Source organism: Vanessa cardui, chromosome 1, assembly GCF_905220365.1.
Source record: "Vanessa cardui chromosome 1, ilVanCard2.1, whole genome shotgun sequence".
Classification (NCBI taxonomy): domain Eukaryota; kingdom Metazoa; phylum Arthropoda; class Insecta; order Lepidoptera; family Nymphalidae; genus Vanessa; species Vanessa cardui.
Window position 1 is genome coordinate 3538132 of NC_061123.1, and position 226148 is coordinate 3764279.

General features: G+C 32.9%; 8 protein-coding genes across 16 annotated transcripts; 6 read left to right on the forward strand and 2 right to left on the reverse strand.

Moving 5' to 3' along the window:
* Positions 1-4114: 4114 nt before the first annotated feature.
* LOC124540803 lies at positions 4115-14660 on the forward strand. Its single transcript, XM_047118560.1, has 12 exons — positions 4115-4258; positions 5536-5729; positions 5981-7861; positions 7945-8075; positions 8153-8362; positions 10842-10944; positions 11554-11610; positions 11897-12037; positions 12545-12762; positions 12975-13142; positions 14109-14258; positions 14508-14660. Exons 2-12 carry the CDS (start codon positions 5546-5548, stop codon positions 14562-14564), a joined length of 3300 nt encoding a protein of 1099 aa, XP_046974516.1. The 5' UTR covers positions 4115-4258; positions 5536-5545; the 3' UTR covers positions 14565-14660.
* Positions 14661-15320: 660 nt separating this feature from the next.
* On the forward strand, positions 15321-23004 carry LOC124540866. The gene is made up of 15 exons (XM_047118672.1): positions 15321-15476; positions 15859-16041; positions 16421-16630; positions 17366-17575; positions 17860-18062; positions 18264-18384; positions 18464-18647; positions 18727-19231; positions 19270-19486; positions 19558-19779; positions 20719-20958; positions 21212-21335; positions 21460-21658; positions 21861-22227; positions 22788-23004. Exons 1-15 carry the CDS (start codon positions 15381-15383, stop codon positions 22992-22994), a joined length of 3288 nt encoding a protein of 1095 aa, XP_046974628.1. The 5' UTR covers positions 15321-15380; the 3' UTR covers positions 22995-23004.
* Positions 23005-25109: 2105 nt separating this feature from the next.
* LOC124531363 (deoxyribodipyrimidine photo-lyase) lies at positions 25110-30553 on the forward strand. Of its 3 annotated transcripts, none has more exons than XM_047105924.1 (8): positions 25110-25650; positions 25736-25938; positions 26231-26389; positions 27100-27298; positions 27564-27756; positions 28302-28543; positions 28997-29140; positions 29782-30553. In XM_047105924.1, exons 1-8 carry the CDS (start codon positions 25263-25265, stop codon positions 29844-29846), a joined length of 1593 nt encoding a protein of 530 aa, XP_046961880.1. In that variant the 5' UTR covers positions 25110-25262; the 3' UTR covers positions 29847-30553. The 3 variants fall into 3 exon arrangements, with proteins under 3 accessions (XP_046961880.1, XP_046961890.1, XP_046961872.1); XM_047105934.1 differs by lacking the exon at positions 29782-30553 and adding an exon at positions 29391-29696; XM_047105916.1 differs by lacking the exon at positions 29782-30553 and adding an exon at positions 29519-29696.
* A 659-nt stretch (positions 30554-31212) lies between these two features.
* Positions 31213-51295, reverse strand: LOC124530689 (PRL-1 phosphatase). Of its 3 annotated transcripts, none has more exons than XM_047104982.1 (6): positions 51138-51295; positions 37954-38142; positions 36830-37296; positions 34046-34212; positions 33236-33367; positions 31213-32558 (listed from the first exon to the last, which is right to left on the reverse strand). In XM_047104982.1, the coding sequence occupies exons 3-6, from the start codon at positions 36935-36937 to the stop codon at positions 32450-32452; spliced, it is 516 nt and encodes a 171-aa protein (XP_046960938.1). In that variant the 5' UTR covers positions 36938-37296; positions 37954-38142; positions 51138-51295; the 3' UTR covers positions 31213-32449. The 3 variants fall into 3 exon arrangements, with proteins under 3 accessions (XP_046960938.1, XP_046961013.1, XP_046961102.1); XM_047105057.1 differs by lacking the exon at positions 51138-51295 and adding an exon at positions 41840-42059; XM_047105146.1 differs by lacking the exon at positions 51138-51295 and adding an exon at positions 41682-42018.
* Positions 51296-52873: 1578 nt separating this feature from the next.
* Positions 52874-55553, reverse strand: LOC124532905 (proteasome inhibitor PI31 subunit). Its single transcript, XM_047108026.1, has 7 exons — positions 55398-55553; positions 55040-55218; positions 54777-54926; positions 54375-54561; positions 53556-53643; positions 53235-53381; positions 52874-53068 (listed from the first exon to the last, which is right to left on the reverse strand). The coding sequence occupies exons 2-7, from the start codon at positions 55181-55183 to the stop codon at positions 52933-52935; spliced, it is 852 nt and encodes a 283-aa protein (XP_046963982.1). The 5' UTR covers positions 55184-55218; positions 55398-55553; the 3' UTR covers positions 52874-52932.
* A 641-nt stretch (positions 55554-56194) lies between these two features.
* On the forward strand, positions 56195-188580 carry LOC124530463 (kinesin-like protein KIF13B). 5 transcript variants are annotated; one of them, XM_047104638.1, is made up of 39 exons: positions 56195-56397; positions 59432-59519; positions 123526-123689; positions 149618-149745; positions 150270-150419; positions 162673-162920; positions 163248-163395; positions 163517-163696; positions 165201-165300; positions 165382-165530; positions 166029-166266; positions 166609-166752; positions 166850-166960; positions 167334-167557; positions 168016-168174; positions 169239-169271; positions 169613-169774; positions 169903-170019; positions 170270-170519; positions 171197-171393; positions 172216-172376; positions 172897-173011; positions 173138-173239; positions 173684-173789; positions 174605-174796; positions 175844-175988; positions 176370-176518; positions 177004-177149; positions 177411-177554; positions 179294-179474; positions 181658-181723; positions 182300-182433; positions 182675-182801; positions 182903-183349; positions 183803-183936; positions 184486-184618; positions 184771-184929; positions 185096-185248; positions 185649-188580. In XM_047104638.1, the coding sequence occupies exons 1-39, from the start codon at positions 56343-56345 to the stop codon at positions 185729-185731; spliced, it is 5922 nt and encodes a 1973-aa protein (XP_046960594.1). In that variant the 5' UTR covers positions 56195-56342; the 3' UTR covers positions 185732-188580. The 5 variants fall into 5 exon arrangements, with proteins under 5 accessions (XP_046960594.1, XP_046960615.1, XP_046960609.1 ...); XM_047104659.1 differs by lacking the exon at positions 177411-177554 and adding an exon at positions 178556-178597; XM_047104653.1 differs by lacking the exon at positions 181658-181723.
* Positions 99914-101079, forward strand: LOC124530490. Its single transcript, XM_047104677.1, has 2 exons — positions 99914-100997; positions 101042-101079. The coding sequence occupies exons 1-2, from the start codon at positions 100414-100416 to the stop codon at positions 101046-101048; spliced, it is 591 nt and encodes a 196-aa protein (XP_046960633.1). The 5' UTR covers positions 99914-100413; the 3' UTR covers positions 101049-101079.
* A 2182-nt stretch (positions 188581-190762) lies between the features above and the next one.
* LOC124540966 (dynein beta chain, ciliary) lies at positions 190763-215510 on the forward strand. The gene is made up of 66 exons (XM_047118774.1): positions 190763-191075; positions 191167-191324; positions 191481-191703; positions 192079-192231; positions 192443-192654; positions 192791-193306; positions 193394-193504; positions 193616-193770; positions 194264-194453; positions 194555-194816; positions 194894-195042; positions 195179-195390; positions 195641-195926; positions 196008-196286; positions 196373-196508; positions 196618-196799; positions 196920-197078; positions 197153-197326; positions 197423-197568; positions 197639-197765; positions 198127-198156; positions 198505-198750; positions 198822-199046; positions 199131-199357; positions 199431-199572; positions 199658-200070; positions 200268-200403; positions 200485-200619; positions 200696-200826; positions 200907-201240; positions 201421-202133; positions 202219-202520; positions 202608-202762; positions 202850-202986; positions 203067-203533; positions 203711-203826; positions 203911-204072; positions 204222-204421; positions 204506-204662; positions 204738-204926; positions 205009-205248; positions 205446-205636; positions 205715-205884; positions 205971-206233; positions 206314-206434; positions 206587-206762; positions 206847-207016; positions 207273-207411; positions 207490-207654; positions 207961-208154; positions 208235-208604; positions 208696-208836; positions 208909-209079; positions 209166-209402; positions 209945-210024; positions 210248-210524; positions 210631-210822; positions 211059-211230; positions 211315-211490; positions 211573-211815; positions 212192-212374; positions 212495-212554; positions 212874-212987; positions 213214-213362; positions 214300-214447; positions 215276-215510. Exons 1-66 carry the CDS (start codon positions 190763-190765, stop codon positions 215435-215437), a joined length of 13464 nt encoding a protein of 4487 aa, XP_046974730.1. The 3' UTR covers positions 215438-215510.
* Positions 215511-226148: the final 10638 nt, after the last annotated feature.

Here is a 226148-nt window from a genome sequence, read left to right on the forward strand (position 1 = left end):
TCGACTCTTTAAATAAAATACTAAGATTAAATATAATATGTGTAATGTGTATTAAAGAAATGTTTAGGGCTCGAGCACACTGTTCGTCAAGCTGAAGTGGTAATGACCTTAACGTGAAATCATCTGTAAAACTACGGTTATATTTGTGCAAGCATCCGAGATAATTACAACAAAGGGAGTTCGCAGGTCGTTTCCACTTCACGTGGCCGTTCACGCAGTATATTTCATCCTTTAAATTAAAAAAAAAATGCAAATTTATAAGCCTGTGCCCTTGTCTAGTATGACGTTTAACCAAAAAAGATAAAGTGACGTTATTGTTACCATCAATCAATTTAGAGTAGCGTGTACATTGCACATGCATGTTAATGAGTACTCTATATTTAGAAAAATGATGATACTAAATCTACTTCATGTAGATTTAGTATCATCATTTTTTTTTTTTTTAATTAATTTTAATTACTTATTAAGAATGTTGTAAAAGGAAGTTATTATGGCTGCATATTTATATTCGAAAACATGCCACAATTTACATGGAGCGATCGGCTCAACCTTTTAACCTCGAGAACAACAGAAACCGCATTGCCTGCGTAGCGATAGGCGCAGAGTCGTTATTGAGGATTCGTGTCACGGTAATTTTTATTAGTAGTCATTGTCTTCCTCTTGTAATAGGATGAACGAACGGATGACGAATTTAAGACAGATTTTGACAGATTTTTTTATATTTACGTAAATTTGTACGCAGTTGTACAATGTGGTTTGAGCGATATGTTTATATTTTTAAGTAAAATATGTAAATGAAAAAAAGGCCAGCCAAGACATTCAAGAAAATCATTTAAAAGAATCGGACAGATCAATAAAGCTGAATGTGTTAATGACACTTACCCTAAAGCACTCAATCTGCACGTATTGAAAAAGCTACAGCTACGAGCAAATTATCCAAATATCAGGGCGCGTGACGTCACATTGCACAACCAACTGTTGCCAGAATCTTTCGATACACACAAATTCATATACTCGTACATGTTTCCCCCAAATTTGTCCATAATGATTAAGGCCGAACTTTTGGCCGCTGGGTGTAAACAATAGTTCATATAATTTAATTGTATATTATATCAATAATGAGTATTAATATTACAATTTCGACTATTGCTAAAGTAGCGTTCGATCGCAGTATGACAATCGCAATATCTTCGACCAAATAAACTATTTAAAAAAAGAATAAGAATATTTTATTTTATGTTTTTTAAAGAAAAGGTAATGATTAAAAAAGTGACGATCAATAATAAAGTCGTGATAAAAATTATGTTCGTACAGATAATGTTATAGTAAAAACAAGCTTGTCTACAGGGTAATGAAGCAAGGCATCATAAGGAGAAGAGTGCAAATAAAAATAATTACGGCGACATGGGCGGCTGGCGGGCGTCTTCAATTAAATACCACGATACAGGAATGAGAAGCCTCAGAATGTTGATCATTAAACCGCGTTCACAATCAATGTCGTTTACAATTTTTTATAGAAAATTCGAAACGTGACTAAAGCAGCGAATAAAGGCTTAAACGGCATCGTAAATAAATGTTTAAGCGTGAAATAAAAGCAGATCGGTGACCCCGGAGTATTCATTTTTAACAACGTCTCACAAAACTGTTATTATATTTATAAAGTTCATAAATCCAAAAACAATTCGTCGAAAACGAATTGTTTTAGGTACCGGATTTATTTACAAGATGTTCAAATTAAAAATTGTTTTCTTGTTAGTGAAAAAAGGTCTTTGTAGGCCCTTTTGGTGTATTCATTCTGCTCTGCAAACACCTCTCTACTATACCCACAATTAAACCTAACGATGTTTTTTATAAAACTTATTTTTCTAATTTTTTACTGATAACAATCCTCACAGCTACCAAACAACAAAGCAGGCAGTACTTTGTCTGTCGTCTGACCATTAAAGAATTAATGGACCGCATACAGAAATGCGACAACCGTTGGGGAAAACGTGTTCTAGAGTGGAGACCGCGTCTCGGCAAACGTAGTGTAGGACGTCCTCAGGCACGGTGGAGTGACGATATACGCAAGGCGGCAGGCAGGAGCTGGATGCGAGTAGCCGGAGAAAGACCACAGTGGCGTGCACTGAGAGAGGCCTATGTCCAGCAGTGGACAAAAATAGGCTGTTGATGATGATGATGATGATGATGATGATGATGATGATGATGATACAGAAATGCGTTGTATTTTCTATTATAAGAATAAATAAAAACAAGACTTAAAGACTTATCTTAGTATAAATAATAATATATAAATAATATATATGTATAAACATATATATTCATTTATTTAGTGGATGCATAAAAGAGTAATAAAAAAAACACACACACAAAATTATATTTTGTACCTAATATTAGATTGAAACTTTTTAAGTTTTACCTCATAAATGTGTGTATTATTAAAATACTTAATAAATATTGTGCTCTATAGTTTGAAGCAACAATTCTCGTCATCTCAATAAACGCGACCATGCAGCTCCTCCTATGCGGTAGTTAAATTAGTTTCAACGAAGTTGCGTTGCTTCGTTCGAAACCAACTCTAGATTGCACTCCACTTTATTGCTTTAAGTAAATGTATCCCTAACGATAATAATTAGTTAAATGACTATCTAGAAAGCAATATATACGCATATTATACGGAGCTAAATGGCGACATGCTTTTCGATTACTATATAGAGGTAAAGTTTGTGATTGTCTGGCAACTTTTATTGAGAGGGCTGGAACTGTACGACTACCTATAATATACACGTTGAACTACGGAACATGTAGGTTTTAATTGAAATCGATCCAATAAATCCTGCAGTCGCATCACGCACACTTGCAAACTTTAGTCATATATGTTGGCTCTATATTTTTAGTAAGAATAATGTTATTTGATTTTTTAACACCTATGTCACAATTTAAGTATTATTTGAGCAATAACATAACATGTAAAAAAAAAAATACAGACGAATTGATAACCTCCTCCTTTTGGAAGTCGGTTGAAAATTAATCATTAATATGATTTTGAATAAAAGTACTAGTTGTCTCAGGCGGCTTCGCTAGCGTTTTAGGGGTTGGTTATCATATGTTAGGCAAAACAGTAGCCTTTGTCCTTTCTTGGAGCATTTCATACGAAATTTCATCAAATTCGGTTCAGTGGTTAAGTCATGAAAGAGCGACAGCAGACAGACAGAGATACTTCTACATCTATAATATTAGTATAGATTTTTAATAATGTTTTGTAATAAAACGATTAATTGTCTAAATAGTCTGATACCTGATGAAAGGTTATATAGATTACAATTTATCGGGGCTTCAGATAAAGACAATATCACGTATATATGATAATTTATATATCTATTAAGATTTATGATATTAGAAGTAAAATATTTGCTTAAACCCTAAAGTATGATCTTAAAATGTAATACGTTAACACCCGAATAAAGAACGTTATAATAAGAACAAAATGTTTTAAAACTAAAATAGGTGTTGTTCACTAGTAAATAATTAATAATTTCATGTTAACTCGTTGAAAGAACAATTAACTATCTTTATTACAGACAAAAGTTGTTCAACTGTATACTTCTTTACGACTAAGGATTTTTTATTTTCCAGAATAGCTATTAAATTCTACAACTTTCTATGTTTAAATTAACCTTAAGGTTTTGTTCCCAATAATACTCTACAATATTTATACCTTTATACACTTTCAAAGGAATTGACTTGGATTATTTTAATCATAGAAATTAAACATGGTTTATTGTTACACATTAATTTATTATGTACTAATAAATGAATCATATGCATCTCTATTACTTTGTATAAGAGCGCCCGTGCAATGTACTATTATCGCTTGAAATAAAGAAGAAATAATGAATGCAGGTCATACAGTTAATACTGCAAGCAATAAACTAGAGTGGACTTGATTCCAATAAAAATAAATAAACATTTTGCAACACTGTGTACTGTACCTAAGCCCGGCTTCGCTCCCTCTATCGATCGCAGTTATATAACTGCTCCCCTCCTCGCTCCGCCCCGCTTATATCTTTTCAGCTATATCATTCATAGCGGGTTCCGTAGCCCCTGAAACCTGCGGAACCCTGGCTTGTCTACTGCGCATGAGGTAGGGCGCACGGTGCCAACTTTCAGTATCCCAGTTGTTTTCCAGACACCCTAGTGAACGTACACGCTGAAAAATACACCCTGTGTTTTGTTGTGTCGTGATAAATGGTTTAAGGTAAGTTCTTATAAATGTGAGCGCTATATCAAACGGCGTCTGCTTGAAATAACAGTGTTTTGTTGACGCCTAAAGCTCATGAGTACAATCTGTATGTATCATTCAGCTTTCTTTGTTTGACAGCGATCAAATCGTATGTTTATAGAAAATGGTGACCTATATAACTGACCCGGCTGGCAGTTATTTCTATGAAATTAAATGTATTATATATTATACAAATAATAAATATTAAACTATGCAATATACGAGGCGAAACAACAAAATTAGTCAAAATTGTGTTCTTCTTTGAGGCTGCTCGCATTTATATTTATCTTAATTATTTAATTTTAAAACAAAAAAAATAAACTAACATAGTTTGAAATCAATATTTAAATAAATAATTCTTGAAATGATTTAATCAAATATTACTCTGAATTTTACCGGTAAGGTTTTTTTACACTTCTGGTTATAACCTTCTAAGGATCTAAACATATATGTATATATTTTAATGTCAACCTACAATGTCCCGAAGACAAAGGATCTATCGCCGTGATTGTTCACGAAAAACAACATGGTTCATTTAAGATATTATGATAAGATTTGTACCTATAGTTGATACATTTGTGAATCGGTAGCAAATTGTATATTGAGTACGCAAAGTTAACGCAAAAATGAAAAAAAAAATGGAAACAGAATGTTCTGTTACAATTTCTTTGTATACTTGACAGTAAGGCTTACGATATCTATTTGTTACGCACCGCTTGACAAAACTATAATATTATAATGCATATAAGGCACATTGCAAGAACCGCAGGGTTTTGAAATTCTTGTATTCAAATTCTGTTTAACTTATAAGACATCACACTTTCTACATCTCTCCTTTCTCTTATGTTAAAAATTATATCTTGATCGACAAAACGGATATCTTATTTTATGTACACTGCAATTACATCTCTTAGAACCTTTTTAATATAAATATCGATCATGTAACAAAGCAATAAAGATATTCTCCATACAAACCTACTACCTTTATGTAAAACTCTAAACCGCACATTTTCATATAATCATCATCGAATAAAAAAGCAATTCACTTTTATGAAGTTATATTTTATAAGACTAATATTTGATCTAATGAGATCGTTGCCACTTGCAAAACATAATAATCAAATTACTATCATTCATCGCTTCAATGATTGCATTATTGATACGCATTTTTTTATATATAATTCATCAATCGGATCAACTTTTAAGAAACAGGTGTAACATTGAAGTGACAATAATTGTATCAATCAATACAGGTGTTGCAGCATGAGAGTTCTATGGCTGTGTTTGGCGACCGTGTGCGTGGTCGTGTGCACGGCGGAGCGCGGCGGGTCGTTGCGTGGGGCACTTGAAGCGTTGCAGCGGCGACAACGTGGGCGCGTACATGTGCCCGTTGAGTCGTCAGACTATGAAGCTTTTTACGACTTCGTGCCGCCGCAAGCTTATTCTGGTATGACAAAGAATTTATATTATCCTATAAGTTTTAGCCACACTAATGCTTCTGCAACGCAAAATTTTAAGAACACTCCTTAAAAATATTTTTTATTAAATTGAAAGAGATTTTAATGACATCAATTACACACACAAAATTTATATTACGTAATTTATTTATAGGATTCAAAATTATTTTAGACAAAATAAACCCAAACCTAAGTCATAATTTATTAATGCTTTTCACGATTATATTTCTTTTAATTGCAGAGCCTGATTATTCAGTAGATCCTGAAAACGCTGATGATGAAACATCTCCAAAGTATATTGTCAGATTGCTAGAAAATGAAAGACCATCTGAAGCATATGAATACAAAATAATCAAGAAAAAGTCTGCATTTGGTAGACCGAATCCTAATACTCGGCAACCATCTCCTTTCCGCGAACGAAGTCAACATGCAGACAACGATAGACTTCGAGACTTGTTTATGGATAGAGATGAGGATGTAGATGAAAATAGTCATATTCTGGAAAACGAAGGAGATAATGACATTGAATATGCAGTTCTCTTGGATCAGCTCTGGTCAAAATATAAGAATAACCAAGGGCGTTCTAAGAATGAAGATAATGCAGAAGGAGTAGTAAAATTATATAAAGATAAAATTATCAAGAAACGATTTCCCAATAATTGGGGACCCGTAGCTTTTAAAAGAAAACGAAGTCCAGAATCCAATATGGATCGATCCGTATTAACCGAGAGCGAATATGTTAAGAACAATGGAGATATTGTTCCTCGTAATTCTAACTATAATTCATATGAAGTTTCTGATAATGATGATGATAATGATAAAGATGATATGCGAGAAGAATATGCCATTGCTTTTCAACCCCTCAACGATGATAGTCTCTCTGATTTAGCAGATGAAGATCAGTATGCATATGAAACTATTGAAAAGCGATTTCCTGTAACTAAAAGGAGCAGTGAACCTTATAATTTCAATAGTCAAAAGAAAAGATTTGCTCCTGACCAGAATAAACGCGAAACTAAGACATTCAGAAATAGTGCCGGAACAGATCCGAAAATAATCAGAGACTTGTCAAAAATATTTGGGAATGCAGAGAATGAATTTATTAAATCTCCCGTTAAGCGTAACACTGATCATGTTGAAAAATTACACGATAGCAAGCCACCTACGTTGGTTTTACCTCATAATCATACCGAACATGACCACAATCTGACAATGTATGAAGACAATAGTCATGAAGAAAATGGACACAAAATTCATCCCCCAGGAGTGTTCGGTAAAGAAGAACACGATCATCACAGCCATGAATCGGAACATACTCATGATAATGATCATAAACATAATCATGACAAAGATCAACATGAGCATGATAATAATCAACAAACCGATAAACCAATTAAAATCAAGAAGAAGTCTATCGATTGGTCAGATTATTTCGGCATTGACAAAAGGCTTAAAAAGTCGGTTTCCTTTGTAAATAATCTAAATGAGGATCGTCTCAAAAAACAATACTTTGACACATTTAATAAGGAGGTCATATACCCCTTAAATTCCTTTAGAAAAAATAATTATGCAAAACGTAATTACGTTCAACCGAATGAAGAAACAAATATGCGAATGAATAACGAACAATCACTTGCTAAAGATGAAAAAAGAAACTCTGGAACCGATAACGAATCGAAATTGGATAATATCGATAAGAAGTTGAAAAATATGGAAGGGATAATAGTGGATGAAGCATTACATTATTCAAATATTGGTGAAGAGCTAGACTCTAAAGAAGAACAAGAAATGAAAGAAAAATTGCTGTCTCGTTTGGCTGCAGCTTACAGTTTGGAAAAAATGCGCAAAGCGCTTAAAGAATTCAAACAGAGTTTGCAAATGCAAAAAGCGTCTTCTATTGTACGTTCCTCTCCTGATCACACTAGTGACAAATACAAAAGAGTTGTTATTAAAAAGGAAAAGGTACTCATGACTAATGACATTCCGATTGCATCTGACAAAAATGATGATTTTGAAGATGAACAAGGAGCTGGCCATTATTTAAATGGTAAAATGGAGGAACAGCTCTCTGAAGGATATATGGGTGGCAGTGGAAGCCATCATACTCCTGTAATGTCGACAGGTATAAAACTTGTACATTAATAGTGATGGAATTATGAACAACAGTAATATAATACTGTTAACATTTCACGTCTTTTATTACAGTTAGCTCTATGGGTGCCTGTCCAGTTTTAGCGAAGATTGTACAAAGATGCCGTGGTGTCGACTTGTTGGCTGGAGATCGTGGTCAACTATTTCTTCCTTTGTGTAGCTTACATCAGATTTGCTACCTTTGTGTAAGTATAGAATAAATTTTGGTTCGAAACTATTCTTATGTTTAAAGATTATTAATGTACTTTTTTTTTACTTCTAGGGTGAGGCTCCCCCAACAACATGTGACTTAGTTTTTCTATCCGAAGCAGACTCATCCTGTGAAGGTGATATGAGCTGCCAGCGAGCTGCGCGTTCGGCTCTCATGGCTCTAAGAGAATTGCATGAAAATTTAGTCGATGAATTAGATGGTGAATGCGAAGCAAGCCCTTGCCTTCCTGCTACTTTGAAACTAAATCTTGGTTGGCAGAGAGCGCTTCACCGATAAAGAAACTTTGAAACCGACCTTGCAATGAGCCATTATGTGCAGAAATCGCAAAACTTATTACGAGAAAGAAGCTCAAAAAATATGAGTATTGAAACTCAATTATCAAGCTTCTGATTATGATTGTATTCATTAAAATATTATTATCGTAATCATTTATAAACATTTTAATAGATGTATTTTTTCTAAATGTCACTTAATCTTAGTGTCCACGGATAATCACCATCGATTATTACCTAGTTAACAATCTAATTTTTATATTATTCATACGGGTTTAACCGGCCATAGACGCGTATGAATAAACTGTTTCATATAATTCGATATACGACGTTACATTTATATTTGGCTAATCGCTAAGATTTAAACAATTATTTATGCGAAATACAAAACGCTTTCATTGTTAAATGTTTTTCCATTTAAATATTGAACGTTGTGTAAGGATTTTGCTAATAATGTTTTATTGCATTTCTGATTGTTTAACGTCAAAGTCAGATGAAGAAAACGGTTCGATCTTGGGGGAAATGTCTAAGGTTTTGTAGATGACGTTTATATAATGGGTGTTTTAAAAAAGTATGTCTATCGTTGTTAAATATTTACTTACATGTACACTATGTATTATTGTTTAAGTGTGTCGACATAAACTAAGTATTACGACAATTAAAGATTATTAAATATATATAATTATATTATAAACTTGAACTTTTAAACTACTATATATTCAGGACATTATATAGAATTTAAAAAATAAATAAAAAATCATATATATATATAAACACAAAAAGATAATTTTAAAACATTCGTATTAAACAATGAATATTTCGAATAAATTTACATAATATATTTATACATGTATGCATCGTTGTTTAAATTATACGTATATGTCTTTTCTTGGGTGAAAAATATATAAAAGTTGCTGCAAAAAAGAAAGAGCTGATTTTATCTAGTTTTCTAAACTCGTCTTCAACAAGGATCAGCACTACTGTGACAAAAATGTCTTGGTATATCCGGTAGTGTTGAGATAAAGTTTATGCCATAAATAACATAACTTAGCGTAATGATAGTCGCTATTCCCAATTGAAAAGGGTGTTACACTGCACAATTAGCACTAGTGCACAAAATCTAGACTATACTAGGACAATAAAATAATCGTTGTTTTATCGAGACTAGTCATTTTAGTCTAATATCTAAAATTATTTTTTAAATTTTAATCAGCATATATAAAGAATTGCCAACTGTTTAAATAATGGTGGTAATCAATATTTTAAACTGAAATTAAAGTATATATTTTAGAAAACAGTACGAGTAATTTGAACTATCTAAATAATATCCTATCTAATCTTATAAGTCTTCCGAGTAAAACTCTGGCAGAATTGATGTAATTTTAACATAGTAATACATTGTTATAATATCAGCTCATATCCGTAATATCATCATCGATAATATGAATTAATTAAATGTGTTGTTAGTAGTACCTTCAAAGCTCATTTTGAACGGATATATACATTATGCCAAAAACATGAATGTTACTTGAAACCTACTCTATTCGTAACTATGTTCAAGTTCATGATAACATATTAATATAAATGGTTTTCAAACGTTGTTTTATTTTAAGCTATATGTTACCGCTGTAAATAACACCCCAAGGCGATGTAACTGTAACCGCTTTTGTAGACAACACTAACAGGCAGGGTTGGTGTACCTTAGAAATCTTGCACAGCTAACGTTTTATGCGCCTCCCCTATTGTTTCATTTCCTTCGCTTTCTCAAGTCTATTGTCTGTATGGTTCGTCGAAATGAAATTCACATCTAAATTTAATAGATTTCTTTCGCGCGCCATCGCGAAGTTCGTAAAAAGCAAAACTGCGTCTGTTATGCAAGTATAAAACATAGATGTTTAAACTGAGTTTGAAAGATTGATAATAATTAATCCATAATGAATATCATCTTTTGCTTTATTTGAATTAAGTTTATCTGCAGTTTAGATTATACAATTAATTCGTTATCAAATCTCATTTTGTTGTATGATATCTCATTACAGCATTCCAAGGATATAAAATAGATTCAGCGATACTGTAAAAATATATTCAAAACTCGAACCGGAAATTTAAATGGTCGAATTGATCGTGCGTCAAATTTATTTCCAAGAATTATTCTGAAAAACTTCTATATATTCAATCTTATAAAGATTTATTTTAAAAAAAAGGTTAACTAAATAAACATTTTTTCCAATATTATTTATAAACGATAGAGATATATAAGATTTGTAGGTATATTTTTAAATATAATTAAAAACAAAAATGTCTGACGTAATTAAAGTTGAAAGACTTTACGAAATATGATGCTCAACAAGTTGTTGTACTATTGATAATGATAGAGATTTATCTATTGATAACAAGGCGTGCGAACGATTGAATTGTGTCGATAACTCAGTACAGTTCAGTGCTAATAATAAAGAACATTATAATTATACATCGTTGTTACATACTTAATTATACATAAGTGGAAATCTTTTGCCATGGAGAATAATAGTGGAAATGAAAGAGGTGTGGATAATCCAGCAGCTACAGAAGGTAATACTATAGTTTTTTATGGAACATAGTTTGTAGGTTACTATGCGCACCGACGATGTTTTGACGCTAATCATAAACATGTCATTTAATTTATCTAAATAACACTACAGCGTTGTCTAGTCAGAATTTATTTAATTTACAAATATTTTTAGTACATTTGGTACATTAAGAATTATATATTGTTTGGTTGGTGAAAATTTTAAATTACTCTAAACATGAAGAAAGTAATGCTTCTGAAAAAACATAAAACAAGATATGAATCAGTTGAATCAGTTATCGATAAAAAATAATGGATTAGTATGTAATATGACAATTACCTAAAATTACTATGTAATGTATAAAAATGCCACTGGAAAATAATCGTGGCATATTTTTTTCTAAAATTTGTGTATCATGTTCGTATAGCATTCTTTACATTACATATACATTTTGTTATGATTTTTCCTGTACGTAAAATATCATAAACAGATAATGCGATAAATAAGACTTTATTGCACAACAAAAGTAAACTGCATCAATGGGCCAATTTGTATGAAATAGTTCTTGTAGTCCGGAAAAAGAAGTAGAAAGAAGAACTAACACTAATATGAAATAAATAATTCTTTATAGACGATGGATCCACATTGAGAACAGATCTGGTGATTAGCGTCCAACCCCAAGTACAAGGTAAGTTTATTTGTTTTTGTTATATTTAGATTTAAATTGTTAAATCTATTCTCTTCCCTCTTCTCTTTATTACTCTTACTCTCTTACTCTTTATTTCTGAAGATCGTGCTCCTGTTCATGTAGACCCACTAGAGTATTTGCCGTACTAGGGAGGTAGAATTTACTGGACCTAGAACTAACCCAGCAGTCCGACCATCTAATTGACGTGAAGTATAGACTACACCAATCAGGTTTTTTTGAGGGAAAGAGAAAGAGAGATTTTATTTCTATAACATTTTTCATACAGAGAGTAATCGAGCCGAGCTCCCAGTATCAACGACAGATTGGCAAACGAATAGTCGAGGGCAGTTCATACCGTTACACGGTTTAGATTTCCTCATCGGCGCTTCCAGCCTGCTCATACAACAAACTGTAGAACTTAATGACTGTAAGTTGTTTAGTAAATACGTTTTAACTTGTTTTTCTAGCTTAGAATTTGTACATGACAAATAATATCACAAATTTAAAACACCTATTTCCCGATTCCTTAAAAGAAGACTACGAATAACTTTGTTGTCCAACCGTGATTCGAGCCTTCGTTATCTGGAGCTAAGGTATAAGCTATCAGTGAGGCAGTTAAGGATCCTGGATATATTACAAGTATAATTAGTACATTAATAGGGCAGTAAAAGTGTTTGAAATTTTTTGGTGGATACTTTTTATGAAACACTAATTGTCCTTGCAATTAGTTTTCATATCTTCTATATTAATATTTTCACAAAATACAGTGCAAAGTGGAGTAGGCTAAGTCGGGAGGCAGACCGTGGCAACGCCAGCATAATTAATGCCAGACAGAATAATGATATATTAATAATTTGACATAATATTATTTCTCTTACATCTCATCGGAACATTAAAAAACATTGGTGATATTTGTTTCTTATTATCTTTCTAGTAACATCGGGAATAAATTCAGAAAACAGATACATAATAAAGGTGCCTCACGGCGAATCGTTATACATCGCTAGCGAAGTATCCTCGAAAACACAAAGGAGTCTATGTGGCCTGGGACGAGCCTTTGTGATGCACTTGCACGACAGCACGAGGCAGGAGGCGTTGATGCTGCAAAGACGACTCGCAGGGGCTTCCTGCTTGTTCCCTTGTAGGTTGCAGGTAATCTAAATCTAAAAGTAAATCATACCTTAAACTAGCAATCAGCAGCTAGGATTCTGTTAGGTTAGGTTAGCATCTCTCCTGAAGTGGATTATTCATTTAGAAAATACAAATTTGTGTAAAAGTTAATGCATATAACATAATTTGTCTGTGTTAGCATTTAATGACATTCGATCTTTTTCTTAGATTTTTTTTTTCATTTTAATAATCAGGAGATGAGAGTAATAACACCTCCAGGAGACTATATCGGCCGAATACAACAACAGTGGACGTGGATGATTCCGTTCTTCCTTGTGAGAGATGCGGCGGATGATGTCCTCTATGTTGTGGAGGGACCGGCAGTGTTAAAAAAAAGTGCTCTTCAGCTTTCTAAATTTAAGGTAAGCTTGCTCATAGAATATATTAGTTCATTCCTTTCAAAAATATTTTATCAATTTCGAGATTGAGGGTTTAAATTAACCCTCGCTTTATTTTTAACACATTATTTAATTCGTAAGAGTAAAATCTAGATATTTTTTTATGTTGCCTCTTAGTTCATCTTTAATGCATTAATAACATATTCATTGAATTGTTAAACTATTTAAAAATTAGCGAACCGCCCCGGCTTCGCACGTGTGCAATACTGATACTAAATATACTACAGATTTTTTCATGTTGTTTTACTTTATTGGACATATATTACATACAAACCTTTCTCTCGAATAACTCTATCTAGTAAAAAAATCGCATCAAAATCGTTTCATAAATTTAAAGATCTAAGCATATGTAGGTACAGATAGCGGGAAGCAACTTTGCTTTATACAAACTACGTAATGAACATGATAATAAAGAAGCGTTTATTTAACTTACTAAGTAAGTAAGTAGTAAGTAATATACTCAGATTATAAATGAATTATTAATTATTTATTAATTAATTAATTATTAATCTGAATCTAATGAGTATTTTACACAACAAATGAAGTTAAAAAAAGCTTCATTATCATCAACCAGAAGATGAATGATGATTGTACCTGTCTATGACAAAACCGTAGGGAGGTTTTATTGATCAATATAATTTTAGTAATAATAATTAAAATAATTGCGAGCGGCGGCGAACCGCAATATAATCAATCATCTTTAAATCAAATTACACTTTGGGTATGCGAACACAACTTCACAAATTCTATTACACGTCGTAGTAAATGAAAATTCATATTGTATATGTGGTTCAGTACATATTTATTTTATAATTTATTGTTTTATAAAGTTATTATTAAATAAATACGTATACAAATTGGTTTATATTCAAGGAGTCAAGTAGAGTTTATTATATATATTGATTGAATCAAAAAACAACATTATTTCAGATATTGAGTGGGGATTCCTTACGCGAAGTTGGTACAATATCTCACGGTTGGGACCGAGAGCTTGTTACTTTTACTACAAACATTGTATATCCTACTGATACAGCACAGCCGAAACATAAAGCTCTTCTATTGGCCGCAGCGTTTTTGCTTGTAAGTATGATCAGTTCTCTATGATAATTGATAATTATTGTCAAGTAACTAAGCTACCGACTTCACTTCAACATACGAAAAAAATAGAATTTCGAAAATTTATATTTGCCTAAATTTTTTTGTGTATTTATTGAGAATAGTAAAGTGCTCTTCACTTGATTGCTTTTACGAAATAATACCTAGATATTCTTGAAATATGTATTAGTCTTAGTTTTAGTTTTTGTTATATTTAAACGTATTTTTTTTCAGGAATACACATACTTCGAACGTGCAAAGAAAAGTTGTTGGCGATGTAATTGTTGTTGATTTATATAAAAATTAAGTGTATAGAAATTATAATTTATAAAAATGAGAGCATGTGAAATTTGTTTCCAAACATATAAAAAAGAAATACTAATCATGGCATAAAAATGTTTTTTCTTTATTTTTTATACAATATATTTTAGAGGTATATTACGATTCTATTGAATGATATGAATGATTGAATGATTGAACAATAGAGTGAAACAATACATACATACGAATAATATTACTCTTTTATTTTCATTTTTTCTTTTTTCATATTCTGTATGTGTAAGTAGTGTATATACTACCTAACGACATCTAACATCTGTTTTATATATAAGTACATATGTAAAGGAAGAATTTAAGTTAGATACTATGTAAGATTTTATCTCAATACTATGGTAAATTGGAATATATATTTATTTTCAAATGAACAATCTCACCTCATTTTTGAGCGCCCTGGGCTGCCCTAATTTACCCAATAGGAATTGGAAGACCCTAAATTTATAGCGTAATTAATATTGTATTATAAGTATATCAAATTTCGTGTCAATTAAGTCTACCAGCCTATAAGCTACTTGCTATTAATAAAAATATAAAACCTTTTCAGTTGTTGTCACCCAACAATTTTTTTTTAGTTTAAATAGGTTTGTGTCGATTGTATTCATGTCAATATGTGTAAATATAATTACAACAATCACAAATGTACTAATTTCTAAAGAATTAATGTAAAGTGACTTCCATTACACTGTCGTATTTTATAAAAAACGACTCTACGTGGGAATTGAATATAAGACTTTTTGACGTTTAAAACGCTACCTACACTTTAAACCCCAAATGGACACACAAGATTATGAACAATATTATATGGGTAATAAAGACGATGAAAGTAGAAAACATGGCAAGGGCGAAAATCACTGGTCTGGAGTTAAAGTAAATACATGTCATTTAATAATAATAAATTATAGTTTATCACAAAACGAATTAAGCGACATTTGATTTGACAAAAGTGAATGAAAAATGAATCTTAACTTTGGTTAAGATTACGGGCTCAAATGCGGAAAGCACCTCTGAGACACTGAATTTTCTTCTTAGGCTTTTTGTGGTGCGCGGTGAAGGAAATCTTAGTCAAGACACCTGCATTTGTGGATGATATTATAATACATGTGTATTTGCATTGAAATAATATGTTGGAATAAGACTCAAATGTCAGACCCAGCAGTGGAATGTTTTTAGGAGGTTACCTTACCATTCTAAGCATTTTATTACTCTTTTATTCACAAATAGTACAACGTACATTTGAAATTATTTTTAGTCCTTAGAATGGTACGAGGGGAATTTTGTTCGTGATACTATGCACGGTATTGGGGATTATTATTGTCGATTTCGAGGACCAGAAAAAGCCATCGAGAATGCTGTGTCATATGAAGGATACTTTTATTGCAATCAGTTTCACGGCTACGGAACCATGTCGTATCCTAACGGAAAAACTTTTACCGTAAATATTAATTCTATGTATTTTATATTTTGTAAATTGTATATAACTACATCATTGTATAATAGAAAAAAAAACTTATCGTATGGTGGTTACTTACTTACAATTGATTGAATTAATGTTATACAAATAAGACGGTGAGCTATGTCTACAAAATTGACATGAAATGCAGAATAATAATTCTCATTTTTTAACTTTAAAGAACATTAGTGACCACCATAAAATAAAATATAACCTTTAAAAATTACAAATAAAGAACGTATATATATTATAATATCCATAAAGCTTTAATATGTACCTATATTCCAAAATTGATAGAATTTTGTCGTTACTATATTTTTAAGAATTATAGCAAATTATGCCACTATTTTTTAATGAACAGGGTTTATTTCTTAATAACGTTCGATGGGGTCCCGGTGTGGAAAGTTATGCTAACATGCATGATAACGTAGGACTGTGGCGAGGATCCCAGCTCGTGAGGCTGGCTTGGCGGCCATCAGCACCTGATATTGTACCAGATTTTATGTCCATCAGCAGTGGCCGAACTTTAGTCGAATCGCACAGAATTATATTGACTTCAAAAGTCGAAACTGTTAGTAACTACACTTTTTATTTGATTAAATTAAATAGACTTCTATAAATCAATTCTGGTATATACATATTCTTCTATAAAACCGCTTGACATGTTTTGATAAAGTTTTAATTAAGTAATAAAAAATACATATGAGTAGAAAATAATAAACTGTTTGTGGTATCTCTCTGTATTACCTTTGATACCTTTGATAAGGTGAAAAAATAAAAATTATCTTTAATACACTTTTTTACGTAATGTTGCTGAAATCTTTTCTTTCAAAAAACTTAAAATCATGGTACATAATTCATTTGATTTTATTTCCAAACCATCGATTCCAACTTCATCGAATTACCATTAAGAATACCATTTTTGCGTGATTCTATTTATTTAAACATTAATGCTGTAGAATCTCTGATGTCGCACGAGTTCGATGTCCAATGTCATTTATTTAGCCTTTGTTATCTTGTAGTTGGGATATTCTATAAGTCGGTTATCATGGTTATTCAATTAATATCATCCAGAGGAAAAAAACTTTTACCTCTTTAACTAGTTTATGAGGCTATCTGTTCTTGGGGTCCAATTCTCAGATCAGGCCGATAACATTTTTAGTAAAAGCACGATGTAAGAGTAAGCGTAAGTAGGTAAGCATTTTGCACTACAATATAAAAATACACTACTTACAATAAAAGTAACATTTAATTTAATATTTGACTAAACTCAAATTTTCATACACTGTTCTTACACTCTCCGTAGGTAGGCGAAGTAAATAGCGCTATAGAACTACTCAAACAATGCGGTGCTGACCCCCGAGTAGCTGTTGAAAGATGGAAGAAAGTGTATCCCAAGAACTGTTCCGATCTCCGCAGCCCACTTTGCCATATGGACATATTAAATCATAACTATTACGATGGAAAGATTTCTACGCTTCATGAAAAGAATAAATGTTCAGATGACAAAGATTTGGTTAAGACATACAATTTATTGTGTACATTACATACATATACAGACAGCACATTTTAGCGATTCCTTACATCGCCGATTTGCTCCACTAAACTTCGGAATTATGTTATAAGCCTGTAGGTCACAGCCTCAGGTCAAACAAAACGAAACCTCACGCAGTATTGTTGTTTGGGAGTAGAATATCTGATGAGTGGATGGTACATATCCAGGCGGGCTTGCACAAAGCCCTTACCCCAAGTACCATATTATACGTTTATAAATGATTAAAGTGAGTTAACATTATTTTATTAAGTATTTTTCGTCATCAGAATAGAGACGATGAAGCTGAAACTTATTATGCTTGGAGTAACAATAGCGTGATGATTCATATGATGAAACACACTTATAAACATGAGAAACAAAGGAACCCATTGATATTCGACCTCACGTCTGTTTTGTCTGGGCCAAGAATACAATTTAAACCAGCTGGATCACAAGAGCTGCTATGCAGGTCTAATACTATAATAATTACATACCTATATAATTATAAAGAAGGACCCTTTTTTCTTAGCACATATTTAACATTTAGATATTTCTTAAAATTGTAGTTACTTATATTGATATTTATGTGAAATATTTGGAATATAATGTTCAAAACAGTGACATAAAAAATAAAACCAATTATTTATGGAGAATTTAATAATTATTACAGAACATTGCTCATGGCTTGCTACTTAGGACATATATGTGTAGTGGCTAAACTTATTAATGAGAATAAAATTAACCCCGACGTGTGCGACATTCAAGGAAATTCTGCGATTATGTACGCTGTTGTAAGTTTTTTCTACGTTGTTTTAACAGAAATAAAATTAAATTAATTTTAATGATATGTTTTTTATATGTGTATCGTAGTGTGGAGATCACCCTGCTATTATACATTTTCTCGTTGAGGCTGGAGCTAATGTTGACTATTATAACGACAACTGCTGCACTCCGCTCGCCATGGCGTTAATGCGATATACTTGTGCTCAAAATGACATCGTTTCTAATGGAATGCTATATGCTATGTTGCCGCCAGCTACAACACCGGCTCCACGTAATGTTCTACAAAGACTTCCTACGATAACATTTCTGATATATTGTGGTTTTATTTATGCAAATATATGTTTCTACAGCGCCAGTCGAACAAAAAGTTTTCGAATGGAATTTAATACGTGATCCATTATCCGCAAGTGCAGGTGGGACGTTGACCAAAATTCCAAGCAAAATAGCCAGAAATATGAGTTCAAAGAAAATTAAATCATTATTATCTTTGAAAGATCAATTCCCAACCAAGAAAAAACCTGATCTACAGCCTAGAATAATAGATCCAGATGATGAGCCGTTTTCAGAGGAATTCAGATTGTATAATGATATTAGTAGTGAATACTGTATTAAAGTAACCGATTCATTTACTTTACCAAATGGGGCGAATGCCATTTCCTATTTATTCGACGTCAATGATATGGTTAAAGAAATTGACGCTAATGAAGACGATCAGAAGAAATCTGAGAAGGTACCAAAAAAAATACCATCTAAAGTAATAAAGGAAACAATGAAAACTAGCAAGGAAGCTATGTGGGATGGAAATGAAAAAGAAAAAGTATCCATAGATAGTACTGAAAAACTAAAAATAGATATGTATGTATTAAAAATGTTAATAAGAAAAATGTAGGTAGAAAGTTTTCATGTAAAATAATCATATTCATGACTTTCCTTATTTTAAGGTTATCGAAAATGATGTTAACTATTCTTCAATTACTGTCTGATGGTGCTGATCCTAAATCTGTTCAATTTCCTCAACCAGCTTTGTTTATAGCAGTTACTTCTAACTGTCCTGACTTACTACGTCATTTGATACAATATGGTGCCAAAGTCAATGAATCTTATCCGCAAGTAACGTCATCAGATGAAATAACATGAGTTACTAACAAGTCGATTGTTTTTTATTCAATTATTATTTCTAGGTCTTCAATTATACTTGTTTAGATGTGGTTGTGTCCCGACCTATAACCCACAATAACTTTGAAATGATCAACGTGTTATTAGAAAACGGTGCGGATGTAAATCACAGGCTTGTTTACATGCAAGAAACAAAAGACACAATAAATTCACATGTAACGATACCTGGCCCTACACTACTTCATGTTGTGATAACAAAAAAAACTGATAATCATAACGAAGAAGATGTAAGTAAGAGCGCTATCCAACAATAACAATTTTGATACATTATTCGATATATTGCTTTATGCCTTTTATAAAGTCTACTTTTTTATTTTGCCTAACGGATCGACAGCGTTGCATCTTTTCTAGTTCCAAGTTATATCGGACTGACAATAGACGTCGTATAAGTTATAACAGATGCACCTCTACGCTCTCTCTCTATAAGTACGTCGGGCAAAGTCAAAGTCAAAAACCTTTATTCAAAATTGAAGTGTTTACACTTTCTTATTGATAGTCGAAAATCTACCACCGGTTCGCAATATAATAATACCACAGAGCTGAAAAGAACCAGCGAAAGAAACTCAGCAGGAAACTATTTTTTTTATATACTATCAATTTACAATATACAATAATAAACATATTTTTGTTCTTTGAAACAGCCTGGAGGCGATCATCTCATTCCCAAGGTGTGCAGTCAACTAGAAAGTCATTAGTGTTGTAATATCCTTTAGCACACAAACGCTCTATAACGATTCTTTTGAATTTTATAATTGACTATTGTTGAACGTTTTCTGGGATCCTATTGTAAAAAATGTATACATTGCCCCAAAAAAGAGTTACTTACCCTGTGTAATCGGGTACTAGGCGTAACAAGATTATTCTTGTTCGTAGTATTAATAGAATGTACATCACAATTTGTGGGAAAATCATTAATGTTTTTGCGTAAATACATAACATTATCAAAAACAAATTGAGAAGCAACAGTTATTATTTTAATTTCTTTAAATTAACATCTTAACGAATATATGGGGCATAGGTTATAAATTGCACGAACAGCCCTCTTCTGCAGAGGTTCCTAAAACAAAGAAACTTGGAGAATGAGGTTCCTAAAATAATATTTAATATACACAATATACACATATTGCAAATTAGACCATTTCCAACATATATGAATGTAAATTCAGATACGTCGCCAATTGCTGGAGCTTTTACTGGAACACAACTGCAATCCGATAGTACAATTTAAAGGAAGATCAGCTATAGATTTAGCAATGAATAAAAATTTGGATCTCTTTAATGTTTTTCTAAAACATCCAAAAGTCAATCTCAATGCTATAATAAATGATTCTAATCAAAGTATATTGGTAAAGTTGTTCAGTATGGCTTACTTCAGAAGTATAACAAGCGCAGAACGACTGCAAACGGTAACATAACAAATTGTTTAACTTATAAGATATATCAGCTTTTATAAATAATAGTTTTATATTTAATATGCAATATAATTGCTGCTTGTTTATCGAAAAATTGCATTTATTTTTCATTTTTATCTCATATAATTTCTTCTTTAAATAAATCATGTAAAAAACTATATTTTTTACGATAAATATTTTTTTAATTTATAAGATAAATATAATATATTATATTATATGTATAATTTTATGTAAAACAAATTCACAGGTTACAAATCTACTGCTATTCGGAGCTGATCCGTTGATAGAATGTCAAAATGATGAGAGTGTCTACCAGAATATTTTTATGTATACAAAACGAACTTTAAATGAAGTGGATAATAACACTCAGCTTAAGTCAACAATTCCAAGTAGGTACAACTTTACGTAAAAAAGAATATTTAAACAAACAAAATATTATTCAAAATATATAAGTACAACACAAATTTCAAATTCGAATATTTCAACAAGATGTAAAACAAGATTTAAAGAATAAAAAACCGGAGAAGACAAAAAAAGATGAAAAGCTGTCAACTAAATCGATGGGAAAAATGACTTACGATGAAGTAGATGATTATAAGCAAGCAACAGACCTAATGACGGACTGCGCGAGGCTTATCTATATAAGATGGCTCCAAGCAAAACTAATGAAAGAACTCATCGTGGTTATCAATAAGTGAGTTTTGAAAATATGTTATTCACTCACTTTCCGTTATTCAGTAGGCGAATGAGCGTTAAATATTTAATTATTCAACAAATTATTTTAAATACTTGCTTTAATTAAAGCGGGAGTAATCTCTTGTATTACAAAGTCGTTTTTATAAAACGTTACTTATGCTACATATTTTTAGAGGTATTTTTTGCTATTTCTTGTTCAGATACAGACACCGGCCCTGGAACATGATAACAAAAGAACTAAATACCAACATTTATGGTTTGTGGCTCACTCCTCAACGTTGCCTCGAAATGTGGGACATCCTATCTAGTACGAAAAATAAAATATATAATGACAAACGAGTATTGAGACACTTACTATGTCTGGTAATTTTTATGTCCTGGAACAGTTACGGTCAGAAGCATATAAATGAGAATTATAAACGAACCCTAACAGCCTCATTAAGAGATATGATAGAATCTGACGTAACTCATCTCCTGAGACAACATAATGTAAGAAGAAAACTGACATTAGAACTTGATGTAGAAACTATGAACCGCTCTTACGTCAAACCAGAGCTAGTCGTCGACGTAAGTTGTTATATAAAAATATTTAATTTAAATAGTTTAAAATATTTCCAAAACATACTTACTCTTCGTTTAAAATAAATCTAGTGAATGTTATATAAAAACAATATTGGTTAAACTACAATTATTATCACAGTTTTATGACGAATAATAGTTTTTAACAGTTTTATAATGAAGTCTACGAGATTTCAAGCATTGCCGTCTCTAACATTGGGGGTCCGCTCAGCCATTCGCACGGGGCGGAAAAACCAATATATAATATTTTTTCCTATTTCAAATTGATACAGCCCATCAAAAATATTCAGAGATTAAATGTTTGTATCATTCGAATATCTGTTAATAATGATAGTGGTCAAGTAGGTCTCGCCATATATCTCGAGTCCATAACACCAAAGTTTGTGGCAAGGAACCCATAGTGACCATGGCGTACTCGTCGACTCGTACTAGGTCAGTTTTCTGCATTCCAACAGGGTTCGATATTTCGTGTGCCTTAAGATCCCGGAACAGGCTAAGATGAACCTTAAGACTTTTTAAGCAAACATTAATACTACAATTAATTTCAGACAAAAAAATTTAATGTATGCTTTGAATGCATTCAGCCATTGAGCGAAAATAAGGTGTCCTGTAGCTGGTGTAAGCTCATATCATTTTGCTCACTTGAATGCATTAAAATGAACATAGACAGAAAAGATTGTCATCCATGCAGCGATTACATAAAACAAAAATATTTTTCAAATTCTGATGAAAACAATTCAAATACTAATATATAATTTGAAGACACGTGTGAAATTAATGTATTTATATTTATTTTTAGTTTTACAAATATATGAACTGTGAAAATGTTATATAAACTTATTTCTTTGTGAGTTATATATGATAGAAATATGTATATTTTAAAGCCGCTTACGCTTTTATGACTATACTCCAGCCAAATTCGATGTGGAATGTTTAATAACAAAGCGTTGCTTAGCAACCAACGTCAGGCAGATGCTCAAAATATTTTTAGAAATATGTACAACAATTATTTTTGATGTTAATAAAAATTAAATTTGATGATTAATAATAAAATACTTAAGACAAAGGACTAAGCGCATTCTTGGTTATAATTATAATACTTATGATCATCTGGAATAATGTAGATCTCAAAAATAATACCTTCAATTTTAAAATGATATCAGAAATTACCTCGTAGTTATATAATTCGCTTTATTAAATTTATCTATCGCCTCCCAAAAATTACGAAGAGCCTGTATCGCTATTATATACCTTCCTAAATCTGCCAATTGCTTAAAAACACTCCAACTGTTACAAACCTGCGATTTCTTTACGTCAGTATTAAAATATAGGGTTGTTAGTTTTGTAGTAATATTATAGTGGTAATTAAAAAATTTTAAACTTTTATTTTAAGCTAATTTTCATATAAATTATGTATTGACCGGCTAAATACATTTTTGGATTCTGTATTAAATTAAATTTTTTGTGTTTAAACCGGAAATTGTGTTATAATGAATATAGTTGTAATTATAATAATAATTATTTTTTATTAAGAGTGTATCAACCCTAATTATGATGACACATGGTTTGTTTACTAAAATTCCAGATCAAATGTGGCTGGAGTATACATGTTATATCTCGGTGAACTGTCAAAGCCGACAAAGCGTCGAAAACATAGTAGGTAACGGTTGACCACTATTTGTGCCAGTTGACTCAAGACGGCGCAGTGGTTAGAACGTGTGCATCTTAAGCTATGATTGCGGGTTCAAAGCCAGGCAAGCACCACTGAATATTCATGTGCTTAATTTGTATTTATAATTAATCTCGTGCTGGCAGTGAGGGAAAATCTCGCGAGGAATCCTACATGTGTCTTAATTTCATAGAAATTCTGCCACATGTGTTTTCTACCAATCCGCATTATAACAGCGTGGAGGAATATGTTCCAAACCTTCTCCTCAAAGGGAGAGGAGGCCTTAGCCCAGCAGTGGGAAATTTACAGGCTGCTGTTGTTGACCACTAAGTACACGCAAACTAGTAGTGATATGACATTAGGAGTGTAAAGCGTAGCTGACAATAAAGTTGGTACATTTGTTCGAGATCTTTTGTAATACGACATTATATTATCTGAAATCAAATTAAAAGCGTGTGACTTCCCGTTGTCAGTGATACAGATTTTATGTTCATATATTTATTATGTAGGTCCTGCACAACTTCGTCGTGCTTAGACTGATTACCAAAAATTTCTTTTTTGATCGAATGATATATTTTACGAAAAAGTTCAAGGAGGGATAACGGAACTCTTCATCACAAAAAAAAATAGCGATTCCTGCTATTTTGTTACGATTTTCTATTGAAATCGTTTATTTTTTTGTAACACTCGTCTTTCCAATTGAGAATTGAATTATGTGGTAAAGGCAATGCGACAATACATCATTTAATCTTTCTCGTTATTTTATAACTAACAGTAGTTTATTTTTTCGTAAATTGAATCTGGCGTTACTGCTCATTTCATTTATCTATCCAATATTTTTTTATTAAATATATTAATAAAATGAAGTGGAATAAGCAAGCTGTTATTCTTTCTCGACAGTCGACAGTTGTCACTCATTCACATTGACATGTGAGAGATGAAAAGTATTGCCTAGCCAGGTTATTCAATATTGCCAGCTCTATAAATTCAACATATTAATATTGTTTACTAAGTATTATATATATTCTTTATGTATGTATCTAATAACCATTAAATGCTATCTAGTTAATAGCTAACATGGTCAAATTACTTATCAATGTTGGCAAAAATCAATGAGTAAAACCCAGTTTCCCAGATAACATTAAGCAAAACGAAACCAAAGAGTTACTTTTTATCCACAACCACAGTCCATGAGTCCACATCCACAACGTTTTACACCAAATGGCTTGCATGATAGGATTAATAACTCCTGTCAAATTTTAAACTTAAGCAAACTTACACGAAATACAAATAATTACGAAGAACTACAAAGATTCTGTCCATTATTTTAAACGTTTTAACCAAAAATACTAAAATGATTACCGGTTCTAAGAGAACTGTTGTTACCATTTCAAATGTATCTACAGCAGCAAAAAAGGCCAAAAACTCGACAAATGCAAATATTGATATCGATAATATTAAGAACGACATACAGAAAAAGCGGGAAGATACCGCGGAGTCAATTTTGAATTTTAGTTTTAATAAGAAGCGTTTAAGAATAGTTTCACAAGAACAGATGGTTGCTGATGATTGCGAGGGCATTGTGTATTGGATGTCTCGAGACAGCAGGGTACAAGATAATTGGGCATTTTTGTTCGCGCAAAAGCTGGCTCTTAAAAATAAAGTACCACTTCACGTTTGTTTCTGCCTAATAGCAAAATATTTAGATGCTTCGGTGAGGCAGTTTGATTTCCTATTAAAAGGTATATCACAATAGTTCTATCATTTAATGTTGGATAAACATGTAAATATAATATTTGATATTAATGATATCTTCTAAAATTATAGGACTTGAACAAGTAGCAGAAGAATGCAACAAACTAAATATATCATTTCACTTGCTAGAAGGTAGTGGCGGGGAAGTCTTACCACAATGGGTTTTAGATCACAAAATAGGTGCTGTAGTTTGCGACTTCAACCCACTAAGAGTACCACTGGGTTGGCTCGAAGATGCTAAAAGAAAATTGAAAAAAGATGTACCATTAATACAAGTATGTTAAAATCTCTGGCTAACTAATATTTGAGTGAGAATCACAATATAATTAAATACTGATTACATCATATAAAATTTATTATACTATATTAAATCAATTCCATTTTGTTGGTTATGTAAGTACTCCATTAGCTTTTAATGAATATGAAATTTATGATACATTTCAGTTATTCCCTGTATTTAAATATTTTTTTTGGATATAATGTAATAGTAATAATCACACTGCCAAATATGTCTATGTTTTTAATAAAAAAATGTGCTTTATATTTGCAACAAAATTTTGTTCTAAGGTGGATGCTCATAATGTTGTCCCATGCTGGGTTGCATCAGATAAGCAAGAATATTCAGCAAGGACTATAAGGAACAAAATCACATCTAAACTTGAGGAATTTCTAACAGAATTTCCACCAGTTATAAAACATCCTTATACAAGTAAATTTAAGCCCGAGGTAAACTTTTAAATTTATTTTTGTTTATTACTTTTAATAACTGTCCTGTCTATATGTTTTCACATTGCGTACAAACAAAACATGTTATATTTGTTTCTTAGTGTTCATTTCTTATCATTACTTCGAATTGTAATAAATTGTTTACTAACAAAGTATCACAACATTAATAAATACAATATATTGTGACTCAAATCAGTTCTATATATAATAGAATGTATTTCCATGTAAAGTAAGAACCATTTTTTTTAATAATTTTTCCATATATGATCATATCAAGGGTGAAGTTTTAACTTAATGATTTCTGATTATCATACTGATTTCTTTGTTAAGTCAAAGCTCCTCTAAGGTAGAGGAGGTCTTAGCCCAGCTGTGAGAAATTTATAGATTGTTGTTGTTAAGTCAAGGAAAAATGTATATTACTGATAAGAATTAAAATATTCTGTATTATACATAAACTGATGGAAATATATATATATATTTTATAAATATATTTTATATAAACAAAATTTATTTTCAAGCAAGATATTTTCAAATTACATAAATCTGAAATGATGATGAAATGATAATAAAACTTGATTATCTTTTGTTGAGTCATATTATGGCGTACATAACTTTGAGAAAAATGTGTATGTACCTATGAAAAAGGACTACGTTAATATACATTTATATTTTTGTGATTACATTTAATAGTTTTATAATTCATGTTATAGCCGATAGACTGGGAGGAAGCAATAAGATCAAGAGAGGCAGATGAGACTGTGAAGCCAGTAGACTGGGCGACACCTGGCTATGAAAGTGCACTGCAGGTTTTGAAGAGTTTCATTGATAAACGTCTAAAAATATATGCTACTAAGAGGAATGACCCAACACAAAATGCCCTTAGTAATTTGTCACCATGGTTTCATTTTGGTAAGTAATAATATTACTACTGTAGTCTTGTGAGATTTCTGTTTTTTTTAATATTGAGTTATTAACATCAATCAATAGTAACTTCAGGATTTGTATTATATTTGAGATAATTTTTTTGCATAAATAGAATAGAATAGTTTTGTACATTTAATGTTCTGCATGTCTTTGGAATTAATTATACTATAAAGTTTTACATACATGATGTCCTTTTTTTTTAAACATGCTGAATATTTTTTGCAATGATGTATCATTTTCTTTATTCTAGGTCAAATTTCGGTACAAAGAGTAGCCCTCTGTGTACAGGAATATAAATCAAAACATACCGAGAGTGTAAATGCATTCCTCGAGGAAGCAATAGTCCGACGTGAACTAGCTGACAACTTCTGTTTCTACTGCAAGCACTATGACAGTATTGAGGGAGCCAGTGCATGGGCACAGAAGACGCTTAATGATCACAAGTAATGTATCTGTTTGTACACTGCAAATTGTTTGCACATCATTCAGATATGGGTGTTATCAGTTTTTTTGCTAATGGCTTGATAACTGATATCATGGTATAATCGATATTTATAAATGATAACAATTTTGCAGAATTGATGTAAACTGTTGTTACTTTAATGTGGTTAACTTCACAATATTTTAATCACACTTGGTTTAGGAGTTTGATCTTTAAATAAAATGTCCTTTCAGCGAAAATGAGAAGAAATAACTCAAAATACTTGATATAAATTATTTAGAATAGTTAATATAAAATTGATTCATTCTTTCTGATTATCGCTTCTTTGTTTGAGCCAAGAATGCCTACTACTAGTTTTTAATGGTATAAATGGTTATTAATAAACTCATTAAACATAAAATGCATGCTTCAGCCATAAAAAAAATTCTTTGAACACCAAAGAGGAATAATACACTCACACAAAATATAAATTTTTTTACTGTTACTATAATAAATAGTAAAATAGAAAATATATTGGTGAAAACAATCAATTAATTTCTGTTTTAGATCAGATAAAAGAGCACACATTTATAAACTTGAACAACTATCACAAGCCATTACTCATGATGATCTGTGGAACGCGGCCCAGATACAATTGATGGAGGAAGGAAAAATGCATGGATTCTTAAGAATGTACTGGTGTAAGAAAATTTTGGAATGGTCCGAATCCCCTGAACAGGCTCTAGAATGTGCTATATATTTAAATGACCATTACAGTATTGATGGCAGAGATCCTAGTGGTTATGTAGGTAAGAATTGAAAAAAAATATCAATAGCAATTAATTATGTTATGCTGCAACCAAAGGGTAAGCAAGTTGGCTCGGTAGTGTCTTATTTCCTTGACTGGATGTACACTTAATATGTGACCTTGGTCCTGCCCATGATCTCAGTCTTTTACTCTCTGGTCGCACTTGTTAATAAATAAGGACGACCTCCATGGTCCAGTGGTGTTTACACCAGTTTTCATGGGTACGCCACTCCGAGTTCCTAAGTTCGATTCCCAGCTGAGACGAAGTAGATCATCATTAGTTTTCTATGTTGTCTTGAGTCTGGGTGTTTGTGATGCCGTCATTACTTCTGATTTTCCATAACACAAGTGCTTTAGCTACTTACATTGGGATCAGAGTAATGTATGTGATGTTGTCTCATATTTATTTATTATTATTAATGTTTTTCTAGTTGAATAATATAATGCGTTTCAGGATGCATGTGGTCGATATGCGGTATCCACGACCAGGGATGGGCGGAACGCGCCATTTTCGGAAAGATTCGTTACATGAACTACGAAGGATGCAAGCGCAAGTTCGACGTGGCGACTTTCGTGCAGCGATACGCGCGAAAGACGAGTAAGTAGTGTACTACTAGTATACCGGTGAGGCGCGCTACTGGTATACTAATACGGAAAAGCCATAATTTATTACTAAATATTTCTATCTGAATTTATAGAAGGCCACTATTTTATTTAACACAGTTTTTCTGTCTATAAGATGATATATTTTTATAAAAATAAATTCATGCTTTTTATATCATCAATCAGATAAGAGATAACTAAAATCTTAAGTTTTTAATAAGAAATGTACACACATTTTTTTTTAGATAAGCAAGTGCAGAGTATCAGTTCAATTGTTTTATGAAACAATAGAATCAGCGAGGTGTGGCCACACTGTTAGATGTAAAAGTGGAAATGTACTTAAGGATTAGATTCTCCTTTTTTATATTTCTAGCGAGCGAGTCCGAGCACCTCAGAAACCACTTGACTGATTTTGATGAAAATTTTTGTGTCTTAAATCTTGTGGTTACTTAAAAACTGGTACGTATTGCCACACTAACATGGTGAGAGCCGGAGATAAAGAACCACATACTTTTACAACTGAGAGCAACCAATATAACATCCCACTTCAAGAATAATCACATTAACGTGGTCATTCATCAGCTGCCTCGTAGCCTGAGCTGTACTACATTATGAATGAGAAATGTATTGCTTTAGGACCGGCGAAGAACATAGGCTACTTTTTATCCCGGCAAAAAACAGGAGAGCAAAGCAGCAGGTAAAAGCTAGTTATATATAAATATAAGATTCTTCAAGTAATAATAATTAAACAGTAGCATATTAAGCTTTTAAGTGTTTTTAAAACATTTGATGTTAATGACGCTTTTATTGTGTTGTATGCAATTTAAACTAATTTATGAATATTGCTATCTCTTTCACTTGCGTGGCCTTAAAAAAGGATATACTATCCTGTCTTGTCCTGTCATAACAATTAGTTAATTTAGATTGTGTACAACAATAACGGCACCGTTGTAAATATTTTAACTAAGATTACTAGAAGTAATTATATTCAGAAAAACTTAGCTTTAAATAAATCTATTATAAATACAATGTTATGTTGGGATTTCATATGATGATGGCTTTTTCGTTACATTGTTTTTAGTAGATTATTTGATTCAGTTTTAAAGATCTTTAAAATCTACCTCTTTATAATTAAGTTTCAATATATTTATTCATACTGAAGTTATTAATAATTAAGAATTGACACTTTTTTGAACGAAATATATAAATATATTTACAGTACTTAATTCCGTTAAACGTGTGTCTTGTTTCAGTTATAAAAATATGTTTTTGTATGTTTTTAGTTGGTATTTAATTTATAAGATTTAATTGTATTTTACTAACATTTTGAGGGCATTTCCTGTATGTTGAATTTTTTTAATATTATCTAATCTAACGTAATCACAAAAATTATCACGTCACATTATCAAATAATATACCGTTACGGATATCATCTTTAAAACATAAATCTCTTTTAGAAATAAACTCCGAACTAATTTCGGAATACAAATAAATTGTTTTATTTCTATATTTTGTTTAATATTAACATACATAAAAGTTTGATCATCGAAATCTGCTGTTACTGTTATTTTATCGGTGTTTAATTTTTTTTTTGAATTCTGGTTGCCTTCTGTTCGATGCATAGACACCAACGATAAATAATACTCGTGAAATTGGTCCAAGCCATTTAAATTCGTATGTGTGGTAGTTTTTTGAATGTATTAATTCATCCACACTATGTATGCAAGTACTTTATGGAAGTAATAGGAAAATGGAATGGAACGTGATAGTATGTATGGGAAACGTCGAATTATTCTAACTTAAACTAGAATAGTTACTAAGCCAGCTAGACAATTTTAGTGAATATATTGAAAATTTTGTTTACTTTGCTGACGGCACCGTTGAAAATGGCTGCCCTTTTTTATATCGAACCACGTGATCACTATTCCACGTAGGTTCTTTGTGAGTCTAATTTGAATTCAAACATCGAACATGTAATGTTCTATTATTATTATTTTCATGTAGTTTTACTTTTCACTGTCAACAAATTGTAAATGGTTAGTGGGTAGGTTGGTAATCAAACATCAATTCAATTGCTTATAAATATTTTTATTTATGAATGTGACTGTTCCGAGGTTACACAATCATATATTTCGATTAGTATCTTCATAAAATTAGAAATAGAAAAATAATATCAAAGAGCTATTTTTTTCATTGGAACATTTAGTGAGTCAAGTATCTTTTCGTGTCAGGTTGTAATTTATTAGAAATTTATTTATTTAGTCAAAGGTTGTAAAATATTTGTGAAATTCATTATAAACGGTGTATTCATATAAGTTAGATGTTCTCATATTAAATAAAATAAGAATAAGAATTTAAAATAAAATTACTTTAGTCAGACGATACAGTTATTATCTTAGAAACACAAAACCCATCAAGATTTTCTCCTATTATGTCTCAATTTTTCTTACGGATATAATAATAAGTCTCTACAAAGAAAATAATATTTAGGAAAAATATATCATGATTTCAACACACATTAAGAAATAAAAAGAATCAAGGAGTAAGCGCGACTCTGACTCAATGGTAATTATTATGGACATTGGACTTTATTATGATCAAGTATGTAAGTACCCAAGTGGCTGTTTCAACTATGAACACAAATCGTGGCTTGCGTCTATTAACGGGTTCCGCTAGGACAATACAGCACGAGGGATATACACCTTTGCTTTGGACATTCAAACATCAGCATACGATCTCAAATAAATTTAATAAAAATACTCCAATAACTATGCCGAGTGTAACGAGCCAGAGGTTGGAACCGGGTCCCGGCTCGGCGCCGGCGGGCTAGGCAGTCAATAGTGTATTGTACGAAACCAAAGTGTTAAGTTTCGTTTCCCACTAGGAGTAGATTATTGACAATCAGTAAGCAAATGTAATGCTTTCATTTTAAATGTTTTTGATTTCCATGTTTTGTAATCATTCGGTTCGACATAGTTTCATAACGACCTTACGGCGAATATTCATAATGTACTAGGTTATATACCAACCATATGGGTAAGGGCAAAGCAACTTCGATAACGATCGTTTTAATTGTTGTGATGATTGTCGCTATGTTGAAATAGCCAAATAAAAGAAACTAACGATGCATTTTGTCTGAGCCCACAGGAGACTGAAAACCTGGTTGCAACCTCTGGCAAAATTAAGATAGGGGTGGATTCAAAAGAGGCAATGGGGAAGGGGGTTAAAGTTATAACTAGTTTAGTTGTCTAGGCTTCCTTGTGTCAGTGTGTGTGTGAAAGCAGAGCTACATTCGCCGCGCGCGCTACTGCACGCAACACGAGTTCTTGTGCCCGTTCTTCTTGAGACGCGACTTCGGCCTGTACTTCTCCAGGTACGAGAGTTGCTTGGCGTTGATTGCACCACGACGCTGGCTGTGAACCGAGAGGTCTGTATTTGAAAACATCGCCTACGGAAAACTAAGGACAACGAGTCGATTCCATCGTACACAATCTAATAATTTGACGACCTCCATGGTCGAGTGGTGTGTACACCGGTTTTCATGGGTACGCCACTCTGAGGTCCCGGGTTCGATTCCGGGCCGAGTCGATGTAGACCATTAGTTTTCTATGTTGCCTTGGGTCTGGGTGTTTGTGGTACCGTCTTTACTTCTGATTTCCATAACACAAGTGCTTCAGCTACTTACATTGGGATCAGAGTAATGTATGTGATGTTGTCTCATATTTATTATTATTATTAATACATGAATTTAGCAAGACAGAAACCGGCACTATGATCTCCACTTGTACACTACCAAAATTAAGATGATCTTTAAAATAAACATAGTAAATAATGTTTGTCTTAGATTATCGCGATTATTACACATTGAAAAAAAACTAGTTGCTCAAGATACCAATTAAGAAATCGTTGGCGGTAGTTGTAAATAATATTTCTTATATATGTCACCTCATTCTACGCGTGACCACGAACGCTGTAAAGTGCTCGAAACGTCGGGATGATAAAAAATAAAAAAATAATAATTAATATACGCGATTTAAATCCGTTAAAAAGTAAAGTACAGTAGAGTTAAAAGGGGGGGGGGTGTACTCACTCCCGGATGGTTTCGACGGCCTCCTCGTACTTCATGCCGAGCTCGATGAGCGCGATGGCGACCATGACGGGCGCGCGGCCCAGCCCCGCCACGCAGTGCACCGCCACGGCCGCCTCCGGCTTGTTCGCCGCTCTGGATACACGGACGAAGCATTTCTTTTTAGTAACAGCCTGTACATTTCCCACTGCTGGGCTAAAGGCCTCCTCTCCCTTTAAGGAGAAGGTTTGGAACATATTCCACCACGCCGTTCCAATGCGGGCTGGCGGAATACACGTGTGGCAGAATTTCTATGAAATTTGTCACATGCAGGTTTCCTCACGATGTTTTCCTTCACCGCTGAGCACGAGATGAATTATAAAGACAAATTAAGCACATGAATCAGCGGTGCTTGCCTGGGTTTGAACCCGCAATCATCGGTTAAGATGCACGCGTTCTAACCACTGGGCCATCTCTACTCTTTTTAAAAAGCTGATAATAGCGGTATCTAATACATGACCATATACCGGTGGCCGGAATCATTCACTTCCATTCCGTTCACTCAGTCTCATCATCCGATGAATTAGCAACTCGATAGATCAGACATAGACATACAAGCATTATTTGCTTGGAATCAATTAATCAGGAACACAGTTTCTTTAATGTTTGGAATAGTTGATTTTGTTAATGCACTAAGATAGATAAATGTTAATACTTATTTAGCAAACGCTTTAGGCGGCTTTAATTCACAACATTAAATATTCAGTGACGTAAACAAATATAAGAGTCGTTGCCAAGTTGATTTTGAAACTAGAAATTGAATCAGAAACTAACTTATCGCGAAGGATCTCGAACCAGTCGTCGACGACGTTAGCGGGCGGGAAGGTTCCATCGTCGTACGCCAGGTCGCGCACCTCGATGCCCTCCGCCTTAAGCGGCGCCGTGTCGTAGCTCGGCTCACACACGCGGACCACGGTGCACACGTTATGCTTCCTCAGCTCCTATTGACAGAAACTAATCATTTTACTTCTATAAAATAAAGAGTCGAGTCGGCCGTCACTTAACTTGTAGTCTATGTCAGAACCTTGAATTGCGGTGTTCCAGTTTGAAGGCTGGTTGTGCCTGTGTAATTAATTATAGGCACAAGGGACATAACATGTGAGATCCCATAAGTAAAGGTATAAAAAGTGGAATATGCTTCATGCAGTCTCTATCTTTGACTGAAGACATACCATTATGGGTAAAGCGTCGATTTTCCAATGTTATTTACATAAACTATAAGCAAAAACGAACTGGTAGTACATAATCGTTGCACATTTCATTACACATAGTTATCGCTTTTGATGAACTCAAGGTTTTATTTAACTAAATATAAGCATTGAAACTTGTTAAGCCGAACGAAATGCAATTTTAATCTGGGCGATTATAAAATAACCAAGTAAATTTTACTTTAGTGACGGTTGAATGCAACAATGGGTTCTTATCAGAAGTAATCGCGAATGTTAAGAAAAATAATATGTTAATAAGATATCTATACCATATAGAAAGGTTATTGTAATAAAACCATTGGTCGAAATAGGTACACTGTACCTTGTACAATATATAAAATGAATATCTTAATGCAGCCGTCCTACAAAACTTTTCTTCTAAACAATGTCCAGATCGACATGCTTTGAATGTCACATTTGATTGCTATAAAGTAACGATTCTTACAATTTGTGTAATTCGTAAATAAAATAGGTATAGTTTGTGTTAGAATGATGGTATATTTGTTTTCTATCAGAGGTGTCGTGATATCCAACTTTTTAATTTGGTACTTCGATTTAATTTTTACCTATAAAGTCCATATCATGTAATAAAATATTTACATTATTTTTTGTTAATATTTAACTTGAAATACTGCATAACCGAAGACGTGTTGATGTTCGAGTACTTACATCTGATTGCATTTCTCTGCAAATATCTTTGACCCGTTTACACGAACGCATCAATCTTTTTTCACGAGTATATTTTTTCTTTTTATATATTAAGTGTTTTATTTTGTACTAAATTCAAAATCTCTTTCAATGTAGAGCATTTTACTTCACGTCAACAATAATTTACCGACGGTTTAATAAAATTATTTTATTTTATATTTGTATCGGCCCAGATACGATTTTTACGGTTCAATTTTATCAATAGTAATCTTAAAAGTGGTTAGGTTTGGAATGTAAACCACATTATTTAAAAATGAGTATCTGAAAAGTTCCTCAAAAATAGGTATACGTTGTAAAAGCGTATACATTCATTGTCATTAACATTCCACTTTACTTAGCCCGCTTAGCTTAGTCGGTTAGCAGGCGAAAGGGACTTATTCTTATCAAAGTATCCTTATAACTCTTATCAAACGTGTAGTTATCAATTAGATTAGACAAACCAATAGATTATTTTGATTTTCCTTGTTTTAAATTATATAAAGTTAATCGGTCTTGTTATGTAAGCATTTATACAGAACAGAATATCTATTAAAACATCAGTCTGTTTAAAAGCTGACAAATGTCAATCGATTAAATATCCGAATATTATATCGATAGTATTGACGTCATAGGTTATCTTGTTTTGATTAACTTCGAATCAATCAAAAATCTATTTAATCAAAATGACAGGCGACAACGAGTATCATCAATAAGTACGGAACGTGTATGGAATCAGTCGGTAATAAAATTGTATTTTATTTAACGAATGATTCCATAATGCCTTAAAATATTTATTAAATAATTAAATATCTATACGTCTTTAAGTTATTTCTTCTTTTATTGTTATTGGTCAATTCTATAAATTTGTTTCTTAAAAATTATTATTATTGAAAGCATTTGTTATTACGACGTAAATTGACCTAATTAAAATGACTAGGTGAATCTCTCTAGTAACACAACTAGGCTTGTATATAATTGCTAAGCATTCTTACAATGGGGATAGAAATTTATTGTCGAATGTACGTGAGCTATTGTGACTCAGACAATAGCGCCACTTTTCCGCCCTAATCGGCAAGACTTGAAAAGTTAAAGGCTTGCTTCATTTTTATTTGCTATGGGATAAAAAATATGTAGACGCGAGATATAAAATACGTTTTTAGACGATTAAAAATCGTTGCTAAAAATTTCAAGATGCAATAGACAATACTATTAGAAATTATGATTGTATGTGATTATAACGTAAAAAAATACAAGTCCCAACCAATCAACAAGTAAGTAGCTGATACGCTACTTGAGATTAATTCAGTAAACTTTTTCACCACTTACAAGAACAGTGATGCCACTTCAAGCGAAATTCAAAGGATCCATTATGTCAGAAATAAGAGGCCACACAAACAAAAGCATAAAACATTCCACGAGATCACGTTTTTCTCGTCATTTATTATGAGATAAGGAAATTCTGGAGGACCAATTTTCCCAGACCAATTTTATCTTAAGAAAGGTCGGGTCGCTCAGAAAAGTTATTAAAATCATAATTGAAAATTTCTATTAAATAAACCACTAAGATTCCTTATTGATTGAATCAATGACTGAATTTAATATAATATTTTGGACATTTTCATTCAATATGAGAATGTCCAAAGTAAATCATAATAATACACACCTGTAAGTAGCCTTGGATGGTGACATCCGATGGTCGGTCGGTGATGAGGAAGCGCATGTTCTTGTACTCAATGAGAGACGGCGCCGGCCTGATGTCCTTCTGCTTCATGATGACTACTTTACGTTCCCACAGTCAAAGAAGATTCACCACCACTCCCGCACCGAGGTGGCAGATTTATTCACACGCGTCAAGTTGTAGCGATCCGTCAGAGTTTAACAGACAAATTGTCACTCTATTTCCACACAACACACTCCAGTTTCGTGACTTTTCTTTAAAAAGGGTCCAATTATATAATTAGAACCACCCGCATGGATGTCGCTTTCAACCACTTGAGCACATTCGAAGACTATCAAACAAAATTTACGAATTGGGAATCTAAATTAATAAGAAATTATTCGACAAAACATAAGTCGTTTACTTCGGCAATGATATGCTCCAATTAAAAGTGGGATCCGATTTTAAGGTAACTGAAACAAAAAGAGAATCATTTTAGCGTCATCACTTTCAAGTGTACAAATTATTTTCTCTTTATCATATTTTCCAATATTTGCGTCGATGAGCAAATGGCGACTGAAGTGGATTAAAAACTTTTTTAAAAATAGCGTACAGATTTCAAAGCAAAGTTTAGGTCATGTGAGTGGATACGTCCAGCGGTATTCGCGAACTGCTGATCCAGTGCCAATAGCGCATCACTTATTAGCGCGTTCACATCGCCTCTCGTATAGGTATGTATAAGTGATAACATTATTGTAAACACTACGCAACAATACACTCGTTGTGTGTGTTTGGATATAACTTTTGGTCGCGTTAGTACAGTACAATGTCAAAGTGAACATTAAATACTACTTAAAAGCGAAAAGAACGCTAAAAATAATGAATTTAACATAATGTGCAATAATTGTATTTTTAACGCTAAAATATAATATATTCAAAAATAAACAATCGGCGAAAATATTGAGTAGTTTACAGAAAGTGACTATTATCCTGATTGCATTATTTTACTTAATTTTCTTATTAACACGAAACCCTCATTAGTAAAATAAAAATCATTAAAATCAGTTCATACACATTAGTTTTCCTTCCTTCGTTCTTCTTTATGAAATAGGCAAAAGGCGGAAACTTACAAATGGATGGGTGTATATCGCAAAGTGCTTGGGGTGCGAGAGACGTGCGCTCCCGGCAGCATGGGTCCTGTCGCTAGCCCGCTACCTCGTCTTCACGGGACGCCCGCGAATTTATTTGTGTTGGGCCTGGCAGTACTCCGCGCTGTCCAAGCGGAACTCCATCAATGTCGCCACAGAACAGTTGCCCAGCTGAAACAAGCAGATTTACAAATTATACTACAGCGTTTTGTTTACTACAAGCTCTTCATATAAATTTAACCTACTATTTATAGCAATTACAAAAGTAAGGATCATTCGTTAATTTATAAATTATTATTAATGTCAAGTTACATCATTATATATTTATTTAACGATGTGATATTTTTATTACGATGTTAATGATAAATACGTAATACTGAGGCATAATTCAGAACTAACCTACATCGATATATAAATACAATAAAATGGTTTCTCTTGCAGATAATAATTACTTTCGTGGCGAGAAACGTTTAAAGTCGTGCGATAAATACAAATAGCACAGATATTTTGCCAAAATAAATTTCAGGGAATGCACAATTACCAATTTGTTATATCTTTCATTTTAAAAATAGAAAAAAATATTGTTTACTTGGCTTCTACGCACTAAACTCAAAAAGACGGCGCAAGTAAATTTGGCACACAATTAATGTGAGTAATTTAAACCACGTCAAACTCAGAAAGGTGGTTTAATATCCCGTTAATAGCATACATGGAATACTTAAATCTACGCCATCGACAAGTCTCGAGATGACCAACCTTATATTTAAGAATAATGTATTTTCCCGAAGATTCATTCAAGGGGAAACGGCCAGACTTGGGCTGATGCCAAACAGAACGCAGGAGAGAGCCGACATGCGTATTTCACGCTGGGAATTTAGACAGCTCCGAAATCTCGAGATAAATTAATCGTCAGTTTTAGAGCATATAATAATAACAATACACATTCTTAAATATTAACTTTTAACGTCAACAAGACCAATTTAATCTGCTTTAAAACAAGTATTATTATTGAAGTGCTTATAGCATAAAATCTTTGTGTGAATGTTCCTGAGTCATTAAATAAAAAATAATTCTTTTTTGTTTCAATAAACGAAAAAGGCACAAGTTCATTGGGATTCGATACAAGAGACCATTAAAAGAATTATTCTTCTGAGAGACAGATAAATCTCAGATGTCTCAACACACAGTAGTTCATTAGCCAGTAGAGAGGGTGAGAGGTTGTCCAAAATGCGAGTAGACGAGACGGTCGATAACCTCCAGACCACCTATACCCATATGCAATAATGCAGACGATTTAGATTAGCATTTTAACGTTCGCCCTTTACACACTGTCTCTACTTATTGTATATAAATTTTATCAAACAATTGTAGAGTCTAAAGGCCATCATTTTCAATGTTTACTGAATAATTTCACGAATGTTCTTGTAAAAATTAGCACGTAATGCAATAAAAACCGTACAAAACTGAAATAAACATCGCTAATATTATTTGCAACCTATTTATGTCCAAACCGCTCGTCGTCTTGTTTACAGCCTGAGTACAAACACGTGTCGAACAAGAACACCACAAAGGACAAACTCAACCACAACAATCGAGCTATGTTTGTAATTTAACATTGCATCTAAGAGAAACGGTTGTTCATTTATGAGGATAATATTTCCTTGTTGTTTACTTTGAATAAACGAGAGCTCGCTACACATTTTGAAAGATGAAAAACTTATTATTATATTTAAACATCTACGTTCTTGATAAAAAATCTATTTCAGCAAAATGCGATGAGTTTAGAAAATAAATGAAAAAGCGTCGCTAGCGGAAACGTTGGATCGAGGTCGTCTGACCACAACTACTGTGCCATGCACTTAGTTGCTTTGGCTTTATTATCCATAATTCTAGGAAATCAACAACCTTACCATTCATTACTATTGTATATATCATTACTTTTTTTTCTAAGAAAATATAACGGCATTTGTAATATTTATTAGAAATTGTTAACTATTTATATTTATCATAAGTATAATAAAAAAAACAATCATGTTCTCTCAAAATAACACATTGCGTTCCTTTCTATAAACCCTAATATATCTATAATTAGGAAGGTATATATATTTGCATTGTAATTTTCATGCCAACTAATTAGATCGGTATTCAAATTGCTTTAGTGTAAGCGTTTCCACTGATAAACTCTAATTACGATTAGCGAGATTAACTGAACAGTAATAATGTACCTTATTTACAAAACAATATGATAATGTCGTGGCTTATCTGTTGAGAAGGAATAGAAAGACAATATAGTGTGATCGCTCATGACATAGTCACGTAGTCACCCAAGGTGGCTTATAATGTGCACGTTATCAACGATATCGTAATCCATATAAATTGTTATGCCAAGACACGGCAAATCTCCAGGCGACACTGTGTTTACTTAATTATTATCCTCTACACATCTCGAACTAAACTTGTCGTTCTTTATTGTCATACCTATTCTAGTTTTTATGCTTCGTAGATAAAAACTGAGTAAAGATAACTAACTGGAGAATACCTCTTTCCCATAAGGACAAGTGCAAAAATCAATTGAAATCATTTTTATAGTAAAAACTAAGAATTTACTAGCTAGTGTGAATTTTTTGTTACATATGTATTGAATATTTTTAAAGTTGAAGCTTTTGGATTTATATTTTTTATACATATTCGAACGAATAGCAACAGGTATCGACCTAGCATCTCTATCTTTAATCCAGCTTTCATCTTTCCTTTTATAGATTACCTTATGTTACCGATTACTCTTACCTAACATTAGCACATGAAAATTTCTGCTAATGAAGGAAAGTAAATTGGCCGATTTGTTTACCACCACACAAAATGAGACCATAAAAATAAACAAGTAATGGGTATATCAATATTTGATCATTTTTTTGGATTTATACTATCATACTATTCTTAGGTTTAATTGTATTAATTATAGAATCTGTAAAAACTTGTGCATGTATAACAGTTAATCACTGACTTGACTCACCTTGTTGATAATTTTAAATAATAATTACAACAAAGCGATCTTTGTTTTAAATGGCCATAATTATAATTGTCTTTCTTTTAACCATAATAAATAACATTATTAATCATAAAACAATTTATATCAATATAAAGCAACTTAAGCAAAATTACTGTGGACTGTGTATTCTACAATTTACCAGGAACACCCAAGAGCACTCAAGACACACCCAAGAGCCACAAGTGGGTGGTAACTAATAAAACTAAGTGCACAAACCTAAGTCAGACTAAAAAGTGTTTTTTTCATCTAACTATAATAATAGTGAGTCTTAAATATTCAAATATATTTAAAAATGCAATTGCATTTCAACTGTCGAAGGAAAACTTGACAGCTAGTAATTATCTTGAAATCATCAATAATTTTATAATATTTGCACAAATATTACACATTTTATGAATAAATACGACGTATCGATAACCAATGTCATGCTACTTTCTAGAGTGAGCAAAAAGAGAAAATATAGAAAACAATGTGTTGAAACGTTCAACGCAATAGGAAACTTTTAGTTGAGGATTTAACAGTGACGACTAAAAATTGGAAAAAAAAAGTCTACAATCGTATCAAAGCCACCTGTTGAAGATCAAAAAAAGGGGCAAAAAAAAAACAAAACCAAAGCAGGAAGCCTTTACAAAGGTTTAAATTCTTTGCCAAGACACATTACCTGACCGCTTCTTTTGACCATATCCAAATAACAGGGTCGGATAATGTGTTTTTATTCCCAGAATGTTACTTTCGTCACACGGCACTTAAGGCTACGGTCCTAAAACGTGTCAGTAATACAGAGCACCGAGGTTAATGATGACACAAAACGTCACTTACGTATATTCCACGCAACGGATGCAAATAATATGGAATATCAAAAAGTTAATGTATATCACAAAAGTAAAGTTATAGTCGATGCACACGCAACAGAGGCTGTCGTTGTAGACAGTTGTAAGGTTTAGGCGTTCACATCGCAACGGATCGACACGGTCCGTGCCGCGTTCGAGCAGAGACTGGCGCTGGCGGGCACGGGGCACGCTGGCGGGAACGGGCGCACCGACTACGGCCGCGGACACGACGTCACGCGAGACGGCGGCGATGGCAGCCTGATGGCGTCATCCGACTAACACACGCACGCGTCTCACATTAACGCACACACTACATAGCTTTTTCAAATTTACCAGTTGCTAGGTATGTAACAATATTTAGTCTGAATCGAGACAAAACAAACCATACAACCAAACGACGTCATTAAATATTAATAACATGACTGATGACAATCTGATGATACGTTACGAAGTTTAGGCTAAAAATCAGACAACAATGAGTACTCACATTCATTATACATCGTCTCTGTAACATTATATACAAATCAAACAACTAAAGTTGCGCATCGAATTGATTGTTCAGACAATTTTATTTCAGAATCTTCGTTTAGCGGTCGACATCTGTACTCATTTTCTAATAATAGTAAATCAAGAAAGAAACCGGGCTTAACTCCTACGCAGCTGCAACGAACATAACCATTATACCGTTCAGTCGCATTTGCGTATAATGGCAAAAATATACATCCACTTAAATACGAACCACAACGAAATAATATAAGATTCGATGGAGATTACTCTATTTGAAAGAGAGAATTAAAAAAAATATTTTAGAATCGTAAAGTTTTCGAACTATGGAGTATTATTTTATGGATATTATTTTTCCAATCAAGCAATAATTTACTACTTATCGGTCTAGAACTTACGCTACGTTGCATTTATATACAAAACACAAAACAAAGGTTGTACCAGTGTCCGCCCACCTTTTCACCTCTATAATAAATTTAGATACACCCACACAATTTTACGTTTAACACATTTTATTTTTCGGAGAGACTAAGTTAGATTTACCCCGTCACAAAAAGGTTAGTAGTACAACGCTTGTATTGATTATCTACATAGATGATAACAACGATGACTCATTTTTAAGTCATTAATGTAATTTAGTTCTGAATTGCGCAAATAAGTCTGAATATGCTTTTATCTTAAGTGTAACATATCAAGAAACTTTTTTTTCTTTTAAGGGTTAAACTAAAGAAATATTTGTGAGATTTATAGGTGTAATGCATAACTAGCATAAAGATTTATTCCCTTTTATCACATTTTCTTTCTAAATGTTTTGTAAAAAAATTCGAATTTATAATTTTTATCAAAAGCAACGCCAGAGTTACGTCATACAATTACTTTGTTTGGGGTTTCTATTGTAGAAACATAACAATTACTATATTTTTATGGCTTTATTATTTGTATGTTTTCTTTCTTAATACTCAATTTTCCGATTTCATTTATCAATATTTTTATTCAATAATCTTCCATCCCTTAAAAGTTATGAAACATTATCAAATCAATTGTCGACTTTATTTTATATAATGCCTTCGTTTCAAGAGCATCGCGACATCGTAAGAAAATTTTGTAAAAGTAGCGTAGTAAATACACAAAATTATATATTTATAAAAATGATACTTCTACTACTAAATATAAACTATAAACTAAATGATATAAAAAAGTCTTCTTGTAATTTAGAAGTGTAGGTGATTTCCATTAACCAAGTTTTATTATGTACATTATGCTCCTGTGTTATTTGCGGGTATCCCATAATATAGAGAAGTTGTTTAAAAGTGACTTTTATACGACGTACACGTAAGCATTATCATTGAAAAGGTCAGGGCCAACATATGTTGTTTAACGCTGCAGCAATCACTTCCTGAAGGTATATTTATTTTAGACAATCTGTCAGACATTTGTATCTATTTCGTGCAAAGTTCTGCAAAAAGTAAGGACGGAAGAAAAATTCTTAACTGCGCATCATTTTAAAAACAAAGGATACTAATAATAAGAGAATCGAAGGTAATAGATAAATGTACTATTTTGAAATCCAATCTTCTGCGCGTTCAAGTTTCCATTGTAATAACATCCATTAAGCTGAAACCTGACCTATTTTATCGTTATCTGCTGAACACATTAATAAATACATACATCCTTGTTTTATCTTCGCTTAAACACACTCTGATGACAATTTATCTGCAGTCGACCAATAACACGTGTGCACGAGTTAGAATAATCCTAAATAGCTAAAACGTCCGAATTTATCTACATTCCCTTATTTGTCATAAAACAGTTAATTTTAAAAAAACCATATACTTGTTCAATGATTTGAAATGTTTGAATCGTAATTATATTTATTATTATTTTGACGAATCCATCAAGTAAATAACGTCTGCCAAAGATGCTTTATATTCTTGGCGTTCAGTCCAAGCAGTCTTTAATTTCTGCCCACGTGATCAAAACACGCGTTAGGCTATAGCAACGTGCTTTTCCTATACAAACAATAACGAAGTATTGTTCAGAACTCCCACGACAAACGTGCCCGCAGTATTCTAAACAGCAAGTTGTAACATACTTTCAACAGATCTCGTTTAAAATTATTTTCTAATATCATTAACATTATCAAATAAACTAAAAGAAGAAGAGTCAATGAAGGTCAAGAATGCATGGACTAAACTACCACCCGAAGACGTTTTTTTTCTCATTCTTGATATTGGTTGATTGCAAATATATGAACAAACGTATGCATATATTAGATTATGATTATATTTTTAGATTTATTGTAATTGTTATTATAATTTTTAATTCGACTAATATTACTTGAATTATAATTTAGTTTTCTAATAAAATATATACGATCAAAAATTACAATATTATGAGTCAAATTATATATAAATTTTTATACAAGCTTTCGCACGTTTACACATCGTATAGGGTTAACTTCTATAATTTGAATTGTAAGGTACAACTCATTCATTAAATATTATCACAAGATTTAGAATGGTCACATTCCAAAAAAGCTGCTCAAAGATAATGTCTTCGTTCTATCATAAGCGATAAGATTAATCTCAATAAAATCTATATCTAGTCGCAAAACAATATATAAATAGTACGGGCACAACAACCGCAATCACGTTGCGCTAATATAACAAAGCCCGAAGGTCACCGCTTCAATTAAAACATCTTAGCAACAAGAGCAAAAGCAAATTAGGTGCAATACAAAAATGTCATATCCGTCAATATGTAACGTAGATAAATAAAAAATATCTTCCAAGATAAAGAGCTATTTGTATCTTTTGTAAAAGATACCACGAAATTCGTATTGTATGTCGATGTCGAGAATATTCTTAATGATAACGATTTGTAAATACGCAGATTAAAATTGAGTTGATTTGAGTAGCTATTCGTGTTGTACGTATTCATGATATTAACGGTTGAACTCTAGGTATTTAAATATGCGATGAAAACATCCTAGACTGTACCTATTCACTTAGGGTTAACATTCAGTCAATGGAAAGTGAATGTAACATGGGCGCTTTGTACTTCAGCTTGGGTGGGGATTTGTGCAAATCAACTTTCACAGAGCGAATGCATATATATTGACGACACCCACAAAGTGCATCGCTGCGGGGGCGACACCCCTGAATTACCTTTAACAATTACTTAACATTCACTTTATGATATATACAAATCTAATATACATAGTGTTACATAAATATACAACTTATATTTAGCCGATGAGGTCCCTAAATATAGATTAAAAGAACGAATCGAAACAAGAAATAAATTCGTACCGGTTACGAGTAATCGCGAATTTACGTGACTAGAAGTTTCGTTTATAAGGACAGTTACATTTAGTCGTTTAGAACGAATAACCAGTTTATAAACCATTATCATTATAAGCAAATGAGTACGCATACAAATTGGCTTATTGAAAATCGAAATTCGAAAACATTAACAAAGTTTAATTTGACGTAACCTTGGAACAGATACTCATTTCAACTGAAATGTCGCTGAATAATGTGAATATCGGTAGTAATAGTTGTGGTCGTGACGGTTCATGTGGTATAATCTTGTCTGACGAGACAAACGGTGCAGCCCTACCCGTTTGTATTGCAACGGGAAACGGGTCGCGACCCACTTCGCTGGGATCAATACTCGGTCATCGACTCCGCCTGCGCCTCGTACTCTCGCCTGCTCCTACAATATCATAGATTAGGTAGGACTCACGACCTTCTAGATACGATGCTAAAAATAACATAACCCTAGCACAATGTCAGAAGTCAGAACGGATAAATAAAGAGTGACCTTTAGCTTTAGAACGTCTTACTAAATTGGGTCATGTTAAAACTGTCGTGACACTTTTTTGAGTACTAATATTTTCTTTAATTAAAGTCAGACTACATAATTAAGTATTAACGTATCAATCAATTTATCAAATAAGACATTACTCACTATAATACATCACATTTATTGCATTAATTATTATTTCAAAAGAAAGCCGTGCGCAAAATTCCTTTTAATTTATCTTGAAACTGAAAAAACACACAACTGATTCATTAAGATAATTTTGTGTCACGGAAATATATTTAATAATATTTTTATTTTATTAATTTTTCAATTTATTTTTATTAGATAACTACCGTAAATAGCTTATATGCGGGGTCGCGTTGTTATTCTTTGTTTTTTAATTACTTATAATTGATAAAAAAATATTTGATTTATGGAATTGATTAGATAAAAATATTGAATTTATAAAGATAATAAGGAAAGATACAAGATTTGCTGGTAATTAGGTACATAAAAATTGTTCGCCAAACGCCCACTTTAAAAGCGAAAGACGTAAACGACACAGATAACCAGCCAGGACAAAACGGTGAACTGTGACGTCAAATATGAATTAACCTATAAATTATATGCGATGGATATTGAATACCGTATTAGCGGTATTAGTTCAATAAGTGACTTCATTTGAAAGGCATTATTGTCAACTTGATGAATATACATACATAGTTATATCATAGAATTGTCTTTGAGTGAAAACTGTATATTAATTAAGACATTAAGATAGTACATATATCGATTGATCGTTTAAATATGGAAAATCGTTAACGTGTCCTGACCGTGGCGTGAGACGTGACCTAGCTCAGTGACCCGAATCGTAGGCACGAAGAGAGATCTAAACCGCCTCTATCTATGTATATGTAGCACACTAACTGAATAACAGATTTTGTTCTAAAACAGGACAACTGTATTTATTAAGAGGCACATTTATTTTGTACTATTACAAAGACAATAATCAACGAAACAAAATAATCAAATGTCAAGTTAGAATTAATAACTACGTCGTACAAATGAAATATGTATGTATACGCTTGAAACAAAACCTGTTTTAGCTAGTAAACATCTTCTAGAAAGCTTCATAATCGTTATAATTTAATGTTTTACTAAATTTGTTGTTACCTTGATTTATTATTAGAAACCCACTAAAACATTATAATATGATAAGTACAAATATTTTGTAAGATTTTTTTCACAGTGTGGCTTCATTTTCTCTAGAAATATAATAGCTATAAATGATTTAAAAAAATTGATGATATTAATGTTTTGAACGAAATACATATTTCACCAACACGCATTGGAACAGCGTGATGGAATATGTTCCAAACCCTCTCCTTAATGGAAGAGGAGGCCTTAGCCCAGCAGTGGGAAATTTATGGGCTGTTATTTTACAAATTCGCTGAGATTACCTTTTGTATTATTTAGTGACGGATATTATAATTTACGACACTTAAAATCATTCTTTTTTATTTCAATATCGTAGGTAATTTATTCATTTGTATTGTAGCTTGTGATTAAAAGGTCCCAGAGTTAAATCCCAGATAATTAATGTATTGTGTTTGACAACAAATCAATTACAACCTGGATTACACTTTTACTATATACCGGTACACAAACACTCTGCGCCTGATCACTTTTCGTTCCATCTGATGGTCGTCCTATGGATGGATATGGGGCGAAATGGAAATTATTATAATGAGTTTGTGCAATGCAATATAGTAGCTCTGATATTATAGTGCGTATTGTACACTACAACTTCTGTAATCTAGTCTGAGTTGGTCGCCACCCGTGTCCGAAATTCAGTCGAGGTATTTCCATAATCTTTTTAATCGAGTTGTTAATTGGAGACTGAACTATATAGTCAACATACCAGTAAAGTTGTAATATATCATTTATCACGTGTTTTACTTATATATAAATTTATAGATGCAGTGTTCTAATAAAATCCATTATTTTGTTAAATTTGATTACGTTGACAATATACATAAAGACACATCAATCATTATTAATATGTAGGAATGAAGGAAGGACATAGTGAGAGCGACGCCCTTTTAGTTCGAAAGCCCGCCATTCGGGGGCTCCGTGCAACGACCCTATAGCCCTTACGGGCTGTGGTACAAACCGGTGCTCTTTATATATAGTCAGCCAACCGGCCCTCCCTCTGTCTGTCTAATGGTCGATTTAGCAATAATATAGGGTTTGAAATTCTTCGAATGCGAAGTCTGATGTATTTCATGAAATTAACGGATATAGGTTGTGTTATATGACAATTCATTTTCGAGAAATAAATGTTATATTTTCAGTGCGTTTATGCATCAAATGAGCACCTTTTTGTCATTCACAAACGAATACATTCAAAAATACATTTTACAATGTATCCGTTCGTGAATCGATATCATAAATGAATTTATATCGTTTTGTTTTGTAGGCTACGAGAGAAGCCATTGAAATATTTAATTAATAAAGACCCAATTGTACCCATCAGTAAAACGAACTTAAAAATTGGTGTTAGTACCTAACAAATTAGTATAATTGTGGTGGCTGTACAACAATTCTATTTTAGGAGGGATGACGCCATCGCATTTATCCAGCCGAGTTAGCTACTAGATATTTATACATACAAAGAACCCATACGTTTTTACCGTTTGTCATTTTGTTTTTCCAGAGAAAGTGTCACATTTTATCCGGGTGAATATTAGTCACTTCATGAATACTCGCATGAAATAGTGCGAATTCGACCTTATTGACTAACGTCAACGTCTGCGCAGGGTCAACACGCCTGCCAAGGCCGGGTCAATGTCCTATACCCCAATCAAGGATCCAGAATCCACTAGCAGATAAACAAAACTGTATAAACCTAAAAAAAATTGAGCTTTGTTACCTATATAATTATATTCAAAATTCGTTTATTAACTGAATGTAATTGTTAAGTTACGTATAAATATATCGTCGGCATAAGTAAAAAATAACAGTTACGTACAAAATATCGTTTTACGAAAATATGTAGCTAACCGCTTACTTAAAATGAAAAAATAACATTATATTATGTATCGTTTACGCAACATGCAGTTATTGCACATTGATTTACAATACGTCTTTTATTGATTTACCTTGCGTTCGTAGTTTGACGTCAATAATACTGATTAAAAAGTTGTGTGAACTCATATTAATTTTATCGCGGCTAATCATCGGTGACATGGTCGACGTGGTGAACAATTTATAAATGATTAAAATTGTAGTTTTTTTTGTTAAAACCTTCTTAAGCCCTAGTATGTGCGACATAGAAAGATTAGGATATACATTGTTACTAGTAATTTTAGACTGAATTTATTTTAAATAAAAACTTTTATTTCAAATAATACATAAGTAATTATAGATACATTATATGATGACATGTAAGCATTTATATACAATATTTTTTATTGGAATATTGCATTTTGAATTATTATTTTTTCTTAATAATTATATCATTATGGACATCTTCAATATTGAAAGAATATTATAAACTTCAATAGCTTTTTAAAAAACATACATATAAAATTAAACAACTATTTACTGACTTTAAATAGATACAACATGTAAAACTGTACTACTTGATAATATATTTTCCGATTATTTGATCCAATTATTACTATGTTATGAAATAGCATTAGCAATATTTTTTTTTTTATCATAAATATGGGTATTTATATAGTTTTTAGGGTTTATTATATTATAGGTCTTTATAGAATGATTACTGAAGACTACCTTGTAAGACACACATTATTTATAAACCAAATAAAAAGTATTTTACTTGTGTGAATCATGATACATCAAATATAAAGGCATTGAACTATTTATTTGCTTTATGCCTCATCATAATTAGTAATTTCATTGACTTTATATTTCAATTTTATTACGACTTCCACATTGCATTATAACAGTAAGGTGGACTTAACTTCAAAACTTCTCCTTAAAGGAAGAGGAGAACTTAGCCCGATAGTGGAGTAATTACAGATATTTCTTACTTATTCATAATATTGAATGAACAATTTGTGTAGTTTCTTGGACAAACCAATCTTCAATAAAAAATATAGTAATATTATAAATACAATCTACTTGATTCAATGCAAGGTCATTATGAAATAAAAACGCTAGTAATTTTAAGGTAAACTCTCAATAAAAAAAATTAGTAAATAATAACAGTGGGAACATTTAATATGGTGTAATTTTTATTTAAATGTCTTATGAATTTATTTGTTTTTTTTTTTTTCATTATAATTACATCCTTGATATAGCTCTTTTAATAGTAGCAGCAACTTTTGCAGAAATATTTAAGACATTTCACAATCACTAGCAACATTAAGTAGGATCAAAAATGTGACTTATTTAGAGGGTATTGTTAAAATAAGGGCTTGCTAGTTATCATTTGTATAGGAGAATATGAATCTTTTGTTTATATAATATAATACAACTTCTATCTTTTATTATAATTTACTGAACCAGACACGTAATTTATGGGAGAGATAACTATGTAACTTCTGTCACGAGAAACAAAGTGACAGGGCAAAGAGAAGTTAATAAAATTAATTGAACCTATACCTACAATACGAAGCAACTTTAAATATAAACTATTATCAGTAATTTAGGTGTTATCAACAAATTTAGTTATTAAAAGATCATCTTATGAAATTATTAAATATAACCTGGCCATTTTTTTACGAGTTTTTAATTTACTGTAATTCAAATGATGCATATTTTACGTTACCGAGCTATTGAAAATAGTGTAACTATGGAAAACTCCACCTACTTTAGCATATAAAGGAAAATGATAATTGTTCCACGACGCCTGCACGATGACGTCCTTACTTGGCAGGGCATGACCTCCGTACATAGGAAAGCGAGGACGAATTAACTTCTAAAAAGTAATTTAAGATCACACTTACCTCCACAGCCATACACATTGAATAAAAGTTGAACGGATTCAGCCGTGAACCGCTAATAAAATCACCACACACGCGGAAAACGTGTGCACTGCACAAAAAAAATTGTGAAACTGAAGTATAACGTTGCCAACTAGAAAATTTAATCGAGTTGCTAGTATTTAAAATATAAATTCTTCTAGTTTCTACTAACGTCTCGCCCAAAGACAAATTTACAATGTTTTAAATGAAAATTATTTTTGTATATGTTTTATCTTATTTATATATAATAAATTTATAACTATCTCTATTTAACAATTTAAAAATTATCCTGGGTTAAATAAGCTTTCTTTACGGAGTACAGGTGTAAAATTATATAATTAATTATAATCGGGTTATTAACTTAGAGTCTACTATGAAGTAAAAAAACCGGCAGAAATACATTAGATTTAGAAATCATATACAAGGTGTCTCAAAAGAAATTTTATATTTATTTAGCTTACTAGGGTTGCTGAGGATTCCTCTTCCTCTTCCTCATAATGCAAAAGTTCCGCAATATTTTGAGTTCCTCAACCGATACCGCATCCTCATAAATAAAAATTAAAAATCCTCTTCCGCTATCGCTTCCTCAAAATTTAACAGCAATTTATGAGGAATCTGGAGCTGTAATAGACACATCTTTTTTTGTGTGTTTGTGTTGTGTATTTTTTTGAAGTGATGAAGGAGTTCATAACTGCTGGACTGATTTTGATGATTCTTGGTCTTGGGTGGTTAAAGAATAGTTTAATTATTTTTAGTGTATGTATGTTATGTACAGAGAGGACAACGGCTTTTCGATTGAGTCCGCTAGTATTTATAATTTTCTATCTTCCTAATCCGCTTTCTCTACCGCTTCCTCATCTGCATCCTCTTTCTGGAAAAATATCCTCATCCTCATCCGCATCCTTTAAATTTGCTCGTGAAAATTCCTATTCCTCCTCTTCTTCCTCATAATTACTTCCTCAACAACCCTATAGCTTACTGCGTGAGCGCAACGTATCCGAGGGGCGCGGGGGTTATGTCAATCGGTAGCCTGGCTTTTGGGAATTCAATCGCTAATCGCTGCTAAATGCTAATCGTTATGGAGCGTTTCTCGGGAGCAGACCGCGCGTTGTGCGTGCGAGAGTTTTACAAAAACGGTGATTCGGAGACTGTAGCGCGTAGAAAATATCCGTCACGAAATGGCAGCCATCCCTAAATCCACCTGCCGAGCCGTCATAAGTAATTTTACTGTTCGATTAAATGAGTGCCGAGAACGCGAGGGTCTACATTTAGACGATATCATTTTTAAGAAATAAATCCCCAAAAAGTGTATTTCAATAATTAATAAACATTTTTTCTATATACGGCTTACTTTTTTTTTTAATCGATCCACTAAATATAAAATTTCTTTTGAGACACCTTGTACTTACGTGTTTCACATTTGTATATCATCAAATTGTATTATAATGGATTAATTAAGGAAACCCCTAATGCCAGCTGATGGCATCGTATCGAATTAGGCATTAGTCTATATAAATATATATAATTTGGGTAATATTTAATTAAGTACCAGACGAGAAAACTTAAAGACTTATTACGACATTTCGCCTAACAATTAAGTTACGTATTCAATCTCTAAGTTTGGTACCGAAGCCTGAAAAAGTCAAATGAGTGTTGCGCAATTAGGACAATACCTTTACACATACACTTAATATCAGAAATAAATAAACACTTAAAAATAACAACTAGAATGATATAATTTTATTGATGAATACATAAAGATACAGACACTTCTGATTTACATGAACATGTTATCATTAAAACCAGGCGGAGGGAGGTGGTCTGCGTCTGGTGGTGGTTGTCGTCGACCAGGTAGGGGACCAAAACCTGGAGGGCCAAATGGGTCGAAACGAGCGCCAGGAGGTACCGCACCCCTGTAATATAAGTGTCATATATGATTTAAACTATTCTCTTTATATATTTTGTAAGTGGAAAAAAAAATAAAGAACATGATACTTTTATAATTTCTTAACTCTAAACTGGACCATGTTGTGCAAATAAATCAACAAATTACAATAAACATATTAACATGTAACCAACCGTGGTAGACCACCCGGAATGCCGAGTCCTGGGTTTTCAAGATCTCTGCCTGGACCAAATGGGTTAAAGAGCATTCCACCACCAGGTGCTGCAAATGGATCTAGGTCAGAACGTCCAATATTCCTTAAATTTGATGGAGGTGGCTCCCTGAAATATGAAAAAAATATATATAAAGACACTCATCATAATCAGACCACATTTATTTATAATAGTAAGCATGAAAGAAATCATTGAACAAATATTTTGTATTACTATTTATTTGAATATACTGCAAAGCTTATACAATTAAATTCAACCAGACAATAATTAAATTTTACCCACCACAAGTTGGGATTTTCAGGAACTGGTTGAGGCCGAGGCTGCGGTGGAATTCTAACTGGATTTTCCCTATTATTTGTACGCGAATTATCTGTAATAAAAATACATTAATTTAAAGTTTTACTTAGATATTAAACTTATATATTATTTATATTGAGTTTAAAGGCATTTCATTAGGGATGATTCCTAATATTGGACATTTATTTAAAACTTGTCTCCAGTAGATTCTATTATATTTAAGGGATTGGTCATCAAGTGTTTGGCATGAAAAAGGAGCCTTCATAGAGGGTTAAGCTTGCTACATACTACATTTTATCAGATTCAATTCAGCGGTTTGTTTGTGAGAGAGGAATGGACAGAGAGAGTGGCTTTCACATTTATTATACTAATATATATTTCAATTTAAATATATGATAAAACATATTAATATTTTATTGGCCTTAATGCCATACCACATTTTTAGTTTTACTAGAAATATCCACTTACATTTAGACAAAGTGTTATAGTCCAATCTTTGTTGAAATCTGATTGAGAAATGGTAATCAATTGCTTGATGTGTGGTTTGAACTATTTTCATATGTGCAATCAAAACAGACATCTTACAAAAAGCTGGTGTTATCACTATGTTTTGTCAAACTTATACAATTGTTAAAATAATCATCATCTACATAGAACACTGTCTCTTAGTGATAAATTTTGCTACTCATTTAATTTAGTAAATTTATAACATTTAACCTCAAACAATTTTGTACTATTATATAGTATTATATAGGACATATTGTTTCTGTTTAAATTATTATTTATAAACTGATATTCTTATACCTCTACCAATGGTTTGAGTTTGTGCCGAACTTGTCAGTCTGTCAGTAATTGAATCAATCAAGTCTCTCTTGATGTTATGCATGAGATCTTTGTGATTAGGTAGTATTTTCTCAATTGAGCCACTGGTTTCTTTTACTGTGTCTTCTATATTTGTTGCTATGTTGGATACAGCCAAATCTTCTGACCTCTGTGTGCATAAAAACAATATTGTAATTTATAAATACTAATATTTGATTAATAATATAAATAACAGATGACACATTATTACAATTTGAAATAGCATTCATAATTAAATAATAAATATAAGCAATATTGTGGAAAAACAATTATTTTAGAGAATTTTAAGGAATTCTTTTAATTAGCTTTCAAACGTATCAAAAAATATGAGAAAAATATATTTACCATTAGATTAACAATGAGATTTCCATCAGTATTCAATCCGTGTAAAATATACAATTTCTCTTCAAAAAGATACCGTAAAGTGTAGTTGTCTTTATCATTCCAGCCTGTTGGCATTAGTTCACTTTTTTCCTCATTGCCAGACAGTTTCCGCTAAATATTAAAACAAATTTCACAATTCAATTTTTTTTAAAATAATAAGATACTCCCAATATAAACAAAGTTTATTTTTTTTAAATTAAATTAAGTGTAACTGATGCTTATACCTCATCACCAATTCCAATACACCGAAAACCCCTTTTCATTAAGTTCCAATGAATAAAAGCGACTATTATATCAGATTTTCTTTTAATATCTTTTTCAACAGTCTTAAAAGTTAAATCCCATCCAAATAATGGATCTGAAGCCATATTTAAAATTCCGTGATTAAGATTTCACAAAATATCTGTAAATAGAAGTTTTAATTTTTTTTTATATTTGTGACATAAGTAATTTATAATACTTAATCTGATTTTAAAAATCTGTATTTATTCCTGATGATTTGATGTTTCTTATTTACATTATTTCTATTGATTCACAACAAATTTTAAGTAGTGCAAAAAATGTTGCACGAAAATTTCTTACCCCCTGATGTAGTGTTTATAAATATATTTTTTTATTTACATAAAACTCAAAGAAAATGGAAAACTATGTAGTGTTTTTATTCATGACAGCTAAATGTTTTTGACATTGACAATCACAAAAGTCAGAAAATGTTAAGTCACTAATCATCATAGGTCAGGACGTTATTTACGTAAACTCTATAGAAAACTAAATATTTAAACATAAAAAAAATACGGCAGATTTACTTTTACAAAATCCTACATAGAATTAATATTTTATTAATTCTATTTATAACCTTTAACCTTTGTAGTATTAGTATTTATGTCAAAGAAATAAAAATATATCAGTATAAACCGTACAGATTTTAAGTCACACAAAAAATAATATACTACAAAATAATTACGAGCTCAAAAAATTAATTTTACGAAAACTTAACTTGGTAACTTTTTTTATATACTAAATTCAAAAAAGTATTTCATTGTTTCACAAACAAAATATTATGGAAAGAATAAATTTTGAACGGTAAAGTATATTATTGTTGTTTTAAATGTATTTTTCACCTTCAGCGAATGAACTACATATAATTTTAGATAATGCAATGGTACATTTTAATCAAGATAGATAAAATTTATTTGTAGGTATTGAGTATATTAAAGAATGTAACATTTTTATAACCTTTGAATAAAGACTCAAATAAATGATTATTTTAATTAATAAATAATTTATACCGTAGTTAAAATCGATATTTTTTCAGTTGGGTTCGGTTTTTATTTTTGCGATTTAGTCAAACACTATGCTAGTGTAAAAACAATATGGCGGGCAGTGTCATCTTGGGAACGTCGTGAATATAACGTGAAATAATGAATTTTGTTGTTTTAGAATATGGGTGAATATGTGCAATAATTTATTATACTTAATTGTGGAAAGTGTTGTGTTTTAAATATATTTGTGCAATTTGTGTAAAAAATGGCCTCGGATAAGATTAAAGTAGCTGTTCGGGTTCGTCCCTTTAACAGACGAGGTAAGCTGGTTTTATACTGGTAATAAATAAAGAAATTCGCAATCGTACAGGTGACTGCGTGTGCTTGAGTTTATCTGCGTACCGAATGGACAGCAGATAATGTGATTATTTATTTAGTGCAATACGACGACGATACGACTTTTTCATTATAATATTTATTAGTCTCCGTACGATATTACGCTATATTCTTATATTAAAAGTATGAATGAAGAATACTCTGTATTCACATATTATGTGTTTATATCGTACAATCAGTCCGAATAGATATAATTATCGTATTACTACGAAACATTATGAACATTGGATTTATTGAAAACATTGCAACAAAGATGCATATTATGAACGCAAATCCCTTCAAACAGACAAACTATTACTTATACATGAAATAATATTAATAAAATAATATGATATTCATATAATAACTGCATGATACAGTAGTCATTTCTTAAACAAATTTTAAGACAACATTAAAAAAGTAATATGTTTTGCTTTTTTAGTTTTTCGAAATTATCTGAGGATACTGTCAACCATTAAAACTAAAATAACTCTTTGAAAACAAGTTACAAAATATTTCTGAATGTGCTTAAAGATGTAAATACCAAGCAGGTGCGATAATTTATTTAAGTGTCACACAAGGTGGAACTTTTTACTAAGACAACAGTAAAAGAAATTAATACATTTGCCCTAATAAACATATATGTTATACAAGACATTTAAAAACATATTGTTAACAATTGTATATTGTATTTTGCTCTATGAAAATGTATTTAATTAGATCAATATAATTTGATCGATATTTTCTTTGTTTTCATATTATAATTGTGTTTAATATGCAAGACTCTATTTCACATAATCAATTAAATTTATTTGAGTAGCACAATAATTTGACATTAATTAACACGAAATATACTATTGATAATTTTCCTTATCTGTTTGCTGATTATTCATACTTTATTAAATATATATTGTTCGTGTAAAATTGTTTAAATGGTAATTTAAAAGGACTTGTTCTTTACAAAATTTGATGTTGTTCTATTCACATAAATAATAGCAATGATAAATTTTGGTACATAATAAGTATAAGTATATAAAAAAAACTATTGTGAAGGAGATTATTCTATTCAAATAAATAATAGCAATAATATTTTTTTTATACATAATAAGTATTATTATCAAGAAAACTGTTGTGAAGGAGAAGATTTGCTTTCTTTATTTTAAAATGGGTTAAATATCAATAAGTTAGTACCTTTCAATAAGTTAGTACCTTTTTTATTATTATAAAAGCAAATTGATGGAATTTGATGTTATTTATTACTGGATTTTCTATTCAATGTTCATATAAATGTAGTTTCATTATTATTTACAATTTTTTTTAAATTAAGTGTACTATATTTTAATTGGTTCGATAGACATACACTCTCATACATATATGTATATGTACATAACAATGTGTTATAAAAGTGCTTTTTTTTAAATAAATTGTTGTTATAATGCTCCTAAGAATGAAAAATATTGTCAAGAAGATACAAACTTTTATAAACATTATGTATTATTTTAGATTTATTATTGATTTTAGGTTACTAACCAATGAGATCTAAATGTAAGAGCTGAACTCCATTATTAAACCATTTGTCTAAACCAGTACAATGGTCTAGTACAGCTAAAACCGGATTTGAAAAAATCGGTGCGGACACGTCGCGCCGATCTCCGTTGAGTCATCATACAAATCGCGAAGTAGTTGTGTTCGAAACTTGTTTGTTTGTTTGTCTTACGTTATCCGAGCGACATGACTGAAGGCGTCATTGATAATCTCGCGGACAATGTTTATAACTACTTTGTTTAGTAAAGGCGTTACCTTATTACGAAAGATAATATTATGATTTATGTTTTTTATCCGAGTTACTTAACTACGCAAAAAAGTGTAGTATGACGCCGGAAGCGAAGTCTCTTGTATTCAAATTTATGTTTCCAGAGTATTGTCACATAATTTGTGAATTTTTTTGCTACAAAAAATCGATTACATAATATCAAAAAACGTATTTATAATCTTTGTATATTTTTGACTTTGGCGAAAGCTTGGACACACTAAAATGAATGTAATCTTTGAAACTTAAAATTAAATTTATAATCTGGTCAACCTTTTTATACCGTTATTGTTCATTGAACTATATCCTTCTGATGTAACACCGGATATTCGTACAATTTTTTTGATAGATGTACCGCATCTAATTCTTGTGCTATTCGGTCAAATTTATATTATATAATTTAGTTACCCTCCCTTACTATACTTTCTTTAGAAATGATAACAAAAATTATAGTTTTTTATAATGTAGTATATAATGTAATGTAGCAAAAATGATTAAAGTGACAAATAAATATGTAGGATTGTTTAAGTTACGATAAAACTATTCCGCGTTACATCATCGATGTTGTCAAAGATTGTGCGAATAGCGAGTTAGCGTTAATAATATAATGTCACACAGAGATGTCACGAAACACGATGCAAACCTGTTTATTTATAACACGAGCCTTTCAGTTGTGTTCACTTAGTTTTAGGTATACATTTTTATGGAATACATTCTCCCTAAGGCTGTATCAAAGGATTATGCCCTAAAACCTTCGGAACGGAGGTGGCTCAACGACACATATTTAGCGTAATCTCTTTACTTAGCATATGCTAAAAATGTATAACATTCTGAAACATATGTCTCGGGATATGTTATACTTTTTGCGGATAAGTTTATATTGAAATGTTATATATCTTTATCATTGATTTTATTTTATAATTTTTTTAGCAATTAGTTTTATAACACTGACATTTTCAAAACGATTAAAGAATTGATTAAATTTAAGTAGACAGACAATGCAGGGCGCCATTGGTACATAAAAGCGAGATTAATGTAAACGATTATTAATTAATTTATAATAAAAGGTATATGAGTAAAATTAGTTTACCTACAAATACAATGAAACTATACTTACACTTTATTAATATAGAAACCCATGTAACTAAGAACAAATAATTTTGTTTCAGAACTCGAATTAGGGACACAATGTGTGGTGGAAATGGATGGACAGCAGACTGTCCTACAGTATCCGCAGTCGACACACGACAAAGAAAGGTATGTTTCCTTCAACAGAACACAGATATCTTAAAAAATTTTCAGTTTCAGTTGAATTACCAATCCTGACTTTTTGTTCTCTTTTTGATCGTTTCGAAGTTTTAAGAAGACTTTAAACTTTCTCGATGTATATTAAGCTGTAATCTCTTATCTTGTCTCTTTAACTCAGTTCCAACTTTGAGTCGGAGCTGACTCAGCCAGGATATAGAATTCAGTTTTGTAATAAATTTAATTATGAAAACTTGCTTACTTACTAACTTTTTTGTTGAAGAAAATTATATGTCTAACTCGACACGACTAGTTTTAATTTAAAAGTATTTATCTATAATATAACTGAAAAATGTTGTCTTTTGGCATAATTTGTTTTGACACAAAATAAAGTCTTTTGAAGATAATTTTTTTTTGTTTAATATATCAAAGAGTATTGATCGTAGTATTTAAATATGCAATTGAAGCAGAAACTCTAGAGAGACAAAAGAGGGTACATAAAACTTAATAGATACAATTGAAAGATGCATGTATATTTATATTGAAACAGAACTAGTTTATTTTTATATTCAAAGATATGATGTCATCTAAATGTGACCGTAGACCGTTGACCTACTGTTTAATTAAATCTCGTAGCTGTCGCATTTATGTCAATACGTATTACGATAGTTTTGATTGGATTTGAAACTGGAGATTTTTAAAGAAGAGTAGTCTTAAATCAATTATCGCATTGAATAACGCGACTGATTTGCGAAATTTTGTGTAAATCTTCGTGGAAAATGAATTGTTTAAAAAATGAACCTGAATTGAACTTCTGTGAATTTACGGTTTGGCGAGTAACAAATATCAATGCAAATATTCTTACAAACATTTGTTATTCTAAAGTCTAGACAAATGTTTGCCGTTGTGGGTATACTATGTTATTTAAATAAGTGAGTCGCACACCACCACCTACTTCCGACATGACACGGAAATCTTAGTAAAAATGATGTAATAGATAGGCCTTCATATATATGTTGTACTTTCGGTAGCCATCGTAATAAAGAGGTAAATTTCAAAAAGTATGTTCTAAAAAAATTAATCTGCTATTGATTTTTTCTCTGATTTCTTTATGACTACTGAATAACTAACAAAAAAACTATGAGTCAGGAAGAAAAATGATTGTGCATAATTTTGAAATATTGATAATGTTTCTTTTTAATTAACATTTTAGAAGATCTTTAATAAATAAAAAATTAAATATGTTTTTGTTTATAGATATTAATATTAAGCTAATATTATCTTGCTATAGCGTGTTTCCAAATTATAATAAATTAACCCATTATTAATTAATGAAAGGAATACTTTGTTGTTTGAATGGATTTCATTCGATTGATTATAATGCTTTGATGATAGAAAATAAAGAAAGCGCATGTGCAACTATATCATATTAATAAAACCAGTTCAAAACAATTAAATCTGTGATTATTCAGTCCGTAATCAATTATAAAGCTGATCTCATTGAATCCTTGTGCTAGATAAAAATGTGCGATAAATAAAGAACTGAGGAAGAGGCGATATCTAGCACGACAAGGCTGAGGTGGCCTAACTACAACTTTTCGATTTATTTATTACAGCGGTAAAATGCTGAACATAAGGACAACCGATCAGGTGGTCATTTTTGCCCACAGACTTTGACAATGTAAGAATTATCAACGATAATCTAACGCTGACAAACCGTCCACATGTTAAATCCCTTAATGCCTTTATTACAATTTACAATAATATTTACCACCACATTGGAATAATTTGATCCATTATGTGTGTAAAAAGCCTTCAAATTCTACCAATTATAAATGAAATCCTGATAAAACGTAACATGTAACATATAAATTCGGATCTTGTTATTAATGTACAAACATAATACACATATTTTAAGTTACGTTTTCTATTCGTAAAATTATAATAACCTTATCTTTTTACAAGGCTAACGAAATTAAATATTCTTCGTAAAATAGTGTTAAAAATCATCCAGATAGCCGAGACGCTCTGATTGGCACGCCACCACGCCGCTTTACGCAAGCGACGCGTGCGCATTATGAGGTACGGTTTACCGAAATATAAAGTATTACGAACTATGAGTACAATCTACAGACGCACAAAAATGAAAAAAAAAAAATAAATAAATAAAGCGCCTTCAATTCAGTGCACGCTACAAACGAAAAACGTCAGTGTAAATCGTTGGATACGGAAATGGCCTTGAAATTTTACGCTTATCACGCCTAAAGAAGTTTCACTTAAATAACATAAGAAGTAGAGTACATGCAACAACCTACATACATAAGAATAACATACAATATTATTTCTTAAAAAGGTTTTCTTTACTATTACTGTTTTCTGTTTTAAACTTAACAAATAGTTTTAAATTTAATGTATAAGCATACAGTGTAATATTGTGGTCGAATGATATACATAACAGTTTGTAAGTTTTGTGTTATGTGCACTGGACTTGTATAGTAAGATAAAATGGATGTTCTTGCAATTTATTCAGAGAAAGGCGATCTGCAATTTAAACCGTGTTGCGTAAAACGTTTTGTAATAGATACTTGTCTAAATGTCTCACTAAACGAGTTCTAAGTTATCTGATAGCATTAGTACGATTTGTTTTATTCTTTTATTTACTTTTTAATCTAATTTAAAATTTCTAATTGGTAAATTTATTATTTTGTGAATATAATTTAGACTGAAATTTAATGGCGACTGAAAGAAGTATATTTTTATGAAGTTATAAAGATTGATTTTGTCTTAAAGTATGCTTTACGCAACTAAATTGAATATTTGTAGACTGATTTGAGCATTATTGACAATATATTACACATGTATATACATGTTCCACTTATTTTAGTCATAATTTCTTTTAAACATATAATTCACCTTACATTATGTGACCATTGATAAGTAATAAAAAGGCTTTTGAAAATTAAAATGTTACAAGATTTTCAAATCCCAATGGATATTCTAGAGTCCAGAGTTTCTGGTATTATTTTTAAATGTTGAATAACGTGCGGTCTTATTGCGGAGGTACGGCGGAGTTTGTTCACTCTAAATATTCCGTTTTCCGCCGCTCCGCCGCGCTGCGGTGTCGCGTAATAAATTACTTTTCCTTGGTGTAGGCAACGCCTAGTTGTAAAATACTTCTTTGTCGAAGTTATACCGAAAATCTCATTTCAACTGGAAATTTTATATAATTCACGAGTCTATTTCAAAATTCATATTCAGTATTCATTCTAGTTCAAAAACCACATTATATAAATAAGTTTTTAAAAATAAATTTACGACCCATCCAAACCTTTCAGCTCAGCTGGTTGAAAGGAATTGTCTTAAATTCATTTGCAAGATTAAAAACCCACACAGAATGCGTGAAACAGGTGAAGATAAATATAACCACATAAAACATAGTTTTTATGAAAACAAAATAATCTGTATCGTATCTTTATATGTGAAATTTATTTCAAATAGAAATTTATTACGACTAATATGTGTCGATTTAATAAAATTTGCTAATTTAAAAAAAAACATACTTTGATAACAAGAGAAGAATTGTAGAGAAACAATCGACGCATTACCCTATTTTTATCAGGTTTATTTGTTCGGAAGTTTGACTCCTGACTTTTATTGAAGTAAAGCGAATTTGCCTCGCCGATGCCAACGGAATTAATGAAATTAACGACGAAAAGTTGTAAGGCAAAGTCGTCGGAGTCACGTGTCGGGCAATTGAAAGCGATGTCGTCCTATTGATTGACCCAAATGTGCCTTTATAGATATTTTTTTAGTTTTCATCGATCAATATCGCTGTTCATATTCTTTGACTTCACAGAAATATGTCAATGGGGGATTTTAGTCGAAATTGAAGTATATATCTGTAACTGGTTTATTTTACGTAGCTTTGTTGATTCTATTCTATTCCTAATTTAGATAACTATAATTAAACCGCTTTATCTTGTCCCATTGATAGCACTCAAGTGCCCCAGAAGGAAGTGAACTGGGATATATGAAAATGTTATTCCAAAACACCACTAATTACAGCAATTTCCTCTATTTCGAGGCCTCTCAGAAGTTATATTTTTGTAATTAAAAGTTTGATTTTGCTTTTGTTTTTCACATTAGATTATAAAAAAAGGTTCTCCTTTGAATGTACAAAAAATACTACGCTTATAAAATATTTTTCTAGCGATTCTCAATTGCCTTAAATTGTATAAAACGACTGCTCAATTTAGCAATCGCAAAGTGTGTGTTTATTTATCGTCTTAAAAGTATTTTATAAAAACTGAACATTTATACATATAACACTGTAGAATTTGCCTTGAAATAAAGCTGTTTATTTTAATAGTGAATATCTTGCAAATCAAGAATAATGGCATAGATAGAAATTTCATCTGAAATTACCTAGTTAATTAAGCTAAATTTTGTACTTTGCTATAGAAATAAAATATGATTTGCGTCTGGTTTATTTTATGAATATTCAACCTTATACGGATACTACGTAGCAGCTATGCATATCGTGATAATACGTTTTAGATTTTCACACCCATTAAAGTTGGTAGTTGTGTAATAGATACATTACGCTCTTTGTAAGAAAAATAGAATTGATGTATAAAATATTTCATAACTAGTGAAGCTAATTGAAAGGTGTCTAATCAAACGTCTGTATTGATTTTTTTCCTTATCGCTATCGATTATTTGATAACGACGTGACTGCATTCTTTTCACAGACGTATAATGCATTATGTCATGTTGATAAATATAAATATGATTGCATAGTAACATTTATGAATAAATTTCATTATTGTATGAATCAACCCAATATATATACACTTACCGGCTTTCAAATTATTCAAGAAAAATATTTTTTGTTTTATACTTATATTATACGTACTTTAATCGTAGGTAAAAATTAAAAAACGATAAAATATCAAAGTCAATAATATGATTTTTATCTAAGGATGAATTCTCCAGAGGTATGTTTGAACGCGACTATTCGTCGATTCCCAGAGCTCTATTATATCCAAGATATTCGTTGTAACCCGTGCCGATGTCGGATATAAACCGAATGATTTCATCTGCTCCGAGGGTGCAGATGAACGAACTAATAAAGCCGACTTTATCAAAATTGCTTTCGAAATTTCTAGATGATTCGGAAGAACTTTTGACTATGGTAATCACATAAAGAACAATTGATTCCGGTGATTCTTTTTTACTTAAACGACACGTTTTTTTTTCGGCTAATGTTGCACGATAAGATAAAAAACGAAACTTGTCTATAAAGGTTAGACAAAATATACTTTCATCTTTATAAAATAAATTTTAGTCTGTTAGTACAGGACGCGCAGGTCTATTATTTATTCGTGCTGCATTTGTTTATGGCCGCGAACACTGTTACTAAAATTAAAAAAAAAAATAGAGAATTCATTCATTTATGGTACTACACAAAATAGTCCGTATTTTAGGCTATCAATGCACAAGTTCAAATGCATAAGTAATGTGTTTAATTGTATAAAAGAGTCTTTTTCTTTTTTTGTCTTATATCGCCGATGGCTAATAGCTTAATGTGTAATATAAAGGTTACTATACTTTTAAACTTTACTATAGATTTAAATATATTTAATATAAAATATACACAATACATATTGTTAATTTTCTGAAAATCTATAAAAATAGCTCGAAAAACGCGTTCAAATAGAGTTATTCTTATTCTTTCGTTGCACTAAAAATTGAAAGCCGATAGCGGTAACGAATACTTAGAAACCACCCATAAAAGTGCTTAAGAAATGGGCACTTGGGTCTTATTTAAATCATCTATTTGTGCGAAACGTGGGTGTGCAGTGCCCGATTCGACCTTTTCCTAACGGTTCGTCGTGGGATTCAGATCGGAACCAGCGTTTAACATAATTGTCTTATACGGTAATGCTTTGTTTCTCCGAAATGTCCTTTCTTATTTTTAATTTACATTACTCATTACTAATGGAGAGTTGAGAAAAGTTGAACCAAATTTTCAAATTATTATTAGTGGAATTCTTTTATTATTTTCATATAAAAAGAAGAAAATATTATTTTACTATGACGAAGCACAAAGTATAATTATTGTTGTTTTATAAATAAATCTTTATACTGGAGTATATAGGCATACCTACTTATAATAAGCCTTAATCGAAGCGTTGAACTTTGGCTGGTCTTAAATTCTTTTATGTTTTTAAAAATTATAGGAGAACTGTTATGTTCTAATAGACGATATAAACAAGAATTATTATAAATATTCTCAATTTTTTGCTATCAAGACAAAATTTTAACAGAATTATTGTTGGATATCAATGGAATACGCTCTTATTACTGTTATTAGTATCTAATATGGGTTTACGTTTCATAACTCGGGTTGATATTCAATGACAAAATAATACAATAAATATAAAGTCAATTGGACAAAAAAAAAAACAATGATTTTTAATTTTTAGCTAACTAGATATACGATAAGAATTAAATAATTGCATTCATATATGACTAGCGATATTGGAGCACTATCTTGCCAATTAGTACACTTGCGTTCGAAGTGCGCAACAGATCACACACAATATACGTATTATTCCAGATTATCGTCATCATCTCTGCTACAGCTATTCAGTTTAAAGATTTATTTCGTCGTAAGTGTCGTAATACGCGATGGTCGTAACTCGAGAAGTTACTGTATTTCAATAAAATCAATCCACTCGTGTGCACGTTAGACTCACGTACACATTGAATTTATTTAACGTGTTTTGCTTCTTTGTTGATAGTTATATTCTACACGATTTAATATCTTTGTTGAGACGAATGAGATTACTCTATTTACTTTAGATCGTTACTAAAATATTCAGAAATTGCTCCACGTAAAGTTTCTTTTTGACGACCTCTGTGGTCGAGTGGTGTGTATACCGGTTTTCATGGGTACACCACTCCGAGGTCCCGGGTTCGATTCCCGGCCGAGTCAATGTAAATTATCATTAGTTTTCTATGTTGTCTTGGGTCTGGGTGTTTGTGGTACCGTCGTTACTCCTGTTTTTCCACAACACAAGTACTTTAGCTGCTTACATTGGGATCAGAGTAATAGGTATATGTGATGTTGTCTCATATTCTTTTAAACTCCTCCAATTTTAAAAAACCAAAAAAATTATGTTCTCTAATTTCTATTTATTATATATAAATATTATTTGAACATGCTTACTTTCTATTGTTTTTGTAGGAATCATATTTCCATATTACAGCTGTAAAAAAGAGACGACGCTGAACTCGTTTTATAAAATTTATGCAAATCACTTACTATATCTTGTAGTTATGCTTTACAGATGTAACTGTATTCTTTCAAAAACAATTTTATTTACTGTTATTTATGACAGAAGAATTAAAAATATATGTATTTATATAGATATGGTATAGTATGGAAGAAAATAAATTTAATCTTTTTAAGTATGCTAATTATATTATAATTTACAACGTTGCGTTACGTTCGCGTTGAATTTTAGTAAGAATTCTGGCATAATTTTTGTCGTCCTCTTTTAATTCTGTTGTTTTTAAAATAAATGATGACGAAGTGTTCCAACGTAATCATAGTATTGGAATATTAATTCAATATACGTAGTGAACTATATCACTGATATTTCGTTGTTTACATAACTAATTTTCTACTAAATAGCCAAATGATTATTCAAATGGAGATGTTTCATAATCTATATTGAAGTTTGATTTAGATCTATTCTTAGTTTGCGCGCAATTTCAACTGAAACACACTAATTGCTGCTTGTGCATAATCAAACATTCGGAGTGAATATTTGCAGGTGAGGAACCGTAACATAAATTAATTATAATTACAAGATAGCAAAGTGTACGTGATCGCAATTTGAACGTTCTAAAACAGCGAACAATTGCGATAACGCAAAATATTATTTGCTTACTTTCATTTATAAAGTTTATGTCGAGCTACGAAAATTTGTATAATGATTTTTATAAATAACGTCATTAGGTTGGAAATGTGCTTAACTAACAATCGAATGATTGCCACGATTTTGTTAAATTGTTGTTAGATCGAAACTAGTCTAAATCCGTTAGTTTGATACAGATTGTTATCGTTGAAACAATCTGTTACGAACTAAAGTGATTTCATAGTTTTCACTGGTCCCTGACCCAGTTGTGAGTTTCTAGAAACGTAACTTAGGTATTAATTACCTTATTATAATAAAGAATATTCGGTTATATTAATATGCATGTGATGTCCTCCTGACCGATTTCAGTCACGGCAGCCAATCTGTGTCACAAGTGTGTGCAAATATATGTGCAGTCTATTTCTCTCACGCTCGTAATTCGATAAGATTGCAATTGATAGTTTTAATCTTCTTTTTATTCATCATATTTGTATAAAAATATAGCGTACATTCTATTCTACGATAAAAAATACCTATAGCTTCTTTTTAGAATCCGTCCCGTTGTTTAGCTCGTTTACCTAGTGAACAAACATCCAAACAAGCCTACATATACATTTAAATAAGTTGCTTTTTCATATATTTAATATAATAATAAAAAAAAAATTTTGATGTCGAATTTTTTTTAAAATACTTGTCAACATTTATTTATTTTCAAAATATAAGGTTATAAACATAATCGTCCTTTTCACGTTCAATTGTCGTGTATCTACTAGCTTCATTGATTCCTGCCATGTTTGTTGGTATAAGCTACGATAATGCAGGAAGGTAAAAGATAAATTATGGGTCAGCCCCGATCGATAAGATTAAAAGAGTGACGATGTATTGATAAGACGTAAAAGCATTACAATATATAGTAAGTATAGATTTAACATTGAATATTTTGACACTAAAACGTTTTTAATATTCAGATTGTAAATGCTAATATATTAGCATTTACAATCTGAAATAAATAAATAAATGTGATTAATTTGAATATTTTTTTTCTTCCTATTTTGATGTAAGTAACAGGAATATATTGGGACCATATAAACAAACAAAAAAATCTGCTTAATATTTTATGTATCGTAAGTTTTTAATTTGGAGTAATAAAAATTTGTTAGTAACATAATTTTGTCATCAACTAAAAAGTATATTATTGTTGATGTTTATTTCTTTACCTGTATAGTAGGCTAGTATTATAAGGACATCGCATTTCGAGGTTTCGGTTAGAGCACACTAAGGGATTTTTGTTAAGCTCACCCATCAATTGAGCACATAAGCGCCTCAACCACGCCGTATGGAAGCAGGCAACCAAGCCACCAACAATAGCATTCTAAAGGAGGATTAACGTCTCAATAGGCGGGTCGGCCATTAAAGTCAGCCCAATTTATCCACACAGATTAAACATTATACCAAAATGGGATATGGGCCAATGAATGATGATTTGTTTTTCCGTTATTATTTTTTTCTTAGATAACGCTGTGTCTTTCATGCGTACAATTGCCAAAATCTTGCTAATACATTTTGTTATATTTGTGATAAAAAAACAACTAATTTTATAAATTATAAAACAATATTCGATTAGTTCCGAATTTTGTTAACTGACATAATTATACAACATAACATTATATTAGCATTGATTTCAAATTATAGCAACTATTAAATGCAGATAGTATTACCACGGTATTAAAACAGGATTTACATATGTGAACATTTTGATTGCTTGTTTCCTATGATACTCACGAAAACAAGGTAATTTATTAAGTTATGGTAATATTACCGATTTCCTGTTACAAAATGCACATAAATTTTTTTTTGAGAAATACTAGTTTTACTATAATTCATATTATAAAAACTGTTACGCGATAGAATTGTTTTTATTTCGGATTTTAGTGTCTAGACTTCTAAAGTACGTACATCAATATTTTTCGAAATATATGACCATATATGAAACATAATTGTTTCATACTGCAAATATACAACGATAATCTATTTTGATTCTGCATGCAAAGCGCAGTCACTATTATTTACATTAAAAAGTACGGAATATTTTATTCTAGCAAAGAATTTGTTTTTGAGCTGTTTAAAAAAATTATCTTTACAATGATCATACTTCCACTTAAGCATAATACCACAATTCCCAATTCCTCACTATGTTATATAAATTATGTCACTAAGAAGCAGTCTTGACCTGCAAATGAGAAGAAAAACAAAAGTCGTTCACTTGATTAAAAGCTGGCTTGAAGGTTTCATCAGTAATACAAGAAGGATTCTGTAATTCGGATTCTTTGAAAATGGTAATGGGAAGAACTATGTCGTCCTTATCGTAAGAAGTAATATGTTCAGGGGTTTCTAAGACATGACAGTAAAGAGCTGAATAAATACATTATAGAAATACAGCATAGCAGTCAACAATTTAATTACAATCACCAGTTCATTTTCATTCATCTGCTAGAACAATGCTCTAGTCGTTCATTCAGCCGTCGTAGACTTAGTTTCAGAATTATTTATACGAAGTCGTAACAGACCTCTTTCCTTTGTTTAAATTCTTTTGTGCTCTTTCACTTTGCTTCAATTGTCGAGAAACATCAACATCAATCTCTATCGTAGAGTTAACTATTTTTGAGTTTATACATTTTGATTAACAATTTTAATTTTTTTTTTTAATATTTTATTGTAGTTATTACCTATATTATCCTTAAATTTTAAGTCATTGCCTAATCAATTGATTTCTACGCCAAATCATACAGAGGTTTTGTACCACAATTTTATGTTGTGGCATAAAACCTTTCGCATTTACAAATTAGCAAGATTATTATATCAAATATAATGTCCGGATGTAGTTTTTATTACACGTATAAAAGTGTGAGCATAATGCGTGGCGGTTGTCGGTAACCCTGGCGGATGTGTGCTCATCAAGTTGAGTGCTCAGATACGGTCCTGCCTCAATATCGCAGTGCGATGTCTCCTTTTTACCGCTGCTCAGAAAATTCAAGTTTCACATCAGATATTGGTACATTGAAAACTTTTGGTACGAGTTTTTTTTAGGATCTATAGTAAGTAAGGAAATACAGTGTACTATTGTAATTATCGACTATTTTTAATATTCAAAGTTATATTTACTCAGGGTTTATTTAAAATATTCCAAAAATAATTATAGCTATACATGTATAATACTTATCACTATACTTTTAGCCTTGAGTGAATTATGTAACCTCTATGTCGTAAATAGACAGAATTGATTATAGCAACGAAATGAGATCACCTTTTTTTTAAGTAATAAATAGTAAAAATTTTGGTCGGTCAGTGGGTTCAAGGTAACCTGTTAGATAAATTGGCAAACGAAGCGGTCATTAGTCGCTTTCTTTCGACGTTGTATTGCCTTTATTACCATTAATTACAACTTTCTCAGATCATTTAATGTTTAACTCTACCATTGGTTAATCTGTAAATTTAAATTGTATTGGCTGAATAAAATTGTCATTTGTCAACTAAAAGCTGGGTTTTGTACATTTTATAAAGACAAATTCACTGGTTCGGAGGAGTAATGATAAATAAACAACTTTGACCTTGACTTAATGAGATATTTTATTGGTCGAGGTCTAAAAATAATATGCTATCCATTATTAATTTGTTATCACACGGGCGTTGTGAATGCCGGCGATTTATTCGATTTTGAAAGTAACATTGAAGTGGATTATAGTTAGGTGGATAATGCTGTATTATAATGTATATAGATATTACCTGGAGGTATGGCTTCTCATGCTGCTAAGAAAGAAAAGAAATGGTAGATGGATTCCGTGAAAGACGTGATGGACTCTGTGTGTTCCGTTTTGAGGTGTTAATGAGCCAGTATAGCTACAAGCACGAAAGACACCTTAGTTTCCAAGGTCGTAAGCATAAGTCAGCCTATTTGTCCGTCCGCATTAAAATTAATATGTATATTGATTAAGAACTTTGTGTAGTATAGCAAAATATAGTTTGTTTATCTTTTGGTCTTCTTGTTATTTCAATATAGTATGCGGTTAGAGTTTTTGTTCGATGTGAAAATTATTATCGTAACAACGTTAGTAAAATTTATAAGTATGATATGAAGTTATGAAATTCGAGGATAACAGTTTACTTAATCTTCTTGTTCTTAAAATTGAATAATGAATGTTTATGTGATTATCCTTTGTGTGGTCTACGAGGTACCTTTGTAATTAAATTTTTGATGAGGTGTTCGGCGTACACCAGCTAACATTTTTCAGTTTGTTTGTCTTTCGAAATAAACCTTATTCAACCTATGCAAAGCCGTAACAGTTAGTATTTGTACAGATCTCAATTTCTGAAAGTTTTATTCATCGTTCCGTGTCATACATTTAGGTGACAGCCACTTGACATTACAGTGTCTGTGGTCTGACCTGACCACACGCCGCAGTAACTTCAAAACGTGCGATGTAAAATAATAGTTGTTATTTATTATTCGTGTGCATTTGCTACAGCTTAACGTTTTTTTTTTAATTTGTCTTATATTTCTTTTATATTATGATTATTTTTGGAACTACGATCAGGAAGGCAGGCCCTACTGTATTACCATGTGCTTAATTTGTATTTATAACTCATATCGGCGCTAAAACAAAACGTCGATTCAAACTGGTATGTGTCTAATTTTAATGAAATTCTTTCACATGTGCATTGGAGCTGCTTAAAAAAATAAACTTATCCTACCAGTGGCACATTTACAAGTTTTTAATATAAGTAATAGTTATTGTGATCGTGCGTTAGTTTTTGGTTGTTACCCGTTAACCGATGGTAATAACCATGGTTTTACTGAGATAATTTAAAATATTAATACGAGCGTGGATTTTTATATCAGTTAACTATTTAGTATGAATTTCAGACAGCCAGACATATAAAATAATTAACTTGTTTTGTTTTTGTTGGAAAAACGTTCTAACGCTTTTGCGGTACGTAAATCAGACTCACTAGCGCTAAGTAAATGAGAACACCCACTAAAAACCAGCGGTAGGTACTCACTTTGTTTCTTTGGGCGAACTTTTATCTTAAGAAGAGCTTGCTCATGTTAACATGTTTCTCCAACGGTTGGCTTACCTAAGCAGACCAACAAGTTACAGAGGTAGAACTCGTTATTCCAACGCCTTCATCCAAGTTTTCTTCAGTTTTGTTCTGGATCCACTTGGTCAACAGAGGCACTCTCCTCATGCTCCCGCTCCGTGGCCTCCTCCCGCGACAGTACTTTTATTGATCCTCATCGAACAGTAGATTATGAATATTATAAATGTGCAGCAAGAAAAAACTATAGAGTACTCGAATACAAAACTGTTATACCTCTACTGTCAACGAATTACGAAATTACGACTTGATTTAATAAATTTTATGAAGGTAACTATTTTCATATGAGTAAAAAAATGTTAGATACGTATAATATAATAAGTGGTTGACATTATCGTAATAATTTGTTATTTAATACGGTTATATTTAAAAAAAAATGTAACACTCAATACTTTGTTAAAATTGCAGTTTATAATGAATCCTTTAATCCATGTAATTATACATGTAGATTCACGAAGAATTGCAGTTCACGCTCTAGACATTTTCTTAATTCATGATTAATTAGTAACTAAAGTGTTACCGTTAGCTGGCGCAGTGCAGCGTTGTAGCGAGCTAGCAGTAATTTCGTTCAGCCACGTCGGGTCGTTGTACTTGCAGCGAATACTGCATAACTTACATTACTTGATACTTAACCTTTACACGACAGAGGTCAAGTTAAACGAATCTCGTGCTCAAACGTGGTTTAGGATCTTGTGGTTAAAAACCAATTGAAAATTTTGAAGTACACTAATAATCTCAAAATTTCTTGATTTATGGAAAAGTATGAAAAATAAATATATATCAATTTAGCTGTATCGGTGGACTCGGCCAGTTTTATTATTTCTTCGTAATGTCTGTGTCAAATCGTATCAATAAGTCAATGTTATTTTGATCAAACATTGCAAATATTTACCCATGAAGTCAGCCTTTTAGCAATTTTATCTTTACCATGACCGGGTTCCTATGAATCAGTTTCTTCAATAAATCTAGATACATATAAGGTAATAAATAATATGTGATTAGTGGAATAGCTCCGTTTGTTTATATATAAGAAAATATATATTTTATAAGAGTTTTCATATGATGTTTTTAACGTAAAGCAGGAGTTATTTGGCAGAGTTTCACAACATGCAAATAAAACACGAAATGAAGTAATTATATTCCTTGTATATCACGCTTTCACCCAAACCGCTGAGTGCAATTTTTAGCGTTCCGCGTGGGTTTATTTAAAATCTGAACACTTATGTAAGGACATACTTTGTATATGTTGGTACATTAAGCGAAAACTTTGTTCTTGTTATTTTAAACATTTATAAAAATGATAATAGATCGGAGTCTAGAGTGCGCAAACACAGATATACACTCTAACTCAAATGGTCGGGCATTATTGTGATGATGATACGGCACGGCCGGAGAGATGAAACGCAGGACCAGAGACCTTAAGCTTTCTGAAAACGATACGTTTATTGCATTAACAACAATTCTATAACATGTATGTATTGTGGAAAACCATCTATTTTAAAAAAACATAGATTTGTAGAAAATTGTAATAATAATTAATTAGTTCAGTGATAAAATGTTTGCGATTCGATTCCTTTCGATTAATTTTTAGAGATCATATGAATGATTCAGTTACAAATTTGGAATAGAAATATTCGATAGCGATGTTATTCGAATAATAATATAAAAATAAATTATTTAGGAAATCACTGTGGTAGTTTTACTTAATTGTTAAATGACGATTCAAAAGTGCTTGTAAAAAGCCTACTTAAATAAAGTTTATTTGATTTTCATTTTGAAGGAGGAGCCACGAAAAATGAAAACAATTTAAACTTAATAATTTTAGAACAATAATACACATTTGTTACTAATAAACTGCGTGATTCATGATTGATATGTAAATTGCTGATATGGAATGAATTTCCCGTCGTTTGCGATAATTCTGGCTCTAGTTGCTCGTCATCATTGTTTAATATTAATGAATGTGTTACCGCCATTGACTTTATTTTATTTCGTTTATATTTTTATTGTATTGTTTTATATCATTGATACACGGACTATCAAATGAGCCACCAGATGGTAAATAGTCAACACTGACCGACATTTAATCACTCCTCATTTTACCAATGCGCCACCAATCTTGGGATCTAAAATGTTATATCTCTTGTGCCTGTAGTTATACTAGCTAAGTCAAAGGTGTGACTATTGAAACATAATATTAAGTAATTTTGTTTGGCGCCAGAATATATGATAAATGGTTGTCACTTACACTTATAATTGTTCTATATGTAGCAATATGTAATGATTTGTATACATATATTATTTAATAAGTATTTGTTGTAAAATTATATTTAGGTACACTGCCTACCTAAACTGCCTACATTTATTTGTATAGATGTTGACCCTCACATGCGCACGCCCTTTCGGTTTTCTTGAAAAAAGATTTTCTCCAAATAGTTTTAGAGTGTTATTATTATTACGATTTTAATTGCAACTTCATTTTAATATTAAGCATCACAAGACACGAAAATGTTTGATAATATTTATAAAGAACGTAATTACTTATATTTAATACGTACTTTCTTCTTCGACTAAACAAACATTTTTAATTTTGTAAAACTGAAAGAGTTCTGTTGGTTTTTCTATCAAACATTAACTGCTATGTCGTAGTGTGAGTAATATTACCTGTCTTTACAGAAAGCTCTAGTGCGCTCGTATAGCTCTTTGAAAAAAGAGGATTTTTAAATAGTCTACCTAGTTTTTTCTTGAAACGTAATGTAGGTCACGGCTGGATGTAGGTATTTCCACCAAGTAATGTGTTGACGTGGTTTGATTACCATAGTACATGGAATCGTACTCTCATTATTAAATGGGGTTGGGAAGGTGAGCGCATTTATAATGAAGACTCAAGTCCTTACATTAACTAATGAGTTTTTTAAGCGAATAGAATTATTTTAAGGTTTTTAATGTCTAAGTAAAAAGTTAACGCCAGTTTATGTCCCACTGGTGGACAAAGACATCTTTAATTGTTGCAGAAAACGTTTTTGCATCAACCATTCAACATACTGAGCCAAGATGGTCCAGTGGCGTGTATCTTAACCGATGATTTCGGGTTCAAACCCAGGCAAGCACCACTATAAATATGTGCTTAGTTTGTGTTTATAATTCATCTCGTGCTCGGCGGCGAAGGAAAACATCGTGAGGAAACCTGCCTGTACTTAATTTCATCGAAATTCTGCCACATGTGCATTCCACCAACTCGCATTGGAACAGCGTGGTGGAATATGTTTGAAACCTTCTCCATAATGTAAGAGGAGACCTTAGCCCAGCTGTGGGAAATTTCCAGGCCTTTCTATTAAACATAATTATATTAAATATTTCTGGTACACAGACACACACACTTTTAAACAAAAGAAGTATAGATATTTCATATTCACGTGGTATATTCGGTGCGATCAACTCAATGTCTGGGTTTCGTTGCAGTATTGTATACACAAGTACTCAATCTGGGAAGGTACCATAACAAAGCAGTATCTTTCTGACCGATATCTGTCTCAACGGGACCTGTCAGCGGGAGTCCCTACAAGTGACATTATATTTTATAGATGTGTGCGTAAACAAAAGTGTTTTTTTTTAAACCCATAAGTCCGACATTAAATTGTCTTGTGTAAAGAAATAAAAATCACACTGTGCGTCACTGCACAGCATAATAATTTTAAACGCAGGTACAAATACGAATTAACTCACGAAATACACATTGAATTTCGAATTTTCGTTGCATGTTTAGTCTACTGCAGTATTTAACTAAGAAATTATATTAAAATATAAATATATATATATTTTAATTTGTTTTTATTCAAAATTTATTTGAATTGCAGTTTTAGGTGATACTTGCAAGTCATTTTTTTATTTTAGAGCAACGTTACGGAAGTAAAAAAAGGAAAAAATAAATGTTACAATATATTGTTTCTTTAAAAATAAACGTAAAACTATTCACCACATACAACATTTATTTGTCAGATTGCCGATGTTGGCTAGGATCAGCGACTATCAATAAGCCTCCGATCGCTTCACTGGAGAAAATGAATTCCGACAGTAGCCGTGCTCCCACGGGAATGCACTTGTTACTATTAAAAGCTCATTTGTTTGAAAACATTTTACATTATTTTTTGTTTTCAGTTCAGGAACAACATGTTGTAGCAAGTTTCCTTTTTCTTAAAAGATGAAATGCTGGTGATATAATTAGTAAGAGATGAAGAGAGAAAGTGCTGTTTTTGGACTAGAGCGGTTAATTTACACTGACTTTGAGTTATATACATTAGTAATGAAATTATAAAAAAATACGATTTTTTATAAAAAATTACACCCACCTAACGGAATTTCGGGTATGGTTAATCACACGAAGGGAACATGCCGATAGTACTCATGTATCTGTGCAAATAAAAGTTCTTCGATTCAATTGAATTTTTATTTTTCAAATCTTTCATTATTCGATAGCGCACCAGGTTTTCAATCAGACTTGGTCATCTACAATTTTTCCAACTTCAGCTAACCAAAGTTGACCAACGAGATGTACTTGTATTTTTTTTTTGTCAGAATGTGTATCGATATTTGCATTTTTTGTGCCTAATTGACTCCTATGCACACAAATTTAATTATAGAAAATAAAAACGAGATGCTTTTTCTTTATATGTTATTTTATTGTAATTGTTTTTAAGTAATTTGACAACTCAAAATGGAGTTTGAGTTTAAAAATATAAAGAGAAATATATGCTGTAGTTTTTTTATTGATTTGAATTTATTTCAATTGTCAAAAGAAATAAATGTGTTAAGGATATTATACACGTGCCGTGCAATAATAGGCGCTGTTTCTCAACGCCATATATGTATGCCATTACTAATGTCAAGGCTGTTTTTAGTAGCGAGACTTGTGCATTGTTGATGCAATGAATATGCCTGCCGCGCGCCGCGTGGACAAGGTGCATAAATCACATTGAAATGAATATTTAAACGTATAATAATGATTAATGGTCTGCCTAACAAGTTTTTGGAGTGAAAGAAAAACATTCTTTTTTGGATCATAATGCGAATGACGGTTTTTTTTTGTATTGCGATTTTATCAAATCAAACTTTCGAATCTTCTCTAATATAAAATTATATGCTTATAGAAAATATGTAAACCCGCAACGTATGGTATTTTTATAATATATAATACAAAATTTGAGGAGGATGGCAGGATAATATTTATATCTCTTAAATTGATAAAGTAATAATATAAACTAGCAAACCAGCAGACTGTGTGACTGCGGAGAACTACTCAGAGAACTTATAATAAATTAATTATCGCAGGGCGAGCGGGTTTCCAAAGACACAAATTCGCGTCTAGATATTTCTAATGATACTTAATTTAAAACTAAAAAAAATATCGTATAAACACGCCGATAGTAGTATTTTCTTTATTATCTTAATAATAAAATCTATACCAACTTTAATTTTATATTAAATGCGAAGGTAACTCTTGTCTATCCGTTGCTCTTTCACGGCCAAACCACTCAACCGAAATTGATTAAGTTACGTATGAAGCAAGCTTAAACTCCAAGGAAGGACACAGGATGCTACTACTACTACATTTTTATATCTACATATCTCTATATGTATATATCTACATGCTTATCACCTGACGATCAAGCCCTTAAACGCGAGCTAAGCCACAAGCGACAACCAGTTATTTGTAAATCATATTATTAATATTTTAATACAATGTTTTCTATTTTAATATTGTAATAATGTAACAAAAAATACTCTTAAAAGGTGAAATATAAACCTTAGGTCCGAATAAAAACTTTCTTTGTTAAAGTATTTGCTATGTACCGGTAGTTCCTTTTAATAATACAAATGAATAAAAAATGTAACCGAGAATACGTCTTTGTGTTTATGCAAGTATAACTTAACACTTATCAGTGACCATGTGACTATCAGAACGGGAAGCCTTAGACAGGTTGTCAAACAGAAATAGCATTTGCAATTCAATTAATGTTGCCATGTGTACAAACATCTCATACATGTATGTCATCTTCCTAATTTTGGTATTTAAGTAGGTTGATTTTCGTAATTAGTGTTCTATATTTTCTCTTTTCTCTATGCGACCGTCACGATGAAGCTACTACACTCATCGGTATAAAGGAAACAATTAAATCGTCGCTAAATTTTTATAGGCGATTCATTATTGAATTAAATCTAAATTTCATAAGTCCAGCTAATAAAATTCTCTTAAATAGTAATAAACGATAAAAGGATAAAGGAATAGTTTATGTACCTTGCAGTGCCAAGATCTGTCCAATAGATGAATAGATAGATGGGGATGTCCGCATACCATCAGGTGGGTCATTTGCCTTTTTTGTTCCACTTACGGATTCAAAAAAAATGGAACTGTGCCAAACTTAAAATCAATATCGGTTGAATTTTTAGGGATTATCGGCAGTGATATACGTACTTATTGATAGACATAAATAAGGAAAAACACCTTAATTTAATTATACATTCTATTATTTTCACCTGAAAGAACAGGGAGGATAGACGGCGAAGTCTTACGAGAAAGGTACCTTTTGAAATATTTGAAAAGGACGAAGAAGGTTATTCCTATACACGTTTATTTCGTTACTCTAAAACGATTTGACTTATAAACTGTCTGAAATGTTATGTTAATACAATAGAGCGTAACGAAAGCGTTATTCAAAATCGGTACAACTCATGGTTATATTGATTGTAACAACCGATGTCGATGATTTAACTGCGTTTTATTTATAAAAATCATAAATATGAAGAAAACATCCTTATAACAAAATCAAAATAAACTTTATCCCAGTAGGCTTTTAAAAGCACTCTTGAAGTTAGTTTAAGTGAAGCTACCACCGGTTCGGAAAGTAGATTCTACCGAGAAGAACCGGCAAGAGACTCGCTAGTTATTCTTTTTCAACATTTAAAAATTAATCGCTTGCTTAGCCGCTAGGTCCCACACTGAGCATTCGCCTTTATTGTAACAATCCAGATTTGATTATTAGTAATAATCAAATCTGGATTGTAATAATTTATTACATAAGTTACTGAGAAGAACTGAGTATTACAGAACAGTACAACTGTAATAATTCAATTTATAACATTGTATTAGTGGGAGGAAGAAGGTCGGAAGAAGTCGATAGTTATAGTATAAAACAACCAACTCGACTGTGGCGAATTCCCGAAACCATAAATTAGATTGTTACTTTACAGGTGAATACCTACTCGTGCTGACATGCTATACTATAACGTAATGTTTAAAATCTAATCATATATTGTTAAATTACGTGCAAGTGGTGTCGCCCCAAGATTGAATTGCTTGATTTGTGATTTTAATAAACAAAAATAAAAATGAAACCTCTTTGATGGCTTTATGTTTGAAATATTTATAAAGTTAATACATTTAATTCATAGTTCGACCGAGTATATTCGGTCGAGTCTATGCTAGCAACTTTTTTGTAACACGCCACATTGATTCAACCGACCACTATGAAAATATATTTGAGCCTGGAGAATATTTTAACGCAAGGCAGTTGAAAACAAATTTTAAGTGATCGCAATGATCGCATGTCGGTCAGGCGTTAAAGTATTTATAACAATAAATAAACCATCTCAGTGTTTATGAGGTGATTATAATAATCATCACTTAACATTTTAACAAAATAAGGTTGAATTCCAATTTAATTTGTTATCATTATTATTTTTTATTAATGTTAATTTGTTTGTTTTTTTAACACATTGTAACTTTCATCGGCTTATATTAAAATACAAAATCGCCAATTAACTATCATAAAGTCTGTATAATAATCATAAAATGAAACAATAAGCAACAAGAATGAAATACCATTCAATGAAATGTATTGATTTTTTGCTCATAAAATATTCATCGAAACTGACTGACATACTATTTTTTACCCTGACCTAAATGTACTCAATGTTCTTTAATTTAAGGCTAACATTGAAATTGTATAAATACTCAATGATTCATTTTTATAAAAAAATAATTAATCTTAAAAAATATGTATACTCTCCCATACCCTATTCGAATAAAAATGTTCGGTAGTGTTCGGCAATTGTTTGGAAGTTTATTGGATGTGTCAATCAGGGAATACATTTATAAATAAAAATTTTAACAAAAAGAAAAACCGACTTCAATAAAAAACACTATTTTAAAAAAAATGAATATGCACGAAAAAGTAATAAAAATAATTGCGTATTCAACATATTTTTTAGAGTCTTCCTAAGTTAAATGAAATGAAAAATATTAGACTACTTAAAAGTCGATTAACGATTATATCATGTAGTTATAGTTATTGGTATATTTGGAGCCGGTGTCAGCCACGGTGCCCTTGCCCCAACAATCAAAAGAAAGAAGCGATACGAGCCCCTTGATTGATCCAGTATATTATTGTGTAAAAGGTAATTTGTAAAAAACATATTTGTTAAAGTATTCTCGTATTGTTTTTTGATAGATATACTGTAGGGTTTTATTGGCTGACACCGACTCCAAATATAACAATAATTATAACTACATGATATAATCGTTAATCGACTTTTAAGTAGTCTAATATTTTTCATTTCATTTAACTTAGGAAGACTCTAAAAAATATGTTGAATACGCAATTATTTTTATTACTTTTTCGTGCATATTCATTTTTTTTAAAATAGTGTTTTTTATTGAAGTCGGTTTTTCTTTTTGTTAAAATTTTTATTTATTTTTTGATTTTAAGTGAAGCTTGTGAATTTGACTAATTTTTCTTAATATGGATAGATTAAGCGTTCCGTTTATATGAGTCAGAAACTACTTCGAGGACAATTTCAAAGGAAACTTGCGAGTAAAGCAAAAATAGACTTTCGAAAATGCGACTTTAATACGTCATGCGGCATAAATTACAAGGATCCCTCGAAAGAGCTGTAATCGATCTCAGCAAAAAAACCTTTGGAAAAGAGCTAATATATGTCGTACATCATATGACATCACATCACATACACAAAATTTGATTAAAGATAGTAAGAAATTCTGCCCCATATCGCACCCTAACTGCGAACCGTATAGGAGTTCCATCACTACATAGTATAAAACAAAGTCGTCGTAAATCTTTAAATCTACGCAACGGATTTTGATGCGGTTTTTTTTAAAAGATAGTGTGATTCAAGGGGAAGGTTTGTGTATATAATACGTGAACAATATAGTAAAGAAACACTGATAATTTTAGAAGTTTGCGATGTGATGTCGTATATAAACAAATTCTGCAGTATATTTTGTATCTGTATTGCACCCGTGCGAAGCCGGGGTGGGTAGCTAGTTGATTATAATATTCGACTATGATAATTACATAAACATAACCACATTACGGAAGGTGACTCAAATATCCAAATAACCTATAAATAAAAGATTCGACCGAGTATCGCTAACGTGCTCCTCAGAATTGTTCCGTTCCCTTCCGTTCCGTTACTTTGTCATGGATCCTGTGCTCAGAACCTTACCAAACTTTCACCAAATTACCCTTGAAGTATATATTTTATAATAAAAAAAGAATCATCAAAATTGGTTAACGTGATTTTCAGTTATTCACCTATTTGTCGCGCATATACATAATGCAAATTTAAGACTTATGTCGTTTTTACATGGATACCATCATCGGAAAAAAAAAATAAAAAAAATGGGACCCCACGGGAAGCACTACCTTTCAAACAAAAAAAAAATTATCAAAATCGGTCCACCCAGTGAAAAGTTATGAGGTAACAAACATAAAAAAAAAAAAAAAAAAAAAAAAAAAAAAAAAAATACAGACGAATTGATAACCTCCTCCTTTTGGAAGTCGGTTGAAAAGTTGAAAATAACGTTCTGTTAATATAAACTAGGCTAGGTAGGTAGCAACTATCAGTTCACTGTTGTGTAGATCTAACATTCGTACTCATTTTTAAAGGTATCATAATTAGGAAAAAATTACGAGAAATCATTACCTATCGGTTGATCTATTCTGTTAGAACTCACTTCGTATATCTTGAAATCCTGAAAATCATAAAAAATACTAACCTTTTTAAATAAGTCATGGTCGCATGTGTCGGTATATCGGTAATAATTCCATAAGAAATAGAAATGAGGTGACTGTAGACCTTATACAGCATTTTTTAATGAGAATGTGTTTAAAGAACGCCGATGTCTTTACCGCACTTCGTATTTTATTTTTCTCTTACAAGATTACTTTGAGTAGTGAAAAATATATAAGGAAGGATGTAGTTTAAGTTTTGTGTACATACATTTTTCATAGTTATAAAAAATATGTATCCTTACCGTCTTTTTCAGTAATTATATGAAGTCCACAACGGACACCCATTAAAATAAAAACTAAACTGCTGTTAGTTTAGTGTTGTAGGTCTCTTTGTATTAATAAATTTATATTAACTGTCGTCGAACGTACTTTATCACGGTTTAACAATTGTCATATTCTATTTAGTATAAGCTTAATACCAAATTCGCATTAATATCGTCTGGCGAGGGACAACAGAACTTCGTTATGAAGTTGAAATTGCTGCGGTGAAACAGAAAACTTTGCTTAGGGTAATTTTTTACAAGTATTGTGTCTAACTCGTGTTGACAGTCTTAATAGTATATATAAAATGTATATTTTATATATACTTTCGAACGAGCGTCTTTTTTACATTATATACGTATTTTTTTTTTAAATATTATTTAGACGTTCATATATGTGATATAGTGTTAAGTTTTATATTGTCTTCTTCATTTGTACGGTAGACTAGTAAGCTATATTTAATTATATATATATATATATATATATATATATATAATTTAGTTATTTACTCTGACTGTTGATTTTAATAATATCATTTACCGACTGAAACCGCGTTATCGCCCATGTTGAATTCTGTTTGTGACGAAAATTCTTAAATTATAATGGGATAGCCATAAAAGTGTAGGAGTATTTACATATTGTAGGTAATTTTAATACAATACCGCACCGTAAGACCCCGATTAATGGGATTAAGACTAATGACGACGATGACTAAATTAAGTAATCGCATTAATCAATGAATGCGTATATTTAATTAATTGATGTTTATATTTATACAGTGTTTTCTATTTATATGCAGCAAAAGGTCAAAAAGTGACATATAAGGTTTTGTTAATTGACATTTTTTAAATTACAACATACCATTCTAATTTTAGTTAGGTTCGTTATTGTTCATTTGATTTTTTTTTTCTTATTTTTTAATTCAATTTTAATTATGTTTTATATTGTATTGAACTTATGATATATATTATATTGTGTTGTTATTTCACTATCATATTTATGATAAAAACATAAATACAATCACGATTGCAGATGCAAAATGTTAATATATGTAAAATATAAGAGTATGTATTGATTTTTTGTGCAAGCATATAAAAAGTAAAGACGGATAGGTATGTATTTATTCGTTTATAGAGTAATTAAAAAATCCTTGATTGTATATTTTGTAATAACTATATTCGTCCAGTCACATTATTCGATGTAAATGTTATTAATATAGATTATTGAACATAGGATACAGTTTATGATTACTTATTATTTAAAAAGCTTGTAAATATATGTATGTGCATCTACAAAATTAATTATATAACTTCAGACAACTGTTTTGTAATACTTATATGTAGTATTCATGTAAATAGACTGAGGTGCAACAATATATATAAGAAAGTGCAAGGAATAAATCTAAGAAAGTATGTTTTCAGCATCATTATTTTCTCCGTACAAAGGCGGTAGGGATTATATCGTGGGTGGAGTTGTGAATGTACTAACATCTACGTCACGTCTATTTACAATCGTGTAATTTAACCGAGAAGTCTGAATGAGTAAGAGGCTTACGAGTACACTAATTGGATTTCGTCGCACAAACGAACATGGTATTATTACTAGTGTCGAAAGTTTGAGAGATCAGATCTATCGGATATTAGTGTTTAGGTAATGTTCATATAACAACATGGTTAGGTATTTAATGAACACTTGTCGTGCTCGTTTTATTAAAATTCACTTTGTCTTCTTATGTTAATATTGTTTTCTTATCTTGTGTTTATATAATAAATATTTGATGATAAACCTAACCTCGAACTAGGCAATATACCCGATATGTTTAATTCAATAGCACGTTTGCGTGCATGAGAGTTGCGGAGGACAGGTGGCATACGGATCTAAATAAAATATAAAGCTCTACGATATGACTGACATTTGATATGTAATGTATTTTATAATAGTTGACAAAACAAATTGAAAATCTTTAATATAAATCATGTCAGAACATAATTTGCCTTTATTGTACGTCAAACTTCATGAACTGTCAATTTCATGAAGTTAATTTAATTATGTTTAAATTCAGAATAAATTGTTTCCAATAAAGGTTCTTCGATAAAGCTAAATGCAGTAAGTTTATTTTCTTAAACGATATTTGTTAATTCAGCTGTCGAGCAACACGTTCTAATTAAACTCCATTAAGTTATGCCTCGAGACTCTAGAGACTTCTTAAGCTCGTTTGTTGGAATAACTAATTTATCCTGATTTATGAGAGAAAAGGCAAGTTTATTTTTTTATGAAATACTAGCCCAAGTCCACTAGCTTGTGCAGTGTTTAATTTATTCGAAATATAATCCGATACGAATTTAACGCACACATACATACATTGATAATTGGTATTGAAAAAATCATTTTAAGGTTAGCGCTAAAACGTGGGTGCTAATTTGTATGTCTATACTTAAAAATAAATTATTTTATTTATTAATAATAATCACATACACGTATCATACCCAGTGTTATAAAAAAGACATTTATATAGGTATATCAAAATTAATATTTAAATGAAATTAAAATACACATGTGAATAGTTTTTAAACTCAATGTGTGTATGATATATTTCACACTTTATTGTACAACACAATATATATCCATTGTACGAAAGGCGGGCTTAATGCTAAAAGCATTTTCTACCAGCCAACCGTAGGAAGTGCAAGGAATAATGCTGTTACGTGTGTATATTAAAAATGTATATATATTTGAGAGAAAAATAATTTACTCATACATTTTGTTTTTATTTATTTAATTTTTATTTATTATTTATTTTTCTTCTTCAACTGGAATTAGCTATAAGTACCTATTACTTAGACAAACAATACAAGACAGCTTAGACAAATAAATGTCAAGCGTTATACTTAAACTGACTTACACAATTGTCAAAAAGTAAGTTTCTGATTAAAAGGAAGGATCATTGCATGGTGTTTGGCATTCTAAGGTGAGCTTGTCTGTATATAAATAGAATCAATTTCATCCGTCTGTCATACCAACGGCATTGTTATTCTCACGCTTGCAATCCAAACATACATCCGGTATAGAGACTGCTGGTGCTGTAAATCGTTGAAAGATTTATTACTTTGAGATGTCGTTATACAATTTATATTTAAAACAAATCGGATATATAGGTATATGTACCTATTATTTTCGAACATTCAAAATTGTACTCCATTTATTACATACCTGTTCCAGATGTTAGCTGTCATTCAAAAATCAACTGTAACATCAAAAGCATTGAGTAATATTTATATTAAAGTTGATTTAATACCGAGAACAGCATGTGGGATAAATAGGCCATTTCGCTCGGAAGCGCAGCGGGCCGTGACGGAACGCTTTGAAAACTGCGCGCTTAATTTCTAACAATGCTTCAAGCTTTTCCTTGATTATGGGACAACGGGCCGTGTTCTTGCATTCATGCGTCGCGATAAACGTCCTTAGGGATCCTCGACTTGAAAAAATTTAACACGCACACCCGTTTTGTCAGTGTCAACGTACTTTAAGAACATTTTTATTACCTTGTAGTTAATGGAATTATATCGATTGTTTACTTGTCAACTTCGTTTGTATTACACCCTAAATAGTATCTATCAAAGCATGCACGTGTCCACGTGGGAGGGCTGGAGTGTCTGTGCAAGACAGGATGTTGGCGAAAGTCATAAAACAGTCACATGAAACACCTACCTGACTTAGAACTGGAAACGATATCACTGCGACAAGATATTCTTAGTTAAAGAAAATTATATATACTACAACTAAAGCATATTATATATATTTTTTTTTTTTTTTTTTTTTTTATGGCATAGGTGGCAAACGAGCAGGAGGCTCACCTGATGGAAAGTGACTACCACCGCCCATGGACACCTGCAACACCAGGGGACTTGCAGGTGCGTTGCCGGCCTTTCAAAAAGGAGTACGCTCTTTTCTTAAAGGTTCCCATGTCGTATCGGTTCGGAAAAACCGCAGGCGAAAGCTGGTTCCACAAAGTGGTTGTGCGAGGCAGAAAATGTCTGAGAAATCGCGCTGTTGTGGATTTTCGGACATCAAGGTGGTGCGGGTGAAACTTAGAATTTTGGCGAGATGTACGAAGGTGAAATTCAGCAGCCGGGATTAATCCGAACAATTCCTCGGAACATTCCCCGTGAAACATTCGGTAGAAGATGCAGAGTGATCCGACATCTCTACGCAAAGCCAAAGGATCAAGGAGATCGGAAAGAGCTTGATCGTCGATAACTCGAGCCGCTCTACGTTGGATGCGGTCAAATGGAAGGAGCTGGTACTGGGGAGCACCCGCCCAGAGGTGAGAGCAGTACTCCATGTGAGGCCGAATTTGCGCCTTGTAAAGTTTAAGGCGATGGGCCGACGTGAAATACTGTCTCGCCTTGCTGAGCACGCCCAGCTTTTTTGAAGCCAATTTGGCTTTGCCTTCCAATTGACCGCGGAACTGAACGAGGCTCGAAATATCAACGCCAAGTATTCCGATACTACCTGTAGCGGCTATCGGAATGTTCTCAAATCGTGGAGATACGACAAATGGTGTTTTTTTAGCGGTTAACGCGCAAACTTGCGTCTTTTTGGGGTTGAAATGGACTAGATTTAGCCGGCCCCAATTCGAGACTTCGTTTAATGAAGACTCGATTTCAGACACAAGTTTGTTCCGGTTCTCTTCGACGTTTTCCCGAGAAATATTAGCGCGGCCGGTGTATAAGGTGTCAACGGTACTGTCGTCTGCATAGCAATGAATGTTCCCGATTTGCAACAAATCATTGATATGCAGAAGAAACAGAGTGGGTGATAGAACGCAGCCTTGTGGAACACCAGCATTGACGAATTTTAAGTCAGAGCATGCACCGTCGACAACGACCTTGATGCTCCGATCTGCCAAAAAGCTGGTAATCCAATTGCATAATTTTCCGGGAAGCCCATAGGAAGGAAGCTTCGAAAGAAGCGCTTTGTGCCATACACGATCGAAGGCCTTCGCTATGTCCAAGCTGGCTGCTAATGCCTCACCCTTGCTCTCAACTGCTTCAGCCCACCTGTGAGTAAGGTAAACTAGAAGATCACCGGCTGACCGACCCCGACGGAAACCGTACTGGCGGTCGCTAATCAGCTGGTTCTCCTCTAGATACCGCAGGAGCTGGCAGTTTATAAGGGACTCCATTATCTTGGAGAGCAAGGAGGTGATGGCTATAGGCCTATAATTGGACGGGTCTGAGCGGTTGCCTTTTTTAGGGATCGGATGCACCAAAGCTGTCTTCCAGGAATTCGGGACGACGCCTAATGTGTAGGATTGCCGGAAAAGACGCGTTAAGACCGGTGCCAACTCGGGAGCACATTGCTGTAGCACGATTGGAGGGATACCATCGGGTCCGCTCGACTTATGAATGTCCAAGGAAAGAAGTGCTTTACGAACTGCACTTTGCCGGAATTTAACCTCCGGCATCGTGGTATCACATCGCGGAATTGTTGGTGGAGATTTTCCTTGGTCATCCAGAGTCGAGTTCGACGCGAAGAGAGAGCCTAAAAGATCAGCTTTCTCTTTCGCGGTATGGGCCAATGACTCACCGTCTCTGTGCAGAGATGGAAAAGATGGCTGACAGAAATTCCCTAAGACAGCCTTAGCGAGAGACCAGAACGCTCGTGTTCCTGAAGGGAGACGCACCAGTCTCTCGCCAATTCTGCCAATGTACTCCGTCTTCGCCCTAGCAATCACGTTTTTGAGGGACCTAGAGGCAGAGTTGTATTCCTTTTTAAATGCGCTGGTATTTACATCACGAGACGCAGATGCATTAGCCCAGGTTTGATAGCGTTCCCACTTTCGGCGTGATGCCGTTTTGCAGAAGCGACCAAACCAAGGCTGGGACTTGCCACCGATGGGTACTGCAGAGTAAGGAATGAATAGTTCCATACCCTGAAGCACCACATCGGCAACAGAGTCAGCAGCAGCGTTCGGATCATCCGGCGAGAAACAAATCTGCCCCCATGGGTAAGATGCAAAAAAAGACCGCATCCCATCCCAATCTGCTGACTTGTAGTGCCATACTCGGCGGCACCCAACAAAGCGAGGCCGTGAGTACCGCACAACCGGCACTGTACTCCGGACGAGACAGTGGTCAGACGAGCCCAGAGGGGGATCGACGATAACCTGATAGCCATCCGGATGTGAAGTCAGCAGAAGGTCCAACAGGGAAGGTGTATGATCCTCCACATCCGGTATTCGCGTTGGCGAGTTGACCAGTTGTGTCAGATCATATGCTAGAGCGAAGTCCAGAACAGATCTACCCGCATGATCGGTGGTGCGTGAGCCGAGCCATTCTGCGTGGTGAGCATTAAAGTCACCCAGAATAATGATCTCTGCGGATGGAATCTGCTGAAGCACGGAATCTGTAGCCATTTGGACGTGCTCAACCAGTCGGTCGGTTTCGGCATTACCGCTATGGGACCTATAAAGGCACGCATAGATTCGCGGATGGTCATCGCAGTCTACACGCAGCCAGATAATCGATAGGTCCTGTCCTTCAAGGCTGCCGAGGCGTCGAGAACAGATATCATCTCTGACGTAAACGCATACCCCAGCTCGTGGTATAAAGGAATGTTCCAATTTGTACCCAGGGTACGAGAGAAAAGTCGTATCGGCAGGAGAAGATATCTGGGTCTCGGTTAGAAAGAGCAAGGCCGGCTTCGCCGTTTCCAGATGGTAGTGAACGGCGTTGAGGTTGGAGTTGAGTCCCCTTATGTTGCAGAAGTCCACAGCGAGGGTGGTAGGGGTTGCCTTATGATGCCTGCTCCGCTTGCCCCGAACAGTGGCGAGCGCAAAATTGCCCCCCCCAGAATTCGGAGGGCAGCCTGGGCATCCCTGCTCAGGTGGTGTATGTCCTGAGCATGGATGCCCAGAGAGGGATTCTCCACCGCTGTCGCTGATGGTACCCTCCTGGGGTAATTTAACCAAATTCTGCACAACCATCAAGTTTTGGGGGGGAGGGGGATTGGGCCTCCGGAACTCTCACTTACCGGACGAAACGCGGTAGCATAACTACCACTTTACGCCGATTTTAAGTGAGAGAGTGGTACTTCCCCGGGCGTGCCGGCCCATTCGGCTGTAACCCGAAGGTATACAGCGTGGCACTACCACTTAATACAGCGTGGCACTACCACTTAAGATATGCTATAGTTTATACAATCACCAATACACCGAAATACTTTTATTACTTCTAGTACTTTGTTCGAATAAACCAGTCGAGCGTAAACATGAACACGAGATTAAATAATATCTCTTTGCTAGAGAAATTCTGAAATGTCAATATTACTTTGATATTGGGTCCAATAAGCTCGCTGTCTCGATGTCCAACAGAAGTCAGTGGAGAGAATCTACGGGCTATTAGATTTCTCTGTAGTATTAAAATATTAGCACAGCGTTGATTTGCATATTTTATAAGTATAGACATTTACCAATTATAAGGTAAAGCTTGTTTGCAATACCTCTTTAAATCGCACCATCTATTGTCCATTTAAAATAATCGTATGCCTGATATCCTTACGTAAGTGCCAATTGTTTACTAAATGTTTTCAGCCAGTCCCAGCCAATTCGAATAAATTATGCTTTGATATAATATAATACGAAAACATTAAATTTATATGTATCTTTACTGTAGGTATCATCTTCAATGAAACAAAGATTTATTCATTTTTGCATCGGATGTTGCATATTTATGTAAAAGTTCGCATATTTTCTCTAATTTGCATTTGCATTTATAGTTTTGTTTCAATGCGGTGCAACCGTTTCATTCATTACCATAAAGGGGCGCTATCTGCTTGCGTTTAGCCCTTCGCTAATAACTTAGAAATGTATGGCCTACCTACGCTTGAGCTGAGTCAGCGATCCCTTTCAAATTCATTATAACATTGGCACTCTTAAAGTATCATTGTGCGTTGTTACTGTACATATGATTGCGAACTGCAATTTTCTAGCTGACCTCGTTAAGTGTAAACATTGCAGTCTACTCGGTAGTACTATTATGACGCATTTTTACATCGAATTTATAGGACGTGTAGTAACAAAGGCAATGTGAAGTCCTCACGAACGAAAATGCGGCACCATGTGCTATGTGGTTTTATGTTTCCAATAGCTTAATTGATAAAAATTGATCCTTTGTTGTTAGTGAGTACATCGAGACCTTGTGTAATAAGAGATTCAGTCGGTAAATCTTTACGAGGATCTTTTTTAAGATTGTATATAGAGTGAATGCGTTATTGCTAGATTGGTTTCGTTGTTATTTTATTTCGAAACATTTTCTATTTATCCGGCACAGTGAAAGAGAAACAGGCCTAATTTCAATTTGGATGAAACGACCGACACCTATCGTAGGGTATTTGTTTTGTACCGTTTCTCGAAGGGTTCGGTGAAAAGATCTCATTTCGTCCCGTTTGCACGTACAGTCTCAAAATGAAATATCTCAGAATACCTTTCCAGGAAAGGAAAAAAAGTCAATCTCGACTTTCGGCACCTAATACGGCTTATGAATGGTTTCGCCCATTTGCTTTGTACTCTAAGAAGAGCACAAATGGGCATTAAGTTATTTCTATTGGAATTGATTAAATGAACATTTACTAAGTTTTATACCGATAACGCTCAAGCTTTGCGTTGCGTTCTTTGATTTTCTTAAACTCGCGAATCTTTAAGAATATGAGAAGTGCGTATAGCAATAAATATTTAATAGGTTTATGTAATTCATAACTCTTATTTATTTACTAGTTGTGCCCGCGACATTGTACGCCTATGAATATAACAAAAAAAATATTATTGTAGCCAGAATTACTCCCTATTATAACAGTTATCTGCCAGTGAAAATCCTTGCCAGTGATTAGCTGGAATAAAAAGACAGACAGACCGACGAAAATTGTAAAAAATGTTATTTTGGTATCAAATTGAGTAAAAAAGGGCTATTGCAATATTACAAACAGACGCTCCAATTTAATCTGTAAGTATAGATTAGGTTTGGGTGTATTTTTGTCATAAATAAAAAATATGAGTAATAAGTCTATCCACTAATACTATCCACGTGAGTTTATATATTCTAATTTGGATAATTTGAACTATCAAATATGATTAAGTATTAAAGTTCTGCAGCAAAACATTTTTTCGCTGCAAATAATTTGGAAACAATAAACTCTTCTGAAGTTTTCATTGGACTGATTCAGGTTTAATAAAGAATTGGAGATAAATCCTTCACAAAGGATCTAGAGTTTTTTGTTAATTTGTATTGTAGTCCTATCTGCTATGAGTTAACCTTAAAAGATAGACACATGCTTTCACAAATTTACGATGTTTAAAGAAAACATTCATATTTTTTGAACAGTATTTTAATTTATTTCCTAAGATTTTTGACCCGAAAACGTTATTTTTGGTTATTATTTCTTCATAGTCAAACTATCTTGTATGAAATATTTACATATTATATATAAAAATTGTGCACGTTGGTCGCTCTTTCTATTAGTGAAAATCGTATCGAAATTTGTTGAGTAGTTTTCAAAAAGTAGAGATACGGGCTGAAAAAGGAAGCAACCTTGTTTTATTTTATTAATAGATAATAAAAGGTTTGGTCAAATCAGCAAGCAGACATCAATAGCAGTAGGAAACGGTTAAAAATAACACAAAATCTAAATAGTATTAATAAAATTTTCATTTCGCGTTAAAAGGTGTTTTTTTCCCTGAAAAGCTGCCTTGAATGTCTCCTACGTATTGAATATTATTAAGCGAAAAATTTTATTCAGCTTTGTGCGGTATAATAAGCTTACACATAATTATGATTGTATTTTTATTTTCGCCTTTAAAGGTCACTTTCGGATTAAGTGCTATGAAAATATTAAGATAAATACTAAAATACAGGCTCGTAACGCTTGTGAAAATTTAATATAATTGGCAAGTGTTGAGGGAATTGTTCTCTCGCTGAAACCATGAAAGGATACTTGGCGCTCAAGGGACATATCATCTATGTACTCATGTGTGATGATTAATATTTCTTAGAGCGCCAATGTCTATAGGAGTAGTGGATACTTTACCATTAGCCCGGCCGTATGTATAAAAATTAAAAAAAATCATATGAATCTTATAACATAAAATCGCCACTTGCATGTTTTATAAAACCAGTCTGATCCTTGAATTAAGTAGTTCATAAAATATATGTACTTCTATTAATTCGAAGGATGTTTCTTTGTACGGTATAGGCGCGTGTAGAAAGCAGACGGTTTATTTTTAGAGCGGACGCAGATGGCGAAGGTCGTTGCTGGTACAGCACGCTACTTATTTATTTAACGGAGCCCACACAACGTGTCGAGGTTTCGCAAAGGGAGAAAAACAACACCTATTTGAATTAGAGATAATTCGTGTTGTTTTATTTACTACGGTGACTTCATAAATATTGAATAAAAGTTTAACTCTCGAAATAATTATTAGTGATTTGTTATAACATGACGTTATCTTTACTAACCTCATTATTTTCTGTATATCATTATCTGTAAAATACTTTTATGTTTTCTAAAATACGACAAAAATCATTTGAATTATTAACCACTCATTCGTGCAAGGAAAGTACTTGTAACAATAAATATAATTTATTTATTTAAATTGTTGTAATCTCCATATTTCCATACAATTTGAAAATGCAGCATTTTAGGTTTTTTTAGACCGCGTTGCACACTCTTTCAGCATAAATTGTACGCTGCCATTGTTAACGATATATAATTATTTTAAACGTAGAGACTTATAAACATGTAATGCCAACTCTAATATTATAAATTTAAAATTTCCGTCTGTTGGTTTGTTCTTTTATTAAAGAACAACATTATTTGATTGAAGTAATGTTATGCTTAAAAATGAGTCGAGATGGCCCACTGGTTAGAACGCGTGCATCATAACCGATGATTGCGGGTTCAAACCAAGGCAAGCACCGCTGATTCATGTGCTTAATTTGTCTTTATAATTCATCTCGTGCTTAGCGGTGAAGGAAAAATCGTGAGGAAACCTGCATGTGACAGATTTCATAGAAATTCTGCCACATGTGTATTCCACCAAACCCGCATTGGAACAGTGTGAGGAGGCCTTTAGCCCAGCAGTGGGAATTTACAGGCTGTTGTTGTTGTTGTTGTTGTTATGCTTAAAAATAGCGTACAAAGAGAATTTTATTAGGGAAAATAAAAGTCGTGTGTACTAGTTTGTAAAAAAAGCAAGGAAGTTAACAAACAGTATAAAAACGAAGGAGCGTGGAATATTTATATTAATAACATTGGCGGGTGGTTCAGGGCGGAGGTTCGCGTGTTTGACTTTCATTAGGGGAGTCCACGCCTTCACAAAACATACCTTGTCATATTCTATCGACTCTGGCATCGAATTGGAGGCCCGCGGGCGTCCGTAATGACTCATCGCGATATGATTGCGTAGTGATGTGACCTGTCCTGTCGTTATCAGCGTTTATTAGTAATTTCACAAGTAGCCAATGGATATAGCCAATGTATAAGTACGTTGAATATTATTGAAGATGAATTGCGCATAAAGTATCGAAACTCATACATACGTAAAATAGATTTTTCTCTTTATTTAATTGCGTAGTCAATAAATGATTAAATAAATAAGTTAATATTGAAATAATTGTTGATTGTGAAAGTGTGGTCAATAAAGGTAATAAATAACAAGAAACGACTGATAAGGAAAATTCTAGTTAAATTATTAATAATTGTAAAATATTATAACAGTTCTCTTTTTATGTTTTCCAAGAATTTGTACTTAATCTGTATCGTACTTCTCTTAAATATTACATTTGCTAAAAAAACATTAACTATTTTTAATCTTCTAAGTAATTGAATTATTCGTATTAAATGTTCTGATATGACGTTTTTATGAAATTACAAAAGCGTGACGCCCACGCTACATAGTGACACACCCAGATGGCTAGTAGTAAAATTATGACCAATTTCACTAGTAACTCGTTAAAGGGAGTATAATGATAATTCAATTAATTGTATCTTCGAAAATAAAAAAAAACAAAAGGGAAAAGCTTTGTATACGCTATACGTGTTTGTACAGTGCAGAATATAGATTTGTTTACATACAGTTTTTTGTGGTTATTCATATTCATAGCTATTTTTTTAATTTTTCTTTGTTGTCTTTGCTCTCTTTTAAATCCACAGTAAGAAGTCAGACTGGGGATAGGCTTTAATACTTAACAAACATACATAAGTGTCCCTTTTAATATACATTAGCGTTGTATGGAATATGTATTTTTGGTAACGTAGCCAGTATGCGGATCAGAATATGTCAATACAAGAGATTGCTGTTTGTTGGTAGAATAAATGATGCTTACTTTGTACATATATATAAACTTATTAGAACGGCTAGTACAAAACAAAACATCAGTTATGTATCTCTTATTCATACTTATAATGGAATAAAATATTTTTGTTAGACCAACAACACACGGTTTATTGGATTTTTATTATTACGTCTTTAAATTGTATGTAGTGTATTTAGTTCGAGTCCAGGATAGAGACAATGATAAGTTATCGAAATTATTTTCAAAAATATATCATCATGTACCCGCACAGATTTAGGAAGTTAGGAGTGTTATGTTCCGTCGCGTAAAAGTACGTAGAGCTGTTGGTCCTGCGCCTTATCTCTCCCGAGCCAGATTGCCTTCTCATCGGATTATTTGTGTCTTAGTTTTTGCACACATTTATGTATTATAAATATCTTCTGTACTGTCACGGCGTCATTAGAATTGAAAATCGAAATTCGGTACAGAGTGTTTACACAAAAAATAATGATCTAGAAACATTTTGTGCTCGGAATCAACGTTTATTTTACAACTAATCGACTGTATATTTACAACTTCAATTATTATGTATTCTAGAAATACAAATTGTCATAAAAAAAACATTATTTTGTGCGATCATCATTGATTAATCACACTAATGATGTATTTATACGAGATCGCTTTCCTAAGAGAAAGACATAGAATTAGAAAGAAATAAATTCGTGATCATGGATCGTGCACTCCATTGCCAGAACAACTACCGCAATAATAGCTTAATAGACGCTCTAACTAGTCTTGTAAAATTCGATTCTAGAAAGTCGGGGCTTAGACAAAAAGGTAATATTCGATTTATCGAATAACACTAAAACTGTTTAGAAGTTTGAGCTTACTTAGTTTAATGCCCAAAACCGCTTTTATTATTTAAGTAATAAAGTAATGACAGCCTTTCCGCGCCATATTGAGTTAAATTTGGATGTCGTATTTATATTTTATACTGCATATAAATATAATAACCATATAGTATAAATATACTCCCCAATTTAACACAATATGATTTTTGACACAGTAGATAAGTTGATGATGAAGATGATCTTGGAAACTCTTCCGTTCCTCAGTGTCATAGCGTGAAGTAATAATTACTATAGTAAGGTACGGTATAACTTCATGCTTTATAAAATATCGAAAATACATTATTTATTTAAAAACCTCACGATAAACGAAAACTAGTATTATATTTCGGTCAGGTAGTAGGTAATTCAAAATCAAAAGGTCAGTCAACACTGAATTTATAGCCGTAGTTGTACCACTTTAGCTTTTAAGAGTATTTTGCCGCTATAAATTCTAATTTCTGAAACTCTCCGTCCAATTGGTGCGTGCTATCGAAACTGGATACTTAGAGGCCCGATTCAAGTTCTGGACACGTTTTGCTCTGGGGATCAAGTCTTTTTTGTTAACTACACAATTTTTGTAGAGTTTTCGTTCAAGAAAATGAATGAAAGAAATATGAATGTTTCAAATTTATACTGAGTCACATATAACTTACCTAAGTTTAAGCTATTTTATCATCACTTCCATTATCCGCTTCTAAAAGGGGTGAATTAAAAATAAACCTTTGTCCATCCCCGGGACTCCCAAGTTTTCGACGCCAAATTTCAACTCAAAGGGTTCAGCGGGTTTAGCCGGAAGTGGTAAAATACAGAATTACTTTAATATTTACAACATTTGTTTAGATTATATTTTAAACACAACCATTTGTAAAAGTTTAAAAAAAGGTTTTGCCATAAATTGACGCTTTTATTAAGTAATATTATATTTCGAAACTTAATATTGAAAATACTTAACACGTTGTTTAAAGTAAGATAAGGTATTTTACAAGTAACCATCATCCAACAGCAAGGCTAAGTTTCGAAACGCTAAAACACTTGAATGATTCATTTACGGTTGCTTAAACGTATGGCTTTGGACCTCTTCATTAAATAATACTGTTCGTAAATGGACTACAGCCTTGTATTTCAGTCAATTATCATGAACTAATTTCAAACAATGAGTTATTGTTAACGTGATAACAAAACTTTGTTTTTATAAAGCGAAGGCGGAATATATTCAGTAAATATGTTTTGAGATACGTGATAGAGATCGACCAACTTGCATAACAACTCCTCTAAAAGGAAAAGAGGCCTGAGATATTTAAAGGCTGTTATTCTTTTAGCAAAGAAGCTTAACTTGAGTAGCAGAAATAAGCTTAGGCAACAGTATACCACCGCTGGATAAGGCCTCTTTTCCCTTTGGGAAAAGTTTAGGAGCATATTCCACCACGCTCCTCTAAAGCGGGTAGGTAGATACTAATGTTGCTAAATGCTTTATGATTTGTGGTTAGAATAAATTAATCTTACTTTCTTATTTGTCTTTATTACTCTGAAAATATAGTTCAGAAACCCATTCCCATAGTTACTAATCCAATAGCAGGACTCAGCCCGGAATTGAAACATTAACTCACTTTATCTCCTAGCATCGGGCTAATCTCTTTCGTAAGTTCTTCTTTAAAAAACATTTTTATTTTAATAACGTTACTTTTATTAAACTTGTAAATTAATGCTATTTTAGTGCTCGTAATAAGCCTTCTAAATCATAACTTCAGTGAAAGTAGTAAATGTGTTAAATATGTAAGCATTAATTTTAATATATGGTTTTTGCTTTCCTTTCAGGTACTTATAAGCACAATTTTTTTTAAGTAATATAAAATTAAATATATTAGTAATTAAACCCTTCAATAACTCTAAGTTAAGAATTCAAATTTTGACTTCTCTATCTTTTTTGAAATATAATTTATATGTTAATAGCTTTAGCTGTAAATAATATGTCTCTTCTTGATATAAATGTAAAAAATATGATGTCGATCAAGTCGGTGACGTCTCTGAGGTCGCTGCGCCAAGAATCGATATCAGGTTAACCTGAGTTTACGTCACTAGTGTTTGCACAGGCAGTCGCTACGGCGACCGGTTCGATTGGATTATGGGGGAATAATGGGATTTGTTGGATAAATAACTACTGAATCTATTGCGTCTTTCTGTCTACGTCATTTTGCAATCCGAGATATTATCTTGATTTGCATACTCTATGTACACACGTATAGTAAACGAAAACCTTTGTTGTAAAGTAAACACTTTCTTTCGCTGACAAAATTAACTCACAAATGGGTACTTTTTAAATAATAATTTTTCAGACGCCGTCAGTTATAATTAACCCATATTAATTTTAAAACATTTTCTTCGAAAACTGTCTGATAATTTTAATGTTTTATAAGTTCAATATTTCCACGTATTAGTTTTCACTCATTCAAATATTGAGCCTTTTGAATACGGTTCGAACTTTTGTGTGTTCGTCCTTATTAAAACTTAAAGGTACATTTCAAAGGCCGACTGCCCGTCAGCGATAGAGTAAAGTTTTTATGTAAGTACATATGTACCTTTCTATCGTCTAACATGAACGATATGCGAAATTATATATGGTTTTCACAAATATTATAAAACGTTTATGCGGTAGGTATAAAATATACATGTATTATTATTATTTAATTGTAGATGTAGTTACATAAATATTAGACAAATGTCTTATATTAAATTAATACTTATTTTATTTATTTAACCTGTTTTATTAATTACTCAAAGCAAATTTCTGTAATTTTAAAAATTCTGGTTTCGTTTGATTTAATAAAGGAGTATTTTCAATTTCTTATACTAGCTGACTCAGCCGTCTAGTCGGGTCTGCCATACGTATTGGCTAGACTTGAAAATTTCATTTGAAATTCAGCTCAGATTTTCTGAGAATATAAAACAATGGACAGCACACGTTGTGTGTACGATAGCCTCTCATAATGAGACTGACCATCGGAAGTCGATTCGGCTGCATATCCGAGTGAACAATGCATTATACATCACGGTTCACGGAAAAGTCACTTAAAAGTGGATTTGAAAACTCATTACATTCATTTGTCATGCATTTCTAATTTCATAGAATATTTTCCACTTTTATTCGTAACTAATAAGCTTGGACCTTCAGCGTTACAGCAATTATATGCAAACTCTTTGACGGTGAAGGAAACATATTCTATGAAACAATTGAATTAATCCGCGAATGTTTTACTAACGCTACTGGATTTACTCTAGTGGAAATTTATGTTTCAAGGTGAATTAACGCTCGTTCATATAAAATTTCAAAGTAAATAAATATATATTTTCTTTTTTGAATTGTTTAGTTGATTTAAAAATATACAATAGAATCTTGGAAATATGAGCGCGATTCAGGAACAGGATATTGACCTGTCCATATCATCTTTTATCATATTTTGTGACCAAAAGACCTGTCGTTTGATAAGTATCTTATAGAATATGATAGCAGTATCTATATGTATGTACACTTCGTTATTTTATAACAAGGGCGAGCTATTAAGATTGTCTATACTTATAAGGAAAAACAACGTGGAATGTTAGTCGGTATGACAAAATCTAACGAAGATAATATGTAATTGATGTTTTATGGAAATATTTCTCTATGTAATAAATATTTGGTGACGTAGTACATGTACGTAATGTCGTGCCACGGCCGAAGGCTACCGAGGCCACATTCAACACAATGTCATATCGTCGGGGATAGTTCAAATCCGCGTAACTAGCATTGGATAATTCCGCGTATATGACAAATGTAGCCATTTTAAGTTTTCGCGGGCAATTCACGCAAAATCTTGATAGGCTGCCACCGACTTGAAACGACTTCATTTCGACCAATCGGAAGCCAGAAATCGCCAAATAATAACACTGCGTATCTGTCGCGAGCAAGTTTCAACACCGCGTATGTGATTTGGTACACATACGGCACAGAGATTGTTGTTTAATTTTGCAGTAAAACTGTGTATGTACTTAAAAATTATCATTGCCAACATCAGGTAAGTGTAAATGTAATATTTAGTTTATTATAAATCCCTTAAATCCCTTAAATAATTTATAAGACTGCTATTTTAAACTTTATTGTTTCGTCTTTGTAACCTTTGTAATGCATTTACGCGGTTTTGCTGTTTGAATAAGTGTGGGTTACGTGTTGTTTAAACTCACATAAAAAATGATTCTTATTTACTTTTAGGATCAAAATGGAAAGTGAAATGGACTCCTGCAGCGAAAATGAAACGTGTCATGTTACTACCTTAATAAGTTTAAAGAAAAGGCGCGAACGTTTATTGGAAATAAAAAAACAAATTCTGCTTAAGCAGACTACATCTCGTGAAAATACCACACAGTTTGTTGAAAATGTTCCTACTACTTGTTTTGCTGAAGCTGAAAATCACAATGAGAATCCTGATGGCAGCGATTTATCTAATTCTGACACAATTACTTTCAATTCAGCAGAGCTGCTGAAATTTGGTGATCCAGATGTTTCTGAGCATGCCATATCTGCTACTAACAACGTTGTATCCATTTCTTATGAGATGAATGACTGTATTGACGCACTAAATAGATCTTCAATCCTTGATTTTTCATCAGATGACTCTGTGGCTGATCCAAATTATACTCCATTGTCTGAAATAACAAATGTTGCACCGATAGTTTCATCATCGACGGATAGTAATAATGATCTGATTCCAGAAAGCCACCTAGAACATAAAGCTGCAGCTGAGTCTAGAATAAGGAAACGAAAAGCTGATAAAATGTCTTCAAAAAGGTTTAGAAATAAGAGGTTAAGAATGTTAGGTCAGGAATACATAGGTTTCAGGAAGACAGATCATGAGAAATTCGTACAAGACTCTATTAAACCGGCGCGTAATCTTGGGGAAGCTTGTAAGTCAAACAATTGTATTAGGAGCAAGGTGATTAACTGTGAAAAATTTACTGACACTGTGCGATTAAATATTTTTAAAGAATTTTGGGAGATGAGCTGGATTGAGAAAAAAATGTTTGTTTCATCCTTAGTAGATAAAAAACCGACTAACAGAAAAACCACTGGAAGGTCTGATTCAAGACGAAGGAGTACAAAAGAGTACTATTTGAAATTAAATGACCAAAAATATAGAGTATGTTTAAAGACATTCTTAGGGACATTAGGCATTAAGGAGTGGACTGTAAGATACTGGTTAGGAGAGACACCAAGTAACGAAACAACAATGAACAGAAGGGAGGATAATGCGTTGCCTACGAGTACGTTAAAAGAATTTGTGCAAGCATTTTTAAGGGATTTGCCCAAAATGCCTTCTCACTACTGCAGAAAAGAAAGTACGAAATTATATGTAGAGCCAATAATACAGTCTAAACGTGAATTATATCGTATCTATGTTGAAGAGGCAAAAAAAAAGGCACAGAGAGTGGCGTCAAGAAAACTATTTGAAGATGTTCTAAAAGATGAAAACATAGCATTGTTTCAACCTAAAAAAGATGCATGTGATCTATGTTGTTCGTATAAAGTAGGTAATATTAGTGAAGAAGAATATCAGCAACACTTGTCACGAAAAGATTTAGCTAGACAAGAAAAGACTTTAGACAAAGAAAGAGCGAAAAATGGAACACTCCATCTTATAACTGCTAACTTACAAGCTGTAAAATTGTGTCCATTTTTGAAAGCTAGTGCACTGTATTTTAAAACAAAGCTTATGGTTCATAATTTCACAATTTACAATCTGGGCACTAATAATGTAAAGTGTTATTGGTTTGATGAGACCACTACTGATTTAAAAGCATCAACTTATGCTTCTTTTTATATTGATTATTTAAAGAAAATTGTAGAAGACTGCCCAAAAGATGTAGTTATTTTTAGTGATGGATGTACATCACAAAATAGAAATGTTGTGGTTTCTAATGCTCTCCTGCTAGTGGCGATGGAAAAAAATATTGTGATTACACAAAAATTCTTAGAAAAAGGTCACACTCAGATGGAGGTGGATTCAGTTCACTCAATAATTGAAAGAAAATTAAAAAATCGTGAAATATTTTTGCCTAGTCAGTACTCTTCGATTACCAAAGAAGCTAGACTGAATCCATCTCCATATGAGGTAGCAACAGTGGACCACACATTCTTTAAAGATTATAGTATTAAAAATAACTTTATTTATGATACAATTCGCCCTGGGAGAGGGGTTGGTGCGAAATGTGTGGTTGATGTCAGAGTACTAAAATACAATCCCAATGGTACAATTGAATACAAGCTTAACTACAATGACGAGTTTCAACTGTTACCACAAAGGCCAAAAAGAATTGAGCCATTTATACCACCACAGCTCTTTGCCGATAGGTTGCCAATATCTAAATCAAAGTATGAACATTTACAACAATTAAAAAGTGTTATACCTTCAGATTGCCATGAATTCTATGACAACTTGCCATACAGAAATACCTAATACGTAGCTGCCTCTTATTAACTAATTGTAATCTTTAACTGTTTACACCTTATAAATGAACAATTTCGTTATTCTTTTTTTGTTAGAAATTATATATTTTTGTTCAGTTCCTTTGTTGATTTTTATAATTTGATTTTAATTATTACCTACTAGTGCCTATTATTAATTTTTAAGTACGTAATTTTAAGCACTAAGACTGTTTGATTGGGGTATAATTTTATTTCATTAATACATTTAAGATTTGTGATATTCCGAAGTTTTCCAATTGAAATAACTTAAAAGGCTGATTATCCTCTGAATAAATATAAGATTTAATTATATGTTTGATGTTTATAAGAGTAATTTAGTTTATAAGAGTAATTCAAAGAGTTTTTAGAGAAAAAGTTTATGTTGATTTTGTTACATTTATCTAACATTTATTCATTTTATCTATCTTTTGTAAGAGGCAAAGATTTTTCAATAATTTTTTATAATTTTATTTTCAACATTGAATAATATTTTTGTTAAAATAATGATATTTGTTTTATTTCAAAACCGCGTACTTTCCCCTTAAGTTCCAATGTTATAAGTTTATGGTCAAAGCAAATCCGCGTAATTGTCGTAGGGCCTTAATTATTTACTTAAATTGATATATATTCTACCAAGAGATAGAACATATTACTAATTACTTTTTGTGTAAAAATGAGCTTAAAGTTAATTGAATTAATAAAGTTATTAAGTTTTAACCTTCCCCTGTAAAACTGGATCTATTGCAGATACGCACCTTTTACGTATGGTAGATTCGCGGATTTGCACTATCCCCGACGATATGTCAACATATGCTGGATGCAATTAACATATGTAGATGTTTCAATAATTTGAAATATGATTTTTGTGTTCTTTACAAAGCGGTTACTAGTTTAATTTCTTTCATTCCTTAAAAATAACTTATATACCTCTATTTGCAACTATTTCTGTGACTAAATAAATATAAATCGAAAAGTGTTTTCGTTAGTTAAGCCTTAAAGAGAAATCAAATATTCACATTTAGATGAGTTTTCATTTGATTTCAGTTATTTTCAATAATTAAACATCGAATAAACGGCTCTGAATTGATTATTACAATCAAATTATGTAACGTATTTATATTTGATTCTATTCGAAAGTAGTCTACGTGTTTTGAATTTATTCACTCATATAATTTCTTCCATGTTTCCATTTTCGTATCTTACGTGATGTGAGGCTTAAGTAACATATTTTTAGACTTCATGAATAAATTTTGGCGAATATTCTAATCGAAAGGTCTATTCAAGTATGATTGGTTCTAATATAAAATATATATAATATTATGAATATAGATTATGTTCTTTGTACCTGTCTTTATTTGGTGGTAGGGCTTTATGCAAGACCATCAGGTACCACGCATGGCTGTTTTGTACCGCTTTTAAGGGTGACTTATCCAGTGTAACTAAAGGCACAATAGGCATAACATCTTTGTTCCTGGCTGGCGACGACACATTTGTTATATGAAGAATGATTAATTTGACAGTTGGCTTATTTGCATTTAAAAAAAAATAAAAAAATAAACGTGTGACATACATGCTTCAAATTTTTAAACTGTATGAAAATGTTTTTTTTTTTATGATTTGCCTAAAGCCATACCTCATTTTTTCTGATATAAAGCTACATAGTTTCTTAGTTATTAACATATTATCACTTAGTTATAAATATGCTGTTCGCGAATAATTTAAATTACTAGATATTAATGTATGTACGTATTTATTTTTTATTATTCATATGAATATAAGTATATTTTTTTTTGTTACAGGTACGTAGAGAGTATGAGTAAAATAATAATTTCAAGAGATTTATTTCACATTCACACGTGGATATATTTTATTCCTCGAACTACAGGTACGGATTTGGGTTATAATATGTAGATATGTCATTTCAATCCATAGCTCGGTTGAATTGATGACATTGAATTTGTGCAGCTGTGAAAATTAGTTTTACGCCGAACTATAGTAGCGGCTATTTAAAGAGAACACTTTAATCAAAATAGTATTTATATTTTGTTTCCATATATAAGGAAGACTAAAATTAAATTTAAAAAAATATTTAATAGCTTTTAAATATATAAAGTTAAATAAACTAAAACTAAAATAAGTTACTTACTTGTCACGTACAAAAAAAATATATTGATCTTTTTTAACGTCATATTTTTCGTAATTATTGAAGCCTACTTAAAAATAATAATTTCATAAACTGAACTTTATTTCTTTCATATTTCCATTACTATTAATTAATTTGAAGACATGTTACTAATATGTAACATATCCTCAAATTAATTCATAACTTAAAACTTACTGAGAAGAGTTCGATCGAGTTGAAACTTTTTATTGCTGTCGTTGGTATTTGTTGAAGGCACTATAGGTCGTGCTAGCATTCGTAGTTGTAGTAGTACTATCAATGTACAATAGGTGTTGTGATCGTACTCGTGTCGTGTTAAATCGAATTTAACTTTACAATTAAAAAAAGGCATTTCAGCGCATGTGAGGCATTCTTCATGATCTAATCAAATTACATTTTAATGTAACTCGAGGTTTTGTCACAAGTTTGCATACAATTTGGCGTTAACATTAGTATATAATATTAACTTCATTTACCTTAATATAAAAGGGTACATCACTTGTGAACCACAACAAAGCACTTATGGCTGTAATTAAATTGATTCTTTTTTTAATTATTTCGTGTCTGATAGAATTTTTTCTAATAGATATCAGGATAAATTCTGTTTCCTTTTATGAATATTATTTTCTGTTTATCAATAATAGCCATCATTATAGAAGTCGTTCTTTTTGGATAGTATATCTATCGATTTCTAAATGTGTGCGTACCATAAACACACGATGTTGGAAAATTAGATCATCGAATATTTTATGACGGAGAACGTCGAAGTATTGTGTTCAAATAAAGATATGTTTTTGAAAAAAGAAATTATGTTCGTGATTTAAAGCATTTTTAAAGCATTTTTAAAGTCGAACGGACTTTCAAAGAACCTTGACATTTTACAGATAAACTTGTCGAGACAATGGCTATTCTTGTGTGACTTTGGATCTGAAAAGTGTTGGGACTGAAACTTGCACTGAAATTTTAGTTAGTCGACTTCGATCTTATGTATTAAACCATGTTCAAAATTATGATAACTCGATATTTCGAGAGAAGGGGATAGTGATTGTCTTCTTTATTTTTCTAATATTTTAGAAAGCGTCGTAGTTTTGATGAACTATAATACCAATGTCGACATAAAACGCGCGATAAAATCGATTCACATACAATGTATGACTATGAGTGGTTTTTATAGAATTGGAATTAAATTAGATTACATAGAAGTAATGTTGCCTGTGTCGCATGTGTCCATTTTCACATTCATATAACACGTTAATTAATTTACATATGATACTAAAAACAAGCTAAACTGCCATATTGTCTTTATGGTCTCGCTAATAAACGTTGTGCTGGTGAATAGTCCGCACCGATAGCTCTCTCTTTGTTTACAGTATTTTGTCATTCGTAAAAAGAAGACAAAACATTGCGGTCATTGTAATATACAATTTATTTCGATAAAATGTACACGTATATGTTTAATATTAGTCAGTAAACATTGTAATATCTTAAGAGTCTACTAAGTTTGCGTCAGTTGTTATAAATCTATAATTGTAGCGGATAATGACCAAATCTGTCTCAGTTAAGCCTAATGGCGACATAGCACTTCTAAGTTTAGCGGCAAATACTGCTTGATGAGAAATTTATATTAATTTTCCGAGTCGACGCCCGCCGGTGGATGCTTCACGCTAGTGGAATTTCATTAGGGTACCGAATGAATTTGAATACCTGGTAATATTGAAGCGGTAACCCACTAACCTCTCTGTTTGCACACGAAATGTTGTCTGTGCGGATACATATTTATTTGTATTCATACATAGTATTTGCGTTAATTGAGTAAAACTAACATTTTAGATAGTTTGAAGTTACATTTGTTTTGTTAATTTTATTTAAATCAAGTTTAATATTAATATACTTAGATAGAGATATAAATGATAAATTTGACTTCCTAGATACTTTAAGACGTGTGATTATCGTCGTATCGAGAGCGTATCAACACGAGTACAGTTGATACGCCCCGAGTCACTCTGGCGCCCGTGACGTCATCGCCCCGAGTCTTTCCCCAACACGGAGATAAACACGACCCCAGCGTCTTGTTTACCTCTAGTGCCCTTAACTTTCCGTGATCGAGTCCCCTATTCCCTTCGTTATAATATTTAAACTTATATTTCTGTCTCCTTTTATGTCGTGTTTATTCATTTCTCTCGATGACGGCACGGCGAAGATGACTGACGAATAAAATGTCCACTTTTGGATGGACGATGCTGAGGAAGGCTAGCGTTAAGTCTGCTAATCTTTGCGATGGCTCGCCCACAAGTTTATTGATGTTAGTCAATTTATGTCGTGTTACCTTATGTGTCAATACTAGATTACATCATTTTGCGATTCAGAATTGTAAATTAATCGAACTAAATATGTATTTCTTTAGGATTTTTTAATGATTCATACAATCCGATTGAATTTGTTTATTATACTCGAAAGCATTGAGTAATTTTATATAAGTCTATTGAAGACAGTGAACCTATCTCGATATAATGTTAAATAATCATATTTTATAGCACTTAATATTGATAAAGCTCATGGACATACTCAAATACTGTGAAGACACCCAAAGAAAAATAAACTTAAACCGTAAATATGAATTAAAAACATTGTAAATTTTTATCACATGAAAAAAATAACGACTCAATATTTAAATATTCTGGATACAAGTAAGCTCATACTAAGACCTTTGAATCGTCATGTAATTATCCTATGTGATCTTGACTTTAATTACTTTATATAGGCGTTTGCGTACTATTTGTATAGGTCATACAATTTTTTTTGTCCAGCTTTTGAAGTTCAAATTATTTACGACAGAAAGAGATATATATTTGCGGCAGCTATTCACCAGCGATATTATGTTTAATGGTAAGGTCTGTACAGAACATAAGTACAATAACCAATTTTTTTTTGACGACCTCTGTGGTCGAATGGTGTGTACACCGGTTTTCATGGGTACGCCATTCCGAGGTCCCGGGTTCGATTCTCGGCCGAGTCGACGTAGATTATAATTGGATTTCTATGTTGTCTTGGGTCTGGGTGTTTGTGGTACCGTCGTTACTTTTGATTTTCCATAACAAAAGTGCTTAAGCTACTTACTACTATGTTACTACGGGACATTGGGATCAGAGTAATGTATCAGATGTTGTCTAAAACGATTTTTAAAACGATTACATCTGAGTAAATATCTATATATAGTGGGAAAAAATATTAAATTGATATTCATATTTTGTCTGAAAACATCGTAACAAAATTTCCACGCTTGCTTTTCAAGCCGGTTGCAACGAATTTTTAATGCTATTAACTAACGGTATATATTTACTCGGGTGTCGCCCGCTCATCGCAAATTCTACCGCCAATCAACAATACTTAGTATTGGTGTGTTACGGTTTGGAGAGACAAGCGCATTTTCGATGTGAGGATTCATTAAAATTTTTACGACGAGGCAGTGGTCATCACTTACCGTCTGGTGGCCCATTTGCCTTTTATAACCAATTTTATAATATATGTATAATTTGATAAGTCCTTTTTTATATCCGAGATGTATTAGAACGCGCGCGTCTAAACCGATGATTGCGGGTTCAAGCCCAGGAAAGCACCACTGAATACTCATGTGCTTAAATTGTATTTATAATTCATCTCGAGCTCGGTGATGAAGGAAAACAGCGTGAGGAAACCTGCATGTGTCTAATTGTATGGAAAATCTGCCACATGTCTATTTCACCAACCCGCAGTGGAACAGCGTGGTGAAATATGTTCCAAAACCTTCTCCTCGAAGAGTGAGGAGGCCTTAGCCCAGAAGTGGAAAATTTACAGGCTGTTGTTGTTGTTGTAGTTGATAAGCCTTTTAATATAATTCACATAATTGTGAATTGAAAGTTCGATTTTAAAATATTCTAGATTATTTACACGAGAATGTGTTATCAATACAAAGAAAATCTTCTTGCATACTGTATAAATATTATGTTATGATAATAATAAAATTGCTATAGTAGTTATCTAATCGTCCGGCGCTAAGTAGAGGTCTTTGACATTGAATATTGTTTATTATTCTGGTCTTGTCCGCATTGATAATAGTGTCTACGAGGGACATCAGTGTGCGAAAGTGAGAGCAGTTGTTAGCGATCGTGATTGCGTTTCTGAACTTCAAATCTTAATATAAAATATACTTTCATTGAATGCTATTTCTAGAAACTAGAGATTATGATTGTTATTTAGCCTAACAGCATATTTTTTTCTCTCGCTGGAAAAACGCGTTACACGCTTACCCCACGTGATGGAAAGGGGGGGGGATTGTGGGACTCCCCGGAGCACCCCAGTACGCCGGGTTTACCCACTACAAAATCATCTGTACCCACGGGCGCCACGGGATCGCTTACGCATGCTACCGTAACGATACTAATAGCATCTTCTTGTCCGTGTAAAATACAGTATGTTACTCAAAGGTTAAATTAATAAGTAATAGTAAAGTAACAGCCTTAGATATCCCAGTGCTGGGCTACTATGCTGCTCCACTGCGGGTTGGTTGATTGCCAAATCAATTTCAGCTAATAATATTGGCCAGTTTTGTACTTAAAATCAATCACTCATGACAAGTAATGAGCGGTTATTCAATATTCGTTGGAAACAAACGTATTATCTATGAGAAAAGCATTCTCCTTTTAAATACATGCTTATGAAAGTCATAATATAAATAAATATTATACAATATTCTATAAATACAATGAATATTATATAAATTCTCATATTATAAGTAAACAAAGCCTATAGATTCGGTGATAAATTCGCGCTACCAAGAAATTAATAAACGAATATTTCTTTTTTATAGAGAAGTCACAATTGAGTTTTGTTAACGCCTCTTTTTTCATCGTATTTATTTTATTTATCAAATCAGATTTATATGATATATCGGCTTATAACTCAGTTTTAATCAACGCTTAATTAATTATATTATGTATATTTTAATTAAAATCTGTATGAAATGGAATGTATCCTTCTGTTCTCCCTATGCACATAACGAGCTGTGTTAACTCCAGTATCTCCTAAGTTGATATTGTCTCCGTGTGTAAACTATTATGAGGCGCTTTAGAGACCTCTTGAATAGGTTTGCCAACCGTCATCCTTTTCAAGGACTCTTATTCATAAAAGTACTTGAAGCCGTTAAGGGAGCTCCCTCAGAACTCGGAACAATCGTTACACTATTGTGGATTTCAACATGTTTAGACGTCTCTAAAAACTGTTCTTTTTTCATGAAGTCTATATATTATTTATATATACACCTTTTTTATAGTAAAAGTAATGTAGTTGAAACCTACGTTTATAGCACTTCTTAGATATTCTATTGCTAAGTAATAGACCCATGGTTTTATAAGTTTGGTTGCTTTTTAATATTGAATGTGTATGAACCGTAAATGGATGTTGTTAAATAAGAGCAAATGTACCGAAGTAAAATCATTATATTTTACTAATTCGAGCTGTTATTACATAAAAATCAATGTATTTTTGTATTCTATACTTACGTTGTTCGAGTATGTCGAAAGTTCGTCGTGTTATTGTTGATACTTGAGTAGAGGTCGAGGTAGTTGCGTAGATCAACAAAATTAGATTGCGAGTAGTATGGAATCGTTACTCACAAAATGTAAGAGATATTGCATACCGAGCCCGGTCGGTTGTTAGTTATTGGTATTTTAAATTCTAGTTATTTATTAGGAAACACGGTTTAAGCTACATTCGTACAAAATTTTATCCGATCGCTTTAACGGTTTACTTCTAAAACTTAGTTTTGAGATCAGGTTTAGTTCGCATTCGAAAGGTAGATATAGTCATATATAGCTGGTTCCACAAAGTGGTTGTGCGAGGCAGAAAATGTCTAAGAAATCGCGCTGTTGTGGATTTTCGGACATCAAGATGGTGCGGGTGAAACTTAGAATTTTGACGAGATGTCCGAAGGTGAAATTCAGCAGCCGGGATTAATCCGAACAATTCCTCGGAACATTCCCCGTGAAAAATTCGGTAGAAGATGCAGAGTGATCCAACATCTCTACGCAAAGCCAGAGGATCAAGGAGATCGGAAAGGGCTTGATCGTCGATAATTCGAGCCACTCTACGCTGGATGCAGTCAAATGGAAGGAGCTGGTACTGGGGAGCACCCGCCCAGAGGTGAGAGCAGTACTCCATGTGAGGCCGAATTTGCGCCTTGTAAAGTTTTAGGCGATGGGCCGACGTGAAATACCGTCTCGCCTTGCCTTGCCTAGATTGGTTAAGTGATAATCACCAACACCAACTCCCACTATTTTTATGGCGGTGAGCACTTTAGACATTAGTGATCAATGAAATTTTAACCATTTCTTACATTACTAATGCAAACCTTGGGAACTAAATTATGCCCCTCGTGCCTGTAATTACACTGGCTCACTAACCTTGTATTGTTAGTGACATAATACCTGAAATGATGACCTCTCCATACTGGCTACCAAAAAGCCCCACTACCAAGTAAATATATCTTTAAATTTTATATTGTCTTGATTTAAATTTATATGATAACAGCAGCGTAACTTACAATGTCACCCTACAAACCATCATTCTCAGACACGGTAATCTTTTGGGGTGCGATATTGATCTGGTACTTCACTACGGACCTGTAATACTTGGGGATGTTAGATTATTGCTTTTCAAGATTATGACGTCTACCTTCCGAATTGGAAAAGTTATTGCCGGCTGTCTATAAAGGTCGTTGAAGCGTTAAATATGTATTGATAACTTTATATATTTAAATAACCTACGATTATACTGAAACTATCTATTGGTTGTAAAAAAAAAAACAGTTTTCAGTTGCCTTTGTTATTATATATAATGTATGAAAATTAAGTTATATTATTTTAAGTTTTTTTTAGTAATAAATAAGTATCTGTTACTATATCTTACTATATTGAAATTTAATGCCAGTAAAAAATATTTGCGTATTTTTTGTATAAAAACGAGTACCTTGCTCAAGAAGGATGACTTTGAAGAGTTGGAAACTCGCTGTTATAAGAGTACATTTTCAAACACTTATTAAAACTTAAAGTTATATACGGAGCTGTACCACAGTGTATATATACTTATATTAATTATATGCGCCGCTTTCTATTTTATGTTAATCTTTACATGCTTATAATATTGCGTTCTGTGTATTCTATCCTAATGATATTATAAATGCGAAGGTTGGTGAGGATGGATGTATGTATGTTTGTTACTCTTTCAGGGAAAAATAACCGGATTTTGATGAAATTTTAGGGTAATACAGGTTAACAATCAGAATATTAAGGTTACTATTTATAATGATTTTATTTAATTTGGTCATAATATAACATACACATACATACGTACATATCAAGTAACTGTGCGAAGACGGGGCGAGTCGCTAGTATTTCATAAAAATGTGATGTCCTCTATGAGCAGAATGGTTTTAATTTGAAATAAATATAAAACAAAAATATAATAATGTTTAGAATTAAATTATTTGTGAGCAAATTTCTACCAAACAACATTTCTAAAGGTCGTTTATGAAATGCAAATTGAATTTACGAGATAAACTCTCCTCGGATAAACTCGCCCCATATTTTTCATTTTTGTGCTCAGGAGAAATCTAATTCCTACCTTTATCTGTTAACCTTTATCAATTTCAACCTAAATATAATTCGCACTTAAATCGCTAATTTAAACATAGTACCAATTAGATGTAACTTTGCATATAAACAATTAAACTTTATCTGTGGTTTTACCGACATTTGGATGTAGATAATAAATAATAATACATGGTTAAAAGCTTTGCCCGCGGAAATACGTTATACGTTTTAAGTATGATAATTTTATGTACTTCGGTAAACGTATATGAGCCTATTCATTTGCGTATTAAATTAAGAGCAACGACATTTGATCGATGGCAAGTTGAAAGATTGAAAGACGAAGCGAAAAACTGTATTTCAATTGCTTTTTTGTGAACTTGGAATTACGAAACGAGCGTGTTTCTAAATCTGAGTTTATCTTATATACTTATTAGATAGTTTACCTAGTTACCTGTTAAACAGATATACAAGTTAGGCAGTCAAAATATTACTTTTTAAGTGAATTGTAGTAATATCAATTACTATTTTAGTGTAATTATAATAATATATCGAATTATAAGTGACAGTTCTAGTTAATGTAAAGTGGTTTAAATGGTTTTCTATTTAAACTAGTCTAAGCTATTTAAAATGATATAATACTATATATGTAGCGTTTTGAGTTATTATTATTGCGACTTTAAGTCGAACGTTGAGCGCATAATATATTTTGTATTTCTTTAACACAAATATTTACCGTTGTCCGATATCCAGCGCGAAAAGCGACACTTAAATTGGGATTTTTACTACAGTATGTACGTATATTGAGTCTTGTATAAAGTGTGAACTACTTATAATGCTAAATATAGATATTTTGTTAATAAACCTCACGAAACCTTTGATATCTGACCTGACCGTTGTTACGGTATAAGGCTCTTGTATCGAGTTCGTTTCTAAAAATTCACTGCCTTAAAATATGTAGGGCATACCTATCACTCACTTTACAATTTTTTTTTAATCGTAAGACTTTATTTTCACTGTGTTTAAAATTTTACTATAATTTTGATACCAATATTATTAAATGTTTTAAGTATGTTATGTGGGTTTGTTTTCATTAAAATTGATTTTGTTAGATTTTTATCGTGATTGGAACCATAGTTTATGTAAGAAAGTAAATCTATACTCGTTGTTGTAAATATTATTCATATACCTACATGCAACATTATTCTAATAAATCCTTTGAAAGAAAAGATTTTGTTCACATATTTACCCACAATTAATTTAATAAAAAAGTTATTGTACAATTCGCAGATTTTACTTTAGCTTATTAGTTCTGTATTAGGCAGCTTTTGTTACATAAAGTTGTTGGTTGGTTGGTTGGAGGCACTCGATTTGGCTGCGTGTTTTATAACATTGTTTTTGGACATTGCTGCGTGTCTTTATTATTATTTTAAAAATGTTTCTAAAATAAAAGTGTTACAATAGCTATCTGCCAGTGAAAGTCCCGGCAAAATCTGTCCAGCCGATTAGCCGTATCAGATAAACAGACATACAGACAGACATACATAAATTGTAATAAATGTTATTTTTGTATATTTTCCGTGTTTACATACGGTGTCGGTTATTTTAATATTACAACCAGACACTCCAATTATATTATATGTTTAAATTTATTTGTGGAATCAGAATACAATATAAATCATGCATCGTTAATATAAAATAAGAGTTCGTAGCTTGTCACGAATACTCGCTAGGTTAACTATAATACCACAGTATCTGGGAAGCCCAAATAAATTTGTTATCCGTTTTTCGTAGCGTCCGAATGACATAGCATTTGCGCTAATGGAGATCTAGTGGCGATTCGGCCTAATTTTAGGCGTATCGTGTATCCCAATGATTCTGTAGTTTACAGGGTAAAGCAGCAATTTTCTGCTCTGCCGAACCTCGTTATATTCTCATTCGCTTTGGCATTGTTCGCTACAACTCTGATATACAGTTGTATTTGTTTAATATACAACTCTGCATATATAACATTCGTATTAAAATTGCGTCTGTCACAAATACCATACCGTGTGTCTTACGACTTTCGAAATTGGCGTCATAAAACATTCTGGCGCTGGGTGTTTCGGTTTTAAAACTGGGTGTTTTGGTGTCATTGCTTTGCAATTTTGATGAATAAGTATCTGGCAAACCGCCAACGGGTACTATTCAATGGCGAGTTTTGTGGACTCTTCCGGCGTCCTGTCGTCGCGTCACTGCTCCTTATGCATTTACGACTATTGTATCTTTACTCACAATACAACACATAGCTATAAACAATATAGAATTCAGCGCTAGATTAAAAACTGTTATCCTTTTATGTTTGGCTAAAATTAGGGAACAGACTAATTGTGAACAAAGTTAACGAAATGCAGATGCCAAAGAACTATCATCGGTACAACATATATTAATGAAATAAAAATTCTTGCTTGACTATTTGCTTACTTATATTAACACCACCTAAATTACAAGTAACGTGCTTCGATAACGATTTTAGCTTATTGTTAACTGACGTAATCTACTTTTACAGTGATTAAACTCGATGTGGTTTTTATTATGAATCTCTATTTAAGTATTTTTTGTCTTAGAAAGGCTTAAATGTTTCGCTTAAATGCAAAACAAAACCCATACCTATTAACAGACCGACTATCACTTTTACTTTAAACTGATGTGATCTTCTTATACAATGATTAGACCGGATGTGGTTTTTATAATAAATCTGTGCTTATGTTGAGTATTTTTTGACTTAAAAAGACTACAATGTAAACCAATAGAACTTAATTCCGCTTCTTTTAAACGGCCATTTGGTGTAGGTAGTTATTGTAAATATATTTCGGTTCTATTCATGGTTACATTAAATTGGAAATTATAGTTCGGCGTATTGTAATCGAATAACCATTAAGGGCATTCGATGTTCTACTTAAGGGGATTAAAATACAAAAGGCGGGTGTCTGACCTTCCCTTAACTACGGTAACTGGAATTAATCCCTTGTACACGGTTTGCGTTTAATACCTCCTCTATTTTATTTAATATTATAATAATAGTTTTTGTTATCTAAATATTTATATTAAATCAGATAAGATGTATTTTATTAAAATCTGTTATAAATTTTGTTTCTGTAGTAAGTACATATATATTTTGACGACGTCCGTGATCGAGTAGTCTGTACACCGGTTTTCATGGATACGTCACTTAGAGGTCCCAGGTTCGATTCCCGACCGAGTCGACGTCATCACGTCAGAAAAAGTCCATTAGTTTTCTATGTCGTCTTGGGTCTGGGAGTCTGTGGTGCTGTCGTTACTTCTGATTTTCCGTAACACAAGAGCTTTAGCCACTTACATTGGGATCAGAGCAATGCATGTGATGTTGTAAAGTATTTATATATATATATATATATATATATATATATATATATATATATATTTTAATGTGTATTTGTTTCACGATAATGCATTCGAAAATAATGTCTTCTGTATGCGTTAATCTTAAAGAAATCGACTTGGCATGGCTTTCTCGTAATATATGGTCAATTTGTGAATCTTGTTTTATAATAGAAATAAAGCTGAAGTTTACTATTAATGTTAATAATATGCAATTGTAAAGCGACGCCGGAACTTAAATTGCAATTGTTGCCCAATTTTACGTAACAGCGCCCTCGCGTTACAGTGGGAAATAGAATAATATAATATGTTAACCTACTTTTAAACAGAGCATAAGAGTAGGATACATATCCTAAAGTCAACATATAAAGGCCTGTTTTTTTACTATTGAATAAATTATCGAAAAACCTATATGTAGTTTTTAGTGTAAAAAAATAGTAACTATAGTAAAAAGTAAAGTAACAGCCTGTAAATTTCCCACTCCTCTCCCATTAAGGAGAGGGTTTGGAACATATTCCATCATGCTGTTCCAATGTGGGTTGGTGGAATGCACATGTGGCAGAGTTTCGATGAAATTAGTTATTATTATACATGCAGGTTTCCTCACGATGTTTTCCTTCACCGCCGAGCACGAGATGAATTATAAACACAAATTAAACACATATATATAGTGGTGCTTGCGTGCTAGGTTTGAACCCGAAATCACCGGTTAAGATGCACGTGTTCTAACCACTGGACCATCTCGGCTCTGGCAACTTTAAAATTATTATGTTATAATTATGTATAAGAAATATGTCACGTGACATAGATATGAATTTTCTTCTCAATAAAACAGTGCACGATATTCTGAAATGTATTTATTTAATATAATCTCAATCTGTCAAGTCTTTCAGAAGTTACTCGAGCAGCAGCTTTCATTGTAATATATAACTTTGACAAAGGCTGTTGTTGCTGTTAAAGAGATGCTTTGTAGCTTATACCACCACCCTGAACACATATATATCTATATATATGTTATCGGACCAACGCTGCAATACATATTTAAATATACCTTGAACTGGTACAAGGCATATTTACTTTTGTATTATTTAGAAAAATCTAATTAATTATTTTAAATTGTATAATATATTTGTAAATTTTATATAATAACTACGTTAATTTGATTACAATAGCTTTGTATATGTACAACATACAAATTCTAGGGTTTATTACTATTTAGGATATACTAACTAGCTTTTTAATAACTGTTTTGAATATAAATATTTAAATTTAATTTCGGACATTCTGTCAGTTTTTGAATGTAAGCGTGAAACTTTTTCGATTTTCGTAACATAATTTATAATTTTAAAAGATAATTATTTAAATGACTGTGTAAATAACGCCTACGCAGAGCTCTACGTACTTTAATGATAACAATATGTTTAATTAATTATTATTTTACGTTAATACCGCTATACTCGTAAAGTTGTTCCCGTCCGTTATTTAAGCTATTCGTGTCTCGGTTCGTGACACTAACGACTACTTACAAGGTAAAGAAAACCTGCATAGAGCACTTTTGTCGTCCTCACGGGCTGAATATATTGCGCGCACTATGACTAAGTAATGAAAATGTATGGAGATAATTAATGTTAAGTACATTTTAAGTGTTATCCATTTGTTGCGAGAAATGAACTTTCAATGCGAGCCGGACTTTCTAAAAGAGGGTAATGCTAGAGAATTTCTAAATATATGTTTTTATATTACCATTAATATTTTTTAAAATATCTATGCATATATATTGATGAATAGTGCTTAATTATCAACAATACATCACATAAAAAGCTTATTTTTGTTTAGTTTTTTTTTTCTACTAAAAAGTTTTTCGTGGCGTTATTGTCTTTTGAGCTGTAGGGGAGTGATTCAGTATAATTACAGACGCAAGATACATAACTTCATATGACACAAGCGTATTAGCGATGGAAGGGATGGTTAAATTTTTTTTATCTCGTTAATTAATATCTTTAGGTGGTGTGGATCACTTAACATCAGACCGCCTATATGTCAGTTACAGTTACTATAAAATTCTGATCGATAACTTTAAAATAAAAAGGATTTGGATACACACGGTGTAATTAGGTATGAGAGTTTTTTACATTGACATATGGAACCTTGTTAGTTATTAATTAAATTTTACAGAGCGTAGCAATAGTTTCTTGTTGTTCAGTTTTGTATTTATTATTTTTTAATTGTAGTAGTAACACAAAGGTCTAGTAATGAACAGCATTACTAGACCTTTGTGTTACTATTTACACGTATTAATATTTATTATTTCAGAAACTATTTCTAATTTTGTGCTATTTAATTAATCGATAACTGTGGAAATAAGTAATTTAACCATTTTTGCTGTTTTTTTGAATAATCATGATAAGGTATTTATTCTTTTATCGTTCTCAAATTTTCCTAATACTCAAGATAAATTCCTAATAAATAAATAAGAAATATACTCAACTATTCAACAAATCGTATTCAAATCGAATCAAATTCAAAATGTACAATACTACAAACCCGTTATTCACAATCTCTGTAAACTAATTTGAAACGATCAAATATTAGCCTTCAAAATAGTTATGATTCACAACACAATCGACCTTATTGTTTGTTGTTTTTATGATGATTTTGCCGTCACGCTGCAATATTGCCAATAGATTGAAATTACTATTTTATATTTATCAGGTCTTCTAAATATTCATGTATTCAAATAAACGTATGGATGAGAAAGTATTTACATTTTCTGAAAAGGTTCCAAAAGTTTTACCATAAATATGAAATTAAGGGTGAAACTTTTTTCTTTCATTCTACGATCGGTTCTTTGCGAAGTTTAAATAATATTTGTCTGACCCTTATTTATTGTATTACATATTTGTATTCCTGTAATATTCCTATTGTGTCTATAATAATAAAAAAATTAAATACAAATTTTCGCTCAAAATTATATCAATAATCAACCCATCTAAAAGTTAGGATGTTAGTATTAGCAAGTTGTAATGTAGTTTCGTATATAAATAAAATACAAGTATGAAATGAGTACCGCGCTAACTTCACTCCTTACAGTTCGCCTGATTTTATCGATGTTATATAATTTAAACTTACGTCGTTTGACACTACATTAAGCATTGTATTATATAATTACTATAAACGTATAGCGAAGCCTATTGTGTGACAAGCAAAGGCTCCTAAGATGATGTAGACCGTAACCTACTATATAATATATCTGACTTAATCACCTATCTATATGTCGATGTATACGAACGATGGATGAACTAATCAGTCCTCAATCAATTACTCAGTCTAGACATTTTGCACAGTCACCGAGTTCTGCTGGACTAAGTTCGTCGAATTGCACTTTCCTCGGTAGATATTACTGATTAAGGACTGTATATCGTATATAATCTTTATCTATATACATATATACTATAATTACATCGCAGATCAACTTTAAAATTAAATACTTTTAAATTACTTTCAAAAAATCTACTCGTCGTTATGCCTTCATGTTCCTTTTCCGCTTGTACTTACTTATAGGTTATTTTTCCGATAAACATAACTACAGATTTGTTATTTTCTAATAAATACATTACTTGGTATTGCCGGTCTTTATATCAAAATGCATCTCGCCTAGAGACGTGTTCATTAATTATGTTCCTGTTTGAAGCTTAAGTGATATAATGTGGTGGACATTCAAGAGGACCATTTTAGACCTTATTGTCTGGCATGTAACCAAGGTGCTGGTGCCTATAGGCTAACATGTCCATATACTGCTAGGTAGTAGTAGACCAGCTGCGTAAGAGAAAAAAAACAAGAGAGAATGTGGGCCTCATATTGATGATAAGTTAGCTTCCTACTCTTAGGAGCGTTATGCTCATGTCTCTTAAAATGCATGTAATAATGAGCAAAGCTTGTCTTATCTCAGACATTTGTATCAAATATTAAAACTAAGAGTATTCCCTGAATATTTTATATTCTAAAATTGCGAGATTAACTCTGTCGGTCAGCCTGCCTGTTGCTCTTACACGGTAAACCATTAAATCAAAATCGAAATTTGGTCTGACATAAGCATGAGCACTAAGGACAAAAGCTATTTATGACAAACAGCTGATAACTGATGACCAACAACGCCAGTGAACCCGCGGGCGACAACTAGTTTTACATAAGTCTGTTCTAAATAAGTTATTCATATTAAATATTTTCGATATTAAATAATATAACAATAAACCTACTTTAATTCATCAAGTATAGGTATGTTAGGCAGGAATACATTTTTTTTTGCTGAGTATATTAAAATAAACGGCTGATTTGTAGTCTTGTGTGTTAATTTTATTTTACATGCTGAGACATCTTTTTGTAGAAAAATAATACAAAATCTTGCAATTTAATAGTATAGAAAAGTGAAGAGTGGGAGGCGCCTTCTAACTCAGACAGACACTCTACTACCTATTTTTTTTTAACTAACCTTGGCCTACTATTGAAACTGTATGTGTTACGTTATACAGCCTCTATGATTATTAAATTATTATAAATATTCGCGTTAAAAAATATTTATCAATGTCTTTGGTAAAATTTGTACTTACCGTATTTTATAAAAATATGATATACTTACAAGTCCGGTTTAAAGTGTAAGTATTTGAAAATATGCAAGTGTAATAAACAAAATAAATATAAGGTTTCCATTTTGCTTAGAAGATTTTCAGCAGAAATGTAGAACCGTTAGCGGTCGAGCTAATAACAAAAGGGAGGGGAGGGGTTCGCTGCCCGGATTACAGAAAATAGCACAATAGCTTTTCCCATACAAAAGTCTTTAATATCTTCGTTATTTCTACTACGAACAGTATTTAAGTCGCTTCGCTTTCTCTATCAGTGGTAAAGTGCAAATTATAATCGTACTGTTTCGATTGCGTGTTGTTCTTCGAATTCAGGTTTTATATAAATCAATTTTAATCGAAGAAAAGAAACAGTCATGTTATTATTGTATAGTACAACTTTGATGTAGCATCGGCAAAATTCGTAAAACTGATCTCATTCGAATTAAGTACGCTATCCCAGATTATTAATATTTATTTCTTATGTGAATATGATTATTACGCAAACGTAATAATTTGTAATATATTCGTCAATTTGACACGCCGATTTACATGCACTTGCTTTCTCGAGTTGAACTGACGCGAGAATCTGTAGCGTCGAATGGCGCGATAGCGAGCTATTTCTATTGATTGTATAAATCGGCAGTAATCGGTGCATTGAATTTGCCGATGCTACATCTAAGTTGTGTCGTACTATAAATAGATTAAGTCTACTAAAGGAAATATACTTTTGATTTGTCGTGTGCATTAGTCGTACAAATATTATTAATATAAAAATAAAACCGACTTATCCTCTAAAAGATATCCACTGGAATGAAACCTACGTATAATAACACTTTAAAAGTAACACAACATTAAATCAAATTGCAAAATAAACATTAAACCGCTGTTCGTTTAATATTTCTCATTTTAAAACTCATTAGGTTTATAATAAAATGGGCAGAATAATTTTTTAATGAAACTGTATAATTTGTTTTAATATACTTTAGATATGTGTGCTTCACTTCCTAGTACAGTTGTTAATAGCAAAACTCAGTGCCACGTTTTTATAATTGCGATAAAATTGTCGGAAGTTTTAAAGTAGATAACTATTAACACTCCATTACAGTTTTTAAAATAAACCGTCTCGGGTCGTATGAAACGCTTACTACAATTACATCTATGAAATATTTTTTATACTCCAAACGTATGATGTTTATAACTGTTCATAATGAGATAAAGTAAAATTAGTAGGTACTTCTATTGTTAACACACTTTGCAGTAATATGACTAATATACAATTGTCTAGTTAAAAAACCATCAAGTGCATTACGATTTTTACGGTAATTTAATTTACATTTAAATATTTTCGCATTAAGTCTTAATGCAAAAATGGTTTTTTTTTTATGCACATATATCTAATTGTACACAACGCCGTATAAAGCTTTGTAGGGCTTTTGTTTGTTTGTTATTTTAACTTCGCATTGCCTACTAACATATTGTAATGTCTTAAACCTGAAAAATTAATCACAAATTAATGTTTCATTTATATGAATTGCTGTCTGTTTTGGCACGGGTACCTAACCCGTGCCATATATATGGTTATATGTTGTTTTAAATTTTTTTATGTTAAGTCCCTCGTGCCTATAGTAACACAGCCTTATTCAACCTTTGAACCGAGACACAACAATACTGTTTATTGGCTGTAGAATATCTGATTAGTGAGTTAAATGGCTTTAACATGTGTCTTTATAATTTCTACTATAATCTCGTTTTAATAAATCAAACGAATCCAAACGTGTGACCTTGGCCTAATCGCCGACAACGTTGTTGCACATGATGCATTTGTGTCGGTACAAGTACGATTTCACAATCATGACGAAGCGGAAAACATTTATCAAAACAATCAGCATTGAAAATGTCTTCGAGCAAAAATGGCCTTTTACTTACATATATGTACAATGTACATATAATTATTTTATTATATTCCTTATACAATTACTTAATCTGTTACTCTCTAAAAACAAAATAGCTGTATGTTTTTAAGGTAAGTTACTCATTATTCGTGTAAGCACAGGGCTTATGACAGCAATTCCCGTGATCCCACAGCGTAGGAAGTGTATATGAGGGAATGTGATCGCTTAACAGGTTTACTATTGAAAATACAATATAGTACACTTGTATACATTAATATGGTATATATAAATAAAACAGCCTTAAAGTAATACTAATGTCTATTTAAAATAACAAAACTGATATTAATAATAAATACGTTTAATATGAACGTTACAAGTGCTAGCGATAACCTCGACAATCATTACCTTAATTAATTTAAAAAATGACTCTTGTATGAAATATTCGGACGTAAAATAATTAAATAACTGAACGAGACGGGTAATTTTTTATAAATATAAACGAAACATTTAACGTATATTGTAACTTCAAATCTTGATGTTTATTTATTTTACACGATTTAAATATTTTAGTAATTTAGTAGGTATTACTTGTACAGTCCAAATATCTTATCGTTATCACACATAACTTAGTAGAATAGTTTGTAAACAAATCTAAGTAATTTTAAACGCTAAAAACGATTTATTTATTGATGTATCGATTTGAAAATTAACACGTATTTTTAAATTTTATTATTATTCAAAGAGCTGGTATCGCCGAGTTAATCGGATGATGACACTATGAGGTAGATTGTGGAAATTTTCAATTACTACTAGTAAATCTCGAGTTTGGTTATTTCTTGTACCTATGTGTGTGAAGAAATATCCTAAGTTTATTATTTTTTAAAACTATAATAAAGTCAAAATATTCTGTGATAAGGACAACACGCATAATTATTTTTTATGATTATTAAAATAAGTTCAGTGTGTTAGTTGAGCGCATTTGATCCTAAGAACTAATTATATTATTTTAGGAAATGCTCAAAAAAAAAAATCCGTAATTAACATAAAGGTTTCGCACTCCAATTTAATAAATTCATATTATTGCGGTGTAGGATTGAAGCCTACTCTATGTTTCTGTAATCTGTATGGATAGGATACATGTTTCATTACAATAATGAATATTTTTTATTTTTCTAGGAAACAACCAAAGACGTTCGCATTCGATCACTGTTTCTACTCACTGGATCCAACGCTGCCCAACTTCGCCTCTCAGAAGACAGTTTTCGAATGCCTAGGTCGAGATATTCTGGACAACGCATTCGAAGGATACAATGCCTGCATCTTCGCGTATGGACAGACAGGTTAGTTTTAAACTATTTAATTGCAACTGCGTAAAATAAAGCCGTCGCTCAAAATATTTTCAGTAATAATAAACTATAGAGGAAAGGAACCCAGCTCATTTCAGTATTAATTAATTAATTAATTAATTAATTTATTTATTAAGGCAAACACAACAGGTTACAATCACATAGAGAATATTTCTTAAACATTAATAGTATCGAACAGATTATAACCCTAAGGGTGATGTAAGTATTGATGATGTTGGGTCATAATTACTGCACCTGTTTAAAATATATGGTAGTCTCGATGGATGGACGTAATAAAAATATTGTAGTAAGTATAAGATATTAGCGAATTGTTTGCGTAGCTATGTCTCGGTATGCGTATGTCACAAGTTATTACTTACGTATTTCAGGTTATGTATTATTATTTGTATTTTTATTTCAAATGGAAAGATAACATATAACTTATGGCATATAATCATGCATACGTAATACGTAAGGTTTCTATTACTAAATATACGTTGTTGCACAATACTCTATTGTCATGGCATTGTGTCGTTACGAGTTGATCGTCGAGAATACGAGTGGTTTATTTCTAAAGAAAATACTTGGACATGAAAAATTAATGATGATTTTCTAACCTAATTATTTCGTCTACAATGATGTTTAAAAATTACCAGTCAGATTAATTAAATTATTATATAAAATACTCATGTTGTTGTAATATAATTATTTATTTTTCTGTTTAGTTTTTCCACGGTAGAAGTTATTGATATATCGAAAAAAAAAATCGAGAACATTCCAATTTAGTCGACATAACTGATAGCCTCGTAGCTAAGCGAATTTCGCTGTTAGTAACCCCGAGGGAGTATGTACGAAAACGTATAGAGCCAATTCAATCGGACTATATTTTACTCCTGTAACGAGACATCGCTTTGCCGTTGGCTTCCGAGATTGTGACGTGTGTCGGATGTTAAACCTAGTTCTAGCTGTGAGATATTTAAGGACGTAGGTGTTGATGCTGCCAGTTACTGTAATTGGATGTGAAGTTTAAGTGCAGCCCGATATTAGGACTGGTTTTCGTGGTTAGGTTGCCTTTAGAGTATTGAGTTCACTGTGATTTAATATTCACAGCTATATGTGGAAAACACTAGAACATTATAATATATATTCTCTATAATGCACATTAATAATTAATTATATGTCACATACGGATGAGAAAGGGTTTAATATACATTTTTTTATTTAAATTTAGTTTGCCGTTTATCGTTGCCATTACTTACTAGAATCGGCGGATTCGGCCATTGAACAAATACCTTCAATAAAACTGTTCCTTGGATTCCTGAATAAAGAATCAAAATTGATTTATTAATAAAAATTTAATAATGCATCATTTCAACATTATTCCAGAATTATTCCCGTATATGATTTCGGATATATTATATCGTTGGAATTTTCAGTATGATCTTATTTGTTTTTATCATATCACAAAAGTCGATTTTATTATTATACACATACAAACATATATAGTTAATTATCTATCGGACCCAACTTCGCTCTGATAAAATAAGGATCTAAATAGTACGTTTAAATCATAGTACTATCTCAATCGCAGTACCTCAGACGGCACACTTTTTTCTGACAACTTCAACAACCATCATCATATTTCAGAAAAAAAAAATCCAAAAAAGCTTAATGAATCACTTAAACCTTCTTCATGGATCACTCCGTCCATTACTGGATCCATTTGCTACTGTTGAGTTTATCGCATAGAGACGCGGCGGAAAGCTTTATTTTGTAATATGTAGCGATTTATTCAATAAACTATGTAATAAATTCTTTCATCACTAAAAAAAAAAAAGTAAAGTAACAGCCTGTAAATTCCCACTGCTGGGCTAAAGGCCTCCTCTCCCTTTAAGGAGAAGGTTTGGAACATATTCCACCACGCTGTTCCAATGCGGGTTGGTGGAATACACATGTGGCAGAATTTGTATGAAATTTGTCACATGCAGGTTTCCTCACGATGTTTTCCTTCACCGCTGAGCACGAGATGAATTATAAAGACAAATTAAGCACATGAATCAGCGGTGCTTGCCTGGGTTTGAACCCGCAATCATCGGTTAAGATGCACGCGTTCTAACCACAGGGCCATCTCTGCTCTTCTCTTTCATCACTACTTAATAGATATTGTGTAGTTTGCACCTATTTAGTTCGCTCGTGTGACTCACGGGAGCAATAACCCTGTTTGAGAAGATTACGACTAGAAGACTGTAGGTATCATGTGTTGACTTGCCAAGTTTCCAATCAGAAAATATGTGCATTATACATTACAGTATACGTGAATTGAAATGCTTCATAGGTATTGTTTCTAGGTTTCAATTAGATATTGAAAATTCGCATGTGTTTGTGGATATATACAATGTTATTCTTATATCTAAAACCTTTTTTTTGTGGCAATCTGGGTGTGCTTTTTTAATTAAATTAAATATAGATTTATTATACGTATTTTCTACTCATGTAGTATGACATTTGTTTATATTATTTCTATAATTCGCTTTAATATAGAAATTAAAGCGAATTATAGAAAAAAAAATGACAACTATTTCATTACTCGTTAAGAAATTATGTATAGGTATTAAAATCGATGTAATATTTTCAAATTGTGACAAAATATATTTATATAATGAGAAAAGTCGTAGAAACAGTAGAATTTAACGGTATTTCCAAATTTTAAGTTCGAAGAATTTGTTTGGTACGTTCTTTATAACTGACGAAACATTTCTATGTTAAGAGATTTATTTGCGGACGAGGGCCCGCGTTGTGTAATTTTAATCTTGTTTATCGTCCAGTTTGAGAAAATATTACCGTTTTTGTTGGAAGGATTTAGGGATTTTGAATGGAAACCCCAAAGTTAAGTTCTTTAGATTATAACATTTACGTAAGTAGTATTCGTGAAGAATAAAATATATAAAGTTTTTGCAGGAGAACGAGAACATTTTCACGCGCGCCTACATTTAAAGCGAGTTAACCTGAATAGATAGAGAGGCATGAAAACATCGCCCAAGGAAAATTTCCTTTTTATGTTTCTCACCTTCTTGTAAACGCTCGAGATTTTATAACTTTTTTTACGTAACATGTAGAGATTTTTCTTTTTTGTGAATAGAAACGTGATGACGAAATTTTATACTGCACGTAGGGCTCTTGAAATTATTTGGCGTTGTTCTCGACAGAAACAAAGCCGCAAATGACGCCCTCATTCGGGCCTTTTTGTGTAACCATCAAAGTCCCGTCAAGTAAGCGGGGCGTTATTAAAAATTCCCTCACGTAAATAAAAAATGCGAAGGGATGTTACGAGGGGAAAGCGCTGACGGCTATAGAATTGATTCCTAAAACAATGTTTAACGCGAATTACTAACCTATATGTACATAGAACAATATATTTATTGGCATATACTTTTATAGAAAGGCAGACAAACAGTCTGGTAGTACTACTATTGTAGCTGCAAGGTATAATGACCACTTTTCGTACCAACAACTACCACAGCAATACTAAGTAAATAAAAAAAAAGTTTATGAAAGTCTGGCAGTAGAATAAGCAGTAGTTGTAACGAGCTCGTTATGTATTTGGTTTACACATTATCTGTTTATTGATAAACGAAACGATAATTATTAAATATTATCATAACTACAGTTTGCATAGTTTGCCTTCATAATTAAACAATCAAACACCGAGAATTCTACCTCGAATTGAAATAATTTCACATGTCTAAGTATAGAAAACTTTGATGAAGAAAAATCAAACGAATGTTTACTGATTTCTAGGCGAGTTTGTTGGTATCTATGACGTGATTCCTTTGAAGCAGACCCAATTATATGATAAACTTGTCTGTTTGAAACTACGGTTCAGAATATACGAGAAGCGTTAAAGTCATGATACGTTAAATCTCAATGTCTGCTTTATATCGCCTCACTTCTGATGTTCGTTAAACCCTATCTTGGTTTTATGGCGCTTAAACGTTTTTATCGATGTCGTCTCGTGATAGCGATTCAACAAGAAAATGTCTTTTTAATATTCCATATAAGTTTTAAAAATGCATTCAACTTTTCTTAGTATCGTAGATTTATAGCAGGTTTTAACTTAAGTTGGTTATTACATATTTCAGTACTCAGTCTCGTTATTTGAAAAAATATTGTTTTTTGAATAAAATAAACTGATGTTATGGTGAAAGATAAATTACTTTAATCAGATAATATAAGAGCTCTTTATATAAAACATTTTTCTTCAAATGCATGCAATGCAAATATGACCTGCAATAACTTAAGCTATTCTAAAAATTATCTCATATAATGTAATATTTTTATGTTTATAAATATGCATTTGTTTTAATTTCGTTTGCAGAGTTCTGTAGAAGTGTTACGAAGCTTTATAATTACGTCGATGTCATTAGTATAACGAATGTTTATGTGTGTGTGAGCTTTGTAAGTATAATTTGTTGACGACCGAAATCTAGACAGAATGTAAATAAATTATGCATATTTTAATATAGAAAATTTGCACGCTTGACGGGCTTGTACTTACAGTTTAATTATAATTTCTTTACCTTATCTTTGCTTAGAAAACAATCTTTAAGATTTTCGGTGCAGTAGTAGTAACAGAAATTCAATGGAACATACATTTAGTGCCAAAACTAATTATTACGCCCGCCCTCTTAATTGTTTTCTTCGAAATAATTCTTCCTTTCTGTTGATACAATAAGGGCTTATAAAATAACAATTCTCCCTCCTTCGATACATTTTAGATGAAGGTAAATATAAACTTTATGTTATAGATACTCAGAATTCGGTATAAATAACAGTTCTGTAATAATGTACATATATTGTGCTCCTACCGTCATACAGTTCAACTATTATAGACGCTTATTAAAATCATCGATTTTGAGTTGCTTAGCCTTGCTTTCTTTACATTACATTCTATTTTTATAACTTTCTTACATTTTCTATGTCAAATATTAGCACTAAGAAAATTTTATAATGGGTTATATAGATTAATAGAAAAAATTTTATTATACAGATTTAATCATCAAATCAAAATCAATAGGTTATATTTCGACAAATAGCGTTTTAAAGCGATTTCTTTAATAAATATAAACTTAGCTAAAGGTAATCGAATATGCTAAATATAAATTTAATTCTCTATCTCGTATCTTATATTTAAATAAATAAACGTATCGAACACCCGTTGGCATCAGTTCTGCTATAATTTAACTTTACAACATGAAATTACCTTTAAGTTAATTTCAAGACATATTGTTTCATAAAGCTCGTATAATGTGGAAATTGCCGTTTCGCTCTTATCGTTGGGTAAAACTCGTAAATAATTTGTACCTTGAGAGGCGAGAAAATAATTAACACACGGGAGGAAGATCGTAATATATTCGTGGGAAATTCTTTTACTTTTATTTTCTTTCTTTAAGTTGAAAAAAATAATTGAAAAAAAAAAACACGACAACAAAATTTAGGTATGATTGATTTGAGGGAAAATGTATTTCTTTTTAATTATTTTCTAATCAGACTTTGTATATATTACTTCAAATATTAATTGAAATAAAAATTAAATTGAAAACTAAAATTAAACAAAAAATAAGTTTAAGAATAGCTAGTTTTAATAAAATGTTACTACATTTTAGATAGAGTTTACGCTCAGTTAGCTGTTTTTGTTCCCGTAATACGGTGGAGAAATCGAAAGTGATTTTCCAACGGTTCGCCTGCCCCATTCATTCTTCATTCAACACTCACTCACTCAGGCGGAATAACGAGTCTCAACGCAACAGTTAGTTTTTTTCCCTTCACCCACGGGTTTTATAACGCTCCGATGCCTAAAGCGCCTATGAATCAAGGTGTATATGCTGTAAAAGGATTTTTTACGTAAACAGACTTTAATTTAGGTCTCGTGAATCAAAAGAATGGCGCCCGAAACGTCAGCTCAGGTGATATAAAGGTTCTCCCAGGCTTTGCGCTTGAAATTATGGCGGAATATGCTTTCAGAATAATTTGTATGTTACTAAGTGCAGTAATATTCGTCACGCTTTTTTATTGTGAACAAGACGATGTGAGATACAGACGTTGTCCTTTCTCTGCTATGAATATTCAATTGGAATTGCTATAATTATTGAATATTTATTTGATTTATTGTAATGCTTTATGGCCCACAATACTATTAGCTTATATTTTTGGCGCGTATATGAATAGGTTTTTGGTATTCAAAAATACGGTTTTTCAAGATTTATACCATAAACGCTTATCGACTGCCCAATCCTGTCAATTGCACCAACTGATAATTGTATCAAATGGTTACATTAACGTTGGTTATACTAAAAACGTTAATACGATCGCTTACTTTTCTTGAATTCTTTTTCATTCTAATTTTCCGAATTTACTTAACTTTTTTCTTCTGACAAAAACAAACACACCAAAAAAATGAATTTGCTAAATCGGTCTAGCCGTTCACGCGTCATTCCGTGAATAAGGAGAATCTAAATATATAATAATTCGTTTTTCGAATATTCGAATATTTACAGTAGTGAAAGAAATTTCAAGAATAATTATAAACATTATTTTTTAAATCACGTTAAACTCTAATGTAAACAGAACAAATAACCACAAAAACCTTACCATAGTTTAACGACCTTAAATTCGTTCAAACTTCGGTTAAATTTTTAATATTTCTTGCTGATTCACTATTCAAAGACGAGAGAGTACAGCGGGGAAAATTGATTCGAAAAACTCAAAGCTTTTGTGGTGTATGAATTGAAACACTGTTTTATTCATATCGTTAAAATTGACTGCGTGGTATACTTTCGACATGGGTATGTAAGGCATCGTTATATGAAAATTAGGTACAACTTGAGAGGAAAGACACGACTTACTTTTGAAGTTCGATTAAGATGGGCAATAATGCAGCCTTTAAGACAAGTAGGGTTATCATTCAGATTTATGTTGGAAAGGCATTTCGTATAATCGTATTCTTTTTTTAAATAATTTCTTCATTGTTAGGATTTTTTCATATTTTGAATAATATTGTAATGTTTGCAAATCCGAATTTATTTCTGATATATACCTACTGCTTATACAATTTAATATTATTAAAACTATTTTAATATTTAACTTGTTAATGTTGGTTACTTTTGTCGATACTTGTGTGCAGGGTTTTTACAAAAGGTCCCAGGAAAAATTAATAATATACCTATTAAAGTTAAATCAGAAAAAAAAAATATATACGATGCGGTAGGATACATATCGAAACTAAGTGTCGCCTGCAGTTTGGCTCGCGTTTTTGGGGTTGCTTGTCAGATATAAGGCAAAAAATTCCCTGCCTGTGTCCTTCTACAGAGTTCAACTTTGCTTCATACTAAATTTCATCTAATTTGGTCCAGTCGCTTAGCCGTGAAAGAGCAATACGCAGAGATACTTTCGCATTTATAAAATTACAAGGTATTTATATAGGGGAAAGACTACAAAGGTTTAATTGGGCACAGTTAAGATAATTTAAATAATAAAGAACTTAAAATATGGAATGTTATATTACTATAGCTTTGCTTGTTATTATGTTACATTGAAGGTGATTATAAAGCTTTATACCATATTCATTAATTACTGAACGTCCTGAATCTACCTAGTATACGAATGATAGATACAGCTGTGTAGACGAATAGAATGGATTATCGAGCTAGATGTTCCTCACAAAGAGAGCCGGGCTGATATAACAGAGAAGGTTTCTAGCTTTGCAATAACCGCATCCAACTGACCTGACCACAATACTGGGTTATACTGGTAAAGTTAAATTCAAATATTTTATGTTATTATTAATAAGTTTCGTTTACATTTCGTTTTATGGGCTGAAAAATGTAGAACATGTCTTAATGTTGAGCATGATAGATTCTGCGTGCTTTGTAATCACCATAAATAGTGCATTATGTAGTGTATATATGTATATACCTATATGTGTATTGTACGTTCTAACATTATGAGGGCTGATATTTTTCAAGTCTACATCAGAATGATTAAAACCATTTTTATGTCTATATCGTTTTCATTGGAAAAGCATTTATAAGCTGTGGCTTTGAAAAACAGAATATTGATTGAATTTAGGAATGAGAGAGTGAGATCAGTCAGAAGGTTCGACAACATTCATTAGTTCAATCAGGGTTCAGGTTGCGACCATGCGAAACTCAAGTAGAGTGCGCCCGTATTTCCATTATAATTCTGAAGCTTAAAATACAATGAGATAGAAAAAAATGAAAATTAATTGAACATGAAAATAAAGACAAAAGTTCTTCAAAACAAATTGAATCTATATTTATAAATAATTTACTTTAAATCTTCGAAATCGTTTATAACCCTATTGTATAGTTAAACCAAAATCATGAAAAGCATTTGATGATAAAAATGTAATTAATTAATAAGGATTTTCCCCTCCTATTTATCTAGTTTATTTTGAAAAACTATAATTATGATTCACTTAAAACAAAATGTGTGACTAAAATAAAATTGGTATAGCACCAATATGAATATAAATTTGTGATTTTTTGTATAAAATATTCGTTTCTAATTATCTCTCCTTAAGTATATGTCTTGAAAATGTAATTAAGGTAGTGCTTTAATTTCTTTGCCGTATATTCTCATTTAGGTCGACTGATGTATCCGTACGTAAATGGTTAGATGTACAAGCGAAACTCTCTCCAATTAGAAGTTTAATTATGTTAGGAAATTCACGTTGACCTTTCGCGTTCCGGATTAATACTGACCGAGAGACAAGAGTTAATCTTGCATTTTTGTTTAATTAAATGAAGGATAAAGTAAATTAAAACGTGTGGAACTCGGTCCACGCGTCAGAAGTTAGAAATATTTTACCGTCAGAAACTTTTCACTCAGACTTGGTCTCATCGCGCCCAAAGAAGTTTGCCTTTAAAACTAATCTTAGTTACTATACGAAAATATTTTGAATATTGTGTTTTCTTTCTACCTTCTATTTGTATATTTAATCAAGATAGATTGGAAACAATTCATCTTTGGACGAAGGATACGTGTCGCTTCAATTGCTTGTGGTATAATAAATATAATATAATTGACAGTATTAATAAATAATAATCTTTTATTTTTTACTCTTAATCTAACTTATAATTACTTAAACGTAAGAAAAAGTTTTGATTAAAAAAATCTGCATAATATGATTACATAAATAATTGTTTCTTCATGTACGTGTGTCATTTCACTATTCTTAAAACGGCTTAACCGACTATGGGGATTTTTTGTGTTTTGAGGGTTTCCCTAGATGGATTACATTGGCAGCCCGATTAGGCAGTTTGCTAAACGATAATACATTTGAAATCAGAATTTATCAAGGAAAAACAAGATTAATCGAGGAAATCCGTAAGCTCTTGCAAGACATCAAACAATATCCCCAAGCAGTTTAATGTTATCGACATTAGTGCAAAACGAAACGGTTTTCTATTCTGAGTGCATTATCTTGTCTCGTTGCCGACCTCCCGTCAGTTGAATATCAATTTGTTCAAATTGTCTCCCCGCTTGAGGGTCCCAAGGTACTTTTAGGGTTATACAAAATTCAACATTGCATTAGTGTACTCTACTATAAACTTTGCTACTAAATTCAATTCTTAACATTACTGGCTAGTACTTTTTCAAGTTCGGACGCGATAAAAGCTAAAAATACAACTTATTATTGTTTTTTTTGAGGGTTGTCTTCAAAAACCTTTTGCTAAATTACCGAAAAAATCTATTAAATTGATTGAAAATTCATTTGCAGATTACTTATTTGGTTTATATTTAATTTGATTGTTTGCTTACATTTTGGAGAGAAATATTTATTTGCAACGGTATTATTTTTTATTATTTTATCTATTTATTAATATTCAAACTTGATAAATAGAATATGTGTATATATTTGCAAACATTACAATGATTGATAAAATATATGTGGGCGAGCTTTCTGTCTGGGTAAAAACAACCCGTGGATTAATTATTTTACCGTCAAGAAGCAACAATATGTATTGATGCGGTTTTTTTTAATAGATACACTGATTCTAGAAGAAGGTTTTTGTATATGATATTTTTTAAAGCATAGTGTGATCGTAAGGCTTTGTTTTTACTTGAGGTGTCAAGGGGTAGACAGCATAAAGGCCGAGCGAGAAAAAATAAAAAGGCCTTTGTCTTAGCGACACTATGAATATAATGAAAAATAACTGCGCCTCTGAAACAGAGATAAGAGATATTGTGCATACTGCGTGGGTTTCGAGAGTTCCTTTGCTTTTTGCTTATTCATTTGGCAATTTTAAAAATTTCCATATTTAGAAGTTTCACGCATCAAGCACATTATATAGATCTTCTGTGAATAGTAAAACTGTTCGAAAATATATTTATCTGCACACTTTAGCTTTATATTTTTTATATGTAAATTGAAATTTAGGACAAAACCGATAGGTATGTGGTGATGTTGTTGGTGGTGGTGTGTATGTAATATGCAAAGACGAAAAACTATCGTAATGCATTCACGTTTAGTTTATTTTAGTTTAACTGTAGCAATAATATACATACTGTAAATACTTTTTCCTGTTCAAACTACATTGAAAAGTGAAGGTGCATGTATTTATATGGTTTGTACAGTAAACGAAATGGAGCGAAAACCATACAGGTTTTCTAAAAATTTATTGGTTCAATTCCAGAATTGACGCTAAATAAATAAACGAGAAATAGAAATAGTTTAAAGTTTTTTTTTTATTTATATATATTCGCTTTCATTCATAAATCCTTTCTATTTTAACAAATTTTACGTTTTTTTTTTTCGAACTTATCTTTGTTGAATTCGTATATTCACGTTTTATTGCTAACGGACGTTAGAGTTTGTTTTTGAATTTAGAATAAAAACTGTGAACCAAAGTTAAAAGTATGAGGAATATCGCGTGTCTTAACTTTATATTTTGATGAAAATTAATAATACACGATTAGATTCTTTCATGATATAGCTGGATTGAAGTCATTGATTCTTTCAGAAATTACTTGAAACGTACCTTACAAATTATAAGTTAAAAAAAATCAAGCCTAGTTGTTTCTTAAAAATACAACTAGGCTTGATTTTTTTTTAATATTAAATAAACGTTATTGTTAATAAATAATACATATATTTTCTTTTAAAAAATCCAAATGAAAAGGGTAATGGTGATTAATTAGTGTCAATGGGTACTTGATTTAAATTCGACAAACTCTTCAATTACTCCTGTTTGTACTAATCTTCCTTATTTTTTTTGGAGATTCCATTTTTAAAAAACAGAACGAAGGTACCAAGTGTGATGCATCTCTAATGTGAAAAGTAAAATAAGGTTTTTTGTAATAAATCTATATGTACAAGCGTGACTATAAAATAAACAAGTAATCACATGAAAATTATCGTTTAAAATATTAGTAAAACATTGACCGATTGTATATTCACGCAAACGAGTCGAACGACTCACGTGCACTTCAGTGTGAATGGCGATTCGTGTTTGCATATTCCATATTTGACGGTTATAATATTGAAAATATTTTCAACTCTAGTGTTTGTTTCAATTTAAAAACTTATATATATGTATAGCGAACGACGGTTATGATCAATTTATTGTTTGAACGTTCCGTCGATAAAACGATTTGAAGGTGTGCTGTAGAGGAAATTGCATGTTAGGAAAATTATTTATTATAATAGATATTAAAAGTCACTTATAAACAATAAGATTGAAAAAATGTAATAATGGGTTCACATAAATCTAAACATTCGTAACTATATAGCTTTTGTTTAAATATAGTGATTACTAAAGTCACACTGCTTCATTATAAAAATGACTGTAGGATGATGTTATAGTTCGACAATAGGATTTGACTCAATATGTTAAGTTAATCTGTATATAAATTATTATGAGTATCAGCGACGCTGGCAGTATTATGGCTTCGGAAAGCACGTAAATCCTTCAGTCCTTTGGCTACTTAATATATCTCCAATTGTATAATATTGCCGTCCCAATGGAGGTTATTACGGTGATAATATAGGTCCCCATTTTTGCATTACAATATTTCTAGCACAGCTACCTGATCTCCCTCACTAAATGTTCGCTAAAATCGCGGCTGAAATCAGCCAGAAGAACTACATTAATAATTCATTACTGTAATAAGCGTAAATGGCTAAACAAAGCATGACCTTTCAATCAAAATCCAAGCTCACCAAACCAACCTATTTACTAAATACACATTTGAAATTAATTTAAATTTAATTCTGCTGAAAAGATTAAAACTTCATTTTATTTATCAAAACTCAAAGTAAATTATAAACGTTATGAATGATATATAAAATGACTCAATAGTCGTAAAGATTTCGCATGAAAGCGAAATCCGCGGCGTCCGTTTCGTTTATTAAACAGCAATTAGCGCTCAGTCGGCGTCCGTGGTTGGATCGGCTCTAGGTCGAAGAACAAAAGCGGCTACCGCGCATTGCTAACCCACTAACGGCTTTGTTTCACGCCCCATCTGCGACGCTATGCAGGTTTTATGTTTATACTATTAGGAGATCATTTTCTTATCTTAACGATTTATCACTCAGAGATTGTCTCTACTATTACAATCGTTAAGCTTTATATATACGTGGAAAACATTTTAATTTATAGAGCACTGATCGACATGACCTATTTGATTAGAAAAAAAGATTGTCAATGTTGACAAAAATAAAGTGAATTGTAAATAAAGTGAAAGACGTTTGAGTTTTGTACTTATTCTATTGTCAGACTTTTATATAAAAAATGATAAGGTTTTAACATAAAAAAATCTTATTTTAAAACAATAAGCTCCATAGAGTCTCCGTGAATTAGTCAAACAGAAAAATATAAAGGACACTGCAACGTTATTACGGCTTAACCTCCGTCTGCAGCTCGTAGTTATTTTCTCAATTAAATCAGGTTCTTTGTCTGACTAATGTTCATCTGTAGCTAAGCCAGTAGCTTACGGAGGCGGACAGGTAAACCGCATTTCCTACGCCACAGCGCAGACAGCTGATTTGTTACACAGAGTTACCTATTAAGCGCATAACGTGGAATGAATAACCGTGTCACTGAACGATTGTTTCGGTCACACAACACGACATACATTTATGTTATTCTATAAATTTAAATCGCCCGTCGCTTTTTTGTTATTCGTTAATGAGTTAACGGATTATATTCGTCAGTTTGACGATTTCACTATAATCTATTTGTTTACCGTAATGCGTTGACAGATTAGAAATAAATAGTGCCCGTCAGCGCTCATTAGTGTTTCGGTCTGAATGGTGAGTGTAATTATAGGCGCAAATGACTTATCTAAGTTTCTAAAGTTGGCGACGCATTGAGAGCGTTGAAAATTATTACAGTGTCAACGACTAAGTTTCTAGTTTTTCTTGCTAGCATAAAAAATGGATTCTTTCAGTTTCTGAATTACAATACGCGGTTACATAGTAAGAATTGGCAATGTCAATATTGTAATATCGTCAATTTTATCTCATCAACATTGACATTTAATCGATAATTCTAATTTTTTATAGGAATAATTATACAACATTCGACGTTTAGTATGCTTTTCATAATAAGAATAGGTAAAAAGATTTTATATTTATACATGGTGATCGGTACTTACTATATGAAAGATTAAATAACGGACTAATCATCAGATTTGTTGTGCTCTGAATTTTCTTGTAATCACCGTTTATGTTTAGAATTCTTATTGTTATGGTTATACTCAACCTTTCAAGCAAATAAATGCCTCGTAACGCAGATATTATATCTCAAACCGAGCAATTACTTGAAACGTCAGATATATTTCGAACCTCGTAGATTTAGCAAACGGTTCCTCTAAAATTCAATTTGCTGAATAAGTAAAAAAATTTGAGACAATCGTTGATTAAGAACAATACACGTAATCTCTATACATATGTCTAACATTAATATGTTCTAAATAATTAATATTGCAAATAACCAAAATTCTTATAAATACAATATCGAGTGCTTAAGTAGTTTCTGTGTATTTTTATGATAATAACTAACTATATTTTTTTGACGTAAGTCACAGCGTTCAATTTTTGAGGAGACTAGTCAGCTAAGCAAGTTTTTAAGCTACTCTACGACAATTTTATTAATATCTAAGCTGTAAGCTAACCGGCCGACGTAACTTCTGTTTATATTGAACGACTTGTGATGCGAAGCAGGAGAGAATGTTTTACTTTCGATTTAATTCTTCCCCTTATTTCGGCCACTATTTGTTTAATGCACACCGTTGATATAATGGAAATCTTTTCATGTTATGAAGGTCAATTGTTTTTTTTATCAATATGATTGAATCATAAAAAAATTAGTTCATAAGCTTCCAGTAATAGAGTCAATATTTTTTTAATAAATTGGTTTCATTAATTCGAGGCCCTATTGCGAATGGTTATATTACATAATGTTCTTAAATTATTTTTATTTAAATAAAAAACCGAAAGACTTATTTGTACTTCTACTTGCTGACTTTTTTGTTTAACTTTGAGATTTGGCAATAAGTGGAAAGTTTTTTTTGCTTTCAATTTGAGATTAAGCAATAATTACAATGTTTTTTTTTGTTTCACTACGTATTATGAGTCTTCGTCGTTTGGATTTTGCAATTCTTGATATTCTGCCTCTTGAAAGTTTTTTTTTATTAAAATATTTGAGAAAAAAGATTTTCCATTCATTTTATCAATCCGAAGGGATTGCAATTCGACACGACTTGAGATGTAACATTCGGGTCTTACTTGTGTTCCTTATCTGAGTTTCCAAGTGCGGCGGCGCTTTAAGGGATGGGGTGACCACTTACCGTCAGCAGGCCGACATACTAATTCGTCCATTTATTTTAAAGGGAATAAATGCGGAAATGCATACACAACTAAATTAAAAACTCCGAACTGCTAATAAGAACTACTTGATAGATGATTTAATTTCTTCGTGTTGCCTACGTATATTTTTGACGCGTAAAAGTTTGCTATAACAAATCCACGTGACGTGGTTATTGTTACCTAGTAACTCCTCAGCCTTGTGAACCTGTGAATGAATAGGCTCTTCACCTATTTTTCAGAACAAGCCTCTAAAGGCGAGGTTGAACAACCGCCTAGGGTTGTAGTCTTAAGAGCTTAGCAATATTGTTTTTCCAGAACAGACTTTATTACGAAGCGAATAAGGTTATTTTTTTAACGTTACGAGTAAATTTGTTTAGTTTAGTACTTACTGTATCAGTCGATGGCTTTTATTACAAATTGATTGGCATAATTTCGTTTGTGCCTGTGTCCGGGTATCACAGCTTTAATTTGAAAACTATTGACCATTCAAAAAACATATACGCTGTAACTCATACTACTTTATTGTTATATTATAAATTGTGCAACATTATAAATAAGTCATTCAAATATATTATAAAACGGTATATTTTAAAACGGTGGAGACTAGTACATAATATATTATGTAGACACAATTTCCGACCCGTGTGTGAGGAGAGAGAGGTATATTACGTACCCGTATATCCTAATATACGGGTACGTAATATACCTATACCCTACCCTCTGACAAGGTGTATGTAAAAATTGATGATGATCGGTTGAGTACTCGGTGTAAGCGTAACAAATACATTCACTTTCTTATTATAATATCAGATGGATAAGTTGTTGTATTACGAATAGTATATTCATAGAAATCGATACCACTAACTTATTGATTGTAATCAGTAAACTAGTTGAAAGGTCAAGGAATTGTAAGAGGTTAGTCGAGGGCATTGTAAAATTTATAGTAGAATAAGCTTCGAATTCGATTCCTTGCAAAGACCCGATAACTTAGGGCATTGGCAAACGATGTGATAAACAAATTAGATAAGGCTGTGCTGAGCCCGGTTGCCGATCTGTCACGTTACCCAACAATTTCCTATGTAATCCTTATAGATCTTGCATATTTTAAAGTATTACAGAACGTAGATATTTTTTGAATTTAGAATTCGTTTCAGATTTTTTCAAGAATTTTTTTTTTTATTTTTTATATTCACGCTCTAACAGTAATACATGTTTACAACAACAACAACAACTACAGCAATGTAAATTTCCACTGCTGGACTAAAGGCCTCCTCTCTCTTTGAGGAGAAGGTTTGGAACATATTCCACCACGCTGTTCCAATGCGGGTTGGTGAAATACACATGTGGCAGAATTTCTATGAAATTTGTTCTAACTACTGGGCCATCTCGACTCATGTTTGCTGTACGTTAATATATTATTGAGTTATGTTGCTGCAAATGTATTTTCCTAACCATCTGTGTTTTTCGCTACATTAAATGTCTGGTTGTGCCGTGGGCGTGGCCTAATGCCGATAGACTGCGTCATTTAGTGAGCCATTCCTTGTCCGTTCAACTTGGCTCGCAATATAATGACAGACGATTGTACTGCTCATAAATATTATTGTATGTGTATTTACTTTTGGTTCAGCACAGCAGAAGTATTTTATGTACTACAACAGTAGTAGTACATTAAACGGTATATACAACGTTAAGAACATGCAAAGTTCTTTATATAATCAGAAATTTATTGAAATAAAATTTTAATTCTAGGTAGTAGGTATAAATGTAATCGTTCACATTATAATAAATAATATTAAGAGGACTTTCAAAAGACATGAAAAGGTTATTAATAGTTTATGAACAATTTAAACAGTTTTGAAGTAGGTACACATTAAAAGCGATTTAATAAAAATCCAATTTGTTATGAGCTAATTTTATTGGATATATGCAACCGTGTGGATATAAAAACTATTATGTCCGTCATATAACTAAAGTGTAGTGGCTTATTAGTTAAATTTATTTTATTGCCACGTGTTCAATGTCAAACTAATAAACGGCATTGGCAATTTGTTATTGTGAGCAAACTACTGATAAAACACCTATCTACTAAGCTAATATATCTTAATGAAAGCACCATGTGTTCTCTTCTCACGTGCCTAATAAAAATCTTGTAACTAGTGACCCACCCTGGCTTCACACGGGTGCAATGCCGATACTAAATATACTATAGAATCAGAATCCGTTGAAATTTTAAAGATCTAAGCATACATAGCGACAGACAGCGATAAGTGACTTTTTCTTGTACTATGTTATAAAATAATGATATCACAAAAGTTAATACCCAGGTAATAATACAAACCTAACATAATTACATGACTTTAATAACGCCTTGATTCGTGTCTTTTTTTAAATCAGTTAAAATACCAATGCTGAAGCAGATATTTTATTTGTAAAACAAATCTACATTTAAATGTAAATCCTATTTAATTATTTCGTTGCGACGAATGAAACTTTTTCAATAGAAAAATAAACGTAGTCGCGTAAAACTTTAGAGACATGACATTATTTTAATTTTATCACCTTGTTTTACTTTACACTAGTTTTAATATTTTTTTGCTTGTTTATAAAAAAATAGGGTATTCATGTTTTATAAAAACTTACTAACTTAACAAATCTCGTATTATAAAATTATTAAACAGAACTCAGAAACTGGCCCACTTTGACAATATACATTTTAATTCGTTCTTGTAGCATTGTTACATATAAAGTTAATTTCTCCTAAGAAAAGTTTACAGACCTCTAATAATGTTTCGTCGCTCATCTATATCAAATATGTTTTACTTTAATGGTATTTTGTACGTATTTTGCGTAACAACATGCAATGTTATTGAACCACGTTGATAATAAATCTAAGGATTGTCATCAATCTCTAGTTATTTTCGGGCCAATTGTATTTTCAGTCCAAAAGAGTTGCACCAATATATGTGCACACTCACGCAGCTGGAATGTTGCCATGCATAATGTGACAAATCGCTCTTATTACTTCCTGGAGCCTCGGCTTGCCCTCTCAAATCCCTCCGTTGGATTTCTTGGACCAATGTTGGCCGCAGTCCAACCACGTGCTCGCAATCTTATTAAACCAATTCAGAGGAATGTCTTACTGATGTTTTTAATACGATAACTGACGAGGAGGTTAATAAATTAACTGAATGTGAAAATTTCTAATACAGGTGTATAATTTCCTTTATTCCTATTTGTTTTGTGTGTCTTTACGTATATCGATTTTAAGATAATTGTTTTACCTTACAAACCCTTTTCAATAGGCATTTGACAAGATTAATTGAGTTTCGAGTCGATTATTTTCGGTAGTATCAACAATCTGAACGAGTGGTTGGTTTACGTTCAATTAAATCATGTAATAAGACGAGTTAAAATATCTTTATGAGATCTACTTCAACAAAGAATATTTGTATTTAATTTATTTAAATGTAAATATTTCTGCGGCTTAGGATATACATTTGTATAACTATTATAATAACGCGCAATTTAGTTTGTGCATGTTTTTAATTTGTTTCCTCAAAGAATCGGCATTGCGACTGAGCGAATGCAGTTCCTTTGTGAAATAAGAATACTTGTTTGTACATTCTTGCCAAAATGCCAGGCGTGATTATTTGCATTATTAACTTTGTATATAAAGCCATAAGTTACGTATACCTAAAATAAATTGTGTATGCGTATTTAATGGTATGCATTCGTTCGTATACTAATACAAATTTATATTTATTTTAAAGGTTTTCCCTGTAATAATCTCTCCTAAAACTGTTAAGATCTTGTTCAAATTCTTTTCTTTTTATATAAAACTGTCGAACGTCAGCTTGGTGCCTGAATGTCTCCTTGGGGAGGAATCCTGCCTGAATTCACGTGGATTTACGGGATAAAACCGCCTAACGAACGATTCGCTTAAAGTAATTATCCTCGGTGACTTTCTCTGGCATATTGATAGATAGGTTTGAAATCACTTTTGGGAAAATGGTTTGAACATTATATATGCTTCTAATGATATATATTATATACTCATAATATTATGTATCCATGTGTATTTTTATATATATTTTGTAAATGATTATTGTCCGGACAGAATAATAAAATACGAATTTTTATAAGTGTTTTGTATCAGCTGCGGTAAGGCACGATAAATCAGCCACGAAATAATATTTCAACTTTGGTAGGTTTTTAAATAAAACTTTTGATTGAATTAATACTCTATAGTCACATATAAGATTTACAGCTACACAACTAAGTTTCATATACATATATTTCGTTTTTTATGTCTCTCTAATGCCATTAATGGTAATGGTTCTAGTGCATGATGATCTGATATTAAATATTTGTCTGTATTGTTATTAGGGATTAATGTCATCGCTTTTATTTAGTAGTAATTATATATCGATAAAATTTTCGGCCTATGGCGTGCTATACAAATTTCCATGGGAATATTAGAGAGTGCTGACCTAAAGATGTTCAATCAACCTTAAAATTGTTATAGGTATTTCAGTTTGTTTGTTACTGTAACAAAAATATGTGGCTTTCACCGGCGAAAGCCTTGAATTTATAATGAAAGAAAACAGAAATAGACATAGGGTGTGTATTGAATAAAACCATCTTTTATTCGTATTATTAAAATTAGGAATTGTACAGCAACGGAGTAGAAAGTATAAGCGCCGTGCACACGAAAGAGAGTACAGAGCGGCGGTGAGGAGGGTCGTGCCGGTTGCCGTTGCGGCATTCGAGTTGGTTTTACCAAGACCAATGTATACATGCCACTCAAAAAATACCCTTATTAGCTCCGCACTCCATAGCCTACAGTAACCACACGGCAACTCCCTAATAAGGAATTAAAGTATTGTTATGTAAAAACTTATACAACAACACGACCCAACTCTTAGATTCGCAGATACTGTCTAAAGCCGAATATAAGTTAAACTTACGCTGTGCATTCGTACTGTGTTTGAAGTTTAAGAGGAAAAGTTGCCATGTAGGTATTCTCCCCTGGGGCGCCTTAAGTTAGCAAATAATTTCCATTCAATCTTATTTTATGTATAGTTATATAAATAAAGTCCGAAACGGGGTGTGTTTCTATTTGGTTAAAAAATTGTGAATTCGAAGACTTTTTAAAATGAAATGATGTAAACTTTTATAAACGCCGTTTGGCTGAAAAATGTAAAAGAAAGATATGAATTTAAAAGTTCTTTGAGAAGAGCTTATACTTACAATAATTATACGGTAATTTTATTTAAAAAGGATTGTCGTTAAATCAAATATGAGTTATGTAAATGAAATTATACTATAGCCAGCGCTTAAATATGTAAGTAGTCACAACAAAAATCAGTGAGCGTGAAACGTATAATTTGTAAGTTGTTTTGAGTCCATATTAACTCTAGTAACTCATTATTATTTCGTAGACGATGCTGGAAAGTGCTACGCCGGTAATGCTACGGTGTTTTGTTTGAAAGCTAACTCTAATACATACATAAGTAGCTTTATGCATAAAATATATTAAAACCACGGTTCGTATGGCTTTTAAACTGATATTAGTTTACTGATTTATTCTTTAAACATAATCCTTTGGTTTTTCTTTAAATGTTTGAATTCTTTGGCGTTCGTTTATTAAAATGTGTTAAATTAATTTGTTGTAGAGATAGTTAAAAAATTAGTAACATATGTATTTTTGCTTCATCCGAAAAGAACAAAAAACCAAAGGTAGTAATTCGTTTGTTAATATTATTTACATATTACATACATAGTTGTTATCACCACTGACTCTCGCTACATATATATAGTAAGAGCTTATAATTATTTTTTATTTTGATAAAGATGTTTACATTTTTAAAATATAAAGAACGATATCGCGCTTTAATAAAAAAACTAAATGTTAATCCTCAGAAAGGCGGCAAAAACAAGACTATCTAGAAAACTGTTTGGTTTCAGCGCAAAATTAATGGTCTGTTTTTAGTAGACGAGAGTTTAATTTAATTCAAGCGAAATCTCTCGTCAGTTATTTTTGCAGATAATAATTAAAAAATATAAAGAACTTTGCTAATCGTATTCTTACCAGTTCTTTAATATTCTACCGAGTCTGTATTATTTCGTATTTACTATAAAAGTTGAGAGGGTTACCTTCTTGTAATAACCTGATGCAACCCGTAAAGTACTGTGGATTGTGTATCACCTTTGCCTTTTTCTACCCATTGCCATCGAAGGCAAAGCTCACATTTACCATCAAATAGCACATTTAGGTTTTATCTTAAGTAAATACTTTTAGCCATTGTGTTTTAAATACATATACATATCGCCGTGGAGTTGGTTCTATGCTTGTTTTGTAAAAGTAGAGTCTATAGATTGTAAGTACCTACAAGTAAAGCACCCATCGTCGCGAAACGAGAACAAAGCGTGTTGAAAGCAGGTGGCGCGTCCGGGTGACCTAAAATGCAGGTGCCAGCTTATGTCACTTATGTAGCGGGAGGCGCAAGGGCAAGATGAGGCGGTAGCGGAAAATATATTTTTTCCTTTGAAATAAATTGCTTTTAATTAATTCCGTCGTCCATTACTTGTTATTAACCTTAGTGTGATGTTTTTAAGGGTTATAATGCAATAAAATAAACTAATAATGTACTAAAGGTAAAATTGTCAGGGCTCTTATACTGATTTGATAACAAAAAAAGATGTGATAAATTAGTTTAATACTTTACGATTTATTGGAGAGGCTCGTTAAGCCGATATAATATTGGATTTTGAGAATAAACATTGCTTGTCGCTACCTCTTTTAAATTGTCGTGTTAACTGAATTTCAACTACCTAGTGTTTGCATTCGTTAATTGTCGAGGGGCCGTACTCAACTTCTGTATAAAAGATATTTTTGTAACAAAAAACACTTGAACAGTGGAACTGTTAACGGTTTCAATTCTTCGGTCAATATTGTTTGGTAGCACGAATGTTCGTACGTGGTACCGCAAATGTTTTTTTATGACTTTCTCTCATATTTTCGTCAAGCTAAACTAATAATTTAACCAACATTACAGAAAATACACATCGAAAACAATTCGGATGTAAGGTAAATATTACAAAAGAGTTTAACATCGATAAATACGTTATTGAGAACGTACGAGCGTGGTAGTGGTTAGTAGTTGATGCGGATCTGTAATGTTTGTTTACCGTCGAATTCTCCTAGTGAGCTTAAAGAGCTACCTATTGATTACTAGTAGCATACAATATATAATGTTAACTTCGTAACGAATATTATAAATAAGGTAGTGAAAATGTGAAAATAAATAAACATTGGACAAGATCACATACATTACTCTGATCCCAATGTAAGTAGCTTAAGCACTTGTATTATGGAAAATTGAAATAACAACGTGATCACAAACAACCAGACCCAAGCTAACATAAACAACTAATGAACTTTTACTACATCGACTCGGCTGGGAATCGAACCCGGGACCTCGGAGTGGCGTACCCAGGAAACCTGTGTACACACTACTTGACCACGTAGGTCGTCGAAAATAATTATATGAATTGAAGATACAATTTTTTATATCTTTGTTGTCTAACAAAGATATAAAAAATTGTATCTTATATGTGGTGAGTCTTCACCACATTATATTTTCAGTATTTCTGGATGATATTGACGTAGTTTGCAATATATAACAATTTGTATACGCAGCACGGACCGATTGCCATAATGTAATTTGTCATTTCCATGTGAATTAATACTTAGTCGTATGCAAATGACAAGTTGTTATTGGGTTATAATACGCTCGGCTGACCGTGACGTTCCGCGTCCGAATATGTTACTCGATGCGAATATCGAATGTGCCTTGCTTGTCCATAGATCTTTGAAGCTGAAGATATTGGAAAAGGTACAGTAAGGAGTAATAACGGCAACTATTGATTCTACAGCTATGCCTTTTTGTTATGTTTTGTTATATCTGTTTGGGATTAAATAACTACTATAATTGGCCCGTACATGGTGACGCAGCATATCAATTTCTAAACCGTTTCAACGATAATAAGTCATAGGTATGCGTTTGACTATAAAATCTATTGTAGTGTAAATACATTGCGACCCAAGGCACCATTTAGCAAGTATTGTATGAGATATTAAAAGCTGTAGCGTATTACCTTTATAGTAATAAATAATTTGTTATATAGTTAATATCTTTCGATTCCATTCTTTAATATCACTACGTATAAAGTCTAATATCTATCTAATATATAATAACCGAATACTAGTTTTTTTATCGAAGTTTAAGAAATAGAAGGTGGTAACCCTATTTCCATTTAATACCTAAGTTCATTGTAACTATGGAAATTCAGTTGCAAACAATAGAGAAGCAAGGGAAACTAGAACCAGTGTCTCGACATAGCCGACAGTGATAGTGATATCTTCCAACAATGCTTTGATGATGAATCCTCGTCGAGCTGGCCGACTGCCAGTGTCGTTCGGTATCTTCATAGCAACTTGGAAACTCACTGCATTTTTAAACTTGAGTACCTTTTTGGATATCTTAAGAAGAGTCCGTAGTAAAGAGGCCGCTGTCTTTACTTATTTTATTTTTTATTCGATACGTCATTGGGTATTATCGTTCGTAGGATGTAGTTAAATATGCCAAGAGAGAAATTGAATATGTATTTATATGAAGATTGTCTTAATCATATTATGTCCATTATAAATCAAAATAACTAAAATAAATGTTTATATATGTAACTATATATTTCTTGTTCACATTCATGCTCGGTTTCTATTTTTAACGAATCGTTATTGTGCATTAGTAATCGATCGTTTTTGAGCTATGGATATGCAATTTCGAAACTTAAGGAGTGATTTTGAAGTAAGTAAAACGAATCGTTTCTTGAATATGGGAATATAATATAACAGTATGAATTAAAAATGAGCTTAAAAGGCTTACTTAAGTCCTAACACTTACGGCTATAAGTCTATGTATGTAAAAGACATATTTATTCTGTGAATGTTAGCGTGTTGGTATTGTAAGCGAAGATAAGTCGCATTTCTAAGACCTAGAAGAATTATGGCTAGTCTCTTACCGCCATCGTTATACGTCAACGTTCTTTACTCTTGATTTATGAAATAAACCTCACTACCAGTAACATGGGCCCGCATGAAAGCAATACTTACATTGGTACTATTTACAACATTCTAAGCAGTAAAACGAACACTGACATTTTGAATAAAATCATTGAAGTTTGAATTGTTTACAAAATGTTAGAGGTACAATTAAATAATATTATATAAATTTACAAAATTCATTGCGACATTTCATTTTAAAAATAGTTTATTCATTTCATTGTACATATTCATTTTTATAATTGGAGTTTGTTTCTATTGTTACGTCAACGAGCTATCGTAACAAACGTAGCAGTTGAATCATTGGATTTCGCAGTGTTCATATCTCGTTTTTCTCGTTTTTATGCTTTTTAGCCGAGTCTGAACTTTTAATATTTCCCGTTCTCATATCTTCAGTGTTTGCATACAGCAGGTGTTTTCATCAACGTTAATTGAAGAGCAAAATGTATGGGCGGTTGGTGCGGCTCTAAACTACGTTCGTGCTAAGCACTTTTCTTAATGTGCCTCGCTACTCTCGTCTCGAGTTCCACGAGAGCCTTAGCGTAGGATTAAGCTTGTTATACTTGACTAACTACGCCGCGTGCGAGAAACTCATATCGTACGCTGAAATAGTTAGTTTTAATTAGACGTTGAACATAGCTAATTATCCATAATGGTACGATAGATAACCAATGTACAAAGTAATTACACATTCATGTTTATTTTTTATGAAGGCATTGTTTTGTATAGGTGGAAATAATATACCAATATGTATGAGAAATATTCCATAGTTTTTGTGACTGTATCGTGACGCATGCCGTTAAAGTAGCGCCTTTGTGTTGTATAATGTTGCTATCAATTCGAAATTCCAAATTTGAAATCAGTCGTCCCAATTCGCCATCTGTACGTCCACAAACGGAATATTAGATGCATACGTTTGAGAGACACGGCGGTATAAACGGTGGGATGATGACCGGGATCGCGTCGTTTCTTTAATGTATAAAAGATGACGAGAGCGTTGAACGTAGATGGGTTGTTTATACGGAATGAATGTTGGTCTTCAAGTGTTGTTCTTCATCTTTAGTACGGAATAACGTTCATTATATATTTATATTTCATTAAAAATTGCATATTTCTATATCGATGCTGAGTTTTCCTTCTTTGATAATCCAATACACTATAACTTAAAAAATATACAGAAATACAAAAATATACCTTTTAACTGATTTAGGCCCCGGCAGTCATTCTCATGGGGGATTAAATAATGGCGCGTGTGATTTTATGGCACAGCAATTTAAATTCAGGAATTTGGGATCTGAAGCTTTATAAACTAGCCATTAGACTGACAAGGCAGCTAATGATGGACTAATCTTCCATATGCCGAGTAATACGTTACTGTCACGAGATATTTACTACCGAACTATCGTATTAGCTTTATAGTGACACACCTGAAATCATTAATTTAAATTAATGAGTGGAATAATATAATGTCGTCCATATCAACAGTCCTGTGTCAAATCAATGCTTGCTCTGCGAATACTTAATTTTTAATTATTAACAACTCTTAATAACAACAGCCTGTAAATTTTCCACTTCTGGGCTAATGTATCCTCTCTCTTTGAGGAGAAGGTTTGTAACAAAACCATCACCCTTTTCCAATGCAGGTTGGTGGAATACACATGTACCAGATTTTCTATGAAATTAGACACAGGCAGGTTTCCTCACGATATTTTCCTTCACCGCCGAGCACGATATTAATTATAAACACAAATTAAGCACATCAATTTTCAGCGGTGCTTGCCTGTGTTTGAACCCGCAGATATCGGTTAAGATGCACGCGTTCTAACCAATGGACCATCTCTGGTCTTTTTTTTTAATTCTAAATGTTAACATAATGTAAATTAATATATGATACCTTAATTGTTCTAGGTTCTGGAAAGTCATACACGATGATGGGCGCACCCGGACCCAATGAAGGCGGTATCATACCCCGTCTCTGTGACGCGTTGTTTGAAAGAATCGCGCGCCAGCAGTCGCCCCCCGCCCTCACCTATAAGGTAAAAATGAATCGAACACCGTAACTGTAATGAATACTCCGAAAGTGTGGGTAAAGGCAAGGACTTGGACTTGGTATTTTGTAAGGGTGGAATATTAGTCCATGGTTTGAAAGATATATGTAGGTATATTTAATTAAGTACAAGTGTAGGTTGTACGAGAATGAATACTTTTATATATACTTTTTTATATATAGTAACAAAAATACTTTCATAGTCAATCCGTAATAAATGCTCTAAAAGAGAATAAACATTGAAGTAAAACATTTTTATTGCATTATAAAATTCTATATGATATAAAAGCTCGTTGAGAGAATTTTCAGTATGACTTTTTTTATAAAAAGTTGACAAAATTCTACGGAATATTACCTAATGAGTAAAGTATATTCTCGGAAAGGCTAACGAAAGAACGTTTCATACGAATTTATTTTTAAGTTACAGAACCTTAATAGTAACAACTTCGATTACATACTTACTCTTTATAGCTTTTATTAAGAGTAAATTTCTTATCATATTTTTCTCTTTAGGTTGAGGTTTCATATATGGAGATTTACAACGAACGTGTGCACGACCTCCTCGATCCTGAGACGACGCGGCGTTCTCTGCGCGTGCGCGAACACGTTGTTTTGGGACCCTACGTCGATGGATTATCACAACTCGCCGTTACGTCATTTCAGGTCAGTAGATAGTTTGAATGCATCGGCAACTAATTATAATTAAGGTCAAATATTAGAACGAAGGTCAATTATTGTCTGTCCAGAACTTGGACTAAACGTAAATATATCATTTTAGTTGTTAGTAGTTCATGGTTATGAAAACTATAACTATACTTGTATGTAAATCGTAATATTTAGAATAATAGTGCTCCCATTTTGAATACATTTGCCTCTTATTTTTTCATCATCAGCAAAAACACAAAATAATTCAGATTAGGTATTTAAAAGTGATCGCAAACATAACATAGTCCTTAATAACTAAATTTGTATAAAGACAGTATTATCGTATAATAGGTGTTGCGCAAACGCAACTCCTACGCTACATATAATTTGAAAGCTCTGAAGAAGTTGCGTAGGAGTCATGTCAGAGCCGCGTTTATCTTAGTACGCCGTCTATAGAACGAAGTGGATGGATAAAATAGCTTTCATAATTGTTGTTATAAATAATTGTTTTAAAATGTTTAGTACTACAAGTTGAAAAAAAGGCGTCATGTGTGGCGGGACATGTTTGTATATGTTGTTATGTAGTACATAGCAGATAAAAAGAAGAATTAACAATTTACCAATATTTATTAACCTATAATTTAAAAGCTTTTTTTAATATATATTGTAAAATGAGATGTAGAGAAAGTAAAAGACATATAAAAATCGCCAGGCCTGTTCTTGGCCTGCTTTAGCATAACGCTTTTTTCTTACGTGATGATTTCTGCCAGTGAACTTTACTGTAAGTCGCGTAAAAGAATTTCAGTCCAAAAGGAAAAGAATGATATTGTCTCTAAGACAAAAATAGATGACAACCATCTGTTTAATGGAATTTAAGCCAAATTTAATTTGAAGACACGAATTCGGTCGTTTTATTTGAATAATATCCCGAGAGGAGTGGATGCTAAATAAATATTGTTCGAAAGCATCAAAAATTGTTCCGCCGTAGATGAAATCGTCGTTTTCTCTCAGATTGGCCGTTCCGACGGCTTCATTACGGTTAGTTGAAGCTCGAGGGCTTAACGGTATCCATTATTTCTCTCGAATCGCTTTGAACATCCTTCAGGCCAGCAGTTTTACTTTGAAAATGTTTAATTTTGCTGCGAGCCCGCTTAAACCGACTCATCAGATTCGGTCTGTGATATCGTATTCGTTGTTATTTTTAATTAAAGTGAATCTGATAATACTTTTTCATTCATCCGCTTTCGGTTTACGTTTATAATGGTTTTTATCATGTCCAAACTTACGGGCCGATATTTATTTTCTTTTTACTATTTATGAAATATATATTTTTTCTTTATAAGCTTTCTTATATTTAGAAAGTTCAATAACATAGCGTATATAGCTGTGCCCTCGACTTCAGACGCGTTTGAATATAACAAAAAAATATTTTTATAAAAGTAGTCTAACTTTCTCCTTATTACATCAGCAATCTGGCTGAACTGATTTTGACGATACTTTTTGTATAAAAAAAATTGTGAATATATATTGTATATGTATAACTCTGCTTATGCTGTAGCACTGATCAACGATCCCTGTCTTCAAAATATCTTATAAAATTCCACCTAGCTTTTTACATCAATACATTAGCTAGCATCGCCGGTTATGATGTATGACAAAGCTGTCAACCTAAATTATGAAGTATAATATTTACACAAACAAATCAATACATTAACTTTCATGATCACATTACATTGCACTATATGTAAAAATAGTACCTAATAAAGTATTGGTTTCTTACAAAACAATTTGATAATTTACCTGAAGAATATAACAAGTCACAGCACAAGAATATAATAAAAGCAGTTGCCGAAATGAAGCGAAAAATTAGTTTCGATCGTAACGCACTCACGCACCTAATGCATCGTCATCGATCGTGAGTCATATACATGTCACCGTAAGATTACAGAATTTGTTAGATTACAATCTGATTAGACAGATTGTAATCTGTCGAAATATTGTGAACTGTGAAATATGATTGCAATTTAACGTATTATTTTTCGTTATATTGTAATCTACTGAATTAACGGTCAAATTGTGAACTGGCTTAGAACGGATGCATGTCGAGAGCTGATAAACTGCAATCATATTTCTCAGCTCGTCAGATTTTAATGTAACGAATTTTGTAATCTTACGGTGACATATAAATGTAGAACTGATAAGCTGTTCACCTATACGCAGATAAATTTCGTACCACGGTTTGGATTCTATGTTACTGGTAACGAAAATACCTATTTAATATATATATATATATATATCCATGAGGCATGTGGCATGGCCATGTGGCACATAAGAGAAGTTCACTTCCCTTAAGGAGTTCATTATGTTAGAATAAGTCCGAACAACAATGGGAGAATACTTTGCTTCTATATTATATATATATATATTCTTTAATTTTATTTATATATATATATATATATATATATATAAATAAAATTAAAGAATGGATTAAGAAAAAAATAAATGTAGCCGCGGGCTATGTCTTAAGTAAACAAACGGTTCGAACCCTTATTTGTGTAAGATCATCCTCATTTTACACGCATGAACCGGTATATTTTCGAAATCAAAATATCAATTGATAATTTTTTCCTCGATGACTTATTCTATTCTACGCAGAAGCAAAGTATTCTCCCATTGTTGTTCGGACTTATTCTAACATAATGAACTCCTTAAGGGAAGTGAACTTCTCTTATGTGCCACATATTAGAATAATTATTTATATAGGTGTATAAATATATATTTGTACATATTAAGTTCCATTTGTTTATTGTATTTTGAACTTTGATTTACGTAAAAGTGTGTTTCCATATAATCCTCGCCTTATAGCCTCTGATGGTAAGTGACGACTGGTGAACATATTTAAAAATAAATTGACATTTAATTGGGATCTGTTGCAAGAATCCTGACTGATGCACTTTTCACTATTTTGATTTTTACATGCTTAATTAAATATTTTTCAAGTATACAACTAACACTTTATGAATACACTACACAGACAAACAAACACACGACTCAAAAGTTTATTTTAAAAATCGACTTTATACCTACTATTAATTATATTGTTTTATCAACTTTCACGTGCGATTATTGCCTACAGGGTAAGCTAGTATGCCAGTATTATTTGCACCAAAATTTATTTCTAACAAAGACACAGTTAATTTTTCCCTTTACTATACATAAAGTTAAATCTTTGTTTTACTGCTCATTATTTTAAACTGTCCTTGTATTTGTGAGTGACAACTCCGTCTCGTTTCTTCCTTTGCGTTTTGTTTAATTGGGCATATCAGACGCTTTGTATTCTCCTATTCCCGGATGGCTTGTCTCAAGACGTACTCTTGTTTAAATTTTCCTTTAGCTGTCTTTACTTCATTTTGACGTACCCGAAATAGGCTTGCTGTATTTATTTATCTTAAAAGTTCGTTAGACATTTTTAGGAACGCTTTTTCAATTTGAAATATTAACAGTATTTTTAATTATGATATGGAATAAAGATTTGATATACGTAAGCCACACAATTGGCAAATAGCTTCGCTGTATTGTACACTTCTAAGAGTAAATATATGTGAAATCTTCCACACGATTTAACTTAACTACTTATATTCACTTCAATTTTATTTCCAAAGTTCCGATAACAGTTTCGTCGACGTTCAATGTGCCATTTTTGCGCAAATCTACGAATATGATGAGTTATTCACTTTCGACCAATGATAACGCTTCAATTCATTGTCAATATTGTTTATTTGGCTTATGTGCTCTTGTGGTTGGAAAATACTCTATATTAACTCTTTAACAATTGTAGATTGGGACACTAAATGAGTAGTGAGTTATTGTTATTTTTTTTTTTTGTGTTTCATTTCAACGAGTTTTAAAAGTACAGAATATAATATGACATCTATGCATTTAGCACTGAATTGCGGTCACGATTGTAATATTAAATCGACTGCATCATCAATGTAATATTAAACACCACCCGATGTGGTTGTTGTAATTTGCAATGCAATGCTCATATTGTTTTCTATCGACGCATTTATTTTAAGTTAACTCGTTACCGACTGTGACTTTGTTGCTATAAATATGTTTTTTTTTTTTTTAGATTTTAACGTATGTAAATCGGTTTTTTTTTAACCATTTTATCTTTATTTGGTGTATGGAAACAATAAGTCCCGGAGTTCTGTAATAGTAGGTATACCTTGCTTTTATCTTCACTCAATTATTTGTCTTTGTTTTAACATGAAAATGTACATTTTTTAAACAGTATTTTGAGATAAAATCTTACGCGATAATGGTTAATATGTACGTATATATTATGTAAGTTAAGTGACCCTCTCGACTTCACACGGGTGCATTGCTAATACTAAATATGAAGAATGAATGTCTTTGTATACAACGTTCCTAGTTTTTTTAATCACTTCAGGGCCATATTGATCTTTATCAAATGCACAATATATTTTAGGTACGTATTTGAATAAAGATTAATACTGTATTACTTAAAATTGCTTCGTAAATAAGCCATTATTCCTTGCAAAAAGTAAAGGCTAACAAATGGTTATTGTTAGTTATCCCTATGAGATAGACATACTTTGTAACTCAGACTTATTCGTAGACCTTTTTAAGATGGAAATAACGTAGTACATTATTTTGATCTATCTTCTAGGGTTCAGCCCGCATGTGCTATGTAGGCTCAAAGAGAATGTCTGTGTTTACGGCATGACACAAGACACCTCTAAAGTTATCAGTGTTTCTCTGCTGTTAATATGCATGTATTATACCAATAAACCTTCCTCTCGAAATCACTCTGTTTATTAAATAAACAAAATCGGTTGAAAAGTTTTGAAGATGTAAGCATACGTTGGACAGTCGGTGGGAAGCGACTGTTTTATACTATGTAGTCAGTTAATGTTATCCATAAACAACATATGATCGCTAGTTTCTCATAATTTAGCAATATAAAGTATGCGGTATAAATAATCCACTTCTTTAATTAATGTAGCATCATATTCTATGTATATTATATAGAATTAAGTTATATGACCGTTTGTTGTGTCACTACGGTGGATATTTGACATCGGTTCATTTGGTTCTTCGTTCGTATCGATTCAGTGTTAACAAAACTCATGATTCCTCGAATCTAGAGCAGTTTTTATAACAAAAATAAAATCTTAGCTAACAGATGTTCGTTCAGTAATAAGCTGTCGCATTAAATTCGTTTAGAGTCGATACACTTGCCTTCGTGATATGCTGGATGTAAAAGATCAGGAATATTATTAAGCATGTCAACAAAACGCCATCGTCATAGTCTTCTAAAGCAAAACAATCACTGGATACAGCAAAATACGATTAGTTATAATATCTTGAAAAAAAAAAGGGATTCACAGACAAGCGATAATTGTGAATTACCCATTTAATGATTTCAGCGTTACGGTAACGGACAGGCAAACAGGTTTACAGGTAGGTCTCCCCGCTGTCTTCATAAAGCACCCCAACGTATCGATTTTTTGTTGCTTTCACCAATATCTTGATACCTTAAAATCCTTTAGTCCATAATAAAACGTTATTACCCCAAGTGCCGAAGTGTTAGAGGTTTACTGTCGGTTCCCATATTTAACGAGTCTTTTTTTTGGTTAAGAGCAAGGAGCCGTTAAATTTGTTTATTGAGATGCTTTTGGATTATGCCTCGTAGAATAGTCTACGAAAGTAAAATAAAACGTCTCTAAAGTAATCAGACATTAGTCACACTGTTAAGAGATTCATTCAGTCTGTTTCCTGCCATTTCTTTCATTGCCATACACGATTTTCGATATTAAAATATATACGGCGGCAATTAAATATTAAAGGATTTAAAATGAAACATTGGGGTTTTATTTTTTGGAGACATTACTGTTTCAAATAGTATTTTGACAACTACTTTGTGTCGAAGCAATACATGTACGTACCAATAAATTCAATATAATTTTTTTTTTAAAGTTAAATGGTTTTTATCAATTTTTCTTCTACCCATAATGATATATAAAAACCGCTACAAATGCATATACAACACAGGAGAGAGAAGAAGAGTATAACAATAACAACCTGATATTGCTGTCGAGCGACTCTGTCGCGTAACGCGACACATAAATCTCGAATTCGTTTTATTTTGATAGTTTAAACGTATAAAATATACAAATACGAATGTTTTACAAGCCGTACTTGATGTTTAATCACTGACAAATCGAATAAACGATTCCACAGGGACGGGTACGAACATCAAATTGCTACCATTAACGATGCCGTTCGCAGAAAACAGGTAATATTGGCTGAGGGGTAACATAAATACCGAATTGTAATGGTAACGAACATAAACAATAGCGAATGAAACGTTTGCTCCAAGAATTAATTAAGGCAAAGAGGGAATTGTTTTAACGCTTTCACTTTAGTTCTCGAATATAGTACGTTTTCCTCCTGCTGCTGGATGACCTTTAGCCTTTTCGTACAGATTTATAGTCTGGAAACACGTTTTGCGCCTAAAATTCCCAACGAGAATGAACTAACTAATGTAATTAAAAATATTGTATACTATAGTATACAATATTGTTTTCTTTTTGGTATAGGTTGGCGGACGAGCTTATGGGCCACCTGATGGTAAGTGGTCACCATCAGGTGATATCACCATAGACAATGAAGCTATAGTGAAATATTAACTATTCCTTACATCGTCAATGTGCCACCAACCTTGGGAACTGGGTGGTACCTACCCAGACGGGCTTGCACAAAGCCCTACCACCAAGTAAAAAAATTACTTGTTATGTTATAATAACACACACGTATAACTTGAAATACTGAACCAAAAGCGATTATTATTTTATTTACACATTCTATAATATGTATTTTCTGTAGTCGATATACTTAGACTTTTTTCGTCGGCTGTGAAAATTACCAGTGTGTGTTTATTCGTCCTTCGTCCATTTTCAACAATGCTATCCATTATACTGTGAACAATAAAGCTATGTCCCTTTTGCCAGTGGTTTTACTGGCTCACTCGCCTTTGAAATAAGTGTGTGGTACCTACTCAGAGCTTGCATAGAGCCTTAACACCAAGTTATCTATATCGACTTGTTTTTTTAAGAATTAAGCCCTTTAGATATCCAAGTTGGACAAATGAAGGAATTAAACATAGCCGACTATATCGTAACTTAGCCTAGTTCTGTTTGTATATTAATACAAAAAATACGATTATTTATTTAATGTTTTTGAATATGGTTTTTAATTATAAAAATATATAGTTACATTGATTGCTAATAGAATAATAAAATGAAAGCGTGAAAATATTTTCTTTGTTAATACTTTTTAATTTATGTACCAGTTAGTAAAAGACATAATAAATTCGTTTTTTGGAGATACCCATAATACTTTTCTGATCTCGTATAAATTTCCAATCTTTCATTTTCCAATAAGTCTTTTTGTAAACACAATGGCCAGACGAACTCGGGAAAAGTGTTTCTTGATCAACCATCGATTACATAGACGGTGGCCCTGTGAGCCGCTCGTCAGTACTAACGACCCTGACCCCGTTTCCTTATTAAACTAGTACAAATTTAACAAGCGATTTTAAGGATCAAACTCACGCTAGTTTCCGTTTTGTTTACATGTACACAATTAAGTTACAAATATTGTATACATTATATCTGGTTAGTGCAGTGGTCACTATGGCGTTTGTGAATTCGAATCTATTCATAAAATATTGTAGTATCTGCTATCTATAAGTCATGCGAACTTGTACCTCTAATTTACAGGATATATTTATATATACAATATTCCGCAGACATTTTTAACTTTGCCTTTTTGAAAATTCAATTCAAAAATACATTGGTAGAAAAAGCATACTATTCGATACAAGATTTTATAGATGATAAAAAGCGTGGTGTTCGTACCTGTTGACTACCAAGCAGGATATATTCATTTCAATAATTGTATTTAACTAACATGACTTTATATTTTTTAAATGTTAAAAAAGAGTAACTACTTAGTTTCTTGCCGGTTCTTCTCGGTAGAATCTACATACTTTCCGAACTGGTGGTAGCTTCACTTAATTGTAAAATGACGATTCAAAAGTGCTTGAAAAAGCCTACTTGAATGAAGTTTATTTTGATTTTGATTTTTATACTAATTATTTATAGTTTGTCTAATGCATGCATCTAAGTTATTGGAATTCTAGTAAGCTTACATGATACGATAGGTTAATTCGGTTGCTTTCTAATAATACAAAATAAAAATGAATGTAGACATATCTGGAAAGATTAGGATATACAACGTATGTTTATAGTAATTATTGAAAAAATGTTAGTCAATGTACCGATTTGGTAATTCATACGTAAGTTTCGCAACGATGATACATCGATCTGAGTTAATTTGAAGTCAGTATAACATTAATTAGAAGTGTATTCTAAATAAAAAATAGGGTGTTAATTAACTGGTAAGCATAGTATTGACATTTTTTCGAGCAGAATAATAGTCTGTCAGCAGAAATAGCTAATTGGTCAGCAAATCATGGTCAGCTTACATTTTAATATAGAGCAGCAAACGGGTGCTGCACCCCTTTCGCGCTTTCGGAATCTTAAAAAAAAACTCTAGGGGTAAGGCCGACAAGACCACATAAAACGCAATATAATTAGTTATTTTGCTCACAAAGTTTTAAATATGCATACCAATCAAATAAACTGCTTAAAAACAGACATGTTTTTTCTGATGCTCAATCATTAAATCTTGCTGACCAAGTAATTATTTTGCGTACTGAATGTTTAAAATTCAAACATATAATAGTGTCTGCTGCCTGATTATGGTTTAACTTTTGAGCATTATTAAAATTATTTGCGAAAAAAGAAATGTTGCTCGATTTTTTTTATCGCAGCCAATATCTCTGTATGCTGAACAAATAATTTAAATTGCTAACCATTTCATTACTTCTCAAAAAATAACTGTAGTGGTTTCTTCCGTACATAATATGGCTGCCTAGGAAGAAGTTAATCATATTAAAAATATATATTCGATATTATATTATCACACGACCTGAAGAAATTGTATAACCTACCCTACCTCACATATTCTCCCTTCTACCCAACCTCCCAACCACCTTCCCATCTATCACACGCCATATTTAACTGTGCAGACAGTACAATTCTCTTAGCTTATTGTGTATGTATATAATATATGACGATAAAATTACGTAATACTCGTGCAGTTACTTTGTCAGAACCGAGGCGCCCCAGCGGTTAGAATACGTTAATCTTAACCTAAGATTGCAGGTACAAACTCGGATACTTGAATGAATTTTTAAATAATTTGTTTCTTAATCCCGTGTATTGGTCTTTAGTCTAAACTTATTAGTCGTGCTGCTAAAATTCGTATCAGAATGCCATCCCATTGGACCATAAAAGAATAGAGAATGCGTCGAGTAACTATTGCCCCTTTAACGCGTCAAGAATGGAACCGCCTTAGCAGATATCGTACAGAATTATAGAGAAACTTAATAAAATAATAATCAAATAAAATCAAAGCAATTAGTTTTAATTAAAACAAACAAATAAATTAAAGAATAATTAAAACCCCGTGCATAAATCATAATTCTTGTCTTGTTCTTGTCTCATAGAATATTGTTTTCGAAACTAGAAAAATGAGATAAGGATAACTACAGTTGTCATCTTGATACAATCGTGATTTATGTTTCGACTCGATATTAACCCGCAAGTTGAGGAAGAGAGAAAAATAATATTATAATGTTATGTTTCAGAGTACATATTGGATTGGGACACATTAAAATGTAATTGGTTTATTTTACACGTGTATCAAATTCGTACGTAACTCGTATGTTCCATGTGTTTGCAGTATTGAGATTTCTGTGTAAGATGGTAATTTTACCTCTTATAATATGAGGCATACTCGTAATATATTGTCTTTTATTCAACTACTACTTAAATTAATACTTAAATAGTAAATGTTTTTAACGTTATGCAAAATGATGTTATGTACAGAGAATTACATATAATTATATTATTGTACTAATAACTGGGCAGTTGCGCCAATGATATAATGGCGTCTGCGTTCGTATGAGTTTTATAGAAACAAGTACTATTACTTTTAATTGGCTAAAAATAATTACGATGCGCATTTCAAGTTTCTGTATATAGTATTGGAGTATTAAAATGCTGCTTTACCATCAATCATTCGTCATGACTAAATGAATATCTATGATTTTAGTTACATTAAAACCAGATTTAATAACATTGATATAAGATGAGCCTAGTAGTCCTCCTAGTAAGTAGGTAACGTACTCTTATCGCGCAACTCTTTTCAGTCTATATCCATTTGTCAACAACTGACAATTAATAAAATGAATATGCCCATGACCTATCTTTTAATAGATTTGGTTGTAATGCTAGCTTAAATTAAGGAAAAGAAATGCTATTTACTGTCATATTACATTCTAATATTTAAAATAAGCTCGAACACATTGTATGTATTTCGTCGTATTTATTATACATTAGTTAAGATATTATCAACCGAGAGTATTTCAAGAAAAAATACATATGTGACGAGTTCGTCCTTATTCTGAGTAAATAAATATGTTATTGTGGACTAATAAAAAGAACTTGGCCTTGCTCAACGTCACGTTTTTCACCTTCCTAAAGAGGTTGTATTATATAGATGGTAATGGTATATAATCTTAGCGAACCTCGTGTATATAATTGAATTTCACTACAGAAGTTGGTCTTAGTTTTAGTCTCTAAAGGTAAATCTAGGTTGGACTTTATAGATCATTAAGTCAACGAAGTTGGAGAACATGGTTGAATTTCTACCGAACTCACCTTCAAAGTTGCAAACATGAGTATAAATCAATAGATTTGATTCCATCTGTTCATTTAAACTGGTGTTAAGATTCCTTGTTGTTTTCTCATTCTGTTAAAATGTTTTTTCTTTTATAATACTAGAAAATATTTGCAAATATTTCGTTATTTAAAAGAACACCACAGGGTCAGCGCTTACTTTATCTCGACAACAGCCGCGTGAGACAGCTTATTTTTATGCATAGTTTGCCGTTTCATAAATTTAAATCATTTTTAAATATACATTGGTAAATAAGGCGTATTATTCAGTACAAGATTATGCAGACGATAAAAAAACGAAATGGAATTAATACTGGCTGGATTAATTACATACATAAATAATTGAAATTGACTAACAAAACTACAGTCATTTTAAATTTTGAAAAAGAGTAACTACTGAGTTTCTTGCCAGTTCTTCTCAAAAGAATCTACTTTCCGGTGATCGCTTCACTTAAAATAGTTGTTAAATGACGATTCAAAAGTAGGCTTTAGCCTACTTAAATAAAGTATATTTTGATGTTTAGTTTATACTAAATAAAATTACCCGTGGTTATAATATTGATCGTTAGGAATATGGAAGACATTAAGATACGGTTTGTTTGTTCTTTTAAAAATGTCACGTCGAAATATGTATATTATGTAAATCTGTCGACTCGTCATGAATTGGCACAAGTAAGTCGCGTTAATTTGTTTCGTTTCGGTGCCGCCCGCGAAAATAAGGGCAATTGAGATGTATAATAAATACAAAAGTAACAAGCTCACGAGTAGATTAAAACGTTGTTTGACTTTTACGATTAAAACATTTGTAGCAAGTTTCAATTGGAAAGTAATTCGATTTTCTTCGAGTTTGCTTTTTGTCGTTGTTCTTGAAACAATAATAAAATTTCATTAGACATCTGAACACGTAAATCTAAGTTAGGGATTCATAAGGTACGAGAAAACATCTCCGGTGTTTTCTTAAGTGATTACTTTTAGTTTAATATTCCATTATTTATTTACGTTAGAACGCGTGCATCTTAACCTGTCTAATTTCAACGAATTTCTGTCTCATATATATTCCACCAAAACACATTGGAACAGCGTGGTGGAATATATACAAAACCTTCTCGACAAATGGGAGAGGGGGGTCTTAGCCCAGCAGTGGAAAATTTACAGGCTGTATTTGTTTAGTTTTTGTGTTTTGTATCTTGTGTGTACGGAGGAGTTAAGATAAAAAAATCTCCCTTATTGTGCTTAATAAATAGAACTTTCTAAAAATCTATAATCTTAATAATAAAAATAACCATGTTAATTAAAAAAACTCAAAACATGTTAATTAAAATAATATTGTTTAAACATTATTCTACATTACTTATATCATTTTAATATTTTTATAGGACATTGACAACCTGATGACAGAAGGTAACAAGTCGCGGACAGTCGCGGCCACTAACATGAACAGCGAGTCATCGCGATCACATGCTGTCTTCAGCGTGGTGTTGACACAAACTCTCTGTGACGCCGCCACCGGGGTAACAGGGGAGAAAGTGGCGAGGCTCTCCCTAGTCGACTTGGCAGGATCAGAGCGGGCAGTGAAGACTGGCGCGGTAGGGGATCGGCTGAAAGAAGGGTCTAATATCAACAAGTAAGAAAATTAAACAATATAAGTATATGTGACGATGACCGAATGTTTAATTACATACTTACATACATATATAATTGTATTTAAATAATATGACTGTATTTTTAAATGTTGAAAAAGAGTTACTACTGAATTTCTTGCCGGTTCTTCTCGGTAGAATCTACTTTCCGAACCGGTGGTAGCTTCACTTAACAGAGTTATTAAATGACAATTTAAAAGTGCTTATTAAAGCCTACTCGAATAAAGTATATTTTTTTAATTTTGATTTTAACTAAATGAATTTATCGAAGAAGTGAAGAAACCTGCGTTTCAAAAAGTCATTGTCTACAGATCGCTAACGACATTGGGTCTCGTCATATCAAAGCTGGCAGATCAGTCTTCAGGCAAGAACAACAAGGACAAGTTCGTGCCCTACAGAGACTCGGTGCTTACGTGGCTCTTGAAAGACAACCTTGGAGGGAACAGCAAGACGGTCATGGTAAGGGGCCATTATCTTATTTTATGACAAAGTACATTGTCTAAACCAATTACGTATTGTAAATCAATTTCTAAACATTTTGCTTAGACTACATTAAAATGGTCCGTAATAAATTTAACAGGTAGCTACAGTATCACCTGCGGCAGATAACTACGAGGAGACATTATCGACGTTAAGATACGCAGATCGAGCCAAACGTATCGTCAACCACGCCGTCGTCAACGAAGATCCCAATGCGAGGATCATTCGAGAATTGCGCCAGGAAGTCGAAGCTCTCAAGGAAATGCTCAAGCATGCTACGGTAAGTACTTTAACCCACATTACGTAAACTTATACCTAAATTGAACTAGTGTATATGTCACCGTAAGATTACAAAATTCGTTAGATTACAATCTGACGAGACGAAATTGTAACCTATGACATTTGATTGATCGCTCTTACAATAAGATCGGCCAATCAAGAAGAGCTTTCGACAGTTGACAATTAGACGCGGGACAGATTGTAATCTGTCAGTTAAACTTCGACAGATTACAACATACCGAAAAATAATACGTTAAATTGCAATTATATTCCACAGTTCACAATATTTCGACAGATTACAATCTGTTGCGTCAGAATGTAATCTGACGAATTTTGTAATCTTACGGTAACATAAATGTTTAATGAAATTAGACCCGTTCCTTATGGAGAAGAATTACAGCTTATACTTTAATGCAGGATGCAGAAAGGTGATGGCTGAATTTATTTTGAATTAAATATGCAAGTGTCCTCATGATGTATTCTCTACCGCATAACATGAGATGTTTTATAATAAAAATACAAGCTGCGCATGTTAATTATTTCCCTGTCCCATGAGTCATATGTCCCATGGTTATTGTTAAGCCATTATGTATGCTATTTGAAATGAGAAGTTATTAGAAAATAGTCGTGATTGTGCGGATTTCGACCTGCGTTATGCGGTTGAAGTCCACGTCTAACCTGCTCGGCATATTGTCTAAAAGTAGATTATACAGCCACATTTAAACATTTAGTATTTTTATAGTCTCAATCGAGGTATATTTTTATTTTTAACATTGATTTCTCTACTAAGGCAGTAAATGATTCTTATTAAAAAATAACATTTCGTTTTACTCGATTCAATATAAAATATGAATTTAGTTATTATACTTCAAATAGAAGATTCAAATAGAAGGCGTTATTTGAGAACCATTCTAGGCGGAAACTTCGCAGAAACGTTTATAAAGATTTCAGTGACTTTTGTGTTATATTGCTTCTATTTTTCGGCACGTAGAGCAAAATAAATGAAATGATTATAATCAGTGTTATAATATATTACGGAAGATGATTTGTGTGGATGTTGATTTTCTGCAATGATATGTTTAATTACTTAACTAAGTAACTAATTAATATCGTTTTTTATATTATACCAAAATTAATTATGAAAATTTTATGTGATTGAATTGTTTTATTTATATTTTTATTAAGTCAGTGACCCCGTTAAAGCTGTGGATAATCCGCAAAAGGCGTTACAACAGCTCAGAAAATGCTAATAAGATAAAAGTATTTGCGTCGTCGGCCACATAAGTGGCACTTTATTGACTTGGAGCGATTCAATCGCGCCTTAGACATTGAAATTTATAAGTAATAATCGACATATATATGCTCGAACTATACGGTTTTATATCACTAACACTCGTACAAAATTAACTATCAAGAACAAAAAAGGCTACCATGTGCTGGGCAAAATAAAACTTTTATTAGTGTTATGAATATTTGAAATGTTATACATTTATTTGTTGTTGAAGGGTTCTCCTGTGGGCGAAGACGTTCACGAGCAATTGGCACAAAGTGAGCACCTGATGAAGGAAATGTCCCGCACCTGGGAAGAAAAATTAGTCGAAACTGGTCAGTATACAACATACGTGCTCTTTAAAGTTATTTGACTCAATAAACCACAAGTAAACTTTTCTATTCTTCGATTTGCAGGTCGGATACAAAGCGAGAGACAACACGCTCTCGAAAAGATGGGCATCAGCGTACAAGCGAGTGGCATTAAAGTCGAAAAGAATAAGTTCTACCTCGTAAATCTGAACGCGGATCCGTCGCTCAATGAACTGCTGGTGTACTATTTAAAGGTAAATATTGCGAAACTGGTACCTAGAATATAATATCATTACAAGCTGTTATCCGCTGGCTTAGCTTGGAAAAAGGGAAAAGTAAAAACACTTTTTGAGAAAAGATAAGTTTATAAATGGCTTATATTTCTACGGACGATTCCACGTCGATGCGTTATGGGTATCTTGGTCTGAGATGCTTTGAGTAACTATCGTAATTATTACACAAGTCAAAAATATTCCATACATTTTTCCTATTAAAAGTTTAAAAAACTCATAACAATCATTAATGGCCTAATTTGAGTCCACAACGATGATTTATGATCAGTAGCCTAACTTATATAGGTTGCAAGTCACACAAATACAAAGTGTTCGTGATTGTCGTTTGGCTGTAGTTTCGCTAAATAGATGTGTTGTCACAGGAGCGCACGCTGGTGGGCGCGGTTGCAAGTCACACAAATACAAAGTGTTCGTGACTGTCGTGTCGCTACAGTTTCGCTAATAGATGTGTTACGTCAGGAGCGCACGCTGGTGGGCGCGGACAGCGCGGCGGCCATCCAGCTGTCGGGGCTGGGCATCCAGCCGCAGCACAGCCTGCTGGTGGTGGAGGGCGGCTGGCTGCACATGGAGCCGCTGGGCGGCGCGCGCTGCTTCGTCAACGGCGCGCCCGTCGTGTCGCGCGTGCGCCTCGGACACGCCGACCGCATCCTCTGGGGCAACCACCACTTCTTCCGCGTCAACTGCCCCAAGGACATCAGTGAGTCGAACGATTCATATCATCATATTGGAAATCCCCAATGCTACTGGCCAATGGTGACGACAGAAAAGTTTTTAATATTTGTCGAGTGGCAAATTACGCTTCATCAGTTTACTTGATGAACCATTTAAAAAATTTAAAGTAAAGTAAAAGTAAAGTAACAGCCTGTACATTTCCCACTGCTGAGATAAGACCTCCTCTTCCATTAAGGAGAGGGTTTGGAATATATTCCACCACGCTGTTCCAATGCGCGTTGGTGGGATTAAGTTTATTTATTTAAAAATAGCGCAACATTGATCTGACTATGGTGACTGGAAATTAGAAAGAAATACAATTTGACAGCCGCGACGTCCGAGCCACAAACGCCTGCACAACCCATCGACTACAACTTCGCCCGCGACGAGATCATGCTCAACGAGCTCAGCAACGACCCCATACAGACCGCCATCTCGCGGCTCGAGAAGCAGCACGAGGAGGACAAGCAAGGTTAGTGACCTCTCATATTAACATAATAATATCCAATATTAAAAATAAATGTTGTATTTAAAACATATTACTTACTAGATTTATTTTTAATTTCTAGTGGCGCTGGAAAAGCAGAGACAAGAATACGAACGACAGTTTCAACAGCTCAGAAATATACTGTCACCATCGACTCCATATCCTCCGTATTCCTATGATCCGTTAAAATTAGGTAAGTAAATTATATACAACAATTTACACATGCATGAAGTTGTGTTTATGTATATATAAATATGAGACAACATCACATACATTACTCTGATCCCAATGTAAGTAGCTGAAGCACTTGTATATATTTATGACAGGTTTACATTTTGTCCATCTGAGTGTCAGTAAATGTCACACACATAACAAAAATACTCAGAAATCATTCTTGTTCCTCTGTGTAAAGAGAGGCAGTTTTACTACAGGAAGATAATTTATAAAATATCTTAAGAAACAGCTATCCATGTATCTTCAGTTGAAAATAATGGATGATTGTACGTGAGTACAACGTTATTGTTCGTCAGCGTTTATAATATATATATAAATGTCCCCCGCGGCAGGCAAGATGACGGCGTGCACGCCGACGACGGCGGCGCGCGTGGAGCGCTGGGCGGCGGAGCGCGACGACACGTTCAAGCGCTCGCTGGGCCGCCTCAAGGCCGACATCCTGCGCGCCAACGCGCTCGTGCAGGAGGCCAACTTCCTGGCCGAGGAGATGCGCCGCAACACGCGCTTCAGCGTCACGCTGCAGATCCCGCCGCAGAACCTCAGCCCCAACAGAAAGGTAACATTGTAGCGCTACTGCTCCTCCCGGCGTAAGCTACAGCAACGTCATGTTGGGTGACTAGTAAAGCCCAAAAGGCAAAATTAAAAAAAAAAAAAAAAATCTACTGAAAAAATATATTTACTCAAATTGAATGGTTATTCAAAGTTGACAAGGCTTTTTTGAGTCGACAATTTATAAGAGATGGCTAAAAAGCCATAAGTCCGCCCATTGTACAACACTTTTAATGTACTTATTTTGTTTTGTTTTGTTTTTTTTTTTATTCTTTTTTTGTATTTTATTAATTTTATGTTACTTTCTTTTTTGTTTCTGTTTGTGGTGTGCAATAAAGAATTATAAATAAAAAAATAAAAATAAATAAATATCTAACGCACAAGTGAGGTTCCATTAAAAAAATACCTTTTCCGTAAGAGTGCAACGTATTGAGTATGAAAGTGAATGTAACAATTTTACTGTAGCGCGGAGCGTTTGTTTCGGAGCCGGCCATAATGGTGAAGCGTCCGACACGAGGCGCGCAGGTTTGGTCCATGGAGAAGCTGGAGAACAAACTGGTCGACATGCGAGAGATGTACGACGAGTGGAGGCGGCGGCAGCAGCGGGACGATATCATTGAAGACGTGAGTGTTACCGGTTGTATTTTAAATTGAATGCATTTATAGAATCTTTTAGAATTTATTATCATGCTAAGATTTAAGAGATAAAGGTTAGTTATTTTTTTGAGGCTATCAAATGCCTTTAGAATATATAGATATTGGTGCTCATTCTGTTGTATTTAGTCAATGATACTAGAGCTTTGTGATAGCCCGATTGGGTTACACGTTACACAAATTCTACCGACAAACAGCAACACTTAGTCTTGTTGTCGGTTTAAAGGTTGAGTGAACCAGACATAACATTGGACGACTAGACGATGTAATGAATGGCTATATATCCTGAAGTGCCAATGTCTTACTATCTGCCCAATTTGTCCAACCACTTACTTATATTTTATAAAAATAAACAGCAATAATGCCAAGAATTAATATATTGCTATTAGTTTTTTTTTATCTGTGGAGTTTGAAAAGAAAACCAAATAGTTAGCCCATAAACAAAAAAGCTTAGGGATTGCATCAACAGAATCAGCACCACTTATTATAGTATTATAGTTTATCTCAAGTAATTTTGCCGCTCTGAATTATCCAGAAATTAACTGAAGTCATTATCATGGCTATACAACTTTAACATGCATCGCATGCGCGTTTATTTCATCGTTTTATTACGATTCAATCTCGATTCCTGCTTGCTATATAACTAAGCAGGTGTTGCCGAAATCGTAATGTTCACTTAACAGGCAGCCTATTAATACATCCGAAGTAGCTCTTCATTACGGATGTTAAAATTATTCATTTTCTATATAACACGTGGTTATTCCAAATGCTTGTTTTTCTGAGCGGCAAAGTTAAATTTTTTGTGATGGTTTTTAGGAAGCTTTAAAAGTTATAAGTTAATATTAAATTAGCGTAAAGTCATATTTTACTAATAATAGTAATTAATCTTATGTACCGTTAACACGGCAATGTAAGTTATTGCAACTAACAATGTGCACCGTAATCTTGAACACATTATGTGTTGCTTATGTGTATGTTGTAACTAAGCGACGTAGTTACTAACGCACCAAACGTATATACCGATTTATTTTCAGGACGGTGTTCAAATCGACCCCGACTCACCAACGGTGCGTTTCCGTAGTAGTTGACACACAGACAGCACTATCCCGTTTTTATTTTTATTATTTTATTATACCTCTTCATTACGCAGTGTATATGCACAGAATGCTTTTAATTTATAATCTTGAACTAACTCCAATTTTTCTTCAGACATCTCTTCTTATTCCAATATATTATTAAAACCATAATATGTATATTCTAAAAATACTCTTTCTTTTTCTTTCCACATTATTTATTCATTTGGGACTTGATTAAATTGCTGATTTTATTAGGATTTACTTTTATAGTTGTAGGCCGTACTTGTATGCCATTGCCACTCATAAAATTAATATTATCTTGTCTTTTTTAGGAAAAAGGAGAGAAGGCCTTAGATCCGTTTTACGAGTCACAAGAAAACCACAACTTGATCGGTGTTGCGAATATCTTCTTAGAGGCGCTGTTTCATGACGTCACTTTAGACTACCACACGCCCATTATAAGTCAGCAAGGGGAAGTAGCGGGGAGGTTACAGGTTGGTTAATTTTATTGTTCTAGAACGTTCAAAAATCTGTTTTTAGATCTGAGGACCTTAGACCATTAATTGTTTAAATATTGTCTAGCTATTAATCAGGTATATTTGATTATTTATTGTATTTTTAGGTCGAAATAAGTCGAGTGTCCGGACAGTTTCCACAAGATAGGATATGTGAAGCGGCTTCTGATAGTTCTGGTGACATGCGAGATGACGACGAACCCATAGATCCTGCTACACAACAAGTAAGTTAAAACTCAAAATATGTCAAACTAATATAGTGCGTCCAATAAATACACAGATATATATATACAGATATCTAATATCAACGGACACATCATTTTATGTGGTAAACATTCACTCACTATACGCTATTTTATTAAAGGCGTGCTTTGGTGTGAGCATGCGACGCCCACACTTACAAGATATCTTAATGTGCGCGAGAGCACTCGTGTTCACTCGTCGAACTCATCGTGTGTGTGTGTGTGCGCGCAGGTGACCGTCCGGGTGGTGATCAAGCAGGCGAGCGGGCTGCCGCCGTCGCTGTCCAACTTCGTGTTCTGCCAGTACTCGCTGTGGGGCGGCGGCGAGCCCGTGGTGGTGGCGCCGCAGGTGAGCGCCGACACGCCGCCCGCGCCCGCCGCCGCGCCCGCCTCGCCGCGCCACCAGCTCGTCACCTTCCGCTTCGACCACCGCCGCGACTTCACCGTGCCGCTCACCGAGGAGTTCGTCGAGCACTGCGCCGGTGAGCCTTTTTTTTTCTCGCGGGAAAAACGCTTTACGCGCTTCCCCCACGTGATGGAAAGTGGGGGGTGTGTGGGACTCCCCGGAGCCCTAGACGCCTAGTGCGCCCAAGTACGCCGGGTTTACCCACTAAAAAACCAGCGGTACCCTCTGCGTCTTTCGGCGGACGCCACGGGATCGCTTACGCATGCTACCGTGACGTGCGCCGGTGAGCCTAGCTAGCACGAGGAAGCGATATTTTTACCCTTTGTGTTGTTTATTTTAGTCGTTAGTTGATTTTAAATGTTTTCAATAGTTATTCTATTTGTTTTGTGCAGTATCAGCAACAACAACAACAACAGCCTGTAAATTCCCACTGCTGGGCTAAAGGCCTCCTCTCCCTTTGAGGAGAAGGTTTGGAACGTATTCCACCACGCTGTTCCAATGCGGGTTGGTGGAATACACATGTGGCAGAATTTCTATGTAATTTGTCACATGCAGGTTTCCTCACGATGTTTTCCTTCACCGCTGAGCACGAGATGAATTATAAAGACAAATTAAGCACATGGATCAGCGGTACTTGCTTGGGCAATCATCGGTTAAGATGCACGCGTTTTCACCACTGGGCCATCTCGAAAGTACCGTTGGACATTTTTTAATTTCTCGCAAAAATTGATATATTGTATTTTACATCCGTAGAGGGTGCCCTGTCCATCGAGGTGTGGGGTCACCGCTCGGCGGGCTTCAGCCGCGCGTGCGGGAACTGGGTGGTCGAGCAGCAGCAGCTGGCGAAGGCGCGCTCGCTGGCCGACCGCTGGGCGGAGCTCACGCGCAAGATCGAGCTCTGGGTCGAGATACACGAGCTCAACGACCAGGGCGAGTACGCGCCCGTCGAGGTACGTTGAGAAACGTGATTGGTTGATTATTTTAATCGATTAAACAGTAGCGTCAGGGCTAAGGAAAATTTCACATCTATACTCCAGCCACATTCAATCTGGAATTTTAGTAAACAAACCTTGAGTCGTCATAATTAGGGTTGATACACTCTTAATAAAAAATAATTATTATTATAATTACAACTATATTCATTATAACACAATTTCCTGTTTAAACACAAAAATTTTAATTTAATACAGTATCCAAAAATGTTATTTAGCCGGTCAATACATAATTGATATGAAAATTAGCTTAAAATAAAAGTTTAAAAATCTTAAATTGCCACTATAATATTACTACAAAACTAACAACCCTATATTTTAAAACTGACTTATAGAAATCGCAGGTTTGTAACATTTGGAGTGTTTTTTAAGCAATTGGCAGATTAAGGAAGGTATATAATAGCGGTACAAGCTCTTCGTAATTGGTGGTGTATATTTTTGGTCATATTATAATGGTAGTATAACCACAACAGGTTAAGAATGTTAACATTGCACACAACGTTTCATTACACACAGATTAAAAAAAATAATTGTTGTACATATTTCTAAAAATATTTTGAGCATCTGCCTGACGTTGGTTGCTAAGCAACGCTTTTTTATCAAACATTCCACATCGAATTTGGCTGGAGTATAGTTATCATTGTCTGATCTTAGCACCGTCAGTGACTAAATCTCTTGAGATGTTGTAAATTCGAATTTAAAACAAGCAACTCGCTGAGTAGCAATACCGCAGTTGCGTGTGAGGGAAGTGAGCCCAGATGACCGGGTGTGCGTGCGCAGGTGTCGCCGCGCGCCGACATCGTGACGGGCGGCGTGTACCAGGTGCGGCAGGGCCAGCAGCGGCGCGTGGGCGTGCGCGTGCGTCCCGCCGCCAACTCCGGCACGCTGCCCATCATCTGCCAGCACATCGTCAGCGTCGAGCTGGGCTCCGTCACCGTCAGGTACCCGCAGCCATTACACTAACTTTTAACTTCGGTCCCTACAGAGACTTGATTGACGTAAACTTCTTGTCTCTAAAGAGTCGAGATGGCTCAGTGGTGAGAACGCGCGCATCTTACCTGATGATTGCGGGTTCAAACCCAGGGAAGCACCGCTGACTCATGTGCTTAATTTGTCTTTATATTTCATCTCGTACTCAGCGGTGAAGGAAAACATCGTGAGGAAACCTGCATGTGACAAATTTCATAGAAATTCTGCCACATGAGTATTCCACCAACCCGCATTGGAACAGCGTGGTGGAATATGTTCCAAACCTTCTCCTCAAAGGGAGAGGAGGCCTTTAGCCCAGCAGTGGGAATTTACAGGCGGTTGTTGTTGTTGTTGTTGTCTTGTCTCTTTAGCCGACACTCTACTTCTGTGATCTGTGATATAGAAACGTGTTACGTTTCAAATCTACTGCAGGAATAGTACGTTAGGAATATATTTAATAGTTCTTGACGTATAATTTATTCTTAACTTCAGATCACGTCTACAAAAGCCTCTGGATTCGTACCAGGAAGAAGATTTGGCCGTTCTTCGGGAACGCTGGAGCGACGCACTCGCTCGACGCCGCCAACATTTGCACGCTCAGTTACAAGTAAATTCATATTTATTGAATTAAGATCATAAAAACTAAGTAAACCTACGTGCTATGTGCTTAAATAAATGAATCAGATAATCGCTTGCGAATATGTCTGACTCAGAATGCTTTTTAACTGTGTAGAAACTGGTGAACATGTCTCCTTCGTTGAAGAGTGAGCGTGACATGGAGCGGGAACAGAGTCTCGTTGAACAGTGGGTGTCGCTCACTGAGGAAAGAAATGCGGTGAGTAACAATGTATAGGTTTTTATGTACAGATCATTTTTTTTTACTATTTACTATTAAATAATATATCTAAAGTTTATATATATGTATATATATATGAGTCGAGATGGCCCAGTGGTTAGAATGCGTGCATCTTAGCCGATGATTGCGGGTTCAAACCCAGACAGGCACCGCTGTTCCGTGTGCTTAATTTGTCTAAATAATTCATCTCGTCCTCAGCTGGGAAGGAAAATATCGTGGGGAAACCTGCATGTGACAAATTTCATAGAAATTCTGTCACATGCGCATTCCACCAACCCGCATAGGAACAGTGTGGTGGAATATGTTCCAAACGTTCTCCTCAAAGGGAGGCCTTTAGCCCAGCAGTGGGAATTTACAGGCTGTTGTTGTTGTTATATATATATATATATCTTGAGTCATTGTGGTGTCGTGCTCGCCCGGCAGGTGCTGGTGCCGAGCCCCGGCAGCCCCATCCCCGGCGCGCCGGCCGCCTGGAGCCCGCCGCCCGGCATGGAGCAGCACATACCCGTGCTATTCCTGGACCTCAACGGTGGGGAAGTTCAGCGAGAACGCTTTGCAATTCATATAATAAGCTTTCCTTTTCCTTTCTTTTTTTTTATATATATATTTTTATATATGAGACAACATCACATACATTACTCTGATCCCAATGTAAGTAGCTAAAGCACTTGTGTTATGGAAAATCAGAAGTAACGACGGCACCACAAACACCCAGACCCAAGCCAATATAGACTCGACCGGGAATCGAACCCGAGACCTCGAAGTGGCGTACCCATTAAAACCGGTGTACACACCACTCGACCACGGAGGTCGTCGATAATTATAACATAATATAATTTAATCAAATTTCATGATTCAGTCTTGCGGTTATATTCCGATTACCTTACGTTCACAGGCTTAAAAAAATTATTTTGGTTTATATTATATAAAAATAAAAAAAACAATCACTCATTAAAAACAGAATATTTATCATGTCTTTAATTTTTATTTGATTGAGCTCGATATTTTTACATTATGTAGATAATGTCGTGTTCACGAGACTCTTAAAATCTTATACATATAAAAATAGCAATCCTAAATATAAATATATATATAATATGAGACAACATCACATACATTACTCTGATCCCAATGTAAGTAGCTGAAGCACTTGTGTTATGGAAATCAGAAGTAACGACGGTACCACAAACACCCAGACCCAAGATAACATAGAAAACTAATGGTAATCTACATCGACTCGGCCGGGAATCGAACCCGGGACCTCAGAGTGGCGTACCCATGAAAACCGGTGTACACACCACTCGACCACGGAGGTCGTTAGAAATGATTGTTTAACGTATCCAGCGGACGACCTGACGACGAATTCGTCGGGCGAGGAGGTGACGGTGGCCGGCCTCAACTCCATCCTGCCCAAGGAGCACGGCAACAAGTTCTACGAGCTGCAGATCCTGCACCACCACGACAAGGACGTGTCCGCCGTCGCTTCGTGGGACTCCTCCATACACGATTCGCAGTACCTGAACCGAATCACTGAAGGTACATACTCTTTATAACTTATTCACTGGATTGTATGTATATCTGAATTTGATGATGACATAATGTTTTAGTTACTTTATATAATATTATATGAAGTAACAATTATTTTACCGATTTTTTATACTTTTTTTTTGCTTCGAAAATAAAAGATTTTATCGTTTATTGTATTTGTGTTTCCGGAATAGTGTCATAATTTGTGAACTGATTTTGACCATTGTTCTTGTATTCGATTGGTCATACCAGAATGCTTCAGATAAATTTAATTTAAAATAAAATCAAATTTGTACAGTGGTCGTTTTTTAGTGTATATTATATGTATGTAATGAACGGATTTATAACATTGGTCCCGAGTAAATTAAAAAAAAAATACATTATCATGGAGTCGCCTTGTAGTTTGTGAGTTTACCTTGCGTCTGTTATTACTCTACTCCAATTTTATTTTCTTTAAAAAATCTTTAAACAAAACTATATCGGCCTTTTGCCGACGGCGAAACTTACACGGCGGAGAAAAGTGTATTAATTTAAATAAAACTAGTTATAACGGATTTGAATCGCGTATATTAATTATTTTTGGCATCGCACGTGTCCCATGTCCCATGTTCGTGGTCACGTGTCTACCCGTGACCACGAACACTGTAAAGTGCTCGAAACGTCGGGATGCCAAAAATAATTAATATACGCGATTCAAATCCGTTATAACTAGTTTTATTTAAATGTGTAATAATCGCGAAAATTTAAGACAACACTAAATAAAAATAAAATAAATATGAGACAACATCACATACATTACTCTGATTCCCAATGCAAGTAGCTGAAGCACTTGTGTTATGGAAATCAGAAGTAACGACGGTACCACAAACACCCAGACCCAAGACAACATAGAAAACTAATGGTAATCTACATCGACTCCGCCGGGAATCGAACCCGGGACCTCAGAGTGGCGTACCCATGAAAACCGGTGTACACACCACTCGACCACGGAGGTCGTCAGAAAGTGTATTAAGTGTATTAAGTGTATTCGTAATGTTGTTCGATGTGTCCGCGCAGCCAACGAGCGCGTGTACCTGATCCTGAAGACGACGGTGCGGCTGTCGCACCCCGCGCCCATGGACCTCATCCTGCGCAAGCGCCTGGCGCTCAACATCTACAAGCGCCAGAGCCTCACCGACCGGATACGGAAGAAAATCGTCAGGTACTGCTGCCCGTTGCCCGTATCGACAACGTACAAAGTAAAAAATAATTGATTTCAATCTTTATAATGAAATATTTCATAAAATTAATGTCGCGCAAACCCCTCTGGCTAGGTACAACCCATTCATCGCATTGATGGCAGAATATCCATCAAACAGCTTTGGTAATGTTGTTTTATGGTTGGTAGGATGAGTTGGTATGTAGCCAATGTTGTTACCGGCACCGATTGATCTTAGTTCCCAAGTTTGGTGATGTATTAGCGATGCAAGGGATGGTTATTGTTTCTTACAGTTGGGTACGGTCACGAAAGGAATTGAAATGTAACGTAAAAGGGAACAGTGAATCGTTTGTCTATACTAAAATGTTTTTTTTTTTGGTCCAGGATCGACCAGCTAGCGTCAACGGGAGTAACGTACGAGGTGGTGTCCAACATTCCAAAGGCCTCCGAAGAGCTAGAGGAACGCGAGAGTTTGGCGCAGATCGCAGCCACGGGAGAGGAGGCCAGTGCCGCCGATGGCGAAACCTATATCGGTAAATTCCTCTTTTACTGCTGACTGACATCGGCCAGAGTCCATTCGTTTGATATTTGTATTTGTATTGTTGTGTTTTGATTTGAAGTGTGAGAGAGAGGGCACAGTTGACATAAGGAGGTACACAGAGTATACGGCGCAATAATTTTTCTTATCAAATTTCTATCACATGGGCACTCAAATACGGTTTTATTTACAATCGTACGTGCTAACCGCACGATCGGCTACTGAGAATATATTGTGTATATATTTTAAGTACTAATAGGCGAGGTAACGTGCTCTTTACGAAGAATTTACTTATTGCAATTTTTGTCTGATTTTCACGGGTATAAATAAATCGACATCAACTTCAAATCGAATATGTAACTATTTAAAGTAACGAAGTTGCTTCTAAACCCGTGATATTACGATGTACAGCAAAAGTTTAAAATATCTGTACAGGATGCGTAAACGTTTCAATGTCGCTCATGATTTTATTGCCCTTAGAAAAATACACCCGCGGCGTGAGCGCCGTGGAGAGCATCCTGACGCTGGACCGCCTGCGGCAGAGCGTGGCCGTGAAGGAGCTGGAGCAGGCGCGCGGACAGCCCATCACTATGCGCAAGACCGCCTCCGTGCCTAACTTCTCGCAGGTAGGCCGCCCCCACGCGACACGCGTACACGTAGGCGCTGATGAAAACGTATAACAAAAACATATACCAAGCGATCTTTATATTTTTTCATCAGTTTCCATTACTTTATGTAACAGCAGCAGAGTTAAAAAAAAAAATCAAAGTATTTGCTCACAAAATCACAGCTTAAAATAAATTTAGATAATCACGTAAACGAATACAAACGCCGACGATTCGAGAGAAGCGTGTCCGACGTGTCACTAGTAATTGTGGTATTTTCAGGGAACTTTCTCACGACGCGATGCGTTACAATCTTTATGCAACGCAACGCAATACGTTGTACGTTTCGTATCGACATTGCAAGGGCAGGCAGAATTATCGGATTCGGATCAAATTGAGCAAGATAGCGTTGCATCGCGTAGCGTGGTGAGAAACTACCCTAATACATTATGTTGCGTCCGCTTCCGATATAAATAAAGCTATCAGTGCGGCACACTCTCTGTATCACAAGTATTTATGAGCTCTGTCGTGTTCACACCAGCTGAATCGATGTTGTGAAGCTTCTCACATAGTGGTTACATACGTACGAGCGAGCTTACCTACTAAAAATTGCTTCCGCAGGTTATCGATGTTGTGACTAACATATTAACATAACGTAGATATATTGTTGTTACTTACCTATAATAAAAACGGCCTCATTCGTTTTTTTGTTTTGTTCTTAATCTCTACAAATTACGAATATAATGTGACAAATCTTAATCTTAGTATTCGGTCTTGCAAACTATTACATTATAATAATCAATAAGTAAAATCAAAAATAAATTTAAATAATTCGGGATTTTAAAATATTATGCATATTATATTTTTTAATGTACTATCTTATTTACGGAAATAAAATTGGCAAGCAAACATGAGATAAACGATCAAATATTGCGATGATAATACTTATAAAAACAACTAATTATGGAACTTAAAACATCAATCAATTAAAATTTATTTATGTATAGTTTATAATATATAATATACTAAACTTTTAATATACAATAACCTTTTCAAAACATCAACAAATATATAATTATATGTTTATTTTTTGTATCGGTGTTTAACGTCATCATAATTTGGAAAACGTATATTTTGTATACGGAATCCGATTATGTTCACAAAACTTTGAAAAACTCTTTTATTTAAATTTCGCACCTCCTGTAATGTACTCATAGATTATAAACTGTGAACCGCGTGCAACATAGCACACGTGAAAGTGAAACCTTTTTGCGTTCAACCGTTGAATTTTTTTAGTTGGTTTCGAATAAGATTTTGATATTTCGTTCTCGTTCCCAAAGAAGTTTCACTTCGCAAATGCTTATGAGTAAAGTCGCTCGCATAAACAAGCCCTAATATATGTGTTGTCGCTACGCACGCGGGCGCAGCTGTCGCAGGCGCTCGAGACCGCGGCCAAGAACGGGACGAACGTGAGTCAAGCATGGCCCTACACTTTGCCTTGCTATCCTATTTTGCATTTCATGTTTTGGTTCTTATTCGGTGTTCTAGCTATGGTGTTACAGCCACTGTATATACATGTATCAACCAGTCATCATGTTCCTTTCTTTTAGATGAATACATTTAGTGCCTAGATTTATCTTTAGGATGTCTTCGATTCGTCTTGTTATGTACTCTGTCATAGATAAGCTAATATGAGATTGGTAAAGTCGATTAATTTAATTGTGTTTACTCATCGTAACATAAGTGGCTTTGGTTATGTCATCGTTGTGCTACAAGTCTACATTTATCTCCGGTTCTTTTGCTATAATGTGAATGATAATTGTTTTTTTTTAGTTTTTAAATTCAGATATACTATTTTAGATACTATTTTCAAAAATCTTATGGGTGAATGTTAATGTGTTCACATTCCTTCCCTCACGTTATTTAAGCAAAGAGTTCCTATTTAAAGCGTAAGGAGCACATTACTTAATTCAAATTGCATCCAACAAGTCACCAAAATTTGTAAAAAAAAACCCACACATATTAAAGGTGCTGGAATGTAGTTTAGTAAAATTTCAACGGGGATCGATTGAAAGAAACATAAATCGATGGCACACACGTAAAACGAGGGAGGAGTACGTGTATTATAATTAAGTAAACAAAGTACAGCTAGCAATGTCACGCAGATCATGCGCCTGGACTCGTCGTTCGAGTCGCTGTCGGGGCTGGGCGGCGGGCGCTCGGGCAGCGTGGCCGACCTGGCCGACGAGGCGCCGCGCCGCCCCGCGCACCGACACTCCTACGCCGCGCCCGCGCACGCGCACGCCGACGCCGACGCCGCCACGCCCACCAAGCCCTTCGGCCTCGGTGAGTCGACACCGTCTTCCTACACCCCTGTGTTCTCTCGGATGATTGCGTACCAAAAGTGTAGATTGAAATGAAAACATTCATTAAAAAAAAAATTTAACAAAGCATTTGGGCGCCTCCGGAACAAATTATTGGGACGTTTATTACAGATTGATATTTTTCTTGTAATGTGATTTTTCTTTTTCAGTACATGTTAAACTACAAATCAGAAAGCGAAACACTCCTATTTCTAAAACCACGTTCTATTTTTTCCCTCACTCATACGATTCTGTTTATCATTTTGTCCAAACACGATTTTAGAATTACCCATTTAATATTCATATGCATTCGAATTTAACGGACACGGTCTAAATTACATAAAAATTTATTTATTTCGACAAATATTGTATGTATAAAGTATTTAGTTCGGATGCGTATAGTGCACCACGTAGCATAGGTTTTAAGTGATATTAGCGTTTGTGTAAAACAAGATAAAGATGCACGATGATATAGACTAATAAACGAATAGAAGAATAATTAAATTTAGATCGCGTAGTGTTAAAATATATTACACTTGCAAAAGTATTTCAAATTAATTAAACATACATACAACAACAAATAACACTATCATTTATTTACTTCACCCTCAGTTTTGTCCACTACGATGCCGCATATACCTCTGGTTTCACTATGATTTACATTTTGTTCCACTTGCTTCGTGGCGATGCTATGCTCCATACACTATCTGTTACTCTATTTCCTTCTATCTTCACGTGTTATTTTTAACTTCTTTGTTGAGATTGTATTCGTCAAACACAATTTCGACAAAGAGCTTATCATTTCGGTCTTCGTGGAGTATATTTGAATGAAGGTTTTAAAATTTTTAATCTGTGTAAAAATTTAAAACTTCTTACAAATAATACTTCCGAAACGATAAGTGTCAAAATTTTGGAACCCAGCTTGAACTAACGTTGTTTTTTTTTGTATCTCAATTCCTCGCTACCTTCAGGCTCGTTTTTATCAGGTAAACAGATGATAATCAATGGTAATAACTCGGAATGGCAACTGTATGGCAAAATTATTAGACGTATGTTTTATGCAACATTGGAATCGAATAGTTGTAATAAAAATATATACGATCAGAATCATTTTTATTTTCAATATTCAATTGGCTGTAAAATTCAGAGAATCATTCTAGATTCATTTGGCAAAATTTTATCGAAATTTTAACAAAATATTCGAAGTAAATCGTATATGAAGATAAAGATATAGTAAATGAAAATTAAAATATATGATCAAAGCAATCGACTCAGCGAGCTTAAAGCATTCAGCTGGCTTCTGTCGTGTTACCCTATGTTTGTTTGCGTGTATCTTTCATTTGCATGGAACGAGCATGACCTGTAATTATTTCCTTTCCCACCCTCACGTGATTTCCGGCGGATTCGGATATATATATATTTTTCTTTTTATCAAATATTGTGTAATAAAAATTTCAAAAAACAATTGAATATAACAGCCAAATAATAAGTATATTTTATATAAAGGTTTTATTTATAATAAACGTTGTGAGGTAGATTAAAAACTTGAAAGACAGTTTTGTATCTATGTAAGTAGATAGCAAAAGTAGTCATAGATAAAATAAAATTGATCGTAGGTTTGTGTATGTGTTAGGTACCAGGTGCATGTACTATGTAGAAATAGAGAGATGTATAAACTATTTTAAAAGATCTAATATAAACGTAAATTATAACGACGCATGGATTAGATAGAATAATTTAAGACTTAATATAATTCGAATATAATATAATTTTCATGATATACTATATATCAATTAAATGATACAGTTATGAATTTGGGTATTAATAAATTTAAAAAACTATGTTATTATTTAGGTGTATAAAATGTATAAGAATTTGATATCATTTATTTCACTAACTCTTCCCCCCAGAAATAGGATGTTATAGTAATACTATATGGGGTAACATTAAAAAAAAACTAATTTGATAAATTGGCAAATGATATGAGATATTTTTCCTTTGTTTTATGATAATGATTTACAAAGAGTTGTTGTCTTTTTGTATTCGAAATTCTGGTACATATAGGTTTGTAAAAATGATCTGTAAGATTCCTGAATGTGATTACTTCTGCGATAAATATTAAGGTAGGCTCGTAAATTGATAAGATTTTTACCATTTCTATTGCAGCTCGACCAACGTTCCTTAACTTGAATTTGAACCTGAACTCACTGCGACTACAGACGCCAAACAAGTGTACGTGCAGATATTAAGTCGTAGAATCATTAGAGGCTTGTTTCAAAATTTTTTGTTTGGTTTCGTGTCATCACTTTTGTTCCGCTCATTTTGTCTTCTCAATTGATACGTGTGTCACGCAAAACTAAACCCTATTAGCGTGAACACAGGTGTCAATTTCAAACGAAGCGTTCTAGGATTTGGAGTTTCATAGATTTTTTCGTTTGAAGCAGTTTCGTTTCATCGGTCGTGTTTTATTTTTGTTTGCTACGACTCATTAGGAGTTTATTGATTTGACATTGGCATGAAAATCATTCACGTGCGAGCATGATATTGGCGAATATAAAATAATGTATTCAAATTTGTTCATATTTTGTCGTATTAAGGTGAAAAATTATTTGCGTCAGGCTATTTATGTATTCAGTTCAAATATTTTATATATAATGTACAAATATATTTATTAAGTTTTTAGTTAAGTTTAGGTTTAATGCTTTGCTAGGCTTAATATTTATTTTGTAACTATTTCTAAGTTTTTAGCTAGTATAATTTACGAAAAAACAGTAAGGGACTATAAAGTAATTAAGTTTATTCTTATAGCATCTCCGGCAAGCGTGAAATTAGGATTGCGTATGACGACCTTACATGAGGAGCCTGGGCGTAGGAACGATGATGACTCGCATTCTGAACCCGAGTCGGCGCCGACCGACGAGCTTACAACGCCACGCTCAAATGTAAGTATATTACTAGTAGTACTACTACTATAAATAAAACTTATGTCCAGAAGACATAAAATACGCACCCGCAAAATTAAGGGTTTACAGACAATATTTATTGTTAGTTCGAACTGTGTTATTACGTATTTTATTTCAATCAAGTTTTAGTGTATCCACTAAATTAATTTTGCTGGCAGGACCAGTTAATCTCGTGAATAAATATTAACAAATCATGTAAATTTAACAAATGATATTCCAGCGCACCCGCTCAAGAGCAACATCGCGCGGCTTCCTGCCCACTTCGAAGACCCTCGACTCGCTCCACGAGTTAGCATGTGAGCGAGTGCCCAATAAGAACTCGCCTTCAATATCTTCGAGTGGATATGGTACGTATTGATTATATTAATTCGTTGCAATTTTAAAAACAGCATTATATATCTTTTTGTATATTACTCTACATATATTTTATTGACTATGATTTTTTTAGGTTCTCAAGCGGTATCATCTTCAAATCTCACAAACGATGACACGCTCTCAATCAGGAGCATGTCGGTAGATGACACGCCGGATTTCGACAAGACAATGGATTACACGAACCTCAGCAGAACGAAAACATCGATGGCGGGACTCAGGAATGAGATCACCGAGCTGAGGAACGACATCACCGAACTAAAGAACGAAATTGTCGAATCGAAAAATGAACTCGAAGAGGTGACATTCGAAAAAGCGAAAACTCCAGTTCTAACTCCGGGATCTCGGAATAGAATTAATCCATTTTTAAGGGACTGCGAGGAGATTTCTAAGGATAAAAAGGACGGTCAGTTGGTAGATCCTCTGGGGGCTATACCAGTCGAAAGCGCCGTACTGTCTAGTCAGTTACATAAGGGAGAACCCGTCCAAGTCAACGGAGAAACGGCACACGAGACTTCATTCGGTACGTTTATTTTATTTTATTTTTATTTTATTCGGGAAATAAACAGTACAAATTAACATAATTAAAAAAAAACATAAAATATAAATCATTGACCAATAAAGTTTCCACAATTAAATAATACATAGAATATTGCGAGCAAGTAAATTACAATTTTAAAAAAAAATCTAATACATTAAATAAAAAGTAATATCATATAAACAGAAAATAATTAATAATTATAGTAGAATTTACAAAAATATAATCTCATTAATAATAAAATGCAAATGTAACTCAATATGAATAACAATAATTACTAAGAATTTTTCTTAATTTGTTCAATTAACTTTTGTAAGGAGCCTAAATAAAAATAAAATAAAATGTAATGAGTTACTTTGTCAATATATAATATATAGTAATAGGAATTAACTACTGTAACTATAATAATATGACACGCCTCGTTGTTGAATTACACAGGTGAAGCGGAAGTGGAATCCCTGAGCTCAGAACAGTCGAGTCACGAGACACGAAGCCGGGAAGCGTCCTCCGTCGGGGAGAGCGACTCGCCGGGACCGGACAACGTCGTCAACACTTCGCTGCCCGCTGGAAAGGTAAAATATTTTTAAAATTACCTTTTCAATAAAAGTGAAATAAAATTTAATTTTAAAATAAAAGTAAAACAAATATTCAAAACTGGTGGTAAGGGTTTTATATTATCATGATGAATGAACGAAAATAATTTAGTATCTTTAAAAGTGAAGTAAAGTAAAATAACAGCCTGTACATTTCCCACTGCTGAGATAAGGCCTCCTCGTCCATTAAATTTTCCATTCGCTGTTCCAATGCGGGTTGGTGGAATGCACATGTGGCAGAATTTCGATGAAATTAAACACATGCAGGTTTCCTCACGATGTTTTCCTTCACCGCCGAGCACGAGATGAATTATAAACACAAATTAAGCACATATATATAGTGGTGCTTGCCTGGGTTTGAACCCGCTATCATCGGTTAAGATGCACGCGTTCTAACCACTGGGCCATCTCAGCTTAGTATCTTTACTAAGACTAAAGTTGTTTGACGACCTATAGTTACCATTCTCCAGCTATTTAAAAAAATCAATACAATAGTCAGTATTAACGCGTGCGCCTCTCCTCTCGCAGGTGGTGCGCCGCCGCGCCGGCGCCGCAGCGCGCTCGGCTGCGCGCGCGTCGCACCCCGCGCCGCGCCCGCGCTCGGCGCACGAGCCCGCGCTGCGCGACACGCCCGCCTCCTCCACGGAGCGGATCGGCGACGGTCAGTGCCTTTGGCTTTGGTTTTATTGATTTGGATGAAAGATGAGATCCAGCTATTTATTATTAAAAGGCTTTACATTAAATTCTAAGTACCATTGTGTGACCTTGGGTTTCTTTTTATAATAAAAGGAGATTATATTTAATTATTCGCAGAAGATTTCGAGAGCAGCAGGCACCCCGTGCCCGAGTGGCTGTCGGTCGGCGAGAGCGTGCAGCTGCGCCTCAGCAGCAGCACGGGCGTCGTGGCCTACGTCGGGCCCACCAACTTCGCCGGCGGCGTCTGGGTCGGCGTCGAACTCGACGCGCCCACCGGTACGCCTACTTTGGATTTTATGAGTGCGAGTAGAAAAATATATCCTAGTCGTTACTCGTCACAGTTACTAATCGTCTGGACGAGAGCAGATTCAGATTTATCATAAACATAACGAAGATAAACAATTGAAAGTTACAAGAGTACACAATCGCTCGCGCTCCTCAGGCAAGAACGACGGCTCGGTGGGCGGCACGCGCTACTTCTCGTGCCGCGCGCGGCACGGCATCTTCGTGCGCGCCGACAAGCTCGTGCACGACCGGCGCGGCCGCAGCGCGCGCGCCTTCCGCGACGCCGAGCTGCGCCGCGCCTCCAGCAAGGGTACGCCGCCTAACATTTTACTTACATTATTTGTTCATTTCCTTTTTCATAACTTTATAAAATAAAATATTTATTTACATTAAAAATTTTGAAAATATTTATTCGAATAAATTTTATTTGTTCATTTCCTTTTTGATAATTTCATAAAATAAAGTCTTTTATTTATACTAAAAAAGTTGAATATATTTATTCGAATAAATATTGTAATTGAGTGTCTAATAATATTTCTTAATAATTATGAAAAGTTACACAGTATGAGTGATCTGTAAATAATTAAGACAAAGTTATATTAAATTTGCTTATTTTAAGACCTTAAATTATTTTTATTTTAGGTAACAATATAAGTAACTTGTATTCAATAAAACGTCAGTATCGGGCACTAAAGGCGATTTGCTTTCAGGGGAAGGCTTACACAACTTGCACCGGTCGCGGAGTCGCGGGGACAGCATAAACGCGGTGGGCACCAAGACCCGCGGGAAATAAGCGCGACCCTCGCCCGAGGAAGCGAATTTATTGTTACGTCCACTTCACACCTCAAGTCCAATTCTGTTTGAGTTGCAGTCCTGTAACGCATATGGTGCTTTATATTTTATAGTAGTTTCCTTTCATCCGTTTGATTTGTAAGTGACATGGTATGTCTATTTATTTCACAAGTCTTGATAAAATGTGGGAAAATCGGTTTTCCTCGCCTTTGTTGACTCGGTCAAACAATCATCGACGGAAAACCATTCGATTCCCTTCGACGTAAATGTATGACGGCGTCTCATTAACGTGTATTATTATAATTAATTTGACTTTGTTTTTATTCATTGACCACTAAATTTGTAAATAGATTGAATGATTTCAATCGTGTGATTTAATTTTATTGTTACGTTTCAATGTAAATATGTGAATCTTTGTGTGTTATGACGATAATTTAATGTTTTAGAATCATTAATTATTTGTGATCGGCGAGAATCGGTAAATTGCTTGTATAGATTTTTTTTACTGTATAGTGGTGTGCTGTTGACATTATGAGGGATTATTTATGTATTAGCTCACTGTATATATGTTTTTAATTTTTTAATAATTCAATACGATATCCATTCGCAACGAAATAATCCCATTCGGCGTAAATAAATATATCTTGACAAATATCAGGACCAGTCTTAACTGCCATTAACATCCGGTTATAGGTTATATTTAGCGACACTTGAAGCGATGTTGTGATGGACATCGATTTTAGCTAATTGAGTTCCTATAAGCATTTTTATATTACTCCCTGGCGCGTGTATCGATGTGAAGGGAACGGTGGCCACTCGAGACGCAGCTTGTATCTTTTTTACTTATATTTGTACGCATAAACATTTGCCTCGAAATTGCTCAGGATCGCGTGCCGTAGCACGGTTGCCAGTTCGTTGTGATAGTTTCTTGCCACTGGGACTAGAGACCGTAAATGATTTATTTTTCTATTGTCACTAAATTAGATTTTTGCCCTTATCATTTTGAAATAGATTTACGAAATCGTCCAATGCTACATCTTCGTCCTTAATAAGACTTGTACTTAGTACACAGAAAGCCATGCGAGGGACAAAATATGGCCAAAAACACTGACATTCTTTTCGGCGCAAGTGTCAAGCGAAATCAAACCTACACGTCTATACGACAAGGCTTATTTTTAATAAATATTTGTATGATACTTTGCTCTTAACATCTTGATTGTCTGTTACTGTGCTATTTCGTAAACGATCTCGAGTTCTCGCTCGCTTGCCACTTGGGCCACTGTCGTATATCGATTAGGTTGTGTAGGTAAATTTTGAGATGTAATATAAAAAATAAGTGTTTGTAGTACTTTTTGGCCTGATGTATATTAATTGAATATCATAATCAAGTGAAATTTTGTCCTCAAGTTATTATCTCCATCCACATTCGAACAATAATCGGTTAACTGTATATTTTCTCTCCGTAAAGAACGTTAGCTCTGTATCCGGATAGATGTTAAACTAATATCATAATATATCTAGCGGTGTAGTTCGCGTGTAACCTATCGTGTTAGGTAATGTCCACATTCGACCGTTTCGATCCACGTCGGACCGGCATAGTCTGTAGCTCACCTAATGTATATTCCATCCTCTTAGTGAAGTAATCGTTAAGTACACTTAATGAGTACACAAATAGAAGTTAATGGCGCCTCGTTATTTACTAGAGTTTGTAAGTATTCACTTTCGCTACATCATAGCCCGTCACTTGCCTCCATTCCTGTACACAGTGTTGTATAAATATTATAATTGTAAGTGATTATTAAACATTCAATTCGTCAAAGGTATATTCAACCGTTTTAACTTTGCACTCGGTAAAGGAACGCCGACTCGTAGCGTAAGCCTCGACTGACATCATTTCTTGTCTCCCGTTCGCTGTCGAATGCTTTTAGACTGTCGTACTTAAAACATTCCATTTTTGCATTATCGTTCTTCCGAACGCGTAGGTTTTAAGTTAGATTTTATAGACAAGACGCGTTTTCAATAAATTTTTGCATTTTTGAATGACGTTCTGGAAATAGTACATTTCGTAATTTCGTACGTAACCCGGCCTCGACTGGAGGGCTCGATGTGTAGTCGACGTTAATAAAAGTCTAATGGAAAATTTTAATAAGATGTTTTCGTATATCTTAGAATGTGTCTTTGAAACTCTCGATGTGCTTATTGTCCAGTAGTTTTGTTAGAACACGGGCAAGAGGGGGAGGGGGGAGGGCGGAGGGCGCGGGACGGCGAGGCACCGGCGAGGTTGAGACGTAGGGCTCCTAGTAATAGGCTAATAGTGACCTTAAAAGCAAAGTCGTAGGTCCTAATTTAATTTTGTTTAGAAATTAAGCTGACCATGTGCTGTGCTTTTGTTTTAAATAATAGTTATTAGGTAAATGAAATTATTTGTTTTATATTATTATTATTATTTTACATTCGCGTAGTGTATTTCGTATTTATTGCAGTCAATTCGATACGAGCTTTTATGTATAATTTCGTATGATGGTTAATTATTAGATTAGATATGAGTTTATTTGTTTGCGATTACGATTGCGACTTACGATTGTGTAAAATAAACGTAGATCACAAATCAAATGTATTTCTTATAATTTTTTAATGTGATAAGCGAATAGTTTTGGCGGCTACTTGGTAGCGTAGGTGGTTGCATCTTCATTATTGTAAACATTTAATAAATAAAGAGATTTTAATATTTAAATACAAAAATAGTTCACTTCTAGTGGAAATATTTTTGCCAAGTAGCGGATTTGAGTCAACCATCGCTGTCATTATCAATAAATGTATAATAAAATATTTTGTTTTATTTACTAATTATATTGTTGTTTTATTAATTTTATGTTCATAGACAACCCCATGTATGTCCATTTCTTTTAATTAAAGTAGAGTTTTCTCTATTAGATGTATTTTTAGCAAATTATATACTTACAACCATTTTGTTAATATATTAGTATTAGTTTGAAATCTTTTTCAAATTTTTCTTCATTATCGGTTTTTCATAATCTTTCATGAATTAGCTATCTGCATGACAATAAGAAAGGAACAGTACTCAATTTACTATAAACAAACGCAGTCACCGAGGTGCAAAGTAGCAAGATGGATACATAACATCAGCTGAACCAAGTGTTCAGTTGTAGTTGGAGAACAATAAAGGAATCTGATTTTTATTTCTTACCAAAAAAAGAGCTCTTCTTTCTTATGTCGCTACGCGTTTTAGGGGCTTGAAACATTTATTACTAAAATTAAATCGAAAATTAAATAAAAGATCTGTATCCTAACGTTACGCAGAGTTCCATTATGTGACCTTGAAAATAGGAGTGTAGGTGTATATAGAGATAAAAACATGGATGTATAGGTGATTTGATGGTATTTTAGCCAATTTTTGCCTATAGTCTTTGATATATGGAAATTTATCACATTTACTTTATGTATACAATTTTATTTTTATAAATTCCATATTGACTATTTTAGAAGTCCTCTGGGATCGCGTCTATTTCATTACCCTTGTGGTTGTAATTATTTGACATACATACACATATTTCAAAATGGAATACAGCAATACAACTATAAATAGTTACGTAATGATGTAATGGGTAACTATTTACCTTAGAAGATATGAAATCATACACATAAACCTCCCCAGTAGTTGGATCTCTTCGATTTGGAGTTTCTTCACAGAAATAAACAAAATAATAAGCGTTAATCGAGTTGTCAATTTATAGATTTCGTAAAAGATTATAAAAAAGAGCTTATTAATGATTAAAAATTATATAATAAACTAGATTACTGATTTTTCGGCATACTTTGTTTAATATTAATTTGTTGAATTAACCTTTAGTAAAGTAGTTTATGGTAAAGAATATATTCTGATTTTCTTGCTTCTTTTTTACATTCAGAACTAATGGTTGCATTTACTGCAAAATTAAGATTCAAGACTCGCCAATGTCTATTTGTACTAAGTAGGGATCTGATTTATTTATAAAAATGTTTTGTATGATAAAATTTATGGAATAAAAAGTAATATACAATTTGGTTAAATATCGGGGAAGTAAAATGTCGAATCATGGTTTCACCATAAAACGGCTAAATATTTCTGATACCATAAAATATAATAAGTGGAAAAATAATGGGGAACAAAACAAAAAAAATGTGCAGCGTAAATATTTCTATGGATTTTTATTAAAATAAAAAAAAAATTGGAGTTCAAGGTATTATACTAAAAAACCTCTCTTAGTACAATTAATAAATTTTATGGGAATACATGACATCTCATGTCTCATCTTATGACATCACTATCTGCTGATGTCGTGTAGTGGAAAAAGCCGTGCCTTTACCGACAGTGGAAACCGCCGAAGCTTGTGCTGATATCTTTGATAGCGAGCGACAGTTGACCTTATTCGCGACGTCGCGAGTGTCATCTGGCGGGCGCACGGGGCGGCACTGCATGTGCCTGGTACGCGCCTTTAAAAGTACAACATAAATGTACTGTCGGCAATACAAACTGTAATTACACAAATATATACATACGTTTTGCTTAGAGTGGTGTGATTTTACGACATTTATAAGTGGTAAAATCTATATAAAATGAAAACAATGGAAGAATTATTAATTCTTGTCAATATTAGTAATTACTACATTTTAATACCTATGTACAACTTACTGATTGTTATTTACATATATTGTATGATTGGGTTATATGTGCTATGTTTATTCAAAAAACTTATGAAAAGTGAAAGTACTCAGTAAAAATATATATAACGAATAAAAATATTTTTCTGTTCACGGTACTCCCTATAATCTATTTTCGTAGGAAAGCTGATGGCTCGTTACAAAGGAGACATCGTTTTATAATGGCCTACCTTAAGACTTGCGTGACTTGCCATTTGCCAGGCTCTGCTTTTGCTGTACAGCATTTCATTGAGTCTTTAGCTGCTGGTTGTTGACTACTTGAGCTTTGAGTAAAATTTTATAAAAATGTCATAGAAAAATCTCACTGAAAATGGATCAACCGGGTCCATCAACTTCAAATCAAGATCCGCGTTTTGATTTCATAGGCTCGTATGTTGTAAAGTCACTTAAATTGAAACCAGAAAAATGGATGCGAGTATTGAGTATAGAGGAACACAGGTCGACGCTGAAAGAGTTCTTGGATAAGCCTTATCCCATTCTTCTGGTTATAGTTTTAACTCATTCAGCTCAACTTGTTCCATTAATATCATTTCCTTGTTATCTGAAAAACAAAGCCGTTTATTTTGTCAAAAAGCGACCCGATGTCGTGCCTAAGGAACGTTGTGCTGAAATGGTGATATTTGGTACGTATTCAATTTATGATTTAGTTACCCTTTAAAACAATTATAGTATTAGCCAGTTATTTACCAGTTATTTTTGAAAATTGTTATGTAGGTGATCTGGCTCCAAGATTGATCGACGAATTGGCTGCTTTAGTCGATGAAGTGTTCGTTCCTCTTCTGTCCAATCCTCTGAACCATGAAGGGTGGCCCCTTGTTGTTTCTCAAGACATTCTTAAGCAAATACATAACCTTAAAAGCACAGTTTATGAGGTAACTTTTCATGTATTTTTTATTAATAATTGAATAGAAAAAAATAATAAAGAAAATGTCATACATATTTATTTTAATTATTTTAAAGTTATTTTAAGAAAATTACTGATTGATCTAATGTGAGGTTGTTTTGGTGTACGTTGCTTATACTCGTAGGTCAAAGGAAAGGTAAATGGACAGACAGTTTTACCAATGCCTGTAGGAGTTGAATTAGTTTACGAGGCAGAGAAAGGCTTATTACGGGGTGAAGAAGTAGACCTTTACCTAAAAAGTGCAATAGAAGGAGTGGTTATCAAATGGGCTCAACAGATCAACGACGTAATGATGGAGGATTCGTCTCAAGCTTTTGAGAATGGACAAAACCCACTGCCTAGTGTTGGTTAGACAAATTAAAATTAAATTACACTATCTTATAAAAATCTTATGTAAAATTTATAATTTTTGGGCAAAAATATCTTATTAGCATATCATATTATCATTACAGAAGTTATTTCAAAAATGAAAACTTTGCACAAGTAGTCCTTTAAAATATGTGGTTTCGATTTAGCAATCATTTAAGGATAAAAAATCATAATTATTTTATACATCATATTAACGATTATTGTATTTTATTGAGGCAAAGAAAATCAGGGTAATGAAATCGTGTCTTCCTTTAGCGGAGCAAAAATGAGAAATCTTATATATAAGATAAATCTTAGGTCTATACTTTTTATCTGATTAAATAATTAGACTTCTAAAGCATTCACTTTTTCAGAATTAGCTTTTTGGAGGTCACGCTTAAGCAATTTAAATTACATCTACGATCAACTCCGCACTGACAGAGTGCGATGTATGGCTGTTATTCTAGAAAAGACAACTTCCGCTTATTACCCGTGCTTCAGTCGACTATTTAAGAATATTGTGTCAGGTACTTTACGATACAGGTTTTTTTCGTTATTATTCCAGTAAATTGATTTGTTAGCTTAACTTACTTGATGTTATTATTATTACTTTGAAAATCTTTATTAAGTAATCAGCATACATTCTTATTTAATTATCTCTACTATTCCAGTCATGCATTATTGTTTTTAAATAAATATACTAAAACTTTAGGCATTAATAATAATCGTATTTTGTAGCTTTAGCCGAAGCACGTGAAATTGATTTATACTTGCATACATTAGAGAAGCATTTTCAAGCATTAGAAGATACCGATTTTACAGAATGCCAGCCATTATTTCGTCCACTCTTTCATGTCATTTGCATGGTGTGGAGAGACTCCAAGTATTATTGTAGTTCTTCAAAGCTAATGGTTTTGATAAAACAAATTAGTAATTTACTTATCTATCAGGTACAGTTTATATATAGATCAATATTTTTAGTTTGATCATAAAGTCAAAGAAAAAGTTTCTATGTTTTATTTGACTTTTAATTAAGAGTTTAATTGTTTCTAGTACACTTACACTTTATAATGAAACAATTTTCAGGCAAAGAAGTGTTTAGATCCGAGCACATTATTTCACAGCGACATTGACGAAGCGAGGCAACGCATTCAAATTACAATTGACATAATCAAAAATTTTCGGAGTACGTTTGAATTCTTTAAGGAGAGATTGCCCACTTATTTTGTCGATAGAGCTGTCATACCATGGACGTTCCATCCTAACGTGGTGTTTGAGAGGATGAATAAGTTTCTGGAGAGACTGAATACGATTCAATGGTTTTTTAAAACGGTGCTCGAGTTCCAAAAATTGGAAAAAATTGAAATTGGTGGAATGAAAGGTCGAGTACTCGGAGGTCAGATAAGAGATATTTCTGCGGAGTTTGATGGCTTTTTCCATAGTTTCGCTTCAAAGTCGTATGACGTTCTGGATCCTGATGATGAAACGTTCAATGATGATTTTAAAGCCTTCCAAGAAAACATTATCGATTTAGATTTAAAGTTATCGACAGTCTTAGTCGAATCGTTCGATAATTGTTCCACTTTAGAGGGTATATTTAAGGTCCGCTTCCCTTTTTTATCTTTGAATATAGAAATAATTTACTTTATTTTCCATTCATAGTATATTTTCAAATTTGCAATATTTCAGTTGATCGACATAGTAGGTTCAGTGTTAGATCGACCACTTATCCAAAAAGAATTCACAGCAAAATACGTTGAAATAATTGTGATGCTCGAGGAAGAAATAATTATGTGCGAAGTAAGCATTTTAAACAAAGTTTAAATATTGGACTTTACCATTTTTGATTTTTGTTTATTTAAAATACATATACATATATCTTTATTTTGCCTTAATTCTGTTTCTTTTTAGGAGCTTTTTGCGGAACAATGCCATCGTCAGCAAAAATATGGTCACATGGAAATAGACGCGTTCTTTCCACCGATTGCAGGAGGACTTCTTTATATGACCACACTTGCTGCTAGAATCACTAAACCAGTTTCCAATTTCAGAAATCTCCAGCACCCGTAAGTTTATTATCGAGCTAAAAAAAGGTTTTAGGTGGTTCTTTTTTTATTTTTCTCTTTATTTCAATGACAGTATATTATATTGAAATATTTCCTTAATGTTCGATTAAAGATTTCGCTTTCAGATAGATAGTCGAGATGATTTTTTCAGGCGGCAGGTATGTCTTCCTGTAATCAAGCTTGTAGTAAGCTTTCGCAATTTGCCGCACCCGTTTCTTAGCTGGGTGGGGCAAATTGCGAAAGCCTATTATTTGCTTGTTTATCTTCAGAAGCTATGGTATATACAAGTGAAATAAATACTATTTCTGTACATATAGCTTAGAAAGTAGTGTAGGCATATAGCTATATAGTTCGATCAAATGTTGTTGATGAGATTTAATAACCATATTTTTTATATATTAAATCTTATTAACAACATTTAACTACCATGATATTAGTAAAAGAGACACGCTATTATTATTATTCAATTTTAAAATGTTAACAATTTTGTCAGAATAAAAAATTGCGAAGAAGCGACTAAACTTTTTATACGATATGAAAAGTTAATGGATAATATTAATGAATTTAAGAGGAAATATTTCAATGACTGGGCGGTGACAGTTCCAAAAACCATTGAAAGCAAGTCAAATAACACCATTCTGGCCCGCCAAGGATCTGACTTAATATTAAACTTTAGTCCGACGGTAAGAGGATCAAAACTCTTATACAAACCAAGTAATTTAAAATTTAGGAGTTAAAGACTCCTACTTTCTTACTATTATAAATTGTTTTAATTTTCATTCAGCTTCTCGAATTGATGAAAGAGATTCATCACCTTCGAAATAATCCAGATTTTCAAAAAGATTTACCACCTGAGAGCTTGGAACTGTTTAAGAAGCAAGAGGTGTATAGGCAGTATCGAATCAATCTTAATAATACGATAGATTGGTATAATACGATACGAAAAAATAGTCAAAAAGTAGAATTTGATTTAGTTGAAGACGAAATAAAAGCGATCGATCAAAGAATTGATATGGGACAGAATGAGTTAAACTGGAATTCTAAAGGTCTTCCATCAACTTTCTCGTATATTAGGTACAAATAAAAGACACAATTATATAAACGTTAATTTAATATTTTTTAGATCTATGGAATTATCTAGAAGAACTGAATACTTTAGTCGGTAGTTTATTTAAGCGGATGTCAAAAATACAAGATAATTTAAAAGAAATGAAAACCATTATGAAAACTTGGGCATCGCAACCATTATTTGAAAGAAAAGAGGGCAAAAAGGTACGTTATATTACACAAGGTAGCGGTAGTAATAATGCATATATCTTTACTTTATTTTCAAATAGTTGAATTAAATAAAAATTATACAATATTTGTGTAATTATAATTCTGTAATAGTTTAATTGTTTGAGCACAGGATACACTATTAAATCTAGATGATTGGCAAGAACGAACAACTAAGCGTTACAACGAAATCACAGAAACAGCTGATCGTATTAATGTACTTCTGAAAGAAAACATGGAATTATTTAATATGCAAGATAACCAAGACAGTGAGATTTGGCTTTCTTATATCTCTTTCATAGATGGCTTGATTGAAGAAACTTTGTTTAAATCGATAGCATGCAGGTAGGAAATCGGAATATTATTTTAATTTAATAAATGTGTACCAAGTGCTTTGAGACAAAAAAGAACAGTTAAATAAATATATTGTCCGATGAAATTACCACTACAGAAATAAGACAATCAGACATATCATAAATTCGGCTATTAATTCGTTTAGCCTTTTCTAATTAGTAAAGGCTATGTAAATTAACGTTGAATAGTCTTTCATTAATGTTGAATAGTCCGTCATTTAATTCTCTTTTTCATATTTCAGTTTGGGCTACATATCTGAACACATGAATCCTAAAAATAAATTAGCTCCTCTATTCGAAGCACAGTTGGAACTACTTGAACCGGATATGGTTTTTTGCCCAAGCTTAGATCCAAACGAAGAGAAAGGTTTCTCAGCCATGATAAGTAAATTGATTGAAGACATCCTCAGGATGTCGACATTCATTACAAGGATTGATCCCAAGAAAAGTGATTCATATGAAGCACAAATTATAAGTCAGTGCGACATAAATGAAATGAAGGAAGAAATATTGAATGGGATCGAAAGAGTAATTGCTAAAAATATTTATGCAGTAAAAATATATAAATTTCAACGCGAATAACAAATCCCAATGATGTTTAAATTACAGGTGGTAGAAGAAGCTAATGATTTTTGCAAGACATTCGAAAACTATTCGTATTTGTGGCTAGAAGAGAGAGATGCTGTCATGGAAATATTTCTAACATATGGAAGAATACTCACTCCAGATGAGATTGATAAGATCGGTTCTGAAGATAAGGAAGTAGTGCAACCTGTACCATGTCCCCCAAAAATGGAAGCTTTCAGGGAACAAATCGATCAATATGAAAACTTGTTTATGGATATAGAAGATATGGATTCTTACAAAGTCTTTAATTCATGGTTTCAGGTAACACTTTTTACACTCTAAAAAGTATTTAATGAAACAGGTTATTACATGACATTTTAATTTTGTGGAGTTAATTAAAATTCCAGGTTGATATAAGACCATTTAGACAAGCTCTGTTAAACACAGTCCGTAAATGGGGAAACATGTACAAAGAACACTTAGTAGAAAATGTTACATCTAGTCTTAGCGATTTGGGAAACTTTATTCGAAAAGCTGACGAAGGTAAACCTTCAATTACACAATTATTATAGCTGTAATAACTTTGCGTACGTAAATTTGTTTAAAATAGATTTATATGACACATTCATGGTAAAGATTTCATAATTTGCAGGTCTTTTACAACCAGTTCCTGAAGGAGATTATGAAGCATTAGTTTCTGTAATGGCTTATTTGATGCACGTCAAAGATCGTGCTTTAACAACTGACGATATGTTTCAACCGTTGACAGAAACTATTGAACTACTGAAATTTTACGATATGGATATACCAGAAGAAGTCAACGTGCTATTACAAGTATCTTTTATTGCTTCTTATGTTTACCTTGCATTTGTTTATTTTGAAGAAAATACAAATAAAATAATTAAATAGTAATAATTTTAGATAAAATATCTAACAATATAATAATACTTTAAGGAATTACCAGAACAATGGCAAGCAACTAAAAAGCTTGCTATAACTGTAAAGCAACAAGTAGCTCCGCTACAAGCAGCAGAAGTGGCAGGAATAAGAAAAAAAATTAGTACATTCGACTCTCACGTCACTTATTATAGAGAAGTTTTTAAGAAATACGAGGTACGCTATTACAAATTTAAGTATATATTTTTTTGTTTAAACTATCTTAATTTATTTTATGATTCCTTGGACAGTTTTTCAAATATGAATGCGACGATCCATACGCGGTTATGTCACGGGTTGATAAGGAAATGCTACATTTAGAAGATGAAATGAAGGGTATACAAGAATCAGGTTCACTTTTCGAAGTGAACATTCCAGAATTTAAACTACTTAAGCAGTGTAGAAAGGAGTTACGAATGCTAAAGGTAATAATTACATTTTACCTCATATTTGATTTTATTCTATTTTGGATAATAAAATGAACACGGATAAAGATTCTGAATTTGAAAATTTATCTTTAGCAATTATGGGATTACGTTTACATAGTAAGAACTAGTATAGAAGATTGGAAAACTACACCGTGGCGTAAAATTGACGTTGAAAATATGGATATCGAATGCAAAAAATTCGCCAAAGAGATTCGATTACTAGATAAAGAGATGAGAAGGTAAACTTCTTTGAGCTTCTACTGTTTTTAGAAATCCAATGACATGGTACAAAAGAAAGTAATATTTCAGTTGGGACACATATATCAACTTGGAAGCAACAGTTAAAAATATGTTAACTTCACTAAGAGCGGTAGCTGAATTACAAAATCCTGCTATCAGAGAAAGACATTGGGATCAACTAATGAGGACCACTAAGGTAAAATTGGAGAGAAGTAACAAGTAACAAATTGGATCTTGTAAATATATCCTCCTATTCCTGTTATAAACGTGAAAACTTAAATCTGTACAAAAAGCGTTTATACTGCATATATATACATTTGCACAAATTTTATTGATTGGAATGATCTTGTTATTGGCTAAAACTTCTCTAATGCATTTCTGCATGGTTGCATCGTGTGTCGGTGTTGTGATTTGGTATAATTTGCTCTTTTCAAATGCCTTTTTTAATCTGAAATGCATTATATTTTCAAAATTGTAAATATTGTAATATATTAAAAGGGTTTGTTTTTTTTTGGGGCCATTTGGTTTCAAATTGTAAATACGTTTGTGATTCACAGAGCTTAGCTGCATTGCCACCTGAACTCACTGTAAGTATAATAAACAAGAAAGTTATATATAATAAATAGCGTCAACAACCATCTTGGTTTATAGCCTATAATTGATTTAGTTAATGATATAAATGTGTTAACATTATTAAACGATATTAGTTATTTATTTTTCCAAATAATACATGCTTTATTTATTTAAAAAAAATAAATTGTTCGTTACAGTGGAATGTAATTTATGTAGATTTTCAAATAACACCATCCAGCGTTTTTCACTATGCATGTCATATTTTCCTTATGTGATTGGCAGCACTTGCTAATTTTGTTTCACTGTATTAACGTTAAATTTACACACCCCGATAGAACGATTAAATTAGTTATATAATATAGGTGAGAATTGTCATGGACGCAAATACAACGTTAGCGGATTTGTTAGCTTTAAATCTTCACGAATTTGAGGAAGAAGTTAAAAATATTGTCGATAAAGCGGTTAAAGAAATGTCAATGGAGAAAATATTAAAAGATTTGCATACCACTTGGAGTGGGATGGAATTCGAGCAAGAGATACATACGAGAACTGGTTGTGTATTATTGAGAGCTAGCGAAGAACTTATAGAAACCTTAGAAGAAAATCAGGTAAGTAATTATTTACACAGTAATTATAGTATTGAATGTATGAAAGAAAACTTAAAATAAGTTATTTTTAGGTGCAATTACAAAATTTGATAACATCTAAATTTATCGCTCATTTCCTAGAAGAGGTATCTGGTTGGCAGCAAAAGTTGTCAATTGCAGATCAAGTTATAACAGTTTGGTTTGAAGTACAAAGAACATGGACGCACCTAGAGAGCATATTTATGAGTTCAGAGGATATTAGAAAACAACTTCCAGAAGATTCAGCTAGATTTGATAGAATAGATGCGGAATTTAAAGTAATTATTACATGCAAATAGTATCACATTTTATAATATATTAGCATTATTTTGGCTATATCATGAATAATTTATGCTTTGTAGGTTTTGTCGAAAGATATGGCGAAAACACCAAATGTTGTAAGAGGAACAAATAAAGAAGGATTAGTAGCAATTTTAGATAGCTTACAAAAAGATCTTGTTATATGTGAAAAAGCGTTAGCTGAATATTTAGAAACAAAAAGATTAGCATTTCCTAGATTTTATTTTGTGTCGTCTGCCGATTTATTAGATATTTTATCGAATGGAAATCAAGCTGATCTAGTAATAAGGTAGTCATTTTCTAGTTATACTTATTAAAAGTTTTGTGAAATTTGTATTTGCATTATATTTTTTATTTTCCAGACATCTGACAAAATTATTTGATTCCATTGCCAAACTACAGTTTATAGAAAGTAATGTACCTGGTGAAAAAACAGCTTCAGGAATGATAGCTAAGGATGGCGAAATCGTACTTTTCCACGGTCAATGCGATTGTACGGGTGCAGTAAGTAATGCAAAGTATCTTAGTAACGCAAGTTATCTTGTTTAGTTTTAATATTATCCTAACATAAATTATGTCGGAACATCAGGTAGAAATATGGCTTAACAGATTACAAGATATCATGCGATCTTCTATTCGTCATTACTTCGGAGAAGGAATCGTGTCATATGAAGAGAAGTCTAGAGAACAGTGGCTTTTTGATTACATGGCACAAGTGTCTTTATGCTGCTCTCAAATTTGGTGGACATCTGAAGTAAACATAGCATTCGGAAGATTAGAAGAAGGATATGACAATGCTTTAAAGGATTATTATAAAAAGCAATTATCCCAATTGAGTACATTGATCAGTCTGTTAATTGGAGAGTTAAGCAAACAAGATCGTCAAAAAATCATGACAATTTGTACGATAGATGTGCATTCTAGAGATGTCGTCAGCAAATTAATTCAAGGGAAAGTCGAAGCAGGATCAGCATTTCAGTGGCAGTCTCAACTCAGACACAGGTTTTCAAAACCCATGTATCATCTGCACATTTTAGTAAAGGTTATAATTCATTTTCACCATCATTCACGTTTTTTCATTCGCAATATCTGCCTTCAATGCCATATCATTTGTTTTGTAGAAAACAAACTATTATAAATATGCTAGCTGAATACTGAACATTATAATTATGTATATTAAAATATTGTTTTATTTTTAGATGGGATGAAAAAGAATACCATTGTTTCGCTAATATATGTGATGCCCAGTTTAAATACAGCTATGAATATTTAGGAAATACTCCTAGATTGGTAATTACTCCATTAACTGATAGATGTTACATAACTTTGACTCAGGTACGTTATATAAAAATATACGAGTAGTGGAAGTTAAAAGTGGCAGTGCCGTTGAAATTATTTTTTACTTAAATTTTATAGTCTTTACATTTGATAATGGGTGGAGGTCCAGCTGGTCCAGCCGGAACGGGTAAGACAGAAACTACCAAGGATCTTGGAAGAGCTCTAGGGATAATGGTTTACGTATTTAACTGTTCCGAGCAAATGGATTATCAGGTAATTTTGTTTTTCTAACGCAACATAAATAATTTTGCTGTCTTCCTTAAAAGAATGTTGTTTGTTTGCTTTACAGTCTTGCGGTAATATTTACAAAGGATTAGCACAAACTGGTGCTTGGGGATGTTTTGATGAATTCAACAGAATTTCCGTTGAAGTTCTGTCAGTAGTAGCAGTTCAAGTAAAATCCGTTCAAGATGCGATAAGGTTATATAATATATATTGTTATTGATTACGACATGTACCTATATTATACTACTTAAATTAAAATTTTGATTATGTTTTAGAGACAAAAAAGATAAATTTAACTTTATGGGAGAAACAATAGTTTTAGTTCCTTCTGTAGGAATATTTATTACAATGAATCCTGGGTACGCTGGACGAACGGAGTTGCCAGAGAATTTGAAAGCTCTCTTTAGACCATGTGCAATGGTTGTACCAGATTTTGAATTAATTTGCGAAATAATGTTAGTGGCTGAAGGATTTCAAGATGCAAAAATTTTGGCCAGAAAGTTTATAACTTTATATACATTATGTAAAGAGCTATTATCGAAACAAGATCATTATGATTGGGGATTGAGAGCAATTAAATCTGTATTAGTTGTTGCTGGCTCTCTAAAGGTATTTTTATGAAATTTACTCTATAATTTGTGAACAAAAAATATATAAGTGTTGATAATATTTTCTTGTATTTTCAAAAAGTATTTTCAAATACAAGTAATATACCTACTTGTATCATGATATATTGATTACTAATCATAAATTCATTGTTACTACTTCATTAAATGAATTATTCGTTAGAGAGGCGACCCTGGAAGACCTGAGGAGGAAGTACTGATGAGAACATTACGTGATTTTAATATTCCAAAGATAGTAACAGACGATATGCCTGTATTTATGGGATTGATAGGTGATTTATTTCCTGCTCTTGAAGTACCAAGGAAACGTGATTTGGAATTCGAAAGGACAGTCAAACAGGCCGCAATGGATTTACTCTTACAACCAGAAGATAATTTTATCCTTAAAGTGGTTCAATTAGAAGAATTACTCGAAGTGCGCCACTCAGTATTCATTGTTGGTAATGCTGGCACTGGTAAAACTCAAGTGTGGAAAACACTATTTAAAACGTACCAAAATCTGAAAAAGAAACCTATATATAATGATTTGAATCCAAAAGCAGTTACTAACGATGAATTATTTGGTATAATCAATCCGGCAACCAGAGAATGGAAGGATGGACTATTTTCAGTTATAATGAGAGATCAAGCTAATATCGTCGGTGAGAATCCGAAGTGGATACTCCTAGATGGAGATATAGATCCAATGTGGATAGAATCGTTAAATACAGTTATGGATGACAATAAAATATTAACTTTGGCTAGCAATGAACGAATAGCGCTCACTCCAAGTATGAGATTAATGTTTGAAATTTCTAATTTGCGTACAGCCACTCCTGCTACTGTATCAAGAGCTGGTATTTTGTATATCAATCCTCAAGATTTAGGTTGGAATCCGTAAGTGACAAATAAGAGCTATAAGAGTTAATGTGATTGGACAAAAGAAGTGAATGAGTATAAAACATTTATTTTCTTTTTCCAGTTATGTTACAAGTTGGGTGGAAACTAGAAAAATACCTGCTGAAAAATCAAATCTGGTCATTCTTTTTGACAAATACATTCCACCTTGCTTAGAGAACATTAGAAACAGGTTTAAAAAAATAACGCCCATTGCTGATATGGCGCATATACAAATGCTTTGCCATTTGTTGAGTTGTTTATTAGTTCAAGAGAATACACCGCCAGATTGTCCAAAAGAATGGCATGATATATATTTCGTGTTTGCTTGTGTCTGGGCCTTCGGATCTGCTATGTTTCAAGATACGAATATTGATTACAGAATAGGTAATCTACATAATATTAAGAAATGTGAAACGCGATATAAATAAAAAGAAAATATATTTATGTTGATACATTTATATAATTTTACAGAATTTTCGAAGTGGTGGATCAATGAGTTTAAGAATGTAAAATTTCCACCCGGAGGAACAGTTTTCGATTATTATATTGATCCAGAAACGAAGCAGTTTACGCCTTGGACTGAAAAGATAATGAAGTTTGAATTAGACTCAGATATACCATTGCAGGTAACATTATTCTTAAGACGTTTTATATTTCTTTATACTGATTTTATAAATTAAAAAATTGTAGTAATACATAACAACACTTTCTAGGCTGTACTTGTTCCAACAGCAGAAACAATAAGAGTGAGATATTTTCTTGATCTGTTAATGAAAAATAAACACCCGGTAATGCTCGTTGGAAGCGCTGGATGTGGGAAAACAGTACTCGTAAATGAAAAACTTCAGAGGTAAGCGTTATTACTATTTTGTGTGTTAAAAATACTAACTTATTAATACAAATTGCACCCTAATTTTCTTACATTTACAGCCTGTCGGAAAACTATGCCATTCAATCTATCCCTTTTAATTTCTACACTACGTCGGAAATGTTACAGAAGATATTAGAGAAACCCTTAGAGAAAAAAGCAGGACGCAATTACGGCCCTCCGGGAAATAAAACCTTGATATATTTTATAGACGATATGAACATGCCCGAAGTAGATCCTTATGGGACAGTTCAACCTCATACAATAATTCGACAGCACCTAGACTACAACCACTGGTACGATCGTACCAAATTAACGTTGAAAGACATTCATAATACTCAATATATATCTTGCATGAATCCGACGTCTGGCAGTTTTACAATAAACCCAAGATTGCAAAGACATTTTTGCGTTTTCGCGATAAGTTTCCCCAATGCGGAGGCCTTGAACAATATCTATCATTCGATTCTAAGCCAACATTTGATGAACCCAGAGTTAAGAATAAGTGCTCAAATGGCTAAGATTTCCAGTAAGTTTTACCATTTATGTCATTGAAATTAGATAATATTTAATACAACACAAAATTCAACTTTATTGCTATAAGTTTATTGCGGTATAAGTAATATGACATAATTATATAAATTCAAAAGATTGGTCAATACTTCTTACTTACATTATTTTAAATAACATAAATTACATTTCACAGAGAACGTGGTGGCAGCGACTATTGCTTTGCATAATAAAGTATCACAAGTGTTCTTGCCAACGGCTATTAAGTTCCACTATATCTTCAATTTGAGAGATTTGTCCAACGTATTTCAGGTAAAGAAATGTGTTGTGCTTTAGAGGAAAACGTTTTAACAAGTTAGTTAATTTTATAGTAATACTTTTTTGCGTTTCGTATAGGGATTCCTTTTCAGCACAAATGAATGCTTGGTATATCCATCTGACCTACTTCGTCTTTGGCTGCACGAAACGCATAGAGTGTATGGAGATAAATTAACCGAAGATAAAGATATCGATGCCTTCCTCAAAATGCAAGTTGATCTCTGTAAAAAGAATTTCGAGGTAACCAATAAGTTTAATGGTCCTTAAATTTAAAAAGAACAGTATTGATTAGTCCCTATATTCAAAAGCTAAAAAAAACTTAGTTTTCATAAGATCGAGAAATGTATATTTTTATGGATATACATATTAATAAGTCTTTTGTTTCATAGGATATAGATGAAGGCGCAGTGTTTGAGCGTCCAAATATATTTTGTCATTTCGCGGGAGGTATAGGTGAACCGAAATATATGCCAGTTGCCTCATGGGAACAGTTAAACAAGCTTCTCATTGAAGCTCTTTCCAGCTACAACGACCTTATTGCAGCGATGAACCTCGTATTATTCGAGGACGCTATGATGCATATTTGCAGGTACCTATTTATAAGTAATATCGTTTTATTAGTTTAAGACCAATCTACCGTGCACATAACTGAAATAATACATACTGTTTCCAGAATAAGTCGAATTCTCGAAAGTCCAAGAGGTAGTGCTCTTCTTGTTGGTGTCGGTGGTTCTGGCAAGCAATCTTTATCGCGCTTAGCGGCATTTATATCGAGTCTGGAAGTATTCCAGATTCAACTAAAGAAAGGTTACGGAGTTTCTGATTTAAAGGTAATGTTATACATACTTATTACAAATATATTAAGACTTAAAAAATTATTAAAAAAATAACTTTTAAATTTGCAGCATGAGCTCTCCGGCTTATACATCAAAACTGGTTTAAAGAATGTTGGAATAATGTTTCTCATGACAGATGCTCAAGTCGCCAATGAACAGTTTCTTGTATTGATTAATGATTTACTAGCTTCTGGTGAAGTCGGCGATCTTTTCTCCGACGACGATATTGAAAATATAATCGGTGGTGTTAGAAATGAGGTACTTTGATAAAAATCTCTATAATTCTCAATGTTGTTATTATTTATTAATTAGTTAAGAAATGCTTTAATTTCAATTCTAGGTAAAAGGCGCAGGATTACAGGACACTCGAGAGATTTGTTGGAAATTCTTCATTGATCGAGTTCGTAAGCAATTAAAAGTGGTTCTTTGTTTCTCTCCTGTCGGCTCGACGTTACGAGTCAGATCCAGGAAGTTTCCAGCTCTAATCAATTGTACGTCTATTAATTGGTTCCACGAATGGCCTCAAGAAGCTTTAGTTTCAGTATCAATGAAGTTTTTGGAGGAATTACACGTACTTCCGGTATTTGATGTTTATTCTTATGTAGGCTTTTTATTAAGCATACATTAACTTTCATCTTTCTTTTTAAAAGTAGTTTCCATGAACCGCTAAATAAACAGATTATACTTTTTGTTGCTTTCTATAACTTATTGCTGATATTAGTTATTGATCATCTTATTGTAGGTCTTCTGCTATATTTTACTGTTTATCTCTTTTAGATTAATTTGCGAGATTCAATCTCGAGGTTCATGGCTTATGTACATACTTCTGTAAACACAATTTCAAAGGCTTATCTAAGTAATGAAAGGCGTTATAATTATACAACTCCCAAAAGTTATCTAGAGCAAATTAGCTTATACGCCAAACTTGTTAATCAAAAAACTGATGAACTTCGTGCTAAAATATCAAGGTATCACAATATAGGTTCTTGTTTCTGGGTAAATATTTAAAAGCAAACACAATATTTTTAATTTAAATAATGTTGTAGATTGGAAAACGGATTAGAAAAACTTCGTAGTACAGCATCTCAAGTGGACGCTTTGAAAGCTAAATTAGCTCTACAAGAAATAGAGTTACAGCAAAAGAACGAAGCCGCCGATAAACTGATAGAAATGGTAGGCGTTGAAACAGCTAAAGTACAAAGCGAGAAAGCTCTAGGTATGATAACCAAAAACAATTAGTTTAAATTGATTAATACTTAACAAAAAAACAAATATTAATAAAATGATTATTTAAATTTTCAGCCGATGAAGAAGAAGAGAAAGTAGCTGTGATTGCTGAAGAAGTATCTAAAAAGCAAAAAGATTGTGAAGAAGATCTTATAAAGGCGGAACCAGCTTTGGTAGCTGCTCAAGAAGCCCTAAACACTCTTAATAAAGCTAACCTGACTGAACTTAAGTCTTTTGGTTCACCTCCCGGAGCTGTTACGAATGTTACAGCGGCGGTAATGGTTTTATTGGCACCCGGTGGTAAGATACCGAAGGACAGAAGTTGGAAATCTGCTAAGGTATTATATTTTTAATTGTCATGTTTACTTACGTTCAGTGAATTTAGTCAATTTTTTTATTAAACACTAATGTTTTTTAGATGATGATGGCAAAAGTCGATGTTTTCCTGGAGGCTCTTATAAATTATGATAAAGAAAATATTCATCCAGACGTCATTAAGGCTATACAGCCATACCTCAAGGATTCCGAATTCGAGCCAGGTACCAATTATATGAAAAGACAATTTAGTGTAGATTTATTAATATTTCAAAATTATGTTTTATATTTATATATAAAAGAACACACGTTTTGTTGTGAGTTGTATGTATTTTTACGGAAGTTATTCGATTGTATTTTGTTGTTACTTGTTCAGAATTTATAAGATCGAAATCCGCTGCCGCTGCTGGTCTATGTGCTTGGGTCATAAATATAATTAAGTTTTATGAAGTATTTTGCGATGTCGAACCGAAGAGAAAAGCATTAGCCGCAGCCAATGCGGAATTGGCAGCTGCTACGGAAAAATTAAAATCGATCAAGTCTAAAGTGGCGGTAAGCAATCAATATTTTTTAATATATCATATATTTTTTTTACAAAGAGTAAGGTTTCGTTAAGATTGCAATATTGTTAAATAGTCTTTGGAAGAGAAATTAGCAACGTTAACTGCTGACTTCGAGAAAGCAACAGCGGAGAAATTAAAATGTCAACAAGAAGCGGACGCGACAAATAGAACGATTCAGTTGGCAAATCGTTTGGTCAACGGACTCGCTAGCGAAAACGTTAGATGGGCAGAAGCTGTGTCTATGTATGTATTTGAGTTTCATTTTTCTTTTGTAGCACATACATTTATATTTTATATGTAACAGAGAATATTACTACCAAAGAATATTTCACTGAACAATATAATTTAACGTAAAAAAAGGCATAATTCATAAAAATGGTAAAATAATGTGTATAGTAAAGCTTATGAGTGCCAATAATTTGATTTATTATAAAGTCAGCGTTATGGCTTTGAGTAACTATAAAATTATATATATAGTATTATATTCTGTATTATTTAGATTTATGCAGCAAAGCACGACTTTACCAGGCGACGTGCTTCTAGTTTGTGCCTTTATATCGTACGTTGGTTGTTTTACTAAATTGTACCGATTAGATTTATTGCATAAGAACTGGCTAGTGTTCTTAAAAACCTTGGAGGTAAGTCCATAATTTATTTGTCAATACAATTGATTTTATAATTAGAAGATTATAGTAATGACGTATACTATTTTGTAGCCGCCAATTCCAATAACGGAGGGACTAGACCCGCTAACAATGTTAACAGATGATACTAATATAGCGATATGGCATAACGAAGGTTTACCCTCCGACCGTATGAGCACCGAAAACGCTACTATACTTTCTAACTCTGATCGATGGCCTTTGATGATTGATCCACAGGTATTGAAATATTTATTGATGACTTCCTAGTAATTTTAGATATTATTATATAGAGTAATTTCTCGCCCATTTCTAATTATAAGTATTATGATACATATTAACTTAAAACTTGATGCCTCTGGTTCTTTGGAGTAATTATATAAGCAGCCCTTTGTTGAACCAGAACACATGAATGTTAACAATTCATTAAATAAAAACTAATGAAATTAAAAATATTTTGAAATTGTGTTGTTCATTTATGAAATTATTTGTGATGAAGGCTATAACCTAACAAGAATGAATAACAGTATGATAACTTATTTTCAGCTTCAAGGAGTCAAGTGGATAAAACAAAAGTACGGTGATATACTGAAGGTAATCCGTCTTGGACAAAAGGGTTACCTTGATACTATAGAAAAAGCCATTATTAAGGGTGAGACGATACTTTTGGAAAATATAGGTGAAACTGTTGATCCAGTCTTAGACCCGTTGTTGGGTCGAAATTTAATAAAAAAAGGAAGGTATGTATTCGCAAAGATTATAATTTTATTTAAAGTAAAACCAAACATTTATTATAAATATTTCTCGATATTTTTTTCAGGGCTATTAAGATTGGCGATAAAGAAGTCGAATATAGCCCTAACTTTAAGTTAATATTGCATACAAAGCTAGCAAATCCCCATTACAAGCCTGAAATGCAAGCCCAGACAACATTAGTCAATTTCACTGTTACTCGGGACGGTCTCGAAGATCAACTGTTAGCAGAGGTAGTGAAAGCGGAGAGACCAGATTTAGAAGAGCTTAAAGCTGATTTAACGAAACAACAAAATGAATTCAAAATACAGCTGAAGAAACTTGAAGACGATTTACTGTCCCGTCTATCGTCAGCAGGCGCAAATATTTTAGGCGATACGGCGTTGATAGAAAACTTGGAAACCACTAAGAAGACAGCAGCTGATATTGAAAAAAAGGTGAAATCCTAAAGCAAATGATTGTTGATAATGTAATTTTAATATAAAATGTGATGTTTAATGTGATGACAATTAACTCTATATGTAATAGGTGTCTGAAGCTAAAGTGACATCGCACCAAATAGATCAAGCCCGTGAATTCTATCGACCTGCTGCGGCCCGAGCTTCGCTTCTCTATTTTATATTAAACGACTTAAATACTATTAACCCTATCTATCAATTTTCTCTCAAGGTATTTTTTTAATGAATCATTTTATTTTTTGTGTGTAGTAATGTGTTCATCAAAATTAAAGTGTTTTACCAGGCGTTTAGCGTCGTGTTTCAAAAAGCAATATCTAAAGCTGATCCAGCCGAGGAAGTCAGCCAAAGAATTAAAAATTTAATAGACTGCATCACGTATTCAGTATTTCAGTACACATCGAGGGGTCTCTTTGAATGTGACAAGTTAATATTCGCATCACAGATGACTTTTCAGGTAAAGCAACTGACGCTAATTTGAGTAAAATTCACTTAAATAAAAAAATCTTTTTCTTTATTTAATGGTTTCAATAATTATTTTAGATTCTCCTAATGAGTGAAGAAGTATCACCAGCTGAATTAGATTTTTTCCTTCGTTTTCCAATTAAACCTCATGTAACGAGTCCAGTGGATTTTTTATCAAATCAAAGCTGGGGTGGGATATGTTCCTTAGCCGGTAAAGATGAATTTAGAAATCTCGACAGAGATATAGAAACTTCGCCGAAAAGATGGAAGAAAATTGTAGAAATGGAATGTCCAGAGCGTGAAAAGTTTCCACAGGTAAACTTGTTAAAGATAAATAAGTCCTAAATTAATGTTATGTCATATGTTGTCTCTCTCGTACAACACTTTAACTTTGCAATTATATAAGAATTCGAAAAACGTTAAAGTCCATTTTAAGGTGATATGCTATTTTAATGCATGTACTTATTATAAAATTGTTATAATAGATATTTACTATCACAAGTTTTTGACAATTTGCGAACGTGGTCTGCATTGAAATTCAAGTTTGTTCTTACTCAACACTGGAGTCAATATACATCTGTATTATTGACTTTCGTGTTAAGGATTAATGACTTTTGGAGCTTGGCAACGTCCCTAATGTAAAATTTGACTTAACAATTCTTTTATTTATTTCTAATTAGTTAGAACAGAGCAAAATTATTTTGACCACAAATTTCATTCCAATTTTAATTACAAATTTTAACGTGAAATACAATAACGAAACAAAACTTTGCAGCAAAAAAAATAACCACTGTATTGTTAAAAAGTACTTCACATTTAAATCTCAATTTGTTAAAACTTATTTATTATCTCCTAAGGAATGGAAAAATAAAACAGCACTTCAAAGATTATGCATGCTTCGTGCATTACGACCTGATAGAATGACGTACGCTGTTGCGTAAGTATTGTTATTTTGATAGCGTAGTTTTAAAATGTTAATCACTGCTAATTGCAGTATAAAGTTTATTGTTGCAATAATAAATAATAATAGATTTTAGAAAGTTATGCAATCAATTTAGAATGTTTAATTTTGACGGTAATAAGTTGTTCATTTTTTTGGTGATAAAGCATTTCTCATCTAAAAATATCTTTAAATGAAATTTTGATTATGTTATTTATAGAACTTATATTGAGGAAAAGATGGGTGCAAGATATGTAGAGAATAGAACAGTGGAATTTAGCAAGTCATTTGAGGAAACCAGCCCAACGACGCCTATCTTTTTTATACTGTCACCTGGAGTTAACCCGCTTAAGGATGTGGAAGCTTTGGGAAAAGCCTTGGGTTTTACAGCCGATGCTGGGAATTTTCACAACGTATCATTGGGTCAAGGGCAGGAGATAGTAGCTGAGCAAGCAATGGACGAATCACTAAAGAAAGGGCACTGGGTTGTTTTGCAGGTATTATACCTTGTCCGAACTCATCAATAAATCTAACTTATAGTAAATTCGATTCTGTAAATTGAAATTTAAGCCCATAATTCTCCAAAAATATTGGTACTTTTAGAATATTCATTTGGTAAAGAAATGGTTGCCTAGTCTTGAGAAGAAGATGGAGAGTTTCGCAGGCAGGTGTCACGACGACTTCAGGTTGTTTATGTCAGCGGAGCCCGCCGCCACACCCACCGCGCATATCATACCTCAGGGAATATTAGAGTCCAGTATCAAGATAACCAATGAGCCGCCTACTGGAATGCAGGTTTGTTCAGTGAAGTTATTTTGTTTATGAAGATGTTCATCGCAAGATATCACATTAAAAGAAAGTAGTGATTTCGAATAATGTATCTTAGGAATATAAAATAATAAATAAAATATTGCTTTGGTCTTTATTGACTTTTCAGTTTTGGTTACATTTAAATAGATGGTGTTATAGTTGTGTTTAGTAGGATCGAGCCAGTTTATTATAGCAATTAAACGTCTGCATATTTATTATAGGCAAATTTACACAAGGCACTTGATAATTTTAATCAAGAAACGTTGGAAATGTGTGGCAAAGAGGCAGAATTTAAAGCGATACTCTTTGCTCTGTGTTACTTTCACGCGGTTGTTGCAGAAAGAAGAAAATTTGGACCTCAAGGATGGAATAAAATTTATCCCTTTAACGTTGGTAAGAATAATAAGACTCGAATTAATTGAGTTCCAAATAGTCTTCTAGTCCAGCATTTAATATAATATTCTTTGATAATTCCAGGTGACCTAACAATAAGTGTTTTCGTTTTGTATAATTATTTGGAAGCAAACTCCAAAGTCCCTTGGGAAGACTTGAGGTATTTGTTTGGGGAAATTATGTATGGTGGTCATATTACAGACGACTGGGATAGGCGACTTTGTAATGCATATCTCGAAGAGTTGATGCAACCCGACTTGGTAAGCATTTATTTTAGCAATTATTTTAAATACAAAAAATAGATACCGTTTTTTAGGAATTAAAATAAAAAAATATTATCAGGTCGATGGTGAATTGCAACTAGCGCCAGGTTTTCCTGCACCACCAAATACTGACTATGTGGGGTACCATCAATACATAGAAGATGCAATGCCTCAGGAGTCCCCATATTTATATGGCCTCCATCCCAACGCTGAAATTGGATTTTTGACGACAACTTCAGAAAATTTGTTCAGAACTATTTTTGAGATGCAACCAAGAGACGCTCAAGCTTCCGGAGCAACAACAGTGACTAGAGAAGACAAGGTATTATATATCTATAGCATAGAGTAAATTTCGTGCATCAAATGATATTTAAAAAAAAGAAAACCTTGGATAAAGACAGATTCGTGAAAAACAATTATTACAAAATTTATTTCAAATTTCAAATGATAAATTTAATTTGTTATTGAAGCAAAGTTATATCGGTTCTGTGCAAACTATTGTGGCTTCTGTTTAAGAGCACTACATTCTATTTATTGTATTATAGATTTTGTAGTAAAAAAGAGTGTTCGCAGTTTGGCATTTGTTTTGTATTTGTCGTCAGTTAGCACTAGACTTATAAAAGGTCATACGAGATGTAATGTTGTGGATAGAAGTTAGTTTAAATTACTCTTAAATTTCTTTTAAAATTTTGGCTTAGGTAAAACAAATGCTAGATGAAGTAATAGAGAAATTACCAGAAGAGTTCAACATGGTGGAGATAATGGGGAAAGTGGAGGAGCGAACGCCTTACGTCATAGTAGCGTTCCAGGAATGTGAGCGCATGAACTATCTAACGGGGGAAATGAAGCGGTCTCTGAGAGAATTAGATCTAGGTCTTAAGGTACTCAAAAAGCATTGTTTTTAGAATTTGGAAAGCATCGATCAATGAAAAAATTGTTTTGAAATATAGGTTAAGGTGAAAAATATGTATATTGTGAGTCTTATTTCGCGTTTTTTATAGGGTGAACTAACAATTACTTCAGATATGGAAGAATTGGAAAATGCTCTGTTCTTGGATCAGGTGAATTTTATTCTATGTTAATAAGTAGAGAGCGATTTTTAAGAATTAGAAACATTTTATGCTTAATTTTTGTTTTTTTTTTTGTAATACATGGTCTAAATATTCGGATTATAATTCTCACTACATAAGGTTTAGTAACGTTAATTGAGAGTATGTGTTCCTGCTCGTAGTTGATTGGTAGGTTTTGTAGATTTATGCGGCGTGCGTTTGCTTCTGTATAATGTTTTTGTTATGCCTTTAAAGAAGTTTCGTCTTTGACTACAGTTACTTTCATAACAGACCTTAACTATGGGTTCAGCTACATGTAAATTATTTTCAGGTACCTGCGATATGGAGCAACAGGGCTTACCCGTCACTGCTGGGACTCTCAGCTTGGTTTGTAGATTTGCTTCTCCGTCTGCGTGAGTTGGAGACTTGGGCCACTGATTTTGTTGTAAGTTATAGAACATTTATTATTTAGCTTAAATATAAGTAGGTTCCGAATTTCCAAATTAAGAAATATAGCGTATACGTCACTTTTGGTAAACATATGTAATAAAATGAATGTAGGGTTGTCTATAAATTTAGGAATCAATTCTATTCTACTTAGTGTAGTTGGTAAAATTTAATTCTATCTCCTTTTATAAAATCCATATTTGCATATATCATCATCTATTCAGTTACCGACATCAGTGTGGCTGGGTGGATTCTTCAACCCACAAAGCCTATTGACTGCAATCATGCAGAGCACCGCGCGTCGCTACGAGTTGCCGCTGGACAAGATGTGCCTGCAATGCGACGTTACCAAAAAAATGAAAGAAGATTTCACGTAAATAATATATTGCTATGATAAATAATATATTACATGTGGTAAATAATTGAAAAGTCCACGAATTTTTCATAATAATTGAAGCTTTTAGCATTTTTGATAAATATAATGCATTACTGATGAAATCAGAGAAAAGACTCACTACTAGACTAGTTGACATTGCAAGACCTATTAAGTATTCCTTATTCCGTCATTACCTTAAAATACTTTGGAATTAAGATTTTATATCCCTTGGGGCTGTATTAACAATAATATCAATCAATCTTGAAACTGATGTACACTAATACTAAGTATTACCTGCTCGCAGCAAAAATAACTGAAGTTGGATGGTACTGATCCAGACATGCTTGTATTTTATATATATTATTTTCTGTAATAGGTAGGCACTGCGTACTGGGTAATGGGCTACCTGTTCTAGTCATAGACATTGGTGCTGTCAGAAATGCTTACCATTCCTTATATCGCCAATGCCTCGTGCCTGTTACACTGGCTTAGTCACCCTTAAAACGGGAACACAGCGATAGTAAATGTTGCTATTTAGCGGCAGAATACCTGATGATGGGGTGTTACTTAACCATACAGAAGAAAAGTTATTGCATGAAGCCATACCGCCAACTGGTATAATTTGATAGTGACTTATTTTCTCACATATAAAAAAATTTAAGTGGGTTCAAAATGACAATCACGGAAAATATTAATGAATCTAGTAAACCTTTTATTTCTTGGTTTGATTACTTACCAAAGAGTAACTACTGAGTTTTTTGCCGGTTCCTCTCGGTAGAATCTACTTTCCGAACCGGAGGTAGCTTCACTTAATTGTAAAATGACGATTCAAAAGTGTTTGTAAAAGCCTACTTGAATAACGTTTCTTTTGATTTGATTTGTTGAATTCGTTTTTATCGGCACTCTTAATGAGTGAAAGTAATTTGTAAAACAGCATAGCAGACTCCCGTTCAGCTCCGCGAGACGGCGCATACGTACACGGTCTTCTGATGGAAGGCGCCCGGTGGGACTTGCACGCCGGCATCATCATGGACTCGCGGTTGAAGGATCTCTTCCCGCCTATGCCCGTCATCAATGTCAGGGTAAGGAAAACATTGGAAATATCAACCTTATATCATCATCCTCCTGCCCTTTTCCGAATTTTATTCGGGGTTGGCGCAGCATGTCTTCTCCTTCCATACTTCTATGTCAGACGTCATCTCACAGGTAACATTCTTTCTAACCATATCGTCTTTCACACAGTCCATCCATCGTTATATATTATATTAATTTTATATAAAATATCAACCTTATATATTATATTAATTTTTGATTGACAACAATGGAAAATAATTATAATTTGCCTTAATAACAAATTACACCGTTACTGTGTAAATGACGACCGCGTAGAAAAATGTAGAAAAATGCTAGTAGCAGTACTTCGTTGATTGACGGTTTAATTTCGGATGATCAGTAGACGTTATTATAATTAAATTCTAGTCATTCCACAACTTATAAAACATTTCCACAAAGTCGTTCGTGAATGTGTATTAGTCAAAAATAATGATATTAAACAGGTATTCTCTTCCAGTGAATCCTGAACCGAACCTAACCAGAGTTAGTGTAATAATTCAACAAAATAACGAAAAAAATCCTTGTCTTAGTAATTATTGATTTTAACACCACTGGCTTTAGAATCCTCAAATACGCAAACGTGGTATTGATACTGTAAGAAAACCAGCCATCAATAAAATTATTAAACCATCAAATACAATCGTCTTGCCTTGATTACTGGCTCATTTAGCATTCAAACTAAAATACATTAACATGCAGTTTAGATCGGTGGATGGTGTATACAAAGAAGGGCTTAATGGTGAATATCCAAATTTTAAATTATAACAACTGTATTATATAAAGAATACAATTTTCAGGCTATTACACAAGACAAACAGGACCTGCGCAATATGTACGAGTGTCCCGTGTACAAGACCCGCACGCGGGGCCCTACTTACGTGTGGACCTTCAATTTAAAGACCAAGGACAAACCATCCAAGTGGACCTTAGCTGGGGTCGCTCTGTTGTTGCAGACCTGAATTTTAAACTCTACGTTTTTGTAATATAAAAATATAGATAGAAAAGATAGATATTTTTAAGGACAATATTTCTCACTCCTGCATCATCTGGCTACTACTAGCTTTGTCTTGGATCGTTGCGATGTATTTTATTTGTTATTCTAATAAATTTAATAAATATACTATTGATATTTTACAAATAAACTATATCATTTTGTTTTTCTTTTTTATAAATCTTAATATAATTATTAGAACGATTAAGAAAATATACTTTCTATAACGATTTTCGTTTGTCAAATGATAAACCGGAGCCTTTAAAATAGTTTTGCATTACGAATTCAAAACCGTCTGACTCCATATTTTTTTTTATTTTTAAACCTTTTTTGTACTGTATAAATCCTATTTGATAATTAAGATTTAACATATAACTAAAATATTTGGATTATTTAAATATTTCTTCATAAAATAAATTATTTAATGCCTTCAATTCATACGATACGTATAATTTTAGTAGGTTTTTTCGTATGAATAATCAGCAAGGAATAAGTACATTAAAGAAGAGGTAATTGAAAGTACTTTATAAATATAGTTGTAGGTTGTATATATTTAGCTAAAATATGTAAATTTTAATAATTGTACCCGTGCGAAGTCAGGTTCAGGCGCTAATTAGTCCAAAACTTAGATCAAGATATACAACAGAAATGCTATCAAACGAAAATAAATAAGTAGTGTTACCTACTAGTATGTGCACAAAATACTCATTCTATTATATGACATGAATTTCCTCAATTTTAAACCAATGTTTTATCATTTATTAATTTTATTCCAATTCAATTCTTAGTTTAACGGCTTTTAATTGTGCCGGCAGGGCACAGATTATTTCGCCAATGTCACGTAGGATGGAGAAGAAACAAAAGATATTGATTGGTACAGTCGAGGAAACAAACTCAATTAAACTTTGGAGATTAGCATAGTCCTATTATTAATTTTACTTCGATACCTATCGTGAAATGTTGACAACTGACTTACATTGCCATCATTTTGACACACGTCACCTATTAATTTAATAAGTTTGTAGGATTATAGGATCTGTGTAAGCGTAAAATTCGAATTTCTTCGTACATAATAGCACAATCAGTGAATAAACCCAATGAAACCTAGGTATTAGTGATGTAGCCGCTTTGCTCGTACATTACAAAGTATTGTATTTGGTAGAATATCTGAATGGTGGTACAAATTAGAAAACAACTGACTACAAAATCTTTTTTAGTAATCTGATTTCACCCCAGGCTATAGATGAGGAAGATAGATATGAAATTATTTTTCATTAGTGCCATTTCTATTTTTAACTACTCTACTCTCTGAATTTATGAATAATGATTTTTCGACCTTGTCACCTTTAGGCAATTAATTTGATCGAATCTCATATGCGTTATTAATTTCGATACTTTTTGTGGTCGATGATATCATCATATAAGGCCTTAGAATTTCTTATGTCATTAGTTTCTCGATTGATGTTATAATAATAAATCAAAATATCTAATATAATATGGATTTATAATGCTACGATTGTGAAGGTAAAAATGTGACTCATTGCAAAGTGACGTTATCATGATTTTTAATTATAAATATACTTCTATTTAAATTTTATTTAAATTTAAATACAAATAAATTAAAAAAATATAAATTATTATTTATAGCATAATAAATATGCCGTAGCATAATACTGATTTATCGAATGCAACTTTAGTCAATCCCTAACAATTATTTAGCAACAGTTCTATATTTAAATTAGTATATAAACTGTGTATAAGAAGTACGTTTTCTAATGCAATGGTTTTTACACTAACACATATTCATATAGAGAATCAGTATAAATGTCGCAGTCGCATTAATGATAGAATTAGTTTTATAATGCTTAATTTTACAAAAAACTGATGATCAAAAGGGATGAAAGATAAAAATAAGGTGGATATTTCACATTTTTTAAATTGCAATTATTTTTTTTCATAAGTCAGGGTCACCAGTTGTGTGTTATCACTACAGCGCTTAGATTGGTACCGTAAGAACTTACATCGCCAATGCGCCATCAACAGCTTACTTGCAGCTTGGCCACAGAATTTATAATGTACTCAGACGCGTTTGGACATAGCCGTAAATAAATGAAATAATTTAAGTTTATATTTATAATATTTTTATCTGATTTAATTTCAATCATGGTTTGTTTGTAAGAGAGTAGGTTCCTCATTACTATACGAAGTCTCTCTGGCTACGGGTCTCGAGGTTTTCCAATCTACCAAGGTGGTTATATAACAGTAGCCGTGAGTATCTTGTTAATTATTTTCTTTGGATACAGCAACACGATGAAAAATACCACAGAACTACGCTTGTTGTTCTTTAAGTTCAGGTTCAACTTGGTGGTTTTGAGCAAGCGCGTCTGGGTAGGTATCACCCACTCATCTGTTATTTTACCGCCAAATGGGTGAGTAAGCCAGTGTAACTACAGGCACAAGGGACACAACATCTTAGTTCCCAAGGTTAGTAGTACATTTACGATGTAATAAATAATTAATGTTTTTTACAGCGTCATTGTCTATAGGTGTTGATGACCACTTACCATCAGGTAGCCCATATGCTCGTCCGTCAACCTATACCATAAAAAAGGTGGTTATTTGTCCTTGTAGTTATTCAACGCTGATGGTTGTCATCGTCCTAATCGTCGCTGGCATCGATGCATGCAATAGAGCAGATTTGGGCGATATAGGAAGTTCCCAAGGTAGAGGACCCACTTCAGGTAGACGCTCACACGCTGTCATTGAACGTTATTGAGGTTCGATGATTTCCTCCACAGTGGGCGACCTAGTGCAATAATTAGCGTTCTTGTAGTTAGTATATAATCTTATATTATAATACGAGACGAGAAGTTTATGTTTATGTTTGGCTTTGAAATATTTAGCATACACGTTTATAAAAAATAAAACTTCTGGTATTTTGTAAACTGACTTTTCGGATGATTTACTGATAATTTTAAAGTTTGGGTTTTAAGTATTAACACAGTCACAATGACTAGATAAGTTTGCTGTAGATGTCGCTACTGTTGATAAATAAGTAATTTTGGGCTACTGCTAAAGGTATAACGTATGTATATAAGTACTATAACTGAAATTTAGATGCTCATTTGTTTCATAAAATAAATGTATATTTGTCACGAGCGTAAGAACAAAGTGAGTACTTATTCACATAGTAGAGCTTGTAAATACCCAATTAATTCCTTTTACTTTCGTGCGTGGGCGTAACATTTGCATTAGTACGCGGTTAGTTATCGCCGTGTTAGATTTGCGAGTAGGCGGCATTGCTTCATTAATGAAAAGAAAAATACACGTTTATAAGCTAATTAGATAATGAGATTCAGCTTAAGCATTATCAAGATTTGTTCTGTTTAATTTGTATTACTTATCGTACTTACGAGGACCTTGTTGGTGTCAGTTGCAATTAACGACTTAAGAGACTTATTATACTATTTTTTTTGTTAAAATTGCATCCTTGGTTTGGCTAAAAATGGTTTTTCTAACGTTTTCTTAAGAGTGGTGACATCAGATCCAATATCTTCATCTTAAATCTAGAGGAGGTCTCCGTAAAGGGGGACACTTTTGGTTCAATAACACGCTCATACTTTTCTTTTAAACAGTCTTAACTCTTACTCTTACAACAGGTAAGTTACCTGGGAAAGCGCTATGACTTCAGTCCCTAGATCTCTTACCGGTCATAACATCCGTCATTTTAGTTATATTAATTATTACACGGTTTCGATTGACCGTGGCAGTGATGAAGATTATATATATAGATATATAACAAAGATATTTATTGGTCACCAACAACAACAACAACAGCCTGTAAATTCCCACTGCTGGGCTAAAGGCCTCCTCTCCCTTTGAGGAGAAGGTTTGGAACAGATTCCACCACGCTGTTCCAATGCGCGTTGGTGGAATACACATGCCGCAGAATTTCTATGAAATTTGTCACATACAGGTTTCCTCACGATGTTTTCCTTCACGCTGAGCACGAGATGAATTATGAAGGCAAATTAAGCACATGAATCAGCGGTGCTTGCCTGGGTTTGAACCCGCAATCATCGATTAAGATGCACGCGTTTTAACCACTGGGCCATCTCGACTCTTGGTCACCAAAGTGTTATTTATGACTGGCTAAGCGAGCTTGTAACAGCTGGCTTATATGCGTATAATAAAGATTCTTTGCCCTTGGCTTCGGTCACTAAGATTTTGGGCAGTGTCACAAAAAGAAATACTATTTATAGTTTTGGAAATTATCATCACACACACAAACTGAAAAACGTTTTTAACAGAGAAATATATAAAGGTATACATATTTTCAGATATTCGTTTTAAATTTCATATTTAGCTCTACGTCTTAAAACATTTCTTTGCATTAAAAGACATTTTGGCTAGCCATTATTATTTATTTTATTTTTTTTAAATGTACAAATCAATTTAATCGGACAATGTCTTTGAAATGTGCTAATGGAACTTTTTATTTCCTGACACTAAAAATCAATACACTTTTTGTTTTATTTAACAGGATCTAGCAGGGTTAACATTTTTACCGAGTTATGAGGAATTTATCACCTAATCTGATAATGAAAATTATAAACTTTTGTCGATCCAAGCTTTGTTTTGAACCTGGTCGGCTCAGGTTCTCGTAAAAAAAATGCACAATATATCACACTGCAGTTGCCATTATGCGTTCAGGCGTCCTAATAAATGGTATAAGTTGGTAACTTTTCGAAAATAATCATTTGACATTTCACGTCATGCTATTTTCATGTAGCAGGAGAAGTGCAGTTATACGCATTAAGACCATTAGGGAAAACAGATGTTTGTACTATATTTCTTTTTGTAAGTTTTAAAAATTCACAACCAAATTGTCTTAAGTGTAACGTTTCTTCATGGTATTTTTTAAAATTAAATAGATTTTTAATTTTAAATTGGCAACAAGCCAATAGGCCAACTTACGGCAATCTTACTCTACACCAACGAATCAAATTAAGTAACAAATATGGAAGTATTAATTCTACCAGCCAGTTCTATAATGATGTTTTTCCTATATTTTACGTCACATCGTTTTAATAACGTTTTCTAATTTTAGTTTACTTTTATATAAATTACATTAAATTGACGTCATCCTTTAAACAGTGTTGTATATCTGTTAATAGTGTTTCTCGTGTATTTTAAAATGATGTGTGTGTGTCTTAAGAAATAAATAATAACATGTAGGTTAAAGCCACGATGGCCCAGAGGTTAGAACGCATTCATCTTAACCGATAATTGCGGGTTCAAATCCAGGCAAACGCCACTATATATTGATGTGCTTAATTTGTGTTTATAATTTATCTCGTGCTTGATGGTGAAGGGAAAACTTCTGCCATATGTTTATTTCACCAACCCGCATTGGAATTGCGTGGTGGAATATGTTCCAAACCTTCTCCTAGAAAGGGAGAGGAGGCCTTAGCCCAGCTGTGGGAAACTTAAAGGGTGCTGTTCTTGTTGTTGTTGTATGCAGGTTAATAAAGATTTTGTAAAATAATATCGTATAAAGGCAATTTGTATAGCAGCTTATGACTAAACACACAGTCTGTTGAGACGTCTTAGTCTCGTCATCTCTAACCTTGACACATTCGCTAAATGTATTCTATTGTTAATCTCTGTGTAGGTTTGTTTATAAAAGCTTAGAGGACGGTCGATACGACTCATACAAGACTTAGCCACCGACTATCAAGGTTTATTTTAGAATCATACAGCTGCATTTTATAATCAAAGTCAAAATTCGAATGTTTACAAAGAGCATTTATTTTTTGATTACAGAAATTCTTGTAATTTTTTTTTATTTATTACTTCCCAATTCGAGATTTGAACTTGGGTCTGTAAAACGATGCAGCCTTTTGTTATAGCTCTAGACTAGCGCGTTTCTAAGGGTGCTTATGAATTAAGATGCTTTTGTTGTGTCGATCAAATCCTGTTTTAAAATCTTTTAACGGAGGTCGTGCCGTCAGGAAGGTCAAGGTGGTATCGAAAAATATAGTTACGATTTCCTTGTTCTTTTTATCATCTTTTTACTTGTCAATCAATTTTAGCACGTTAGTTAAAGCAAGTCTCAAATACAATGGGTTTCATTTGATTGAATTTTAAATTGACAGCCTATTTGTCTTCAAATCACCATCCGTTAGAGTAAGGAGCGCCACTAAAGGATTTGAATTTTGGGCCCACATCAGAAAATAAACTGCCACAGTGACACATAAGGTGTATTTAATTTACTCATAATAATCGTTCTTACTGTTATGGAAGTACTTTTATGTATGTAATATATTAATTATGCCTTTACCTAACAGCTCATATGTACAGACAGACAGTCAAAGGCTGTCAGTCTGCAACCTTATCCGAAGATGCATCCTATGCAGTTGTCTGCCTGGCTACCTCCTAAGCGTCTGATTACTATGTTCGAACAAACAAATGTGTACACGTTGAATTTAATTAATAATTTGAGCAATTCAGTTGAATGAATCTTATACTGACAGCTCATTAGAAATGTGTCGTAGATATATTTTGTTGATTATTATATTTTTATTACATTTCTTGATTATTATTGTATATATTGGTATTTGACGTAAGTAACATTTTATAAAATTTGGAATCGTATGTACTTAAGCAACATCAGCCAACATTTATTGCCAATGTTGACAGAGGTTACTTGAATAAATAGGTTATTGTTAAAGTAGGTCCTCTACCGAAGAATTCGAAGAAAGATGATTCATATTTCGTAAATATATCGATGAAATTTACATTAAAATAAAGTTGAATCGAGTCCATCTTTTATGTAATTTAAAAATGAATATTATTCCTCGAGTTCATATTTCATTTCGAGTCGCACCTCATGTAAAATATTTAACAAAAAATCTAGCCTTTAAAATTATGTGCTAAAAAAAAGGAATATTTGAAGGCAAGTTCGTGCTAGTAAAGTCGACACGTTTGCAGAACACGGTCTAACCTTAAATAAACTAACATGTTAGTAAAAAATAAACTCGACCAGACATTCGCAAAACGCAACATGGCTGACTGCAGACATTAATTAAATTCGCCCTATGCGCTCTCTGATTAAACGCAATTAGCTGTTAACTTCTACAAAATGCACTGAGTTAAAATCGTACATGTTTCTTAAAAAAGATAATACTTGTTCGCGAACTATCTGGGATAGTTAAGATCGTTGATTAAAATAACAAATTGGAAACAACCTACTGGGCAGTGGGCACATCTGTCGATTCCTTGTTTAGAGATATGTGAACAAATAGGAAAACGTCGACAAGCCTCTTCCTTTGATAAATAACTTTAGTTACTGAATATTGGTTATACTTATAAACTTTGTTTAGCGATTGATTAGTAAAACAATTCTGTGCCTTCCCCTACCGAATGTGAATCGAATCGATCTTACAAAATCGATATTACAAAAACGCTATTTATTCTTCTTTCGAATATAAAATTACTGACGCTGAAAAGTAAATCTGAAAAGACAATCTACCATTTCACCGTCTATAAAAGTTTTATTAGTAAGTCAGTAATAACATGAAATACTAAATAATATTAATTTCCCAAATTACTAAAAAACTTAGTAAAACATTTGATTTACATACAATAATTTAGTAAATAAAAGCAAGTACTTATTTTATTTTATCATATAATCACTAATGACTATCATCTTAACGAGAAGATGGCGTGTTCAAGCACGCGTGTCAACGAGATGCCGCGGCTTGTTAGTGAAAGTGTTCTGAATTGGGTTAATACTTGTTGCCTGACAGTCCGCTGGCCTAACGATCTGTATAATTTTCATTTTCGTAGACAGAAAACATGGAATGGAATGGAAATAAAGACACAAATATATACCTAATGTTAGTTTAAATTCTATTATGATTCCCTGTATCAGCCTACAGGTTGATACGGGGAAATTAAACATTTCCCACTGCTGGGCTATCGTTTCTAGTCTTGAGGAGAAAGTTAGGAGCATATTCCACCATGCTGGCCCAATGCAGGTTGATGGATTCAGGAGTAGCAGAATTTCGTTGAAATTAGATATGTACATGCAGGTTTCCTCACGACGTTTTCCTTCACCGAAGGGCACGAGATACATTAGAAACACAAATTAAGCACATGAATCAGTGTTATTGCTAATGGGCCATCTTGCCGCAAATTTGACTAATTTGATTTGATTATTTAAAGTTCCTGTATCTATATCTTCTCCATATTCTAAAGTTAAGCAAAAAATGTCATAAATTCGTACGTAATGTTTATGAAGACAAAGTGAAATTTGTAACATCTCGTTATGTGTTAGTGTTGCTGTAAAACGTAATCCGTCTTTGCTTCGTAATAATGTCAATATCGTGTTTGAATTTTCGAAGATACGTTAACTAGGTTAGGTTAGGTAGGTTCTTAACGATCTAACGTTAGAATGTAATCTGTGTGAAATTATTATGTCGGAAAAAATATCGTACAGTATATAATAATATAGTAGTATATAATATAGTAGTATAACAGAAATTATTTGTTTGATATCGTGTATTTGGAAAAACCTTAATTTGTAATTAGCGACTTAGATTTCCTTAGAGCATACTCCAATATGTTCATAAAGGGTTTATTTAGTTATATGCGATGACTCGACTCGACATTATTATATATACATTATATATATCACAAGAAAACTTGCTAACATCCTTATTTGCGTCGCTTTTTTTAATTTGTCATGCAATATTCGGCCAACGATTCAACGATCAACTATAGGTACCTAATTAAAGGATTTAACCTAAATTGTAAAGCGTAATAAAATCAACAAAAATTATGATTAAAATTCTCGTATCTTGTGGAAGGTCTAGATATCGTAAACAAAACAAAATGCCTTTTTTCAAGATTTTTTCATTGGAAATGAAAAATGGACAATTAAGAGTTAAGCTTTTCTAAGGTAACACAAAATAAGTATACAGATAGGGTGGTAGGGCGTTGTGCAAGCCCGTCTGGGTAGGTACCACCCACTCATCATTTATTCTACCGCCAAATAACAGTACTCAGTATTGTTGTGTTCCGGTTTGAAGGGTGAGTGAGCCAGTGGCACAAGGGACATAATATCTTAGTTCCCAGGGTTAGTGGCGCATTGACGATTTAAGGAATAGTTAATATTTCTTACAGTGTCATTGTCTATGGGTAACGGTGACCACTTACCATCAGGTGGCCCATATGCTCTTCCTCCAACCTTTACCATAAAAAAAGCTTTCTCCGTTCACTTGCATTTTGAAATATCTGTAATGAGTGATATAAACGTATTTGAAGCACGAGATTAATATGTTACATTATATATATTAAGAAAAATAAATCAATTCTTAAAAGAAAATCTAAATAGATAAGATTAATTATTGAAATATGTTATGAGAATTTTAAATTTATAATTGATTCAATCTACTACTTACTTTATTGACTTGAATACATATTTTGAAACAGAAAAATATTTAATTAAAAACATATAGAAACAGTGATTGGCGTGGCAGCCATAAAAAGCCTATTAGCTATTCGATGTCCGATAGAAATATAAGCGGTCAAACACAAATAAGGGCGTACCGTTACTTCACGCTGACGCTTACTGCGCTTTCATATCAACTTATATTTTGATAATAATTTTTGTATTCATAATTTGCTAATGGAAAATTAAATATTTTTGAAGAAAATTTTTTATTTGGAATTTCATGTTAATTATGTATTAACATGGAAATGGGTGGCTGTTCATAACATATCCACATAATTTGATCAAAGAAATATTCTGGCATACAAACTTTAAATATGACAATAAACAGTTCTGAGATTGCTTACACGTTTCCTATTTTATTTTTTACTCAAAATAGTTAAGCAGAAATTCCATTGCTTCTTCTTGGGCATTTAAAATAACTATAATAACAAAATGTAAAGTTTAATAAAATATTTATGATTGTTTTCATCTTTTTATAATATTTATTTAACTTTAAAGGACAGGATATTTGTTATTGTTTCATATTGAATATAGTTAAGTTAAAAAATTATAGGTATTTTAAGTATATACATAAGCCTTTAAATATACTAATATACGTATTATAAACAGCAGTGCCTTACGTATGTAAACTTGAATGAAATATAATCCTTCCCTTACATTTATGTCTTGATTATTGTAAGTGAATTTCATAAACCTATATATCAACTATATGTGAGAAGTAGTAAGTGGAAATACTTAGATATATAATATTTATAAGTAGTTAGTGCTCATTCGAATCCATTTTCACTTTACGAAACACAAATTATTCTTGTGAATTTCTCGTGAAATGCACAGATCGGAGTGCGACTCTAATCATCGGGCATGCGCTGTTGTGCGAATCATGCAATTACTATGAAAGTGTATGACGTCACGACTCAACATTCAATACGTAGAAATTCCATAAGTGCAATTTCCATAGATTTAATCTAAATGGAGATATGAATATATAAAATAATTTTATATTAAAAAATGTGTATAACTTATAAAGATTACGTAAACAGTGAATTATGAATCTTATCTAATATATTTTAATACGTTAAGTAATTACTTCATAAATAGATATGTAGAAAGAAATATATGTTTGGTTTCTTTATATTTAATCATTTGAATGCATAGGAGT

Bases quoted from the DNA above. Each gene is read 5' to 3' on its own strand.
- LOC124530490 (XM_047104677.1), top strand. From the start codon at position 100,414: ATGGAAAGTGAAATGGACTCCTGCAGCGAAAATGAAACGTGTCATGTT.
- LOC124540803 (XM_047118560.1), top strand. From the start codon at position 5,546: ATGAGAGTTCTATGGCTGTGTTTGGCGACCGTGTGCGTGGTCGTGTGC. The intron at 11,611-11,896 runs GTAAGTTTATTT...TTTTTCATACAG, and splicing joins CGTCCAACCCCAAGTACAAG to AGAGTAATCGAGCCGAGCTC. The intron at 14,259-14,507 runs GTAAGTATGATC...ATTTTTTTTCAG, and splicing joins TGGCCGCAGCGTTTTTGCTT to GAATACACATACTTCGAACG.
- LOC124531363 (XM_047105916.1), top strand. From the start codon at position 25,263: ATGATTACCGGTTCTAAGAGAACTGTTGTTACCATTTCAAATGTATCT. The intron at 27,299-27,563 runs GTAAGTAATAAT...TCTTTATTCTAG, and splicing joins GTCACCATGGTTTCATTTTG to GTCAAATTTCGGTACAAAGA. The intron at 27,757-28,301 runs GTAATGTATCTG...TTTCTGTTTTAG, and splicing joins AAGACGCTTAATGATCACAA to ATCAGATAAAAGAGCACACA.
- LOC124540866 (XM_047118672.1), top strand. From the start codon at position 15,381: ATGGACACACAAGATTATGAACAATATTATATGGGTAATAAAGACGAT. The intron at 18,063-18,263 runs GTCTAATACTAT...TAATTATTACAG, and splicing joins TCACAAGAGCTGCTATGCAG to AACATTGCTCATGGCTTGCT. The intron at 19,780-20,718 runs GTAAGTAAGAGC...ATGTAAATTCAG, and splicing joins ATAATCATAACGAAGAAGAT to ATACGTCGCCAATTGCTGGA.
- LOC124530689 (XM_047104982.1), bottom strand. From the start codon at position 36,937: ATGAAGCAGAAGGACATCAGGCCGGCGCCGTCTCTCATTGAGTACAAG. The intron at 34,213-36,829 runs GTGTGTATTATT...TTCTGTCAATAG, and splicing joins CCATCCAAGGCTACTTACAG to GAGCTGAGGAAGCATAACGT. The intron at 32,559-33,235 runs GTGAGTACACCC...CTCGGTTCACAG, and splicing joins GCCGTCGAAACCATCCGGGA to CCAGCGTCGTGGTGCAATCA.
- LOC124532905 (XM_047108026.1), bottom strand. From the start codon at position 55,183: ATGGCTTCAGATCCATTATTTGGATGGGATTTAACTTTTAAGACTGTT. The intron at 54,927-55,039 runs GTATAAGCATCA...TTTAATATTTAG, and splicing joins GTATTGGAATTGGTGATGAG to CGGAAACTGTCTGGCAATGA. The intron at 53,644-54,374 runs GTATAAGAATAT...TTTTTATTACAG, and splicing joins AACTCAAACCATTGGTAGAG to ATAATTCGCGTACAAATAAT.
- LOC124530463 (XM_047104638.1), top strand. From the start codon at position 56,343: ATGGCCTCGGATAAGATTAAAGTAGCTGTTCGGGTTCGTCCCTTTAAC. The intron at 172,377-172,896 runs GTACCCGCAGCC...TCTTAACTTCAG, and splicing joins CTGGGCTCCGTCACCGTCAG to ATCACGTCTACAAAAGCCTC. The intron at 183,937-184,485 runs GTAAAATATTTT...CTCCTCTCGCAG, and splicing joins CTTCGCTGCCCGCTGGAAAG to GTGGTGCGCCGCCGCGCCGG.
- LOC124540966 (XM_047118774.1), top strand. From the start codon at position 190,763: ATGGATCAACCGGGTCCATCAACTTCAAATCAAGATCCGCGTTTTGAT. The intron at 207,655-207,960 runs GTATTGAAATAT...ACTTATTTTCAG, and splicing joins CTTTGATGATTGATCCACAG to CTTCAAGGAGTCAAGTGGAT. The intron at 210,525-210,630 runs GTATTATACCTT...TGGTACTTTTAG, and splicing joins GGCACTGGGTTGTTTTGCAG to AATATTCATTTGGTAAAGAA.